Source organism: Heptranchias perlo, unplaced genomic scaffold (genome assembly GCF_035084215.1).
Source record: "Heptranchias perlo isolate sHepPer1 unplaced genomic scaffold, sHepPer1.hap1 HAP1_SCAFFOLD_43, whole genome shotgun sequence".
NCBI classification, from domain to species: Eukaryota; Metazoa; Chordata; class Chondrichthyes; order Hexanchiformes; family Hexanchidae; genus Heptranchias; species Heptranchias perlo.
In genome coordinates, this window is record NW_027139442.1 from 5,832,437 (window position 1) to 6,120,794 (window position 288,358).

At 44.1% G+C, this 288,358-nt stretch overlaps 14 protein-coding genes, 4 long non-coding RNA genes, 2 other non-coding genes and 2 pseudogenes across 23 annotated transcripts; 10 read left to right on the forward strand and 12 right to left on the reverse strand.

The window, feature by feature from the left end:
- Positions 1-44,834: 44,834 nt before the first annotated feature.
- LOC137312553 (zinc finger protein 501-like) lies at positions 44,835-50,438 on the reverse strand (annotated as a pseudogene).
- A 4,644-nt stretch (positions 50,439-55,082) lies between these two features.
- On the forward strand, positions 55,083-59,509 carry LOC137312371 (uncharacterized). Its single transcript, XR_010960702.1, has 2 exons — positions 55,083-55,266; positions 55,922-59,509. It is a non-coding gene; the product is annotated as an uncharacterized lncRNA (long non-coding RNA).
- Positions 59,510-62,819: 3,310 nt separating this feature from the next.
- Positions 62,820-63,209, reverse strand: LOC137312537 (histone H2A.J-like). Its single transcript, XM_067979075.1, has one exon. It carries the CDS (start codon positions 63,207-63,209, stop codon positions 62,820-62,822), a length of 390 nt encoding a protein of 129 aa, XP_067835176.1.
- A 3,475-nt stretch (positions 63,210-66,684) lies between these two features.
- On the reverse strand, positions 66,685-80,829 carry LOC137312376 (uncharacterized). The gene is made up of 4 exons (XR_010960705.1): positions 80,334-80,829; positions 79,871-79,957; positions 75,232-75,317; positions 66,685-69,676 (listed from the first exon to the last, which is right to left on the reverse strand). It is a non-coding gene; the product is annotated as an uncharacterized lncRNA (long non-coding RNA).
- Positions 80,830-82,060: 1,231 nt separating this feature from the next.
- Positions 82,061-83,847, forward strand: LOC137312554 (histone H1-like). The gene is made up of 2 exons (XM_067979087.1): positions 82,061-82,079; positions 83,243-83,847. Exons 1-2 carry the CDS (start codon positions 82,061-82,063, stop codon positions 83,845-83,847), a joined length of 624 nt encoding a protein of 207 aa, XP_067835188.1.
- A 3,383-nt stretch (positions 83,848-87,230) lies between these two features.
- LOC137312628 (histone H2A.J-like) lies at positions 87,231-87,638 on the reverse strand. Its single transcript, XM_067979150.1, has one exon. It carries the CDS (start codon positions 87,618-87,620, stop codon positions 87,231-87,233), a length of 390 nt encoding a protein of 129 aa, XP_067835251.1. The 5' UTR covers positions 87,621-87,638.
- Positions 87,639-88,565: 927 nt separating this feature from the next.
- On the reverse strand, positions 88,566-89,021 carry LOC137312535 (histone H2B 1/2-like). Its single transcript, XM_067979072.1, has one exon. It carries the CDS (start codon positions 89,019-89,021, stop codon positions 88,647-88,649), a length of 375 nt encoding a protein of 124 aa, XP_067835173.1. The 3' UTR covers positions 88,566-88,646.
- A 2,247-nt stretch (positions 89,022-91,268) lies between these two features.
- LOC137312658 (uncharacterized) lies at positions 91,269-100,713 on the reverse strand. The gene is made up of 3 exons (XR_010960778.1): positions 100,252-100,713; positions 99,798-99,888; positions 91,269-93,813 (listed from the first exon to the last, which is right to left on the reverse strand). It is a non-coding gene; the product is annotated as an uncharacterized lncRNA (long non-coding RNA).
- A 6,706-nt stretch (positions 100,714-107,419) lies between these two features.
- On the reverse strand, positions 107,420-141,906 carry LOC137312689 (zinc finger protein 271-like). 3 transcript variants are annotated; one of them, XM_067979198.1, is made up of 2 exons: positions 141,837-141,906; positions 107,420-109,028 (listed from the first exon to the last, which is right to left on the reverse strand). In XM_067979198.1, the coding sequence occupies exon 2, from the start codon at positions 108,667-108,669 to the stop codon at positions 107,575-107,577; it is 1,095 nt and encodes a 364-aa protein (XP_067835299.1). In that variant the 5' UTR covers positions 108,670-109,028; positions 141,837-141,906; the 3' UTR covers positions 107,420-107,574. The 3 variants fall into 3 exon arrangements, with proteins under 3 accessions (XP_067835299.1, XP_067835296.1, XP_067835298.1); XM_067979195.1 differs by lacking the exon at positions 141,837-141,906 and adding an exon at positions 111,967-112,061; XM_067979197.1 differs by lacking the exon at positions 141,837-141,906 and adding an exon at positions 111,736-111,957.
- Positions 112,462-114,291, reverse strand: LOC137312556 (protein FAM200A-like; annotated as a pseudogene).
- Positions 116,144-116,215, reverse strand: trnag-ucc (transfer RNA glycine (anticodon UCC)). The gene has a single exon. It is a non-coding gene; the product is annotated as a tRNA-Gly (tRNA).
- Positions 118,825-125,394, forward strand: LOC137312380 (uncharacterized). 2 transcript variants are annotated; one of them, XR_010960706.1, is made up of 4 exons: positions 118,825-119,335; positions 119,694-119,779; positions 122,923-122,985; positions 123,346-125,394. It is a non-coding gene; the product is annotated as an uncharacterized lncRNA (long non-coding RNA). The 2 variants fall into 2 exon arrangements; XR_010960707.1 differs by lacking the exon at positions 122,923-122,985.
- On the forward strand, positions 127,584-128,456 carry LOC137312379 (histone H2B 1/2-like). Its single transcript, XM_067978951.1, has one exon. It carries the CDS (start codon positions 127,599-127,601, stop codon positions 127,971-127,973), a length of 375 nt encoding a protein of 124 aa, XP_067835052.1. The 5' UTR covers positions 127,584-127,598; the 3' UTR covers positions 127,974-128,456.
- On the forward strand, positions 128,769-129,218 carry LOC137312533 (histone H2A-like). The gene has a single exon (XM_067979071.1). It carries the CDS (start codon positions 128,769-128,771, stop codon positions 129,156-129,158), a length of 390 nt encoding a protein of 129 aa, XP_067835172.1. The 3' UTR covers positions 129,159-129,218.
- LOC137312557 (histone H1-like) lies at positions 132,380-133,021 on the reverse strand. The gene has a single exon (XM_067979088.1). The coding sequence runs from the start codon at positions 133,019-133,021 to the stop codon at positions 132,380-132,382; it is 642 nt and encodes a 213-aa protein (XP_067835189.1).
- On the forward strand, positions 135,309-148,342 carry LOC137312690 (histone H2B 1/2-like). Its single transcript, XM_067979199.1, has 3 exons — positions 135,309-135,780; positions 136,153-136,238; positions 147,074-148,342. Exon 3 carries the CDS (start codon positions 147,696-147,698, stop codon positions 148,068-148,070), a length of 375 nt encoding a protein of 124 aa, XP_067835300.1. The 5' UTR covers positions 135,309-135,780; positions 136,153-136,238; positions 147,074-147,695; the 3' UTR covers positions 148,071-148,342.
- An 866-nt stretch (positions 148,343-149,208) lies between these two features.
- LOC137312548 (histone H2A-like) lies at positions 149,209-149,598 on the forward strand. The gene has a single exon (XM_067979084.1). It carries the CDS (start codon positions 149,209-149,211, stop codon positions 149,596-149,598), a length of 390 nt encoding a protein of 129 aa, XP_067835185.1.
- A 6,259-nt stretch (positions 149,599-155,857) lies between these two features.
- Positions 155,858-156,367, reverse strand: LOC137312654 (histone H2A.J-like). Its single transcript, XM_067979171.1, has one exon. It carries the CDS (start codon positions 156,365-156,367, stop codon positions 155,978-155,980), a length of 390 nt encoding a protein of 129 aa, XP_067835272.1. The 3' UTR covers positions 155,858-155,977.
- Positions 156,368-157,280: 913 nt separating this feature from the next.
- On the reverse strand, positions 157,281-157,655 carry LOC137312447 (histone H2B 1/2-like). Its single transcript, XM_067978999.1, has one exon. The coding sequence runs from the start codon at positions 157,653-157,655 to the stop codon at positions 157,281-157,283; it is 375 nt and encodes a 124-aa protein (XP_067835100.1).
- Positions 157,656-180,075: 22,420 nt separating this feature from the next.
- On the forward strand, positions 180,076-206,137 carry LOC137312558 (putative killer cell immunoglobulin-like receptor-like protein KIR3DX1). Its single transcript, XM_067979089.1, has 8 exons — positions 180,076-180,180; positions 190,068-190,379; positions 191,643-191,942; positions 194,760-195,059; positions 198,716-198,766; positions 202,733-202,822; positions 203,211-203,239; positions 205,588-206,137. The coding sequence occupies exons 1-8, from the start codon at positions 180,150-180,152 to the stop codon at positions 205,768-205,770; spliced, it is 1,296 nt and encodes a 431-aa protein (XP_067835190.1). The 5' UTR covers positions 180,076-180,149; the 3' UTR covers positions 205,771-206,137.
- A 47,466-nt stretch (positions 206,138-253,603) lies between these two features.
- On the forward strand, positions 253,604-253,675 carry trnaa-cgc (transfer RNA alanine (anticodon CGC)). Its single transcript has one exon. It is a non-coding gene; the product is annotated as a tRNA-Ala (tRNA).
- An 11,141-nt stretch (positions 253,676-264,816) lies between these two features.
- LOC137312559 (probable G-protein coupled receptor 139) lies at positions 264,817-272,350 on the forward strand. Its single transcript, XM_067979091.1, has 3 exons — positions 264,817-264,853; positions 267,369-267,494; positions 271,461-272,350. Exons 1-3 carry the CDS (start codon positions 264,817-264,819, stop codon positions 272,348-272,350), a joined length of 1,053 nt encoding a protein of 350 aa, XP_067835192.1.
- The last annotated feature ends 16,008 nt before the right edge of the window (positions 272,351-288,358 follow it).

Here is a 288,358-nt window from a genome sequence, read left to right on the forward strand (position 1 = left end):
AATGCCGCTTTTCACATCCGAGTAAATCCTAACACCCTGTGCCTGCTTTCTCTCCACCAGCCCCGTATTCCAACGATCCTATTCTTAGTGTCAGTTTGTTAAATGGTGAAGCCCCTGTGAAGAGTTTAATGCTTCTACAGATCATTCAATTGTCCACCTGTTCACCGACACTGTTTACTTCATGTACAATGCATGGAATAAACAGAAACAATTGTCTTTTCCGGACACCTCACAATAATTGAAATTCCTTCTCCTGTAATTACAAAGTACAGCGTTAGATGGCGGCATTGTTCAATTAACAAAACGCCAACATCACCGCTGCAAAATCAAAGGGCTTATGATTCCAACAGATCAAGTCCAAACTGATCCAAAATCAACTCAAAACATTGCATTTTACAGTGAATTCATCCACAGTGAAGCAGAGAATGAGATGTGAAAGAATCAGCAGCAAAATCAGTTCAGTAACCAGACCTCCGGCGCTGCGTCAGATATGCATGCAATGAAATAACATTTATTAACAGTGATAACCAAGAAATACATTGAAATCCTAGTTGAACTGAACCATTTTAATTTGGAGGGAGGACATTGCGCTGCGTCCTTGGAACACAGAGTCCGTGAGATGTCTCATTATCAATCACTGAAAACACATTTATAGAAAAATATTCCAGGACAGGTTGGTTTCACAACATGAAACTGTTAACAACTTCTGATAGTCTGATACCAGCTCTTAGCCCAGACACCTGATTCCAATACATCAGTACAGAGAATAATCCAGTAACAATGCCAGGGTTGGATAAATACAGTTCACTACAGATATAATGCAATTGCAACACGAGCGAACGTTTAAAATTTAAAGACATACCATTATTCCACAATACATTCAGTACAGAGAATAATCCATTAATAATGCCAGCGATTGATATGCAAAGGTCATAACAGATAAAATGCAGCTGCTACAAGACCGACGGTTTTGAAGTTAACGGCATATGATTATTCAACAATACATTCAGTACAGGGAATAATCGAGTCGAAATACCAGCTTTGGATATACAGCATTCATTACAGATATATTGCAGCTCCTACAAGACCGAAAGAGCAGAGACTTTAAACATTCCATCATTCAACTGATAGAACAGAAGAGGTGGCTGTGTAAAACATGGTGGAAGAAAAAAATTGCCAAGTACAGCAGCACAGTTAACAGCGATTTACAATATTCACAGATGAAATAACGGCTTACCTGGAACTCCAATGGCTGCCAGGATAGGATAGTAAAGGCGTTCTATCTGAATTATTACTGAATATCCCATTTCTGTGAGAACCAGTGACTTCTGTTGACCTGCAAACCGCAGCTCCGGGAGGCACTCTGAGCTGATACATTGCAACAAGCTCTGATTTATACAGAGGATAAATCTCCACTGACACGGTTATACCCCTGATCATTGTTATTAGTTACTTTCATTTGAACAAACACATCACATCAGCAGTGTAACCCAGGGATGTAACAGGAACTGGATATTCGTGTTTCTTTACATGTGTCACATGCCTTACCAATCTTTCAATATTCGGACACAGGAAACACTTGTTAAGATGAAACAGATCCCAATCGATAAACTGCTTCACTTCACACCAGGCATACTCACAAACCAATCGGTATTATGGGCTTGAAAAATTCAATCAGTTCAACTTAAATGAACCTAATAATATAAAATAAAGGATATGCAGCACTTCCCCACATCAGCGGATCATTTTGCTCGCCCTTAACAAAATGTCGTCTGCCTGTCCTCCTGTTGTCTAACCTTTTGAGTCTGTGAAAGTTTGTCCTCCCCGGAGAACACTCTGACCTTGATAATTCTATGCAGTATCCATCTTTTGGACGAGGTGATCTCCGCCCCAGCCAGAAACAGGTCCAGCTCTCGCTTAAATGAATTCAGCGAATCGACGTCCACTGCACGAACCGGCAGCCTGTTCCAGAGGTTCACGATCCTCTGGGAAAAGAATCACTTCCTGACATCTAACCTCGATCTGGCTTTGTACAACTTAAAATTGTGACCCCTGGTCCTCCCTAACCTATTTAGTTGGCACAAACTGTCTTATTCACCTGGATCAAATCACCCCAAATTCTACGCTTCTCTCAAGTCTCGTGTCCGATGTCTTTTAGCCTATCTTGACAACTAAGAGGTTTCAAAATGGGAATTAATCAAGTGGCCATCATCTGCACCCTTTCCAAAGCCTCGATATCATTAACCATGTGGAGAGACCAAAACTGCACAAAATAGTCAACTGAATCCTGATCAAGGTCCTGTTCAAAGACAAAATAATAGGCGTTGTGTTGTAACCAACTGGAGTTCAATGTGGGAAAGTGAGAGCTCATCCACTTTGGACCTCAGTAAAATATATCAGAGTATTTTCTAAATGGCGAGAAGCTAGGAACTGTGGAGGAGCAGAGAGATTTAGGTGTTCAAGTACAGGAATCAATAAAATCTAGCGGATACAGGTACGAAAATTAATTTAAAAGCCTTTATCTCAAGAGGGCTGGAATACAAGAGGGTGGAAGTTATGTTACAGTTGTACAGTGCTCTGGTGCGACCCCATCTGGAGCACTGCGTTCAGTAGTTGGCACCAAAGCTCAGGAAGGACATATTGGCATTGGAAGGGGTGCAGCGCAGATTCACGAGAAAGATACCGGGGCTAAAAGGGTTAAATTATGAGGACAGGTTGCATCGACCAGGCTTGTATTCAATTGAATGTAGAAGATTAAGGGGAGATCGAATTGAGTTGTTTAAGAGCATCAAAGAAAGTGATAGGGCAGATAGACATGAACTATTTCCTCTGGTGGGGTAGTCCAGAACAAGGGGGCATAACCTTAAAACTCGAGCTCGGCCTTTCAGGGGTGATGTGAGGAAACACTTGTTCACAAGAAGGGTAGTGGAAATCAGGAAAAGTCTCCCCCGAAAAGTTGTTGGGGCTGGGGGTCAATTGAAAATTTTAAAGCTCAGATTGATAGAATTTTGTTAGGCAGGATATTAAGGGTTACAGAACCAATGTGGCAGATGGAGTTAAGATACAGATCAGCCATGATCTAATTGAATGACGAATCAGGCTTGCCGGGCTGAATGGGCTACTCTGGTTCCTCTGTCCCTATGATCCTATGTCCTATAAATGGACCCTGGCACCCTTTTCTCTGCACCGATCACATCATGGCATTGCTCATGAATCAATAGAGCTCTTTATAAACGAAAAAGATTAGTGAAGACAAATGTAGGTCACTTACATTCAGAAAAGGGAGAACTTATAATAGGGAGCAAGGAAATGCCAGAGCAATTAAATAAATACTTTGGTCCTGTCTTCATGGAAGAGGACACACATAACTTGCCAGCAAGGCTAGGGAACGAAGGGGCTAGTGGGAAGGAGGAATGAAAGGAAATTAGTATTAGTGAAAAAATAGCGCTCGAAAAATTAATGGGACTGAAAGCCGATAAATCCTCAGGACTTGATAATCTGTTGCAGCCAGAGTACTTAAAGAGGTAGCCATGGAAATAGTGGATGCATTGGTTGTCATTTTCCAAAATTCTATAGATTATGGAATAGTACCTGCAGATTGGAGGATGGCAAATGTAACACCACTATTTAAAAACGGAGGGAGAGAGAAAACAGAGAACTACCGACCGGTTAGTCTAACATCAGTAGTAGAGAAAATGCTCGAGTCTATTACAAAGGATGTGATAACAGGACACATAGGCAAAGTCAACATGGGTTTATGAAAGGAAAATCGTGTTTGACAAACCTACTGAAGTTTTTTGAGGATTTAACTGGTAGAATAGATTACGGAAAACCAGTGGATGTGGTTTATTTGGATTTTCAGGAGGCCTTTGATAAAGTTGCACATAAGAGGTTCGTGTGAAAATTGAAGTCCATGGGATTGGGGGTAATATGCTGGCATGGATTGAAAATTGGTTAACAGATAGGAAACAGAGTAGGAATGAATGGGTCTTTTTCGTGGTGCCACGCAGTGACTAGGGGGGTAACGCAGGGATCAGTGTTCCGGCCCCAGCTATTCACAATATATATCAATGATTTGGATGAGGGAACCAAATGTAATATTTCCAAGTTTGCTGACGATACAAAACTAGGTGGGATCGTGAGTTGTGAGGAGGATGCAAAGAGGCTTCAAGGCGATTTCGACAATTTTGAGTGTGTGGGCAAATACATGGCAATTGCAGTATAATGTGGATAAATGTGAAGTTATTCACTTCGGAAGGAAAAACAGAAAGGCAGAGTATTATTAAAATGGTGATAGATTGGGGAATGTTGATGTACAAAGGGACCTCGGTGTTCTTGTACACCGGTCACTGAAAGCAAACATGCAGGTGCAGCAAGCAGTTAGGAAGGCAAATGGTATTTTGGCCTTCATTACAAGACGATTTGAGTACAGGAGCAAGGATGTCTTAATGTAGTTATACAGGGCCTTGGTGAGACCACACCTGGAGTATTGTGTGCAGTTTTGATCTCCTTACCTCAGAAAGGATATACTTGCCATAGAGAGAATGCAGCGAAGGTTCACCAGACTGATCCCTGGGATGGCAGGACTGTCGTACGAGGAGAGATTGTGTCGACTCTGCCTGTATTCACTCGAGTTGAGAAGAATGAGAGGGGATCTCATTGAACCATATATAATTCTGACGGGGATAGACAGACTGGATGCATGGAGGATATTTCCCCTGGCTGGGGGGTCCAGAATGAGGGGTGACAGTCTCAACATACGAGGTAGGACATTTAGGACTGAGATGAGGAGAAATTTCTTCACTCATAGGGTGATGAAACTGTGGATTTCTCTACCACACAAGGCTGTGGAGGCCAATTCACTGAATATATTTAAGAAGGAGCTAGATAGCTTTCGAGACACAAAAGGCATCAATGGGTATGGGGAATGAGCAGGAATATGGTATTGAGATAGAGTATTCGCCATAATCATATTGAATGGCGTAGCAGGCTCGAAGGGCAGAATGGCCGACTCCTGCTCCTATTTTCTATGTTTTAATGCTTCTATTTAGAGCCAGTAACGAGCCCATCCCACAACGCATCAATATCCGCCTGAAACAGTCGAGAAACCTGACACTCGTACAAATCACAGTATCATCTGCAAATCCTGCCGCCAACACCTCCATCTGGATCATTAATTAAAATAGTTTAATGCAATGGTCCTAACACCAATCCCGGCGGGACACCACTGTTGAGCGGACTCCAAACAGCTCCAAATCCATCGATAACTACTTTCTGCCAACGTCCTTCTAGTCAGTTCTCAATCCAGCTCAATATTTTACCACTAATATCGGACGCTTCGATCTTGTAGAGAATCCTCTTGTGTGGTACATTGTCCAAAGTTTATGGAAGTCTAAGTAGAAAGCATCTACTGGGCTTCCCTCATCCACCATCTTGGTGACTTCTTCAAAAAATAAAATCAAATTTGTAAGACATGACCGCCTATTTTTGAAGCCATGTTGGGTGGCCCGACCATGTCCTCCTCTATCTAAATCGTCATAGATTGCATCGCTAACGGTTCCCTCAATACTGACGTTAAATTAATGGGTGTTATAGTTACACGGGTCCGTCTTACCTCATTTTTTAAAGATGGGGACTGCATTAAGCTCCTCCCAGTATAAGAACACCATCCCTGAGTGCAGCGAGCTATTCAAGATAGGGAGAAGGGGCTCGTACAACACGAGCCCCATCTCCCTAAACAATAACGGATGAATATCATCCAGACCGGCTGTCCTAGCTATTTTAAGCTTTGTAATTCTTTCTAAAGCAATATATTCATCTATGTTAATATTAACATTTTTATTGTTAACATCATTAAAATATGACAGACGAACATCTCCTTCAAGTGTGAAGACCAATGCAAAGTCCTCATTTAATATTTCCGCCTCACTCGGTGAGTCCTTCTTAAACTGTCCTTGATCATCCTTCAATGGCCCCAAACAGTCTTTGACAGTTCTCTGACTCTTCACATAACTGAAAACGCTTTTCCCAAAACATCCACAATTCTCTCCAATTCTCTTTTCCATTATCCTTTAAGCTGATCTAACAGCAGCCTTAGTTTTCTTTTTCTGTTCCCGGTACCTAACTCTGTTCAGTTGAGTATTCGATGCCTTTAGTTTGTAGAAACACTTCAGTTTACATCTTATTTCTCTTTGTTCATGACCAGTCAGCCATCTTGCCTTTTCTTACCAGAATTCCCTTTTTTCGACTTTTGGCACGTATTTATCTTCCACGTTTTTTGCCTTGTTTTAAAAAACTTCCCATTTATAGTCTTCATCGGTTTCATCACCGGTTTCAGTCGTGTTAGCCAATTAACCTGTTCCAAATCTTCTGCCATTTTATTGAATTTTGCCAGAATGAAACTTGGATTGAGCTGGACATTTTCAGTAACTTTCGTTCTGCCAGCCGATCGAAAGCTTATAATATTGTGATGTGGAGATGCCGGTGATGGACTGGGGTTGACAATTTTACAACAGCAAGTTATAGTCCAACAATTTTATTTGATATTCACAAGCTTTCGGAGGCTCCCTCCTTCCTCAGGTGAATGTGGAAATGAAATCCTCGAACCCTTCGCATTTATAAATCACAGAACAATACCTGGTGATTATAGATAATCTTTCCAACTGCCCGTTGCCAAGGCAATCACAGTGTGCGGACAGAGAGAGAGAGAGGCAGAAACATAGAAACATCCGGAAGGAAGAGAAAGACAGCAAATGACCCGGTATATTAAAAACAGATAACTTTTGTTCGCTGTTAGGGTTACGTGTAGCGTGACATGAACCCAAGATCCCGGTTGAGGCCGTCCTCATGGGTGCGGAACTTGGCTATCAATTTCTGCTCGACGATTTTGCGTTGTCGTGTGTCTCGAAGGCCGCCTTGGAGTACGCTTACCCGAAGGTCGGTGGCTGAATGCCCGTGACTGCTGACGTGATCCCCGACTGGGGGGGGGGGGGGGGGGCGGGAAATCCTCCTCTCTGGCGATTGTTGCGCGGTGTCCGTTCATCCGTTGTCGCAGCGTCTGCATGGTCTCGCCAATGTACCATGCTCTGGGGCATCCTTTCCTGCAACGTATGAGGTAGACAACGTTGGCCGAGTCACAGGAGTATGAACCTTGCACCTGGTTGGTGGTGTCCTCTCGTGTGATGGTGGTATCTGTGTCGATGATCTGGCATATCTTGCAGATGTTACCGTGGCAGTTCTCCTGAAAGCTGGTTAATTTTCTGCGAACGATGGTCTGTTTGAGGTTGGGTGGCTGTTTAAAGGCGAGTAGTGGAGGTGTGGGGATGGCCATAGCGAGGTGTTTGTCCTCATTGATGACATGTTGAAGGCTGCGGAGAACATGGCGTAGTTTCTCCGCTCCGGGGAAGTACTGGACGACGAAGGGTACTCTGTTGCGTCCCGTATTAGTCTTCTGAGGAGGTCTATGCGATTTTTCGCTGTGGCCCGTCGGAACTGTCGATCGATGAGTCGAGCATCATATCCCGTTCTTACTAGGGCGTCTTTCAGCGTTTGTAGGTGTCCATCGCGTTCCTCCTCGTCTGAGCAGCCCCTGTGTATTCGCAGGGCCTGTCCATAGGGGATGGCGTCTTTGACGTGGTTAGGGTGGGAGCTGGAAAAGTGAAGCATCGTGAGGTTGTCCGTATGCTTGCGGTAGAGTGAGTTGCTGAGGTGCCCGTCTTTGATGGAGATTCGTGTGTCCAAGAAAGAAACCGATTCTGAGGAGTAGTCCATGGTGAGCTTGATGATGGGATGGAACTTGTTGATGTCATCGTGTAGTCTCTTCAGTTATTCTTCGCCATGGGTCCATAGGAAGAAAATGTCGTCGATGTATCTGGTGTGTAGCGTTGGTTGGAGGTCCTGTGCAGTGAAGAAGTCCTGCTCGAACTTGAGCATGAAAATGTTGGCGTATTGGGGTGAGAGTTTGGTCCCCATGGTTGTTCCGTGTGTTTGGGCAAAGAACTGGTTATCGAAGGTGAAGACATTGTGATCCAGGATGAAGCGGATGAGTTGTAGGATGGCGTCTGGAGATTGGCTGTTGTCGGTGTTGAGCACTGAGGCTGTTGCAGCGATGCCGTCATCGTGGGGGATACTGGTGTCCAGTGCCGAGACGTCCATCGTGGTGAGATGGACGTCTCGGCACTCTCGCTACTCTCATGAAGACAGTACCAAAGTATTGGTTAATTGCTCTGCCATTTCCTTGTTCCCCATTATAAATTCTCCCCTTTACGACTGTACGGGACTTTTATTTGTCTTCACTTATACTTTTCTTTTTACGTCTTTATAGAAGCTTTACAGCCCACTTTTTTGTCCCTTGCAAGTTCACTCTCATACTCTATTTTTCCCCTCTTAATCAATCTCTTGGTCCATTTTTGCTGAATTCTAAACTGCTCCCAATCCTCAGTCTTACTGCTTTTTCTTACAACTTTATATGACTCCTCTTTGGATCTAATACTATCCTGAATTTATTTTGTTAGCCAAGGTTGGGCCGCTTTTCATTTTGTGTTTTTGCGGCAGAAAGGATTATATCACTTTTGTAATTCATGCATTCATTCCTTCAATGTTAGCCATTGCCTATCCACCGTCATACCTTTTAATGAAGCTTCCCAATCTATCATAGTCAACTCACTCCTCATACCTTCGTAGTTTCCTGGTTTAGGATCCTGGTTTCGGATTGGACTACTTCACTTTCCTAATAATGAAGAATTCTATCATGTTATAGTCACTCTTCCCTAAAGGACCACACGCAACAAGATTATTAATTAACCCCTTCTCATTGCAGAATACACAATCTAGGATAGCCTGTTCCCGAGTTGGCTCCTCACCGTACTGGTCTATAATTCCATCTCGTACACACTCCAGGAATTCATCCTCCACAGTACTATTGCTGATTTGGTTTGGCCAATCCATATGCAAATTAAAGTCGTCCATGATTACTGTAATACCCTTGTTACATGCATCTCCAATTTCCTTTTTGATCCCATCCCCTACATTACCACTACTGTTTGGAGGCCTATCGACAACTCCCATCAGTGTTTCCTGCCACTTGATGCTGCTTAACTACACCAAGACTGATTCTGCATCTTGATTTTCTGAGCCAATATCTTATCTCACTATTGCTCTGATTTCATCCTTTACCAACAACGCCACACCGCCTTATTATCCTTTTTGCCTGTCCTTCCTAAATATCGAAACCCTTGGATAATCAGCTCCCAGCCTTGGTCACCCTGCAGCCATGTCTGTGCAATTGCAATTATATCGTGTCCATTTACATCAATTTGCGCTGTTAATTCGTCTACCTTATTATGAATGCTTCGTGCATTCAGATACAGTGCCTTTACACCTGTCTTTTTAAAATTTTGAGACATCTTCACATTTTTTGTCCTATGGCCCTGTTTGTCTTATCACCGTTTTTTCACACACAGACCCTATTTTTAGTGCACTCGTTTGTTTGTACGTACTGTCCCTTCCTGACACAATCTGGTTATCCTTACCCCAATCAGTTTCCTGTACTGCTTCCTTGTCTTTTCCATTTAACATTCTAGATTCCTCTCCACCGGGACACCACCCCCCCCACCCCCACGATATAATTTAAAGCACTAGCTACAAAATTATGAGGGGCATAGATAGGATGGATACAAAGGAGCTTTTTCCCTTCGTTGAGGGTTCTATAACAATGGGGCATAGATTCAAGGTAAAAGGCGGGAGGTTTAGAGGGGATTTGAGAAAGAACTTTTTCACCCAGAGGGTGGTTGGAGTCTGGAACTCACTGCCTGAGGGGGTTGTGGAGGCAGGAACCCTCACAACATTCAAGAAGCATTTGGATGAGCACTTGAAATGCCATAGCATACAAGGCTACGGACGAAATGCTGGAATATGGGATTAGATTAGACTGGGCTTGATGGCCGGCGCGGACATGATAGGCCGAAGGGCCTCTATCCGTGCTGTATAACTCTATGACTCTATCTACCTCCCATTTATTCGATTGTCTCGAACTCTGGTCCCAGAATGGTTCAGGTGTAATCCGTCCCAATGGAACAGCTCTCTCTTTCCCCATTTCTGGTACCATTGCCCCACGAATCGAAACCCACTTCCCCCACACCAATCTTTGAGCCACGCATTCATCTCTCTGATGCTCTGTTGACCCTTTGCCAATTTGCTCATGTCTCAGGTCATAATCCAGTGATTATTACCTTTCTGGTTCTGCTTTTTCCTTTAGTCCTTAGCTGCTCAAAATCTGTCAGCAGAACTTTTCTCTTAGTCCTACATATATCTTTGGTACCTACATGGACCACGACAACTGGATACTCCCCCTCGCACTCCAAGTTCTTTGTCAGCCCGGAGGAGATGTCCTTAACCCTGGCATCGGGTAGGCAACATAGCCTTATGAACTCATGCTCATGCCTGCAGAGAACAGTGTCTATCCTCCCTAACTATAATGTTGCCGACTACAATCACCTTCCTTTTTACTCCCCCTACTTGAAAGGTTTCCTGTAGCACGGTGCCATGGTCTGTTTGCTCGTCCTCCCTGCAGCTCCCGCACTTGTCTACGAGGGTTGCAACAACCTCGAATCTATTGAACAAGGGCAGGGACTGAGGCTACTGCAATACTACCTCCTGGATCCCCGTACCTGCCTCACTCGCAGCCACACCCTCCTGTCCCTGACCACGTGTCAATTCTAAAGTATTTAATCTAAGGGGTGTGGCTGACTCCTGGAGCAAAAGGTCCAGATATATTTCTCCCTCCCTGATGTCTCACAACGTCTACAGCTCGGACTCCAGCTCCTAAACTCAGAGCCGAAGTCCCTCGAACCACAGACACTTACCGAAGATGTCGTCGCCCTGGACAAAAATGTCCACAAGATCCCACATATTGCAACAGCAACACATCTCCCGTTCATCCAATATTTTATATATTTATTGAATTAATTTAATGTTATTCAAATTATTTACCTCGTTTAATTTGGTAGATTAATTTAATTAAGCTTGGATTTTTAAAATTTTGTTATCTGCTATATGTTAATTTATAACTTAGCCCACATTCACTATCAATCACGTACCTGCCTCACCTGTAATATCACACTGCAGTTTTCTCTTGTTGCAGGTCTGCTGCTGCTCAGGTCCGCCGCCGCTCTGCAGGAAAAGTTAGGAAAAGCAAAGCAAAAGAGCACCTCCTTCTCCCACTTTACCAAACTCTAGCACTTACCAAACTCTCAAGTTGCTCACTCCGTGCCCGCTCCACTCAGTTCCGGTTGCACTCACAGGCCCCCGTATTTCGACTATTTCTGACTCAGAGCAGTAAGCCCTTCTCTGTTACTGTGTCAGCTAACCATTGAACTAACCACAGCAGATCTCCAGTCGAAGAGCTTGCTTGTTTGTCTCTGCTTAGCCAAACAGAAACTTAAAAAAATTAAGTTTAAAATTGAACTTAAACAGTTAATCTTATTTAAAAGTTAACAGCAATTAATACTAGATTTTAAAAGAGATTAACCCTTAAGCTCCCACACTTACAAAACTCTCAAATTGCTCACTCTGCAGCACTCAAAGAGGCAGAAGACATTTTGTTTAGCACAATCAAAACGACCCGCTGATTTGGGGAAGTGTTGCATATACTTTATTTTACTTTAATAGGTACCGTTAAGTCGAAATGATTGAATTTGTGTAGCCAATAATACCAATTGCTTTGTAAGTTTGTTTGATGTAAAATGAAGCAGTTTATCGATTTGGTCCTGCGTCATCTTAACAAGAGTTTCCGGTGACCGAATATTGAAAGGTGTTAGAGGCATGTGACACATGTACAGAAACACGACTATCCAGTTCCTGTTACATCCCTGCGTTACACTATCGCATTGTTGGACATTGGATAGTGCAGAAACACGAATATCTAGTTCTATAAGGTGGAACTACTGTTAAATCCCTGGGTTACATTATCGCATTGCCAGTTATTGGACAATGAAGAAGCAAGACTGTCCAGTTCAGTTTATAAGGGGAACCATTGATGCATCCCGGGGTTAAAATGTCATATTTATGTCATAAAGAGGTACTATTTTTATATCCTTGGATTATAGTGTCGTAATGTTAGATGTGGGGCAGTGCAGAAGCAAAAGTATCCAGTTAATTATGAGGCTGAACTTTTGTTACATTAATGATTTCCACTTTCGAATTGTTAGAACTTGCTGAGTACAGAAACATGAATATCCAGGACAGATTATAAAGGGGAATTATTGGTGCATCCCTGGGTTGGACAGTAGTATTGGTAGATGTTACAAAGTGCAGAAACACGAACATCCAGTTCAGATTGTGGGGTGGAACTGTTTTTACAGCGTTTGGTTAGACTGTGCTATTTTTTTATTTGTTCACTGGATGTGGGCGTCTCTGGTGAGGCCAGCATTTATTGTGCTGCTCTTGTGCTTCTTGGTGTAGAGGCCACGGGTTTGGGAGATGATGTCGAAGAAGCCTTGGCGAGTTGCTGCAGTGCATCCTGTGGATGGTACACACTGCAGTCACAGTACGCCGGTGGTGAAGGGAGTGAACGTTTAGGGTGGTGGATGGGGTGCCAATCAAGCGGGTTGCTTTGTCCTGGATGCTGTCGAGCTTCTTGAGTCTTGCTGGAGCTGCACTCATCCAGGCAAGTGGAGAGTATTTCATCAGACTCCTGACTTGTGCTTTGTAGATGGTGGAAAGGTTTTCGGGAGTCAGGAGGTGAGTCACTCGCCACAGAATACCAAGCCTCTGACCTGCTCTTACAGCCACAGAATTTATGTGGCTGGTCCAGTCAAGGGTGACCCCCAGGATGTTGATGGTGGGGGATTCGGCGACAGTAATGCCGTTGAATGTCAAAGGGAGGTGGTTGGACTCTCTCTTGTTGGTTATAGTCATTGCATGGCACTTGTCTGGCGCGAATGTTACTTGCTACTTATCAGCCCAAGCATGGATGTTGTCCAGGTCTTGCTGCATGGGGCACAGGCTGCAACTTTATCTGAGGGGTTGCGAATGCAAATGAACACTGGGCAATCATCAGTGAACATTCCCATTTCTGACCTTATGGAGGGAAGGTCATTGATGAAAAAGCTGAGGATGGTTGGGCCGAGGAAACTGCCCTGAGCAACTCCTGCAGCAATGTCCTGGGGCTGAGATGATTGGCCTCCTACAACCACTACCATCTGCTAGGTATGACTCCCGCCACTGGAGAGATTTTCCCCTGATTACCATTGGCTTCAATTTTACAAGGACTCCTTGGTGCCACACTAGGTCAAATGCTGCTTGATGTCAAGGGCAGTCACTCTCACCTCACCTCTGGAATTCAACGCTTTTGTACATGTTTGGACCAAGGCTGTAATGAGGTCTGGAGCCGAGTGGTCCTGGTGTGAACCCACACTGAGCATCGGTGAGCAGGTCATTGGTGAGTAAGTGCAGCTTGATAGCACTGTCGACGACACCTTCCATCACTTTGCTGATGATAGAGGATAGACTGATGGGGCGGTAATTGGCCAGATTGGATTTGTCCTGCTTTTTGTGGACAGGACATGCCTGCGCAATTTTCCACATTGTCGGATAGATGCCAGTGTTGTAGCTGTACTGGAACAGCTTGGCTAGAGGCGCGGATAGTTCTGAAGTACAAGTCTTCAGCACTACAGCCGGGATGTTGTCGGTGCCCATCGCCTTTGCTCTGTCCAGTGCATTCAGCCGTTTCTTGATATCACCTGGAGTGAATCGAATAGGCTGAAGACTGGCTTCTGTGATGCTGGTGATATCGGCAGGAGATCGAGATGGAACATCTATTCGGCACTTCTGGCTGAAGATGGTTGCAAACGCTTCAGCCTTGTCTTTTGCACTCACGTGCTGGACTCTGCCATCATTGAGGATGGGGATGTTTACAGAGCCTCCCGTTAGTTTTTTAATTGTCCACCACCATTCAGAACTGGATGTGGCTGGCCTGCAGAGCTTTGATCTGATCCTTTGGTTGTGGAATCTTGTTGCTCTGCCTGCAGCATTTTGATTCCGCTGTTTAGCATTCATGTAGTCTTGAGTTGTAGCTTCACCAGGTTGTGGCCTTATTTTTGGTACGCCTGGTGCTGCTCCTGGCATGCTCTTCTACACTCCTCATTGAACCAGGGTTGATCCCATGGCTTGTTCGTAATGGTAGTGTTGTGGGAAAATCACCACTCGGAGTCAGACTTAAAGATTCAACATGCAGTTTATTGGACAAAGTACTTTGGGAGAAGAACTGGACGCTCCGCAGCGTTCGCAACTAACTTCTCAACTTCAAAATGGTTGTCATGCTTTTTTATACCTTTGAAATACAGATTTACAGTAGCTATTACATCATTAGTCTTTATTAGTGTACACATTAGCACAGCAACCACGGACCTCCAATCATATTAAAACAACTGTTATCACCTTAAGACAGTATGGTCTTTGTCGATTCAGTCTGGTTCTGTAGTTTTTATCAGCTCGTTGTGAAATGTCTTTTGTATTCCCAGACTGTAAGTCAGTTTTTGGAATATACAAACTCAGCACTTTAACTGCCTTTCCCACAGTCACAGAATCCATTTTGTTTAGTGGAGTCCAATTTGTTAGTAGTCAAGTGTTATGTTTAAGCTTTTAATTAGGGTTAGTCTGGTCTGCACAAAGCGCATTTCAGTGTGCTCTTGGGGCAATGACCGCAGCCATGCACACAATAGTCACTTCATCTTTGCCTTTAACCCAACAGCCCAAATTTTACCCTAACAGTAGAGTGAGGAATATGCCGGGCCATGAGGTTACAGATTGTGCTGGAATACAATTCTGCTGCTGCTGATGGCGCCTCGTCGATGCCCAGTTTTGATCTGCGAGATCTGTTCTGAATCTATCCCATTTAGCACGGTGATCGCGACATACAACACGTTGGATGGTGCCCTCAGTGCGAAGACGGGACTTCGTCTCCACGAGGAGTGTGCGGTGGTCATTCCTACCAATACTTTCATGGACAGATGCATCTGCGACAGATAGATTGGTGAGGACGAGGTCAACTAGGTTTTTCCCCTTGTGTTGTTTCGCTCCCCACCTTCTGCAAGCCCAGTCAGGGAGCTATGTCCTTCAGGACTCGGCCAGCTCAGTCAGTAGTGGTGCTACCGAGCCACCCTTGGTGATGGACTTCGAAGTCCCGCACCCAGACTACATTCTGTGCCCTTGTTGCCCTCATTGCTTCCTCCAAGTGGTGCTCAACGTGGAGGAGGACCGATTCATTAGCTGAGGGAGGTTGGTCGGTGGTAATAAGCAGGAGGTTTCCCTGTTCATGTTTGACCTGATGCTATCAGATTTCATGGGGTCCAGAGACAATGTTAACGACTACCAGGGCCACTCCCTCTTGACTGTATATCACTGTACCGCCACCTCTGATTGGTCTGTCCTGCCGGTGGGACAGGCAATACCAAGGGATGGTGATGGAAGAGACTGGGACGTTGGCTGAAAGGTATGATTCTGTGAGTATGGCTATGTCAGGCTGTTGCTTGACTAGCCTGTGGGACAGCTCTCTCAATTTTGGCACAAGTCCCCAGATGTTCGTGAAGTTGACTTTGCAGGGTTGACTGGGCATGGTATGCCTTTGTCGTGTCTGGTGCCTAGTGGTCCGATGCCGGGTGGTCCTTCGGGTTTTATTCTTGTTATGACTTTTATTGAGCGAGATTTTACAACTGAGTGGGTTGCTAGACAATTTCAGAGTGCAATTAAGAATCAACCAAATTGCTGTGGGTCTGGAGTCACATGTAGACTAGACCCGGCAAGGACGGCAGGTTTCCATCCCGAAAGGGCATTATTCATAGATATTGGACAGTGCAGAAGCACGAATATCCAGTTCAGATTATGAGAGGGAAACGATTGTTACATTCCTGGATTACACTCTAGTTTTGTTAGATATTGGGCAGTGCAGTCATATGAATATTTAATGACGATAATAAATAGAAACTTTATTTACAGCGATGGGTTACAGTCCCGTATCGTTAGATAAGGAGCAGCACATCGGCCTCCGGAATCATTCATGCACATCAAAAATCTCAATCTAGGAGAAACATACAGCACAGTGGTTTACAGAACAGGGGGAGGCCATTTGGCCCATCATGTCAATGCCAGTTCACGGTTAAAGCAATTCAATCCGTATGTCATGGCAAACTTTCTTCCAAATGCCCTTTATCTTCTTCGATTTCAAATATGTGTTCAATTTTCGCTTAAGTGATGCAATGGTAAAAGTTACAATTCTCTCTATTCTGGTTTTGCCATTCCCTGTTGCAAAGCATTCTATGTTACAAAAATGATTTACACTTAAACGATTTCATGATGAGTTGGTATTGGTGACCCCTTGTCACTGATCCTCAACGCCAGAGGATACAGTAATTCTCCATTACTCTATAGCTGATCCTCACAACCAGAGGATACAGTAATTCTCTATTACTCTATCACTGATCCTCACAACCAGAGGATACAGTAATTCTCTATTACTCTATCACTGATCCTCAAACCAGAGGACACAGTATTTCTCTATTACTCTTTCACTGATCCTCACAATTGAGGATATAATAATTCTCTATCAATTTTTCATTGATCCTCATCGCCAGAGAATACAATAATTCTCTATCATTCTATCACTGATCCTCACAACCAGCGGATGCAGTAATTCTCTATTACTCTATCAAACACCTTCATATTTTACAATTTAAGTCTCCTCTTCTCCATTTCCTGGAAATAATCCCAATATTTCAAATCTTTCCTCGTACAGTTTCCCTTCTCTGGCCTCATTCGAGAGAATCTAGTTCGTCCTCTGTGGGTTTAAAGTTGTTTCTATAATGAGGCGCCCAAACTGCACATTATGCTCTGGAACTACGGGCTTTAACGAAGGAGAATAAATGATAAAGTTACATCCTTTTCATCAGCCCCTGTGAGCAGTAAAACGGGTTATAACCAAAGAGAAAGAAGGCAAATAATAAATAAACATTCACCCTATTCACTGTAGCTGGTCTAATCCTAGATAGTGGACTCCCTAAAGGCTGCTTCCGCAGTCCATTTGCCCCACTTTTCACAACAATGCCTTCAGCCATATCCACGTTCCAGAATGCCCTCTATTTCGATGTCTGTAGATTAACCAAGTTACGTTGTTCAAACAAAACAATGTCCGCGAGTAGATGCTCATGTTACTTTATCTCAACAATTCCGTCTATTATATAAATCTCTTTCTGGTACAAGAATATTAGCCCAGGAATTACTTTTGCTCATACAGTGGACAACTAATGAATACATTCCAATGAAAGTCAACAACAACTCGCGTTCACAGACCGCCTTTAATGTAGTAAACATTACCAAGGGGCTTCACGGAGGAGTGAGGAAAAAAGAGCACGAAAGGAATAAGAAGATATCAGGGGAACTGGCGAAAACCTTGGGTAACGAGTGGGTCTATGGAGGGGTAAAAGGAGGAGAAGGAAATGGAGAGACGGAGGGGATATGGTTGGATTTCGAGAGTAGAATTTAAATGTCTGAAAGAATGGCCACCAATGTTGGGATGAAGAGAGTGGAGGGTGGTAAAATATAGTAATAACTACTTGTATTTATAAAGCGCATTTAACATAGATAATTAGCCTATGCCGATTTATCGAGATATAATCAGAGAAAAAATGGATCCCCGGCTGAAGAAGGAAATATTAGGAGAGATGACAAAAGCATGAAGCAAGAGATGGCTTTCACAGAAGTTCTGACAGAAGAAACAAACGTGCTTTTATATAGCGCCTTTCAAGACCTCAGGACGTCCCAAACTGCTTTCCAGTCCTTGAAGTACATTTTGAAGTGTAGTCACTATGGTAACGTAGGAAACGTGCGAGCCAATTTGCCCACAGCCAATTCACAGAAACCCATAAGATAAATGACCAGATCAACGGTTTTAGTCATGTTGGTTGAGGGATAAATATTGCCCAGGATACCAGGGAGAACTCCCCAGCTCTTTTTCGAATATTGTCCTGGGATCTTTTACATCTACAGGAGAATTCATACGGGCCCTCGGTTTAACGTGTCCTATGAAAGTCAGCACCACCGACACGACAGTGCTCCCTCCGTACCACACTACAGTGTCAGCCTGGATCATGTGTTTGAGTCTCATGGAGTAGGACTTGAACTCACAAGCTTCTGACCCAAAAGTGAAACTGCTACCACTGAGCCACATTTGAAAAAGAACAGGGAGATGGACTGGCATAGGGAGGGAACTCTGGAGTGTGCATATGGCTCAAGGCACGGCTGTCAAAAGAAGGGCAAATGGGCAGTGGATGCACAAACGGCCAGAGGCGGATAAGTGCACTGTTAGGCTGGGGCTACCGGGCTGAAGACGGTTTCAGAAATAGCGAGGGGTGAGGTCCTGGTGGATTTCAGTGTAAAAAACAATAAAATAAACTACATGCTGAGGAGACTGGAAGCCAATGGAGTTCAAAAAGGACTTGGGACTCATGAATCAAAAAGAGAGGGGTGGGGATAGAATCAGTGGCCAGGATGTGGAGATTGTGGAGTCAAAGGTCATGACTTCCCGATTTTTAACTGGAGCAAATTGTGGCTCATCTAAAACAGAAGGTCGGCCTGACAACACAAATGCATTCGAAGGGTCAAGAGAGGCTATGGTTTTGTCAGCGTACATCTGAAAGCTGGTCCACGCCATGGGCAGCATGTAGATGAGGAAGAGGAGGGAGCCAAGGATTGAACCTTTAGAGACATCAGGTATAAAGGTGATAGGGTGGGAAGAGAAGCTTCTCCTGGCTATGATCAGATTGGTGAGGGGAAACAAGCGAGTATAGTCCTACCAAAAAAGGCCAATGATCGATGAATGAGGAGGTCACGGTTGGTTTCCTGTAGGTGTGATGAAGAGGGCGGAGATGGGGAGGGGTGGGCCATGGAGGGATTAAACTCCAGGATGAAAATTTTAAATGTTAGGCGAAGGAGAACTGGCAGCCAATGAGGGATGGTGAGGCCGAGCAGGACCTGGTGCTGGTTGGAAGGTGGAGGTTGGATTGCCGGCCAGGAGTGTGTTGGAGAATGGAGTCTGGAGGCGACAGAGGCATTGATGAGGGTTTTAATGGCAATGGGCTGAGGAAGGAATGGAGGCGAGTGAGGGAAGCACGGGACCTTTGTGTTGGAGGTCAAATCGGGGCATGAGCTCATTTCAGGGTTACACGGGAGCAATTTTATTGGTGCCGTCAACCGATGTAAAATAAACGGGTAACATCTGCAATAAAATAACGGAGCGAGGAATTGCAATGAAGCTCATTCAGTGTCCGACCCCTAATATCACCCACAGACATTTCTCGACTGCAATCCTCAACGTGGCCTTTAACTGTCCCCGTGTCAGAGGCTCAAAATTCTTACTTTAACTGGGAAACTACAGGGACAGAGTGAAACGGGTCTGTTTGTGTCCCTGCATTCACTGTGCACGCGTTGAAATCGGTAACATTTGGAAATGAATCGGCAGGAGTGAACATGGTGAATACAATTATATGAAAACTGTAAATGAAGCCGCTCATTGTTGTTAGACCAGTCCTTTCTCAGCACAGTTTTCAGCTTTATTCCTGAGAGAGGTTTCATTCAGATAATTTCCTGGACTTTGAAATGTTTGTGATATATCCACGTCATTGTTCACATCGGAGTCAAAGCTGCTGATGTAATGTTTTGTTCAGGTGACTGTAACTAATAGCAATGATCAGGTTTATAACCGTGCCAGTGGAGATTTATCCCCTGTATAAATCAGGCTCGTTGAAATGTATCAGCTCAGAATGCCTGTCGGAGCTGCGGTTTTCAGATCACCAGAAGTCACTGCTTCTCACAGAAATGGGATATTCAGTAATAATTCAGATAGAACGCATTTACTATCCTGTCCTTGCAGCCATTGGAGTTCCGGGTAAGCAATTATCTCACCTGCGAATATTATAATTGGTGTTAACTCTGCTGCTGTTCTTGGCAAATAATTTTTCTCCCACCATTCCTTACTCAGTTGCCTGTTAAGTTCTATCAGTTGAACGATGGAATATTTAAAGTCTCTGCTTTTTCAGCCTTGTATGAGTTGCCTATATCTGTAATGCATTTTATTAATCCTACCCTGGCATTTTTCCTGGATTATTCCCTGTATTGAATGTATTGTTGAAATATGGTCTGTCCTTAAGCTCTGATAGTTTGGTCTTGTAGCAGCTGCATTATATCTGCAGTGAACTTTGTTTATCCGACCCTGGCAATGTTATTAACTTATTCTCTGTACTGAATGTATTGGAATCAGGTGTCTGGGCTAAGAGCCGGTATCAGACCATCAGGAGCTGTTAACACTTTCATGTTGTGGAACGAACCTGTCCTGGAATATTGTTCATATATGTGTTTTCAGTGATTGATAATGAGACAGCTCACGGCCTCTGTGTTACAAGGAGGCAGCGCAATGTCCTCCCTCCACAATAAATTAGTTCATTTTAACTTGGATTTCAATGTATTCATTGGTTATCACTGTTATGAAAGATTATTTAATTACCTCTGTATCTGACGCAGCTCCAGAGGTCAGGTTACTGAATTGAGTTTGCTGCTGATTCTTTCACATCTCATTCTCTGCTTCACAGTGGATGAATTCACTGTAAAATGCAATGCTTTGATGTTATGTTGTATCAGTTTGCATTTATCTATTGGAATAATGAGCCCTTCCATTCATCTGTGGATTATCAGTCGCAGCGGTGATGTTGGTGTTTTGTTAATTGAACAATGCCGCCACCTAACGCTGACTGTTGTAATTACAGGAGAAGGAATTTCAATTATTGTGAGCTGTGTCTGGAAGAGGCATTCGACTCTGTTTATTCCATGCATTGTAGATGAAGTGAACAGTGTGGGTGAACAGGTGGAGACTTGGATGATCTGTAGAAACATTAAACTGTTCACAGAGGCTTCACAATTTAACAGACTGACACTGAGAATAGAATCATTGGAACACGGGGCTGGTGAAGGGAAAGCAGGCGCAGGATGTTAGGATTTACTCGGATGTGAAAAGTGGCATCGAGCAAGAGAGTAGAGAGAGTGCGGAGAAATAGAGAGGAGCGATAGAGAACGGGACTGAGACATAGAACGAGAGAAGGGGAGAAGGAGAGCGGCAGCGGTGTGAATAATTCATCGCAATGAAATGCCGGAACTTCTAATACAATTATAAAGAGGAAATGTGACTTCAACGTGTTATTAGGATGTTGTCAGATTGTGAGAGTTTTATTGTACTCGCGCCGGGTGTGTTTATCGCTATCAGGTCCTGAGTCTGTTTAGGTCAATGTTCCTCTTACTTGTTTACTGACTGAATAAATAAACAAAACTGAAATGTATTTGCCGAATAAAATCAGTGATTTCTTGATCGCATTGAATTATTAGGATAATGTTTTCTAGAAGCTATGTGTCAGCTTAATTCAATAAAAAATTAGGTTAATTTAATAAATGCATTTTAATCTAATTTTAATTGAATGTGCAAAGTTAATTTAATAAATACATTATGTAACCAACGAACTGTTCCCTGACACTAATAACCACAGAAATTAAAGGTTGAATTCATTAATTGCGTTATGTTACTGGGACCTATAGATTAGATTTCATCTCACACTTTGCTGTCGTCTCTCCCTTTGAATCCCAGCCTCTCCTCCCACTGCATGGAATCCACTTTTCACTTATTGATTGCTTCATTTTATCCGCTTTCCAAAACCATTCGTTCCTCACTCCCATCCAACTCCTACATGTCCTTTTGTTTGTCTCGCACCCAATCTCACTCACTGGCTCAGCCTCCAGCTGCCTCTTCCAATCAGATCCGAAACCTCAAACTCACCGCCGCGGATCTCGGTCTTTCCCGTCTTATGTCAGTCCGTGTCGGCTCTCTTAACTTCGATCAACAAACCAGGGTCACCTCCGTCTATCTCCTCACCTTCCCGGACCTCGCTCGCTTTCCCGTCCATCTGGTGCCCAAATATGGATTTAACCCGTTGGCTTCCAGCTCAGTAAAACACTTCTCCCTTCCCCACCGGCAATGCGCCCTCACTCGGCCCTTCCATTGGATACAGTACAAACTCTGTGTATCAATTTCTCAATTCATTATAGATAACTGTGTTCTAAAACACTTCTCTGCTCGAAAGGGCTGCCCAGGTCAGTGAATCAGCTTCCATGTTTGATGCGGCAATAAAGCTGATAAATTCACCTCACATCCTGTCAAACTGCTCCTTTGCCCAGGTCTGATCAGTAATTTCTCTGCTTCCGTTTCTCTCTCTTACAGTTAACTTGGTGGCGATTGTGATCCTGTCCCGAGGAAAGTGCGGACTCTCCAAATGTATCAGTCGCTACCTGGTGGGAATGGCGGCGGCCGATCTCCTGGTCGTTATCACCGATGTCATAATGTGGCGCATTGTTGTTATTTATTTCCCAGTTTCATTCTTGACCATTACCCCCGTGTGCCGTCTCATTGACATCCTGAGATTAGCAGCCACATCGGCCTCTGTCTGGTTCACGGTGATTTTCACCTTTGATCGATTTGTGGCCATTGGTTGTCAGAAGCTGAAAACAAAATATTGCACCGAGAAAACGGCGGCTGCTGTTATCGGGGTGGTGAGTGCGCTGAGCTGTTTACTAAACATTCCCTGGTACTTTGTATTTGACCCGGAATATATAATGGACAATGTACCCCGGGGTTGTGTCTTGAAACCGACCTTCATCACTTCACCCGCATGGGCAGAGTTTGACTCGTTTAATCTTGTGTTCATACCTTGTCTCCCATTCATTCTGATTTTGCTGTTCAATGTTCTCACCGCCAGGAACATTTTAGCGGCCAGTAGAGTCCGCAGGGGACTCCGGGGCCGCAGCAATGGAGAGAATCACAGGGATCCAGAGATGGAGAACCGAAGGAAATCCATCATTTTACTCTTCAGTATATCAGGCAGTTTTATATTGTTATGGAGCACATTCGTTTTTTATTTTATATCTCTGCGTATTACAAATGTCCAGTTCAATACGGTCAGTGACATCGAGTCGGCCGGATTCATGCTTCAACTTCTCAGTTCCTGCACCAACACGTGTATTTATGCTGTGACCCAGACTAAATTCAGAGACGAGCTGAAGAACGCGGTGAAATACCCAATGAATCTAATTGTTACATTAATTAAATTATAGAAACAACTGAAGAGTTTTCATCTTAAATTAAATAAAATGTCAATGAGAGTAGATTTTCAGGTTTGGTGGTGGTATGAGACGGGCGGCAGCGGATCCGTCGCCCGTTATTCACCGCGCCTGATTTTACCATCCATTGACATCAATGAGTTCACAAAAGTAACTGATATCAATCCAATAATTTAAATAAATTTCGAAATTCCAGACAGGAATTATATTTTAGACAATAAATGCGGCGTTGTGAAATGATACAAGATGTGATTCTAACATGAAATTGTTTGCTGTTATTAGTCTGGAAATAATATGATTTCAATATTAAATGTTTAATTCTGAAATGAATAAACTCAAATCCTCCTTTTCGATTGATGATTATTTCCCATCACACAAAATGGTGGTGGACAATTAAACAACTAACGGGAGTGGAAGGCTTTGTAAACAACCCCATCCTCAATGATGGCAGAGACCAGGACGTGAATGCAAGAGGCAAGGCTGAAGTTTTTGCATGCTCTCCACTTGCCTAGATGAGTGCACCCAAGAACCTGAACACCATCCAGGACAAAGCCTCCCGCTTGATTGGCAACCCATTCCCCATCCTAAACATTCACTCCCTTCACCACTGGTGCACAGTGGCTGCAGAGTGTACCATCCACAGGATGCACTGCAGCAACTCGCCAAGGATTCTTCGACAGCACCTCCCAAACCCGCGATCTCTACCACCTAGAAGGACAAGGGCAGCCTGCACATGAGAACAACACCACCTGCACGTTCCCCTCCAAGTCTCACACCTTCCCGACTTGGAAATACATCGCCTTTCCTTCATCGTCGCTGGGTCAAAATCCTGGAACTCCCTTCCTAACAGCACTGTGGGAGAACCTTCACCACACGGACTGCAGCGGTTCAAGAAGGCGGATCACCACCACCTTCTCAAGGGCAATTGATGATGGGCAATAAAGGCTGACGTTGCCAGCGGTGGGTTGGACTGAGGGTGAGCTGTCAGGGTCAAACAGCGTCCTGTTCATTGGGACATTTGTTTTGACCAGAACAGAATAGTGATTGACCAAGACCCGGACCGTTACTAACTGGTAAAATATTAATGTAATTTCCATCTCCAGTGGGGAGTTCTGGAGCTTGTTTCATCTCTGAGCTGCTGTGCAGCAATGTTTACTCACTGCAGGGTGTTTAATGGGACATGAAGCTGGGCCTGGTTACACAGATCTATGAGGAAACCCCCTGATACATTTCTGAGACGATCAGGGGCCGGGAGATTTCTCACGGCCGCAGCAGGCCAAGGGAAAGCTCTTCTGCCCCTCCTTGCCCACAAAATATAAGTTGAAAAGGAAACTTCTCAGTGTTCTGGATCATTCGATGCCCATCGAAACTGCGGCTCCTCCATCCATTTGTGCCCAACATTAAATTGTGTTCCACTTACGTCATAATGCTCTGATTTACATATTACACGTGGCCTGACCGGAAACAGATAGGTGTTGCTCCGCAAATCTTCTCAGGACACCCCACACGATTGCGGAGGCAGGAACGTCAGCGTTAAAGGAGCGGTAAGTGACCTGACACCATTTAATCGCCTCAACCACCCCATTTCCGACAGGAGGGGATACTTAAAATCGGCCACACCTTTCATGAGCTACGCCCTAGTATCAATCATCGAAGCCCACAAGCTGGTCCATTGTCTCAAAATTCATCTGTTCACAACAATTGGAGGGAAATTTTCACCATCGCTTATAGAACCGGCCCGATTTTAATTTCTGCTCCGTCCGTGCACCGCGGAAGCAGTGAAGGTGAAATTATCCCTCTGCCTCTGACCCCAAGATTCTACTTATGTGTGAAAGACACCAGACAGTGTCTGCCAAACACTTACATGGATGTGTGCGAATGCATCCGCGTATTTAGTTAAAAGGTGATAACCTACCTTCAATATTACAGGACCCCTATACCGTGGAGGCAAAGAGTGTTTCACTCCCAACAGCTCGGCAACACAGAACGCTGTGCTCCACATGCAGTTCCCCGGGATGCACACCGAGACGGTTATCAACTGCTGCTGGAAGACCATCAACTGGGTGAAGGAAGCCCTTTGGTCCACCCGATACCTGCTGGTCTTCCAGCTGAAGGAGCTGTCCATGACTGAGTGTTGCCAACTGGCACACTCCAAGGTCCAGGAGCACGTGCTGACGGGCACACTGAAGCGAGGTGCGGTCTACGGAAAGGATCTATGGGGAAAGGCCACCGTGTAAGGCCATTTCACCTTGTATTGTCCAGCAGGTATTAGAAGATATGTACTCTGTTTTGAATTGTAATAATGGAGTCGTAGTGTGTACGATCTGTATTGTTTTAATTTGATCTGTAACTGTGAAATATACATTGAACTGTGTGAATGCATAAATTTTATGAAATAAACTATATTTTGAAATATTTAAAAAAATCCAGTCTCACCGTGTTTATTTTTATTGGACAGTGAAGAGTGGACAGAGAGCCGGACAGTAAAGATGTGGGTGGAAAAAAGAGCATCTATTGCAGGCACAAGGTGAGAAATAGCAGTATTTTCGAAATGGTGAGAAAGTAGGGACTGTAGATGAGCAAAGGGGTTTGGTGTCTAGGTACACTGACCAAGAAAAGCTAATGCACATGTCCAAAAATAATTTTATTGATCCCAATTTCTGGTCTGCCATATCCCAAGTTACCACTATCAGGTACTTCGCCGACTCTCTGGAATTTGCTGATACAATCAGGCCCCACTGCCTCCCTCGCTGGTCCATTCCATGCATCCAGCGCCCTCTGCATTAAAAAAGTTACATTCAAGCATTCAGCTCATCCTGTGCCCCAGGAAGAGAAGACAAGAGTGGCAGGAGGACCCAGACCATCAGCCATATGTGAGTTTGGAAATTTCCAGTTTTAATTCAGATTATTGTATTTACAATTTTTCCCTTTTTCTGTAAATTTCTACTTTTATTTCATTCTTGCAGATTTTGAATTTTTGAACAAATTCTCCAAACCCTGAGGGCAGTGAGTGCTGACTCAGGGCAACTTTGATTGACAGCTCTCATATGCCAAAGCCCCGCCCTCCCACCCAACCCTCCTGGGTTGACTCCTCCAATCAAGGGACACGCGGCAGCGTCGTTCCCTTTTGCGCGCTGAAGTCATGACGCGTACGTGCATCCCTGGCCCGAGGGACGCCGCGCATGTGCCGCACAATCGCTGTGCCGTCTTCCCTCAGCAACACGCCGGCGCCGGGAGGACGCTCCTATGGGCGGGCGAGAGGGTGACAGAGGGAGGGCCCGCACCCAAGAGTGGCCTGGGCCTAGGGCCTTGGAATGGCGCGGTGAGAGCTGCCCGAGCTGCAGCTCCTCCGACTCCAGGCCCGAGCGGCATGAATCGGGCTGCAACCCCAGGACGAAGGACCGCGACGCCCGGGAAGGAGAGCCCGCGACTCCGGGACGGAGGGACCGCGAGACGAGACAGAGAAACCTCGACCCATGGAAGGAGGGACCGCGACCCGGGACGGAGAGACCGCGACCCTTGGATGTAAGGACCGCGACCCGGGGCCGAGGGGCCGAGACCCCAACTCCAGCCGATGCAAAAAGCACGACTCAGGGCAGGTAAGGCATTCCTCACTACCATTACCAACAAGCCGGGGATCAACCCTGGTTCAATGAGGAGAGTAGAAGAGCATGCCAGGAGCAGCACCAGACGATCCTAAATATGAATTGCAAACTGGTGAAGCGACAACTCAGGACCACATGCATGATTAAACAGCGGAGGCAACTTGCTACAGGTAGAGCTAAGCGATTCCACAACCAACGGATCAAATCAAAACTGTGCAGTCCTGCCACATCCAGTCGCGAACGATGGTGGACAATTAAACAACTCAAGGGAGGAGGAGGCTCAGTAAACGACCCCATCCTCAATGATGGCAGAATCCAGTGCGTGAGTGCAAAAGACAAGGCTGAAGCATTTGCATCCATCTTCAGCCAGAAGTGCCAAGTGGATGATCCATTTCGGCCTCCTCCCGATATCCCCACCATCACAGAAGCCAGTCTTCAGCCAATTCGATTCACTCCACGCGATATCAAGAAACGGCTGGGTGCACTGGATACAACAAAGGCTAATGGCCCCGACAACATCTCGGCTGCAGTGCTGAAGATTTGTGCTCCTGAACTAGCCGCGCCTCTCGCCAAACTGCTCCAGCACAGTTAAAACACTGGCATCTACCCGACAATGTGGAAAATTGCCCAGATATGTCGTGTACACAAAAAGCAGGGCAAATCCAATCCGGCCAATTACCGCCCCATCAGTCTACTCTGAATCATCAGCAAAGTGAAGGAAGGTTTCATCGACAGTGCTATCAAGCGGCACTTACTCACCAATAACCTGCTCACCAAAGCTAAGTTTGGGTTCCGCCAGGACCACTCGGCTCCAGACTCATTACAGCCTTGGTCCAAACATGGACAAAAGAGCTGAATTCCAGAGGTGAGGTGAGAGTGACTGCCCTTGACATCAAGGCAGCATTTGACCGAGTGTGGCACCAAGGAGCCCTAGTAAAATTGAAGTCAATGGGAATCAGGGGGAAAACTCTCCAGTGGCTGGTGTCATACCTAGCATAACGGAAGATGGTAGTTGTTTTTGGAGGCCAATCATCTCAGCCCCAGGATATTGTTGCAGGAGTTGCTCAGGGCAGTGTCCTAGGCCCAACCATCGTCAGCTAGTTCATCAACGGCTTTATCTCCACCGTAAGGTCAGAAATGGGGATGTTCGCTGATAATTGCACAGTGTTCAGTTCCATTCGCAACCCCTCAGATAATGAAGCAGTCCGTGCCCGGATAACATCCAGGCTTGGGCTGATAAGTGGCAAGTAACATTCGCGCCAGACAAGTGCCAGGCAATGACCATCTCCAACAAGAGAGAGTCTAACCACCTCCCCTTCACATTCAACGGCAATGCCATCGCCGAATCCTCCACCATCAACATCCTGGTGGTCACCATTGACCAGAAACTTAACTGGACCAGCCATATAAATACTGTGGTGACAAGAGCAGGTCAGAGGCTGGGTATTCTGCGACGAGTGACTCACCTCCTGACTCCCCAAAGCCTTTCCACCATCTACAAGGCACAAGTCAGGAGTGTGTTGGAATACTCTCCACTTGCCTGGATGAGTGCAGGTCCAACAACACTCAAGAAGCTCGACACCATACAGGACAAAGCAGCCCGCTTGATTGGCACCCCATCCACCACCCTAAACATTCACTCCCTTCACCACCGGCGCACTGTGGCTGCAGTGTGTACCATCCACAGGATGCACTGCAGCAACTCGCCAAGGCTTCTTCGACAGCACCTCCCAAACCCTCGACCTCTACCACCTAGAAGGACAAGGGCAGCAGGCATATGAGAACAACAACACCTGCACGTTCCCCTCCAAGTCACACACCATCCCGACTTGGAATTATATCGCCTTTCCATCATCGTCTCTGGGTCAAAGTCCTGAAACTCCCTTCCTAACAGCACTGTGGGAGAACCTTCACCACACGGACTGCGGCGATTAAAGAAGGCAGCTCACCATCACCTTCTCAAGGGCAATTAGGGATGGGCAATAAATTCTGGCCTCGCCAGCGACGCCCACATCCCATGAACGTGTCCAAAAAATGCCTATACACAGAACTATCGAGTTCCCACACATTCCCATACAGTTCCAATGCAGACCGAGAAAGCTCCTACAAAGAAACGGACAGCTCCTACACAGATTCAGACGGTCCATACGCAGAACCAGACGGATCCTACACAGACCCAGGCAGCTCCTGCTAAGACCCAGACATCTCCTGAAAAGAACCAGACAGCTCCTACATGGACCATTACCTCTCCTGCACAGACCCAGACAGCAGCTACACAAACCCAGACAACTCCTGACATGAACCAGAGAGCTGCTACACGGACGCAGGCAGTTCTTGCACAGAACCAGACAGATCCTAATTAGACCCAGATAGCTCCGACACTAACCAGGACAGTTCGTACATAGGCCATTGAGCGGCTATACAGACCCAGGCTGCTCCTCGCCAGACCTAGTCAAATCCCACAAAGACCCATTCAGCACCTACACCGACCTGGACTGCACCTGCACAGATCTAAGGAACACCCACACAGTCCCAGACAGCTCCTGCACAGAACGATGGAGCTCCCACACAGATCTAGAAAGCTCCGAACTCGACCAACACAGATCCTACACAGGTCTACGTGGCACCAACCAAGACCCAGAAAGCACCTACCCAGACACATACAGATGAAAAGAGTTCCTGCACAGACGCAGATAGAACCAACCCAGGGAGACAACTCCTATCCAGGTCCGAACAGCCCTTACACAGACCGTGGGAACTCCGACACAAACCGAGACAGGTCGTACACACACACAGATTGAGCTCCTACGCAGACACAGACAGCTCCTACACAGACCCAGACAGTTCCTGCACAGAACTATGGATGGCCCACACAGACACAGAGAGCTCCTAACGAGACCAACACAGGTCTTGGGTGCACCTACATAGACCCAGACTGGTCCTACCTAGACATAGACAGCAACTACGCAGGTTCGGACAGCTCACATATTGATCCAGACAGTTCCTACACAGATATACGTGTGTACGTTAGCATAGTGGTTATGTTACTGAACTGGTAATCCAAAGGCCTGGACTAACAATTCGTGAATCGTAAGTTCAAATTCTACCAGAGCGGTTGGCCCGCGATCTCTCCCACCCAGAAGGACAAGAGCAGCAGGTACATGAGGATAACACCACCTGCACGTTCCCCTACAAGTCGCACACCATCCCGACTTGGAAATACATCGCCGTTCCTTCATCGTTGCTGTGTCAAAATCCTGGAATTCCCTTACTAATATCACTGTGGGAGAACTTTCACCACATGGACTGCAGCGGTTCCAGAAGATGGTTCACCACCACCTACTCAAGGTCAATTAGGAATGGGCAATAAATACTGGCCTTGCCAGTGACGCCCACATCCCACGAACGAATAAAAAGAAATGTCGAGTTTTTAATATTGAGCCTGAGCTCATGTCAGGCCTTCATGTGGGGGAAACCTGAGAAACAGAGACCTCAATATTAAATGGTTCCAATTGGCTGATAGAACCAAAAGTACTGAAAATTCACAACTCATTCCAGATTTCATTATGGCAAACTTCACTAAAATAACAAAAGATTTGGAACAGGTTAATTGGTTAAAACTATGGGTGGTGATGAAACCGATGTAGAATATAAATGGGAAGTTTTTTTTTTAAACACGCTGCCACTGTCCCTTTAATCCCATGGGTGACTACTGTTAGATTCATGGGTTACACGATCGTATAATTAGATATTGGGCAGTGCAGAACACGAATATCCAGTTCAGATTATATGGGGAATTATTGTCACATCCCTGGGTTATACTGTGGTATTATTATTTACGTCACAGTTCAGAAACACAAATGTGCAGTTAAATTTAAAACGGAATCAGGTGATGCATCCATGCGTTGCATCGTCGTAATGTTAGAAATTGGACGGTGCAAAAACACGATTATCCTGTTCAGATTATAAGGAGGAACTGTTGTTACATCCCTGGGCGACACTGTAGCATTGTTAGATATTGGGCAATGCAGAAACACGAATATCCCGTTCAAATTATAAGGGGAACTATTGTTATACCCCTGGGTTACACTATCATATTGTTAGATATTGGGCAGTGCAGAAACAGGAATATCCAGCTCATATTACAGGGGGAACTTTTGTTACACCCCCGAGATACTCTCTCGTATTGTCAGACATGGGGAAGTACAGCAACAGGAATATCACGTTCAGATTATTAGGGCAACTTTTGTTCCATAAATGGGCTACACGATCATATTGATAGATATTGGGGGTTGCAGGCACATGAATATCCAATTCAGAAAATAACGGGGAACTATCGTTACATCCATTGTTTTCACTGTCGTATTATTAGAGATGTGACAACGCAGAAGCGAATATCCAGTTCAGATTATACGGGGAACTATTACTACATCCCTGGGTTACATTATCATAGTGTTAGATATTGGGCAGTGCAGAAACATGAATATCCAGTTCAGATCATATAGGGAATTATTAATACAGCAGTAAGTTACACAATCGTTTTGTTAGATATTGGGCAACACATTCAAGCAGGATCATCCAAGCACATCACAAATCTCAATCTAGGAGAAACATGAAGTAAAGTCGTTTTCAGAAGAGGGGGAGGCCATTTGACCCATCGTGTCAGTGCCAGTTCATGGTTAAAGTATTTCAAAACGTATGTCATGGTAAATATTCATCCAAATGCCCTGTCTCTTCATCAATTTGAAACATGTATTCAATTTTCTCATAAATGATACAATGGTACAAGTTGCAATTGCCTCTTTTCTGTTTTTTCCATTCCCTGTGGTAAAACATTCCATTCTCCAAAAAAATCTCAGCGTGAAGAATTTACACGTAAACTCTTTCATGATGAGCTGAAATTGATGACCCCTTATCATTGATCCTCACAACCAGATGATACAGTAATTCTCTATTACTGTATCACTGATCCTCACAACCAGAGGATACAGTAATTCTCTATTACTCTATCACTAATCCTCACAACCAGAGGATACAGTAATTCTCTATTACTCTATCACTAATCCTCACAACCAGAGGATACAGTAATTCTCTATTACTCTATCACTGATCATCACAAACAGAGGATGCAGTCATTCTCTATTCGTCTATCACTGATCCTCACAACCAGAGGATACAGTAATTCTATATTACTCCATCACTGATCCTCACAACCAGAGGATACAGTAATTCTCTATTAATCTATCACTAATCCTCACAACCAGAGGATACAGTAATTCTCTATTACTCTATCACTAATCCTCACAACCGGAGGATACATTATTTCTCTATTACTCTATCATTGATCATCACAACCAGAGGATGCAGTCATTCTCTATTACTCTATCACTAATCCTCACAACCAGACGATACAGTAATTCTCTATTACTCTGTCACTGATCATCACAAACAGAGGATACAGTAATTCTCTATTACTCTATCACTAATCCTCACAACCAGAGGATACAGTAATTCTCTATTACTCTATCACTAATCCTCACAACCAGAGGATACAGTAATTCTCTATTACTCTATTACGGATCCTCACAAACAGAGGATGCCGTCATTCTCTATTACTCCATCACTGATCATCACAAACAGAGGATGCAGTCATTCTCTATTACACTATCACTAATCCTCACAACCAGAGGATACAGTAATTCTCGATTACTCTATCACTAATCCTCACAACCAGAGGATACAGTAATTCTCTATTACTCCATCACTGATCATCACAAACAGAGGATGCAGTCATTCTCTATTACTCTATCACTAATCCTCACAACCAGAGGATACAGTAATTCTCGATTACTCTATCACTGATCCTCACAAACAGAGGATGCAGTCATTCTCTATTACTCTATCACTGATCCTCACAAACAGAGGATGCAGTCATTCTCTATTACTCTATCACTGATCCTCACAAACAGAGGATGCAGTCATTCTCTATTAGTCTATCACTGATCATCGCAATCAGAGGATACAATCATTCTCTATTACTCTGTCACTGATCCTCACAACCAGAGGATACAGTAATTCTCTATTACTCTGTCACTGATCCTCACAAGCAGAGGATACAGTAATTCTCTATTACTCTGTCACTGATCCTAACAACCAGAGGATACAGTCATTCTCTATTAGTCTATCACTGATCCTCACAACCAGAGGATACAGTAATTCTCTATTACTCTGTCACTGATCCTCACAACCAGAGGATACAGTAATTCTCTATTACTCGATCAAACAACTTCATGGTTTGAAATGTAAATCTCCTCATATCCATTTCCATAGAAAAATTCCCGGAATTTTACATCTTTCCTCATAAACTGCACTTTTCCTGGCCTCATTCGAGAGAATCTATATTGTGCTCTCTGTGGGTTTAATGTTCTTTGTATAATGAGGCTTCACCGAGGAGTGGGTAAAAGCGGGCACGAAGGGCATAAGAAGATATCAGGAGGACTGGCGTAAACCTTGGTCAACGAGTGAGTTTAAGGAGGGTGTAAAAGGAGGAGAAGCAAATGGAGAGACGGAGGGGATAACGTGGTATTCGAGAGTAAAATTTAGATGCTTGAAGGAATGGCCACCAAAGGTGGGATGAAGAGAGTGGAGGATGGTAAAATATAACTATTTGGATTTATATAGCGGATTTAACATAGATAATTATCTGAAGACCATTTACTGATGTATAATCAGACAAAAATTGACCCCAGAACAAAGAAGGAGATATTAGGAGGGATGTCAAAATCATAAAGCAAGAGATGGCTTTCATGGAAGATCGAAAAGAAGGAAATAACTTACTTTTATATAGGGCCTTTCAAGATCTCAGGACGTTCCAAAGCGCTTTGCAATAAATGAAGTACATTTTGAAGTGCTGTGTCTGTGGTAATGTAAGAAAATGTGGCCGGCTAATTTGCACACTATAAGTTCCCACAAACTGCACTGAGATAAATGACCAGAAAATCAGTTTACAGTAATGTTGGTCGAGGGTTAAATGAAGCCCAAGACACCAGGGAGAACTCCTCTGCCATTTTTCGAATATTGCCGTGGGATCTTTTACCCGAGAGGGCTGATGGGCCCTCGGTTTATCGTGTGCTCTCAAAGTTGGCACCTCCGACAATAAAGTTCGCCCTCAGTACTGGACTGCAGTGTCAGCCTGGATTATGTGTTCAAGTCTCTGATTTGCGACTTGAAATCACAACTTTCCAACCTCAGAAGCGAGACTGCTACCACTGAGACACGGCTGGCGCCTGAAAGAGGGAGAGGGAGATGGAGGGGCATCGGGAGGGAATTCTGGAGCGTGGCTATGGCTGAAGGCACGGCTGTCAAAAGTGGGGCAAATGGGCTGAGGAGGCACAAGCGGCCAGAGGTGGAGGAGCAGAGCATTTGGCAGGGACTGCAGGAGGAGGAGAAAGAGATAGCGAGGCGTGAGGCCCGGGTGGATTTAAGTGCAAGAAAGAATAAAAATGAACTACAGGCTTAGGAGACTGGAAGTCAATGAAGGTCAGTAGGACCTGGATGATTGGTGAGGGACTCACCAATCGGAAAGAGAGGGGTGCGGATGGACCCTGTGGCAAGTATGTGGAGTTCGTGGGGTCAAAGATCATGACTTCCCAATTTTTAACTGGATGAAATTGTGGCTCATCTAAAGCCGAATATCGCTCTGACAACTCAAAGACATTGGATGGGTGAAGAAAGGCGGTGGTTTTGTCAGTGTACATCTGAAAGCTGATCCATGTCTGCGGACAATGTCACCAAAGGGCAGCATGTAGATGAGGAAGAGGAGGGGGCCAAGGATTGAACCTTTAGAGACATCAGAGATAACGGTGATAGGGTGGGAAGAGAAGCTTCTCCTGGCTCTGATCAGATTGGTGAGTGGAACCAAGAGAGAGTGGTCCCACCACCAAAGACCCAGGATCAATGAATGAGGAGGTCATGGGTGGGTTTCCTGTAGGTGTGGAGGAGTGGGCGGAGATGGGGAGGGGAAGGCCATGCAGGGATTTAAACCACAGGATGAAAATGAATCGTCAGGAGTGAACTTGGTCAATACAATGATATGAAAACTGTAAATGAAGCCGCTCATTTGTTGTTGGACCAGTCCTTTCTGAGCACAGCTTTTAACTTTATTCCTGAGTGAGGTCTCATTAAGACAAGGTTCTGAACTTTGAGATGTTTGTGATATGTCCATGTCATTATTTACACTAAAGACAAAGCTGCAGATGTAATGTGTTTGTTTAGGCGACTGTAACTAACAGCAATGATCAGGGGTATAACCGTGTCAGTGGAGATTTACCCCCTGTATAAATCAGAGCTTGTTGCAATGTATCAGCTCAGAATGCCTGCCGGAACTGCGGTTTTCAGATCAACAGAAGTCACTGCTTCTCACAGAAATGGGATATCCAGTAATGTCCCAGATAGAACGCGTTTACTATCCTGTTCTTGCAGCCATTGGAGTCCCGGGTAAGCCGTTATCTCATCTGCGAATATTGTGAATCGCTGTTAACTATGCTGCTATACTTGGCTAATTATTTTTCTCCCACCATCTTTTAAACAGCCGCCTGTTCTGTTCCATCAGTTGGATGCTGGAATATTGAAAGTTTCTGCTCTTTTGGTTTTGCATTATATCTCTAATGAACTTTTATATCCAACCCTGGCATTGTTAGCAGATTATTCTCTGTACTGAATGTGTTGAATAAAAGTATGTTCTTAACATCTGAAAGTTCGGTCTTGTTGCAGCTGCAGAATATCTGTTATAATTTTGTATATCCAACCCTGGCATTGTTACTGGATTATTCTCTGTACTGAATCTGGTGTCTTGGCTAAGAGCTGGTATCAGACTATCTGGAGCCATTAACTGTTTCATGTTGTGGAACAAACCTGTCATGGAATATTTTTTTCATAAATGTTTTTTCAGTGATTGATAATGAGACAGCTCACGGTGTCAGTGTTACAAGGAGGCAGCGGAATCTCCGCCCTCTTCAATAACATGGTTCAGTTGAACTGGGATTTCAATGTATTTATTGGTTATCACTGTTATGAATTATTATTTTATTTTGTGTATATCCCACGCAGCTCCAGAGGTCTGGATACTGAACTGAATTTGCTGCTGATTCTTTCACATCTCATTCTCTGCTTCACTGTTGAAGAATTCACTGTAAAACGCAATATTTTGAGGTTATGTTGTATCAGTTTACACTTTATCTGTTGGTATGATGAGCCCTTCTATTTATCTGTAGATTATAAGCAGCAGCGGTGATGTTGGCGTTTTGTTAATTGAACAATGCCGCCATCTAACGCTGTACTTTATGATTACAGGAGAAGGAATTTCAATTATTGCGATGAGTTTCTGGAGCATGCATTCTTGATGAAGTGAGCAGTGTAAGTTAACAGGTGGAGACTCGAATGATCTGTAGAAACATTAAACTGTTCACAGAGGATTCACCATTTAACAAAATGACAATAAGAATAGGATCGTTAGAACACGGGGTTGGTGGAGAGAAAGCAGGCGCAGGATGTTAGGATTTACTCGGAAGAGAAAAGGGGCATTGAGAAAGAGAGTCAAGGGAGTGCAGCGAGATAGAGAGGAGCGATAGAGAACGCGACTGAGAAGGAAAACGAGAGGGAGGGGGAGAAGGAACGAGAGAAAGAGAGAGACAGATAAAGACAGAGAGAGAGAGAAAGAGAGCGAGCGGCCGCGTTGTGAAAAAATTATCGGAATGAACTGCTGAAACTTGCAGTACAATTATGCAGAGGAAATGAGACTTGAAGGTGTTATCAGGATGTCGTCAGATTGTGTGAATTTAATTTTGCTCGCGCCGGATATTTTTAACCCTATCAGGTCCTCAGTCATTTTATGTGAATGTTCCACTTACTTGTTTAATGACTGAATACATGAACATAATTGAAATGTAATTGAAAAATAAAATCAGCCATTCGTTGATCGTTATGGATTATTCGGATACTGTATTCTAAAAACTATGTGTCAGCTTAATTCAATAAAGAACGAGGCTAATTTATTGAATGTATTTTTATTTAATTTTAAATAAATGTGCAAAGTAAATGTATTGACCACGTTATATAAAAAACGAGATTTGTTTTACATAACCATAAAAATTAAAGGTTGAATTCATTACTTGCGTTGTGTTACTGCGACCTATAGATTAGATTTCCTCCAACACTCTGCTGCAGTCTCTCCCTGTGAATCCCAGCCTCTCCTCCCACTGCATTGAATCCTCTGTCTCCTCATCCCTTGCTTCAGTTTATCCGCTTTTCCAAATCATCTGCTCCTCACTCCCCTCCAGCTCCTACATGGAATTTTCATAAGAACAAAAGAACATAAGAAATAGGAGCAGGAGTAGGCCAATCGGACCCTCGAGCCTGCTCTGCCATTCAATAAGATCATGGCTGATCTGATCCTAACCTCAAATTTAAATTCATGTCCAATTTCCTGCCCGCCCCCCGTAACCCCTAATTCCCTTTACTTCTAGGAAACTGTCTATTTCAGTTTTAAATTTATTTAATGATGTAGCTTCCACAGCTTCCTGGGGCAGCAAATTCCACAGACCTACTACCCTCTGAGTGACGAAGTTTCTCCTCATCTCAGTTTTGAAAGAGGAGCTCCTTATTTTAAGATTATGCCCCCTAGTTCTAGTTTCACCCATCCTTGGGAACATCCTTACCGCATCCACCCGATCAAGCCCGTTCACAATCTTATAAGTTTCATTCTTCTGAACTCCAATGAGTAGAGTCCCAATCTACTCAACCTCTCCTCATATGTCCACCCCCTCATCCCCGGGATTAACTGCCTCGAGAGCAAGTATGTAATTTCTTAAGTATGGACACCAAAACTGTATGCAGTATTCCTTGTCTTCCTCCCAATCTCACTCACTGGCTCGGCCTCCAGCTGTATTTTCCAATCCGACCAGAAGCCTCAAACACACCGCCGCGGATCTCGTCCTTTCCCGTTTTGTGCCAGCCCGTCAGCTCTCCGAACCCTGAGCAACAAACCAGCAGCACTTACGCCTGTCCCCTCACCTTCCCGGCCCGCGCTCTCTCCCCCCTTCGTCTGGAGCCCAAATCCGTCTTCAATACTTTACATTCCTCCGTAAAACACCTTCTCCCTTCCCCACCGGCACTGCGTCCTCATTCGGCCCTTCCAGTGGATCCGGTGCTCACTTTATTCAATTTCTTTATCAATTTCCCAATTCATTATTGATCAGTGTGTTTAAAAACATTTCTCTGCCCGAAAGCGCTGCCCAGATCAGTGAATCAGTTTCCACCGTTTGAGGCAGCAACGAAGCTGGAAATTTCACCCCTGATCTGGTCAAACTGCTGCTTTGGCTCCAGGTCTGATCAGTAATTATTCTGCTTCCGTTTCTCTCTCCTACAGTTAACTTGGTGGCGATTGTGATCCTGTCCCGAGGAAAGTGCGGACTCTCCAAATGTATCACTCGCTACCTGGTAGGAATGGCGGCGGCCGATCTCCTGGTCGTTACCACTGATGTCCTAATGTGGCGCATTGTTCTTATTTATTTCCCAGTTTCATTCTTGACCATTACCCCCGTGTGCCGTCTCATTGCCAGCCTGAGTTCAGCAGCCATAGCGGCCTCTGTCTGGTTCACAGTGGTTTTCACCTTTGATCGATTTGTGGCCATTTCTTGTCAGAAGCTGAAAACAAAATATTGCACCGAGAAAACGGCGGGTGTTGTTATCGGGGTGGTGAGTGCGCTGAGCTGTTTACTAAACATTCCCTGGTACTTTGCAATTGGCCCGGAATATATAATGGACAATGTACCCCGGGGTTGTGTCTGGAAACCAACCTTTTTCACTTCAACTGCATGGGCAGCGTTTGACTTGTTTAATCTTGTGTTAACGTCTTGTCTCCCATTCATTCTGATTTTGCTGTTCAATGTTCTCACCGCCAGGCACATTTTAACGGCCAGCAGAGTCCGCAGGGGACTCCGGGGCCGCAGCAAAGGAGAGAGTCACAAGGACCCAGAGATGGAGAACCGAAGGAAATCCATCATTTTACTCTTCAGCATATCAGGCAGTTTTATATTGTTATGGAGCGCAGAAGCTTTTTATGTTATCTCTGTGCGTATATCAAACGTCCAGAACTATATAACCAGTGACATTGAGTCAGCCGCATTCATGCTTCAACTTCTCAGTTCCTGCACCAACACGGGTATTTATGCTGTGACCCAGAGTAAGTTCAGAGAGGAGCTGATAAACGGAGTGAAATACCCACTGAATCTAATTGTTACATTAGTTAACTCATAGAAACGTCTCAAGACTTTTCATCCGAAATTAAATAAAGTGCAAGTTCGAGTGGATTTTCACGTTTGGCGGTGGCGTAAGACGGGCGGTAGCGGATCGGGCGCACTCTTTTCGCCGCGCCTGATTTTGCTATCCATTGACATCAATGAGTTCAATAAAGTAACTGATATCAATCCAATAGTTCAAATAAATTTGGAAATACAAGACACGAATTATATTTTACGTGACATATGTAGTGTTGTGAAATGATACAAGCTGTGATTCTAACATGAAATTGTTTGCTGTTATGAGTCTGGAAATAATATAATTTCAATATTAAACGTTTAATCCTGAAATGAATAAACACAAATCCTCGTTATCGGTTGATGATTATTTCCATTCACACACACTGCCTGGTGGGATGGACTGAGGGTGAGCTGTCAGGGTCAGACAGCATCCTGTTCATTGGGATATTTGTTTTGACCAGAACAGAATAATAATGGACCAACACCCGGACCGTTACGAACTGGTAAAATATTAATGTAATTTCAAACTCCAGTGGGGCGTTCCGGAGATCGTTTCCTCTCTGAGCTGCTGTGCAGCAATGTTTACTCACTGCAGGGAGTTTAATGGGACCTGAGGGTGGGCCTGTTTACACAGAAGTAGAAGGAAACCTCCTGATAGATTCCTGAAACGATCAGGGATCGGGAGATTTCTCACGGCCGCAGCAGGCCAAGGAAAATCTCTCCGGCTCCTCCTTGCCCCACAAAATATAAATTAAGAAGAAACTTCTCAGTATTCTGGACCACTCAATGCCCATCGAAAGGGCGGCTCCTCCACCCATTTGGAACCAACATTGAATGGTGTCCCGCGTACGTCATAATACTCCGATTTACATAAGTAACCGACACCTCTATCACCCCATTCCCGCTGTGTTGTAAGGGCAGTTCCCTGGGGTGCACACCAAGACAGATATCAACTGCTGCTGGAAGACCATCAACTCAGTGAAGGAGGCCCTTTGGTGCACCCGATACCTGCTGGTCTTCCTGCTGAAGGACCTGCCCACGACCGAGTGTTGCTGACTGGCACACACCATGGTCGAAGAGTACGTGCTGTGGGACATATTGAAGCGAGATGCAGCCTACGCAAAGTCTGTATGGGGCAAGGCCACCATGTAAGGACATTTCACTTTGTATTGTACAGCATGGAGTAGAGTTAAGTGAGAAATCAGGAGGGCAAAAAGGGGACATGAGATTGCTTTGGCAGGTAAGGCAAAGGAGAATCCAAAGAGCTTCGACAAATACATAAAGGGCAAAAGAGTAACTAGGGAGAGAGTATGGCCTCTTAAGGATCAACAAGGTCATCTATGTGCGGAACCACAAGAGATGGGTAAGATCCTGAATGAATATTTCACATCGGTATTTACGGTTGAGAAAGGCATGGATGTTAGGGAACTAGGGGAAATAAATAGTGATGTCTTGAGGAGTGCACATATTACAGAGAGGGAGGTGCTGGAAGTCTTAACGCGCATCAAGGTAGATAAATCTCCGGGACCTGATGAAATGTATCTCAGGACGTTATGGGAAGTTATGGAGGAAATTGCGGGTCCCCTAGCAGAGATATTTGAATCATCCACCGCTACAGGTGAGGTGTATGAAGATTGGAGGGTAGCAAATGTTGTGCCTTTGTTTAAGAAGGGAGGCAGGGAAAAGCCTGGGAACTACAGACCAGTGAGCATGACATCTGTAGTGGGTAAGTTGTTAGAGGGTATTCTGAGGGACAGGATCTACAGGCATTTGGAGAGGCAGGGACTAATTAGGAACAGTCAGCATGGTTTTGTGAGAGGAAAATCATGTCTCACGAATTTGATTGAGTTTTTTGAAGGGGTAACCAAGAAGATAGATGAGGGCTGTGCAGTAGACGTGGTTTACATGGACTTCAGCAAAGCCTTTGACAAGGTACCGCATGGTAGGTTGTTACATAAGGTTAAATCGCATGGGATCCAAGGTGAGGTAGCCAATTGGATACAAAGTTGGCTTGACGACAGAAGACAGAGGGTGGTTGTAGAGGGTTGATTTTCAAACTGGATGCCTGTGTCCAGCGGTGTGCCTCAGGGATCGGTGCTGGGTCCGCTGTTATTTGTTATTTATATTAATGATTTGGATGAGAATTTAGGAGGCATGGTTAGTAAGTTTGCAGATGACACCAAGATTGGTGGCATTGTGGACAGTGAAGAAGGTTATCTAGGATTGCAACGGGATCTTGATAAATTGGGCCAGTGGGCCGATGAATGGCAGATGGAGTTTAATTTAGATAAATGTGAGGTGATGCATTTTGGTAGATCGAATCGGGCCAGGACCTACTCCGTTAATGGTAGGGCGTTGTGGAGAGTTATAGAACAAAGAGATCTAGGAGTACAGGTTCATAGCTCCTTGAAAGTGGAGTCACAGGTGGATAGGGTGGTGAAGATGGCATTCGGCATGCTTGGTTTCTTTGGTCAGAACATTGAATGCAGTCGTTGGGATGTCTTGTTGAAGTTGTACAGGGCATTGGTGAGGCCACACTTGGAATACTGTGTACAGTTCTGGTCACCCTATTATAGAAAGGATATTATTAAACTAGAAAGAATGCAGAAAAGATTTACTAGGATGCTACCGGGACTTGATGGTTTGACTTATAGGGAGAGGTTAGACAGACTGGGACTTTTTTCCCTGGAGAGTAGGAGGTTAAGGGGTGATCTTATAGAACTCTATAAAATAATGAGGGGCATAGATAAGGTAGATAGTCAAAATCTTTTCCCAAATGTAGGGGAGTCTATAACGAGGGTGCATAGATTTAAGGTGAGAGGGGAGAGATACAAAAGGGTCCAGAGGGGCAATTTTTTCACTCAAAGGGTGGTGAGTGTCCGGAACGAGCTGCCAGAGGCAGTAGTAGAGGCAGGTACAATTTTGTCTCTTAAAAAGCATTTGGACAGTTACATGGGTAAGATGGGAAAAGAGGGATATGGGCCAATTGCAGGAAATTGGGACTAGCTTAGTGGTATAAACTGGGCGACATGGACATGTTGGGCCGAAGGGCCTGTTTCCATGTTGTAACTTCTATGATTCTATAATTCAATGATTCTAAGATATGTACAGTGTGTTGAATTGTAATAATGGATTCGTAATGTGTACGATCTATATTGTATTATTTTGAATTGTAACTGTGATATTTACATTGAACTGTCTGTATCCATAAATTGTATGAAATAAAGTATGTCTTGAAATATTTTTTAAAAGTTCCATTCTCATCGTGTCTGTTGTCATTGGACAGTGAATTATGGAAATACAGCCGGACAGGAAAAATATGGGAAGATAAACAAAGAGCATCTACTTCAAGCACCAGGTGAGAAATAGGATTAATTCCTTAATGATGAGAAACTAATGACCGTAGAGGAGCAAAGGGGTTTGGGTGTCCAGGTACAACAATCACTAAAAGTTATTGCATATGTAGAAAAATTAATTAAGGTCCCAATTTCTAGGCTGTCATATTCCAAGGTACCGCTATCAGGTAATTCGCCAACTCTCTGGAATTTGTTGATACAATCAGGCCCCATTGCCTCCCTTGCTGGGCCATTCCATGCATCCAGCATCCTATGCATTAAAAAGGTTACATTAAATCAATCTGCTCATCCTATGCCCGAGGGAGAGAAGACGAATAGTGGCAGGAGGACCCAGGAGGACCCAGGCCATCAGCCTAATATGAATTTGGACGTTTGTTTTTAATTCAGATTGTTGTATTTGCAATTTCTTGCCTTTTTTGTAGCTTTATATTTTAAATTCATTCTTGCAGATTTCGCATTTTTAAACAAAATCTTCATCCCTTTCCGCAGTGAGTGCTGATTCCGGGCCATTTGATTGACAGCTCGAACAAACCCCCTCCCGGACCCCGGACTGACTCCTCCCATCAAGTGACACGGGTCAGCGTCACTCACCTTAGCGCGTTGACGTCAAGACGCGGTCCTTGATCCGGGGCCAGGAGGAAGATGATGCGGGCCTTCGCCCGACAAAGGGAGGGCCCGCACCCGGGAGTGGCCTGAGATGGGAGAGCGGGCTTGGCGGGCGTCGGGCTGACGGCTCCTGTGCCGGCTCTTTGAAAGAGGCCGCTCGGCCCATCGCGCCTGTGCCGGCTCTGTGAAAGAGGCCGCTCGGCCCATCGCGCCCGTGCCGGCCCTGTGAAAGTGCGATTCGATTAGTCCCACTCCCCTGCTCTTTCCCCACAGTCCCGCAAATTTCTCCCCTTCAAGGATTGACCCGATTCCCTTTTGAAATTTACTATTGAATCTGCTCCCACCGCCCTTTCAGGCAGTGAATTCCAGATCAGAACAACTCGCTGCCGAAAAACATTCTCCTCATCTCCCTCTGCCTCTTTTCCCAATTCCCTTCAATCTGTGCCCTCTGGTTACGGACCCTCCAGCCAGTGGCAACAGTTTCTCCCCATCGACTCCATCAAAACCCCTCCTCATTTTCAACCCCTCGACTGCTGCTGTGACCCTGACTGTTCCTCCGCGGACATCAATGTCTTCTCCACCTGTCTGCCGGGCAGTGACCCGTAAGTTTCTGTTCGTGTGTTACTACACTGGCCCCCGGTCGGCAACGTCTCGATTTTAAGATCCTCATCCTCGTGTTCAAAACCCTCCATGGTCCTCTCCCCTTCCCCATCTCTGTAACCTCCTCCAACCGATTTAATCTCCTCGGACAACCCCATGCCAATCCACCCTATCATGGATTCTACCCCACCCATTTATCTCCGCCCACAGCCCATGTACACTCGACGCACGATCATTGCTGGGACACTCTGCCCTGTCATACACACAGTCAGTGTTGGGACACTCTGTCCTGTCATACACACAGTCAGTGTTGGGACACTCTGTCCTTTCACACACACAGTCAGTGTTGGGACACTCAGTCCTGTCATACACACAGTCAGTGCTGGGACACTCAGTCCTGTCATACACACAATCAGTGCTGGGACACTCAGTCCTGTCATACACACATTCAGTGCCGGGACACTCTGTCCTGTCACACACACAGTCAGTGCTGGGACAGTCTGTACTGTCATACACACAGTCAGTGCTGTGACAGTCTGCCCTGCCATACACCCAGTCAGTGCTGTGACAGTCTGTCCTGCCATACACACAGTTAGTGCTGGGACACTCTGTCCTGTCATACACACAGTCAGTGCTGGGACAGTCTGTCCTGTCATACACACAGTCAGTGCTGGGACACTGTCCTGTCATACACAAAGTGAGTGCTGTGACACTCTGTCCTGTCATACACACAGTCAGTGCTGGGACAGTCTGTCCTGCCATACACACAGTCAGTGCTGGGACACTCTGTCCTGTCATACACACAGTCATTGCTGTGACAGTCTGTCCTGCCGTACACACAGTCAGTGCTGGGACAATCTGTCCTGTCATACACACAGTCAGTGCTGGGACAGTCTGTCCTGCCATACACACAGTCAGTGCTGGGACACTCTGTCCTGTCATACACAGATTCAGTGCTGGGACAGTCTGTCCTGTCATACACACAGTCAGTGCTGGGACAATCTGTCTTGTCCGACTTGGACGTCTTGTGTATCCATCTTTTAAAAGGTATAGGAACCCAGTTATAAGATGGATTCTACTCACTTCATAATAATCTACAATCAGCTTGTCTTTTCATCAAGATATCAAGCACTAGACACACTGGCTTTAAAGGAACGCTGATTTATTTGACTCTTGTACAGAATACTAAACTCCAGCCTAGTTAAAGGGGTTATTAACATCAGAAACAAACCCCAAGTGTCAGAATGAACATGGTTCAGTCCTGGATGTGATTCACAGCAGCGATAGCAGCAGAATCCAACCCCTGCAGTCACATGTGAACTCGCTGGTGTTTCAGCAGGTGGGATGATTGAGTGAATCCCATCCCACACACGGAGCAGGTGAATGGCCTCTCCCCAGTGTGAATACGTTCATGTGTGAGAAGATTCCACTTTGTTTTAAAGCTCTTCTCACAGACAGAACATTTCAGGGATCTCTTATCAGTGTGAACAAGTTGATGTTTAATGAGGCTGGATAACTGAGTGAATCCTTTCCCACACAGCGAGCAAGTGAACGGCCTCTCCCCAGTGTGAGTCCTTGGTGTGTCAGCAGTTCTTTTTTTCTCTTAAAGTTCTTCTCACAGTCAGAACATTTGAAAAGTCTCTTATCAGTGTGAACAAGTTGATGTTCAATGAGTTTGGATGAACGAGTGAATCCCTTCCCACACACGGAGCAGGTGAACGGCCTCTCCCAGTGTGAACACGCTGGTGTATCAGTAGGCTGGATGAACGAGTGAATCCCTTCCCACACACGGAGCAGGTGAACGGCCTCTCCCAGTGTGAACACGCTGCTGTATCAGTAGGCTGGATGACTGAGTGAATTCCTTCCCACACACGGAGCAGGTGAACGGCCTCTCCCAGTGTGAACACGCTGGTGTGTCAGCAGATCACTTGTTCCTTTAAAGCTCTTCTCACAGTTAGAACATTTAAAGGATATCTTATCAATGTGAACAAGTTGGTGTTCAGTGAGGCTGGGTGACAGAGTGAAACCCGTCCCACACACAGAGCAGGTGAACGGCCTCTCCCCAGTGTGAACTCGCTGGTGTGTTAGCAGATGGGATGACTGGGTGAATCTCTTCCCACACTCAGTGCAGGTGAACGGCCTCTCCCCAGTGTGAGTCCGTTGGTGTGCAAGTAGTTCCGTTTGACTTTTAAAGCTCTTCTCACAGTCAGAACATTTGAAAGGTCTCTGATCAGTGTGAACAAGCTGATGTGTCAGAAGACTGGATGACTGAATGAATCACTTCCCACACATGGAGCAGGTGAACGGCCTCTCCCCGGTGTGACTGCGTCGATGAGTTTCCAGAAGGGACGGGAATCTGAGTCCTTTCCCACAATCCCCACATTTCCACGGTTTCTCCGTGGTACGGGTGTCCTTGTGTCTCTCCAGGTTGGATGATCAGTTGAAGCCTCGTCCACACAAACAACACGTGTACGGTTTCTCCCCGCTGTGAACGGTGCGGTGTTTTTTTCAGGCTGTATAACTGGTTAAAGCTCTTTCCACAGTCAGTGCACTGGAACACTCTCACTCGGGTGTGTGTGTCTCGGTGTTTTTCCAGTTACACTGATGTTTGAAATCTCTTCTCAGAGACGGAACAGACAAACATTCCTCCTTCTATATTCAAAGGCAGATGATCTTCAGGTGCTGGTGAGTCGAGTGACTGTCAGATCTTGATGTGATGTTTGGTTTGAGTTTCCCATCTGCAAATCCTCCCCTTCTAATACCCTGTAAAAGGAGATGACAAAAGTCCTCACTGTGAATACAGGGAATACAGGATAGAAATTCAGAACAGGCAATTCCAGTTTCTATGCAACATTCTTCCCGCTCATTCCCCCAGACTGTAAATCCCCGCCCCTCACACTCCCCCTCCTCCCTCTGCTGAAATCCAAACCCATCGCACCATCTCCAACATTTTTCCTTCTATTTATGTTTTCACTCCCCCTGAAGGTCATGACTCTGACTGGGTTCAGTTCTACACTCACCGGTTCCCCTCCCTCTCCTCCCCTGAAAGTCCTGACTCCGACTGAGTTCAGTTCTATACTCACTTGTTCCCCCCCCTCTCCTCCCCTGAAGGTCCTGACTCTGACTGGGTTCAGTGCTACACTCACTTGTTCCCCTCCCTCTCCTCCCCTGAAGGTCCTGACTCTGTAGAACTGAACCGAGCCAGAGTCGGAACCTTCGGGGGAGGAGAAGGAGGGGAACCAGTGAGTGTGGAACTAAACCCAGCCACTCACTGGTTCCCCACCCTGTCCTCCACTGAAGGTGCTGACTCTGGCTGGGTGTTTATGCTCTCATCCTCTTTTCGACAATATGTCGCTCCCTATAGCTGCCTGTCAGTTGACCATCTGTGATATCTCCCACTTTTGGTGATTTTGGCTCCCTGACCAGTCACCATCTCTCCCTGACCAATCACCATTTCTACTTCAATTATAGACTCTCCCTGACCCGTAACCATTTCTCCTTCATTTACAGATATTCCCTGACCAGTCATCCTTTCTGCTTCGTTTGCAGACACTCCCTGACCCATCATCATTTATCCTTCATTTAGAGACACTCCCTACCTCGTCACCATTTCTACTTCATTTGCAGACACTCCCTGATCAGTCACCTCCTCTCTCCACATCTCCCTCCAGATGTCCTTTCAACTGTGAACAAGGCCCTTGCCATCCACATCCTCATTACTGATGGCTGCATTTAGCAATATAGGAACAAGAGTCAGCCATTCAGCTCCACGAGCCTGTTCCGTCCTTCAATTAGGTTATGGCTGATCTGTATCTTAACTCCATCCACCCGCCTTGATACCATAACCCTTAATATCCTTGTCAAACAAAAATATATCAATCTCAGTTTTGAAATTATCAATTGACCCCCAGCCTCAACAGCTTTCAGGGGGAGAGAGTTCCAGATTTCAACTACCCTTTGTGTGAAAAATTGCTTCCTGACTTCACCCCTGAAAGGCCTAGCTCTAATTTGAAGTGATTCCCCTTGTGCTAGACTCCTCCACCAGAGGAAATAGTTTCTCTCTATCTACCCCATAAAATCCTTTAATCTTCTCCAACACCTCAATTAGATCACAGCGTAATCTTGTACATTCAAGACAATACAAGTCTAGTCTATGCATCTGTCCTCATCATTTACAAAAATCATCACTGTAATACAGGTTAGAAATTCACAACAGACAGTTCTGGTTTCTCGGGAACATTCTTTCCGCTCTTGCACCTCCTAAGCTGTAAATCCCGCGACCCACACTCTCCCTCCTTGCCTCTATTAAGCTGTAAATTCCCCGTCCAACACACTCTCCCTCCTTGCCCCTATTAAGCTGTATAGCCCCCGTCCCACACACTCCATCCTTGACACGTCCTCGCTGTTTGAAATCCAGATTCATCGCAGCCTCTATTTTTCTCCTTTCTCTCCTGAAGGTGCTGCGTGATGGTGGGGTTCGGGCCCAGTCACTGTTTGCCCTCCAGTACCCGGCCAAGTGGTAATTCTGTACTTGTAAGCCGATATACCGAGCTGTCAGCATTTCTAGCATGGGGAGCAGCACAGCCACCGTCCCTGGCTGATTCTGTCCGGTAACGCGGAGGCCAACGGGAGCAGCTCAACAACAACCTGCATTTACACTGAGCGGAGTCTCAGCAACACCGAGTGGGGCTCGGGGCCCGACAGGCGGCATCCCACGTCCGACCCGCCGCTTCCCGGTTTCTTCTCCAGTTTCCACCGAGTCCGACTCGAGACAAACCACAGGAGCGACGCGCTCCCAAAATACAATGCGGGCCTGGGCAGCATGCGCAGCCTGACCAGGAAATCACCGCGTTGGAGAGATAGAGGGGTTTCTCGGGCGCGGGGGATTGTGGGGCCTGCGGCCGGGTGTCGATCAGTGTTTTATTGCCCAAGTTGCGCACAGAACCGTATCGAGAAATAGAGACTGAGGAATTCAGAGCCGTTTTGCTGAACAGACACTCACGGTACAATGTAGAACAGTGTTTCTCAAACTATTTTTCTCGTTATCCAGTGGAAGAAAAACACTTCCCCCAGGGACCCAAAACAATAATATCCTCTGACTGGAGCTTTCATCAAATCCCAATAAAGGTCAGTCCATGCTCACTCTGCATTTCACTTCAAGTAATAACTAAAATTAGACTTCGACGTTCCTTGAAAAACATTTTAAGTACAGTATAAATACAATAAGAAAACGGTCAGGATGAGTTGCACTTACTTAATGTGACGGATGGGTCTGCCTGTTGTTCATGATCTCGTTCCAATCTGGATCACAAGATGAAAGCGCTGCACGCATATCAGGTTTCTTGCTCTTGTTTTTATTCTTGTTAATTCGAAAATTCCAGTTCGCACATGTAGGTTGTTGTGAACGGCAGCAACAACATAACACTAATCTTACTTAACAGAGCATATTCTTTGAAAGCACTGATCGAAAAAGATGACAAACTGAATGACTTGTGGCGTGTTTTCAGTGCGTATCACAGGTAAGTCGCACCAGCTCGTTTTCTTGCTCAGGCATCAAGTTTAGCTTCTTTATTGATTCAGGATTTTAGAAACCAAAAGGATCTTTCACCTAACGCTTTTCCATCAAATTTTCAAATCCCTCTCCAGGGAAGTAGCGATCAAAATGGTCAGACAGAGCAGCGAGATGTAACTGTATGACACATTTCATTTCATTCGCTTTATCTTAATTGATGCTGTTCTCTCCACCCCAGAGAGCTGTGGATGTTCAGTCGTTTAGTGTATTCAATATTGAGTTTGATAGATTTTTGGACCAGGAAATCAAGGGATATGGGGATAGACCGGTAAAGTGGAGATGAGCTTCAAGATCAGCCATGATCTATTGAATGGCGGAGCAGGCTCGAGGGGCCGTATGGCCTACACCTGCTCATATTTCATATGTTCATATCCTACCAGAGATGCAGTACCCAAAACTAAATGAGGTCTAACCAGAGCTCTGTATAACTATGACATAACTTCCATTCCTTTTTATTTCATGTCTCTTGAGATAAACATCAAAATACCATTCCCATTTTAACTTATTTTTGCACCTTTTCGTGAATTCTGTACTTGGTCTTATAAATCCCTCTGCTCACCCACAGTTCCTAGTTTCTTCCCATTTAGAAAATACTCTGATCTATCTTTTCATGGTCCAAAGTGGATGACCTCACACTTCCCCACGTTGAACTCCATCTGTCACAGTTTTGCCCACTCACTTAATCTGTCAATGTCCCTTTGCAACTTTCTGCTCCCATCTATAATGTTTACGGTGCCACCTAACTTAGTTTCATCAGCAGACTTGGATATAAGGCTCTCTACATAAGAACATAAGAAATTGGAGGAGGAGTAGGCCATACGGCCCCTCGAGCCTGCTCCGCCATTCAATCAGATGATGGCTGATCTTCGACCTCAACTCCACTTTCCCGCCTGATCCACATTTGCCTTGATTCCATTAGCGTCCAAAAATCTATCGATCTCAGCTTTGAAAACATTCAACGACTGAGCATCCACAGCCCTCTGGGGTGGAGAATTCCAAAGATTCACAACCCTTTGAGTGATGAAATTTTTCCTCATGTCGATGCTAAATGGCCAACCCCTTATCTTGATTCTCTGACCTCAAGTTCTTGACTCTCCAGCCAGGGAATCAGCCTCTCCGCATCTACCCTTTCAAGCCGTCGAAAAATTGCACACGTTTCAATGCGATCATCTCTCATTCTTCTGAACTCCAGCGAATACAGGCCAATTTTACACAATATCTCCTCATTGTACAATTGCAGCAAGACCTCATTACTCTTATATTGCAACACCCTTGCAATAAAAGCTAACATATCATTTGCCTTTCTCACTCTCAGAAGACCCTTGGTAGCTCACTATTTCCAGTATGTTTGTCCTCTATTCCTTCTATAGGGAAAATAAATTAACGTTGAAAACATTTTGCTATAATTCTAACAGTTTATGTTTTTGAAACAATATCCAGCTGAACGCCAACAAATTCTCTGGCAATCTTAATGAAGGATATAAATTAATAAAAACACTGAAATGCGATGGCTGGGAATCGAACCCGAGTCAATTGCTTGGAAGGCAGCTATGTTCACTACTATAGCACCATCGCTGGCAATCAAAGACAAGCAAATTGCTCCGAAACCTCAGACCCTGAACAGACACTGCAGGCTGTTGAATTTTGTTCTTCATTTCAACTGGTTTCTGACGGATCCTTTCTCGCTCTGTTGCAGTTCCCGTTTCCGCCCAGTAGATGTCGCCAACCCCCAATCGACGAAAATTACACAACAGCCATTGATTCTTCACCTGACATCGGACTGAAGAGACAGTCGATACCTGCAATACTTGACCAGCTGGAAATACATTTTCCCGCAGCTCACATCAGCCATTGAGTAAAATTAAATAATTACATTAAATCATTACAGAGACCTGATTACCAGCTGGGCACGAATGGCAGCTTAATATTCAAGTCTATAAGATATTTAGAAAGGACAGGGAAATAGGGAAAGGAGGAGGAGTAGCAATATTACTAAAGGACAATATTACAGCAGTTCAAAGATAGAATGCCAGTGAGGGTGAGCGGGTAGTGTAAACACACTGAAAGACCCATGGAGAGCAAGGTTCATGTCGTAGATGCAGTATATTTGGGTTTTCCGAAGGCCTTTGATAGGTACCGCGTTGGAGACTCATGGCTAAGTTCAGAGCACACGGAGTCAGGGGACAGGTGGAAGAATGGTTTGCAAGCTGGCAACAAAAAAGAAAACAGAGAATAGAGGTTAAGGGTAGTTACTCAGATTGGCAAAAAGGTGGGAAGTGGATTTCCACAGCGATCGGTGTTGGGACCACTGTTGTTCACAATTTACATTAAAAATTCGGGACTCGAGAATTGGAAGTACAATTTCAAAATTAGTGGACGACAACAAATTGGGGGATATAGTTAATACAAAGGAAGAATGCATCAAAATGCAAGAGAACATTAATAAAGTTGCAGAATGAAGAATAAGGAAGTCACATACTGCTTAGACAATAAGAGAAATAGGGAAAGGAGGAGGAGTAGCAATATTACTAAAGGACAATATTACAGCAGTTCAACGATAGAATGTCAGTGAGGGTGAGCGGGATAGAGGAGCAAATGGATCTAGTGGTACATATATACAAATTACTGAAAGTAGCGACGCAAGTTAATATGGTCATAAAAAGGCAAATCAAACACTAGGATACATTTATAGATGGATAGAATTGAAAAGAAAATAAGTTATGTTAAAATTGTATGGGACCTTGGTTAGACCACACTCGGAGTATTGTGCACAGTTCTGGTCTCCATATTATATAAAGGGCTTAGAAGGTGCAAAAGAAATTCTCATGATTCGAGAAATGAGAGGATATTCTCATTCGGAAAAGCTGAACAGACTGGGGGTGTTTTCTCTAGAAAAGAGAAGGCTGAGGGGTGACCTGATAGAGGTCTTCCGATGGGGTTTCGTAGGGTAGACATCGAGAAAATGTTTCCAATTGTATGGAGTCCAAAACTAGAGGTAATAAATATAAAATAGTCGCTAATAAATCCAATAGGGAATTCAGGAGAAACTGCTTTACCCAAAGAGTGGTTGGAATGTGGAAAATGCTAGCACAAGCAGTAGCTCAGGCAAATAGCACAGGTGCATTTAAGGGGCAGCTCGATTAACACATGAGGAAGGAAGGAATCGAAGGGTATTCTGATAGAGTTAGATGAATTAGGGAGGGAGGAGCCTCGTGTGGAGAATAAACACTGGCATCGACCAGTTGGGCCGAATTGCCTGTTTCTGCGCCGTAGTTCCGAAGTAACTCGATGTAAAGGCTCTTTTCAGAGCCACCCACTGTATCTGTGAAAGTGGTGGTTACTGGCTGAACGGAGACGCTGATATGCTCCTGGTGTGGCTTTGAGCTGCTTTATTCTCGTTGTAGGCGAGGTGAGGAATTAATGGGACTGGAGTCGGGGCACCGACCACAGTCCGGTACTTTAAACGGTGACCTGTAGAACCAGTCCACGCATCACCAAATTTATTTTATTTATTTAAACTACTTGCCATGTTGGGCTCTTAAAGCATCACCAGAACTGCTCGACTAACCTTTCCACATCTGTGGAATTCAGCGCTTGGCTCTGTTTCTCTTCTATTTTGTTGGATCATTTACATCACGCATCAAACTCACTGGGGAATCACTGAGATGTAAATTTGTACAGATACAAATAACAGTGAATTGTCTGGTGCCGAGGAGATCAGACACATTACTCGCCTTTCGTCCTGTTAACAAGTAAACCGTGTTTCGAGTCCACCAGCCCGCTTTGATTCCATATGGGGGATTAAACAGGGAAAGCGGGCGGGGCCAGAGTAACAGACAGAGCAGATGGCGGACTCTGATCTTCCAGCTCCACCTCCAGTTCTCTCCGACAACTGATTTCTAACGATAATCGAACCGAAACACAGCGCTCCGCACAAACCCTTACAAACTCGGGCTTCATATTGTAGAATCATAGACTTATAGAAGTTTACAATATGGAAACAGGCCCTTCGGGCCAACATGTCCATGTCGCCCAGTTTATACCACTAAGCTAGTCCCAATTGCCTGCACTTGGCCCATATCGCTCTATACCCATCTTACCCATGTAACTGTCCAAATGCATATTCAAGGATTCCAACACACCCGGAGCTTTTAAATAAGCCACGTTACAATGCAAAGTCAGTAATGTTCCTGCCTGAATACATTGCATTCAATAACAATCAACTCGGCTCCTCCACTTCAGTCTGTTTCCCTGTTCTAACTCCCCACATCCCCACCCAGACGGGTTCAGCAGTTTACAAACACCTTACAAACATTTGGAGAGTCTAATGTGTTCCGGTTTGAGTTATGACGCGGAATTTCTCCGCCAGTGTTACCGTCCCACAGAGACTCTCACCCTGAATCTGTGAAAAGATTTTGACCATGCACTGGGACTGGAGCCGAACACATCCCCAGTTGGAGTGATGTCTGGCCCGGACATCTCATTCTCTCTCTTTTATATCAGACAGTATCCCACCTTCATGTCCGTACTAGCGAGAGAGAGAGAGACACTGTCAGACTTACACTTCCTATCAGTGTGTTCATATCACGCTCAATAGCAGTATCCAACCTTCACATAAAGCGCCAGAGAGAGCGAGAGGGAGAGAGAGGGCGACAGACACGGTGAGTGAGAGAGCGGAGAGACACAGTGCCACAGTATCAGTTGCAGACTGACCTGTAAAGTTCCGTTTTTTTCCAGAAAGATCCCATTGGAGAGACAGACGATGAAATCTCATCTCTCACTGATATTATACCAGAGACAGACACATTATTAATCCCACCCTCAGTGACATTGCAGAGAGTGTCAAAAACAATGGGCCAATTTAATCTTCTTCTGCATGTTGCACTATATTCGGTTTTGCAGCTCAAGGTCGTTCGGTATTCCAATCAGTAATCGAGAGTTTTACTCTGATTAAATTAATCTGGGACGGTTGCTGTCAGATATTAATCCTACACCGTCCCAGAAAATGCACCGACTCACTCTTTCCTCCTGCTTTCTCCAGGAATGGTTTGAGAAATCCTCCCTCCAGTTTCTTCCTCAAGCGTCAGTTTTATCAGTAAAAAGTTCAAGAATGAACAGAATACATTGGCTCATTTCACAGCCGCCCACTTTATCTCTGAAAGGCTCTTTACCATCAAAAGATTCCGAGAGAAACAGCAGGGATGGAAACATCTCGTTTAATAGTTAGAGATTGTAAAGTCAGTCTGGATTCCAGCGTTAGGCACTGGTGGAATCCCAACTCTTTCCCATTCTGGTGCCTGTTCCTGCACTGCCTGTGGACCCCATTCCCTCTGACCTTTCCCCCAGCCCCACTTCCTTTGATCAGACTCTGAAAAATTCCAACTGGGGAAAGTTTCCATCGATTTTTATTGGGAATTCAACCAGATACCTGCGCATGCGTGACTCAGCCCCGCCCCCAGCGCTGATTGTTGGCGAGCAGAAGAGCGCATGCGCGATCCCCTCCCCCAGCTCGGCCTGTGGGCGCCATTCCCTCAGTGAGCGGAAGAAGATGGTTCAAAACAGTCGGGAATGGAGAGATCACGGCCCCCGGGGGAAGGGAGCAAAGAGCAGCCTCGTTACAGCAGCTCATCGCTTCGGGACCGTGTCCGCAGATGGGCTCAGAGATCGGCATTGAGTCCGGGGGAAGTTCAGGGGGAGTCCGGGGGTTTGTTTGTAAGAGGCGGAGTGGATCAGGAACTGGTCCCGGAACATGGAGTGAGCGGGGGAAGGGAGAGGTCATTCTCGGGTTGTGTGTGTACAGCGTGTGTCCAGGGTAAGGGAGACAGAATGGGAAGAACCTGCTATTTAAAATCAATGCTGCTTTCTCTCCCCAAACCAGTAGTGAATGGTCCTGGTTTAGGTCCAGTCTCACCCTGTTTATTGTTATTGGACAGTGAAGAGTGGAACCAGAGCCGGACAGTAAGGATGTGGGGAGTTATACAAAGAGCATCTATTGCAGGCATCAGGTGAGAAGTGTGAAGGGCACATTTTAAACAGCGGCTGTTTGGTTTCGGTTGAACGGTTGAACCCATGGGAGAGGGGATTAGAAACCAGGCCTGTACAAAGGTCCCTGTCCCATCCGGTAGTCCCATTCATGGATCAGTGCAGGGGATGTGTTTTGTTGTGTCTGGATGTGACGAAATTGTTTTAAAACAGCCCAACACACCTGGCACCTTTAGAACCGAGATGAGAAATGTCTTCACTCACTCAGATGGTGGTGAACCTGTGGAATTCGCGACCAGAGGAGGCAGTGGAGGCCTCGTCCTCAGATGTATTCAATAAGAAAATCGTTATATTTTTTAATGCAAAAGGTATTAAGGGATATGGGGTAAAAGCAGGAACAGGATATTGAGTTAGACGATCAGCCATGATCATTTTGAATGGTGGAGCAGGCCCGAAGGGCCGAATAGCCTACTCTTGCTCCTATTTTCTATGTTTCTATGGTGTGCAGAAGCTGCATGCTGCAGTATTGCAGTGGAGTCAGACACTGACACTGTTTGTATCGCTGGTTTTCATTTGTGGATATTCAAAATGATCATTAACAGACCATTAAACTGATCACTTTTGTATTTTCTACCTCACCTGTTCTTGAGTTACAAGAGATACTTTGTCTTTCTACAGGCAAATTTTTGAAGGAGCCAGAAAAAATGTGATTTTCCTCCACCCGAGGCACAAGGAAGAGTGCAGCCAGCTTCTCACACACAGTAGGTACATTATCACACACAGAGCACAGAGACACAGACAGGTCATCAGTTCCTCAGTCTCAGACAGTAGAAGTAGTCAGTCCCACACTGATGCCAAGTACCACAGACACACTTTCAAATAAACAGTCAGAGGAGGAGAGGCAGACGTTGTTTCCATTTCACCCCAACTCAGTACAACTGCCAGGTAGATCCACAAATCCCAGTCCAATATCACACCCACCATCAGATTGAAAGGTAATGTGTCAATTTCACAATAGTGCAGCCTAAGCTAGAAATTAAATCACAGATAGAACTGACACACGGTGCCCGATTGAAAGATACAGCAATAGCCCCAATAATGTAAACCAAGATTCATCTCAAATAATGAGTAGAACTCACACACATTGTGATATTAAAAGATGCAGTATCCATCCAAATTCTGTAACCTGAGATACAAATTACATACAAGTCCAAAACTCACATATAGTATCAGAGTGAGAGATGCTGAAAGATAGTATAACCTGAGAAACAAAATCAGTTACCAGTTCAAAACTCACCCATTTTATGAACCTGAAAGTTACAATTCGATTAGACCCAGAGCAACACATTACATAGAAGTGCTAAAGTCTCATACAGTGACACCCTGAAAGATACAATATCAATTCCATTAGTGCAGACTGAGCTGCACATTGTATAGCAATCCAAAAATCTCAAAGTTTGAGACTGAGATCCAGGATCAATTGCGTTAGTGTTCATTGTGATACAGGTTTAATATTGGTCCAAAGGGCACACAGCTTGTCTCATTAAAACCTGCAACAAGAAATTCGAATGTGCACGGTATTTTCAAAATTAACTACTATGGGGAAAACTATTTATAGGTTTAGATATACACACGATAGAGTTTCAAACACCAAACTGTAAGCTGATCTCCAATTAAAAGACAGATATGGAATTAATCCTGACTTTTGGACTGTTCCAGAAACTGATAGATACAGAATGAATCCCAGATACTCAAACAGTACCAGAAATTGGCAGATACAGAATGAATCCATCACACACAGTACCAGAGGCTGAGAGATACAGAATGAATCCCACACCCACACACAGTACCAGAGACTGACAGATACAGAATGAATCCCACACCCACATACAGCACCAGAGACTGACAGATACAGAATGAATCCCACACCCACATACAGCACCAGAGACTGACAGATACAGAATGAATCCCACACTCACACAGAGTACCATGGAATGACAGGTACAGAATGAATCCCACACTCACACACAGTACCAGAGACTGAAAGATACAGAATGATTCCGACACTCACACACAGCACCAGAGACTGACAGATACAGAATGATTCCGACACGCACACACAGTTCACACAGACTGAGAGATACAGAATGAATCCCACACACACAGACAGTACCAGAGACTGACAGACGCGGAATGAATTCTACACTCAAATAAAGTATCAGAGGCTGACAGATACAGAATGAATCTCACACTCACGCATAACCAGAGACTGAATATATAGAATGAATCCCACACACACAAAGTGCACAAAAGACGACAGATAAATGATTAATCTCACACTCACACACAGTGCCAGAGACTTATAGTTACAGATTCAATTCCGCAAACACTTACAGTACCAGAGACTGAGAAATACAGCATGTATCCCACACTCACACACAGTACCAGATAAAGAATGAATCCCACACTCACATACAGTACCAGATAAAGAATGAATCCCACATTCATATAGAGCACCAGATACAGAATGAATCCCACAATCACATACCGTACCAGATACAGAATGAATCCCGAATTCACATACAGTACCAGATACAGAATGAATCCCACATTCACATACAGTACCAGATACAGAATGAATCCCAAATTCACATACAGTACCAGATACAGAATGAATCCCATATTCACATACAGTACAAGATACAGAATGAATCCCACATTCACACACAGTACCAGATACAGAATGAATCCCACATTCACATACAGTACCAGATACAGAATGAATCCCACATTCACATACAGTACCAGATACAGAATGAATTACACATTCACACACAGTACCAGATACAGAATGAATCCCACACTCACACACAGTCCCAGATACAGAATGAATCCCACACTCACACACAGTACCAGATACAGAATGAATCCCACATTCACATACAGTACAAGATACAGAATAAATCCCACATTCACACACAGTACCAGATACAGAATGAATCCCACATTCACATACAGTACCAGATACAGAATGAATCCCACACTCACATACAGTACCAGATACAGAATGAATCCCACACTCACATACAGTACCAGATACAGAATGAATCCCACATTCACATACAGTACCAGATACAGAATGAATCCCTCACTCACACACATTACCAGATACAGAATGAATCCCACACTCACATACAGTAACAGATACAGAATTAATCCCTCATTCACATACAGTAACAGATACAGAATTAATCCCTCATTCACATACAGTACCAGATACAGAATTAATCCCACACTCACACAGTACCAGATACAGAATTAATCCCACATTCATGCACAGTTCCAGATACTGAATGAATCCCACACTCACACACAGTACCAGATAGAGAATGAATCCCACATTCACATACAGTACTAGATACAGAATCAATCCCACATTCTCATACAGTACCAGATACAGAATGAATCCCACTCTCAAATACAATACCAGATACAGAATCAATCCCACATTCTCATACAGTACCAGATACAGAATGACTCTCACACTCACACATAGTACCAGATACAGAATGAATCCCACACTCACACACAGTACTCGAAACTAACAGATGCAGAATGAATTGGCAGAATGAAAGGGCTGCCCGTATATTCTGAACTCGGAGCGGATTTTGGTTGATGCTGTGTCTGAAATTGAATTTGAAAATGTCGGTGAAGAAAACACTTCCTAAGAAGGGCAACAAAAAACGGTGAATAAATCGCCATCAAAGGCAGCAAGAAGCGAAGAAAGTCGAGGAAGGAGAGTTACTCCATCTGCATCTACAAAGTGATGAAGCAGGTTCACCCCGACACCGGCATCTCCTCCAAGGCCATGAGCATCATGAACTCCTTTGTGAACGATATTTTCCAGCGCTTCGCGGGTGAGGCTTCCCGCCTGGCCCATTATAATAAACGCCACGCCATCAGCTCCCGGGAGATCCAGACCGCCGTGCGCCTGCTGCTGCCCGGGGAACTGGCCAAACACGCCGTGTCGGAAGGGACAAAGGCGGTGACCAAGAACACCAGCTCCAAGTAAAACTCCACAACGTACTGAAAAAAACAACGGCTATTTTAAGAGCCGCCCACAGCACTTATGTCGTCAATTTATTCATTCCGATCATCATCCTTTGAATCTGGTGGGGAAATTGAAAGAAAGTCAGTGAAACTCCCCCATTTTAATGTTTGTCTCTGTAGAATATACTGCCCAATAAAGTGAACACGGGTCCGGGATTCGTTCAATTCCCTTTTGCTTTGCTCTCGCTCTCATTCAGATTTACACCGCCCCCGGATTTCCCGTTAACCACCACTTTCAGGGCTGAGAATCAGAATTTAGTTACTTCCTCTTTCTCACTGTGGAGCGAGTCTCTGAAATAATAAATTACTGATCTTAATATCCCGCATATAAGCAACACGTTCCCTGCAGTGTAACAATCCGGAATGAACGCCTTGGGGAAAAGAATCGGCTCATTTTAAGGCTTCGTCAATGATTCCGTTTTCAGGACACACGGTTCCTGTTCAGTCCCTGCAACGGAATCAATCGATAACCTGTGATTTGTTACTTTTACAGGTAGAAGTGAAATTTGGGGTTTAATTCCGCAAGTTAGAGACAATATATTTTTGAAACAGGGCCAGGAATTTTGGACGTGTAATACGGAATAACATTATTACAAAGAGATTTTAAGTCTTTGTGTAAAAACGACATGGCCGAGTAAATTCACTTCTTTCATACACTGAAATTGGCGGACTTTTTCAAAATTTAAAAAAATCGGTCAATTGAGGCCACTCATTTGCTCCGTTTCTTAATTTCGTCTCTCCGATTGGTTAAGGAAATTAGTTTTCAAGCAAAGCAACCAATGAGAAGTAGTCTGTTTACAGCTGGTTTCGACAGTTGGGCCTGTGGTAATTCCAGGTCCCCAATGACTGAGCTCAAACTGTTCAATTTCACAAACCCTCTCAGTATCAGTGTCAGAAACAACCGTCAGAGGGAAAATCCATATCACAAGCTGGGCCCTTATCACAGCGGCTCAGCTCAACCTGTTCTCCCATGGAAACCCCCGGTCCCACATCACAACATCTGACTGATAAATAGAACCAAAACAGAGCGAATGGAGTGAAGGAACAATTCACTGAGTGGGGAATTCGGCTCGGGGTAAACTCACTTGTAACGTTCCCTGGACAATTCAGTGCACTCAATGAGGGAAATTTTCCTCAGTAACCGGTGCAGCTCGCCGCCGATACCACGTTACGTTACTGTATGTTCCAGAAAACTCCTTATAATAAAAAAACGAATCCGTAGCCCCATTTAACTCCGCACCAGTTCCCAAGTCATTGCTCTCTCTGTGAGGCCGTGGGTGGCTCTTAGAAGAGCCTTTGTTTTGTGTCCGGTTGGAAATGGTCGAGTCGTTCAGCCACCGAATCCATAGAGAGTGCGGCCCTGCCGTTTCAGAGCGTACACCACATCCATGGCAGTGACCGTCTTGCGCTTGGCGTGTTCAGTGTAGGTGACGGCGTCCCTGATCACATTCTCCAGGAAAACCTTCAGCACCCCGCGGGTTTCCTCGTAGATCAGACCCGAGATCCGCTTGACACCGCCACGGCGAGCCAGGCGGCGGATGGCTGGTTTGGTGATCCCCTGGATGTTATCACGAAGCACTTTACGGTGCCGCTTGGCTCCGCCTTTGCCCAGTCCTTTGCCTCCTTTACCTCTGCCAGACATGATGATTCTTCACTCAGATCGCTGCTGAATGAAAAACCCTCGCCTTTCTTCTGTATTTATAAAGCCCGCCCCGACCTGGTTGAGAAAGGCACATTATCGGAGAGGGCGGGGAGGAGTGTTTGAATGACAGACAGAGCATGAAGTGCGGGAGGGGAGGAGACTGGCTCAGAATGACGGACAAGCGGACGTGCAACTTTTAGCTCCGCCTCCAGGAATTAGTTATGGTCCTTTTTAAAATTTTCACCAGTATCAAATGCGTAACATAAATTCGGACACAATCATTACAGACTCCGGCTCGATATTCAAGGATTGCTCGAAAAAAAAGGCGGAAAATACAATTTAAATTCAATAATTGAGGCACACTACAGTTCCAATACAATCACTATCATAACAGAATCAATCAGTGCCGCTCCGGGACCGTTGGAAGAGGGAGTTTTAGTTTTCAGATTTGTAGCTGACAGGAGGCGCCCAATAGTTCAATAAACATAAATCGGTGTGGAAAGCACTCTATACCTTTCCGTGCTTGGGTCAGTATGGGACTGGATAGAATCAGGCACTGGGATGGATGGAGACTGGTCCTGTGTGGGGACTGGATAGAATCAGGCACTGGGATGGATGGAGACTGGTCCTGTGTGGGGACTGGATAGAATCAGGTACTGGGATGGATGGAGACTGGTCCTGTGTGGGGACTGGATAGATTCAGGCACTGGGATGGATGCAGACTGGTCCTGTGTGGGGACTGGATAGATTCAGGGACCTGGATGGATGGAGACTGGTCCTGTGTGGGGACTGGATAGATTCAGGCACTGGGATGGATGGAGACTGGTCCTGTGTGGGGACTGGATAGATTCAGGGACCTGGATGGATGGAGACTGGTCCTGTGTGGGGACTGGATAGATTCAGGCACCGGGATGGATGCAGACTGGTCCTGTGAGGGGACTGGATAGATTCAGGCACCGGGATGGATGCAGACTGGTGCTGTGTGGGGACTGGATAGATTCAGGCACCGGGATGGATGCAGACTGGTCCTGTGTGGGGACTGGATAGATTCAGGCACTGGGATGGATGGAGACTGGTCCTGTGTGGGGACTGGATTGATTCAGGGACCGGGATGGATGGAGACTGGTCCTGTGTGGGGACTGGATAGATTCAGGTACTGGGATGGATGGAGACTGGTCCTGTGAGGGGACTGGATAGATTCAGGTACTGGGATGGATGGAGACTGGTCCCGTGTGGGGACTGGATAGATTCAGGTACTGGGATGGACAGAGACAGTTCCTGTGTGGGGACTGGATTCAAGGACTGAGATGGACAGAGACTTGTCCTTGGCCACTTTGTGAAGCGGAATCATAAAACTTCGCAACCTCAGCGTCCAATTTACCCTGAGATAAGCATCTGACCCCATTTCCGCTCCACCACCAAGACCGCCAACTTCCACCTCCGAAACATCGCGCGTCTACTCCCCTGCCTCAGCTGATCTGGTGCTGAAACCCTCATGCACGCCCTTGTTACCTCCAGACTTGGCTCTTCCAATGCTCTCCTGGTCAGCCTCCTATCTGACGCCCTCTGCAAACTTCAACTCCTCCAAAACTCCGTTCCCCTATCCTAACTCCTACCAAGACCCGTTCACCTATCACCCATGTGCTCGGTAACTTACATTGACTCCCATAAGTTTAACCGCTGTAGCGATGTAATATATTAACGTAGACCGTGGATAACTGTAATCAATAGGTCAGTCTCTTCAGACAGTAACCAGCCCTTTCATAGATACAGTGGGTGGCTCTGAAAAGAGCCTTTGGGTTATCAGATTAAATCTTAGCTGCTTTATTTGCTCTTGGTGCTCACAGTGCTGGTTTTCTTCGGCAGCAGCACGGCCTGGATATTAGGCAGCACCCCGCCCTGAGCGATGGTCACCCGTCCCAGAAGCTTGTTGAGCTCCTCGTCGTTGCGGATGGCCAGCTGCAGGTGTCTGGGGATGATACGGGTCTTCTTATTGTCCCGGGCCGCGTTGCCGGCCAGCTCGAGGATTTCAGCCGTCAGATACTCGAGCACAGCAGCCAGATAGACCGGGGCTCCGGCACCCACACGTTCAGCGTAGTTCCCCTTTCGCAGGAGCCTGTGAACACGGCCCACAGGGAACTGCAGTCCGGCCCGGGATGAGCGAGACTTGGCCTTGGCCCGTGCTTTACCGCCGGTTTTTCCTCTTCCAGACATTTCCACAATCTCACAAACACTTTCACAAAGAATGAAGAAATCTTCACGCACTCGCCCTTCTTGTACCTTCTGGATGAGTGCAGTGGGGGCACTTGTGATTGGTTCATCTGTTCTCAATCTCATTGGTTCAACGAACAGCCAAATGAGAGAGCTGTTTTATTCACCAATCAATAGCCGGCAATGAGAAAAAGGCGGAAAATACCGAACTGAACCGTTTTATTGAATTTTGAAAAGCCCGCCAATATATTTGTAACACAAGAAGCGGATTAAGTAAATTATGTCGCCTTAAGACAAAGATTTAAAAATCTCTCTCCTTTTACTCTGTTATTCCACATTTCCAGTCACAACTTCCAGAATCTTTTACATTCCGGTTAGAAGTCGCTTCATTCACCGTTCGCTTTCAATCCGGCGGGAATAAAGTCCCATTTTGTAACGGGACAGATCCCAGCTCAATCTTTGTAAAAGGAACAAACCACAGATTGTGGATTGATCCCTGTTCACAGGAGCTGCAGCGCGATCGAAACCGGAGCCGAGACTCCTGGTGTAAGAAGTCGAACAGTGACAGAGCCTTTAGACTATTCTGCAGTCGGTGTGAAGTCCCTTTCAGGGTTGTTGCTTTAAAGAGGATTGCGGTTCTGAAAGTGATATTCCCGAATAATGAACAAAAAAACGTGAAAAGGAGAAATAAATGACCTTAAAACGGCTCTGAAGGGGCAGATGCGGGGGAAGGGGCGGAATATGACCGGGAACGAGAGGATCAGGGACACGTTTTTGGTTATTGAAACTAAATAAAACAACGACAGAGATTATACCGGGCAGTGATTATGAGAATCTACCAGATTTCAAGTGAAATTCCAAAAGCACAAGTTAGAGAGACAGTGAGTATCAAACTATCGACAGTAAAATGATTCCATAGAGGTGTTGGTACAGTTTTTCAGAGAGACTGTGGGTGGCTCTGAAAAGAGCCTTTGTGTTTATTTTCTTTTCAGTATATTGAGGAGTTTTACTTGGAGCTGGTGTACTTGGTCACCGCCTTTGTCCCTTCCGACACGGCGTGTTTGGCCAGTTCCCCGGGCAGCAGCAGGCGCACGGCGGTCTGGATCTCCCGGGAGCTGATGGTGCGGCGTTTATTATAATGGGCCAGGCGGGAAGCCTCACCCGCGATGCGCTCGAAAATATCGTTCACAAAGGAGTTCATGATGCTCATGGCCTTGGAGGAGATGCCGGTGTCGGGGTGAACCTGCTTCATCACTTTGTAGACGTAGATGGAGTAACTCTCCTTCCTCGACTTTCTCCGCTTCTTGCCGCCCTTGGCTGGTGCTTTACTCAAGGTTTTCTTGGCGCCCTTCTTGGAAGCTGCTTTCTTGTCCTCAGGCATTTTCAAACTCAATTTCAGACCCAGGAATGACCCAAATCCGCTCCGAGCTCGGATTAAATAGGCAGCACCACAGCCCTATGGTAATGAGGGATGGAGGAAGGCATTGATTGTGATTGGGTCATTCGTAGTGAGGTCACAATAATTAACTGTAACTCTCTGATTGGTTTCTTCAAATATCCAATCAGATTTAATACCTGCCACCAATCACAAACACGCTCACACTGCTTGTTGTCCGGTTTCATCAATTTGTTCCGAACTGTTGCAGTTCTGATTCCGGCCAGTAGATGTCCCCAAACCCCGGGTCATTGAAGTTTGCAGATGAGAGAGGGACAGAAGATAAACTCATTCTTCACATTATATTGCACGGGTGGGATTTCGAAAAACTGGGAATGGAAAACAGTTTGTTCGACAAAACATGAGTTGTAATGCTGTATTAAATGCTTGTAATTAATGTTGGGGGTATAGCTTATACTGAGGAAGACTACGACAAAATACAAGAAGACTTTAATAAGCTTGCTGAAAGGCGGTGTAAATGGCCATTGAATTTCCATATAGAAAGGTGTGAGGTGGTGCATTTTGCTGGGGGGAATAAGGAGGCCAAACACTGCTTTGAAAATAAGAGTCTAAATGGGGTAGAAGAGCAATGGGATTTAGGGGTACAGATTGACAAATCTTTAAAAGTAGCAACACAGGTTGATAAGGCCATGAAATGCAAACACAGAGGTTTATTTCTAGAGGAATATATTTGAAAAGCAGATAAGTTATGTTGAACTGTAATTTTAACTGTCAAACCTTCTGTCAAACTATTAAATCTTCCCTTTCTGAAATCCGTGCTGACTATTCTTTATTATATTTTCGGTTTCTGGATGCTTTTCTGTTGCTTCATTGAGTAAAAGATTCCATGATCATTCCTACCACCGACCTTTAGTTAACTGGTCCACAGTTCCCTGGACTTGTTCTATTTCCTGTTTCAAAATATAAGAATCACATCAACTGTCATCCAGTCCTCAGGCACTATTCCTTTCTGTAATGATTTTTTCTATATATGTAACAATGCCTCTGCTATCTCTTCCTTTGCTTCATTTAATAAGTGCAGATGCAATCCATCAGGATCAGGAGTTTAACCACCCTTTTTAACTTAAATGCCTTGATATCTTTATTGACCTCTTCCTCTATATCATATTCACCCTGTTAATCTCCCGGGTAAATACTGAGGGAAAGTAATAATTCAATATTTCTGCCATTTCGCTGACGTTACCTGTGAGTTTATCTTGTCAATCCCTTAGTGGCCCTCAAGATATTCTGATTTTCCTTCTGTTATTTCTGGCTCTGTACAATAATTTACGATTTCTTTTTATATTCCTTGATAATTTGATTTCGTGATTCCTGTTTGCTTCCCTAATTGTTTTTGTGACTTCTTCCTAACCTCTTCCTATTCGCTTTTGTCATCCTCTTATTTAATATCTATGAATGAGAAATTCCACCAGCTTGTTGTGTCTGTTCAGGGGCTGATGTTTGGGAACTGTTTATTGTCTTTGATTAAAGTGCCAGTAACCCAAAGGGAGCAATTCAGTCCGAAACTCCACAGGAACGCTCTATTTCTCCCTCCCAGTGAACTAAGGTGCTATGATGGTGAGTATCGCTCCCTTCCAAACAATTAATTCCAACAGGTTTGAATCCCAGCACGCTGAATTCAGAAACACCAAGACTGGAACCGAATTTGATGATGTTCAGAGGGATAGTGTTTTCAAAACACAAACGAGTCTAATTTATATAAAAAAATATTTTTAAAATTCATTTATTTCCCCCATATCGTTGAATTTAACTCTGTTCCTTTGTATTATTATTTGCCCTGATCTGTACATTGGATACGGGACACAATTGCTCGGATTCAGTGAAATTAATTGATATTCTGAAGTTTTTCCTTCAGCTGATTCCCGTTCCTTATTTAAATTATGTCGGATTAACCTTTCTGATCTATAGAAGGGTCATAGTCCTGAACCGTTAACCCGAGCTTCCCTTCTCCACAGATGCTGCCGGACCTGCTGAGCCTTTCCAGCATTTTCGGTTTGATTTTTTTCTGTATTTTTTCCCTTTCACTTTTGACGGTCGCCGTTGAAACTTGCAGATTTGCACTCAGTTTTTATTTGTGTTTCAGTTCGGTTTATTTGAATTAATATAAATCGTCTCCTGAGAATTCAGACAGAAATATTGCGCAATGTAGAGTGAAATATAATGGGGCAACTTTCGAATGAGGAAAACAAAAACTTTATTCGAAATCAATTGTCTAATTTTTAACTGACAAAATTAGAAAAAGTACGGGAGTAGAAGTTACAGAGAGAAACTATTTCCTCACATTGCACATTGTCCTGAATCTGGAACAACGGCAGAGAATGTGAATTTGTTCCACTCAGTTACAGTTCTCACTTATGGCCAGTAGATGTCAGACTCCATGTGAGTGTGGCATTAATTCTATGTCTGTCATTCTCTGGTACTGTATGTGAGTGTGATATTCATTCTGTATCCGTCAGTCTCCAATACAGTCTGTGAGTGTGGTATTCATTCTGTATCTGTCAGTCTCTGGTACTGTGCGTGAGTGTGTGATTCGTTTTGTATCTCTCAATCTCTGGTGCTATCTGTGAGTGTGGGATTCATTCTGTGACTGTCAGTCTCTGGTATTCTATTTCAGTGTGGGATTCATTCTGTAACTCAGTCTCTGGGCAAAGTGCAAGTCTGGATTCGTTCTCTATTCTTATTTCAGGTTAGAGTATGGTACTTGAAACTGTATGTTTAATTCATTAATGTATGCAAATCTTTCGTGCTGCATTAATTTGTAAATATTGATACACTTTTGGATTTTCTTTTAATCAAACAATGTGTGCGAGTTTTGTTGAATGATTACATCTTAATCTCCGTGAAGATAATGTGTATTTCAATCTTTTACTGTGAAATTATTGGACTGGTATTTATTTTGTAGCTCAGTCTGGGCGAATAGAATAATTATTGTATCTTTCAGTCTGACACTGTATGAGATTTTTGGACTGGTATGTAATGTGTGGTTCAGTCTGTACTAATGGAATTCATACTGTACCTTTCAGTCTGATACTGTGTAATATATTTAGACAGGTTTGTAAGGTGTAGTTCAGTCTGCACTAAAGGAATTGATACTGTATCTTTCATTTTGACACTGAATGTGACTTTTGGACTGGTATCTAATCTACACCTCAGTCTGCACTAATTGGATTGATACTGTATCTTCCAGTCTGAAAGTGTGTGAGATTTTTGTACTGGTATGTAACGTGTAGGTCAGTCTGTACTAATTAAATCAATACTATTTCTTTCAGTATGGTACTGTACGTGATTTCTGGACAGGTATCTAATGTGAACCTCCGTCTGCAGTAAGGGAATTGATACTCTGCCTTTCAGTTTGATAAATATGATTTTTGGACAGGTAACTAATGTGTACCTCTGTCTAATGGGATTGATACTGTATCTTCCAGTATGATACTTTATGCAAATTTTGGACTGGTATATAATGTGTAGCTCAATCTGCAACAATAGGATTGAAACTGTACATTTCATTCTGACACTATGAGGTTTTTGGACATATATGTGAGTGAAATATGGGTAACATCTGAACTGGTATCTAATTTGTATCTCAGTGTATAATATTGGCATGAATACTGCATCTTTAAACTCATAATGTGGTGTGAGTTGTGGGCTGGTATTTAATTTGAATCTCGGGGTACATTATTGTGATTCATTCTGTACCTATCAATCAGTACCATGTGTCAGTTCTATCTGGTATTTAATTTGTAGCTAATTCTGATCTCATGTGAGATTAACACAGTGCCTTTCAATCTGATACTGGGTGTGATTTTGGACTGGGAATTATTTATCTGCCAGTCAGCGGTATTGAGTCATTGTGAAATAGAAATTCCGTCAGTCTCTCCTGCTCTGTTTGACTGTTGGATTGGGATCAGTTTGGCATTGACTATTTCTGCTGTGTGAGACTGTGGGATTGATGACCTGTCTGTGTCTCTGTGCTCTGTGAGTGATAATATACTCACAGAGTATATTCAGAAAGATTGGTAGGGTGGTAAATAGCGAGGAGGATAGCCTCAGTCTGCAGGACTAAAGAGATGGGTTGGTCAGATGGGCGGAACAGTGGCAAATGGAATTTAACCCGGAAAAGTGCGAGGTGATGCACTTTGGAGGGACTAACAAGGCAAGGGAATACACAATGAATGGGAGGACCCAAGGCAAGACAGAGGGTCAGAGGGATCTTGGTGTGCAAGTTCACAGATCCCTGAAGGCGGCGGAACAGGTAGATAAGGTGGTAAAGAAGGCATATGGGAGACTTGCCTTTATTAGCCGAGGCATAGAATATAAGAGCAAGGAGGTTATGATGGAGCTGTATAAAACACTGGTTAGGCCACAGCTGGAGTACTGTGTGCAGTTCTGGTCGCCACACTACAGGAAGGATGTGATCGCTTTGGAGAGGGTGCAGAGGAGATTCACCAGGATGTTACCAGGGCTGGAGCGCTTCAGCTATGAAGAGAGACTGGCAAGATTGGGTTTGTTTTCCTTGGAGCAGAGGAGGCTGAGGGGGGACATGATTGAGGTGTACAAAATTATGAGGGGCACAGATAGGATGGATACTAAGGAGCTTTTTCCCTTCTTTGAGGGTTCAATAACAAGTGGACATGGATTCAAGGTAAAAGGCGGGAGGTTTAGAGGGGAATTGAGAAAGAACTTTTTCACCCAGAGGGTGGTTGGAGTCTGGAACTCACTGTCTGAAAGGGTTGTGGAGGCAGGAACCCTCACAACATTCAAGAAGCATTTGGATGAGCACTTGAAATGCCATAGCATACAAGGCTACGGACCAAATGCTGGAATATGGGATTAGAGTAGACAGGGCTGATGGCCGGCGCGGACACGATGGGCCGAAGGGCCTCTATCCGTGCTGTATAACTCTATGACTCTATGACTCTATACATACTGTGTGTGAGAAGGAGCTGGCTGCACTGTTCCTTGTGCCCCGGGTGGAGGAAACATCACACTAATTCTGGGCCCTTCAAGGATTTGCCTGTAGGAAGAAAAATTATCTCTTGTAAGTCAAGAACAGTTGAGGTAGAAAATACAAAAGTGATCAATTTAATCTCTCTGTTAATAATCATTGTAATATCCACAAATGAAAACCAGCGATACAAACAGTGTCAGTGTCTGACTCCACTGCAGTACTGCAGCACTCAGCTTCTGCACACCAGGTAAGTTGGGCTGTTTTACAACAATTTAGTGACATCCAGACACAACCCAACACCTGCACTGATCCATGAATGGGACTACCCGATGGGGCGGAGACCTTTGCACATATCAGATTTCTAATCCCCTCTCCCATGGGACTAACCGTTCAACCAAAACTAAACAGCCGCTGTTTAAAATGTGTCCTTCAAACTTCTCACCTGATGCCTGCAATAGATGCTTTTTGTATAACTCCCCATATCCTTACTGTCCGGCTCTGTTTACTGTTCTATAACAAACACTAAAGGTTAATGGGCAGGTTTAAAAAAATCAGATTTAATACCTGCCACCAATCACAAACACGCTCACACTGCACATTGTCCGGTTTCAGCAATTTGTTCTGAACTGTTGCAGTTCTGCTTCCGGCCAGTAGATGTCCCCAAACCCCGGGTCATTGAAGTTTGCAGATGAGCGAGGGACAGAAGATAAACTCATTCTTCACATTATATTGCACGGGTGGGATTTAGAAAAACTGGGGATGGAGACGAGCTGCAAGTACATTTTGTTAGAGCAAACACTAGTTGTGATACTGTGTTAAATTCTTGTAATTTGTTTCGGAGATATAGTCAATACAGATCAAGACTGGGACAAAATAAACATGCAGAACGGCCTTGTAAATGGCCATTGAATTTCAATATAGAAATGTGTGAGGTGATGCATTTCGCCAAGGGGAATAAGGAGGCCACATACTGCATGGAAAATAAGAGTCTAAATGGGGTAGAGGAGCAATGTAAATCATCCTGAGAAATCAGAGAGAAATACTGTGCAATGTACAGTGATATATAATGGGGCAAATTCACAACTATGGAACGAGTGAAACAAAAACTTTATTATGAATCAATTGTCTTCATTTTTCACCGTCAAAAAGTGCAAAAATACGAGAGTAAAAGTTACAGACAGAAACTTCCCTCACATTGCACATTGTCCTGTTTCTGGAACCACGACAGAGAATGTGAATTTGTTGCCTTATTATAGTTGTCGCTTCCCGTCAGTAGAGGTCAGTCTCTGGTACTGGATATGAGACTGGGGTTTATTCTGTATCTGTCAGTCTCTGTAACTGAGTGTGAGCATGGGGTATATTCTGCATCCATCAGTCGCTGGTACTGTCTGTGTGTGGGATACATTCTGTATCTGCCATGCTCTGCTACTTTATCTCAGTGTGGGATTCATTCTGCAATTCAATCTCTGTGACAATGTGCATTCCATACTCTTATTTCAGTTTCCACTATTGTATTGAAACTTTAAAGTATATACATGTCTTCATCGAGCATTTAATTTGTTTACACAGATACACTTTTTGATTTTCTTTAATCAAACAACGTGTGAGAGTTTTGGAGTCATGTTACATCTTAATCTCTGAACTCTATTGTGAATGATAATATACCTTTCAATCTGTTCACGTTGAAATTACTGGACTGGTGTGTAATGTGTAGTTCAGTCTGCAATAATGGGATTAATTCTGCATCTGAGTCTAACACTTTATGTGATTTTTGGACTGGTATGTAATATGTAGCTCATCCCGCACTAAAGGAATTGATACTGTATCTATCATTCTTATACTGTATGCAATTTTTGGACTTGAATGCAATGTATAGCTCAGGCTGCACGAATGGAATTGATACAGTGTCACATTGAAAGATTCAGTATGAGATTTTTGGACTGGTGAGTAACGTGTAGCTCAGTCTGTGCTAATGGAATTGATATTGTATCTTTGAGTCTGATACGGTATGAGATTCTTGGATTGCTATATAATGTGTGGCTCAGTTTTCACTAATTGAATCGATTCTCTATCTTTCAGTCTAATATTGTATGAGATTGTTGGACTGATATATAATGTTCAGCTCAGGCAGTGCGAATAGAATTTAAATTGTATCTTCCAAACTGATCATTTGTGATTTTTGGACTCGTACGTAATGTGCAGCTCAGTCTGTACCAATGGCATTGATAATGTTTATTTCAGCAAACACGAGTATTTACCACTATATCCAATATGTAGCTCAGTCTGCACCAATAGAATTTAGACTGTATCTTTCAATCTGCCATTATGAGATATTTGGACTGGTCTGTAAAGTGTAACTCAGTCTGCAGTAATGTGACTGTGACATTCATTCTATATCTGTCGTCTCCAGTTCAGTCTGTGAGTGTGGAGATTCATTCTGTATCTGTCGGTCTCTGGTACTGTGTTTGAGTGTGGGATTAATTCTGTATCTGTCAGTCTCTGGTACTGTATGTGAGTGTGGGATTCATTCTGTATCTGCAGGTCTCTGGTGCTATGTGTGAGTGTGGGATTTATTCTGTATCTGTCAGTCTCTGCTACATGATCTCAGTGTGGGATTAATTCTGTAATTCAGTCTCTGAGACAATGTGCAAGTCTGGATTCATTCTGTATTCTTATTTCAGTTTACAGTATCGTATTTGACACTGTATCTTTAATACTTTAAATTATATACAGTTCTTCGTCCAGTGTTTAATTTGTAAATATGGATACACTTTTCAATTTTCTTTAATCAAACAACGTGTGTGAGCTTTGGAGTGGGATTACATCTTAATCTCTGAACTCTATTGTGAATGATAATGTACCTTTCAATCTGTTCGTGGTGAAATTATTGGATTGGTATGTAATGTATAGCTCAGTCAGCAATAATGGGATTAATTCTGCATCTCAATCTAATATTGTATGAGATTTTTGAACTGGTATGTAATATGTAGCTCAGCCTGCACTAAAGGAATTGATACTGTATCTATCAGTCTGATACTGTATGAGATTTTTGGACTGGAATGTGATGTGTAGCTCATTCTGCACAAATGGAAGTGATACTGAATCTTTCAATCTGATATTCTATGAGATTTTTGGACTCGTCATCTGTGCTAATGGAATTGTTATTGTATCTTTGAGTCTGATAGGGTATGAGATTCTTGGACTGCTATATAATGTGTGGCTCAGTCTGCACTCATGGAATTGATACTGTTTATTTCAGTCGAAGATTTTATGGGATTTTCAGTCTGGTATGTAATGTACAGGTCAGGCAGTGCTAATAGAATTGATACTGTATCTTCCAGTCTGATCATTTATGAGGTTTTTGGACTGGTATATAATGTGTAGCTCAGTCTGAACCAATGATATTGATACTGTTTATTTCAGTATATTACTCTATGAGTATTTACTAATATTTCTACTATGTAGCTCAGTCTGCACTAATGGAATTCATACCGTCGCTTTCAATCTGACACTATGATATCTTTGAACTGGTATGTAAAATGTAACTCAGTCTGCAGTAGTGTGACTGTGAGATTCATTCTGTGATTGTCAGTTCCTGATACTCTATGTGAATGTGGTATTCATTCTGGATCTATCAGTCTCTGGTACTGTGTGTGTGTTTGGGATTCATTCCATATCTCTCAGTCTCTGATTTTGTATGTGTGAGCGATTCGTTCTGTTCCTGTCAGTCTCTGGTGCTATATGTGAGTGAGACATTCATTCTGTATCTATCAATTTCTGAACTGTATGTGAGTGATATAAATTCTGTATCTGTCAGTCTGTGCTACAGTGTGTGAGTGTGGGATTCATTTTGAATCTGTCAGTCGCTGGTACATTGTATGAGTTTGGGATTCATTCTACATATCAGTCTCTGGCACTCTATCGGAGTGAGAGATTCATTCTTTATCTGTATCTAATTTATATCTTCATTTACAGGATGGCGTTCACATCTGTATCTTTAATACTGAAATGTATGAATAATTTTTCCCAGTTTTAATTGGTAGATAATGACATTTTAAAAAATGTAATAAGATAATGTGGGCATCTATTTTTGGAATTCTATTAAATCTACATTGGGAACACAATTGTGAATTTGTGCATCTTCCAATTGATATGGTGACATTTTTGAACTTGTATATAATGTGTAGCTCAGTCTGCATGAATGGAATACTGTATATTTCAGTCTGAATCTGTATCAGTTTTGTTGTCGTGGTTTCTAATGTGCAGCTCAGTCTGCACTAATGGAATTGATACTGTATCTTTCAATCTGACACTGAGATTTTTGGACTGGAACGTAATTTATAACTCAGCCTGCACTAATGTAGGTGACTGTGAGATTCACCTTGTATCTCTCAGTCTCTGGTACTGTGTGTGAGTGTGGGATTCATTTTGTATCTGTCAGTCTCGGGTGCTGTGAGTGAGTGTGGGATTCATTCTGTATCTGTCAGTCTCAGGTGCTGTGAGTGAGTGTGGGATTCATTCTGGATCTGTCATTCTCTGGTACTGTGTGTGAGTGTGGGATTCATTCTGTGTCTGTCAGTCTCTGCTGCTGTGTGTGAGTTTGCGATTCATACCTTATCTCTCAGTCTCTAGTGCTTTATTAGAATGTGGGATGAACTCGGTATTTGTCTGTCCTTGGTACTGTATGCCTGAGTGGGATTCATTCTGTTTCTGTCATCTCTGGTACCATACTTGAGTATGGGATTCACTCTGTGTCTGGCAACCTCTAGTACTGTATGCGAGTTTGGGATTCCTTCTGCATGTCTGTCTCTGTACTGTATCGGAGTGTGAGATTCATTCTGTTTCTGTCCATAATTATTCTCTCAGATTACATTATGATGTTCAATACTGTAGCTTTAATATGTTAATGTTTGAATAGCTTTTCTCATTATTTAATTGGTAAATATGGATACACTTTCGGATTTGAAGCTGGAGGCTTTAATCAGATAATTTGTGTGCTTTTTGGACTACTATTAAATCTGTAAATCTGTGAGTAATATTGTGAATGGTAATTTATCTTTCAAATTGATATGGTGACATTTCTGAATTGGTAAATAATGTGTATCTCAGTCTGTGCTAATAGAATTGATACTGTATCTTTAAATCTCATACTGTGAGTATATTATAAACTGGTATCTAATTTGTTTCTCTGGTTACACTGTCACAGCAATTCTCAATCTGATATTGTACATGAGTTTCGGCCTTCATTTTGTATTTGAATGATACACTATTCGAATGGATACTGCATGTATTAAACTCACGTGTGTGTGAGAGTTCTGGGCTAGTATTCAATTTGAATCTCGGGATATCTGGTATTTAATTCATGGCTAATGTTGCCCTTTTGTGAAATTGACAATCTGATAGTGTGATTTTGGGCTGGGATTTTTGAATCCACCTGTCAGCGGGACTGAGTTCGGGAGAAATGGAACAGTGTCTGCCTCACCTGCTCTGTTTGACTGTTGGATTGAAAATGTGACTCTGGAACTTGGGATCAGTGTGGGACTGACTACTTCTGCTGTGTGGGACTGTGGAACTGATGACCTGTCTGTGTCTCTGTGCTCTGAGAGTGAGAATATACCTACTGTGTGTGAGAAGCAGCTGGCTGCACTGTTCCTTTGCCTCGGGTGGAGGAAATTTCATATTCATTCTGGCTCCTTCAAGTATTTGCCTGTAGAAAGAAACGTATCTCTTGTAAATCAAGAACAGGTGAGGTAGAAAATGCAGAAGTGATCAGATTAATATCTGTTAATAATAATATTGAATAACCACAAATGAAAATCAGCGATACAAACAGTATCAGTGTCTGACTCCACTGCAGTACAGCAGCACTCAGCTTCTGCACACCAGGTGTGTTGGGCTGTTTTACAACAGTTTAGTGACATTCAGACAAAATCCAACCCCTGGACTGATCCATGAATGGGACTACCCGATGGGGCGGGGAGCTTTGCACATATCAGATTTCTAATCCCCTCTTCCATGGGACTAACCGTTCAACCGAAACAAAACAGCCACTGTTTAAAATGAGTCCTTCAAACTTCTCACCTGATGCCTGCAATAGATACTCTTTGTATAACTCCCCACATCCTTACTGTCCGGCTCTGTTTACTCTTCAATAACAAACACTAAAGTTTAATGGTCAGGTTTTAAAAAATCAGATTTAATACCTGCCACCATTCACAAACACGCTCACACTGCACATTGTCCGGTTTCAGCAATTTGTTCCGAACTGTTGCAGTTCTGCTTCCGGCCAGTAGATATCCCCAAACCCCGCGTCATTGAAGTTTGCAGATGAGAGAGGGACAGAAGATAAACTCATTCTTCACATTATATTGTACGGGTGGGATTTAGAAAAACTGGGAATGGAGAACATTTTTTCGATAAAACATTGGTTGTAATGCTGTATTAAATGATTGTAATTAATTTAGGGGGTGTAGTCAATACTGAGGAAGACTACGACAAAATAAGCTTGCAGAACGGCCGTGTAAATGGCCATTGAATTTCAATATAGAAAGGTGTGAGCTGGTGCATTTTGCCAGGGGGAATAAGGAGGCCACATACTGCTTGGAAAATAAGTGTCTCAATGGGGTAAAGGAGCAATGCAAATCGTGTCCTGAGAAATCAGAGAGAAATACTGCGCAATGTACAGTGAAATATAATGGGGCAAATTCACAACTATCGAATGAGTGAAACAAAAAATTTATTATGAAACAATTGTCATCATTTTTCAATAACAAAACGAGCAAAAATACGGGAGTAGAAGTTACAGACAGAACCTTTCCTCACGTTGCACATTGTCCGATTTCTGTAACCACGACATAAAATGTGAATTTGTTCCGCTCTTTTACAGTTCTCGCTTACGTCCAGCAGAAGTCAGTCTCCAGTACTGTGTGTGAGAGCGGGGTTTACTCTGCATGTCAATATCTGATACTGTGTGAGTGTGGGATTCATTCTGTATCTGCCAGTCTCTGGTACTGAGTGTGAGCATGGTGTTAATTCTGTATCTCTCAGTCTCTGGCACTACATATGAGTTTGAGATCATTCTGTATCTGCAAGTCTGTGGCACTGTATATGAGAGTGGGATTAATTCTGTATCTGCCAGTCTCAGGTACTGTGTATAAGTGTGGAATTAACTCTGTATCTTTCAGTATCTGGTACTGTGTGTGAGTATGGGATTCATTCAATATCTGTTAGTCCCTGGTATTTTGTGTGAATGTGCGTTTCATTCTGTTTCCGTCAGTGTCAGGTGCTATATGTGAGGGAGACTTTCATTCTGCATCTCTCAATTTCTGGTACTGTTTGTGAGTGATATAAATTTTGTCTCTGTCAGTCTGTGCTACAGTGTGTGAGTTTAGGATTCATTCTGTATCTGTCAGTCTCTGGTACCGTGGGAGTGTGTGATTCATTCTAAGTCTGTCAGTCCCTTGTAATGTGTGTGAGTGTGGGATTCATTCTGTATCTGTCAGTCCCTTGTAATGTTTGTGAGTGTAGGATTCATTCTGTATCTGTCAGCCCCTTGTAATGTATGTGAGTGTAGGATTCATTCTGTATCTGTCAGTCACTGTTACATTGTTTGAGTGCTGTTTTCAATTTGCATGTCAGTCTCTGGCCCTCTATCTGAGTGTGAGATTCATTCTTTATCTGTATGTAATTTGTGTCTCTGTTTACAGTATGGTGTTCAAAACTCTCTCATTAATACCTCAATGTATCAATAATTTTTCCCAGTGTTTAATTGGTACATAATGATACATTTTAAAATATAATGTTTTCGGTTATAATCAGAGAATGTGGGCACTTTTTGGACTTCTATTAAATCTGTATCGATGGGAAAAAAATTGTGAATTAGTTTATCTTCCAAAATGATATGGTGACATTTTTGAACTTGTATATGATGTGTAGCTCAGTCTGCTTGAAATGTATACTGTATATTTCAGTCTGAATCTTTATCAGTTTTTTGTAGTGCTTTATAATATGTAGATCAGTCTGCACTAATGGAATTGATACTGTATCTTTCAATCTGACACTATGAGATTTTTGGACTGATGTGTAATGTGTAACTCAGACTGCATTAATGTGTGTGACTGTGAGATTCATTCTGTATCTGTCAGTCCCTCGCACTGTCTGTGAGTGTAGGATTCATTCTATATCTGTCAGTCCCTCGTACTGTCTGTGAGTGTGGGATTCATTCTGTATCTGTCAGTCCCTAGTACTGTCTGTGCGTGTGGGATTCATTCTGTATCTGTCAGGCTCTGGTACTGTGGGTGTGTGTGATTCATTCTATATCTGTCAGTCCCTTGAACTGTGTGTGAGTGTCGGATTAATTTGGTATCTGTCAGACACTGTTACATTGTGTGAGTGCTGGTTTCATTCTGTGTGTCACTCTCTGGCCCTCGATCTGAGTGTGAGATTCATTCCTTATCTGTATGTAATTTGTATCTCCGTTTACAGTATGGTCTTCAAAACTTTATCTTTAATACCTCAATGAATGCATATTTTTCCCAGTGTTTAATTGGTTGATAATGAAATGCTTTAGAATGTAGTCAGAGAATGTGGGCACTTTTTGGACTACTATTAAATCTGTATCGATGGGAACACAATTGTGAATTAATTTATCTTCCAAACTGATATGGTGACATTTTTGAACTTGTATATGATGTGTAGCTCAGTCTGCAGGAATGGAATACTGTATATTTCAGTCTGAATCTGCATCAGTTTTTGTAGTGGTATACAATGTGTAGATCAGTCTGCACTAATGGAATTGATACTGTATCTTTCAATCTGATACTTCTTGGACTGGTAAATAATGTGACTCAGCCTGCACTAATGTGTGATTCATTTTGTATCTCTCAGTATCTGGAACAGTTTGTCAGTGTGGGATTCATTCTGTATCTTGTCAGTAGTGTGTGTGAGTTTGCGATTTAATCTATATATGCAGTCTCTGATACTGTGAGTGTGGGATTTATTCTGTCTCTTTCAGTCTCCAGTCTTGTATGTGGGTGTTGAATTCTTTCTGTATATGCAGCCTCTCAGACTGCATGTTGGTGTGGGATGCATTCTCTATCTGTCAGTCTCTGGTACTGTGTGTGAGTGTGTGATTCATTCTGTATCTCTCAGGCTCTGGTACTGTGTGAATGTGGGAGTCATTATCTTTCTGTCAGTCTCTAGTACTTTATGAGAGTGAGTAATTAACTAGATATCTATCAGCCCTTGGTACTGTATGCCAGTGTGGGATTCATTCGATATCTGTCATCTCTGGTACCATATGTGAGTGTCGGATTCGCTCTGTGTCTGTCAGTCTCTATTATTGTATGTGAGTTTGGGATTCCTTCTGCATCTGTCAGTCTCTGGTACTATATCTGAGTGTGAGATTCATTCTGTATCTGTATGTAATTATTCTCTCAGATTGCATTATGGCATAACATTTTTTAGCTTTAATATCTTCATGTTTAGATCATATTTCTCATTATTTAATTGGTAAATGTGGATACACTTTAGGATTTGACACTGTAGGTTTTAATCAGATAATTTGTGTGCTTTTTGAACTATTATTAAATCTGTATCTCTGTGAGTACTCTTGTGAAAGATAATGTATCTTTCAAATTGATATGGTGACACTTTTCAAATGGCGTATAATGTATAGCTCAGTCTGTACTAATAGAAGTGATACTGTATCTTTACATCTCACAATATGATTCCATTATAAACTGATATCTAATTTGTTTCTCAGATTACACTCTCACAGCATTTTTAATCTGATACTGTACATGAGTTTTGGACTCGTATGCAATTTGTATCACATGATACATGCAATATCCATTCGCATAGTGTATAAACTCACATGTGTGTGAGAGTTCTGGGCGAGTAATCAATTGGAATCTCAGGGTACATTATTGGGATTCATTCTGCACCTTTAAATCGGGTACCATGTGTGATTTCGATCTGGTATTTAATTCGTAGCTAATGTTGCCCTATTGTGAGATTGACACAGTGCCTTTCAATCTGATAGTGTGATCTTGGACTGGGATTTTTGTATCTACCTGTCAGCGGGACTCAGCTCGGGGGAAATGGAACAGTGTCTGCCTCACCTGCTCTGTTTGACTGTTGGATTGAAAATGTGTCTCTGGATCTTGGGATCAGTGTGGGACTGACGACTTCTGCTGTCTGAGACTGTGGAACTGATGACCTGTCTGTGTCTCTGTGCGCTGTGTGTGATAATGTACTCACTGTGTGAGAGAAGGAGCTGGCTGCACTGTTCCTTGTGCCTCAAGTGGAGGAAACATAACACTGATTCTGGGTCCATCAAGGATTTGCCTGCAGGAAGAAATTTATCTCTTGTAACTCAAGAACCAGTGAGGTAGAAAATACAAAAGTGTTCGAATTAATATCCATATCAATTATTATTTTGAATATCCACAAATGAGAACCAGTAATACAAACAGTGTCAGTGTCTGACTCCACTGCAGTACTGCAGCACTCAGCTTCTGCACACCAGGTGTGTTGGGCAATTTTACAACGATTTAGTGACATCCAGACACAACCCAACCTCTGCACTGATCCATGAATGGGACGACCCGATGGGGCGGGGACCTTTGCACACGTCAGGTTTCTAATCCCCTCTCCCATGGGACTAACCGTTCAACCGAAATCAAACAGCCGCTGTTTAAAATGTGTCCTTCACACTTCTCACCTGGTGCCTGCAATAGATGCTCTTTGTATAACTCCCCACATCCTTACTGTCCGGATCTGTTTCCACTCTTCACTGTCCAATAACAATAAACAGGGTGAGACTGGAACTAAACCAGGAACATTCACTACTGGTTTGGGGAGAGAAAGCAGCAATGATTTTAAATAGCAGGTTCTTCCCATTCTCTCTCCGTTCGCCTGGACACACCCTGTACACCCACAGCCCGAGAATGACCTCTCCCTTCCCCCTCTTACTCCATGTTCCGGGACCAGTTCCTGATCCACTCCGCCTCTTACAAACAGCCCCCGGACTCCCCCTGACCTTCCCCCGGACTCAATGCCGATCTCTGAGCCCATCTGCGGACACGGCCCCGAAGCGATGAGCTGCTGTAACGAGGCTGCTCTTTGCTCCCTTCCCCCGGGGGCCGTGATCTCTCCATTCCCGGCTGTTTTCAACCATCTTATTCCGCTCACTGAGGGAATGGCGCCCACAGGCCGAGCTGGGGGAGGGGAGCGCGCATGCGCTCTTCCGCTCACCAACAACCAGTGCTGGGGGCGGGGCTGAGTCGCGCATGCGCAGAAATCTGGTTTAATTCTCAATACAAAAATCGATGGAAACTTTCCCCAGTTGGAATTTTTCAGAGTCTGAGCAAAGGAAGTGGGGCTGGGGGAAAGGTCAGAGGGAATGGGGTCCACAGGCTGTGCAGGAACAGGCACCAGAATGGGAAACAGATGGGATTCCACCTGTGCCTAACGCTGGAATCCAGACTGACTTTACAATCTCTCACTATTAAACTCGATGTTTCCATCCCTGCTGTTTCTCTCGGTATCTTTTGATGGAAAAGAGTCTTTCAGAGATAAAGTGGGCGGCTGTGAAATGAGCCAATTGGTTCTGTTCATTCTTGGTCCCTTTGCTGATAAAGAAACTTGTGACTCCGTAACTGGAGGCCGGATTCCTCGAGAAACATTTACCTGAGGAAGGAGGAAGTCTCCGAAAGCTTGTGAATTTAAAATAAAATTGCTGGACTATAACTTGGTGTTGTAAAATTGTTTACAATTGTCAACCCCAGTCCATCACCGGCATCTCCACATCAATCCTGGAGAAACATGGGAGGAAAATGGGAGTCGGTGTATTTGCTGGGACCGTGTAGGATTAATATTTGACGGCTACAGTCCCAGTTTATTTCAATCGGAGTGAAACTCTCGGTCGCTGAGAGAAATACAGAAGGGCCCTGAGCTGCAAAATTGCAGAGGGTACAACATGCAAGAGAGGGTTAAATGCGTGACACTGTCCCTGAGAGTGGGATTAATAATGTGTCTGTCTCTGAAATAATATCAGTGAGAGATGAGACTGCATCTTCCGTCACTCCAGCTTGGAATGGCAATTGGAATGGAGAATTTTCCAATTTGTTACTGGGTGAAAACGGGACATTGCAGGTCAGTTTCTCTCTCTCTTATGTACAACATATGAAGGTGGAATACTGCTGCTGAGCGTGATACAGAGAGACTGATGGGAAGCGTATGGCTGATACTCTGCCTGTCTGTATCTCTCCAGCGCTTTACACGAAGGTGGGATACTGTTTGCTGAGTGTGAAACGGACACACTGAGAGGAAGTGTGAGAATGATACTTTGTCTGTGTGCCTGTCTCTGTCTGTCTCTTTATCTGTTCGTCTGTATTTCTCTCCCTCCAGCGCTGTACATGAAAGCGGGATAGTGTTATTGAGCGTAATATGAACACCCTGTTGGAACGTAAAGACTAATTCTGTGTCTGTGAACAGACCTCCGGTGCTGTTGGTGAGACGGTCACTGTCCCTTCTATTATGTATGAGCCGGTCTGACGGTGCATTTATCAGTCTCCAGTCCAATAAGGAAAGGTGGGGAGAAACAGCCTGTAACGGCCTGACACTGGACTGCCTATGAATGTTGAATTTATTCAGCAACTGTCCGTCTCTGGGTGTTGAGAATGGGACGGATAGGACACCAGTTACTGTTGTCTGTCAGTCAGTTTAGGAGGAGGGAGAGAAAGACAGAGAGACTGGAGGAGCCCAGAGAGGAGAATTTGTATTATCGTCTCAACCAAACATATTGCTGAGTGTGAATAATAGAATCATTTAAAACCAGATATGGATAATCACATCCACAGCTGTGATTGGCTGCTGCCCCTGAATCTGGGGACCAGACACTGTGAGGAGCGCCGGGCTCGGAGTGTTTAACAGTTACTGAGCTGGGAAACGACAACTCACCTCCGAGAATCTGCAGCACAGGCCGAGCGGTGAGGAAAGCCTGTCACGGGAATTGTCAATCTGGCGAACAGTTTGTCCTGTGAATGTGAAGATGTAAACATTGTGTCAGAGAGAGTGTGTTAAAGGGGCGGATGGGTTAGATTAATGCCACTGTGTTTGTGTGGCCGGACTCATCGCCAGATTTCCGAGTCCCTTTTGAGTAAAATTTTAAAAAATCCCTGTCAAAGGATCGCCCTCCTCCCCTGCCGAGCTCCGATGTGGAAATTTAAGGTAAAGTTTCAGACCAATTCAAGATTTCAGGTGAAAAACGGAGATCATGTCAGCGATCGGGTGAGAGAGCGCGATCAGTGCAGCAATGAAACGGGTTTAAATCGAAACTGGTGCTTTTAATTCCGGTGAAAGTTTTTCGACAGCAAACATACCGGTGTGAGATATAGGAAGGGGCTAGTCTGGGACTCTGGAGTGCCCGATTTGAATTGGAATCGGGGAGTTTCAGAGGAGAGAGAAACACAGAGAGGCTGGAGGGGCCGGGAGCTGACAGCAGGATGTCTCCGCCCCGTCCGCTCTGGGCATTTAAGTTGCTCTGTGCCGCCGCCTCTCGTTTCATTTCTGACCCAGCTCTGACTGTCAGAGAGATTTTCGACAGAGTCCCGGACATGACAGACACAGCAGCCGCCGAAACGGCTCCTCCTGCCGCCGCCGCCGCTCCACCCAAGGCTCCGAAGAAGAAGAAGGCGGTTCTCCGACCCAAGACCACCGGTCCCCCGTTGGGCGAACAGATCCTCAAGATTGTGGGGGATTGCAAGGATCGCAAGGGGATATCCCTGGCCGCGATAAAGAAGGTTCTGGCTGCCAAAGGCCTGGATGTGGAGAAGCACCGGTCCCAGATTAAATTAAGTATCAAGAGAAATGTGGAAAAAGGCTCCCTGGTGCAGATCAAGGGCACGGGCGCCTCGGGCTCCTTCAGAGTCGCTAAGAAGGAAACTCAGGCAAAAGTGGGAAAGAAGGTGAAGAAACAAGTGACCAAGAAATCTCCCGGAAAGAAACCAGCGGCCAAAAAAACAGCCCTCAAGAAATTAACGGCCAAGAAACCAGCGGTCAAGAAATCGACCACGAAAAAGGCGGCGAAATCACCAATTAAGAAGAAAGCGGCGGCTAAGAAGCCCAAGACCCCCAACCCAGTGAAGGCGAAGGCGAAGAAGGTGGAAAAACCGAGGGCCAAGCCCAAGCCGAAGTCAGCAAAGCCAAAGAAAGCAGCGGGCAAAAAGAAGTAAAAAATCAAGTGCAACTTGTGACCATCTGAACACAACGGCTCTTCTCAGAGCCACCCACGTCTCTCAGAAAAGAGCTGATCCCGGAATCAGATGATTCCTGTCCCGGGGCCGGGCTCAGATTTCAGATAGAAATCATTTCAAATAAACCCAGGGTCCTGGTGACTCGCTGACATTCGCTATCCCCGCCCGACCCCCAATGTCTAATAAAATAGAGAGAATGGGATGTCCGGGCCGGGCCTCACTGGAACTGGCGTGTGTTCGGCTCCAGTCCCAGTTCATTTTTTCTCACAGATTCAGGGCGACAGTCCGTAACAGGGTAAAACTGGCGGAGATCGGCAGCTATCACAATTCAAACCACAACACATGAGATTCTTCAAATCAGCTGGAATAAAGTGTTTATAAACTGCTGAACCCGTCTGGGAGGGAATGTGCGGGGAGATAGAATCGGGTCTGGGACTGAAATGGAAGGAGGCGGGTTGACTTGTTATAGAAGGGACTGTATTTCGGCAGGAATATTACTGACTATTGATTGTAACGGGGCTTATTGAAAAGTTCCGGGATTCTATGAAGCCCGAGTCTGTAAGGGTTTGTGCGGAGCGCTGTGTTTCGGTTCTATTTTCGATAAACGGTTTGAAATTGGCGGGTGGAGAAAGCTGGAGGTGGAGCTGGAAGATCAGAGGCCGCTCTCCGCTCTGTCCGTCACTCTGATTGTCTCCTCCCCTCCCTGTTTAATATCACACTCTATCTCCTCCCCTCCCTGTTTAATATTTATCTTTGTCTCCTCCCCTCCCTCTCTCACCCTGTGTCTGTTTCAGTCAGGTCAGGGCAGGCTGCATAAAAACGGAACCAACATCAGTTTGCTGTTCATTCAGCAGCGATTTGAGTGAAGAATAATCATGTCTGGCAGAGGTAAAGGAGGCAAAGGACTGGGGAAAGGCGGAGCCAAGCGGCACCGGAAAGTGCTTCGTGATAACATCCAGGGGATCACCAAACCAGCCATCCGCCGCCTGGCTCGCCGTGGCGGTGTCAAGCGGATCTCGGGTCTGATCTACGAGGAAACCCGCGGGGTGCTGAAGGTTTTCCTGGAGAATGTGATCAGGGACGCGGTCACCTACACTGAACACGCCAAGCGCAAGACGGTCACTGCCATGGATGTGGTGTACGCTCTGAAACGGCAGGGCCGCACTCTCTATGGATTCGGCGGCTGAACAACCTGACCCTTTCTAACCGGACACAAAACAAAGGCTCTTCTAAGAGCCACCCACCGCCTCACAGAGAGAGCACTGACCTGGGAACGGGGAGAGGAAAGATCTCGGGATGGGGAATCAGTTTCCGATATTTAATTAGTATGGGGAGATTCCCCAACACTCGGTACAGGGAGATCAGAAACAACGGCCGGGGTTCTCGGCCATCCCGAGAGAAGGAGCGGAATTCCCGGTTTCACCGTATAAATGAACAGGCGGTGATACAGAGTCTTTCCCCAGACATTACCTTCTCCGCTCAGAGTAAAATCGCTCCTCACTCCCTCTCCCGCTGTGTCCTCTCTGCTATGTGTTTATTTCCTGCCCTCATTCAATTATCAGTTCGATGTGAAGTTTCTGTTTGAGGAGCGGTTCACCGGGCCGGAACTGGCGGGATTTTTGAAATTGAAGCTGGAAAGCAATTCCCGTTACGGAAAGCAATGACCGGGGATTTATTCCCGCCCGTTTACAGACAGATCAGAGAATGAACCGGAATGTGAAACAGCCTGAGATTTGAGCTGAGGAGAAGGAAATAGCGGAGATTATAAAGAGAGAGATTCTTAAATTGCTGGAGGGAAATGAAATTTTCTTGAAACTGTTATTTGATGCTCTGAAATTGGCGGGCTTTTTGAAATTGAAAATTAATTTCAGCTCAGCCAATTGGGACCCAATACCTCCCGCCGTTTTGGTCTGACTGACAGATCTTGGATCAAACCTGCCAATCACAGTCCCGGGGCAGTCCCTCCTTGACTGGGGGTGAAACCTCAGCCAATCACAGGCCAGGGGCGGATACCCTTAGACGCTTTAAAAGGCGGCCCCAGAGCGCACTCCGTGTTCACAGTCTCTGTGTCTCAGGTTGTGTTGAGATCTGTTCAGAAAATGGCCAGGACCAAGCAGACAGCGCGCAAATCGACCGGCGGGAAAGCTCCTCGCAAACAGTTGGCGACCAAAGCGGCCAGGAAGAGCGCTCCAGCCACGGGCGGAGTGAAGAAGCCTCATCGCTACAGACCCGGCACTGTGGCTCTGAGGGAGATCCGCCGCTACCAGAAATCCACTGAGCTGCTGATCCGCAAACTGCCCTTCCAGCGCCTGGTGCGAGAGATCGCTCAGGATTTCAAGACAGACCTGCGCTTCCAGAGCTCGGCCGTCATGGCCCTGCAGGAGGCCAGCGAGGCTTACCTGGTGGGGCTGTTTGAGGACACCAACCTGTGCGCCATCCACGCCAAGCGAGTCACCATCATGCCCAAAGACATCCAGCTGGCCCGCCGCATCCGCGGGGAGCGCGCCTAAACCCGACCCGGCTTCAGCACCAAGTGCAACAAAGGCTCTTTTCAGAGCCACCAAATCGGCGATGGAAAGAGCTGTGATCGCCTGGGTTGAAATGGCAGGGTCGTGAGAAATTTGCTTAAATGGGAAACGTATAAAGGGGAGGGACAGAATAAATACCTCACTCACATCCAAACGCAAATTTCACTCACATTCTTAATTCATGATGTGGAGATGCCGGTGATGGACTGGGGTTGACAATTGTAAACAATTTTACAACACCAAGTTATAGTCCAGCAATTTTATTTTAAATTCACAAGCTTTCGGAGGCTTCCTCCTTCGTCAGGTACATTTACCTGACGAAGGAGGAAGCCTCCGAAAGCTTGTGAATTTAAAATAAAATTGCTGGACTATAACTTGGTGTTGTAAAATTGTTTACAATTCTTAATTCAGTAATCGCTGATACAATAACAGCACATCAGTCAGCATCCGTTGTACAAATCTGGGTAAAATAACACAGACTGAGCCAGTGTTGTCCGAGGATGGGACGGTAAATAATATTAAGCGTCCCTGGTATTTCTGTATCCCACCCGCCCAGTTGGCAATTCTAACGGTTCTGGTATTTTGTCTCATTCACCAGACAAACTGCAAATTATAATCGATTGGAGGTTGGCGACATCTGCGGTCCGGAAGCGATTACTGCAACAGACCGATATGGATGATTTGTGCATAACAAGTTATTGTTAGTTTCTCGAATCGGAATCAAGTCCTTTTGAAGTTAATTCCTGAGCCCACAGACAGTAACCAGCCCTTTCATAGATACCGTGGGTGGCTCTGAAAAGAGCCTTTGGGTTATCAGGTTAAATCTTGACCGCTTTACTTGCTCTTGGTGCTCACACTGCTGGTTTTCTTCGGCAGCAGCACGGCCTGGATATTAGGCAGCACCCCGCCCTGAGCGATGGTCACCCGTCCCAGCAGCTTGTTGAGCTCCTCGTCGTTGCGGATGGCCAGCTGCAGGTGTCTGGGGATGATGCGGGTCTTCTTGTTGTCCCGGGCCGCGTTGCCGGCCAGCTCGAGGATTTCAGCCGTCAGATACTCGAGCACAGCAGCCAGATAGACCGGGGCTCCGGCACCCACACGTTCAGCGTAGTTCCCCTTCCGCAGGTGCCTGTGAACACGGCCCACAGGGAACTGCAGTCCGGCCCGGGATGAGCGAGACTTGGCCTTGGCCCGAGCTTTACCGCCGGTTTTTCCTCTTCCAGACATTTCCACAATCTCACAAACACTTTCACAAAGAATGAAGAAATCCTCCCTCACTCGCCCTTCTTATACCTTCTGGAGGAGTGCAGTGGGGGCACTTGTGATTGGTCCATCTGTTCTCAATCTCATTGGTTCAACGAACAGCCCAATCAGAGAGCTGTTTTATTCACCAATCAATAGCCGAATGAGAAAAGGACGGAAAATACCGAACTGAACCGTTTTTTTTGAAATTTGAAAAGCCCGCCAATATTTCTGTAACACAAGAATCGGATTTAGTAAATAATGTCGCGAAAGACAAAAATTTAAATATCTCTCTCCTTTTACACTGTTGTTCCACATTTCCCGTCACAACTTCCAGAACCTTATACATTCCGGTTAAAATCCGGCTTCATTAACCGTTCATGTTCAATCGGGCGGGAATAAAGACCCATTTTGTAACGAGACAGATTCCAGCTCAATCTTTGTGAAAGGAACAAACGACAGATTGTGGATTGATCCCTGTTCGCAGGAGCTGCATCGCGATCGAAACCGGAGCCGGGACTCCTGGTGCAAGGAGTCGAACAGTAACAGATCCTTTAGACTATTCTGTACTCGGTGTGAAGTCTCTTTCAAGGCTGTTGCTTTACAAAGGATTGCGGTTCTGAAAGTGATATTCCGGAATAATGAACAAACAAACGTGAAAATGAGAAAAAAATGACTGAAGTCTAATACACCCCCTTAAAACGGCTCTTAATGGGCAGTAGCCGGGAAGGGTCGGAATATGAACGAGAACGAGAGGATCAGTGACACGTTTTTGGTTATTGGGACTAAATAAAAAAGCAACACACAGATTATAACCGGCAGTGATGATGAGAATCTACTAGATTTCAAGAGAAATTAGAAAAGCACAAGAGTTAGAGAAAAACAGTTAGTATCAAACATTCTACAGTAAAATGATTCTACACAGAGGGGTCGTTACAGCGTCTTCAGAGAGACTGTGGGTGGCTCTTAAAAGAGCCTTTGTGTTCATTTTTTTCAGTGCATTGTGGAGTTTTACTTGGAGCTGGTGTACTTGGTCACCGCCTTCGTCCCTTCCGATACGGCGTGTTTGGCCAGTTCCCCGGGCAGCAGCAGGCGCACGGCGGTCTGGATCTCCCGGGAGCTGATGGTCGCCCGCTTGTTGTAATGGGCCAGGCGGGAAGCCTCACCAGCGATGCGCTCGAAAATATCGTTCACAAAGGAGTTCATGATGCTCATGGCCTTGGAGGAGATGCCGGTGTCCGGGTGAACCTGCTTCATCACTTTGTAGACGTAGATAGAGTAACTCTCCTTCCTCGACTTTCTCCGCTTCTTGCCGCCCTTGGCTGGCGCTTTACTCAAGGTTTTCTTGGCGCCCTTCTTGGGAGCTGCTTTCTTGTCCTCAGGCATTTTCAAACTCAATTTCAGACCCAGGAATGACCCAAATCCGCTCCGAACTCGGATTAAATCGGCAGCCCCACAGCCCTATGCTAATGAGGGATGGAGGAAGGCATTGATTGTGATTGGGTCATTCGGAGTGATACAACGTCACCTTTTCCATTCACTCTCTGATTGGATATCTGAAGAAACCAATCAGATTGAATACCTGGCAGCAATCACAAACACGCTCACACTGCACATTGTCCGGTTTCAGCAATTTGTTCCGAACTGTTGCAGTTCTGCTTCCGGCCAGTAGATGTCCCCAAACCCCGGGACATTGAAGTTTGCAGGTGAGAGAGGGACAGAAGATCAACTCATTCTTCACATTATGTTGCACGAGTGGGATTTAGAAAAACTGGGAATTGGAAACATTTGGTTGGACCAAATGTTGGTTGCATGCTGTATTAAATTCTTGTAATTAATTTAGGGTGTATAGTCTATACTGACGAAGAATCCAACAAAATACAAGAAGACTTTCATAAGCTTGATGAAAGGCGGTGTAAATGGCCATTGAATTTCAATATAGAAAGGTGTGAGATGGTGCATTTTGCTCGGGGGAATAAGGAGGCCTTATACTGCTTGGAAAGTAAGAGTCTAAATGTGGTAGAAGAGCGAAGGGATTTCGGGGTACAGATTGACAAATCATTAAAAGTAGCAACACAGGTTGATGAGGCCACAGAAAGCAAACACAGCACTGGGGTTTATTTCTAGAGGAATAGAATTGAAAAGCAGATAAGTTATGTTCAACTGTAATTTAAACTTTCAAACCTTCTGTCAAACTGTTAAACATTCCCTTTCTGAAATCCGTGCTGACTATTCTTTATTATATTTTCGGTTTCTAGATGTTTTTCGATTGCTTCATTGAGCAAAAGATTCCATGATCATTCCTACCACCGACCTTTCGTTAACTGGCCTATAGTTCCCTGGACTTGTTCTATCTCCTGTTTCAAAATATATGAATCACATTAACTATCATCCTGCCCTTTGGCACTATTCGTTTTTGTGATGATTTTTTTTCTATACATGTAACAGTGCCTCTGCTATCTCTTCCCTTGCTTCATTTAATATGTGCGGATGCAATACATCTGGACCAGTTTAACCACCCTTTCTAACTTAAATGTCTTGATATCTTTATTGACCTCTTCCTCTATATCATATTTACCCTGTTAATCTCCCTGGTAAATACTGAGGCAAAGTAACAATTCAATATTTCTGCCATTTCGCTGACATTACCTGTGAGTTTATCTTGTGCATCCCTTAGTGGCACTCAAACTATTCTGGTTTTCCTTTTGTTATTTTTGTGTCTGTGGAATAATTTACTATTTCTTTTTATATTCCTTGATAATTTGATTTCGTTGTTCCTGTTTGCTTCCCTAATTGTTTTTGTGACTTCTTCCAAACCTCTTCCTATTCGCTTTTGCCATCCTCTTATTTAATATCTATGAATGAGAAATTCCACCAGCTTTTTGTGTCTGTTCAGGGGCTGATGTTTGGAAACTATTTATTGTCTATGATTAAAGTACCAGAAACCCCAAACCCAAACTCCACAGAAACACTCGATTTTTCCCTCCTCGTGAAATAAGGCGCTATAATGGTGAGCAGAGCTGCCTTCCAAACAATTCATTCCAACAGGTTTGAATCCCAGCACGCTGAATTCAGAATCACCAAGACTGGAACCGAATTTGATGATGTTCACAGAGATAGTGTTTCGAAAACACAAACGGGTCTTATTTATATTTAAAAAAATACTTTGAAAGGTCATTTCTTTCCCCCATAACTTTGAATTTAACTCTTTCCCTTTGTATTATTATTTACACTGATCTGTACAGTGGATACGGGAAACAATTGCCCGGATTCAGTGAAATTAATAGATTTTCTGAAGTTTTTTCTCTCTGCTGATTCCCGTCCCTTATTTAAATTATGTCGGATTAACCTTTCTGATCTATTGAAGGGTCATAGTCCTGAACCGTTAACCCGAGCTTCCCTTCTCCACATATGCTGCCGGACCTGCTGAGTCTTTCCAGCATTTTTGGTATTTTTTTCTCTCTATTTCATCCCTTTCACTTTTGACGGTCGCCATTAAAACTTCCAGCTTTGTGCTCAGTTTTTATTTGTGTTTTAGTTCGATTTATTTGAATTAATCTAATTCATGTCCTGAGAAATCAGACAGAAATATTGCGCAATGTACAGTGAAATATAATGGGGCAAATTCACAACTTTTGAATCAACAAAACAAAAACTTTATTATGAGTCAGTTGTCTTAATTTTTCACTGTCAAAATATTAAAAAATAACAGAGTAGAAGTTACAGAGAGAAACTATTTCCTCACATTGCACTTTGTCCTGTTTCTGTAACGACAGACAATGTGAATTTGTTCCACTCTGTTAGAGTTCTCGCTTACGGCCAGTCGATGTCAGACTGTATATTCATTCTGTATCTGTCAGCCTCCAGTACTGTCTGTGAGTGTGAGATTAATTATCTATCTGTCATTCTCTGGTACTGTATGTGAGTGTGGGATTCATTCTGAATTTGTCAGTCTCTGGTACTTTGTGTGAGTGTGGGATTCATTCTGTATCTGTCAGTCTCTGGTACTTTGTGTGAGTGTGGGATTCATTCTGAACCTGTCAGTCTCTGGTACTTTGAGTGAGTGTGGGATTAACACTGAATTTGTCAGTCTCTGGTACTGTGTGTGAGTGTGGGATTCATTCTGTATCTGTCAGTCTCTGGTGCTGCCTGTGAGTGTGGGATTCATTCTGTATCTGTCAGTCTCCGGTACTGTGTGTGAGTGTGGGATTCATTCTGTATCTGTCAGTCTCTGGAGCCACCTGTGAGTGTGGGATTCATTCTGTGACTGGAAGTCTCTGGAATTTTATCTCAGTGTGGGATTCATTCTGTAACTCAGTCTCTGGGACAAAGTGCAAGTCTGGATTCGTTCTGTATTCTTATTTCAGGATACAGCATGTTACTTGAAACTGTATCTTTAATTCATTAATGTTTGCACGGTCCTTTGTCTAGCATTATTTTTAAAATATGGATAGACTTCTGTATTTTGTTTCAATCAAACAATGTGTGAGGTTTGGTGTAGGATTACATCTTAATCTCTTGAAAGACTATTGTAAATGATAATGTATATTTCAATATTTTACCGTGAAATTATTGGTCTGGTACTTATTGTGTAGCTCAGTCTGCGCTAATGGAATTGATACTTTATCTTTCAGGCTGACACTTTGTGCTATATTTGGACTGGTATGTCAGGAATAACTCAGTCCGCAATAATGGAAATGATGCCATACCTTTCAGCATGAGTTTGAAGTAATTATTGGAATCGTTTGCAATGTGCAGCTTCGTCTACACTAATAGGATTCAGACTGTATGTTTCAATATGATAATATGTATATACGAATTTTGGACTGCATACAATATGTAGCTGGGTCTGTACTAATGGAATTCGTACTGTGCCTTTCAGTCTAATACCGTGTAATATATTTAGATTGGTTTGTAAGGTGTGGCTCAGTCTGCAATACTGGGATTGATACTGTATCTTTCAGCATGACCCTGAATGTGATTTTTGGACTGTATGTAATGTGTAGCTCAGTCTGCACTAATGGAATTGATAATGCATCTTTCAATCTGATACTGTAAGAGAATTTTGGACTGGTAACAAATGTGTACCTCAGTCTGCAGTAATGAAATTGATACTGTATCTTTCATTACGATACTGTATTCGAATTTTGGACCATATATATATGTGTTGCTCAATCTGCACTGTTGGAATTAATACTGTATCTTTCAACCTGTCACTGAGATTTTTAGACCAGTATATGATGTGTCACTCAGTCTGCACTAATGGGATTGATACTGTATCTTTCAGTCTGATACTGTGTGAGATTTGTATACTGGCATGTAAAGTGTGGGTCAGTCTATACGAGTCAAATCGAAACTGTGTCTTTCAGTCTGACACTGAATGTGATTTTTGGACTGGCATCTACTGTGTACCTCAGTCTGCAGTAAAGGAATTGAAACTGTATATTTCAGTACGATACTGCATGTGAATTTTGCACTGGTATATAATGAGCAGCTCAATCTGTATTAATGGAATTGATATTGCATCTTTCAATCTGTTACTGTATGAGAATTTTGGACTGGTATCTAATGTGTACCTCAGTCTGCAGTAAAGGAATTGACACTGTACATTTCATTCTGACACTATGAAGTTTGTGGACATATATGTGAGTCAAATATGGGTAACATCTGAACTGGTATCTAATTTGTATCTCAGTGTACACTATTGGCATGAATACTGCATCTTTAAACTCATAATGTGTGTGAATTGTGGGCTGGTATTTAATTTGAATCTCGGGGTACATTATTGTGATTCATTCTGTATCTATCAATCGGTCCCATGTGTCAGTTCTAACTGGTATTTAATTTGTAGCTAAGGCTGAACTAATGTGAGATTAACACAGTGCCTTTCAATCTGATACTGGGTGTGATTTTGGACTGGGAATTATTTATCTGCCGGTCAGCGGTACTGAGTTGTTTAGAAATGGAAATTCCATCTGTATCTCCTGCTCTGTTTGACTGTTGGATTGGGATCAGTGTGGGATTGACTATTTCTGCTGTGTGAGACTGTGGAACTGACGACTTGTCTGTGTCTCTGTGCTCTGAGTGATAATGTACATACTGTGTGTGAGAAGGAGCTGGCTGCACTGTTCCTTGCGGAGGAAACATCACACTGATTCTGGGTCCTTCAAGTATTTGCCTGTAGGAAGAAAAATTATCTCTTGTAACTCAAGAACAGGTGAGGTAGAAAATACAAAAGTGATCAATTGAATCTCTCTGTTAATAATCATTGTAATATCCACAAATGAAAACCAGTGATACAAACAGTGTCAGTGTCTGACTCCACTGCAGTACTGCAGCACTCAGCTTCTGTACACCAGGTGTGTTGGGCTGTTTTACAACAATTTAGTGATATCCAGACACAAGCCAACACCTTCGCTGATCCATTAATGGGACGACCCGATGGGGCGGGGACCTTTGTTCAGGTCAGGCTTCTAATCCCCTCTCCGATGGGGCTAACAGTTCAACCAAAACCACAGAGCCGCTGTTTAAAATGTGTCCTTCATATTTCACAAATGATGCCTGCAATAGATGCTCTTTGTATAACTCCCCACATCCTTACTGTCCGGCTCTGTTTACTGTTCAATCACAAACAGGGCAGGTAGAAAAAAATGAGATTTAGTACCTGGCACCAATCACAAACACGCTCACACTGCACATTGTCTGGTTTCAGCAATTTGTTCCGAACTGTTGCAGTTCTGCTTCCGGCCAGTAGATGTCCCCAAATCCCGGATCATTGAAGTTTGCAGATGAGAGAGGGACAGAAGATCAACTCATTCTTCACATTATATTGCACGAGTGGGATTTCGAAAAACTGGGAATGGAGACGAGCTGTTGGACCAAACACTACTTGCAACGCTGTTTTAAATTCTTGTAATTAATTTCGGGTATATTGTCTATATCGAGGAAGACTACGACAAAATCAGCTTGCAGAACGGCCGTGTAAATGGCCATTGAATTTCAATATAGAAAGGTGTGAGCTGGTGCATTTTGCCAGGGGGATTAAGGAGGCCACATACTGCTTGGAAATTAAGAGTCTAAAAGGGACAGAGGAGCAATGTAAATCATCCTGAGAAATTAGAGAGAAATACTGCGCAATGTAAGTGAAAAATAATGGGGCAAATTCACAACTATCGAATGAGTAAAACAAAAAAATTATTATGAATCAATTGACTTCATTTTTCACTATCAAAATGTGCAAAAATACGAGAATAAAAGTTACAGACAGAAACTTTCCTCACATTGCACATTTTCCTGTTTCTGGAACCACGATAGGAAATGTGAATTGGTTCCGCTCTTTTACAGTTCTCTCTTACGTCCAGTAGAGGTCAGTCTCTGGTACTGTGTCTGGTGGGATTTATTCTGCATCTGTCAGACTCTGTTATTGAGTGTGAGCATGGGGTATATTCTGCATCTGTCAGTTTCAGGTACTATATATAAGTGATGGGTTCATTCTGTATCTGTCAGTCTCTGGTACGTTGGGATTCATTCTGTATCTGTCAGACTCTGTTTTTGAGTGTGAGCATGGGGTATATTCTGCATCTGTCAGTTTCAGGTACTGCATATAAGTGATGGGTTCATTCTGTATCAGTCAGTCTCTGGTACCATGTTTGAGTGTGGAATTAACTCTGCAACTGTCAATCTCTGGTGTTGTATCTGAGTGTGGGATACATTCTGTATCTGTCAATCTCTGGTGTTGTATCTGAGTGTGGGATACATTCTGTATCTGTCAATCTCTGGTGTTGTATCTGAGTGTGGGATACATTCTGTATCTGCCATTCTGTGCTGCTTTATCTCAGTTTGGGATTCATTCTGTAATTCAGTCTCTGAGACAATGTGCAAGTCTGGATTCATTCTGTATTCTTATTTCAGTTTACAGCATTGTATTTGAAACTGTATCTTTAACACTTTAAATGATATAGTTCTTCATCGTGTATTTAATCTGTAAATTTTAATTTTCTTCAATCAAACAACGTGTGTGAGTTTTGGAGTGGGATCACATCTTAATCTCTGAACTCTATTGTGAATGATAATGTACCTTTCAATCTGTTCACAGTGAAATTATTGGACTGGTATGTAGTGTGCAGCTCAGTCTGCACTGATGGAATTAATTCTGTATCTGAGTCGAACACTGTATGAGATTTTTGAACTGGTATGCAATATGTAGCTCATCCTGCACTAAAGGAGTGGATACTGTCTCTATCAGTCTGATACTGTATGAGATTTTGGCCTGGAATGTGAGATGTAGCTCAGTCTGCACTAATGGAAGTGATACTGAATCTTTCAATGTGATATTCTATGAGATTTTTGGACTGGTGTGTCACATGTACCTCAGTCTGTGCTAATGGAATTGATATTGTATCTTTGAGTCTGTTACTCTTTGAGATTCTTGGACTGCTATATCATGTGTGGTTCAGTCTGCACTAATGAAATTGATACTGTATCTTTCAGCCTAATATTGTATGAGATTTTCGGACTGATATGTAATGTGTAGTTCAGTCTGTGCTAATAGAATTGATACTGTATCTTCCAGTCATAATTTATGAGAATGTTGGACTGCCATGTAATCTGTGTCTCAGTCTGTGATAATAGAATTGAAACTACATCTTCCAGTCTGATCATTTATGAGGTTTTTGGACTTGTGTGTAACGTGTAGCTCAGTCTGTACCAATGGTATTGATACTTTATGTTTCAGTACAATACTGTATGAGTATTTTGCAATGTATATAAAATGTAGCTCAGTCTGCACGAATGGAAGTGATACTGCATCTTTCAATCAGACACTATGAGGTTTTTGGACTGGTATCTGATGTGTAACTCAGTTTGCAGTAACATGACTGTGAGATTAATTCCGTATCTGTCAATCGGTGGTACTGTGTGTGAGTGTGTGATTAATTCTTTATCTCTCAGTCCCTGGTATTGTGTGTGAGTGTGGGATTCAGTCTGTATCTGTCAATCTCTGGTACTGTGTGTGGGTGTGGGGTTCATTCTGTATCTGTCAGTCTCTGGTTCTGTGTTTGAGTGTGGGATTCATTCTGTATCTGTCAGTCTCTGGTACTGTGTGCGAGTGTGGGATTCATTCTGTATCTCTCAATCACTGGTACTGTATGTGAGTGTGGGATTAATTGTGTTCCTATCAGTCTCTGGTTGTGTGTGTGTGTGTGTGTGCGCGCGCGCGCGCGTGTATGAGTGATTCATTCTGTTTCTGTTTGTATCTGGTGCTGTAAGTGAGTGAGATATTCATTCCATACCTCTTAATTTCTGATACAGTATGTGAGTGATATAAATTCTTTATCTGTCAGTCTGTACCACAGTGTGTGAGTGCGGCATTCACTCTGGATCTGCCAGTCACTGGTACGTTGTGTGAGCATGGGATTCATTGTACATGTCAGTCTCTGGCACTGTATCTGAGTGTGAGATTCATTCATTATATTTAAGTAAATTGTATCTCCGTTTATTGTACGGCATTCAAAACTGTACTTTAATACCTTAATGTATGAATATGTTCCCCAATCTTTTATTGGTAGATACTGATACACTTCAAAATGTAATGTTGCAGGTTATAATCAGAGAATGTGGGCACTTTTTGGAATTCTATTAAATCTGTATCGATGGAAACACAATTGTGATTTGGTGTGTCTTCCAAACTGATATGGTGACATTTTTGAACTTGTATATAATGTGTAGCTCAGTCTGTGTGAATGGAATACTGTATATTTCAGTCTGAATCTGTGTCAGTTTTTTTGTAGTGATATGTAATGTGCAGATCAGTCTGCACCAATGGAATTGATAATGTATCTTTCAATCTGACATTATGAGATATTTGGTCTGGTATGTTAAGTGTAAATCAGCCTGTACTAATGTAGGTGACTGTGAGATTCATTTGGGATCTCTCAGTCTCTGGTACTGTGTGTGATTGTGGGATAGATTCTGTATCTGTCACACTCTGGTACTCTATGTGAGTGCGGGATTCACTCTGTATATACCTTCTCTAGTACTGTGAGTGGGATTCATTCTGTATATACCTTCTCTAGTACTGTGTGTGGGATTCACTCTGTATATACCTTCTCTAGTACTGTGTGTGGGATTCATGCTGTATATACCTTCTCTAGTAATGTGTGTGGGATTCACTCTGTATATACCTTCTCGAGTACTGTGTGTGGGATTCACTCTGTATATACCTTCTCTAGTACTGTGAGTGGGATTCACTCTGTATATACCTTCTCTAGTACTGTGTGTGGGATTCACTCTGTATATACCTTCTCTAGTACTGTGTGTGGTATTCATTCTGTATATACCTTCTCTAGTACTGTGTGTGGGATTCACTCTGTATATACCTTCTCGAGTACTGTGTGTGGCATTCAGTCTGTATACACCTTCTCTGGTACTGTGTGTGGAAATTATACTGTATATACCTTCTCTGGTACTGTGTGCAGGATTCACTCTGTATATACCTTCTCTGGTACTATGTGTGGCATTCATTCTGTACATACCTATTCTATTACTGTGTGTGGCATTCACTCTGTATTATCCTTCTCTATTACTGTGTGTGGGATTCAATCTGTATATACCTTCTCTATTACTGTGTGTGGGATTCACTCTGTATATACCTTCTCCAGTACTGTGTGTGGGATTCACTCTGTATATACCTTCTCCAGTACTGTGTGTGGGATTCACTCTGTATATACCTTCTCCAGTACTGTGTGTGGGATTCATTCTGTATATACCTTCTCTTGTGCTGTGTGTGGGATTCATTCTGTATATACCTTCTCTAGTGCTGTGTGTGGGATTCATTCTGTATACACCTTCTCTAGTGCTGTGTGTGGGATTCATTCTGTATACACCTTCTCTCGTGCTGTCTGTGGGATTTACTCTGTATATACCTTCTCTACAACTGTGTGTGGGATTCACTCTGTATATACCTTCTCCAGTACTGTGTGTGGGATTCACTCTGTATATACCTTCTCTGGTACTGTGTGTGGGATTCACTCTGTATATACCTTCTCTGGTACTGTGTGTGGGTTTCTGTCTGTATATACCTTCTCTAGTGCTGTGTGTGTGTGTTGTATTATTTCCACATATGCAGTTTCTCATACTGTAGGTTAGTTTGGGATTCTTTCTGTATCTCAGTCTCAGGTAGCTTGTGTGCGTGTGGGATTCATACTTTACCTGTCAGTCTCTGGTGCTGTGTGTGAGTGTGGGATTCACTTTTTGTATCTGTCAGTCTCTGGTATTGTATGTGAGTTTGAGATTCCTTCTGCATGTCTCAGTCTCTGGTACGGTTTGCGAGTGTGGGATTCATTCTGTGTCTGTAAAATTATTCTCTCTGTTTGTATTATAGCGTTCAATAATTTAGCTTTAATATCTTAATGTTTAAATAGTTTTTCTCATTATTTAATTTGTAAATATGGATGCACTTTCGGATAAGATGCTGGAGGTTTTTAATCAGATAATTTGTGTGCTTTTTGGACTATGATTAAATCTGTATCTCTGAACACAAATTTGAATGATAATCTATCTTTCAAACTGATATGATTACATTTTTGGACTGCTGTGTAATGTGTATCTCAGTCTGCACTAATAGAATTAATACTGTATCTTTAAATCTCATACCATGATTGCATTATAAACTGATATCTAATTTGTTTCTCATGTTACGCTGTCACAGCATTTCTCAATCTGACACTGGATGAGAGTTTTGGACCAGTATGCAATTTGTATCTCATGCTACACTATTCGAATGGATACGACATGTATTAAACTCACATGTGTGTGAGAGTTCTGGTCAAGTATTCAATTTGAATCTCGGGTTAAATTATTGCAATTCATTCCGTACCTTTCAATCGGGCACCATGTGTGATTACTATCTGGTATTTAATTCGTAGCTACTGTTAACCTACTGTGGGATTGACAATCTTAAAGCATGATTTTGGACTGGGATTTTTGTATCTACCTGTCAGTGGTACTGAGTTAGGGGGAAATGGAAATGCCTCACCTGCTCTGTTTCCGTGTTGGATTGAAAATGTGCCTCCGGATATTGGGATCAGTTTGTGACTGACTGCTTCTGCTGTCTGAGACTGTGGAACTGATGACCTGTCTGTGTCTCCGTGAATGATAACGTACCTACTGTGTGTGAGGAGGAGCTGGCTGCACTGTTCCTTGTGCCTAGGATGGAGGAAGCATCACATTTATTCTTGGCCCTTCAAGTATTTTTCTGTCAGAAGAAAAAAGTAACTGTTGTAACTCCAGAACCAGTGAGGTAGAAAATACAAAAGTGATAAGTTTAATAGCTCTGTTAATGATAATTATGTAAATCAGCGATACAAAGAGTGTCAGTGTCTGACTCCACTGCAGTACTGCAGCACTCAGCTTCTGCACACCAGGTGTGTTGGGCTGTTTTACAACAATTTAGTGACATCCAGACTCAACCCAACCCCTGCACTGATCCATGAATGGGACTACCCGATGGGGCGGGGACTTTGTACAGGTCAGGTTTCTAATTCCCTCTCCCAGGAGAATAACCTTTCAACAGAAATATAACAGCAGTTGTCTAAATTGTGTCCTTCACACTTCTCACCTGGTGCCTTCAATAGATGCTCTTTGTATAAGTCCACACATCATTACTGTCCGACTCTGTTTCCAATCTTCACTCTCCAAAAACAACAAACAGGGTGAGACTGGAACTAAACCTGGAACATTCACTACTGGTCTGGGGAGAGAAAGCAGCAATGATTTTAAATAGCAGTTTCTTCCCATTCTGTCTCCCTTCCCCTGGACACACCCTGTACACCCACAGCCCGAGAATGACCTCTCCCTTCCCCCTCTCACTCCATGTTCCGGGACAAGTTCCTGATCCACTCCGCCTCTTATGAAAAGCCCCCGGACTTCCCCTGACGTTCCCCCGGACTCAATACCGATCTCTGAGTCCATCTGCGGACACGGTCCCGAAGCGATGAGCTGCTGTAACGAGGCTGCTCTTTGCTCCCTTCCCCCGGGGGCCGTGATCACTCCATTCTCGGCTGTTTTAAACCATCTTCTTCCGCTCACTGAGGGAATGGCCCCAATAGGCCGAGCAGGGGGAGGGGATCGCGCATGCGCTCTTCCGCTCACCAACAAGCAGCGCGGGGGGCGGCGCTGAGTCACGCATGCGCAGATATCTGGTTTAATTCCCAATACAAAAATCGATGGAAACTTTCTCCAATTGGAATTTTTCAGAGTCTGAGCAAAGGAAGTGGGACTGGGGGAAAGGTCAGAGGAAATGGGGTCCACAGGCAGTGCAGGAACAGGCACCAGAATGGGAAACAGATGGGATTCCACCAGTGCATAACGCTGGAATCCAGACTGACTTTACAATCTCTAACTATTAAACTAGATGTTTCCATCCCTGCTGTTTCTCTCGGTATCTTTTGATGGTAAAGGGCCTTTCATCGATAAAATGGGCGGGTGTGAAATGAGCCAATGGATTCTGTTCATTCTTGGCCCCATTAACCATTAATTAACGTGTGACTCCGAAACTGGATGCAGGATTTCTCAAACCAATCCTGGAGAAAAATGGGATGAAAGTCGGAGTCCGTGTATTTGCTGGGAGCGTGTAGGATTAATATCTGACAGCAACAGTCCCATATTAATATAATCAGATTGAAACTCTCGGTCACTGAGAGTAATAGCGAACGGCCCTGATCTGCAAAACCGAATGTAGTACAACAGGCAAGAGAGGGTTAAATTCGGCCCACATTGTTTTTGTCACTCTCTGCACTGTCCCTGAGTGTGGGATTAATGGTGTGTCCGTCCCTGGTATATCAGTGAGAGATAAGACTACATCTTCTGTCTCTACAACGGGAATTTCTGGATAAAACGCAACTTTACATGTCAGTCTGGAACTGATACTGTTGCACTGTGCCTCTCCGCTCGCTCTGTCACCGTATCTGTCTCCCTTTCTCTCTCACTCTCCGGTGCTGTATATGAAGGTTGGATACTGCTATTAACCGTGATATGAACATACTGATAGGAAATGTAAGACTGACAGTGTGTGCCTCGCTTTCTCTCTCGAGTGCTGTTTTTGAAGGTGGAATGCTGTCTGATATAAAACAGAGAGAATGGGGTGTCCAGGCCACACCGGAACTGGGGATGTGTTCGGCTCGAGTCCCAGTTCATGGTCATAACCTTTTCACAGATTCAGGGTGAGAGTCTCTGTGAGACGGTAAAACTGGCGGAGAAAATCCGCTTCATAATTCAAACCCCAACACATGAGATTCTACAAATCAGCTGGAATAAGAATTTTGTAAACTGCTAATTAAGAGAGTGGATTTTCCGCTTTGGCGGTGGAGTAAGTCGGCGATAACGGATCGGGCCCCCATTGTTCACTACGCCTGATTTTACTATCCATTGACACCAATGAGTTCACTGAAGTAACTGATATCAATCCAATACTTCAAATAAATTTGGAAATAACAGACAGGAATTATATTTTATCCAACAAATGCTTTTTGAGAAATAATGCAAGATGTGATTCTAACATGAAATGGTTTGCTGTTATTAGTCGGGAAATAATATGATTTCAATATTAAATGTTTAATCCTGTAATGAATAAAATCAAATGCTCCATTTCGGTTGATGATTATTTCCCATCACACACACTGCCTGGTGGGATGGACTGAGGGTGAGCTGTCAGGGTCAGACAGCGTCCTGTTCATTGGGACATTTGTTTTGGCCAGAACAGAATAATAATGGACCAACACCCGGACCGTTACTAACTGGTAAAATATTAATGTAATTTCAAACTCCAGTGGGGAGTTCCGGAGATCGTTTCATCTCTGAGCTGCTGTGCAGCAATGTTTACTCACTGCAGGGAGTTTAATGGGACATGAGGCTGGGCCTGGTTACAGAGATCGATAAGGAAACCTCCTGATACATTTCTGAGACGATCAGGGGGCGGGAGATTTCACACGGCCGCAGCAGGCCAAGGGAAAGCTCTCCTGCTCCTCCTTGCCCCACAAAATATATGTTAAAAAGAAACTTCTCAGAGTTCTGGACCACTCAATCCCCATCGAAAGGGCGGCTCCTCCAACCATTTTTAGCCAGCATTAAATGGTTTCCCGTGTACGTCATAATACTCTGATTTACATATTACAAGTGGCCTGACCGGAAACAGGTGGGTGTTGCTCGGGCCGCTCTTCTCAGGACATGACCCACGATGGTGGAGGCAGGAACGCCAGTGTTAAAGGGGCGGTAATGACCTGACACCATTTACAAGCCTCGACCACCCTATTTCCGCCAGGCGAGGATACTTAAAATCGGCCACACCTTTCCTGACCTACGCCCTAGAATGAATCTTCGAAGCCCACAAGCTGGTCCATTTTCTCAAATTGCATCGGTTCATAACACGTGGAGGGAAATTTTCAGCATCGCTGGGGACTGAACTGGTAGAGCCGATCACCCGCCCCTTACAGAACCCGCCCGATTTTAATTCTTGCTCCGTCAGTTTACCTCCCAAGATGTGAAGGTGAAATTACCCCCTACGTTTCTGACCCCAAGGTTCGACAGGTGTGTGAAAGACATCAGACAGTGTTTGCCAAACACTAACATGAATGTGGGCGAATGGATCCGTGTATTCGGGTAGAAGCTGATAACCCACCCAACGGAGACTGGACCCCTATACCGTGGTGTCGAAGAGGAGTTCATCCCCAACAGCTCGGTAACACAGGTCGCTGTCCTCTATGGGCAGTTGTCCAAGATGCACAACGAGACAGATATCAACAGCTGCTGGAAGACCATCAATTCGGTCAAGGAGGCCCTTTGTTCCCCCGAAACTTGCTGGTCTTCCTGCCGAGGGAACTGTCCGCGGCCAAGTGTTGGCCACTGGCACAATCCAAGGTCCAGTATTTCATGCTGAGGTGCACACTGAAGCGAGGTGCGGCCTACACAAAGGCTTTATTGGGAAAGGCAAACGTGTAAGGCTATCCCACCTTGTATTGTACAGCATGTGTTAGAAGATATTTACTGTGTTTTGACTTGTAATAATGGAATCGTATGATGTGTATTGTATTTGTTTTGAATTGTAATTGTAATATTTACATTGAACTGTGTGTATTCATGAATTTTATGAAATAAAGTATATTTTGAAATATTAAATAAAGTTCCAGTCTCACTATTTCTCTTCTTATTGGACACTGAAGAGTGGAAACCGACCCGAATCGTAAAGATGTTGGAAGTTATACAAATATCATTTATTGCAGGCATCAGGTGAGAAATAGGGAGTGTTTTCTTAAGGGTGAGAAACTGGGGACTGTGGAGGAGCAGAGGGGTTTGGGTGTCCAGGTACACCAATCAATAAAAATAAGTGCACAATTGTAAAAAATGAATGAAAGATCCCAATTTCTAGGCTGTCATATCCCAAGGTAGCGCTATCAGGTACTTTCCCAACTCTGTGGAATTTGCTGATACAATCAGGCCCCACTGCCTCCCTTGCTGGTCCATTCCATACATCCAGCGCACTCTGCATTAAAAAATATAGATTCAAGCATTCTGCTCATCCTGTGCCCCAGGTTGAGAAGACTGAGAGAGGCAGGAGGACCCAGACCATTAGCCTTATGTGACTTTGGACATTTCTGTTTTTAATTCAGCTTATTGAATTTGCAATTTATCCACTTTTTTGTACATTTCTATTTTTATTTTTTGAACAAATTCTCCAAACCCTGTGCGCAGTGAGTGCTGACTCCGGGCCCTTTGATTGACAGCCCTCACCTCCGCCCGCCTCCGTCCTGGGCTGACTCCTCCTATCACGTGACACGCGGCACCGTCTCTCACCTTTGTGCGCTGACATCGCGATGAGCACAAACATCTCCGGCCCGAGGGGCGCCGCGCATGCGCCGCACGGTCCCTATGCCGCGTTCCTTCAGCAACAGGCGCGTCCCGGGAGGATGATGATGGCGGCCTCGGGTCGGCGGGCGGGCGGCCGCTGCTGTGGGCGGGGTCGAGACCGACAGAGGGAGGGTCCGCATCTGGAAGTGGCCTGGGCCCCGGGGCCTTGGAATGGCGCCGTGAGGCCGGCCCGGGCAACAGCTCCTCCGACTTCAGGCCCGATCGCCGTTAATGGGGTCGCAACCCCCGGGACGGAGGGACCGAGACCCCGGGACGGTGGGACCGAGACACCGTGATGGAGGGACCGAGACCCCGGGATGGAGGGACCGAGACCCTGGAACGGTGGGACTGAGACCCCGGGCCGGAGGGACCGAGACCCTGGAACGGTGGGACCGAGACCCCGGGATGGAGGGACCGCGACCCCGGGATGGTGGGACCGAGACCCCGGGATGGAGGGACCGAGACCCTGGAACGGTGGGACTGAGACCCCGGGATGGAGGGACCGAGACCCTCGAACGGTGGGACTGAGACCCGGGGATGGAGGGACCGCGACCCCGGGATGGTGGGACCGCGATCCTGGGACAGCGGGGCGTCGACCCCGGGATGGAGGAACTGCGACCCCAGGGATGGAGGCACTGTGACCCCGGGATGGTGGGATCGCGATCCTGGGACAGCGGGGCGTCGACCCCGGGATGGAGGAACTGCGACCCCAGGGATGGAGGCACTGTGACCCCGCGGACGGAGGGAACGCGACCCCGGGAGGGAGGGGCCGTGAACCTGGGATGGAGGGACCACGAACCCGCGATGGAGGTATCGTGACCCCTGGAGGGAGGTGGTCCTTTAGACCGTTCATGCTCTGTTGTGAGACCTCTGTGTGTGTCTTGCTCTGTTCGTGTTCTATTACATTGGCTCCCGGTGTGGCAATGCCTCGACTTTAAAATTCTCATCCTCGTGTTCAAATCCCTCCATGGCCCTCACCCTCTCCCTATCTCTGTAATCCCCTGCAACCTATTTAATCTGCACCGACAACCGCATGTCTCGCCACCCTCAGGTCTCGGACTCTCAGTCCTGTATAACACACAGTCAGTGCTGGGACACTCAGTCCTGTTATATACAGAGTCAGTGCTAAGACACTCAGTCCTGGTATAGACACAGTCAGTGCTGGGACATTCAGTCCTGTTGTCGACACAGTCAGTGCTGGGATATTCAGTCCTGTTATACACACAGTCAGTGCTGGGACACTCAGTCCTGTTATAGACACAGTCAGTGCTGGGACATTCAGTCCTGTTGTAGACACAGTCAGTGCTGGGACATTCAGTCCTGTTATACACACACTCAGTGCTGGGACACTCAGTCCTGTTATACACAGTCAGATAAATAAATAACTACAAACTAAGAATGAAATCTCCAGGATGTGACGGTTTCCACCCCAGAGTTTTAAAGGAAACAGGTGGGGAAATTGCAGATGCATTCGTCATAATTTCCCAAAGCTCTCCAGACTCAGGAATTGTGCCTTTGGATATGAATGTTGAAAATGTCACTCCGTTTATTTAAGAAAGGAAGGAGGGAGAAACCAGGACAATACAGACCTGTCATTTTAACGTCGGTTGTGGGGAACTAACTGAAATCTATCATGAGAAAAAAAATGAGCTGGTCAAAGAGAGTCAACTTGGATTTGTGAAGGGCAGGTCATATCTGACTAATTTCGTTGGATTTGTTGAGGAAACTAACAAGGTGGACAGGGGATTGTCTATGAAGGTTATCTATATGGACTTACAGAATGCATTTGAAAAGGTTCAGCACAAGAGATTAATGGAAAAAATAAAAGGCACAAAATTGAAAGTGACCTTGTGACTTGGGTTGCAATTGGTTGGGAGGTCGGAGAAAAGAGTAAGGAGAAAGGGAATTTTCTTTGATTGGCGGGATATGACTAGTGGTGTCCCCATGGATCTGTACTGGGGCCTCAGCTTTTCACCATATTTATCAATAACTTGGATGAAGGAATAGAGAGTTGTAGATCCAAGTTTCCAGATGACACTAAGTTATGAGGCACAGTAAGTTGTGTAGATGGGAGCAGAAAGTTACAAAGGGAAAGTTTAAGTGAATGGACAAACTGTGGCAGATGGAGTTCAATGTGGGGAAGTGTGAGATCATTCACTTTGGATGCAAAAAGGTAACATTGGAGTATTTTCTTAAAGTGAGAGACTGCGAATGGTGAAGGAGCAAAGGGATTTGGGTGTCCATGTACACAAATCACTAAATGCTAGTGCACAGATGCAAAAAGCAACCACAGACTAATGGCCTTTATCTCCAGTGTTGGAATACAAAGGGAAGGAAGTGATGCTTCAGTTCTACAGAGCCTTGGTCAGAGCCCATCTGGAGTACTGATCCTCACCAAGGATATATTGACCTTGGAGGGGGGACAGTGCAGATTCACCAGAATGATACTGGGCATTGAAGTGTTCAATTATGAGGACCGGTTGCATAAACTTGGTTTTGCATTCCTTTGAGTTTAGAAGTTTGAAGGGTGATCTGATCCAGGGATTTAAAATGATAAAGGGATTCGAAGTGGTAGAAACAGAAACTATTTTCTCTGTTGGGGGAATCCAGAACAAGAGGACATAACCTTAAATTTAGAGCTAGGGCGTCTAGGATTGAAATCAGGAAGCTCTTTTTCACACAAGGAGAGTGGAAAACTGCTCAGGCTGATTGAACTGGACCCTGTGATAAAATAGAATTTTATGTCCTGTCAGACTTGGACATCTTGTAGATCCATCTTTTAAAAAGGTGGAGGAGCTCAGTACGAAGATGTATTCAACTCACGTCGTCATAAGTCCTCCAACTGTTTCTTTTATCATCGAGATATGAAGGTCAAAAACACTGTGTTCAAAAGAAAGCTGATTTATTTGACACTTGTACAGAATACTAAACTGCAGCCCAGTTAAAGGGGGTCATTAACATCAGAAACAAACTCCAACTGTCAGAATGAACGTGGTTTAGTCCTGGATACAGCAATAACAGCAGAATCCAACTCCTGCAGTCACATGTGAACTCGCTGGTGACTCAGCAGGTGGGATGACTGAGTGAATCCCATCCCACACACGGAACAGGTGATCGGCCTCTCCTCAATGTGAATACGTTCATGTCTCATCAGATCCCATGTTCTTTTAAAGCTCTTCTCACAGTTTGAACATTTAAAGGGTCTCTTATCAATGTGAACAAGTTGGTGTTCAATGAGGCCGGATGAACAAGTGAATTCCTTCCCACACACAGAGCAGGTGAATGGCCTCTCCCCAGTGTGAACTCGTTGGTGTGTCAGCAGGGTGGATGACTGAGTGAAGCTCTTCCCACACACGGAGCAGGTGAACGGCCTCTCCCCAGTGTGAACTCGCTGGTGTGTCAGCAGGGTGGATGACTGAGCGAATCCCTTCCCGCACAGGGAGCAGGTGAATGGCCTCTCCCCGATGTGAACTTGCTGATGTCTCAGGAGGTGGGATGATCGAGTGAATCGCTTCCCACACACAGAGCAGGTGAACGGCATCTCCCCAGTGTGGACTCGCTGGTGTGTCAGTAGGCTGGATGAGCGAGTAAATCCCTTCCCACACAAGGAGCAGATGAACGGCCTCTCCCCAGTGTGAGTACGTTGGTGTGTCAGCAGATCACTTTTTCTTTTAAATCTCTTCTCACAGACAGAACATTTAAAAAGACACTTATCAGTGTGAACAAGTTGATGTTCAATGAGGTGGGAAGATTGAGTGAATCCGCTCCCACACACGGAGCAGGTGAACGGCCTCTCCCCAGTGTGAATTCGCTGGTGTGTCAGCAGGTTGGATGACTGAATGAATCCCTTCCCACACACGGAGCAGGTGAACGGCCTCTCCCCACTGTGAATACGTTGGTGTGTCAGCAGATCACTTTTTCTTTTAAAGCTCTTCTCACAGACAGAACATTTAAAAAGTCTCTTATCAGTGTGAACAAGTTGATGTTCAATGAGGTGGGATGACTGAGTGAATCCCTTCCCACACACGGAGCAGGTGAACGGCCTCTCCCCAGTGTGTCTGTGTCGATGAGTTTCCAGCCGGGACGAGTAACTGAATCCCCTCCCACAGTCCCCACATTTCCACGGTTTCTCCATGGTGCGGGCGTCCTCGTGTCTCTCCAGGTTGGACGATCAGTACAAGTCTCGTCTGCACAGAGAACACTTGTCTGGTTTCTCCCCACTGTGAATGGTACGATGTTTTTTCAGGCTGTGTAACTGGTTAAATTTCTTTCCACAGTCAGTGCACTGGAACACTCTCACTCGGGTGTGTGTGTTTCGCTGCTATTCCAGTCACAGTGATGTTTGAAATCTTTTCCCACAGGTGGAACAGATCAACATTTCTCCTATATTTTAAGGCCGATAATCTTCAGGTGCTGGTGAATAGAGTGACTGTCAGATCTTGACGTGATGTTTGGTTTGAGTTTGTCGTCTGCAAATCCTCCCCTTCTAATACCCTGTAAAAGGAGATAACAAAAGTCCTCACTGTGAATACGAGATTTAAATTCAGAACAGGCAATTCCAGTTTCTATGGAACATTCGACCCGCTCATTCCCCCAGACTGTAAATGCCCGTCCCGCACACTCACCCTCCTCCCTCTGCTGAAACCCAAACCCATCGCACCACTTCCAACAATTTTCCTTCTATTTAATTTTTCTGTCTTGAAGATCCCGACTCGGACTGGTTTCAGTTCTACACTCACTGGTTCCATTCCCTCTCCTCCCCTGAAGGTGCTAGTTCTGGCTAGGTTCAGTTCTACACGCACTGCTCCCAACCATCTCCTCCCCTGAAGGTGCTGACTCTGGTTGGATGCTGTTCTGCACTCACTGGTTCCCCTCTCCTCTCCTGAAGATGCTCACTCTTGCTGTGTGTATATGGTCTGCCCCTCATTTCGACATTATGTCCCTCCCTATAGCTGCCTGTAGGCAGTCCATATGTAATACCTCCCAAATTTGGCGACGGAATCTTTCTGACCAGTCACCATTTCTCCTTCATTTAAACACTATCCCTGACCTATCACAATTTCTCCTTTATTTGCAGACAGTCCCTGACCAGTCAGCATTTCACCTTCATTGACAGACACTCCCTGAGCAAACACCATTTCTCCTTCATTTAAAAACTCTCTCTGACCAGTCAGCATTTTCCTTCATTAATAGACGCTCCCTGGCCCATCACTATTTCTTCATTTATGGACATTACCTGACCTGTCAACATTTCTCCTGCATTCACAGACACTCCCGGACCAATCACCATTCCTCCTTCATTGACAGACACTCCTTGACCAGTTTCTATTTCTCCTTCATTAACAAACGCTGCCTGACAAGTCACCATTTCTCCATCATTTACAGACTCTGCTTGAACTGTCACAATTTCTCCGTCATTTATCGATACTCCCTGTCCCGTCACCGTTTCTCCTTCATTTATAGACACTCCCTGACCTGTCACCATGTCCTCCCCTATTTATAGATACTCCCATACCAGACGCCATTTCACCTGCATTTATAAACACTCCCTGACCCGTCACCATTCCTCCTTCATTTATAGCCACGCCCTGACCCGTCACCATTTCGATTTCATTAATAGACACTCCCTAACCAGACACTATGTTTCCTTCATTTACAGACACTCCCTAATGAGACAATTTTTCCTTCATTTACAGACACTCCCTGACCAATCACCATTTCATCTTCATTTACAAACATTCACTGTCCCGTCCCCATTTCTCTTTCATTTATAGACACTCCCTGACCCTTCACCGCTTCTCCTTCATATATAGACACTCCCTCACCCGGCACCATTTATCCTTCATTTGGAGACAATCCCTGTCCAGTCACCATTTATCCTTGATTTACAGACACTCCCGAACTAGTCAGCATTTCTCCTTCATTTACAGACACCCCCTGACCTGTCACCAGTTCTCCTTCATTTACAGACACCCCCTGACCTGTCACCAGTTCTCCTTCATTTACAGACACTCCATGACCAGTCACCAGTTATCCTTCATTTACGGACACTCCATGACCAGTCGCAATTTCTCCTTCATTTAGAGACACTTCCTGACCAATCACTATTTCTCCTTCATTGACAGACGCTCCCTGAACGTCCCCATTTCTACTTAATTTATAGACACTTCCTGACCAATCGCATTTCTCCATCATTTGCAGACACTCCCTGACCGGTTATCATTTCTGCTTCATTTACAGACACTCCCTGACCAGTCACCTCCTCTCACCGCATCTCCCTCCAGATGTCCGTTCACTTGTGAGCAATGCTCTTGCCATCCACAAACTTATTGCGGATTGCTGCATTTAGGAACATCGGAACAGGAGTTGGCCATTCAGCCCCACGAGCCGGTTCCGCCATTCAATTAGATCATGGCTGATTTATATCTTAAATCTATCTACCCTACTTCGTATCATAGCCCTTAATACTTTGGCCAAACACAAATCTATCAATCTCAATTTTCAAATTTACAATTGACCCCCAGCCTCAACAGCTTTTTGGAGTGAAGAGAGTTCCAGATTTCCACTCCCCTTTGTGTGAAGAATTACTTCCTGACGTCACCCCTCAATGGCCGAGCTCTAATTTTAAGATGATTCCCGCTTGTTCTGGACTCTCCCACCAGAGGAAATAGTTTATCTCCATCGACTCTATCAAAACCTCTAATCATCTTAAACACCTCAATTAGATCAATCCTAAATATTGTTTATTCAAGAGAATACAAGCCTAGTCTACGCATCTGTGTTCATCATTTACATAATTCATCACCATAAGTACAGGATAGAAATTCAGAACACACAGTTCTAGTTTCTCTGGAACAGTCTTTTCTCCCTTGCCCCTCCTAAGCTGTGAATGCCCCGTCTAACACACTCTCCCTCCTTGCCCCTATTAAGCTGTAAATCCCCATCCCACACACTCTCCCTCTTTGCCCCTATTAAGCTGTAAATCCCCCGTCAAACACTATCCCTCCTTGCCCCAATTAAACTCTGAATTCCCCCATCCCACACACTATCCCTCCGTGACACTTCCTCGCTGTTTTGAAATCCAGATTCATCGCAGGATCTATTTTTCCTCCTTTTCTCTCTTGAAGGTTCTGCGTGATGTTGGGTTTCGGGCCCAGTCACTGTTTGCCCTCCAGTACCCGGCCAAGTGGTAATTCTGCACCTGTGAGCCTGTACAGCGAGCTGAGGGCGTTTCAACTGTGGGGAGCAGCACAGTCACCGTCCCTGGCTGATTCCGTCCGGCAAAGCTGAGGCCAACGGGAGCAGATCAACAACAACCTGCATTTGCAAAGAGCGGAGTCTCATCAACACCGAGTAGGGCTCAGGCCCCGAATCAGAGCCGGGGGTCCCGGGACTCCATTACACCCATCACCCAGCGCCTCCCCCGTCCTACCCGCCGCTTCTCGTTTTTTTCTCCCGTTTCCACCGAGTCCGACTCGCGAACAAAGGAAAGGAGCGATGCCTTCCCAGAATGCACGGCGGGCCTGGGGAGCATGCGCAGTCTGAGCGGGAAGTCAGCGCGTTCGAAAGATAGAGGGGTTTCTGCGGCATGGCGGATTGTGGGGCCTCCGGCAGCCATGAGTCGCAGTGCGTGGGTCAGTGTTTTATTGCCCGCGTCGCGCACAGAACGGTTTCTCGAAATACAGACTGAGGAATTCAGAGCCGGTTTGCTAAACAGACACTGACCGTACAATGTAGAACATTTATTTTAAAAAAATTTTCTCGTGACTCAGTGGAAGAAAAACACTTCCCCCAGGGACCCAAAAAATAATATCTTCTGACTGGAGTTTTCATCAAATCCCAATAAAGGTCAAAACATGCTCGCTCTTCACTTTACTTCAAGTAATAAATAAAATAAGACAACGACGTTACTTGAAAAACATTTTAATTACAGTATAAATACAGTAAATAAAAGATCAGGTTGAGTTTCACTTAAATAATGTGACGGATGGGTCTGCCTGTTGTTCATGATCTCATTCCAATCTGGATCACAAGATGAAAGCTCGACACGCTTATCAGGTGCCCTGATGACTCGGTTTCTTTCTCTTGTTTTCAACATTCTCAAAGTCGAAAATCCCAGTTCGCACATGTAGGCTGTTGTGAATGGCAGCAACAACAGAACACTAATCTTAGTCAACAGAGGATATTCTTTGAAAGCACTGAGCCAAAAAGAAGATACACTGAATAACTTGTGGCGTGTTTTCAGTGTGCTCACAGGTGAGTCGCACCAGTTCGTTTTCTTGCTCAGGCATCAAGTTTAGTTTAATTGTCTATTCAGGATTTTCGAAAGCAAAAGGATCTTTCATCCAACGCTTTTCCTTCAAATTTTCAAATCCCTCTGTCGAGAAGTAGCGACTAAAATTGTCAGACAGAGCAGCGAGATGTAACTGTATGACACATTTCATTTCATTCCCTTTATCTTCATTGAAGATGTTCCCCGCAATTTGTTGTAACAGTGTTGGGAACATGGAATATCTCGGGTGATTACTTTTCAGTCGGGCTTGCCACAGTTCTAATGACTTCTGGAATGTTTTTATCTGTTCACAAGGTCGAAACAAATCATTGCCTCTTCCTTGTAACTTCAAATTCAGTTCCTTTAAAATTGAGAACATGTCAGCCAGGTAAGACAACTTCATTAACCAACTGTCATCATAAAATACATTTGCAAAATTAAATGTTTCTCTACCAGAAAAATGTGAATCTCTTTCCTGAGGTCGTTAACCCTTGAAAGCACCCTGCCCCGTGACAGCTATCGTACTTCAGTGTGAAACAGTAAATGAGTAAGCTCAGCTCCCATTTCTGAGCATAATGCTTCAAAAAGCCTGCAGTTCAGTGAGCATCCTTTAATGAAATTAACAATTTTCACTACTTCCTTCAGTACTGCGATAAGATCAGGGGGAACAGCCTTGGACGCCAAAGCCTCGTGGTGAATGAAACAGTGATTCCAACCATCATTACCAGCTGCCTCAGATATTCATCTCACAACTCCGCTATTTCTCCCTGTCATTTTTGCTGCACAATCACTTGGAATTTCTTTGCAATCAGCCCAGTCCAATTTGTATTTTCCATCTGCACAGTGATGCAGTGCTTCGAATATCTCTGCTCCTGTTTTATTTGTTGGTAAAGTTAGACAACACAACAAAAATTCCATAAAGTCATCTTGCCCGGCAGATCTCACATAAACTAACAGTGTTGCACAATTTGAAATATCAGTACTTTCGACAAGTTGGATAGCAAAATCCCCGGCTGCTTGGCTTCGAAATGCTCAGCAACAGAACATATTCGCCGAGACATTGTGTTATCACTGAGAGGAATGGTTCTCAATTTTTCAGCAGGCTTCTCGACAAAGATTGTACGCACCATATCCAGAGATGCTGGAAGAATAAGTTTTTCGCCAACTGTATGGGCCATTTTCTCTCTTTCCACACGATATGAGACCAAATATGACAACAGTTGTGCCTTATCATTCAGAGCAGTTGACCGACTAAGAACTTGTGCTGATAACTTTAATCCCCGTTTCTTCCTTTAAAAACATTCAAGCGGGTGATCAACGAGTTCCCCATGTTTTGTCAATAAATTACTTTTTAATTTTGACGAGTTTGAAACTCTTGTTTCCAAGCACCTCGTTACAAATAACACGCTGGGGCTTTCGATCTTGGTTTGCGTTTGCACAATTGATGAAACCACATTTCAAAAAAGCCTCACTATACTGCTTCATCCTCGATGTGGTAGGTGGTTCAGAGGTGGTTCAGACCCGGTCGATATGGCAGAAGAGCGTCCATCATCAATTGAACTTTCTGTTGCAGAAGAACTTCTTTCTCTTCTTACAAAACGATTCATTTTTGGGAAATAAAGTTTGATGATTAAGCCGCCCCCGACTCCTTTCCCCTTGATACTGGACTTACACCAGCACCACACACCGTCACTTTGTCGGCGAGGAAGAGCGTGCCTTGGCTGTTGCTCCGGAAAAACTAATCATAACTGAAAGTGTATTCCACCAGAAAAAGGCCATCGCTCCACAGAATGAAATGACTGCCTGTCATCTTCCTAACGGAAATTACCTGTGAAATGATTGCCTGCCATCTGCCCAACGGAAATTACCTGTGAAATGACTGCCAGCCATCTGCCTAACTGGAAATTACCTGTGAAATGACTGCCTGCCATCTGCCTAACCGGATATTACCTGTGAAATGATTGCCTGCTATTTGCCCAACGGAAATTACCTAATACAGATGTGAAAGTAAATTTCAGTCCAACATTCAACCAATCAATTTCACGCAATCACAATTTTTGACGACAAGACTGCCTGTGACATATCATCTACTTATGAAATAAATGTTTGCCTCTTTCTTATTTGATGTCCAGTTTTGATTCATTTTATTTTCCTGGGTTTGTATTGTGACCGTACCCATTTAATGGCAGTGAGCTGATATTGTCAATCGGGCTCAGCATTCTCTGGCGAGCAGCTACCGGCCTTATAAGCTCCGCTGATAACCTGATATCTGACGAATTTCCTTTCCATGTCTCATTATATTTATACTTTTCTATTTAGGGTAAAACGAGGGTGCACAATGTTAAAAACAAAGCAATTTGGCAACATACAGGTCTCCCCAGTAAACGCAAGAGCACGCAGAATGAATCTCAATGGAACAAACCTCTTCTCTTTCACTCCCACTGGAAAAAATCCGAAAAGACCAAACCCTTTCCTATTCCCTCCCATTGCATAGGATCACAAAGAGAAAAACTCCTTCTCATTCCAAGCCATTATAGAGAGTGCGGTGCCCAGAACTGAACACAGTACTCTAAATGAGGACGAACCAGAGCTCTGTATAACTGTGACAAAACTTCCAGTCCTTTTTATTCCCGTTCCCTTGAGCTAAAGATCAAAATTTCATCTCCATTTTAACTTCTTTTTAGTGATTTAGTAATCACTGTTAGTGATTTCTGTACTTGGATCCCCATATGCCTCGATTCCCCGAGAGTGCAAAAATCTATCGATCTCAGCTTTGAATATATTCAACGACTGAGCATCCACAGCCCTCTGGGGTTGAGAATTCCAAAGATTCACAACACTTTCAGTGAAGAAATTCTTCCTAATTTCGATCCGAAATGTCCGGCCCCTTATCTTGAGACTATGACCTCTCGTTCTTGGTTCTCCAGCAGGGTAATCAGCCTCTCCTCACCGACCCTGTCAAACCACCTAAGAATTTTATACGTTTCAATGCGATCACCGACCATTCTTCAAAACTCCAGCGAATATAAGCCAATATTACACAATATTTCAACATAGTACATTTGCAGCAAGAATTCCTTCCTCTTATGTTCCAACACCCTTGCAATAAAGGCTGACATATCATTTGCCTTCCTCACTCTCATTCGACCCTTGGTAACTCACCATTCCCAGTATGTTTTTCCTCTGTTCCTTCTATAGGGAAAAGAAATGAACGTTGAAAACATTTTAAAATAATTACAGCGGTTTATATTTTGGAAACAATATCCAGCTGAACTGCATCAAATTCGATTGCAAACTTCCAGTTTCAAAAGGAAGTGAAATAATAAGAATAACTAATTGCGATGGCCAGGAATCGAACCCGGGTCAACTGCTTGGAAGGCAGCTATGCTCACCACTATACCACCATCGCTGATAATTTGCCACCATAAAATAGTTCCTAAACATTAAACCCGAAACAGACACTGCAGGCTTTTGGATTTTGTCCTTCATTGAAACTGGTTTCTGACGGATCCTTTCTCGCTCTGTTGCAGTTCCCGTTTCCGCCCAGTAGATGTCGCCAACCCCCAATCAATGGAAATTACAGAACAGCCAGTAATTCTTCACCTTTTCTCGGACTGAAGAGACAGTCGATACCTGCAATACTTGACCAGTTGGAAATACATTTTGCCGCAGCTCACATCAGCCATTGAGTAAAGTTAAATAGTTACATTAAATCATTACAGAGACCGGACGACCAGCTGGGCACGAGTGGCAGCTTAATATTCAAGCCGATAAGATCTTTTGAAAGGACAGGGAAATAGGGAATGAAGGCAGAGTAGCAATATTAGTAAAGGACAATATTACAGCAGTTGAAAGATGCAATATCAGTGAGGGTGAGCGGGCAGTGTAAACACTCTGAGAGACACCCATCACAAATGGCCCCACTGTACTCCTCCAGAAGGTATAAGAAGGGCGAGTGGGGGAGGATTTCTTCATTCTTTGTGGAAGTATTTGTGAGATTGTGGAAATGTCTGGAAGATGAAAAACCGGCGGTAAAGCTCGGTCCAAGGCCAAGTCTCGCTCATCCCGGGCCGGACTGCAGTTCCCTTTGGACCGTGTTCACAGCCTCCTGCGAAAGGGGAACTACGTTGAACGTGTGGGTGCCGGAGCCCCGGTCTATCTGGCTGCTTTGTTCGAGCATCTGACGGCTGAAATCCTCGAGCTGGCCGGCAACGCGGCCCACGACAACAAGAAGACCCGCATCATCCCCAGACAGTTGCAGCTGGCCATTCGTAACGACGAGGAGCTCAACAAGCTGCTGGGACGGGTGACCATTGCTCAGGGCGGGGTCCTGCCTAATATCCAGGCCGTGCTGTTGCCGAAGAAAAGCGCTGGGAGCATCAAGAACAAGCGAAGCGGCCAAAATTTAATCTAATAACAGGACAAGGACAGGACCAATCTTATTAAATCATTTGACTAATTAACAGAAAGAGTAAATAAGGGTGACCTGGTAGATGTAATACATTTGGATTTTCAGAAAGCCTTATGTAAGGTACCGCATTGTGGACTCATGGCAAAGTTTAGTGTCCGTGGAGTCAGGGGACAGGTCGCAGAATGGAAAGCAAGCTGGCGACAAAACAGAAAACAGAGAATAGGGGTTACGGTTAGTTGCTTGGAGTGGCAAAAAGTGGGAAGTGGTTTACAATTAACATTAACGATTTGGATTCGGGAATCGGAAGTACAATTTCAAAATTTGACTTTGACACCAAATTGGGGGGTACAGTTAATACAAAGGAAGAATGTGTCAAAATGCAAGAGGACATTAATAAACTTGCAGACTGAAGAATAAGGAGCTCACATATTGTTTGGATAATAAGTCTGAACAGGATAGAGGAGCAAAGGGATCGAGGGGTACAGACACACAAATTACTAAAAGTCGCAACTAAATTAGCTTCGCCAGCGTTACCGTCTGACAAAGACACTCGCCCTGAATCTGTGAAAATATAATGACCATTAACTTGGACTGATGCCGAACACATCCCCAATTATAGTGCGGCCCGGCCCGGACATCTCATTCTCTCTGTTTTATATCAGACAGTATCCCACCTTCATGTGAGCACTAGAGAGAGAGAAACAGTATCAGTCTTAGACTTCGTATCAGTGTCTAAATCACGCACAATAGCAATATCCACCTTCAGAAACAGCGCCAGAGAGAGAGAAAGGGAAGCAGACACGGTGAGAGAGACAGAGAGAGCGGTGAGAGAACCGGTAAAGTTCTGTTTTATCCAGAAAGATCGCGTTGGAGAGACAGAAGATGCAATCTCATCTCTCACTGATATTGTACAAGGGACAGAAACACTATTAATCCCACACTCAGGGACAGTGCAGAGAGTGACAAAAACAATAAGCCACATTTAACCCTCTTTTGCCTGTTGCACCATCTGAAGTTTTGCAGCTCAAGGCTGTTCGATATTACTCTTAGTAACCGAGAATTTCACTCCGGTTAAATTAATCTGGGATTGTTGCTGTCAGATATTAATTCTACACGGTCCCAGCAAATACACCAACTCCCACTTTCCTCCCATGTTTCTCCAGGATTCGTCTGAGAAATCCACCCTCCAGTTTCGGAGTCACACGTTCATTTATCAGTAGAGGGGCCAAAAATGAACAGAATCCTTTGGCTCATTCCACAGCCGCCCACTTAATCTATGAAAGGCTCTTTACCATCACAAGATATGGACAGGAACAGCAAGGATGGAAACATCAAGTTTAATAGTTAGAGATTGTAAAGTCAGTCTGGATTCCAGCGTTCGGCACTGGTGGAATCCCATCTGTTTCCCATTCTGGTGCCTGTTCCTGCACTGCCTGTGGACCCCATTCCCTCTGACCTTTCCCCCAGACCCACTTCCTTTGCTCAGACTCTGAAAAATTCCAATTGGGGAAAGTTTCCATCGATTTTTGTATTGGGAATTTTACCAGATATCTGCGCATGCGTGAATCAGCACCGCCCCCAGGGCTGGTTGTTGGTGAGCGGAAGAGCGCATGCGCGCTCCCCTCCCCCAGCTCGGCCTGTGGGCGCCATTCCCTCAGTGAGCGGAAGAAGATGGTTTAAAACAGCCGGGAATGGAGAGATCACGGCCCCCGGGGGAAGGGAGCAAAGAGCAGCCTCGTTACAGCAGCTCATCGCTTCGGGACCGTGTCCGCAGATGGGCTCAGAGATCGGCATTGAGTCCGGGGGAAGGTCAGGGGGAGTCCGGGGGCTGTTTGTAAGAGGCGGAGTGGATCAGGAACTAGTCCAGGAACATGGAGTGAGCGGGGGAAGGGAGAGGTCATTCTCGGGTTGTGGGTGCACAGGGTGTGTCCAGGGTAAGGGAGACAGAATGGGAAGAAACTGCTATTTAAAATCATTGCTGCGTTCTCTCCCCAAACCAGCAGTGAATGGTCCTGGTTTAGTTCCAGTCTCATCCTGTTTGTTGTTGCTGGACAGTGAAGAGTGGAAACAGAGCCGGACAGTAAGGATGTGGGGAGTTATTCAAAGAGCAGGCACCAGGTGAGAAGTTGAAGGACACATTTTAAACAACGGCTGTTTGCTTTCAGTTGAACGGTTAGTCCCCTGTGTGAGGGGTTTAGAAACCTGACCCGAACATCGGGTAGTCCCATTCATGGACCAGTGCAGTGGTTGGGTTGTGTCTGAATGCCTCTAATTTGTTATAAAACAGCCCAACACACCTGCTCTGCAGAAGCTGAGTGCTGCAGTATTGCAGTGGAGTCAGATACTGATACTGTTTGTATCGCTGATTTTCAATTGTGGATATTCAAAATAATTATTAACAGATATTAAACTGATCACTTTTGTATTTTCCACCTCAACTGTTCTTGAGTTACAAGAGATACGTTTCTTTTTACAGGCAAACTCTTGAAGGAGCCAGATTAAATGTGTAATTTCGTCCACCCGAGGCAAAGGAACAGTGCTGCCAACTCCTTCTCACACACAGTATGTATATTAGCACTCACAGAGCACGGAGACACAGACAGCTCATCAGTTCCACAGTCTCAGTCAGCAGAAGTAGTCAGTCCCACACTGATCCCAAATTTCCAGAGACACATTTTCAATCCAACAGTCAAACAGAGCAGGTGAGGCAGACACTGTTCCATTTCTCCCGAACTCAGTCCCGCTAACAGGTAGATACAAAAATCCCAGTCCAAAGTCTCGCTTTCAGATTGTCAATTTCACAAAAGGGCAACATTAGCCATGAATTAAGTACCAGATACCCCGAGATTCAAATTGAATACTAGCCCAGAACTCACACACACGTGAGTTTAATCATGCAGTATCCATTCGAATAGTGTACCATTCGAATACAAATTGCCAGTCCAAAACTCATGTACAGTATCAGATTGAGAAATGCTGTGACAGTGTAACCTAAGTAACATATTAGATACCAGTTTATAATATACTCATAGTATGAGATTTAAAAATACAGTATCAATTCTATTAGCACAGACTGAGATACACATTACATACCAGTCCAAAAATGTTATAAAATAAAATGTAATAATGCAGTATCAATTCATTTAGTGCAGACTGATCTACACATTATATAGCAATTCAAAAATGTCACCATGTCAGTTTGAAAGATATATTAACATTCACAATATTACTCAAAGAGATATAGATTTAATAGTAGTCCAAAAGCACACAAATTATCTGATTAAAACCTCGAGCATCAAATCCTGAAGTTTATCCAAATTTACCAATTAAATAATGAGAAAAATTATTTAAACATTATGATATTAAAGTACAGTATTGAATACCATAATGTAATCGGAGAAAATAATTAGATACAGATACAGAATGAATCTCACACTCAGATACAGTACAGAGACACACAGATAAAGAATGAATCCCACATTCACACACAGTACCAGAGATGGCAGATACAGAACGAATCTCATACTCACACACAGTACAAGAAATTGACAGATACAGAATGAATCCCATACTCACATAGATTACCAGGAACAGAATGAATCTCACTCACACAGTACCACAAACTGACAGATACAGAATGAATGTCACAGTCACATTACTGAAGACTGAGTTATACATTGCATACCTGTCCAAAGATCTCATAGTGTCAGATTGAAAGATACTGTATCAATTCCATTAGTTCAGACTGAGTTACATATTAGATATATTGGTAAATACTCATAGAGTATTATACTGAAATATACATTATCAATACCTTTGGTACAGACTGAGCTACACATTACATACTAGTCCAAAAACCTCATAAATGTTCAGACTGGAAGATACAGCTTCAATTCTATTAGCACTGTCTGACCTGCACATTGCATCCCAGACTGAAAAACCCATAAAATATTAGACTGAAAGAGAGATTATCGATTCCATGAGTGCAGACTGAGCCACACATTATATAGCAGTCCAAGAATCTCATAATGTAACAGACTCAAATATACAACATCAAATTCATCAGCACAGACTGAACTATATGTTACTCACCAGTCCAAAAATCTCATAGAGTAACAGATTGAATGATTCAATATCACTTCCATTATTGAAGACTGAGCTGCACATCACATTCCAGTCCAAAAATCTCATACAATATCAGACTTAAAGATACAGTATCAATTCCTTTAGTGCAAGATGAGCTACATATTACATACCAGTCCAAAAACCTCATAGTGTTAGACTCAGATATAGACTTAATCCCATTATTGCAGACTGAGCTACACATTACATACCAGTCCAGTAATTTCAACATAAACAGACTGAAAAGTACATTATCATTCATAATAAAGTTCAGAGATTCAGATGTAACATTACTCCAAAACTCACACACGTTGTTTGATTAAAGAAAACCGATAATTGTATCCATATTAACAAATTAAATACTCGAAGAACTGTATATACTTTAAAGTATTAAAAATATAGTTTCAAATCCGATGCTGTAATCTGAAATAAGAATACAGAATGAATCCAGACTTGCACATTGTCTCAGAGACTGAATTACAGAATGAATCCCACACTGAGATAAAATAGCAGAAAATGGCAGATACAGAATGTATCCAACACTCACAGACAGTACCAGAGACTGACAGGTACTAGAGATAGACAGATACAGAATGAATCCATCACTTATATGTAGTACCTTCGACTGACAGATGCAGAATATACCCTACGCTCACACTCAGTAGTGGAGACTGATAGATACAGAATGAATCCCAAACTCGCGCACAGTACCAGAGACAGACAGGTAGAGAATAAACCCCATTCTCACACACAGTCCCAGAGACAGACAGACACAGAAGAAACCCCACTCTCATACACAGTACCAGAGACTGACCTCTACTGGACGTAAGCGAGAACTGTAAAAGAGTGGAACAAATTCACATCATCTGTCATGGTTACAGAAACAGGACAATCTGCAATGTGAGGAAAGTCTCTGTCTGTAACAATTATTCTCGCATTTTTGCACATTATGATAGTGAAAAATGAAGACAATTGATTTATAATAAGGTTTTTGTTTTACTCATTCGATAGTTGTGAATTTACCGCATTATATTTCACTGTACATTGCACAGTATTTCTCTCTGGTTTCTCAGGACACGATTTACATTGCTCCTCGACCCAATTTAGACTCTTCTTTTCCAAGCAGTATGTGGCCTCCTTATTCCCCCAAGTGAAACGCACCACCTCGCACCTCTCTATATTGAAATTCAATGGGCATTTACACGGCCGTTCTCCTAGCTTCACAGTCTTCCTCAGAATAGATAATACCCCCTAAATTGATTAGAAGAATTTAACACAGCATTACAAATAGTGTTTGGTCTAACAAAATGTACTTGCAGCACGTCTCCATTCCTAGTTTTTCTAAATCTCACTCGTGCAATATTATGTGAAGAATGAGTTTATCTTCTGTCCCTCTCTCATCTGCAAACTTCAATGTCCCGGGGTTTGGGGACATCAACTGGCCGGAAGCAGAACCGCAACAATTCGGTACAAATTGGTGAAACCGGATAATGTGCAGTGTGAACGTGTTTGTGATTGGTGGCAGGAATTAAATCTGATTTTTCATATCTGCCCATTAACCTTTAGTGTTTGTTATTGAACAGTGAACAGAGCCGTACAGTAAGGATATGGGGAGTTATAAAAAGACCATCTATTGCAGGCATCAGGTGAGCTGTTTGAAGGACAAATTTTAAAAAGTGGCTGTTTTGTTTCGGTTTTATGGTTCGTCCCATGGGAGAGGGGATTAGAAACCTGACCTGTACAAAGGTTCCCGCCCCATGGATCAGTGCAGGGGTTGGGTTGTATCTGGATGTCACTAATTTTTTGTAAAACAGCCCAACACACCTGGTGTGCAGAAGCTGAGTGCTGCAGTACTGCAGTGGAGTCAGACACTGACACTGTTTGTATCACTGGTTTTCTATTTGTAGATATTACAATGATTATTAACAGAGAGATTCAATTGATCACGTTTGTATTTTCTACTTCACCTGTTGTTAAGTTACAAGCGATATTTTTTCTTCCTGCAGGCAAATCCTTGAAGGACCCACAATCAATGTGATGTTGACTCCACCCGAGGCACGTGGAGCAGTCAATGCAGCCAGCTGCTTCTCACACACAGTAGGTACATTAACACTCACAGAGCACAGAGACAAGGATAGGTCACCAGTCCCACAATCTCAGACAGCAGAAATAGCCAGTCGCATACTGATCCCAATCCAACAGTCAAACAGAGCAGGAGAGACAGACGGAATTTCCATTTCACAATGACTCAGTACCGCTGACCGGCAGATAAATAATTCCCAGTCCAAAATCACACCCAGTATCAGATTGAAAGGCACTGTGTCAATCTCACGTTTGTTCAGCCTTAGCTACAAATTAAATCCCAGATAGAACTGACACATGGGACCGATTGATAGGTACAGAATGAATCACAATAGTGTACCCGAGATTCAAATTAAGTACCAGCCCACAACTCTCACACATTATGAGTTTAAAGATGCAGTATTCATGACCACATTGTACACTGAGATACACGTTAGATACCAGTTCAGATGTTACCCAAATTTGACTCACATATTTGTCCAAAAACCTCATAGTGTCAGAATGCAATGTCCATTTCAATTCCTTTACTGCAGACTGAGGTACACATTAGATACCAGTCCAAAATTATCATAAAGTATGAGACTGAAAGATACAGTATCAATCCCATTGGTGCAGACTGAGCTACACGTCACATACAAGTCCAAAAATCTCAGTGTCAGGTTGAAAGATACAGAATCAATTCCATCAGTGCGGATTGAGCTACACATTATATACAAGTCCAAAATTCACATAGAGTCTCGTACTGGAAGATACAGTATCAATCCCATTAGTGCAGGCTGAGGTACACATTAGTTACCTGTCCAAAAATCACATTGTGTCAAACTGAAAGGCACAGTATCAATTCCTTTACTGCAGACAGAGATTCACATTAGATACCTGTCCAAAAATCAAGTACAGTATCATAATGGAATATATAGTATCGATTTGATTAGTACAGACTGATCTACACGTAACATACCAGTAGAAAAACCTCACACGGTATCAGACTGGAAGATACAGTATCAAACCCATTAGTGCAGACTGAGGTTCACATTAGATACCAGTCCAAAAGTGTCAAACTGAAAGATACAGTATCAATTCCATTGGTGCAGAGTGAACGACACCTTACAAACCAGCCTAAATATATGACACAGTATCAGACTGGAAGGTTCAGTATGAATTCCATCAATGCAGACTGAGCTACACATTACAAACCAGTCCAAAAATCTCTTGCAGTGTCTGACTGCAAGTTAGAGTGTCAATTCCATTTGTACAGACAGAACAACAGATTACATACCAGGTCAAAAATCTCATACAGTGTCAGCCTGAAAGATACAATATCAATTCCATTAGTCCAGACTGAGCTACGCATTAAATACGAGTCCAAAAAATTCACAGCAAAAGATTGACATGTACATTATCTTCTGAGATTAAGATATAATCCTACAACAAAACTCACACACGTTGTTAGATGAAAACAAAATCCAATAGTGTATCCATATTTACAAATTAATGCCAGACAAAAGATTTGTACATATTAATGAATTTAAGAAACAGTTTCAAGCACTATACTGCAACCTGAAATAAGAATGCAGAACGAATCCAGACTTGCACTTTTCCCATAGACTGAGTTACAGGATGAATCCCCCACTGAGATAAAATACCAGAGACTGACAGTCACAGAATGAAACACACACTCACAGACTGTACTGGAGACTGACGGATACAGAATGAATCTCACAATCACATACTGACTGACAGACAGAGAATTAATCCCACACTCTCATACAGTCTGACATCTATTGGACATTAGTAAGAACTGTAACAGAGTGGAATAAATTCACATCATCTGTCGTTGTTACAGATTCAGCACAATGTGCAATGTGAGGAAATAGTTTCTCCCCGTAACTTCTACTCTCGTATTTTCTTCATATTTTGTCAGTGAAAAATTAGACAATTGATTCATAATAAAGTTTTGTTTTGATCGTTCGAAAGTTGCCCCATTATATTTCCCTCTACATTGCGCAAAATTTCTGTCTGATTTCTTATGACACGATTTATATTAATTCAAATATACCGAACTGCAACACAAATAAAAACTGAGCGCAAATCTGGAAGTTTCAACGGCGACCGTCAAAAGTGAAAGGGATAAAATATAGAAAAAATTAAAACCGAAAATACTGGAAAGACTCAGCAGGTCCGGCAGCATCTGTGGAGAAGGGAAGCTCGGGTTAACGATTCAGGTCAATGATCCTTCGATAGATCAGAAAGGTTAATCCGACATAATTTAAATAAGGAACGGGAATCAGCAGAGGGAAAAATTTCAGACAATCAATTAATTTCACAGATCCGTGCAATTGTGTCCTTTATCCACCGTACAGATCAGGGCAAATAATAATACAAAGGAACAGTTAAATTCAACGTTATGGTGGAAGAAATGAATTTTAAAATATTTTTTATATAAATTGGACCCGTTTGGAAACATTATCGCTCTGAACATCATCAAATTCGGTTCCAGTCTTGGTGTTTCTGAATTCAGCGTGCTGGGATTCAAACCTGTTGGAATTAACTGCTGGGAAGGCAGCTATACTCACCATTATAGCACCTTATTTCACTTGGATGGAGAAATAGAGAGTTTCTGTGGAATTTCGGACTGAATTGTTCCCTTTGGGTTTCTGGCAGTTTAATCACAGACAATAAATCGTGACAAAAAATCATCCCCTGAACAGACACAACAAGCTGGTGGAATTTCTCATTCATAGATATTAAATAAGGGGATGGCAAAAGCGAATAGGAAGAGGTTAGGAAGAAGTCACAAAAACAATTAGGGAAGCAAACAGGAACCACGAAATCAAATTATCAAGGAATATAAAAAGTAATAGTAAATTATTCCACAGACACAAAAATAACAAAAGGAAAATCAGAATATCTTGAGTGCCACTCAGGGATTCACAAGATAAACTCACAGGTAACGTCAGCGAAATGGCAGAAATATTGAATTATTACTTTCCCTCAGTATTTACGCGGGAGATTAACAGGGTGAACATGATATTAAAGGAAGAGGTCAATAGAGATATCAAGACATTTATGTTAAAATGGTGGTAGAACTCCTGGTCCAGATGGATTGCATCCGCACATAGTAAGTGAAGCAAGGGAAGAGATAGCAGAGGCACCGTTACATATATCGGAAAAATCATTACATAAAGGAATAGTGCAAGAGGACTGGATTACAGTTAATGTGATTCTTCTATTTTGAAACAGGAGATAGAACAAATCCAGTTCACCAAACATCGGTGGTAGGAATGATCATGGAATCATTTAATCACTGATGCAACAGAAAAAATCCAGAGACCGAAAATATAATAAAGAATAGTTATCACGGATTTCAGAAAGTGATGGTTTAATAGTTTGGCAGAAGGTTTGACAGTTTAAATCACAGTTCAAAATAACTTATCTGCTTTTAAATTCTATTCCTCTAGAATGTGCTGTGTTTGCTTTTTTATGGTCTGAACAACCTGTGTTGCTACTTTCAATGATTTGTCAAACTGTACCCATAAATCCCTTTGCTCTTCGACCTCATTTAGACTCGTATTTTCCAATCATTATGTGGCCTCGTTATTCCCCCAGCAAAATGCACCACCTCACACCTTTCTATATGGAAATTCAATGGCCATTGACACGGACTTTCAGCAAGCTTATTAAACTCTTTTTTTTATTTTTTGCATTTTTCCTCAGTGTAGGCTATACCCCCTAAATTAATTACAAACATTTAATACAGCATTACAACTAATGCTTTGTATAATACAATGTTCTCCATTCCCAGTTTTTCTAAATCCCACTCGTGCAATATAATGTGAAGAATGAGTTTATCTTCTGTCCCTCTCTCATCTGCAAACTTCAATGACCCGGGGTTTGGGGACATCTACTGGCCGGAAGCAGAACTGCAACAGTTCGGAACAAATTGCTCAAACCGGACAATGTGCAGTGTGAGCGTGTTTGTGATTGGTGGCAGCTATTAAATCTGATTGGTTTCTTCAGATATCCAATCAGATCGATAAAGGAAAAATGTTGTGACATCAGTCCCAATCACAATCATTATATTTCCCATCCCTCATTAGCATAGGGCTGTGCGGCTGCCTATTTAATCCGAGATCGGAGCGGATTTCGGTCATTTCTGAGTTTGAAATTGAGTTTGAAAATGCCTGAGGACAAGAAAGCAGCTCCCAAGAAGGGCGCCAAGAAAACCTTGAGTAAAGTACCAGCCAAGGGCGGCAAGAAGCGGAGAAAGGCGAGGAAGGAGAGTTACTCCATCTACGTCTACAAAGTGATGAAGCAGGTTCACCCCGACACCGGCATCTCCTCCAAGGCCATGAGCATCATGAACTCCTTTGTGAACGATATTTTCGAGCGCATCGCGGGTGAGGCTTCCCGCCTGGCACATTATAATAAACGCCGCACCATCAGCTCTCGGGAGATCCAGACCGCCGTTCGCCTGCTGCTGCCCGGGGAACTGGCCAAGCACGCCGTGTCGGAAGGGACAAAGGCGGTGACCAAATACACCAGCTCCAAGTAAAACTCCACAATGTACTGAAAAAAATGAACACAAAGGCTCTTTTAAGAGCCACCCACAGTCTCTCTGAAGACGCTGTACCGACACCTCTGGATGGAATCATTTTACGGTGGATAGTTTGACACTAACTGTCTCTCTATAACTTGTCCTTTTGTGATTTCTCTTGATATCGGACAGATTCTCATAATCACTGCCGGGTATAATCTGTGTGTCGATGTTCAATTTACAGCCAATAAACAAAAACGTGTCCCTGAACCTCTCATTTCAGTTCATTTTCCGCCCCTTCCCCCGCGTCTGACACTTCAGCGCTGTTTCGAGGCGGTGGATTCGAGTTCGGTCATTTCTTTCTCCTTCTCACGTTTGTTTGTTAATTATTCGGGACAAAACGAGGCTTTATTCCCGCCCGATTGAAAGGGAACGGAGAATGAAGCGGTTTGTCACAGATTCTGGAAGTTGTGACGACAAATGTGGAATAACAGAGTAAAAGATGAGATGTTTAAATATTTGTTTTTACGCGACATTATTTACTAAATCCGCTTCTTGTGTTACAAATATATTGGCGGGCTTTTCAAATTTCAAAAAAACGGTTCTGGTCGGTATTTTCCGCCCTTTTCTCATTGCCGGCTATTGAGTGGTGAATGAAACAACCCTCTGATTGGTTTAACGAACAGCTCAATGAGATTGAGAACACATGGACCAACCACAAGTGCCCCCACTGCAGTCCTCCAGAAGGTATAAGAAGGGCGAGTGCAGGAGGATTTCTTCATTCTTTGTGAAAGTGTTTGTGAGATTGTGGAAATGTCTGGAAGAGGAAAAACCGGCGGGAAAGCTCGGGCCAAGGCCAAGTCTCGCTCATCCCGGGCCGGACTGCAGTTCCCTGTGGGCCGTGTTCACAGGCACCTGCGGAAGGGGAACTACGCTGAACGTGTGGGTGCCGGAGCCCCGGTCTATCTGGCTGCTGTGCTCGAGTATCTGACGGCTGAAATCCTCGAGCTGGCCGGCAACGCCGCCCGCGACAACAAGAAGACCCGCATCATCCCCAGACACCTGCAGCTGGCCATCCGCAACGACGAGGAACTCAACAAGCTGCTGGGAGGGGTGACCATCGCCCAGGGTGGGGTGCTGCCTAATATCCAGGCCGTGCTGCTGCCGAAGAAAACCAGCAATGTGAGCGCCAAGAGCAAGTGAAGCGGACACGATTTGATCTGATAACCCAAAGGCTCTTTTCAGAGCCACCCACTGTATCGGTGAAAGGGCTGGTTACTGTCGAAGCGAGTCATGAATCAATTTAATAGGGACTTGATTCCGATCCGAGAAACTAACAATAACTTGTTCAATACATATGATCCAGATCGGTCTGTTGCAGTACTCGCTTCAGGACAGCAGATGTCGCCAATCTCCCATAGATTGATCATTGCAGATTGTATGGTGAATGAGACAAAAAATAACAAAATCGTCAGAATGGTCAATTGGGCGGGTGGGATACAGAAATACCAGGGACGCATATGATTATTTTCTGTCTCATTCTCGGACAACACTGGCTCAGTCTGAGTTATTTTGCCCAGATTTGAACAGATGCTGACTGATATGCTGATTATTGTGTCAGCGATTGCTGAATTAAGAATGTGAGTGAAATTTCTTTTTGGATGTGAGTGAGGGAATTATTCTGTACCTGTCCGTCCCACATCTGCTCCCTCCCTTTTATGCATTTCCCATTCAAACAAGTTTCTCAAGGCCATGCGATTTCATGCCAGGCGATCACAGCTCTTTCCATCGCCGATTTGGTGGCTCTGAAAAGAGCCTTTGTTGCACTTGGTGCTGAAGCCGGGTCGGGTTTAGGCGCGCTCCCCGCGGATGCGGCGGGCCAGCTGGATGTCTTTGGGCATGATGGTGACTCGCTTGGCGTGGATGGCGCACAGGTTGGTGTCCTCAAACAGCCCGACCAGGTAAGCCTCGCTGGCCTCCTGCAGGGCCATGACGGCCGAGCTCTGGAAGCGCAGGTCTGTCTTGAAATCCTGAGCGATCTCTCGCACCAGGCGCTGGAAGGGCAGTTTGCGGATCAGCAGCTCGGTGGATTTCTGGTAGCGGCGGATCTCCCTCAGAGCCACAGTGCCGGGTCTGTAGCGATGAGGCTTCTTCACTCCGCCCGTGGCTGGAGCGCTCTTCCTGGCCGCTTTGGTAGCCAACTGTTTGCGAGGAGCTTTCCCGCCAGTCGATTTGCGCGCTGTCTGCTTGGTCCTGGCCATTTTCTCAACAAATCTCAAAACAACCTGAGACCCAGAGAGTGTTAATACGGAGTCAGCTCTGGGGCCGCCTTTTAAAGGGTCTAATTTGATCCGCCCCTGGCATGTGAATGGCTGAAGTCCCACACCCTGTCAGGGAGGGACCGCCCCGGGACTGTGATTGGCACATTTGAACCGAGCTCTGTCAGTCAGACCGAAACGGCGGGAGGTATTGTGCCCCAATTGGCTGAGCTGAAATTTAACATGAATTTTAAAAGCCCGCCAATTTCAGGTCATCAAATAACAGTTTCAAGAAAATCTCATTTCCCTCAAGCAATTTAAGAATCCCTCTCTTTATAATCTCCATTATTTCCAACTCCTCAGCTCACATCTCAAGCTGTTTCACATTCCGGTTCATTCTCTGATCTGCCTGTGAACGAGCGGGAATTAAGCCCCGGTCATTGTTTTCCTGAACCGGACAAATTCCAGCTTCAATTTCAAAAATCCCGCTTGTTCCAGCCCGGTGAACCGCTCCTCAAACAGAAACTTCACATCGACCTGATAATTGAATGAAACACCGAGCAGAGAGGACACAGCGGGAGAGGTTGTGAGGCGGGATTTTACTCTGAACGGAGAATGTGATGTCTGCGGAAAGACTCTGTATCACCACCTGTTCATTTATACCGTGAAACCGGGAATTCCGCTTTCTCTCGGGATGGCTGATCTCCCTTTACTGAATGTTGGGGAATCTCCCCATCTTAATTAAATATCGGAAACTGCTTCCCCACTCCTAAATCTTTCCTCTCCCCGTTCCCAGGTCAGTGCTCTCTATGTGAGGCGGTGGGTGGCTCTTAGAAGAGCCTTTGTTTTGTGTTCGGTTAGAAAGGGTCGACTCGTTCAGCCGCCGAATCCATAGAGAGTGCGTCCCTGCCGTTTCAGAGCGTACACCACATCCATGGCAGTGACCGTCTTGCGCTTGGCGTGTTCAGTGTAGGTGACCGCGTCCCTGATCACATTCTCCAGGAAAACCTTCAGCACCCCGCGGGTTTCCTCGTAGATCAGACCCGAGATCCGCTTGACACCGCCACGGCGAGCCAGGCGGCGGATGGCTGGTTTGGTGATCCCCTGGATGTTATCACGAAGCACTTTCCGGTGCCGCTTGGCTCCGCCTTTGCCCAGTCCTTTGCCTCCTTTTCCTCTGCCAGACATGATGATTCTTCACTGAGATCGCTGCTGAATGAACAGCGAACTTATGCTGGTTCCCTTTTTATGCAGCCTGTCCCGACCTGACTGAAACATTCACAGGATGATCGAGGGAGGGGAGGAGACAAAGTGAGACATTGAACAAAGAGGGGAGGAGACAGAGTGAGATATTAAACAGAGAGGGGAGGAGAGAGTCAGAGTAACGGACAGAGCAGAGAGCGGCCTCTGATCTTCCAGCTCCACCTCCAGCTTTCTCCACCCGCCAATTTCAAACCGTTTATCGATAACTGAACCGAAACACAGCGCTCCGCACATACCCTTATAGACTCGGGCTTCATATTCAAGGATTTCCAGAAACTCGGAGCTTTTAAATAAGCCCCATTACAATTAAGAGTCAGTGATATTCCTGCCCAAATACAGTCCCTTCTATAACATATCTACCCGTCTCCTTCAATTTCAGTGGCAGACCCGATTCTATCTCCCCACACATCCCCTCCCAGACCGGTTCAGCAGTTTACAAACACTTATTCCAGCTGATTTGGAGAATCTCATGTGTTGGGGTTTGAATTGTGATAGCGGCGGATCTCCGCCAGTTTTACCCTGTCACGGACTCTCGCCCTGAATCTGTGAGAAAAATGAACTGGGACTGGAGCCGAACACACGCCAGTTCGAGTGAGGACCGGCCCGGACATATCGGAAACTGCTTCCCCAGCCCGAGATCGTTCCCAGGTCTGTGAGGCGGTGGGTGGCTCTTGGAAGAGCCTTTGTTTTGTGTTCTCTCTATTTTATTTCAGACAGTGGGGTTGGGGCGTGGGTAGTGAGTCACCAGGACCCTGGGTTTATTTTCAATGATTTCCATCTGAAATCTGAGCCCGGCCCCGGGACAGGAATCATCTGATTCCGGGGTCAGCTCTTTTCTGAGAGACGTGGGTGGCTCTGAGAAGAGCCGTTGGGTTCAGATGTTCACAAGTTGCACTTGATTTTTTACTTCTTTTTGCCCGCTGCTTTCTTTGGCTTTGCTGACTTCGGCTTGGGCTTGGCCCTTGCTTTTTCTACCTTCTTCGCCTTCACCGGCTTGGGGGTCTTGGGCTTCTTTGCCGCCGCTTTCTTCTTAATTGGTGATTTCGCCGCCTTTTTCGTGATCGATTTCTTGGCAACAGGTTTCTTGACCGCTGATTTCTTGGCGGCCGGTTTCTTGGCCGTTAATTTCTTGACGGCTGTTTTTTTGTTCGCTGGTTTCTTTCCGGGAGATTTCTTGGTTACTTGTTTCTTCACCTTCTTTACCACTTTTGCCTGAGTTTCCTTCTTAGCGACTCTGAAGGAGCCCGAGGCGCCCGTGCCCTTGATCTGCACCAGGGAGCCTTTTTCCACATTTCTCTTGATACTTAATTTAATCTGGGACCGGTGCTTCTCCACATCGACGCCTTTGGCAGCCAGAACCTTCTTTATCGCGGCCAGGGATATCCCCTTGCGATCCTTGCAATCCGCCACAATCTTGAGGATCTGTTCGCCCAACGGGGGACCGGTGGTCTTGGGTCGGGGAACCGCCTTCTTCTTCTTCGGAGACTTGAGTGGAGCGGCGGCGGCGGCAGGAGGAGCCGTTTCGGCGGCTGCAGTGTCTGTCATGTCCGGGACTCTGTCGAAAATCTCTCTGACAGTCAGAGCTGGGTCAGAAATGAAACGAGAGGCGGCGGCACAGAGCAACTTAAAGGCACAGAGCGGACGGGGCGGAGACATCCTGCTGTCAGCTCCCGGACCCTCCAGCCTCTCTGTGTTTCTCTCTCCTCTTAAACTCGTTGGTTACAATTAAAAGCGGGCACTCCAGAGTCCCAGACTAGCCCCTTCCTATATCTCACACCGGAATGTTTGCTGTCGAAAAACTTTCACCGGAATTGAAAGCACCAGTTTCGATTTAAACCCGTTTCATTGCTGCACTGATCGCGCTCTCTCACCCGATCGCTGACACGATCTCCGTTTTTCGTCTGAAATCTTGAATTGATCTGAAACTTTACCTTAATTTTTCACTTCGGAGCTCGGCAGGGGAGGAGGGCGATCCTTTGAAAGGGATTTTTTTTAATTTTACTGTAAAGCGACCCGGAAATACGGCGATGTGACCGGCCACACAAACACAGTGACATTAATCTAATCCGCCCGCCCCTTTAACACACTCTCTCTGACACAATGTTCACATCTTCACATTCACAGGACAAACTGGTCGCCAGATTGACAATTCCCGGGACAGGCTTTCCTCCCCGCTCGGCCTGTGCTGCAGATTCTCGGGTGTTAGTTGTAGTTTCCCAGCTCAGTAACTGTTAAACACTCTGAGGCCGGCGCTCCTCACAGTGTCTGGTCCCCAGATTCAGTGGCAGGAGTCAATCACAGCTGTTCGTGTGATAATTCACATCTGGTTTTAAAATATTATACTGTTCGTACACAGAAATATGTTTGGTTAAGACGATAATACAAATTATCCGCTCTGGGCTCTTCCAGTCTCTCTGTGTTTCTCTCTCCTCCTAAACTGACTGACAGACAATAGTAACTGGTGTCCTATCCGTCCCATTCTCAACACCCAGAGACGGCTCGTTACAGAATAAATTCAACACTAACAGGCAGTCCAGTGTCAGGCCGTTCCAGGCTGTTTCTCCCCACCTTTCCTTACTGGACTGGAGACTGATAAATGCAGCGTCAATCCGGCTCATACATAATAGAAGGGACAGTGACTATCTCACCAACAGCACCGGAGGTCTGTTCACAAACACTGAATCAGTCTTTACCTTCCACCAGGGTGTCGATATTAAGCTCAGTTACAGTATTTCGCTTTCATTTACAGCGCTGGAGAGAGAGAAAGACAGACCGACAGATAAACAGACAGACAGAGACACACACACAGACAATGTATCAGTCTCACACTTCCTATCAGTATGTCCGTTTCACGCTCAGTAACAGTATCCCACATTCATATGCTGTGCAAAAGAGAGAGAGAGAAACTGACCTGTAATGTCCAGCATTCACCCAGTAACAAATTGGAAAAAATATTCCATTCCAATTGCTATTCCAAGGTGGAGTGACAGAAGATGCAGTCTCATCTCTCACTAAAATTATTTCAGAGACAGACACATTATTAATCCCATTCTCAGGGACAGTGTCACACATTTAACCCTCTCTTGCATGTTTCACCCTTTGTAATCTTGCAGCTCAGGCCCATTCAGTATTTCTCTCAGTGACCGAGAGTTTCATTCCGATTGAAATAATCTGGGACTGTTGCTGTCAGATGTTAATCCCACACGATCGAAGCCAATATACGGACTGCCACTTTCCTCCGCTGTTTCTCCAGGATTGGTTTGAGAAATCGTCCCTCCAGTTTCGGAGTCACGCGTTGCTTTATCAGTCAGGGAGCCAAGAATGAACAGAACCCATTGGCTCATTTCACAGCCGCCCATTTTATCTATGAAAGGCCGTTTACCATCAAAAGATACCGAGAGAAACAGCAGGGATGGAAACATCGAGTTTAATAGTGAGAGATTGTAAAGTCAGTCTGGATTCCAGCGTTAGGCACTGGTGGAATCCCATCTGTTTCCCATTCTGGTGCCTGTTCCTGCACTGCCTGTGGACCCCATTCCCTCTGACCTTTCTGAGAGTGATAATACACATACTGTGTGTGAGAAGGAGTTGGCTGCACTGTTCCTTTGTCTCTGGGGGAGGAAACTTCACATTCATTCTGGATCCTTCTCGGATTTGCTCAGACTCTGAAAAATTCCGATTGGGGAAAGTTTCCATCGATTTTTGTATTGGGAATTAAACCAGATATCTGCGCATGCGTGACCCAGCCCCGCCCCCAGCGCTGATTGTTGGTGAGCAGAAGAGCGCATGCGCGCTCCCCTCCCCCAGCTCGGCCTGTGGGCGCCATTCCCTCAGTGAGCGGAAGAAGTTGGTTTGAAACAGCCGGGAATGGAGAGATCACGGCCCCCGGGGGAAGGGAGCAAAGAGCAGCCTCGTTACAGCAGCTCATCGCTTCGGGACCGTGTCCGCAGATGGGCTCAGAGATCGGCATTGAGTCCGGGGGAAGGGCAGGGGGAGTCCGGGGGTTTGTTTGTAAGAGGCGGAGTGGATCAGGAACTGGTCCCGGAACATGGAGTGAGCGGGGGAAGGGAGAGGTCATTCTCGGGCTGTGTGTGCACAGGGTGTGTCCAGGGGAAGGGAGACAGAATGGGAAGAACCTGCTATTTAAAATCATTGCTGCTTTCTCTCCCCAAACCAGTAGTGAATGGTCCTGGTTTAGTTCCAGTCTCACCCTGTTTATTGTTATTGGACAGTGAAGAGTGGAACCAGAGCCGGACAGTAAGGATGTGGGGAGTTATACAAAGAGCATCTATTGAAGGCACCAGGTGAGAAGTGTGAAGGACACATTTCTAACAGCGGCTGTTTGCTTTCAGTTGAACGGTTAGTCCCATGGGAGAGGGGATTAGAAACCCGACCTGCACAAAGGTCCCTGCCCCATCGGGTAGTCCCATTCATGGATCAGTGCAGTGGTTGCATTTTGTCTGGATGTCACCACATTGTTCTAAAACAGCCTAACACACCTGGTATGCTGAAGCTGAGTGCTGCAGTACTGCAGTCGAGTCAGACACTGACACTTTATCACTGGTTTTCATTTGTCGATGTACAAAATAATTATTAACAGAGCTATTAAACTGATCACTTTTGTATTTTCTACCTCACCTGTTATTGAGTAACATGAGATAATTTTCTTTCTGCAGGCAAATCCGAGAAGGATCCAGAATGAATGTGAAGTTTCCTCCCCCCGAGACAAAGGAACAGTGCAGCCAACTCCTTCTCACACACAGTATGTATATTATCACTCTGAGAGCACAGAGACACAGACAGGTCATCAGTTCCACAGTCTCAGACAGCAGAAGTAGTCAGTCCCACACTGATCCCAAGTTCCAGAGACACATTTCCAATCCAACAGTCAAACAGAGCAGGTGAGGCAGACACTGTTCCATTGCACCCGAACTCAGTCCCGCTGACAGGGAGATACAAAAATCCCAGTCCAAAGTCACACTATCAGATTGTCAATTTCCAAGAAGTGCAGCATTCGCCATGAATTAAAAACCAGATTCCCCGAGATTCCAATTGAATACTAGCCCAGAACTCTCACACCCACACGGGAGTTTAATACATGCAGTATCCATTCGAATAGTGTACCATTCGAATACAAATTGCAAGTCCAAAAATCATGTACAATATCAGATTGAGAAATGCTGTGACAGTGTAACCTGAGAAACAAATTAGATACCAGTTTATAATACACTCATAGCATGAGATTTAAAGATACAGTATCAATTCCTTTACTGCAGGCTGATCGACACATTATATACCAATTCAAAAATGTCACCATATCAGTTTGAAAGAAATATTATCATTCACAACAGTACTCACAGAGATACTGATATGATACTCGTCCAAAAAACACAAATCTTCTGATTAAAACCTCCAGCATCAAATCCTAAAGTGTATCCATGTTTACCAATTAAATACTGGGAAAAACTGTTTAAACATTAAGATCGTAAAGCTACAGTATTGAAGACCATAATGTAATCTGAGAGAATAATTATATACAGATACAGAATGAATCTCACACTCAGATACAGTACAGAGACACACAAACACAGAATGAATCCCACACTCACATACAGTACTAGAGTTTGCCAGACACAGAGTGAATCCAACACTCAAGTATGGTACTAGAGATGTCAGATACAGAATGTATCCCACACTGACATACAGTACCAAGGACTGACAGATAGGAAAACCATCCCACACTCTCATAAAGCACTGGAGACTGAGAGATACAAAATAAATCCCAAACTCAAACACAGTACCTGAGATTGGCAGATACAGAATGAAGGCCACACTCACGTACAGTACCAGAGTATGACAGGGTACAGAATGAATCTCACACTCACACACAGCACCAGAGACTGACAGATACAGAATGAATCCCACACTCATACACAGTACCAGAGTCTGACAGAGTACAGAATGAATCTCACACTCACACAGAGCACCAGAGACTGACAGATACAGAATGAATCCCACACTCACACGCAGTACCTGAGATTGGCAGATACAGAATGAATCTCACACACAGCACCGGAGACTGACAGATACAGAATGAATCCCACACTCACACGCAGTACCTGAGTTTGGCAGATACAGAATGAATCTCACACTCACACACAGTACCAGAGACTGACAGATACAGAATGAATCCCACACTCACACACAGTACCTGAGATTGGCAGATACAGAATGAATCTCACACACAGCACCAGAGACTGACAGATACAGAATGAATCCCACACTCATACACAGTACCAGAGACTGACAGATACAGAATGAATCCCACACACACACGCAGTACCTGAGATTGGCAGATACAGAATGAATCCCACACTCACACACAGTACCTGAGATTGGCAGATACAGAATGAATCTCACACACAGCACCAGAGACTGACAGATACAGAATGAATCCCACACTCATACACAGTACCAGAGACTGACAGATACAGAATGAATCCCACACACACACGCAGTACCTGAGATTGGCAGATACAGAATGAATCTCACACTCACACACAGTACCAGAGACTGACAGATACAGTATGAATCTCACACCAACATACATTATGAGAAACTGCATATATGGAAATAATTCAACACCCACACACAGTACTAGAGAATGTATATGCAGAATGAATCCCACAGTCAAATAGAGTACCAGAGAGTGACAGTTACAGCATGAATCCCACACTCACAATCAGTACCAGAGACTGAGAGATACAAAGTGAATCTCACAGTCACCTACATTAGTGCAGGCTGAGTTACACATTACGTACCAGAGCAAAAATCTCACAGTCGCAGATCGAAAGATACCTCATCAATTCCATCAATGTTGGCTTAGTTACACATTACATACCAGTCCAAAAATCTCATAGTGTCAGTTTTAAAGGTGCAGTATCAATTCTATTAGCGCAGACTGAGCTACATATTAGATATATTGGTAAATACTCATGGAGTATTATACTGAAATAAACAGTATCAATACCATTGGTACAGACTGAACTATACATTACATACGAGTCCAAAAACCTCATAAATGATCAGACTGGAAAATAGAGTTTCAATTCTATGAGCACTGCCTGAGCTGTACATTACATACCAGACTGGAAATCCCATAAAATATTAGACTAAAAGATGTAGTATCGATTTCATGAGTGCAGACTGAGCCACACATTATATAGCAGTCAAAGAATCTCATACCTTATCAGACTCAAAGATACAATATCAATTCCATTAGCACAGACTGAGCTACATGTTACACACCAGTCCAAAAATCTCATACAGTTTAGACTGAGATACAGAATTAATCCCATTATTGCAGACTAAACTAAACATTACATACCAGTCCAATAATTTCACCGGGAACAGATTGAAAGGTACATTACCATTCACAATAAAGTTCAGAGATTAAGATGTAATACTACTCCAAAACTCACACACATTGTTTGATTAAAGAAAATTGAAAAGTTTATCCATATTAACAAATTAAATACTCGATGAAGAACTGTATATAATTTAAAGTATTAAATCTACAGTTTCAAAAACGATACTGTAAACTGAAATAAGAACACCGAATGAATCCAGACTTGCACATTGTATCAGAGACTGAATTACAGAATGAATCCCACACTGAGAGAAAGTAGCAGAGAATGGCAGATACAGAATGAATCCCACACACACAGATAGCACTAGAGACTGACAGATACAGAATGAATCCATCACTTATATATAATACCCCTGAGACTGAGAGATGCAGAATATACCCCATGCTCACACTCAGTACCAGAGACTGACAGATATAGAATAAATCCTACAATCACATACAGTATCCGGAACAGAATGAATCTCACTCACGCACAGTACCAGGGACTGACAGATACAGAATGAATCTCTCACTCAAAAAGTACCAGAGACTGACGGATACAGAATGAATGTCACAGTCACATTACTGCTGACTGAGTTACACTTTACAGACCAGTCCAAAGATCTCATAGTATCAGATTGAAAGATAGAGTATAAATTCCATTAGTGCAGACTGAGCTACATATTAGATATATTGGTAAATACTCAGTATTATACAGATATAAATATTATCAATACCATTGGTGCAGACTGAGCTACACATTACATACGAGTCCAAAAATCACACCAATGATCAGACTGAAAGATATAGTTTAAATTCTTTTAGCACCGCCTGAGCTAAACATTATATAACAGTCCAACAATCTCATACAATGTTAGACTGAAAGGTACAGTATCGATTTCATTAGTGCAGACTGAGCCACACATTATATAGCAATCCAAGAATCTCATACCTTATCAGACTCAAAGATATAATATCAATTCCATTAGCACAGACTGAACTACATGTTACTCACCAGTCCAAAAACTTCATACAGGATAAGACTGATAGATACAGTATCAATTCCTTTAGTGCAGGATGAGCTACATATTACATATCGTGTCCAAAAATCACATGTCGTGTTAGACTCAGATACAGAATTAATCCCATTATTGCAGACTGAGCTACTCATTACATACCAGTCCAATAATTTCACCGGGAACAGATTGAAAGGTACATTATCATTCACAATACAGTTCAGAGATTAAGATACAATACTACTCCAAAACTCTCACACATTGTTTGAATAAAGAAAATCGAAAAATGTATCCATATTAACAACGTAAATAATCGACGAAGAACTATATATAATTTAAAGCATTAAAGATACAGTTTCAAATACGATACTGTAAACTGAAATAAGAATACAGAATGAATCCAGACTTGCACATTGTCTCAGAGACTGAATGACAGATTGAATCCCTCACTGAGAAAAGTAGCAGAGAATGGCAGATACAGAATGAATCCTACACTCACATACAGCACCAGAAAATGACAGATACAGAATTAATCCCACACTCGCATAAAGTACCAGAGACTGACAGATACAGAATGAATCCATCACTTATATATAGTACCTGAGACTGAAAGATGCAGAACATACCCCATGCTCACACTCAGTACCAGAGATTGACAGATACTGAATGAATCCCAAACTCACGCACAGTACCAGAGACTGACAATGACAGAATCAACCCCACTCTCATGTACAGTGCTGGAGACTGACATCTACTGGCCGTAAGCGAGAATCATAGAATCATAGAAGAATCATTGAAGTTACAACATGGAAACAGGCCCTTCGGCCCAACATGTCCATGTCGCCCAGTTTATACCACTAAGCTAGTCCCAATTGCGTGCACTTGGCCCATATCCCTCCATACCCATCTTACCCATGTAACTGTCCAAATGCTTTTTAAAAGACAAAATTGTACCCGCCTCTACTACTGCCTCTGGCAGCTCGTTCCAGACACTCACCACCCTTTGAGTGAAAAAATTGCCACTCTGGACCCTTTTGTATCTCTCCCCTCTCACCTTAAATCTGTGCCCCCTCGTTATAGACTCCCCTACCTTTGGGAAAAGATTTTGACTATCGACCTTATCTATGCCCCTCATTATTTTATAGACTTCTATAAGATCACCCCTTAACCTCCTACTCTCCAGGGAAAAAAGTCCCAGTCTGTCTAACCTCTCCCTGTAAGTCAAACCATCAAGTCCCGGTAGCATCCTAGTAAATCTTTTCTGCACTCTTTCTAGTTTAATAATATCCTTTCTATAATAGGGTGACCAGAACTGTACACAGTACTCCAAGTGTGGCCTCACCAATGCCCTGTACAACTTCAACAAGACATCCCAACTCCTGCATTCAATGTTCTGACCAATGAAACCAAGCATGCTGAATGCCTTCTTCACCACCCTATCCACCTGTGACTCCACTTTCAAGGAGCTATGAACCTGTACTCCTAGATCTCTTTGTTCTATAACTCTCCCCAACGCCCTACCATTAACGGAGTAGGTCCTGGCCCGATTCGATCTACCAAAATGCATCACCTCACATTTATCTATATTAAACTCCATCTGCCATTCATCGGCCCACTGGCCCAATTTATCAAGATCCCGTTGCAATCCTAGATAACCTTCTTCACTGTCCACAATGCCACCAATCTTGGTGTCATCTGCAAACTTACTAACCATGCCTCCTAAATTCTCATCCAAATCATTAATATAAATAACAAATAACAGCGGACCCAACACCGATCCCTGAGGCACACCGCTGGGCACAGGCATCCAGTTTGAAAAACAACCCTCTACAACCACCCTCTGTCTTCTGTCGTCAATCCAATTTTGTATCCAATTGGCTACCTCACCTTGGATCCCATGAGATTTAACCTTATGTAACAACCTACCATGCGGTACCTTGTCAAATGCTTTGCTGAAGTCCATGTAGACCACGTCTACTGCACAGCCCTCATCTATCTTCTTGGTTACCCCTTCAAAAAACAAATTCACATTATCTGTCGTGGTTACAGAAACAGGATAATGTGCAATGTGATGGAAGTTTCGGTCTGCAACTTTTACTCTCGTATTTTTGCACTTTTTGACGGTGAAAAATGAAGACAATTAATTCATAATAAAGTTTTTGTTTCTCTCATTCGATAGTTGTGAATTTACCCCATTGTATTTCACTTTACATTGCGAAGTATTTCTCGCTGATATCTCAGGATGATTTACATTGCACCTCAACCCCATTTAGACTCTTATTTTCCATGCAGTATGTGGCCTCCTTATTCCCCCGAGCGAAATGCACCACCTCACACTTTTCTATATTGAAATTCAATGGCCATTTACACGGCCGTTCTGCAAGTTTATTTTGTCCCAGTCTTCCTCAATATTGACTATACGCCCTAAATCGATTACAAGAATTTAACACAGCATTACAAGTAGTTTTTGGTCCAAAAAAATGTACTTGCAGCTCGTCTCCATTCCCAGTTTTTTCTAAATCCCACTCGTGCAATATAATGTGAAGAATGAGTTTATCTTCTGTCCCTCTCTCATCTGCAAACTTCAATGTCCCGGGGTTTGGGGACATCTACTAGCCGAAAGCAGAACTGCAAAAGTTCGGAACAAATTGCTGAAACCGGACAATGTGCAGTGTGAGCGTGTTTGTGATTGGTGGCAGGTACTAAATCTGATTTTTTAAACCTGCCCATTAACCTTTAGTGTTTGTTATTGAACAGTAAACAGAGCCGGACAGTAAGGATATGGGGTGTTATACAAAGAGCATCTATTGCAGGCATCAGGTGAGAAGTGTGAAGGTCACATTTTAAACAGTGGCTGTTTTGTTTCGGTTGAACGGTTAGTCCCATGAGAGAGGGGATTAGAAACCTGACGTGTGCAAAGGTCCCTGCCCAATCGGGTAGACCCATTCATGGATCAGTGCAGGGGTTGGGTTGTGTCTGGATGTCACTAAATTTTAAAATTGCCCAACACACCTGTTGTGCAGAAGCTGAGTGCTGCAGTACTGCAGTGGAATCAGACACTGACACTGTTTGTATCGCTGTTTTTCCTTTGTGGATATTAAAATGATTATTAACAGAGAGATTCAATTGATCACTTTTGGTTTTTTCTACCTCACCTGTTCTTGAGTTAAAAGAGACAGTTTTTTTTTCCATCAGTCAATTCGTTGAAGGACCCAGAATCAGTGTGATGTTTACTCCACCCGAGGCACAAGGAGCAGTCAGTGCAGCCAGCTCCTTCCCACACACAGTATGTACATTAACACTCAGAGCATAGAGACACAGACAGGTCATCAGTTCCACATTCTCAGATAGCAGAAATGGTCAATACCACACTGATCCCAATCCAACAGTCAAACAGAGCAGGAGAGACAGACGGAATTTCTATTTCACAATGACTCAGTACCGCTGACTGGCAAATAAATAATTCCCAGTCCAAAATCACACCCAGTTTCAGATTGAAAGGCACTGTTTCAATTCTCACATTATTTCAGCCTTAGCTACAAATTAAATACCAGATAGAACTGACACATGGTACTGATTGATAGATACAGAGTGAATAACAATAGTGTACTCCAAGATTAAAATTAAATACCAGCCCTCAACTCACACACATTTTGAGTTTAAAAGTGCAGTATTCATGCCAATAGTGCACCCTGAGATACAAATTAGATACCAATTCAGATGTTACCCATATTTGACTCACATATATGTTCAAAAAGCTCATGGTGTCAGAATGAAATGTACAGTTTTAATTCCTTTACTGCAGATTGAGGTACACGTTAGGTACCAGTCCAAAATTCTCATACAGTATAAAACTGAAAGATATAGTGTTGATTTGATTAGTACAGACTGACGTACACATTACATACCAGTACAAAAATCTCTCACAGTATGAGACTGAAAGATGCAGTATCATCCCATTAGTGCAGACTGAGCTACACATTATATACCAGTCCAAAAATCACATTCAGGGTCAAACTGAAAGGCACAGTATGAATTCCATTACAGCAGACTGAGCTACACATTATATACCAGTTCAAAAAACAGATTCAGGGTCATGCCGAATGATGCAGTATCAATCCCATTAGTGCAGAATGAGTTACACATTACACACCAGTCTAAATATATTCCGCAGCATCAGACTGAAAGATACAGTATCAATTCCATTAGTGCAGACTGAGCTACACATTATATACAGTCCAAAATTCGCATGCAGTGTCGTACTGAAATATACAGTATGAATCCTATTAGTGTGGACTAAGCCACACATTACAAACCAGTCCAAAAATCTCTCTCAGTGTCTGACTGAAAGCTAGTGTCAATTCCATTCGTACAGACTGAACTACACATTACATATCAGTCCAAAAATCACTTCAAGCTCATGCTGAAATGTACAGCATCAATTCCATTAGTGTTGACTGAACCACACATTGCATACTAGAACAAAAAAAAATCACAGTGTCAGATTGACAGAAAACGTATCAATTCCATCAATGCTGAATGAGCAACAAATTACATACAATCCATAAATCTCATAAGCTACACATTACATACCGGTCCAAAAACCTCACACGGTATCGGACTGAAAGATACAGTATCATTCTTATTATAGCTGATTGAGCCCCAGTATCAATTTGATTTGTACAGACTGAGCTACACATTCCATACCAGTTCAAAAACCTCATACTTCATCTTTAAGTCTGTTACTGTATCAATTCCATTATAGCTGACTGAGCTACACCTTACAGACTAATCTAAATATATTACACAGAATCAGACTGAAAGATACAGTATCAATTCCATTAGCGCAGACTGAGCTGCACAAGAAATACCAGTCCAATAATTTCACAGTAAAAGATGAAATGTAAATTATCATTTACAATAGTCTTCAGAGATTAAAGTGTAATCCTACACCAAAACTCACACACGTTGTTTGATTAAAACAACATCCAAAAGTTTATCCATAATTACAAATTAATGCTAGACAAAAGATTGTGCATACATTAATGAATTAAACATACAGTTTCAAGCAATATACTGTAACATGAAATAAGAATACAGAACGAATCCAGACTTGCACTTTGTCCCAGAGACGGAGTTACACAATGAATCCCACACTCACACGCAGTACCAGAGACTGACAAGAATAGAATGAATCCTACATTCACATAAAGCACCAGAGACTGACAGATAAAGAATAAATCCCACACACACACATACACACACACAGTACCGGAGACTGACAGACACAGAATGAATCTCACACTCAATACAGTCCCAGAAACTGACAGAGAATTAATCCCAAACTCACATACATTCTGATATCGACTGGCTGTAAGGGAGAACTGTAACAGAGTGGAACAAATTCACATTATCTGTCGTTGATACAGATTCAGGACAATGTGCAATGGGAGGAAATAGTTTCTCTCTGTAACTTCTGCTCTCGTAATTTTTCATATTTTGTCAGTGAAAATGAAGACAATTGATTCATAATAATGTTCTTGCTTTGCTCATTCGAAAGTTGCCCCATTATGTTTCACTCTACATTGCGCAATATTTCTGTCTGATTTCTCAGGACACGATTTATATTAATTCAAATAAACCGAACTGAAACACAAATAAAAACTGAGCGCAAATCTGGAAGTTCCAATGACCGTCAAAAGTGAAAGGGATAAAACATAGAAAAAATTAAAACCGAAAATGCTGGAAAGACTCAGCAGGTCCGGCAGCATCTGTGGAGAAGGGAAGCTCGGGTTAACGGTTCAGGTCAATGACCCTTCTATAGATCAGAAAGGTTAATCCGACATAATTTAAATAAGGAACTGGAATCTGCAGAGGGAAAAACTTCAGAAAATCAATTAATTTCACTGAATCCGGGCAATTGTGTCCTGTGTCCACTGTACAGATCAGGAGAAATAATAATACAAAGGAACAAAGTTAAATTCAACGTTATGGGGGAAATAAATTAATATTTAAAATATTTTTTTAATATAAATTAGACCCGTTTGTGTTTTGGAAACACTATCCCTCTGAACATCATCAAATTCGGTTCCAGTCTTGGTGTTTCTGAATTCAGCGTGCTGGGATTCAAAACTGTTGGAATTAATTGTTTGGAAGGCAGCTATACTCACCATGAAAGCGCCTTATTTCACGAGGAGAGAGAAGTAGAGTGTTTCTGTGGAGTTTCACACTGAATTGCGCCCTTTGGGTTTTTGGTACTTTAATCACAGACAATAAATAGTTCCCAAACATCAGCCCCTGAACAGACACAACAAGCTGTGGAATTTCTCATTCATAGATATTAAATAAAAGGATGACAAAAGCAAATAGGAAGAGGTTAGGAAGAAGTCACAAAAACAATTAGGGAAGAAAACAGGAACCACGAAATCAAATTATCAAGGAATATGAAAAGAAATAATAAATTATTCGACAGACACAAAAATAACAAAATGAAAATCAGAATAGTTTGAGTGCCACTGAGGGATGCACAAGATAAACTCACAGGTAACGTCAGCGAAATAGCAGAAATATTGAATTGTTACTTTGCTCATATTTACCCGGGAGTTTAACAGGGTGAACATGATATTAAAGGAAGAGGTCAATAAAGATATCAAGACATTTAAGTTAGAAAGGGTGGTTAAACTGGTCCTGATGGATTGTATCCGTGCATATTAAATGTAGCAAGGGAAGAGATAGCAGAGGCACTGTTACATATATAGACAAAATCATCACAAAGTGGAATAGTGCCAAAGGACTGGATGACAGTTAATGGGATTGTTATATTTTAAAACAGGAGATAGAACAAGTGCAGGGAACTATAGACCAGTTAACGAAAGGTCGGTGGTGGGGATGATCATGGAATCCTTTACTCAATGATGCAGTAGATAAACATCTGGAAATCGAATATATAATAAGGAATAGTCAGCACGGATTTCAGAAAGGGAAGGTTTAATAGTTTGACAGAAGGTTTGACAGTTTAATTTACAGTTCAACAGAACTTATCTCCTTTTCAATTCTGTTCCTTTAGAAATAAACCTCTGTGTTTGTTTTCTATGACATTATCAACCTGTGTTGCTACTTTAATGATTTGTCAATCTGTACCCCTAAATTCCTTTGCTCTTCGACCCCATTTAGACTCTTGTTTTCAAAGCAGTGTGTGGCCTCCTTATTCCCACGAGCAAAATGCACCACGTCACAACTTTCGAAATGGAAATTCAATGGCCATTGACACCGCCTTTCAGCAAGTTTATTAAAGTCTTCTTGAATTTTGTTCGATTCTTCCTCAATATAGGCTATACCCACTAAATAATTACAAGCATTTCACACGACATTACAACAAATGTTTGCTCCAACAAAATGTTCTCCATTCCCAGTTTCTCTGAATCCCACTCGTGCAACATAATGTGAAGAATGAGTTTATCTTCTGTCCCTCTCTCAACTGCAAACTTCAATGTCAGGGGTTTGGGGACATCTACTGGCCGGAAGCAGAACTGCAACAGTTCGGAACAAATTGCTGAAACCGGACAATGTGCAGTGTGAGCGTGTTTGTGATTGGTGGCAGATACTGAATCTGATTGGATATCTGAAGAAACCTATCAGAGAGTGAAAGGAAAAGGTGACGTTTATCACTCCCAATGACCCAATCACAATCATTGCCTTCCACCATCCCTTATTAGCATAGGGTTGTGGGGCTGCCTATTTAATCCGAGCTCGGAGTGGATTTGTGTCATTTCTGGGTCTGAAATTGAGTTTTGAGATGCCTGTGGACAAGAAAGCAGCTCCCAAGAAGGGCGCCAAGAAAACCTTGAGTAAAGCACCAGCCAAGGGCGGCAAGAAGCGGAGAAAGTCGAGGAAGGAGAGTTACTCCATCTACGTCTACAAAGTGATGAAACAGGTTCACCCCGACACCGGCATCTCCTCCAAGGCCATGAGCATCATGAACTCCTTTGTGAACGATATATTCGAGCGCATCGCGGGTGAGGCTTCCCGCCTGGCCCATTATAATAAACGCCACACCATCAGCTCCCGGGAGATCCAGACCGCTGTGCGCCTGTTGCTGCCCGGAGAACTGGCCAAACACGCCGTGTCGGAAGGGACAAAGGCGGTGACCAAGTACACCAGCTCCAAGTAAAACTCCACAATCAACTGAAAAAAAATAAACACAAAGGCTCTTTCAAGAGCCACCCACAGTCTCTCTGAAGACGCTGTACCGACCCCTCTGTATGGAATCATTTTACTGTAGATAGTTTGATACTAACTGTCTCTCTATAACTCTTGTGCTTTTCTAATTTCTCTTGAAATCTGGAAGATTCTCATAATCACTGCCAGGTATAATCTGGCAGGTATAAACATTTGCCTGAGGAAGGAGAAAATCTCCGAAAGCTTGTGAATTTAAAATAAAATTGCTGGACTATAACTTGGTGTTGTAAAATTGTTTACAGGTATAATCTATGTGTCGCTTTCTATTTAGTTCCAATAACCAAAAACGTGTCCCTGATCCTCTCATTCCCGTTCATATTCCGCCCCTTCCCCCGCGTCTGCCCCTTCATAGCCGTCTTAAGGCGATGGATTAGACTTCATTTCTTTCTCCTTTTCACGTTTGTTTGTTCATTATTCGGGAATATCACTTTGAGAACCGCAATCCTTTGAAATGCAGCAACCCTGAAAGGGACGTCACACCGAGTACAGAAAAGTCGAAAGGCTCTGTCACTGTTCGACTTCTTACACCAGGAGTCTCGGCTCCGGTTTCGATCGCGCTGCAGCTCCAGTGAACAGGGATCAATCCACAATCTGTGGTTTGTTACTTTTACAAAGATTGAGCTGGAATCTGTCCCGTTACAAAATGGGACTTTATTCCCGCCGGATTGAAAGCGAACGATGAAGGGAGCCGGATTTTAAACGGATTGTAAAAGATTCTGGAAGTTGTGACGGCAAATGAGCAATAACAGAGTAAAAGGAGAGAGATTTTTAAATCTTTGTCTTAAGGCGACATTATTTACTAAATCCGCTTCTTGTGTTACAAATATTTTGGCGGGCTTTTCAAATTTCAAAAAAACGGTTCAGTTCGGTATTTTCCGCACTTTTCTCATTGCCGGCTATTGATTGGCGAATAAAACAGGTCTCTGATTGGGCTGTTCGCTAAACCAATGAGATTGACAACAGATTGACCAATTACAAGTGCCCCCACTTTATACCACCAGAAGGTATAAGAAGGGCGAGTGCGGGAGGATTTATTCATTCTTTGTGAAAGTGTTTGTGAGATTGTGGAAATGTCTGGAAGAGGAAAAACCGGCGGGAAAGCTCGGGCCAAGGCCAAGTCTCGCTCATCCCGGGCCGGACTGCAGTTCCCTGTGGGCCGTGTTCACAGGCTCCTGCGAAAGGGGAACTATGCTGAACGTGTGGGTGCCGGAGCCCCGGTCTATCTGGCTGCTGTGCTCGAGTATCTGACGGCTGAAATCCTCGAGCTGGCCGGCAACGCGGCCCGCGACAATAAGAAGACCCGTATCATCCCCAGACACCTGCAGCTGGCCATCCGCAACGACGAGGAGCTCAACAAGCTGCTGGGACGGGTGACCATCGCTCAGGGCGGGGTGCTGCCGAATATCCAGGCCGTGCTGCTGCCGAAGAAAACCAGCAATGTGAGCTCCAAGAGCAAGTAAATCGGCCAAGATTTAATCTGATAAACCCAAAGGCTCTTTTCAGAGCCACCCACTGTATCTGTGAAAGGGCTGATTACTGTCTGAAGAGACTGACCTATTGATCACAGTTGTCCCCGGTCCACGTTGATATATTACATCGCTACAGCGGTTAAAGGAATGTGAGCCAATGTAATTCACCGAACACATGGGTGACAGGTGAACGGGAGTTGGAGGGAGTTAGAATAGGCCAACGGAGATTTGGAGGAGTTCATATTTACAGAGCGTGGAAGATCGGAGGCTGACCAGGAGAGCATTCGAATAGCAAAGTCTGGAGGTAACAAGGGAATGGATGAGGGTTTCAGAACCAGATCAGCTGAGGCAGGGGCGGAGACGTGCGATGTTTCAAAGGTGGAATTAGGTCTTGGTGATGGAGCGGTTATGTGGTCGGATGCTCATCTCAGGGTCAGATAGGACACAAAGGTTGCGAACGGTCATATTCCGGCTCACACAGTGGCCAGGGAGAAGTCTCTGTCCATCCCGGTCCCTGAATCTATCCAGTCCCCAAACAGGACCTGGGTCTGCCTATCCCGACCACTGAATCTATCCAGTCCCCACATCGGATCTGCGTCTGTCCATCCCGGTCCCTGAATCTATCCAGTCCCGACACAGGACCTGGGTATGTCCATCCCGGTACCTGAATCTATCCAATTTCACTCTGACTCCAGCTCTAATTCAATTCATAATAGCCACACATGACAAATCTCCATCCATCCCGGTCTCTGAATCTATCCAGTCCTCAATGACCTCAGCTCTAATTAAACTCATTTTACCCACACAGGAACTGTCTCTGTCCATCCCGGTCCCTGAATATATGCAGTCCACACACAGGACCTGGGTCTGTCCATCCAATACCTGAATCTATCCAGTCCCCACACAGGACCTGGGTCTGTCCATCCTGGTCCCTGAATCTATGCAGTCCCCACACAGGACCTGGGTCTGTCCATCCAATACCTGAATCTATCCAGTCCCCACACAGGACCTGGGTCTGTCCATCCTGGTCCCTGAATCTATGCAGTCCCCACACAGGACCTGGGTCTGTCCATTCCGTTCCCTGATTCTGTCCAGTTCCCAATGACTTCAGCTCTAATAAACACATTGTACCCACACAGGAACTGTCTCTGTCCATCCCAGGACCTGAATCTATCCAGTCCGCACACAGGATCATTCTCCATTCATCCCAGTGCCTGATTCTATCCAGTCCCATACTGACCCAAGCACGGAAAGGTACAGATTGCCTTCCACACCGATTTATGTTTATTAAACGATTGGGCGCCTCCTGTCAGCTACAAATCTGAAACTAAAACTATCCCTCTTCCAACGGTTCCGTAGCGGCATTGATTGATTTTATTATGATAGTGATTGTGTTGGGACTGTAGTGTGCCTCATTTATTGAATTTAAATTATATATTCCGCCTTTTTTTCTGGAAACCCTTGAATATCAAGCCGGAGTCTGTAAGGATTGTGTCTGAATTTGTATTTCCTATTTGATGCTGGTGAAAATTTTATAAAGGACGGTAACTAATTCCTGGAGGCGGAGCTTGAAGTTGCACGTCCGCTTGTCCGTCATTCTGAGCCAGTCTCCTCCTCTCCCGCACTTCATGCTCTGTCTTTCATTCAAACACTCTTCCCCGGACTCTCCGATAATGTGCCTTTCTCAACCAGGTCGGGGCGGGCTTTATAAATACAGAAGAAAGGCGAGAGTCTTTCATTCAGCAGCGATCTGAGTGAAGAATCATCATGTCTGGCAGAGGTAAAGGAGGCAAAGGATTGGGCAAAGGCGGAGCCAAGCGGCACCGGAAAGTGCTTCGTGATAACATCCAGGGGATCACCAAACCAGCCATCCGCCGCCTGGCTCGCCGTGGCGGTGTCAAGCGGATCTCGGGTCTGATCTACGAGGAAACCCGCGGGGTGCTGAAGGTTTTCCTGGAGAATGTGATCAGGGACGCAGTCACCTACACTGAACACGCCAAGCGCAAGACGGTCACTGCCATGGATGTGGTGTATGCTCTGAAACGGCAGGGCCGCACTCTCTATGGATTCGGCGGCTGAACGACTCGACCATTTCCAACCGGACACAAAACAAAGGCTCTTCTAAGAGCCACCCACCGCCTCACAGAGAGAGCACTGACCTGGGAACTGGTGCGGGGTTATATGGGGCTAGGGAATAGTTTTATAATTAAAGAGTTTTCTGTGACACACAGTACGGTGAGGTGGGATTGGCGGCGTGCTGCACCGGTTACTGAGAGGGAACTTTCCCTTATTGAATGCACTGAATTGTCCAGGGAACGTTACAAGTGAGTTTACCCGGAGCTGAATTTCCCCCCCCCCCCCCCCACCTCGCTGAAATGCTCCTTCACTCCATTCGTTCTGTTTTGGTTCTATTTATCTGTCAGATGTTGTGATGTGGGACCGGGGGTTTCCATGGGAGAACAGGTTGAGCTGAGCCGCTGTGATAAGGGCCCAGCTTGTGATATGGATTTTCCCTCTGACGGTTGTTTCTGACACTGATACTGAGAGGGTTTGTGAAATTGAACCGTTTGAGCTCAGTCATTGGGGACCTGGAATTACCACAGGCCCAACTGGCAAAGCCCGCTCAAAACCGAGACTACTTCTCATTGGTTGCTTTGCTTGAAAACTAATTTCCTTAACCAATCGGAGAGACGACAATAAGAAAACGGAGCAAATTGTTGGCCACAATTGACCGATTTTTTAAAATTTGAAAAAGTCCGCCAATTTCAGTGTATGAAATAAGTGAATTACTCGGCCATGTCGTTTTTACACAAAGACTTAAAATCTCTTTGTAATAATGTTATTCCGTATTACACGTCCCAAATTCCGAGCGCTGTTTCAAAAACACATTGTCTATAACTTGCGGAATATAACCCCAATCATAGATTGCTGATATGGACAAATTTCACTTCTACCTGTAAAAATAACAAACTCCAGGTTATCAATTGATTCCGTTGCAGGGACTGAACAGGAACCGTGTGTCCTGAAAACGGAATCATGGACGAAGCCTGAAAATGAGCCAATTCTTTTCTCCAGTCGTTCATTCTTGATTGTTACACTGCGGGGAACGTGCTGCTAATATGCGGGATATTAAGATCAGTAATTAATTATTTCAGAGATTGGCTCCACAGTGAGAAAGAGGAAGGAACTGAATTCTGATTCATAGCCCTGAAACTGGTGGTTCACGGGAAAACCGGGGGCGGTGTAAATCTGAATGAGAGCGAGAGCAAAGCAAAAGGGAATTGAACGGACCCCGGCCCCGTGTTCACTTTATTGGGCAGTAAATTCTACAGAGACAAACATTAAAATGGAGTAGTTTCAGTGAATTTCTTTCAATTTATCCACCAGATTCAAAGGATGATGACCGAGTAAAGCAGCAACTCTGTATCTGTCAGTCTCTGGTCCCGTATGTGAGTCGGATTCATTCTGAATCTGTCAGTCTCTGGTACTGTGTGTGCGCTGTGGGATTCATTCTGTATCTATCAGTCTCTGGTACTGTGTGTGAGTGGGATTCATTCTGTATCTGTCAGTCTCTAGTACTGTGTGTGAGTGTGGGATTCATTCTGTATCTATCAGTCTCTGGTACTGTGTGTGAGTGTGGGATTCATTCTGTATCTGTCAGTCTCGGGTACTGTGTGTGAGTGTGGGATTCATTCGAGATCTGTCAGTCTTTGGTACTGTGTGCGAGTGTGGGATTCATTCTGTATCTGTCATTCTCTGGTACTGTGTGTGAGTGTGGGAATCATCCTGTATCTGTCAGTCTCTGGTACTATGTGTGAGTGTGGGTTTCATTCTGTATCTGTCAGTCTCTGGTACTGTATTTGAATGTGGAATTAATTCTAAATCTCTCTGTCTCTTGTCCTGTGTGTGAGTGTGGGGTACATTCTGTATTCGTCAGTTTCTGGTACTGTGTGTGAGAGAGGGATTTATTCTGTATCTGTCAGTCTCTTGGCCTGTTTGTGAATGTTGGATTCATTCTGGATCTGTCCGTCTCTGGTACTGTGTGTGAGTGTGGGATTCATTCTGTATCTGTCAGTTTCTGGTACTGTGTGTGAGTGTGGGATTCATTCTGTATCTGTCAGTCTCTTGGCCTGTGTGTGAGTGTGGGATTCATTCTGGATCTGTCCCTCTCCCGTACTGTGTGTGAGTGTGGGATTCATTCTGTATCTGTCAGTCTCTTGTCCTGTGTGTGAGTGTGGGGTGCATTCTGTATTTGTTCGTCTCTGGTACTGTGTGTGAATGTGGGATACATTCTGTATCTGTCAGTCTCTGGTACTGTGTGTGAGTGAGGGATTTATTCTGTATCTGTCAGTCTCTGGTACTGTGTGTGAGTGTGGGATTCACTCTGTATCTGTCAGTCTCCAGTACTGTATGTGAGTTTCGGATTCCTTCTGCATGTCAGTCTCTGTACTGTATCTGAGTGTGAGATTCATTCTGTGTCTATATTTATTCTCTCAGATTACATTATGGTGTTCAATATTGTAGCTTTAATATCTCAATGTTTAAATAGTTTTTATCAATATGGATACACTTTAGGATTTGATGCTGGAGGTTTTAATCAGATAATTTGTGTGCTTTTTGGACAACTATTAAATCTGTATCTCTGAGTAATATTGTGAATGATAATGTATCTTTCAAACTGACATTTTTGAATTGGTATATAATGTGCAGATCAGTCTGCATGAAATGAATTGATACTGCATCTTTAATTTTTGTTTTGTAAGATTTTTGGACTTGTGTGTCTGTGATACTGTATCATTAAATCTCTTAACATGAGTATATTATAAACTGGTATCTAATGTGTTTCTCAGGTTATACTGTCACAGCATTTCTCAATCTGATATTGTACATGAGTTTTGGACTTGCAATTTGTATCCGAATGATGCACTATTCGAATGAATAAGGCATGTATTGAACTCACGTGTGTGTGAGAGTTCTGGGCTCGTATTCAATTTGAATCTCGGGGTATCTGGTATTTAATTCACGGCTAATATTGCCATTTTGTGAAATTGACAATCTGAAAACGAGACTTTGGACTGGAATTTTTGTATCTACCTGTCAGCGGGACTGAGTTCGGGAGAAATGGAACAGAGTCTGCCTCACCTCCTCTGTTTGGCTGTTGGATTGAAAATGTGTCTCTGGAACTTGAGATCAGTGTGGGACTGACTACTTCTGCTGTCTGAGACTGTGGAACTGATGAGCTGTCTGTGTCTCTGTGCTCTGAGAGTGATAATATACATACTGTGTGTGAGAAGGCGCTGGCTGCACTGTTCCTTTGCCTCGGGTGGAGGAAACGTCACATTCACTCTGGCTCGTTCAAGGGTTTGCCTGTAGAAAGAAACGTATCGCATGTAACTCAAGAACAGGTGAGGTAGAAAATACGTAAGTGATCAGTTTAATAACTGTTAACCCATCAACACATCCAGTGGCACATTTGGACAGGGAAACTACTGGCAAACAGGTACAGAATGGTCTGATTCCGGTCCTACACTTTCACGTGAGGCATCTACACCCCCAGTGTCAATCTAACTCGGACATCGATACAGGGAGAGGCTCGGGCACGCGTGCAAAGTACAAGAGATGCAAGTTTTCATTTCCGATATAGTATCAGCTTGGCACTGTTGGAAATATTTTCATCTCTAATGAACCAGACTTGGATCAAATAAAGTTTGTCTATTTTTCCTCTCCAGTTATTGTGACAGAGGCTGTTTCACTGTAACTCGCACGAATAGAACTTAAGTGTTTTCGCTCAACGCTAGAATCAGAAGCAGTGTAAAACTTAGTGTCACATTCACTGCGGTACTCGTCACTGACACAGGAACAGACTGACAGGGACAGAATAATTCCCTCACTCAGCCAATAACAGACAAATTTCATTCACTGATTCAGCAATCGCTGACACAATAATCAACACATCCGTCACCTTCTGGCGGACAAATCTGGGTATTGGAAGTCAGACCGAGTCAGTGTTGTGGGAGGATGAGACTGTAAATAACACTTACAATAATGGCCGCAACACAATAGAGTGCCCATTGTTGCCGATGATCAAACTCACCTGTTATTTCTGTATTCCACCCTCCCAGTTTAATGAACTGATTATTTTGTGCCTCATTTCCGAAACAATCTGTAAATTTCAACCTATTGGAGGTTGGCGACATCTACTGTCCAGAAGCGAGTATTGAACAGATCATTTGTATTCAACAATATATCGTTAGTTTCTAACTAAGCGATTTATTATTAAATTAAGCTCTGACTCGCTTCAGCCCTTTCATAGATACAGTGGGTGGCTCTGAAAAGAGCCTTTGGGTTATCAGATTAAATCTTGACCGGTTTACTTGCTCTTGGTGCTCACACTGCTGGTTTTCTTCGGCAGCAGCACGGCCTGGATATTCGGCAGCACCCCGCCCTGAGCGATGGTCACCCGTCCCAGCAGCTTGTTGAGCTCCTCGTCGTTGCGGATGGCCAGCTGCAGGTGTCTGGGGATGATGCGGGTCTTCTTGTTGTCTCGGGCCGCGTTGCCGGCCAGCTCGAGGATTTCAGCCGTCAGATACTCGAGCACAGCAGCCAGATAGACCGGGGCTCCGGCACCCACACGTTCAGCATAGTTCCCCTTTCGCAGGTGCCTGTGAACACGGCCCACAGGGAACTGCAGTCCGGCCCGGGATGAGCGAGACTTGGCCTTGGCCCGAGCTTTACCGCCGGTTTTTCCTCTTCCAGACATTTCCACAATCTCACAAACACTTTCACAAAGAATGAAGAATGACGAATGACGGCTGTATTAACCCTTTTTATTGACTGAAAGATCATCTGATTGGTTGGGCATTAATACACCTCATTTGCCTATTTCAATAACCAATCAGATAGCTGGAAATTAGATGAGGGCGGGATTTAACGGCCTCAACGGACAGATCAGGAATTTTATGAATTTCAAAAAACCCGCCAGTGTCGTAAAGGACCGGATTTAGATCAATGTCGCCCTGAGCACAAGATTTTAAACTCATTCATTTTATCTTGTCTTATTCAGCGCTACCCGTCACCAATCGCTGGCGCTGTTTTAAAATCTGCTTTAATTTATGGCTCATTCTATTATCGCTTACAAACTGTACCGGACGGGACTAAAGCCCCATTCATAGCATTCCGTGAAGGGACACGTTTCAATTCAGTCTTTATGAAAGTCACACGTTATAGTTTGTTCCTTTCTCACAGAGCCGGGAGTGCTTCTATGAAACGAGGGACCCGGACGGAATTCTCATTCTGCCCCTATTCCGCTGTGTTTCTGCAAGGGGTGCGTTTGCTTTTAATATGGGGATTTTCACCTCAGACATTAAACATTTCTGAGATTGAATTCATGGAGATAATGGAATTGCTCCCGGGGTCATTCAGGGTGTGTTCGTGGCTGGAATAGTAACGCTTTAAGAACAAAACGAATGGGAAGGAGCGGATCAGAAACTCGCGTTCAGTTTATGGGTCAGAAATTTCAACGGTGCAGTTACAGTATCAGTTTTGGATTGGAATAATATCGCGGTATTAAAAAGATACTAAGCAATTATATGGGAACTGCAGCTCTTTCAGAGAGGTTGTGGGTGGCTCTTAAAAGAGCCGTTGTCGTTTTTTTTTCAGTACATTGTGGAATTTTACTTGGAGCTGGTGTACTTGGTCACCGCCTTTGTCCCTTCCGACACAGCGTGCTTGGCCAGTTCCCCGGGCAGCAGCAGGCGCACGGCGGTCTGGATCTCCCGGGAGCTGATGGTCGCCCGCTTGTTGTAATGGGCCAGGCGGGAAGCCTCACCCGCGATGCGCTCGAAAATATCGTTCACAAAGGAGTTCATGATGCCCATGGCCTTGGAGGAGATGCCGGTGTCGGGGTGAACCTGCTTCATCACTTTGTAGATGTAGATGGAGTAACTCTCCTTCCTCGACTTTCTCCGCTTCTTGCCGCCCTTGGCTGGTGCTTTACTCAAGGTTTTCTTGGCGCCCTTCTTGGGAACTGCTTTCTTGTCCTCAGGCATTTTCAAACTCAATTTGAGACTCAGAAATGACCCAAATCCGCTCCGAGCTCGGATTAAATAGACAGCCGCACAGCCCTATGGTAATGAGGGATGGGGGAAGGCAATGATTGTGATTGGGTCACTGATAGTGATGTAACAATAATTATTCACTGTAACTCTCTGATTGGATACCTGAAGAAACCAATCAGATTTAGAACCTGCCACCAATCACAAACTCGCTCCCACTGCACATTGTTCGGTTTCAGCAATTTGTTCCGAACTGTTGCAGTTCTGCTTCCGGCCAGTAGATGTCCCCAAACCCCGGGTCATTGAAGTTTGCAGATGAGAGAGGGACAGCAGATAAACTCATTCTTCACAATATCTTGCACGAGTGTGATTTAGAAAAACTGGGAATGGAGACGAGATGCAAATACATTTTGTTAGACCAAACATTGGTTTTAATGCTGTGTTAAATTCTTGTAATTGATTTTGGGATTATAGCCAATACTTCGAAAAAATATACTTGCAGAACGGCCGTGTAAATGCGTATTGAATTTCAATATAGAAAGTTGTGAGCTGGTGCATTTTGTTAGGGGGAATAAGGAGGCCACATACTGCTTGGAAAATATGAGTTTAAAAGGGGTAGAGGAGCAATGTAAATCGTGTCCTGAGAAATCAGAGAGAAATGCTGCGCAATGTAAGTGAAAAATAACGGGGTAAATTCACAACTATCGAATGAGTGAAACAAAAACTTTATTTTGAATCAATTGTCTTCATTTTGCAATCACAAAACGTGCAAAATTACGAGAGTAGAAGTGACAGACAGAAACTTTCCTCACATTGCACATTGTCCTGTTTCTGCAACCACGACAGATAATGTGAATTTGTTTTCCGCTCTTTCACAGTTCTCGCCTACGTCCAGTAGAGGTCAGTCTCTTGTACTGTGCATGAGAGCGGGATTTCATCTGTATCTGTCAATCTCTGATACTGTGTGTGTGGGATTCATTCTGCATCTGTCATTCTCTGGTACTGAGTATGAGCATGGTATTTATTCTGTATCTCTCAGTCTCTGGCTCTACATATGAGTTTAGGATCGTTCTGTATCTGCCAGTCTCTTTCACTGTATATGAGAGAGGGATTAATTCAGTATCTGCCAGTCTCAGGTACTGTGCATAAGTGTGGAATTAACTCTGTTACTGTCAGTCTCTTGTGCTATCTGTGAGTGTGGGATTCATTCTGCATCTGCCATTCTCAGCTACTTTATCTCAGTGTGGCATTCATTCTGTAATTCAGTCCCTGAGACAAAGTGCAAATCTGGATTCACTCTGTATTCTTATTTCAGTTCCCAGTATTTTACTTGAAACTGTATCTTTAATACTTTAAAGTATATGCAGTTTTTCGTCAAGTATTTAATTTGTAAATATGGATATATTTTTCGATTTTCTTTAATCAAACATAGTGTGTGGGTTTTGGAGTAGTGTTTCATCTTAATCTCTAAACTCATATGTGAATGATAATGTACCTTTCAATCTGTTCATGGTGAAATTATTGGACTGGTATGTAATGTGTAGCTCAGATCTGCAATAATGTCTGTGAGTACTGTCTGTGAGTGTGGGATTCATTGTGTTCCTGTCAGTTTCTGGTACTGTGTGTGAGTGAGCTTAATTTTGTATCTGTCAGTCTCTGGTGCTGTATGTGGGTGTGGGATTCATTCTGTATCTGTCAGTCTCTCGATCTGGATGTGAGTGTGGGATTCATTCTGTATCTGTCAGTCTCTGGTACTGTGTGTGAATGTGGGATTCATTCTGTATCTGTCAGTCTCTGGTGCTGTGTGTGAGCGTGGGTTTCATTCTGTATCGATCAGTCTCTGGTATTGCATGTGAGTGTGAGATTCATTCTGTGTATGTCAGTCCCTGGTACTGAATGTGAGTGTGGGATTCATTCTGTATCTGTCAGTCCCTGGTACTGAATGTGAGTGTGGGAATCATTCTGTATCTGTCAGTTCCTGGTACTGTGTGTGAGTGTGGGATTCATTCTGTATCTGTCAGTCTCTGGTACAGTATGTGAGTGTGGGATTCATTCAATATCTGTTAGACCCTGGTATTGTGTGTGAATGAGGGTTTCATTCTGTTCCCCTCAGTGTCAGGCGATATATGTGAGGGAGTCATTCATTCTGCATCTATCAATTTCTAGTACTGTTTGTGAGTGATATGAATGTTGTCTCCTTCAGTCCGTGCTACAGTGTGCGAGTGTGGGTTTCATTCTGCTTTTCAGTCTCTGGTACTGTGGAAGTGTGCGATTCATTCTATGTCTGTCAGTCCCTTGTACTGTGTGTGAGTGTCGGATTCATTCGGTATCTGTCAGTCACTGTTACGTTGTGTGAGTGTAGGATTCATTCTGTATCTGTCAATCACTGGTATATTGTGCGAGTGTGGGTTTCATTCTATTTGTCAGCCTCTGGTACTGTGGGAGTGTGTGATTCATTCCATGTCTGTCAGTCCCTTGTACTGTGTGTGAGTGCAGGATTCATTCGGTATCTGTCAGTCAATGTTACATTGTTTGAGTGTTGGTTTCAATCTGCATCTCAGTATCTGGCCCTCTATCTGAGTGTGAGATTCATTCTTTATCTGTATGTAATTTGCATCTCCGTTTACACTATGGTGGTCAAAACTATCTTTAATACCTCAATGTATCAATATTTTTTCCCAGTGTTTAATTGGTAGATAATGATACATTTTAAAATGTAATGTAGGTTATAATCAGAGAATGTGGGCACTTTTTGGACTTCAATTAAATGTGTATCGATGGGAAAACAATTGTGAATTAGTTTATCTACCAAAATGATATGGTGACATTTTTGAACTTTTATATCATGTGGAGCTCAGTCTGCATGAATGGAACACAGTGTATTTCAGTCTGAATCCGTATCAGTTTTTTGTAGTGGTTTATAATGTGTAGATCAGTCTGCACTAATGCAATTGATAATGTATCTTTCAATCTGACACTGTGAGATTTTTGGACTGATAAGTATTGTGTAACTCAGACTGCATTAATGTGTGTGACTGTGAGATTCATTCTGTATCTGTCAGTCCCAAGTACTGTCTGTGAATGTGTGATTCATTCTGTATCTGTCAGGCTCTGGTACTTTGGAAGTATGTGATTCATTCTATATCTGTCAATCCCTTGTACTGTGTGTGAATATAGGATTCATTCTGTATCTGTCAGTCACTGTTACATTGTGTGAGCGCTGCTTTCCTTCAGTTTGTCAGTCTCTGGCCCTCTATCTGAGTGTGAGATTCATTCTTTATCTCTATGTAATTTGTATCTCCATTTACAGTATGGTGTTCAAATCTGTATCTTTAATACCTCAATGTATGCATATTTTCCCCAGTGTTTAATTGGCTGATAATGAAATTCTGTAGAATATAGTCAGAGAATGTGTGCACTTTTGAGAATACTATTAAATCTGTATCGATGTGAACACAATTGTGCATTAGTTTATCTTCCAAACTGATAAAGTGACATTTTTGAACTTGTATATGACGTTTAGCTTAGTCTGCATGAATGGAATACTGTATATTTCAGAGTGAATTTGCATCAGTTTTTTGTCGTGGTTTATAATGTGTAGATCAGTCTGCACTAATGGAATTGATACTGTATCTTTCAATCTGATACTTCTTGGACTGGTAAGTAATGTGTTACTCAGCCTGCACTAATGTGTGATTCATTTTGTATCTACCAGTCTCTGGAACAGTGTGTGAGTGTGAGATTCATTCTGTATCTAGTCAGTAGTGTGTGTGAGTTTGTGATTTATTCCATATATGCAGTCTCTGATACTGTGAGTGTGGGATTTATTCTATGTCTTTCAGTCTCCAGTCTTGTATGTGGGTGTTGAATTCATTCTATATATGCAGCCTCTCAGACTGCATGTTGGTGTGGGATGCATTCTCTATCTGTCAGTCTCTGGTACTTTGTGTGAGTGTGTGATTCATTCTCTATCTGTCAGACTCTGGTACTGTGTGAATGTGGGTGTCATTAATTATCTGTCAGTCTCTAGTACTTTATGAGAGTGAGTAATTAACCAGATATCTAGCAGTCCTTGGTACTGTATGCCAGTGTGGGATTCAATCTGTATCTGTCATCTCTGGTACCATATGTGAGTGTAGGATTCGCTCTGTGTCTGTCAGTCTCTAGTATTGTATGTGAGTTTGGGATTCCTTCTGCATCTGTCAGTCTCTGGTACTGTATCTGAGTGTGAGATTCATTCTGTATTTGCATGTAATTATTCTCTCAGATTGCCTTATTGCGTTCAAAATTGTAGCTTTAATATCTTCATGTTTAGGTCATATTTCTCATTATTTAACTGGTAAATATGGGTACACTTTAGGATTTGACGCTGTAGGTTTTAATCAGATAATTTGTGTGCTTTTTGAACTACTTTTAAATCGGTATCTCTGAAAGTACAATTGTGAATGATAATGTACATTTCAAATTGATATGGTGACACTTTTCAAATGGTATATAATGTGTATCTCAGTCTGCACTAATAGAATTGATAATGTATCTATAAATCTCATACTATGAGTGTATTATAAACTGATATCTAATTTGTTTCTCAGGTTACACTGTCACAGCATTTCTCAATCTGATACTGTACATGAGTTTTGGACATATATGGAATTTGTATCACATGATACATGCAATATCCATTCGAATAGTGCATTAAACTAACATGTGTGTGTGAGTTCTGGGCTAGTATTCAATTGGAAACTCAGGGTACATTATTGGGTTTCATTCTGTCCCTTCCAATCGGGTGCCATGTGTGATTTCGATCTGTTATTTAATTCGTACCTAATGTTGCCCTATTGTGAGATTGACACAGTGCCTTTCAATCTGATAGTGTGATCTTGGACTGGGATTTTGCATCTGCCTGTCAGCGGGACTCAGCTCGGAGCAAATGGAACAGCGTCTGCCTCACCTGCTCTGTTTGAATGTTGGATTGAAAATGTGTCTGTGATACTTGGGATCAGTGTGGGACTGAGTGCTTCTACTGTCTGAGACTGTGGAACTGATGACCTGTCTGTGTCTCCGTGCGCTGTGTGTGATAATATACTTACTGTGTGGGAGAAGGAGTTGGCTGCACTGTTCCTTGTGCCTCGAGTGGAGGAAACATAACACTGATTCTGGGTCCTTCAACGATTTCTTTGTAGGAAGAAATTTATCTCTTGTAACTCAAGAACCAATGAGGCAGAAAATACAAAAGTGTTCGAATTAATTTCTATGTTAATGATTATTTTGAATATCCACAAATGAAAATCAGCGATACAAACAGTGTCAGTGTCTGACTCCACTGCAGTACTGCAGAACTCAGCTTCTGCACACCACGTGTGTTGGGCTGTTTTACAACAATTTCGTGACATCCAGACACAACCCAACCCCTGCACTGATCCATGAGTGGCACTACCCGATGGGGCAGGGACCTTTGTACAGGTCAGGTCTCTAATCCCCTCTCCCATGGGACTAACCGTTCAAATGAAACCAAACAGCCGTTGTTTAAAATGTGTCCTTCACACTTCTCACCTGGTGCCTGCAATAGATGCTCTTTGTATAACTCCCCACATCCTTCCTGTCCGGCTCTGTTTCCACCCGTCACTGTCCAATAACAACAAACAGGGTGAGACTGGAACGAAACCAGGAACATTCACTATTGGTTTGGGGAGAGAAAGCAGCAATGATTTTAAATAGCAGGTTCTTCCCATTCTGTCTCCCTTACCCTGGACACACCCTGCACACCTCGAGCCCGAGAATGACCTCTCCCTTCCCCCTCTCACTCCATGTTCCGGGACCAGTTCCTGATCCACTCCGCCTCTTACAAACAGCCCCCGTACTCCCCCTGACCTTCACTCGGACTCAATGCCGATCTCTGAGCCCATCTGCGGACACGGTCCCGAAGCGATGAGCTGCTGTAACGAGGCTGCTCTCTGCTCCCTTCCCCCGGGGGCCGTGATCTCTCCATTCCCGGCTGTTTTAAACCATCTTATTCCGCTCACTGAGGGAATGGCGCTCACAGGCCGAACTGGGGGAGGGACCGCGCATGCGCTCTTCTGCTCACCAGCAAGCAGCCCTGGGGGCGGAGCTGAGTCGCGCATGCGCAGATATCTGGTTTAATTCCCAATACAAAAATCGATGGAAACTTTCCCCAATTGGAATTTTTCAGAGTCTGAGCAAAGGAAGTGGGGCTGGGGGAAAGGTCAGAGGGAATGGGGTCCACAGGCGGTGCAGGAACAGGCACCAGAATGGGAAACAGATGGGATTCCACCAGTGCCTAACGCTGGAATCGTGACTGACTTTACAATCTCTAACTATGAAACGAGATGTTTCCATCCCTGCTGTTTCTCTCGGTATCTTTTGATTGTAAAGAGCCTTTCAGATACAAAGTGGGCGGCTGTGAAATGGGCCTATGGCTTCGATTCATTCTTGGACTCTTTGCTGATAAAACTGACGCGTGAGGAAGAAATTGGGGGGAGGATTTCTCAAACCAATCCTGGAGAAAGAAGGAAGAAAGGGTGAGTCAGTGTGTTTGTCGGGACCGTGTAGGATTAATATCTGACAGCACCGGTCCCAGATTAATTTAATCAGATTGAAATTCTCGATTACTGGGAGTAATACCAAACGTCCCTGTGCTGCAAAACAGAAAATAGTACAACAGGCAAGAGAGGGTTAAATGTGGCCCATTGTTTTTATCACTCTCTGCACTGAGTGTGGGATTAATAGTGTGTCTGCCTCTGGTACAATATCAGTGAGAGATGAGATTGCATCTTTTGTCACTCCAATGGGATCTTTCTGGATAAAACGAAACTTTACAGGTCATACTGCAACTGATACTGTGGCACTTTGTCTCTCTGCTCTCTCGCACCGTATCTGTCGCCCTCTCCCTCTCTCTCTCTCTGGTGCTATATATGAAAGTGGGGTAGTGTTATTGAGCGTGATATGAACACACTGATGGGAAGTGTAAGACTGACAGTGTGTGTCTTTCTCTCTCTAGTGCTGGACATGAAGGTGCGATATTGTCCGATGTAAAGCAGAGAGAATGAGATGTCCAGGCCGGGCCTCACTGCAACTGGGGATTTGTTCGGTTCCAGTCCCAGTTCATGGTCATAATCTTTTCCCAGATTCAGGGAGAGAGTCTCTTTGAGAGGGTAAAACTACGCGTCATAATTCAAAGCACAACACATGAGATTCTCCAAATCAGCTGGAATAAAGTGTTTGTAAACTGCTGAACCCGTCTGGGAGGGATGTGTGCGGAGATGGAATCGGGTCTACCACTGAAATGGAAGGAGGCGGGTTGACTTGTTATAGAAGGGACTCTATTTCGGCAGGAATATTACTGACTGTTAATTGTAACGGGGCTTACTTAAAAGCTCCGGGTATCTGGAAATCCTTGAAAATGAAGCCCGAGTCTGTAAGGTTTTGTGCGGAGCGCTGTGTTTCGGTTCTGTTATCGATAAACGGTTTGAAATTGGCGGATGGAGAAAGCTGGAGGTGGAGCTGGAAGATCAGAGGCCGCTCTCCGCTCTGGCCCTCATTCTGACTCCTCCCCTCCCGCTTTATCAGTTTAATCCCCCAGATGGAACCAAAGCGGGTAGGTGGACTCTAAACACGGTTTACTTGTTAACAGGACGAAAGGCGATTAATGTTTCTGATCTACTGGGCACATGTACATAGTTACATTTCAGTGATTCCCCAGTGTGTTCGATGCGTTATGTTAATAATCCAACAAAATAGAACAGAAACGGAGCGAAGCGCTGAATCCCACAGATGCAGCAAGGTTAGTCGATCAGTTCTGGTGATGCTTTACGAACCCAGCATGGCAAGTAGTTTAAATAAATACAAGAAATCTGGTGATGTGTGGACTTGGGTCTATCGGTCACCGTTTAAAGTACCGGACTGTGGTCGGTGCCCCGACTCCAGTACCATTAATACCTCATCACGTCTGCAACGAGACAAAAGCAGCTCAAAGCAACACTGGTGTCATGATATCAGCGTCTCCCTTCAGTCAGTAACCAGCCCTTTCACAGATACAGTGGGTGGCTCTGAAAAGAGCCTTTACATCGAGTTACATCGAAACAAAGGCACTGAAACAGGCCATTGGGCCCAACTGGTCTGTGACGGCGTTTATGCTCCACTCGAGCCTCCTCCCCCCCTAATTTATCTAACTCTGTCAGAATAACCGTCGACTCCTTCCTTCCTCATGTGTTAATCCAGCTTCCCCTTGAATGGATCAGTGCTATTTATCTCAACTACTGCTTGTGGTCGCGTTTTCCACATTCCATCCACTCCTTGGGTAAATCAGTTTCTCCTGAATTCCCTAGTGGATTTATTAGCGACTATTTTATTTTTATTACCTTTAGTTTTGGACTTCCCACAAGTCGAAACATTTTCTCCATATCTAACACATGAAACCCTATCGCAAGACCTCTATCAGGTCACCCCTCAGCCTTCACTTTTCCAGAGAAAACACACCCAGCATTTCCTGATAAGAATATTCTCTCATTTCTCGTATTATGAGAATCGTTTTTGCACCTTCTCCAATCCCTCTCCGTCCTTTCTATAATATGGAGACCAGAATTGTGGACAATACTTCAAGTTTGGTCTGAACAAGTTTCCATACAAGTTTAACATAACTTCTTTGCTTTTCCATTCTATCTCAGAAGAAGTGAATCCTCGTGTTTGAGTTTCCTTTTTATGAGCTTATTGACCTGCGTCGCTATTTTGTGTAATTTGTATATCTGGACCACCAGATCCCTTTGCTCCTCTATCCCGTTTAGACTCTTATTATCCAAGCAGTGTGTGACCTCCTTATTCTTCATTCTCCAAGTTTATTAATGTCCTCTTCCATTTTGATGCATTCTTCCTTTGTATTAACTACATCCCCCAATTTGGTGTCGTCCACAAATTTTGGAATTGTACTTCCGATTCCCGAATCCAAATTGTGAATGTAAATTGTGAAGAACAGTGGTCCCAGCAACTGGAACAACACTTCCCACCTTTTGGCAGTCTGAGTAGCGACCGCTAACCTCTATTTTTTGTTTTCTGTTTTGTAGCGAACTTGCTATCCATTCTGCCACCTGTCCACTGACTCCACGTGCTCTGAACTTACCCATGAGTCTAAAATGCGGTAACTTATCGAAGGCCTTCGGAAAATCCAAATATATTGCATCGACTGCATTAAACTTGTATACACTTTCTGTTCCTTCTTCAAAGAATTCAATAAGGTTGGTCCTGTCCTTTGGGTTATCAGATTTAGTCTTGGTCGCTTTACTTGCTCTTGGAGCTGACAATGCTAGCTTTCTTCGGCAGCAGCACGGCCTGGATATCTGGCAACACCCTGAGCGATGGTCACCCCTCCCAAAAGCTTGTTGAGCCCCTCGTTGTTGCGGATGTCTGGGGATGATGCGGGTCTTCTTATTGTCGCGGGTCGCGTTGCCGGCCAGCTCGAGGATTCCAGCCGTCAGATACTCGAGCACAACAGCCAGATAGACCGAGGCTCCGGCACCCACACGTTCAGCATAGTTCCCCTTTCGCAGGAGCTTGTGAACACGGCCCACATGGAATTAGAGTCCGGCCCTGGATGAGCGAGACTTGGCCTTGGTCCGAGCTTTACCGCCGGTTTTTCCTCTTCCAGACATTTCCACAATCTCACAAATACTTTCATGAAGAATATAGACATCTCCAGCACTCGCCCTTCTTATACCTTCTAGGGGAGTACAGTGGGTGCATTTGTGATGGGTCTCTCTCAGAGTGTTTAAACTGACCGCTCACCCTCACTGATATTCAATCTTTCAACTGCTGTAATATTGTCCTTGAGAAATATTTCTGCTCCCCCTCCTTTCCCTACTTCTCTGTCCTTTCTAAAGATCTTATAGAGTTGAATATTAAGCAGCCAGTCGTGCCCAGCTGGTAGTCAGGACTCCGTAATTTAATGTATGATGTGGAGATGCCGGTGATGGACTGGGGTTGACAATTGTAAACAATTTTACAACACCAAGTTACAGTCCAACAATTTTATTTTAAAATCCACAAGCTTTCGGAGGCTTCCTCCTTCTTCAGGTGAATGTGGAACTGTAATCCTCGAAACTATCGCATTTATAAATCACAGAACAATGCCTGGTGATTACAGAGAGTCTTTTCAACTGCCCGTTGCCAAGGCAACCAAAGTGTTCAGACAGATAGGTGTTACCTACAGTCCCACCGAATATACAAATGGCCAGAACTAAAAAAACAGATGATGTGGAGATGCCAATTAAAAAAAAAACAGAGCGAAAGAGGTAGAAACATAGAAACATCTGGAAGGAAAAGACAGCAATTGACCCGTTATATTAAAAACATATAACATTTGTTCGCTGGTTGGGTAACGTATAGCGTGACATGAACCCAAGATCCCGGTGGAGGCCGTCCTCATGGGAGCGGAATTTGGCTATCAATTTCTGCTCGACGATTTTGCGTTGTCGAGTGTCTCGAAGGCCGCCTTGGAGTACGTTTACCCGAAGGTCGGTGGCTGAATGTCCTTGACTGCTGAAGTGTTCCCCGACTGGGAGGGAACCCTCCTGTCTGGCGATTGTTGCGCGGTGTCCGTTCATCCGTTGTCGCAGCGTTTGCATGGTCTTGCCAATGTACCATGCTCTGGGGCATCCTTTCCTGCAACGTATGAGGTAGACAACTTTGGCCGAGTCACAGGAGTATGAACCATGCACCTGGTGGGGGGTGTCCTCTCGTGTGATGGTGGTATCTGTGTCGATGATCTGGCATGTCTTGCAGAGGTTACCGTGGCAGAGTTGTGTGGTGTCGTGGACGCTGCTTATAATTTAATGTAATTACTTAACCTCACTAAATGGGTGATGCGGCCGATATCAGGAGAAGGATTACTGGCTGGTGTGTAATTTCCATTGATTGGGGGATGCCGACATCTATTGGGCGGAGACGGGTAATGCGACAGAGCGAGCAAGGATCCGTCAGAAACCAGTTGAATTGAAGAAAAAAATCCAGCAGCCTGCAGTGTCTGTTCAGGGTCTGGTGTTTATCAACAATTTTATTATCGTGCATTGTCAGCGATGGTGGCATAGTGGTGAGCATAACTGCCTTCTAAGCAGTTGATTCGGGATCCATTCTCGGCTATCATAATTAAGTGTTCTTATTCGTTTATTTCCTTCAGAAACTCTTGAGTTTGCAATCGAATTTGATACAGTTCAGTTGGATATTGTTTCCAAAACATAAACGGGTGTAATTATAGTAAAATGATTTCAGCCTTCTTTTCTTTTCCCTATTGAAGGAACAGAGGAAAAACATGCTGGAAATAGTGAGCTACAAAGGGTCTAATGAGAGTGAGGAAGGCAAATGATATGGTAGCCTTTATTGTAAGGGTGTTGGAATATAAGAGTAAGGAGGTCTCGCTGCAATTGCCGTATGAGGAAATATTGTGTAAAGTTGGCATATTTTCTGTGGAGATAGAAGAATGAGAGCTGATATCATTGAAATGATTAACATTCTTAGACGGCTTGACAGGGTAGATGCTGAGAGGCTGATTCCCCTGGCTGGAGAGTCAAGAACTGAAGCTCATAGTCTCAAGATTATGGGTCGGCCATTTAGGACCAACATGAGGAAACATTTCTTCACTCAAAGGGTTGTGAATCTTTGGAATTCGCGACCCCAGAGGGCTGTGGATGCTCAGTGGTTGAGTATATTCAAAGCTGAGATCGATAGATTATTGGAATCTCGGGGAATCAAGGGGTATGGGGATCGGGAGGGAAAGTGGAGTTGAGGTCGAAGATCAGCCCTGATCTGATTGAATGGCAGAGAGGGCTCGTGGGGCCGTATGGCCTCCTCCTGCTCCTATTTCTTACGTTCTTATGTAGAGAGCCTTATATCCAAGTGTGCTGATGAGACTGAGTTAGGTAGCACAATTAACATTGTAGATGGGAGCAGAAAGTTGCAAAGGGACATTGATAGATTAAGTGAGTGGGCAAAACTGTGGCAGATGGAGTTCAACGTGGGGAAGTGTGAGATCATCCACTTTGGATCATAAAAATATAGATTAGAGTATTTTCTAAATGGCAGGAAACCAGGAACTGCGGATGAGCAGTGAAATTTATGGGACCAAGTACAGAATTCACGAAAAGGTGCAAAAAAAATTAAAATGGTAATGGAATTTTGATCATTATCTCAAGAGATCTGGAATAAAAAGGAATGGAAGTTATGTCACAGTTATACAGAGCTCTGGTTAGAGCTTATTTAGATTACTGTGTTCAGTTCTGGGCACCGTACCCCTGGCAGGATAAGAACATAAGAAATATGAGCAGGAATAGGTCATACGGCGCCTCGAGCCTGCTCCGCCAATCAATAGATCATGGCTGATCTTGAACCTCAACTCCACTTTACCGCCCTATCCCCATATCCCTTGATTTCTTAGTCCAAAAATCTATCAAACTCAATCTTGAATACACTCAACGACTGAACATCCACAGCCCTCTGGGGTGGACAGAACAGCATCAATGAAGATAAAGGGAATGAAGTGAAATGTGTCATACAGTTACATCTCGCTGCTCTGTCTGACCATTTTAATCTCTACTTCACTGCAGAGGGGTTTGAATATTTGATGGGAAAGCGTTGGGTGAAAGATCCTTTTGCTTTCGAAAATCCTGAATCAATAATGAAGCTAAACTTGATGTTTGAGCAAGAAAACGAGCTGGTGCGACTCACCTGTGAGCACACTGGAAACACACCACAATTCATTCAGTTTGTCATCTTTTTCGATCAGTGCTTTCAAAGACTATCCTCTGTTGAGTAAGATTAGTGTTCTGTTGTTGCTGCCGTTCACAACAACCTACATGTGCGAACTGGGATTTTCGACTCTGACAAGGTTAAAAACAAGAGAAAGAAACCGACTCAACAGTGCACCTGATATGCGTGTAGCGCTTTCATCTTGTGATCCAGTTTGGACGCGATCATGAACAACAGGCAGACCCACCCGTCACATTAACTAAGTGAAACTCAACCTGACCGTTTTCTTATTGTATTTAAACTGTATTTAAAATGATTTTCAAGGAACGTGGATGTCTAATTTTATTTATTACTTGAAGTGAAGTGAAGAACGAGCATGTATTGACCTTTATTGGGATTTGATGAAAACTCCAGTCAGAAGATATTATTGTTTCGGGTCCCTGGGGAAATCTTTTTCCTCCACTGGGTCGCGAGGAAAACAGTTTGAGAAACACTGTTCTACATTGTACGGTCAGTGTCTGTTCAGTAAACCCGTTCTGAATTCCTCAGTCTGTATTTCACGACACAGTTCTGTTGGGGACGCGGGCACTGACCAACACCCGGCGAATAATGGCGGCCGCAGGCCCCACAATCCCCCGCGCTACAGAAACCCCTCTGTCTCTACAAGGCGCTCACTTCCTGATCAGACTGCGCATGCTCCTAAGGCTGACTTGCATTCCAGATCGCCTCGGCCCTGTCGTTTGTCGCGAGTCGGACTCGGTCGAAACGGGAGAAGAAACAGGGTAGCGGCGGATTGTACGGGGGAGGCGTTGGATGAGGGGTTTGATGGATCCCGGGGAGCCCGCCCGCCCGCCCGCCGGGCACCCCGGCTCTGATTCCGGGCCTGAGCCGCACTCAGTCGTGCTGAGACTCCGCTCATTGTAAATGCAGGTTGTTGTTGATCTGTTCCCGTTGCCCTCAGCTTTGCCGGACAGAATCAGCCAGGTTCTGCGGCTGTGCTGCTCCCCATGGTTGAAATGCCGACAGCTCGCTGTGAAGGCTCACAAGTGCAGAATTACCACTTGGCCGGGAACTGGAGGGCAAAGAGTGACTGGGCCCGAACCCCACCATCACTCAGCACCTTCAGGAGAGAAAACTAGAAAAAATAGAGGCTGCGATTAATAAGGATTTCAAATAGAGAGGACCTGTCAAGGAGGGAGAGTGTGTGGGACGGGAGATTAATAGCTGAATGGAGTGATCACGGCCCCCGGGGGAAGGGAGCAAAGAGCAGCCTCGTATAAAGCAGATCATCTCTTCGGGACCGTGTCCGCAGATGGGCTGAGAGATCGGCATTGAGTCCGGGGGAAGGGCAGCGGGAGTCCGGGGGCTGTTTGTAGGAGGCGGAGTGGATCAGTAACTGGTCCCGGAAAATGGATTGAGCGGGGGAAGGGAGAGGTCATTCTCGGGCTGTGTGTGTACAGGGTGTGTCCAGGGTAAGGGAGAGAGAATGGGAAGAATATGCTATTTAAAATCATTGCTGCTTTCTCTCCCCAAACCAGTAGTGAATGTTCCTGTTTTAGTTCCAGCCTCACCCTGTTTGTTGTTATTGGACAGTGAAGAGTGGAAACAGAGCCGGACAGTAAGGATGTGGGGAGTTATCCAAAGAGCATCTATTGCAGGCACCAGATGAGAAGTGTGAAGGACACATTTTAAACAGCGGCTGTTTGGTTTCGGTTAAACGGTTAGTCCCATGGGAGAGGGGATTAGAAACCAGGCCTGTACAAAAGTCCCCGCCCCTTCGGGTAGTCCCATTTCTGGATCAGTGGAGGGTTTGGTTTGTGTCTGGATGTCATTGTTTAAAAAATCGCCCAACACACCTGGTGTGCAGAAGCTGAGTGCTGCAGTACTGCAGTGGAGTCGGACACTGATATTGTTTGTATCGCTGGTTTTCATTTGTCGATATTCAAAATGATCATTAACAGAGATATTAAACTGATCACTTCTGTATTTTCTACCTCACCTGTTCTTGAGTACTGAGAGATTATTTTATTTCTGCAGGCAAATCCTTGAAGGACCCAGAATAAATGTGATGTTTCCTCCAGCCAAAGCAGAAGGAACAGTGCAGCCAGCTCCTTCTCACACACAGTAGATTCATTATCACTCACAGAGAGCATGGAGTCACAGACAGGTCATCAGTTCCACAGTCTCAGACAGCAGAAGTAGTCAGTCCCACACTGTTCCCAAGTTCCAGAGATACATTTTCAATCCAACTGTCAAACAGAGCAGGTGAAGTAGATGCTGTTCCATTTCCCCCAAACTGACAGGGAGATACAAAAATCCCAGTCCAAAATCACACTCTTCGATTGAAAAGCTTGCGTCAATCTCTCAATAGGACAACATTAAATACTAGATCGAAATCTCACATGGTACCTGATTGAAGAGGTACAGAACGAATCCCAATAATGTACCCTGAGATTCGAATTGAATACTAGCCCAGAACTCACACACAGTATCAGATTGAGAAATGCTGTGTGAGTGCAACCTGAGAAACAAATTAGATACCAGTTTATAATACACTTATATTATGAGATGTAAAGATACAGTATCAATTCTATTAGTACAGACTGAGATACACATTACATACCAGTCCAAACATCTCATACAGTATTAGATTAAGGGATATAGTATCAATTCCATTATTGTAGACTGAAGTACACATTATAGACACTATACCAGTTCAAAAATGTCACCATATCAGTTAGAAAGATATATTGTCACTCAAAATTGTGCTCACAGAGACACAGATTTAAGAGCAGTCCAAAAAGTGCACACATTATCTGACTAAAACCTACATCATATCCTAAAGTGTATCCATATTTACCAATTAAATCATGAGAAAAACTATGTCAGGATTAAATTATTTAAATTATAGTTTTCAACATCATAATGTAATCTGAGAGAAAAATTACATACAGATATAGAATGAATCCCAAACTCACATATAGTACCAGGGACTGACAGAAACAGAATGAATCCCAAACTCACATACAGTACCAGAGGCTGACAGGTAAAGAATAAATCCCTCACTCACATATAGTACCACAGACTGACAGATGCAAAATGAATCTCACACTGACACACAGTACCAGAGAGTGACAGATACAGAATGAATTTCATACTCACACAATTACCAGAGACTGACAGATACAGAATGAATCCCACACTCACACACAGTACCACAGACTGAAAGATACAGAATTAATCTCACAGTCACATTACTGCAGACTGAGTTACAAATCTCACACATGTAAGTTTAATACATGCAGTATCCATTCGAATAGTGTATCATGAGAGACAAATTGCAGACAAGTCCAAAACTCTCATACAATATCAGATTGAGAAATGCTGTGACAGTGTAACCTGAGAAACAAATTAGATATCAGTTTATAATACACTCATAGTATGAGATGCAAAGATACAGTATCAATTCTATTAGTGCAGATTGAGATACACATTACATACCAGTCCAAAAATCTCACAATATTAGACTGAAAGGTATAGTTTCGGTTCCATTAGTACAGACTGAGCTGCACATTATATACCAATTCAAAAATCACCATCAGTTTGAAATATATGTTATCATTCACAATAGTACTCACAGGTATCCTGATTTAATAGTCGCCCAAAGAGCACACCAATTATCTGATTTAAAAACCTCCAGCACCAACTCCTAAAGTTTATCCATATTTACCAATTAAATAATGAGAAAAACTAATTAAACATTGAGATATTAAAGCTACAGTAGCTATAATGTAATCCGAGAGAATAAATAAAAACGGATACAGATTGAATCTCACACTCATGTATGGTACCACAGTTGACAGATAGAGAATGAATCCCTCACTCTCATAATGTACCAGAGACTGACAGATAAAGTATGAATCCTACACTCACACAGTACCAGAGGCTGAGAGATACAGACTGAATCCCACACTCACATAGAGTATAAGAAACTACATATATATAGAGAGAGAATTCAACACCCATACTCAATACCAGAGACTGTATATAAAGAATGAATCCCATACACATAGAGCAAAAGAAACTGTATTTATATAATTATTCAACAACCAGACACAATAATAGGTAATGTATTTTAAGAATGCATCCCACACGCACATGGAGTATGAGGGAGTGACAAAAACAGATTGAATCCCACACTCACACACAGTACCGGAGACTGAGAAATACAGAATGAATCCCACACTAACTCACAATACCAGAGACTGACAAAAACACAATGAACCCTGCACTCACACACAGTACCAGAGATTGTATATTCAGAATGAATCCCACAATCGTACCAGATTACAGAATCAATCCCACACTAACACGGAGTATGAGAAACTGCATATATAAAGTGAATTCAACACCCACATACAGTACTGGAGACTGGCAGACACAGAATAAATCCCACACTCATACAGTATCAGAGACTGCATATATCGAATGAACTGACAACTCACACACACCACTGACAGATACAGAATGAATCCCACACTCACACACAGTACCAGCAACTGAGAGATACGAAATGAATCTCACAGTTGCCTCCAGTCGTGCAGACTGAGAGATACCAAATGCAGACTCAGTTACACATTATGTACCGGTCCAAAAATCTCTTGGTGTCAGATTGTAAGGTACATCATTAAATCCATTAGTGCAGACTGAGGTACGCATTATATACAACTATAAAAAAACTGATAAAGATTCAGACTGAAATATATATTCTCCATTCATGCAGATTGAGCTAAACATTATATAGAAGTTCAAAAATGTCACCATATCAGTTTGGAAGATACACTAATTCACAATTGTTTTCACATAGATACAGAATTAATAGTCGTCTAAAAAGTGCACACATTATCTAATTATACCCTACGGCATTACATTAAAAAAAGTATCATTATCTACCACTTAAATACTGGGAAAAATATTATTCATTTAGGTATTAAAGATACAGTTTTGAATGCTGTACTCTGAACTGAGATACAAATTAGATACAGATAAAGAATGAATCTCATACTCAGACCCAGTGGCAGAGACTGACAGAGAGAATGAATGCCTCACTCACACAATGTACCAGTGACTGATAGATACATAATTTATATCACTCATTACAGTATCAGAGATTGATGGAAACGGAATTAATGTCTCACTCACATACAGCACCAGAGATTAACAGATATGGAATGAATCCCAAATTCACACACAGTGCCAGAGACTGACAGGAACAGAATGAATCTCACAGTCACATTACTTCAGACTGAGTTACACATAACTTGACAATCCAAAAATCTTACAGCATCAGATTGAAAGATACAATATCAATTCCATTAGCACGTACTGAGCTACATGTTACACACCTGTCCAAAATTCTCCTACAGTAACAGACTGGTAGAGACAGTATCAATTCCACTAGTGCAGACTGAGCTACACATCACATCACATTCCGGTCCAAAAATCTTATACAGGATCAAACTGATAGATACAGTAGAAATTCCATTAGTGCAGGATGAACTACATATTACATTGGAGTCCAAAAATCACATACAATGTCAGACTGAGATGCAGAATTAATCGCATTATTTTCGACTGAGCTACACATTACATTCCAGTCAAATAATTCCAACATGAACAGATTGAAAGGTACATTATCATTAACAATAGAGTTCAGAGATTAAGATGTAACGCTACGCCAACACTCACATAAGTTCTTTGGAGAAAATCGAAAAGTGAATCCATATTTACAAATAAAACACTCGATGAAAAACTGCATATGACATAAAGTATTAAAGATATAGTTTTCAATAAAATAATGTCAACTGAAAAAGGAATAAAGACTGAATTGCAGAATGAATCCCACACTGAGGTAAAGTACCAGAGACTGACAGATACCGAATAAACCCCAGACTCACACACAGTACCAGAGACTGACAGGTACAGAATAAAGCCCACACTCATATGCAGTATCTGAGACTGACAGATACAGAATAAAATCGAAGCTCGCATATAGCACCAGAGACAACAGATGCAGAATAAACCCCACAATCCATATACAGTATCAGAAGACTGAAAATATAGAATAAACCCCATTCTCATATACAGTATCAGAGACTGACAAAAACAGAATGAATCCCACATTCATGTACAGTACCAGAGACAGGCAGATACAGAGTAAACCCCACAATCATACAGTAGCAGTGACGAATACAGAATAAACCCCACTCTCATATACAGTATCAGAGTGACGAATGCAGAATAAACCCCAATCTCATATACAGTACCAGAGACTGACAAATACAGAATAAACCCCACATTCATGTACAGTACCAGATACAGACAGTTACAGAGTAAACCGCACAATCATTTACAGTATCAGAGAGTGACGAATACAGAATAAAGCCCACTCTCATATACTGTATCAGAGATAGACAAATACAGAATAAACCCCACACTCATATACATTACCAAAGACTGACAAATGCAGAATACATCCCACATTCATGTACAGTACCAGAGACTGACAGATACAGAATAAACCCCACACTCTGATATACAGTACCAGAGACTGACAGATACAGAGCACACTCCAAACCCATATACAGTATCAGGGACTGACAGATACAGAATAAAACCCAAACTCGCATATAGCACCAGAGACAGACAGATGCAGAATAAACCCCACACTCATTTACAGTACCAGAGACTAACAGATACAGAATAAACCCCACACTCACACACAGTACCAGAGACTGATCGATACAGAGTAAACTCCAAAATCACATGCAGCACCATAAACAGACAGGTACAGAATACACCCCACACTCATGTAGAGTACCAGAGATTGACAGGCACAGAATGAACCTCACACTCACACACAGTACCAGAGACTGACAAATGCAGAAACAACCCACAATCATATACAGTACCAGAGACAGACAGATATGGAATCAACCCCACATCATAGACAGTACCAGGTACTGACAGATACAGAATAAACCCCACACTCATCAACAGTACCAGTGACTGGCAGATACAGAGTAAAAACCACATTCATATACAGTACAAGAGACTGACAGATACAGAATAAACCCCAGTCTCATATACAGTATCAGACACTGACAGATACAGAATTATCCCCACTCTCATATCCAGTATCAGAGACTGACAGATACAGAATTACCCTCACACTCACACACAGTATCAGGTACTGTCAGATACAGAATTAAATCCACACTCATATACAGTACCATAGACAGACACAGAATAAACCGTACTCTCAAAAACAGTACCAGAGACTGACAGATACAGAATAAATCCCACACTCACACACAGCTCCACACACAGACATATACAGAATAAATCCCACACTCATGTGCTGTACCAGAGACTGACAGTTGCAGAGTTAATTCCACACTTATAAACATTCCTGGCTGTTTTCAACCATCTTCTTCCGCTCACTGAGCGAATGGCGCCCACAGGCCGAGCTGGGGGAGGGGAGCGCGCATGCGCTCTTCTGCTCTCCAACAATCCGGGCTGGGGGCGGGGCTAAGACACGCATGCGCAGATATCTGGTTTAATCCCCAAAACAAAAATCGATGGAAACTTTCCCCAATTGGAATTTTTCAGAGTCTGAGAAAAGGAAGTGGGTCTGGGGGAAAGGTCAGAGGGAATGGGGTCCACTGGCAGTGCAGGAACAGGCACCAGAATGCGAAACAGATGGGATTCCACCAGTGCCTAACGCTGGAATACAGACTGACTTCACAATCTCTAACTATTAAACGAGATGTTTCCATCCCTGTTGTTTCTCTCGGTATCTTTTGATGGTAATGAGTATTTCAGAGTTAAAGTGGGCGGCTGTGAAATTAGACAATCGATTCTGTTCATTCTTGGACTCTTGCCGATAAAACTGACGGGAGAGGAAGAAACTGGAGGGAGGATTTCTCAAACCAATCCTGGAGAAGCATGGGAGGAAAGAGTGAGTCGGTGTGTTTGTTGGGACCGTGTAGGATTAATATCCGACAGCAACAGTCCCAGATTAATTTAATCGGAGTGAAACTCACGGTCACTGAGAGGAACACCGAACGGCCCTGAGCTGCAAAACTGCAGATGGTACAACAGGCAAGAGAGGGTTAAATGTGGCCCATTGTTTTTGTCACTCTCTACACTGTCACTGAGTGTGGGATTAATGGTGTGTTTGCCTCTGGTACAATATCAGTGAGAGATGAGATAGCATCGTCTGTCTCTCCAACGGGATCTTCTGGATGAAACTGAACTTTGCAAGTCAGTTTTAAACTGACACTGTGTATGTCTGTCTGTCACTGGGTCTCCACGGTCTCCCTCTCAACGTGTCGATCGCCCGCTCTCACTCTCTGGTGCTGTGTATCAAGGTGGGATACTGCAATTGAGCCTGATAGGAACACACTGATAGAAAGTCTAAGACTGACAGTGTGTTTGTCTCTCTCTCGCTCTCTATTGCTGGACATGAAGGTGGGATACTCTCCGATATAAAACAGGGAGAATGGAATTTCAGGGCCTCACTGTACCTCGGGATGTTTTCGGCTCCAGTCCCAGTTCATGGTCATAATCTTTTCACAGATTCAGGGCGAGAGTCCCTGTGAGACGGTAACAATGGCAAAGAAAATCCGCGTCATAATTCAAACTCCAACACATGAGACTTTCCAAATCAGCTGGAAGAAAGTGTTTGTGAACTGCTGAACCGGTCTGGGAGGGGATGTGTGGGGAGATGGAATCTGTTCTGGGACTGAAATGGAAGGAGGCGGGTTAATTTGTTATAGAAGGGATTGTATTTATGCAGGAATATTACTGATTGTTAATTGTATCGGGGTTTATTTAAAAGCTCCGGGATTCTGGGAATCCTTGAATATGAAGCCCGAGTCTGTAAGGGTTTGTGCGGAGCGCTGTATTTCGGTTCCATTATCGATAAACGGTTTGAATTTGGCGGGTGGAGAAAGCTGGAGGTGGTATTTTCTTTCTCACAGTCGTTACTCGGGCGATATGAGAGAATAAAGCAACTCAATATCAGAGTCACATTGAACATATCCATCTACATTCATTATACCAGACTTTCGTGGAACTAAATTGCTCGCTGGTTTGGATGTTACCGTTTTATTTTTAACCGTCTGTAATGCAATGCGGACAACACCTCACTAAACGAGCCCACGGGAGGGCTGTTTTGGGAAATAGAAAAGCATTGATCGATGCAATAGCTCTTCTGAGGTTTGGCTTGAGGCACTTTGTTGTTACATTTTGCTGTCCTTCGCCTGAATTTTGGGTGCTTGATGCTGACACCGAGTGCCTGAAGTGGGTCACGGTCCCTTCCCAGTAATAGAGATCCTGACCATGATGAGAGCAAACGTTCTAACTGAACACAAATGATTTACGGTGTTGTTCTGGGTACACGATCCATTCTAACCCCTTCATCCTGTGATCACCGTCTAATAGTCAAAGGCTGCCATGTTAGATCATTGCAATGTTCCAAACCACATCTTATTTCAGGTTGTGCAAAACTCGGTGTTGTAGCTTTAATTGTGGGGACCAATTCATTTCCACCCAGCCTCTGTATCCGCTCTCAGTCTCTCAACCCTTCCGGGTTTGTCCTTCTGTGAGGTGGATCAAGTGATTCAGTCACCGTTCCTTACAGCTCTCCTGTCTCAAAGTAGCACTTCTTCGAAAATGGATACAACCGTCTTTTTACTGCTCTTTGGTGAGTCGTGAAACAATTTTATACCAATTCCCGGTCTGAGTGGGCAACTGTAAGCGGGAGCGTGAGACTGAACCCGGCGGTGTCCGATCTCCGGTATCTCAGTGGATTAATGCAACTCATAATTTTGTGTGGAGCCTTCGACATTGGAAAGCATTCAGAGCGATTGCTTGCTTGTGTTGAATTCTCTGCGGGTAACGGTGAGGGGAGTGTAACGTTGAGGGGACAATCTCTCTTCATATCGGTATTAAAGTATCTCGCATCTAGTTTGTCTTTGACAATTGAATCTCTGAGAATCTGTCTGTTAACTCCTACAGCTTTGACCAACTGTTGGTCATCGGACCTAATATCTAATTTAGCGGCTCGGTGTCACATTTTGTTTGATATCGCTCCTGTGAGGCGCCTTGAGACGGGGTGAAAAGGGATGATATTGGTCTGCCGATTGCCCAGTTACTGTCTACAGTGTAGGAGTAAGATTGATATGAAAGGAAAATTCAAAGATCAACATCCACTGAGTTTGCTGATCTCTATCAAGGGGCGGGGGGAGGGGGATGAGTGGTTGCGGCGACACCATTGGGCTCAGTGCCCCAAAGCCATTGAATGAAATATCGGCCAAGTGTCGCCTTCTCGCATCTTATTGCATCTCGGACAAGCCCTGCTATTTCTGGCGGGGCAGTGGGACTAGCTGGATTGCTCATGCATCGATGCGGTGCGGACTCGATGGGCCGAATGACCTCCTGCCGTGCAGTAACCTTCTCTGATTCTCTGATTCTATGATACTATATGTTCCATGCTTGGAAGTGAGCATGCGCGTTCGGAGGGTGCAATTTCTTCAGGGGTCACCACGGCTGACCTCAGGTCAATCAACCCCTGCACTCAGACATGAGCAGATAATGCGGTGGGGTATTGGAGGGCGGCCCTGAGCAACTCCCTTCGTGAATACACTTCTTTGGGGGAGATAGAGAGAAAAAGGGGAGAAGAAACATTTTAACACATTCAGTGGATAATTTAGTAAATATATTTTTAGCTATTCCGTTGGTGCTGAGACATTGTTCCTTCTGTCAGAGGTTAAGTTCCTCTTTCTTTGAACAAACCCTCCTCTGAGTTGAAACCGCTCTCTTCCGCCATGAGGCCAACTGCTATTACTGTTCTCTTCAGTACTGGCCATTTTCAGTTTGCTTGCTTATTTTTCATTCTCTATTCCGTCTTGCATCTCGATTTTAGTGGGTGTGTGATATTTATGAGCGTGTGTGTACTGTCTGTACAACTAAATGTTTCTGGTGAATAATTCAGGCGCATTCAGCTCTGGGAATTTATTTTAACTCCACTTCCTCCTTCAGTGTGCGAGAATTGACCATGTCACGAAGATATAGATCTACACAGTTGGTGGAGATTAATGTTCCTCAATAAACAGAGTGCTGCAGCTGCAAGTTGGGCTCAGCATTAACCCCTTATCTCCAACTTTTCATGCTCTATTGTGTAATTAGACCCAAGGGCACCTATTCATAATTACCATGGATTATTGGAATTATTTACAAATTTACACCTCTCGACAGACCTTATTTAGTTATGGTGGTGAAATGGAGAACAATGGCGCACCATCTAATATGTCTCCTTATTGCTAACTTAGGTGATATTAGGTGTAACATTAAACATCTCCATCTATTTCAAGTGAACTCAATTCAATTTTATTAATAAATGAATGCCTGATGATCAGTGTGCTACTGCACCACTATTAGAGGTGGTTTTCAAAGAATTAATAAATTATTCGGTTAAAAGCCTTTCAGAAAGATTGCCACAATGTATTTTCATTCAATATATTTCAACACATTCTTGGTCTGCTACACTGTTCTTTCTGTCAGGGGTTCCCATTTTATTTGAGTGTTGTCCCTAAATAGATCCCCTTAATTATAGCTTCGGAGATGTTCGTTGCAATATTAAATATTTTTATTTATTTTAGGTGTCTTGAATTGTATTTTATTAATAAATGAATGTCAGTGAATATATATTTTACTGCACCTCTAATATTGGTTGCTTTCAAAGAATTAATGAATATAACCATCGGTTGGAAGAAAATCAGAAAGATTGGCACAATGAATTTTCATTCAGTGTGTTTAAGCACATTTTTGTTCTGCTAACTGTCCTTACTGTCAGCGGTTAAACTTCCTCTTTGTCCGAGGTGAAGCGCTTCTGAGCTGAAACCATTGGTTTCCGTTCTAAGTATTTGATATCACTGTTAAATTCTGCCTGCAATATTTTCAGATTCTTTACTTATTCTTGTTCAATTTACATCCTCCTTCCATACCGTTCACCCGAATTGTAACATTTGAAACAATGAGGTGATATTAGGTGTAATATTAAACATCTCTATCTATTTCAAGTGAATTCAATTCAATTTTAGTCTTAAATAAATGCCTGATAATCAGTGTGCTACTGCACCACTATTGTATAAGTATCGGTTCCCAGTCAGTTCAAACACCATTCTGGAGTAATTATTGAGAAGCCACCTCCTCCGTAAGTATGCTGGAGTTCACCATATCACAGATAAGGATCTGCACAGTTTGTGGAGACTAATGTCCTGAAATAAACACAGTGCTGCTGGTGCCCGTTGCTCAGAAAAAAATAATGTAAGGTTTTAATCGCGTAGTTGGGGGAGAGACTGTTTCCACTGGCAGGAGGGTCGGCATTCACCTTTTAATCTCCAACTACCACCTTCAAAGATTTGTGTATTTGTATCCCAGGTCTCTATGTTCCTGCATCCAATATGCAATTTGATCATTTAGGTTATATTGCCTCTTCGCACTCTTCTTTCCAAAGTACATCACTTCACACTTCTCTACATTAAATGTCATCTGCCATGTGTTCCCCATTTCACCATTCTACCAATGTCCTCCTGAGCTCTGCCAATATCCTTCTCTCCGCTTACTAAAATTTCAAGTTGACAAGAATCATAGAATCATAGATTCTTACAACGTGGAAGGAGGCTTTTCGGCCCGTCGAGTCTATGCTGGCTCCTTGAACAAGCTATCCAAATTAGTAACACACACCAATTATTTTCTCCATAACCCTGCAAATTAGTCCCCTTCAAGTACATGTCCAATTACCCTTTGAAAGTTCCGATGGAATCTGCTTCCATCACCACTTCAGGTAGTGTGTTCTAGATCTTCGCAAACCTCTTTATGTAAAATATTCTCCTCATTTCCCTCTAGTTCTTTTGCCAATTATTTGAAATCTGTGATCTCTGGTTACAGACCACTTGCCAGCGGAAACAATTTCACTCTACTTGCTCTATCAAAGCCCTTCATTATTTTGAATACCTCTATTAGATCTGTCTTTACACTTACCTGCTCTAAGGAGAACAACCCCAGCTTCTCCAAACTCTCCACAGAACTGAAGTCGCTCATCCCTGGTATCATCCGGGTAAATCTCCTCTTTACAATCTCCAAGACCTTGACATCCTTCCTAAACTGTGGTACCCAGAGTTGTACACGGCCAATGCCTCGGTCACTTCCTTGCAACCATCATAACCCAAATCTCCTTAATTACTTCAAATCAAATTACTTCTGCGTTCCAACTTTGGAATAAACACTGCCACACTCCCTTTTGCCGAGACTTTGACCCGCCATTTGTCATCATACTGCTGCGGCTATCCATCCGCTCAACCACTCCCATTCCCCAACTGTTGATGCCCTTGCCCCGAGTAAAACGTTTACTCTCTTCCATCCTGATCGCTCCTGCTGGTTTAATTCCAAGGATTGCAGACTTGAGCATATCTGGATCACAACTGGTTTAGCCATCCATCACCAGGTATGGCTGACCCAGAACTAGAACAAGCACAATGTCCTCTCTGAAAACCGCCTGCTACTCCAGGATTACCCTGGGGACCAAAGATAAGCTCCAGCTTCTTTTGTCCACTACAAACAATCTCCATAAATCTCTTGCCCAGCCCTCTCCACATTCACCTCCAACAACAAATACGAGGACCTCGTGAACTTCATGAAGTCTTACAGCACAGAGGAAGGCCATTCGGCTCCTCATGCATATGCCAGCTTTTAAATGAGCTATCAAATTAACCCCATTCTCCTGTTCTTTCACCATCTACATTTTTTCACTTTTCAAGTTTCTATCCAATTCCCTTTTGAAAGTTACTATTGAATCTGCTTCCACCACCATTTCAGATCATAACAACTTGTGGCATAACAAAATTTATCCTCATCTCCTCTGGTTCTTTTGCCAATTAACTTAATCTGTATCCTTTTGGTACCCGACCCTCCTGCCAGTGGAAACAGTTTCTCCCTACTCGATCAAAACCCCTCATAATTTTGAACACCCCAACTGAATCTCCCTGTAACCTTCTCTGCTCTAAGGAGAACAATTCCAGTTTCTCTCGTCTCTCCACGTAACTGAAGTCACTAAGATTAAGACCTACCATTCAGATGCCGCTGCTAAATCCCAAAATTCCCAATATCACCACGCCCAACCTCTCCTAAGCCCCCACCCCCCATCACCCAGCCCTGATCCTGATCCTTTTTCTCGTTTCCTTCCGATCTCCATACATGTACTTTCCGAGCTGAGCTTGCCCATTAGACTTATCTCCTGCTCCCTTGACCTTCTTCGGAATAAACAGCTGACTACCCAACTTCCATTCCGGGCCCCAATCCAGCTGAAATTGTGAATGGTCAGTTTCCTTAGGTACTGTGCTCCTCTTGCAAAACTGCCGTGAGACTGTTTGTTTCCTCGGTTTTCTCCCATTCTGTTTGAGAGCTGTGCCGAAATACATCTCCTCATTTATGGCATGGGAGATTTTAGTTGCAATATTATATATTTCTATGTATTTTAAGTGACTTGAATTGAATTTTATAAATAAATCAATGCCCAAGAATTAAATAATGATTTGAAATTAACTTTCGGTTGAAAGCATATCAGAAAGGTTAACACAGTGAATTTACTTTCAATATGTTTAACCTCAGTTTTCCGTTTTATGCATTTGCTCTCACTGCTAACTTCAACCTGATGTTACATCGGATTATATCGAATTTACAGTATGGAAACAGGCCATTCGTCGTAACTAGTCTGTGCCGGTGTTTATGCTCCACGCGAGTCTCGCCCCATCCGACATCACCTAACCCTATCAGCATATCCTTCTCCACCTTTATCTCTCATGTACCTATCGAGCTTCCCCTTAACGGCATCTATACTACTCGTCTCAACTACTCCATGTGGTAGCGAATTCCACATTCTAACCACTCTCTGCGTAGTCCCAATTGGATTTATTGGTGAATATTTATGTTTATGGCCCCTGGATTTGGACTCTCTCACAACTGGAAACGTTCTTCTCTCTATCTACCCTGTCAAGTCCTTTCATAATTTTAAAGACCTCTTTCAAGTCACCTCTCAGCCTTCTCTCTTTTAGAGAAAAGATCCCCAGCCTGTTCAATCTTTCCTGATACGGAAAACCACTCAGTTCTGTTGTTATTCTTGTTGATAATTTTTGCACCTTCTCCAGTGCCTCTGCATCCTTTTTATAATATAGATACAAGAACTGTTCACAGTATTCTAAGTGTGGTCTAACCAAGGTTCTATATAAGTTTAACACAACTTGTCTGCTTTTCAGTTCCATTCCTCTTGAAATGAACTCCAGTGCTGTGTTTTCATTTTATGGCTTTGTTCACCTGCGTTACTTTTAATAATTTGCTTATATGATCCCTCGATCCGTTTGTCCCTCTATCCCATTTAGACTCTCAGGAATGTGTGACCTTCTTATTCCACCAACCAAAATATACCACACAATATTTTCAAATTATTTTTAATTAGTCTGCCTTCTAAAGCGATGACACTCACATTGTGATATTCGTGACAGTGAGTTAAGTGTCTGTAAAAGTACCGGTTTCCAGTGGATTCTAACACCATTCACTTCTCATTATTTGGACTCCACGTCCTCCTTCAGCATGCTAGAGTTGACTGTAAGACCATGCGATCTGTAAAGATGCACAGTGTTTACCCACACAATCCACCCAGCTGCATTCCTTTTCTTTCAGTGACGGTTTCACTCAGTAACGAAATTGACCTTTTTGCATTTTGAATAAATTTTCACGCTGTTTTGTACCATCAGGCATCTTTTCATACCGGCCATAGATTATTGGAATTATTTACAAATGGACATTTCGATAGAATTTATTCAGTTATTGTGGTGGAATGTAGAACAAGGGGGCTCAATCTTAAAATTAGAGTTAGACGATTTGGAGTGAAAGCAGGAAGTACTTTTTCACACAAATGTTAATGGAAATCTGCAAAACTCTGCATTTCTGCCTGATTAACTGCTCAAGTTCTGAAGTTGGATTTGAATCAAAATGGGCCAGAATGCCACCAATTCAATCACACTGAGATACATCTATAACACAATGCACAAAAATCAGTCTGTATATGGATCCTCCGAAGGTACTGGTTGTCGTATAACTAATTCATATTTTCTCATTTTCGTGCTTTTTGGGGCTCGGCGGAGCGTTTCTCAAGGTTAGTGTTGAAGTTTTCTCTAAAGTAATGAAATTGAATGTTCTATACAGCTAAATCATTGAGTTTTGTTTTTATGTATGTTAAGTTAGTTGCTGTAATCTATTGGGTTGTGTCATTGGTAGCAATAATACAGATCTGCATCTCAGCAGCTCTCATTGCGAAGGCACTATGGGATATGTCCGGTTTTCTGACAGTGCATCCATACTCTTTCTCTGTCGTGGGATTCAAAACTACACCAAAGCACTCCAGGTGGAATATAAGAACACAGGAACAGGAATAGATCATTCAGCCCCACGGACCTATTCCGCCATTCAATTAGATCATGGCTGATCTGTGTCTTAACTCCATTTACCCGCCTTGGCTCCGTATCCCTTAATACCTTTGCTTAACAAAAATCTTTTAATCTCGGTTTTTAAATTTTCAATTGACCGCCAGTCTCAACAATTTTTTGGGGAAGAGATTCCCAGATTTCCACTCCACTTTGTGTGAATAATTGCTTCCTGACTTCAACCCTGAACGGCCGAGCTCCAATTTTCAAGTTATGCCCCCTTGTTCTGGATTCCCCCCAGCTGAGTAAATTGTCGCACTCTATTTTTTTTATTCGTTCATGGGATCTAGGCGTCGCTGGCATTTATTGCCCATCCCTAATTGCCCTTGAGAAGGTGGTGGTGAGCCGCCTTCTTGAACTGCTGCAGTCCTTGTGGTGAAGGTTTTCCCACAGTGCTGTTAGGAAGGGAGTTCCAGGATTTTGACCCAGCGACGATGAAGGAACGGCGATATATTTCCAAGTCGGGATGGCGTTTGACTTGGAGGGGAAAGTGCAGGTGGTGTTGTTCCCATGTGCCTGCTGCCCTCGTCATTCTTGGTGGTAGAGGTCGCGGGTTTGGGAGGTGCTGTCGAAGAAGCCTTGGCGAGTTGCTGCAGTGCATCCTGTGGATGGTACACACTGCAATTACGTTGCGCTGATGGTGAAGGGAATGAATGTTTAGAGTGGTGGATGGGGTGCCAATCAAGCGGGTTGCTTTGTCCTGAATGATGTCGAGCTTCTTGAGTGTTGTTGGAGCTGCACTCATCCAGGCAAGTGGAGTGTATTCCATCACACTCCTGATCTACCCAATCAAATACTTTAATCGTTTTAAACACCTCAATTTGATCACCACTTAATCTTTTACACTCAGCCTGGTCCATAAAACCTGTCCTCATAATTAAACCCTTTTATCCCACGTATCATTCTCGTGAATTTACACTGTAACCCCTTCAAGGCGAATACATCCTCCCAGAGGCGGAGTTTTCAGAATTTAACGCAATACTCCAGATGCGGTCTATCCAGATCATTATACAACTATAGCATAAGTTCCACTCCTTTGTAATCCTGCACCCTTGAGATAAATGCTATCATTCAATTAACCTTTGAAATTGTGTTTTGTACCTGTCCTCTAGTTTTTAGTGATTTCCGCATATGAACTCCGAAATCTCTCCAGCCCTCCACAGTTCCTTGCTTCTCACTATTTGGAAAACACACTAATCTATCTGTCTTCGGTCAAAGTGGATGGCTTCACATTCCGGCATATTGAACTCCATCTGCCACAGATTTGCCCACTCACTGAATCTATCAATTTCCCTTTCCAAATTTCTGCTCCCTCCTACACAACTTAATTTCGTCAGCAAACCTGGATATACTACTCTAATACGAATTACTAATTCCTTCATAAAAGTCATTGGTAAATATAGTGAAAAGCTGAGGCCCCAGTCCACATCCCCGGAAGGCACTACAAGTCACGTCCTACCAATCGGTGTATTTAGCCATTATCCCTCCTCTCTGTCTCCTACCTTTTAACCAATGCCCTACCCATCTCAATAGTTTGCCTCTAATTCCATGCACTTTCGCGGACAAATGCTCGACTGAATGGTAACATCACTTCTTTTGATCTAACCTGTGTTTCGTATTGTAAGCAATTCAAATCACATTTGGCAAGAGCCAAGCATTGCCTGGATGATTTGAATGATAAATCTCTCATCTCCCCCAGATCCCTTTCCTGCTTCTCCGTGGTCTGTATTTCCCTCTTGTGTATTCCACCCCTCCCCAACGCCAGTAACTCAATACATCACTACTCCTAGGCCTTCCTACTCTTTTGCTCTCACAGGCTTGAATTCCTCGTGAGTAAGTCCACAGCTGCCCTCTGTGCCGCTCTTGGCATTCTCCAAACGTCCCGTTGAGAGCTCTGTCAATCGTAACTTACGAACAGCATCACCAATACCATCGCCCCGTCCTCTTCTATTGCTGATCTTCCCACCCACCGCTCCCGCTGAGAGTTAACCTCACAAACGTCCTTCCCGTCTCACTTACCGCTCCCCCCCACCCCGACTCCACTACCCGCTTAGACTCTTCAGTGGATCAATCACCACTCCTTCTCATTTACATCCAGAATATCGGTTCACTCGCCAACAAGGCCCTTCTCATCCGTGTGGATGATTGTGGGATTGTGTTGACCTACTAGTTTTGACTGAGATCTGCCTTGTAATGTTGCCATCTAAGCCCCTCAATCTATTTCCTGGAAGCCTGTAGGGTACAGTTCTGGGTCCAGGCTGCACTGTTACTGTCTCAGAAACAATGAAATCAGAAATTTATCCTAGTGGCGGATGGATCTTAAGGGCTAATTTTAACCTAACCCGCCTGTCGAGAAACTGACTGGATCGGGCACAAAGCTGGTTGTGCGCCCCGCTCGAGTCAAGGAAAGTAATATAGGGCAGGGTGTTAAACTGGCGTTCCTCCCGATCCTGTGGTTTTCCCGCCAGGCGGGTTAGGTTAAAATTAATCCCATGTGAGAGGCAAACAGGCAGCAGCGCCGTGCAACTGATTTGATACAGGGAGAATTGTCCCTTCACACAGAGCCTGTATCACAGTATCTCTTTGAGAGAGGTGGCTCTTCATACAGAGCCTGCATCACTGTATCTCTTTGAGAGAAGAGCCTCTTCATACAGAGCCTGCATCACTGTATCTCTTTGAGAGAAGAGTCTCTTCATACAGAGCCTGTATCACTGTATCTCTTTGAGAGAGGTGCCTGTACACACTGTATCTCACTGAGAGAGGGGTCATTTTAACATAACGGGCCGGTGAGAATTGAGTCCAACTCCGATTTTACGGACTGTCCGATTTTACTCTTCTATTGAAGTCAATGTAGAGTAAAAATCGCGCAGGGTGTAAAACGGGCGTCCGACCCGATCTCGTCTATTACACGCTCTGGTTGGTTAGGTTAAAATTAGAGTTAAACAAACGCGAAGAAGAATGTAAAGGCAGCTGAGGCGACACAATATGAGGCCTGAATCAGAATGATTGCACCAAACTTCCCATGAATGAAATCCTTTTTATTCTTCAGTTTCCTTCGTCAAACCGACCCTGTCGATGGATCCAGCATGGAGTGTAATTCTACTGGGAGAAGAAGTTTCACTCACCTGTCACTTCGCTCACAGCAAATGCATTGTTGATTTCTACAGAAATAACGAAAAAACAAAAAACAAAATGTTTGCATATTTCAATGAAGTTAACTATACCGCTAAAACAAAGGATGATGGAGGGTTAAAGGTGAAAGGCAGCATCAGCTACAGGTGTAAATACAAAAAATACTTCGAGAATAACAGCAGCTGGGCATATTCACCACCCAGTGACAACGTGTGGTTAAATTTAACAGGTAAGGGAGGCTCGCCAAAAATCTTTGTGGTCAGTTAAGACTTTTATCTAAATATTGTTGTTAGTGTGCAGCGACAGCAACTGCGGTGTGTAATTGTAAACGGCGAATTCCAGCTGACAGGACGATGTGTAAAATTTGTTTAACAAAACGAATGTTATCTTATCCACGATCACTCCATCTCATTGAGAGGGTCTAGAACATTGTATGTTACTGAGAGAGGTGTCCCTTCACAAAGAGAGTGTATCATTGTATCTCACTGGGAGAGATGTCTCTTCCCACAGAGCCTGTATCGCTCTACCTCTTTGAGAGAGATGTCCCTTCACACACAGAGTGTATCATTGTATCTCACTAGGAGAGATGTCTCTTCACACATTGCCTGTATCGCTTTACCTCTTTGAGAGAGGTGTCCCTTCACACAGAGAGTGTGTCACAGTATCTTATTGAGAGAAGTATCGCTTCACACAGAGCCTGTATCGCTTTACCTCTTTGCGAGAGGTGCCCCTTCAAACATAGTGTATCATCTTATCATATTGAGAGAGGTGTCCCTTGACACAGAGCCTGCATCGCATTTCCTCTTTGAGAGAGGTTTCCCTTTACATAGAGATTGTATCGTTGTATCTCACTGGTAGAGGTGTCTCTTCACACAGAGCCTGTATCACTATTTATTTGAGATACGTGTCCTTTATCACAGAGCCTTACACAGAAACATACAGCACAGAAGGAGGCCATTCGGGCCATCAAGCCTGTGCTAGCTCTTTGAAAGAGCTATCCAATTATTCCCACTCTGTTGCTCTTTGCCCGGTATCCTGCAAATATTTCCTTTTCAAGTATAAATCAATATCATTTGAAAGTTATTATTGAATCTGCTTCCACCGCCCTTTCAGGAAATGGATTCCAGAAGATAACAACTCGCTGCCTAAGATAATGTCTCCTCATCTCCCCTCTTGTTCTTTTGTCAATTATCTTCAATCTGTGCCCTTTGGTTACCGACCCTTCTGCCCGTGGAAACAGTTTCTCCACATCTATTCCATCAAAACACTTCATCATTTTGAACACCTCAATTAAATCTCTCCTCAACCTTCCCTGCTCTAAGGAGAACAGTCCCAGCTTCTCCAATCACTCCGCGTATCTGAAGTCCCTCACCCCTGGTGTCATTCTGGTCAATCTCCTCTGCACACTCTCTAAGGCTAATGTGTTTTTCCTCGATCGATTTGACATATTCAAAACAGTTCTTATTTGCTCGATGTATTCTATTAATTACAGATAAACTGCCAAAGCCCACAGTCTCTATGGATCCGGCCGCTGGTGTCGTGACAGTGGGGGAGAGGGTTCGAATTAACTGCACTGCCAACTATTCCGCCGACAGGTCCCGCTTGTACAGACAAGGTGACACGAATCCCATTGATACACGGGATGTCTCAGGCTCTGAACGATCAATCATCTTCAACATCACAGACCCCGACCCAACTGACGGAGGAGCCTACATCTGTGACTTTGTGAAAACGGTAAAGGAGAAAGAATATATCTCGCCCCGCAGTGACCCGGTGCATTTAACTGTGAAAGGTGAGTCATAGGTTTAACATCATGTAAATGTATATGTGAGCCTTGCAAGCAAAGTAAACTTTGTAACTGAATATTCTACCCAGTGTGACATTCTTCAGTCAGTAAAGATTTTAGAAGCCCAGATTTTAACCTAACTCCATCGGTGGGAACTTCATTGGAGCATCAAATGAGGCGTTTGTCCGACCCGAACCCGCCTCTTCTGTGTATAGTCAATAACGTAATGTAAGAAACACTGCAGCCAATTTGCACACAGCAAGGTCCCACAAGCAGCAATTTGGTCATCACCAGATAATCTGCTGTTAGTGATGTTGGTGGAGGGATAAATATTGACCGAGGACACCGGAGAGATCTCCCCTGCTCTTCTTCTATTAGTGCCATGGGATCTTTTATGTCCACCTGGGAGGTTTAACGTCTCATCCGAAAGACAGCACCTCCTCCAGTTCAGCGCTCCCGCATTACTGGACTGCAAGTATCAGCCTAGATTATAGGCTCAATTCTCTGGAGTGGGGACTTGAACCCATGACCTTCTGACTCAGAGGCTCGTGAGAGTGCTCCCCACTGAGTCACAGCTGATGTTCTTCAAGTATTCTAAAAGAGGCGGGACGACAGTAAAAGCAAATTAAATCGCCTTATGAAATGTGGCAGGATGAGAGGAACTGAATTATAAACGCACGCTGTGGTAGATTTTCGACCTTACTGCCGGTGACATCCCTTAAATGGAGCGCAAAGAGGAAATTCCAAAGTTGTTTGGCGCGACGCGGCCTCTTCGACATCCAAGATGGCGTCTTGGATGCGCATGCACGTTTCCGGCGTGACGTGCGCCAGATGCCATTTTGGTACATGAGTTAGCGCGGGCGCAGATAACGAACGCTGGAATCATGTAAAGTGGGAAGAAAATGGCTTCAATCAGTGTGCAACGGTGATTTAAAGTGATAGACACCATTTTGGGACTTATCGCTCAACTCAACGCACAGTCTCAACTTCGATCATCTGAATGTGTCTAATAGTACTTGGAGGAACCCCCGCTCCCCCCCCCCCCCCCCCACACACACACACACACCGGCGCCATTTAAAGGGACCATGCAGAATTTACAGGTTAGTGTTTAGATTATTGCTTCTGGCTGCCGACACATTGGTAACTGTTTTCGATGTCTGTTACACTTGAATACTAGGATGCAGGGCCATAGCCTAACATTTAGAGCCAGGACGTGCAGGAGTGAAGTTCGGGATTGTTACTATATGCGAGGGGTGGGTGACATTTAGAACGTTCTTCTGCAGACGCAGTTGATGCTAGCTCACTTGTCAATGTTAAATCTGAGATTGATAGATTTCCGTAAATCAAGGGTATTAAGGGATATGGGGCTAAGGCGGGTATATTGAGTTAAGTCACAGGTCCACCGTGATCTCATTGAATGGTGGAACAGGCTCGAGGGGCTAAATGCCACCGCCACTTGATGTCTCTTGATATGCACCACCTTCTCCTGCAAGAAAGCCGGACGTGTGTATGAATGATGTGACTGTCATGGTTGAAAACCTGCCAGTGTGAAATATACCGCGATAATTAAGGATGCTGGAGGGTTAACGCAGAAAGGCAGCAACAGCTATAGGTGTAAATACTCAGAATACTTCGAGAATATCAGCAGCTGGGCATATTCACCACCCAGTGACAACGTGTGTTAAATTTATCAGGTAAGGTAGGCTCGCCTAAAAGCTTTGTGGCCAGTTAAGAATTTTATCTAAATACTGTTGTTAGTGTGTAGCGACAGCGACTGATGTGTGTAATTGTACACGGGGAATTCCAGCTGACAGGAGAATGTGTAAAATGTGTTTGACAAAACGAAATTATCTTATCCTCGATCACTCTATCTCATTGAGAGAGTCTGGATCACTGTATCTAACTGAGAGAGGTGCCCCTTCACACACAGAGTGTATCATTGTATCTCACTGGGAGAGATGTCTCTTCACACATTGCCTGTATCGCTTTACCTCTTTGAGAGAGGTGTCCCTTCACGCACATAGTGTATCATTGTATCTTTTTTTGAGAGAGGTATCACTTCACACAGAGCCTGTATCGCTTTTCCTCTTGAGAGAGTTGTCGCTTGACACAGAGAGTGTATCATAGCATCTTATTGAGAGATATGTCCCTTTACACAGAGATTTTATCATTGTATCTCACTGCGAGAGGTGTCTCTTCACACAGAGCCTGCATCACTATTTATTTGAGAGACGTTTCCCTTAACACAGAGCCTTACACAGAATCATACAGCACAGAAGGAGGCCATTAGAGCCATCATGCCTGTGCCAGCTCTTTGAAGGAGCTATCCAATTATTGCCACTCGGCTGCTCTTTGCTGGAAACCTGCATTTTTTTACCATTTCAAGTATATATCAATATCCTTTTGAAAGTTATTATTGAATCTGCTTCCACCGCCCTTTCTAGAAATGGATTCCAGAAGTTAACAACTCGCTGCTAAGATAATGTCTCCTCATCTCCCCTCTTGTTCTTTTGTCAATTATCTTAAATCTGTGCCCTCTGGTTACCGACCCTTCTGCCCGTGGAAACAGTTTCTCCCCATCTATTCGATCAAAACCCTTCATCATTCTGAACACCTCAATTAAATCTCTCCTCAACCTTCTCTGCTCTAAGGAGAACAGTCCCAGCTTCCCCAATCTTTCCGCGTAACTGAAGTCCATCATCCCTGGTATCATTCTGGTAAATCTCCTCTGCACCCTCTCTTAGGCTAATGTGTTTTTTACTCGATCGATTTGATACATTCAAAACAATTCTTATTTGCTCAATGTATTCTACTAATTACAGATAAACTGCCAAAGCCCACAGTCTCTATGGACCCGGCCGCTGGTGTCGTGACAGTGGGGGAGAGGGTTCGGATTAACTGCACTGCCAGCTATTCCGCCGACAGGTCCCGCTTTTACAGACAAGGAAACGAGAATCCCATTGATACACGGGAAGTCTCAGGCTCCGAACGATCAATCATGTTCAACATCACAGACCCCGACCCAACTGACGGAGGGGACTACACCTGTGACTTTGTGAAAACGGTAAAGGAGAAAGAATATATCTCGCCCCGCAGTGACCCGGTGCATTTAATTGTGAAAGGTCAGTCAAAGGTTCAACATCATGTAAATGTATATCTGAGCCTTGCAAGCAAAGTAAACTTTGCAACTGAATATTCTACCCAGTGTGACATTCTTCAGTCAGTAAAGATTTTAGAAGCCCAGATTTTAACCTAACCCCATCGGTGGGAACTTCATTGGAGCATCAAATGAGGCGTGTGTCCGACCCAAACCCACCTCTTCTTTATCGAGTCACTGATGTAATGTAAGAAACGCTGCACTCAATTTTCACACAGCAAGGTCCCACAAACATCAACATGGTCATCACCAGATCATCTGCTGTTAGTGATGTTGGTGGAGGGATAAATATTGACCGAGGACACCGGAGAGATCTCCCCTGCTCTTCTTCTATTAGTGCCATGGGATCTTTTATGTCCACCTGGGAGGTTTAACGTCTCATCCGAAAGACAGCACCTCCTGCAGTGCAGCGCTCCCGCATTACTGGACTGCAAATATCAGCCTCGATTTTAGGCTCAAGTCTCTGGAATGGGGACTTGAACCCATGACCTTCTGACTCAGAGACAAGTGAGAGTGCTCCCCACTGAGTCACGGCTGATGTTCTTCAAGTATTCTAAAAGAGGCGGGACTAGAGTAAATGCAAATCAAATCGCCTTATGAAATGTGGCAGGATGAGAGGAACTGAATTATAATCGCACGCTGTGGTAGATTTTCGTCCTTACTGCCGGTGACATCCCTTAAATGGAGCGCAAAGAGGAAATTCCAAAGTAGTTTGGCGCGACACGGCCTCTTCGACATCCAAGATGGCGTCTTGGATGCGTATGCACGTTTCTGGCATGATGTGCGCCTGACGCCATTTTGTTGCATGTGTTAGCGCGGGCGCAGATAACGAACGCTGGAATCATGTAAAGTAGGAATAAAATGGCTTGAATCAGTATGCAACGGTGATTTAAAGTGATAGACACCATTTTGGGACTGATCGCTCAGCTCAAAGTAAAGACTCAACTCCGACCATCTGAACATGTCTAATGGTACCTGGAGGGCCGCCCACCGGCGCCATTTAAAGGGACCATGCAGAATTTACAGGTTAGTGGTTGGATTATTGCTTCAGGCTGCTGAGACATTGGTAACTGTTTTTAGATGTCTGTTACACTTGAATACTAGGATGCAGGAACATAGCCTGACATTTAGAGCCAGGACGTGCAGCAGTGAAGTTAGGAAATGTTTCTATGTGCAAAGGGTGAGTGACATTTAGAACGTTCTTCTGCAGACGCAGTTGATGCTAGGTCACTTGTAAATGTTAAATCTGAGATTGATAGATTTCTGTGAACCAAGGTTATTAAGGGATATGGTGCTAAGCCGGGTATATGGAGTTAAGTCACATGTCCACCATTATCTCATTGAATGGTGGGACAGGCTCGAGGGGCTATATGCCACAGCCACTTTCTGTCTCTTGACATGCGCCACCTTCTCCTGCAAGAAACCGAGACGTGTGTCTGGATGATGTGCCTGTCATGGTTGAATAGCTGCCAGTGTGTGTGGCCTGTGTGTTGTGGGTGGGCGGATTGAAACAGTGGTAATGTGTAAGGGTAAGAGGAAGCATCTGATTGGAAGAGTTGTATCCTGATGGAAATAGTTTGTTGGTATGTGGGGGATGTGGTGCAGTGTCTGGTGCAGTTGGTAGGAGACGCCATTGAGAGTTGACCTCACTCACCTTGCCCACTCATGTAAAAGCATTGAACTTCTTCCTCCGCTGCGTCAATGTTCATGATTCTTGCGCCTGGCATTGATTTCTTACCCCGTTGCCTAACCCTGTCTTTCAAGGATATGTCTGGAGAGCCTCTTGCCCCCCACACTGAGGTTATAGAATGTCCCTCCTTCTGTCCACCTCTTGCAGCCAAGGCCTCCAGTGCATCAGCTGAGAACCTTGGTGCATGCACTTTCGCAGGCCTGGTAACAACTCAGATCAGCAGATTGGTGAGGTCTGGCGTGCAGATTGGAGGATGTGGGATTTAGTGGCATGCAACCTTTATTCAACATTTTAACATATCTCATCAGTATGTAAACATAGGGATGGGACCTGCATCTGTGTTTTACCTGTGCGATGTCTGAACTCTCATCCTACTCTGAAAAGACAGTAGAATGTTATTTTCCGCAAATAACAGGTACCAGCCAGCTTTAAGAGATTTATTAGAAACGTCCTCCCTTTAAGAGATTGAGCTCCCTCTGGTGGTTGAAAGTGCAAATTGCATTGATTCCACGTGCAAGGCCAGGAAAGGAACTCTGATTGCAGGTCAGTCCTCAGGTGGGTCGAAACTTGTGTTCCGCCTGCGCAGGGGCCATTGGGCGCGGGGTAAAAGCACATCAGGCTACCTGCGCCCAAAAACGGCACCTATCGAACTTTCCGCCCAGAGTGTGCAAATCACCCGCCAAATTTCCATCTCTAAGCTCAACAACCACCCCCCCCCCGCCCAGAAACTGCAGACCATAAACAACCTCGCAAGTGTCGACACCAGCCCACTGCCGATCCATATCTGAGCTCTGATCTCTCTTATAATCCGCCAATAATATCGCGTATTTCGCTGATATTATAAAATGATGTCAATGGAAATTGAAATCAAGACAGTTGTTTACCATGGCCGGCCCATCCGATATCACCCGTTTTGCACTATCCCCAGAAAGTTAAAATAGCCGCTCTGCCCCCTCCATCAATTTTTGTTAACCAACTGCAGCGGTAGTAATGGGCAAAGGGGTAGAAATTTGTCTTGGGATAACGCAAGATCAGCCGCCTGTTCTATGCCCCGTCCAAAGTTTTGGCGCCCAGGAATTTTCTGTCTCTTGTAAACCACTCCTGTATACTGCATCTGGTCAATTGCAGCTACACTCTCGAAATCGAACATTTCTGTCAATCCTGCTTCGATGTGGTCAGTAAAGAGAGTTCGTTGGATTTCCCTGCACAGGGGTCCTTCACTCCTCCGGGGGCAGCTTTCATTTATACAGAGATCGCGAGCGCAACCACGTGGAGGCACAGAATGTGTCCGGCTCTGAGCAGTCAGCCACTTTCACCATCAGGGACACAGCTGGGACAAGGAACTACACCTGTGGCTATGAGAGAAGGGTAAAGCAGGGAATGTATCACTCACCGCGCAGTGATCTGGTGCAGGTAACTGTGAAAGTTGAGTGGTACTTACAACACATTGAAAAAAAGCACTTGCTTTTATATCACATCTTCAACGACCTCGGGCCGTCCCAAAGGACTTTGATGGAATAAACAGGGAGAAACTCTTTCCACCAGTGGGAGGGTCAGTAGCCAGAGAACACAGATTTACGATAACTTGCAAAAGAGCCAGAGGAGGAGATGAGGAGAATTGTTTTTATGCAGCCAGTTGTTATCATCTGGAATACACTGCCTGGAAGGGTGGTGGAAGCAGATTCAATAATAACTTTCAAAAGGGGAAAATTGAATAAATACTTGAAAAGGACAACATTTGTAGGGCTGTGTGGAAAGAGCAGTGCAGTGAGACTAATTGGATAGCTCTTTCAAAGGACAATATTTCAGCTGTGAGGAAAGATTGGATCGGTTGGGGTCATTTTCTTTGGAATAGAGGAGGCTGAGGGGAGATATAATTGAAGTGCATAAAATTTTGAAGGGCCTCACGTTATTATGTTTTGCCATTTCAGAAATTCCTGTTGTGAAACCGCCCACACCGAAAAATCAAAGCTGGAGAAAAGGTACATCCATGTCACATCTCCACAATCCCACTCTCTCTGAAGGTGGGAGGTAGTCTGAGGATCTGTGAGAGAGGGAGTTTTGCATTATTGCTGCGAACCTGACGCGACCTGCACCGCCCTCTGGTGGTCAGAGTAGAAATAACCAACGGTCATGTGTGTATTCACGCAACAACCGCGATTCTGTATGCGGGGGTTTCGGCGCTCGTTGACACTGGTGACAAGTTGATGGAGAATCTAAACAACAGCAACCTGCATTTATGCAGCACCTTTAACGTAGTAAAACGTCCCGAAGCGCTTCACAGGTGTCTTTTCAGGCAACATTTGACACCGAACCTCATAAGGAGATATTAGGACGGGTAACCAAATGCTGGGTCAAAGGGGTAGCTTTTAAGAGCGTCTCAAAGAAGGAGAGAGCGGTACAGAGACAGAAAGGTTTAGGTTGACAATTCCAGAGCTTACGGCCTAGGCAGCGGAAGGCGTGGCCGCCAATGGTGGGGCGAAGGAAATCGGCGATGTGCAAGAGGCCAGAATTGAAGGAGCGCAGAGATCATGGAAGGTCATTGAGCTGGAGGAGGTTACAGAGATAGGGATGGGGTGAGGCCATGGAGGGAATTGAAAACCAGAATAAGAATTTTAAAATCGAGGGATTGCCGGATCGGGGGCCAACGTAGGTCAGCGAGCACAGGGGGTGATACGGGGCAGCAGAGTTTTGGATGAGCTCAAGTTAATGGTGGGTGCAAGGTGGGAGTCCGGCCAGGAGAGCAATGGAATAGTAAATTTTGAAATGGTGAAGTGTAATTCATTTATTGTCCTGAGGTCAGTGTACAATTCGATCAGCGTCTGTTACTGAAAGATGGCGAGCTCTGGCATAAGAATCTCTTGCAAATGTTCTGAGTTAGAGCTATTTCGAGTGGCCATTTAAACGTTGCCCGTTTTATACTATCGCATAAATTTAAAAGAGCAAGTGCTCAACTCCCTGGTGCGATGCCTGGAACACTCAACGTTCTAAATCAGAGACCACAGCACGTAAAATTTCCATTTATAACCAGCATGTTAAAACTTACTAGCCAGCCGTTACAAGTTAATTTCGAATCAGTATGAAATCGCACAGTAATTCAAGTGTTACAACCACAGAGGAACAGGACCAGGCCAGTCAGCTCCTCGAGTCTGCTCTGCCATTCAGATCGTGGCTGATATGCACCTCAACTCCATTCACCCGCCTTTGCTCCACATTCTTTGATACCCTTATCCAACAAAAATCTATTAATCTCAGTTTTGAACCTCCATTTGACCCCCAGCTTCTACGGCCTTTTGGGGGAGAGTGCCAGATTTCCACTCCCATTTGTGTGAAGACGCGTTTACTGATATTGCCGCTGAACGGCCCAGATGTAATTATAAGGTGTTGCCCCCTTGTTCTGGACTCCCCCAGCAGAGGAACTGTATTGCATCATAGAATGTTTACAGCACCGAAGGAGGCCATTCAGCCCATCGAGCCCTTGCCAGCTCTTTGTAAGAGCAATCGAGTTAGTCCCATTCCCCCGCTCTTACCCCATAGCCTTGCAATTTTTTCCCTTCAGGTATTTGTGAGAACCTGTATGGGTCCAAGCTCTGCCTGCCTTTTTGTGGAATACGTGTAAAATTCCTTGTTCCATTCCTGCTCAAGTCCCTCCCCTCACCTCTTTTTCCGGTACATTGATGACTGTATCGTTGTCATTTCCTGCTCTCGCCCCTAACTAGAAAATGTCATCAACTTTGCTTCCAATTTCCACCCTTCCTTCGCCTTCACATGGTCCATCTCAAACCCTTCTCTTCCCTTCCTAGACTTTTCTACCTCCATTTCTGGGGTTTGGCTGTCAACCAATATCTACTATAAGACGACTAAATCCCACAACTTACCTTGATTACACTTCCTCCCGCTCCTCTTCCTGTACGGACTCTATTCCCTTTTCCCAGTTTCTCCACCTCCATCACATCTGTTCTGATGATGCCACCTCCCGCAACAGTGCTTCCGATAGGTCTTCCTTTTTCCTCAACCGAGGATTCCCCTCCACTGTAGTTGGCAGGGTCCTCGGCCATGTCCGTCCTATTTACCGCAGTTCAGCGCTCACTCCTTCTCTTCCCTCCCAGAACCATGATAGGGTCTCCCTTGTCCTCACCTTCCACCCCACCAGCCTTCACATTCAACGGATCATCCTCCGCCATTTCCGTCACCTCCAGCGCGATCCCACGACAAACACGTCTTCCTCTCCCCTCCCTTTTCAGCATTCCGAAGGGGCCGCTCCCTCTGCGACACCCTGGTCAACACTTCCATTACTCCCAACACCCGCTCTCCTCCCCACAGCACCTTCACGTGTGAGCACAGGAGATGAAACACGCGCCCCTTCACCTCCTTCCTTCCCACTGTCCGCGGCCCCAAACACTTCTTCCAGGTGAAAAAGTGGCTTACTTTTAATTCTTTCGATTTAGTATACTGTATCCGCGGCTCCCAGTGCGGTCTCCTCTACACTGGGAAGACCAAACGCAGACTGGATGATCGCTTTGCTGAACATCTCCGCTCTGTCTGCAAGCATGACCCTGACCTGCCGGTCGCTTGCTATTTTAATTCCCCTTCCCTCTCCTCTCCGTCCTCGGCCTCTTACATTGTTCCAATGAAGCTCAATGGAAGCTCAAGGAATAGCATCTCATCTTTCGATTAGGCACTTTACAACCTTCCGGACTCAACATTGATTTCAATAACTTCAGATCATAACCACTGCTCCCATTTTTTCGGTCAGCCATTGTTGGTAATGATTCTTCTGCTGCCATTTACATCTACTCCTGATCAATCTTTTCTTTCTTAACCTGTCCCATTACCACCTTCCTTACCTTGAACCATCATCCCTTTTGACATTTAATCACTCGTGCCCTCTACTCGATCATAGACCTTCCATTTTGTTCTTTCCTGCCCTCCCCTCCTCTATCCTCCCTCCCTCCCCCCTTTCCCTGGCTCTGAACTTGCTAAAAAAAACTTTAACTCTTTCAACATCTTTTGTTCTCCCGCAAGGTCTCCGACCTGAAACGTTAACTGTTTCGTTCTCCACAGATGCTGCCTGACTTGCTGATCTTCTCCAGCATTTTCTGTTGTTCTTCAAGTATGTACCCTATTAAATCCTTTAATCATTTTAAACACTTCGATTAGATCACGCCTCAACCTTCTATAACCAAGCGATTCAAAGCCAAGTTTGTTCAACCCGTCCTCATAATTTAACCCTCTAAGCTCTGGTATCATTCTGGCGAATCTGCGTTGCACCCTCTCCAAGGCCAATGTATGCATCCTGAGGTGCAGTGCCCAGGACTGAACACAGTTTTCCGGATGTTGTCTAACTAGACCTCTGTACAGCTGCAACAGCCCTTTTGAGATAAAGACCAATATTCCATTAGCCCTTTTGTTTAATGTTGTACCTGTCCACTTGCTTTTAGTGATTTGTGCCTGATCACAAATTGCTCTGCTCCTCCACAGTTCTTAGTGTCTCTATGTCCCTTGTTTCTAGTTCCTAAAATAGGGTCAGATTCTGTTTGCAGTACAAAGTAGTAGGTAATGAAAACTACAAATGGGGTACATATAGATGCAGGTACCTACAGATATTCCAGATGGGGGTCTGCGTCTGCGTCAGTATTAATGATTGGAACTGTCAGCCAGCTGTGTCATGGCACTGCAGGATTTCGACCGGGTAGGAATAGCAAAGATTGGAGTGGAACTCCGTTGTGGGCAGTGGTGCAAAACGGGCGTTAACGCAACGGCCGTCTGTTACAGGCCTAACCAGATATTCAATTCTATCTGGACGGTCGTAAACTGGGTGGCGGCTGTGAAACCACCACCCGTTTTGCGACAATGCCTAAAAACAATTTTTTACCCCGTTGTGTGGAGTTTCTCCGTTTTGCAAATTATTATTTCTTTGTCTTTTTTAATATCCCGACTCTCTCAAGGCTGGCTGATCAAGATAGTGGCCGGATGTGCCGCAGTGATAACAGTCATCCTGCTCCTAGGACTCGCCTGGTTCTGCCTCCATAAGAAAAGTAAGTGACGGCTTAGATTTACCCTGATGATCAAATAATGCAAAGATTGAACGTTTCCTGAAAGATAATTAAGGGGGAGATCTCCCCAAGATACTTTAATGTCTCATGTGACACTTCCCAGTTTTGGTGGATTCCACACTTGTTATACCGATCTTGTTGACCTGGCATTGATTGGAACTTGATATAGGGTGGAGCATATAACAGGCAGCAAATGTGACACCGCCTGATTTGCGCTTCAGCCCGAGACAAATTTCTACCCCCCTAATCTTATTCAGGCGCTCGTCACAGCTCTTCCTTACTGCACAGAGGACAGGAAAACAAAACCCCGACAACAACCAACAATTAAGTGACATCTGGAGCTAAACACGATTCTTTTTTCCCCTTGTAGATGCCGTAGCTTCTCGCTCAGGCCACAACGTGAGTATTACATAGAATTATTTGGATTGTGCAGCACAGAAACAGGCCATTCGGCCGAACTGGCCCATGTTGGTATTTATACCGCACACGAGCCCCCTCCCACCCTACTTCACCAAACCCCATCAAAATATTGGTCTATTCCTTTCTCCTGCATGTGTTTATCTAACTTCCCCTTAAATATATCTATGCTATTCGCCCCAACTACTCCTCGGGGTAGTGAATTCCACATTCTCACCACTCTCTGGGTAAAGAAGTTTTTCTTGAATTTCCTATTGGATTGATTAGTGACTATCTTATATTTATGGCCCCTTTGAAATTGAACTTCCGATTCCAGAGTCCAAATCAATTATGTATCGTGAACCAACCCGTTACTACACTTGAATCTGTGCTGGGGATTGAAATTTAGGCAAAGTTCTTTCATTAATTTGAAGCAGCAGCAGTCAGCCGCACTGTAACCGGGAGCATTGGCACAAAACTGTTTATGCTGGTTGCAATCATTTAGAAATAGGTTTTTTGTACAGCTCTATTATTGGAAAGTAAAGGTTCAAGGGGGAAATTGGATAGGGCCTGTTTCTGGGCGGGAGTAGCACGATCCGCTATAACCCCGCACACAACGGTCCCTGCGCAGGCAGTACGAGATTTTTGTCAGGCCTGAGGACTTCCTTGCAATCTGCGTTGGAAATCAGCGTTGAACGAGGATTCCATGCAATTCGCACTTTCCACCAGCAGGGGGAAGCACCAATCTCTTAAAGGCAGGCTGTCTGTTAGAAATCTCTTAAAGGTAGCTGGTACCTGTTATTTGCTGAATATAACAGCTTGTTGTCTGCAAGGAGTCTGAAAGGAGATCAGACATCGCACACGTAAAGCACAGATGCAGGTCCCATTCCTATTTTTAAGTAGTGATGAGTTATGTTAAAAAATTGAATAAAGGTTGTGCACCACTAAATGCCACATCCTCCAATCTGCATGCCACCGCCTACCAATCTGTCGTTCTGAGACTCCGTGCACCAAGGTTCCCTGCTGATGCACCAGATGCCTTTGTGCAAGAGGTGGACAGAAGGAGGGACATCCTATATCCGCGGCGGGAGGGTGGAGCAAGAGGCCCTCCAGGCAGACACCCAAATGGCAGTGGGAGGCAGTAAGGGATGAAGTCAATGCCAGGCGCGCAGCATCATGAACATGGATGCACAACCGGAAGAAGTACAGTGCTTTTACATGAGTGGTCAACTGACAATTGACGTCTCCTACCAACTACACCACCAGCCTCCTCCATTGCTCCATGCACTACACCCCCCATCACCCGCATACCAACAAACTCTTTCCATCAGAACTCAACCCTCTCAACCTTACACATTACCACCATTGCAAGCCGCCCACCCACAACTCACAGGCCACACACATTGGCAGCTATGCAACCAGGGTAGGCACATCACCCAGACACAGGTCCCGCTTTCTTGAAGGAGAAGCCGGCAGATAACAGGAGGCAACAAGGGACGGTGGCATTTTGCCCGTCGAGCCTGTTCCACCATTCTATCAGATCAGGGTGAACATGTGACCTAACTCCATATAACCGCCTTAGCCCCATATCCCTTAATACCCTTGGTTCACAGAAATCTATCAATCTCGGATTTAGATTTCTCAATTGTGCTCGCATTAACCGCCGTTTGCAGAAGACTGTGCAAACTTCTCCCACCCTTTAACGTAAAAGCATTTCCTAACTTCATTTCTGCATGTCCTGGCTCCAAATGTTATGCTATGTCCCCTCGTCCTAGTATTCAAGCGGAGCGGACCTCCAAAAACAGTTACAAATGTCTCCGCAGTCAGAAGCAATAATCCAGCAACTAACCTGTGAACCCTACCACGTCCCTTTCAATGACGCCGGTGGGGGGTCCTCCAGGCACTCTATGCACGTTCAGATGGTCGGGGTTTGGACTGTGCGTTGAGTTGAGCGTTAAGCCCCAAAATGGTGTCTGTCACTTTAAATCAGCGTTGTACGCTGATTGAAGCCATTTTCTCCCTACTTTACGTGATTCCAGAGTTCGTTATCTGCGCCTGCGCTAACTCCTATGACAAAATGGCGTCTGGCACACGTCACGCTGGAAGACGCCATCTTGGATATCGCAGAGGCCGTGTCGCGCCGAAACAACGGGCGCAACACGGCCCAATTTAGCGCCCTGTCTATTTCACACCATCACCTAAAATTAGAAAAGATCCCACCCCTAATAGTAATCATTCTACCCTGCCAATTCATTGAAGGAAAACTCACTCAATACAGCCACAATAGTGGCTCAAACATGTATCCATCTTGCATCTCTGACCGGAACATTTGTATATTTCGCATTTCGCAGGATCCGAATGCCGCAGAGCCAGATGTTGTCTATGCTTCTCTGAGGACTGCAGCTTTGAATCGTGGTGGGATTGCTCGCAGTCTCAAGGCCGCGACTCCCACAGCCAACCCGGATGCCTGTGTGTACGCAGTGATGAAGATAAGATCGGGGTTACGAGAGGAAGACCCACCAGATGGCGAGTAACCGAACTCGAATCCACCCAATGATTAAAGGATTCAACGAGGCCCAGTCAATATCGGCACCATTGAGAAGTGAAATCTCATTTCCAATGTTTGAAATTGTTGCCTTACGAGGTTGGACCTATTCCCAAAATATTTCCCTGATTCTTGTTCTCCGCTTTTAGTGTGTTGTTGCCTTTTGTTGGCTTGTTGTGTGAAATTCTTATATTTATAAACACCAGTTTTATAACCCGGTGGTAAGTTCATAGAATCATAGAATGATACAGCACGGAAGGTAGCGATTCAATCCACTGTGCCGTTGCCGGTTCTTTGAAAACTCTGTTCCATTTAGGCCACTGCCCTGCCCTTTCCCCATAGCACAGCAACATTTTCCCCTGAAAATCGATTTCAACTTTTTCGATTTTTTTCGTTCCAGCCACACCCAGGAGCACATTAATGCAGAACCCGCCCTGATTGAATCTTTCTGCAGGTCTCAGTGTGCAGGGAAGGGTTCTGTGCTGCCTGAATCATTAAGATGTGGAGATGCCGGTGATGGACTGGGGTTGACAATTGTAAACAATTTTACAACACCAAGTTATAGTCCAGCAATTTTATTTTAAATTCACAAGCTTTCGGAGGCTACCTCCTTCCTCAGGTGAACGATGTGGAAAAATGTTCACCTGAGGAAGGAGGTAGCCTCCGAAAGCTTGTGAATTTAAAATAAAATTGAATCATTAAGGGCCACCTGCAAAACCAGAACCATGGTATTCCAGCCCAGGTAATCAGAATTGATATTTCACAGAGAGGACTAAGAAGATGAAATAAATACTCGTAAGAGTAAGAGTAATATAATAATTACCCAGAAGGTTGGAAAAATATGATAATTACCCTGAAGGTTGGAATAATATGATAATTACACTGCAGGGTTGGAGTAATTTGATAATTACCCTGAAGGGTTGGAGTAATATGATAATTTCCCTGAAGGGGTGGAGTAATATAATAATTATCCTGAAGGGGTGGAATAATATGATAACTTCCTGAACGGGGTAATGTGATAACTGCACTGTAAGATTGGAGCAATGTATTTAACCTGAAGAATTGGATTAAAGTAATAATTACCCTAAACGGTTGGAGTAATATGAAAATTACCCTGAAAGATTGGGGTAATGTGATAAACACTCTGAAAGGTTGGATCAATATGATATTTATCCTGAAGGGTTGGAGTAATATGATAATTACCCTGAAGGGTTGGAGTAATATGATAATTACCCTGAAGGGGTGGAGTAATATGATATTTACCCTGAAGGGTTGGTATATTATGATAATTACCCTCAAAGGGTGGAGTAATATTGTATTTACCCTGAAGGGTTGGTATAATATGATAATTAAACTGAAGGGGTGGAGTAATATGATATTTTCCCTGTAGGGCTGGTATAATATGATAAATACACTGCAGGGGTGGAGTAATATGATAATTACACTGCAGGGGTGGAGTAATATGATAATTACACAGAAAGGTTGGAGTAATATGATAATTAACGTGAAGGGGTGGAGTAATATGATAATTACCCTGAAGGGGTGGAGTAATATGATAATTACCCTGAAGGGGTGGAGTAATATGATAATTACCCTGAAGGGGTGGAGTAATATGGGGTGCTAAATTGGGCCGTGCAGTGCCCGTTGTTTCGGTGCGACGTGGACTCCCGAACAACCAAGATGGTGTCTTGGCTGAGCACGCACGTTTCCAGCGTGACGTGCCCTGGACGCCATCTTGGAACAGAATTTAGCGCAGGGGCAGATAACGAACGCTGGAATCATGTAAAGTAAGGAGAAAATACAAACAATCAGTGTGCAACGCTGATTTAAAGTGATAGTCACCATGTTTGCACTTAACGCTCAACTCAACGCACAGTCTTAACCATGACCATCTGAACATGTCTTAAAGTGCATGGAGGACACCCACCAGCGTTATTTAAAGGGACCATGCAGGATTTACAGGTTAGTGGCCGCATTATTGCTTCTGTCTGCCGATATATTTGTAACTGTTTTAGGAGGTCTCCTGCACTTGAACAGTCGGACTAGGGAACATGGCCTAACATTTACAGCCAGGACGTGCAGGGATGAAGTTAGGAAATGCTTCTGCATGCAAAGGGTGGGAGAAGTTTGGAACACTCTTCTGCAAATGGCAGTTGATACTCGCTCAATTGTGAATTCTAAATGTGAGATTGATAGATTTATCTTCATAAAGGGCATTGAGGCATAGGGGCTAAGGCGGGTATTTGGAGTTAGGTCACACGTCCGCCATCATCTCATGGAATGGCGTAACAGGCTCGAAGGGCTAAATGCCACTGCCATTTGCTGCCTCTTGATATGCGCCACCTTTCCTGCAAGAAAGTGGGACGTATGTCTGGGTGATGTGCCTGTCATGGTTGAATAGCTGCCAGTGTGTGTGGCCTGTGAGTTGTGGGTGGGCGGCATGCAATAGTGGTAATGTGTAAGGGTGAGAGGAAGCATCTGATGGGAAGAGATGAGTATTCATGGAAAGAATTTGTTGGTATGTGAGTAAAGAGTAAAGGAGTAGTGCATGGAGCAATGGATGCGGCAAGTGGTGCAGTTGGTAGGAGACGCCATTTGAAAGTTTACCTCACTCACCTTTACCACTCACGTCAAAGCGATTAACTTCTTTCTGCACTGCATCCATATTCATGATGCTGTGCACCTGGCATTGAATTCGTCCCCTACAGCCTTCCACTGCGTTTTGGACATATGTCTGCAGGTTCTCTTGTCCACTCTCCCGCGGAAATAGGATGTCTCTCGTTCTGTCCACCTCTTGCACCAAGGTCCCTAGTGCATCAGCAGAGAACATCGGTGCACACATTCTCGCAGGTCGGGTACGAACTCGGATCGGCAGATTGGTGAGGTCTGGCATGCAGATTTGAGGATGTGGGATTTAGTGGTGTGGAACCTTTATTCAAGGTTTTACCATAAATTATCTGTCTATAAACATAGGGATGAGACCTGAATCTGTGTTTTACGTGTACGATGTCTGATCTCCGTTCAGAATCCGTGCAGATAGCAGATTGTTATTTTTTTTAGCAAATAACAGGTACCAGCTACCTTTAAGAGATTGTAAGAGACATACTCCCTTTAAGAGATTGGAGCTCCCCCTGCTGGTGTAAGGTGCGAATTGCATTGAATCGACGTGCAAGGCCTGGATTTCAACACAAGTTGATGGTGAGCACTGAGACAGGACGAAGTTCTCTTCCTGCCTGCACAGCGGCCACTGGGTGCGGGTAAATTGCGGATCAAGCTACCCTCGCCCAATAATTGGCCTTATCGAATTTTTCCACCAAGATGATCAGGAAAATAAGGAAGTAAAAAAAGGAAAGGGAGCGGCAGTACTGATTGTGGAGAATATTGTACTGCTGGAGAGAGAGGATGTCCTGGAGGGGTCAAGGACAGAATCTATTTGGTTAGAGTTAAGAAACAATAGAGGCACCATTACGCTACTGGGTGTATTCTATAGACCACCAACTAGTGGGAAGGGGATAGAGGAACAAATTTGCAGAGAAATTACAGAGAGGTGCAAGAACTATAGAGTAGTGATAATGGGGTCTTCAACTATCCTAATAAAGACTAGGATAGTAATAGTGTAAAGGGCAAAGAGGGGGAGGAATTTCTGAAATGTATTCAGGAGAACTTTCTTGATCTGTATGTTTCTGGTACAACGAGGAAGGAGGCATTACCAGATCCAGTTCTGGGGAATAAAGTGGATCAAGTGGAGCAAGTGACAATGGGGGGAGCATTTAGAGAAAAGTGATCATACTATCATAAGGTTTAGAATAGTTATGAAAAAGGAAAACGAGCAATCTAGACTAAAAATACGTAACTGGAGGAGGGCCAATTTCAGTGGGTTGAGAACGGATCAGGCCCGGGTAAATTGGAACCAAAGATTGGCAGGCAAAACTGTAATCGAACAATAGGCGGCCGTTGAAGAGGAGATGGGGTACAGTCTAGGTAGGTTCCCATGAGGGGGAAAGGTAGGCCAAACAAATCCAGAGCTCCCAGGATGACGAAAGAGATAGAGAGTAAGATAAAGCGGAAAAAGGGGAAGTATGACAGATATCAGATTGATAATACAAATGAGAACCAGGCTGAATATAGAAAGTACAGAGGAGAAGTGAAAAAAAGCAATGAGGGGCAAAGAGAGAGGAGAAGTGAAAAAACAATGGGGGGGGGGGGGGCAAAGAGAGAGCTTGTGAATAGACTGGCGGCCAACATAAAAGGGAATCTGAAAGTCTTCTATAGGCTATTAAAGAGCAAACGGTTAATAAAAGGAGTGGGGTCGATTAAGGACCATAAAGGAGATCTACACGTGGATGCAGAAGGCATTGTTGAGGTGCTAAATGAATACTTTGCATCTGTCATTACTGAGGAAGAAGATGATGCCAAAGACAAAGTTAAAGATAGGTAGTTGAGATACTGGATGGGCTAAACATGTATGAAGAGGAGGTAGAATGATAAAAAAATTACGGCATAGAAGGAGGCCATTGGTCCCATCGTGCCCGCGCCAGCCGAAAACGAGCCACCCAACCTAATCCCACTTTCCATCACTTGGTCTATATCCTTGTAGGTTGTGGCACTTCAGGTGCATATCCACGACAGAAGACAGAGGGTGTTTGTAGAGGGTTGTTTTTCAAACTGGAGGCCTGTGACCAGCGGTGTGCCTCAGGGATCGGTGCTGGGTCCGCTGTTATTTGTTATTTATATTAATGATTTGGATGAGAATTTATGAGGCATGGTTAGTAAGTTTGCAGATGACACCAAGATTGGTGGCATTGTGGACAGTGAAGAAGGTTATCTAGGATTGCAACGGGATCTTGATAAATTGGGCCAGTGGGCCGATGAATGGCATATGGAGTTAAATTTAGATCAATGTGAGGTGATGCATTTCGGTGGATCGAATCGGGCCAGGACCTACTCCGTTAATGGTAGGGCGTTGGGGAGAGTGATAGAACAAAGAGATTTAGGATTACAGGTTCATAGCTCCTTGAAAGTGGAGTCACAGGTGGTTAGGGTGGTGAAGGAGGCATTCAGCATGCTTGGTTTCATTGGTCAGAACAATGAATACAGGAGTTGGGATGTCTTGTTGAAGTTGTACAAGACATTAGTAAGGCCACACTTGGAATACTGTGTACAGTTCTGGTCACCCTATTATAGAAAGGATATTATTAAACTAGAAAGAGTGCAGAAAAGATTTACTAGGATGCTACCGGGGCTTGATGGTTTGACTTATAGGGAGAGGTTGGATAGACTGAGACTTTTTTCCCTGGAGAGTAAGAGGTTTAGGGGTGATCTTATAGAAGTCTATAAAATAATGAGGGGCATAGATAAGGTAGAAAGTCAAAATCTTTTCCCAAAGGTCGGGGAGTCTATAACGAGGGGGCATAGAATTAAGGTGAGAGGGGAGAGGTACAAAAGGGTCCAGAGGGGCAATTTTTTCACTCAAAGGGTGGTGAGTGTCTGGAACGAGCTGCCAGAGGCAGTAGTAGAGGCGGGTACAATTTTGTCTTTTAAAAAGCATTTGGACACTAACATGGGTAAGATGGGTATAGAGGGATATGGGCCAAGTTCAGGCAATTGGGACTAGCTTAGTGGTATAAACTGGGCGACATGGACATGTTGGGCCGAAGGGCTTGTTTTCCATGTTGTGAACTTCTATGATTCTATGATTCTAGGTACTTTTCAAATGTGATTAGTTTTTTTTTTGCTCTGCCACCCTTTCAGGCAGTGATTTACAGACTCCCACAACCCTCTGGGTGAAAAAATATTTCCGCAGCTCTCCTCTAATCCTTCTACCAATCACTATAAAACTCTGGCCCTGTTGATTGACATCCCTGCTAAGGGAAATAGGTCCTTCCTATTCAGTCTATCTAGGCCCCTTATAATTTTGTACACCTCAACTGAATCACACCTCTGCCTCCTATGTTCCAAAGTAAACAACCCCAGCCTATCCAGTCTTTCCTCAGAGCCACAATTCTCCAGTGTTGGCAACATCCCGGTAAATCTCCCTGTACCCTCTCTAATGCAATTGCATCTTTCCTGTAATATGGTGAACAGGACTGTGCACAATACTCAAGCTGTGGCCTATCTAGTGTTTTATAAATTGCTAGCACAAAGTCCCTGCTCTTATATTCTATGCCTCGGCTAATAAATGAAAGTATTCTGTATGCCTTCTTAAGTACCTTATCTACCTGACCTGCTACCTTCTCTGGACATGCACTCCAACGTCCCTCATTGCCTCTACACCTCTCAGTATTCTCCCATTTATTGTGTATTCCCTTGCCTGTTTGTCCTCCCCAAATGCATTACCTCACACTTCTCCGGATTGAATTCCATTTGCCATTTTCTGCCCACCTGACTAGTCCATTGATATCTTCCAACAGTCTACAGCTTTCCTCCTCACTATCAACCACACGGCCAAATTTTGTATCATCTGCAAGATTTTTAGTCATGCCCCCCACATTTAAGTCCAAATCATTAATATATACCACAAAAATCAAGGGACCTAGTACTCATCCCCGTGGAACGCCACTAGAAACAGCCTTCCAATCACAAAAACACCCGTCGACCATTACCCTTTACTTCCTGTCACTAAGCCAATTTTGGACACAACTTGCCACTTTCCCTTGGATCCCATGGGCTTGTACTTTTTTGACCAGTCTGCTATGTGGGACCTTGTTAAAAGCCTTGCTAAAATCTATGTAGATTATATCAAACGCTTTACCCTCATCGACCCTCCTTGTTACCTCCTCAAAAAATTCAATCAAGTCAGACAGACACGACCTTCCCTTAACAAATCAATGCTGACTGTCATTGATCAGTCCGTGCCTTTCTAAGTGACGGTTTATCCTGTCCCTCAGAATTGATTCCAATAATTTGCCCACCACGGAGTTTAGACTGACTGGCCTGTAATTACTCAGTGTATCCCTCTCCCCCTTTTTAAACAATGGTACAACGTTCGTGGTCCTCCTATCCTCCGGCACCACGCCCGTATGCAGGGAGGGTTGGAAAATGATGGTCAGAGCCTGCGTTATTTCCTCCCTGGCTTCTTTTAACAGCCTGTGATACATTTGATCCGGGCCTGGTGATTTATCTATTTTCAAAGATGCCAAACCCCTTAGCAGTTCTTCCCTTACTATGTTTATCCCATCCAATAATTTTCAATCGATAAACGAGAAAGGCCAGCTGTGCTTCAAGTAGATAAGTCACCCAGTCCGGGTGGGATGCAACCTGAAGGAAGTAAGGTTGGAAATTGCGGAGTTACTGGCCATAAACTTCCAATCATCCATAGGTACGGGAGCCGTGCCAGTGGACTGGAGAATTGCAAATGATACACCCGTGTTGAAAAAAGGGTGTAAGGATAAACCCGCAACTTTTGGCCAGTTAGTTTTACCTTGGTGGTGGGGAAGCTTTCAGAAATTATAATGAGGGACAAAATTAGTAGTCACTTGGACAACTGTGGATTAATAAAGGAAATCTAGCAGAATTTGTTAAAGGCAAATTGTGTTTAACTAACTTGATTGAGTTTATTGATGAGGTAACAGAGAGGGTTGATGAGGGCAATGCGGTTGATGTTGTGTACATGGACTTCCAAAAGGCGTTTGATAAAGTGCAGCCTCAGAGGCCACTCACCCAAGTGGTCGGCAGGAAAACTGTTCCACAGGATATAAAACAAGAAACTGATTCTACTTTCACAAACACTGGATTGTCGCTGTGCAGCGATACGGAGGGCTTCTTAGGGCGAGGAGTAAAGCTAATTTGACAATTTTCTGTTGGTCCTCAGTGAGATTTGTAGATATGGGCCAGGCGGTGTTCGACAGTGATTGCTGATATCGGTGTCACTCTCATAACTTGCTCCTGTAATATTTACTATCAATTTAACCAACTCATATATGAGGAAATAAGGAAATACTATGGTTTTGTGACGGGAGAGTAATGGTACAGGAAGCATAAATTTCAATGGACTTAAGGTCTTTTGTGCTCCTTGCCTTTTCATATTTTGTAAGCCAGTAATTCACTTCATGTTTTAACCCTTCTGATGGCCTCTTAGGATGCCGAAAAACAGCGAAGAAACTGGTGAGAAAATTAAGTGTTGAAATGTCAATTTATCTTTCATCGTTTTACTAAATTGGACAACTAAACACACTCAACCGACTCAAGAGGGAACATTCGGAACAACGTTCGCTCTCTGCATCGTCCTGAATTGTAAATTTTGGACTAGAGCACGCCCCACTCACAAACTCATAAACACACATACACATACACACTCACATATACACACATAGATATACACTCACTAATACACACTCACAAACATACACACTCATGCATACATGTACACGCACAAACATTTACAAATGCGCACACACAGATGCACACTCACACGCACGCACAGACACACTCAAACACGCTGACACACCCATACATGCGCAGGTTTTATTTACTTCAATCATTGACCTATTATATGGTATTTATCGCTTAACTTTTTTTCGTTCATACTCCGACTAAGCTTTGGCCTTTGTCTTCTGGGGATCCCACATTACCCACCGCTCAATGCGATAAGAAATTTCTTTGGTCACAAACGATTTAATGATGTCACTACACGTGTAAGAGCAGGAAATGATTCCTCAACAATCGCCCGACTCGTCATCAAACCGCTCGTTCCAGGGCAAAAATGACACATCCGAAGGAAAAATCCTGGTCTTGGAACAGCTGGAAAAGCAGGTGCTCCAGGCCGTGCACAGAGCGATATTTCTTCATATAACGCATGATCCATATCGCATTACTAGTGCGGTAACATAATCACTACATTACATAGCTGAAATCGGAAATCCATTCACTGTCTGTCTTCAGAATTTCATTACTTTTGCCATGTAAAATAAAATCAATGAATTCACGGCTTATGTTGTTTGAAGAACTACGGCGCCTCCTAGTGCCCAAAACAGCGAAACCCTTACAATAAGTTCTGTTTTGAATTCGTGCTTCCAGAATTACCTTTGGCGTTTCAAATTATTTTTGATTTAACGAACTGGAATAAACACAAAGTTATTTCTATATTCCCAGTAACATTCTGTGGACGTCCTACTGTATTGAGCAAATCTGCTATAAATCACATACAGTGTCAAATCATTTCTGAAACATTTGGTGAACCTTACCAAGAAGCAACATAAACTTAGATTTTGTATTTTCACCATTAAGTCGGCCGTGTAGTTGCGCACTTGGAATGAAGATAGAGTGTAATGTACAGCTGAAGGGGGATAGTGAGAAAGAGATCATTGGAGCCGGGTGCACAGACGTAATTCAGTCCCCATTTCACAGTCTGACAATTTGTCCTTATTCTTATATAATAGCAAGTATGTAGGTACATTTATAAAATTGTTATAGATTTTCAGTAAAGTAGGAACATATTTGTCAATTTGTGCAATAATTCGAGTTGGTGAAAGTATCAGAGATTTTTATGTCCAGGCCGAGAAACTGGTGGATGCAAAATTGAGGTGAAACACCGCCACCACTAGCCAAAGGGTGGAATTACAGAATGCTGAACATTTGCAGGTCTCCCGGGCACAAGGCGCTCGCGCCTCAACAAGAGTTCCAAGTGCCGGGCAAAGCGATGGTCATTACAATTTCACCCATTTCAGTACTATCCAGTGAGACATTTGTATTTGTAAGTCGCCATATGGGGAAAGGTAATCTACGGGAGATGTGCTATCGCCCTCCTGGTACTGAAGTTATTTAAACGCCATTATTGTCGGCGATATTGCAACTTCTGCGCAGCTCGGACACGAATTGCAAACTTGATCGCAGTTCATTAATTTTGCAGGTCAGTTAATGATGGGATTGGGGGATGTCGCGTTTCGCGATATATATCGGACCCCGGCATGTGCTTGGAGGGTGAAAGCGGTACCTTTAGTAAAATAAACCTTCTTATTTACCTGGCACATTAAAGAAGGGATCTTACGGTGGCAAACTTAAAATAGGTTAGGAATATTCATAGGCATCCTTGTTCCATCCTTTACTGCTACTTCTTTTCCCCAGAATATGAATTTTGTTCAGAATAATTTGGTGTAAATAGTGCAGGGTTTCATTTGACGAGAGGACCGTGAGGTGACCTCCTGCTCCAGACCATTTAATAATTGTAGAGACACATAAATCGGAACTCACTGCCTTGAGAAAGCTCGATTCGATTTTTTTGTGGACAATTGTGAACTGGGACCTGGTGAACGGTCCCACTGAATGTGTCTTTGCCCTTTCAGATACTGGGTGGGAAACTTTGCATTTCCGGTTGTTTTGTTTCTCATCTAATATTTCAAAGACGTTCCAGAAGAATTTATTAAATATAGGTTCTGAAATGCCTTTCCCTGCATTTGTTCCAAGTTGAGTTCCATTTTCTCCGCTCCCCTCCCCCACTAGGGCTACCCTAGAGCTCGTCCAAATGGACACACTCCATTTGTGAACAAAGGTCTTGATTGGCAGAAGACTGTTGCACTATAGGAACAACACGGTCGAGCTTGGTCCTAACATCTCCCATCATCTACACAATTACACTTTTCAGCAGGGATGACAGGACAGTTTTCGGGACCAGGACGTGATGGGGTCGTTTTGCTGCAGTGTAATATTTTTCCATTTCCCACACCAGCCTCTTGTGGCCTGTCAGACTGATTGGTGCTGTTTCTGAATGCCCAATGGGAACTAGATGGAGACTTTGTGCGATCCTTTTTGATCCAGATATTAAAACACAACAAACGCGCTTCTCCGGAGCAACATTCCTTTAAACTAACTGATCTGTAGTCCTGGGTTTATCATTTTTTCCCTCCTGTTTTTCATTGTCAGATGCCAGCAGCAGGTTTAGTAACATGGGAGTGAATCCAATATCATATATTCCCCTTCATTGCATCGCCACTCATCAGAACTGGGTGAGAATTGCTTTTTGTATCAGGAGTCGGAACTGACAATTTGCGATAGTCTCCTGTCTTACAGCAGCGCCCCGTCTCTCCAGGTGGGCCCCAAACGCCCTTCTGTATCAGAATGTGCTCACCTTATATCTTGACATAAAACACGTCTGGACTTTCCCCCACCCCTCTTTGAGCAGAAGGCAGGAGGAGCACAGACAATGCATTTTCCACCTGACATAAACTTAACTCACCAGAACAGAAAGGAGGTGGCCTGGCCCAGGTCATTCGCATTAGCTGAAGATCCTCAGGTGCCCCCTGGCAGGAGCCAGCACCCAGATTGTAACAATTTCTGATCGATTCATTACCAACCACATTGAACAAGGGAGATTGTCCTCTATTTATGACCAGGACATGAATCTCCCAATCACTGCCATCCCGATGTAACCCAAATACCCTCTATTTATTTGCATGCTGATGTTGGCTTCAGACTCTAGCCCACTTCTTCTACTTCCTTGTTTTTCTCTCTGGTCCCTTCTCTGGCCCTTCTGCCCTGTCTCCTCCGCTTCCTGACTCCCAAGCATGCCACCTTTCTCTCTCCCCTCTTGAGCAATTTGCCCCTCAAGCTCTACACCTACTCAACAATACTCCTCTGCTTTCCTGCTCTCCAGCTGCCATTAGACTTGAATGCACCTTGCATGAGCTCACAGCTACCCTCTTTGCCTCTTTATCTTTCTCATACTTCCTTCTAACAAATCCACTATTATTGTGCCTCTCTTTCTCTCTGTCTCCATCTATTTCTATCTTTCACTCAGTAATGCTGGACTTGCCGCTCTCCCTCTCTCCCTCTCTCTCTCTCCCTTTCTCTCATTCTCTCCATCTCACTCTCTCTCCATTTATAACTTACTCAACCAGTTATATACTTATACGGTTAAAACATGATTATTTAATGATTTAAACAGTTCACAAAAGCAGCAAGCCAATCAAGCAATGCATACAATGTTATAAACCAAGGATATCAGCATCAAGGCAGTCGACTGATCAGTTCTTTAGTAGCTCTTGAGGTTGCGCTTTTTGGCTCTCCTTCCTCGAGGCGAAGCTTCTTAACAGAAGCTCCTCCTACTCCAGAAAAGAAGTTGTCCCATCATTATATGATTTGTGCCAATTGAGGTGTGAAGAGAAGTCGCACTTTGGCAACTCACTCACCATTGCACCAAATCGGGAGATTGAGGCACTAGTCAAAAATAAGAAGGAGGCATATGACATGCATAGGCAGCTGGGATCAAGTGGATCCCTTGAAGAGTATAGAGATTGCCGGAGTAGAGTTAAGAGAGAAATCAGGAGGGCAAAAAGGGGATATGAGATTGCTTTGGCAGATCAGGCAAAGGTGAATCCAAAGAGCTTCTACAAATACATAAAGGGCAAAAGGGTAACAAGGGAGAGAGTAGGGCCTCTTAAGGATCAACAAGGTCATCTATGTGCGGAACCACAAGAGATGGGTGAGATCCTGAATGAATATTTCACATCGGTATTTACGGTTGAGAAAGGCATGGATGTTAGGGAACTTGGGGAAATAAATAGTGATGTCTTGAGGAGTGTACATATTACAGAGAGGGAGGTGCTGGAAGTCTTAACGCGCATCAAGGTAGATAAATCTCCGGGACCTGATGAAATGTATCCCAGGACGTTATGGGAGGTTAGGGAGGAAATTGCGGGTCCCCTAGCAGAGATATTTGAATCATCCACCGCTACAGGTGAGGTGCCTGAAGATTGGAGGGTAGCAAATGTTGTGCCTTTGTTTAAGAAGGGCGGCAGGGAAAAGCCTGGGAACTACAGACCAGTGAGCCTGACATCTGTAGTGGGTAAGTTGTTAGAGGGTATTCTGAGGGACAGAATCTACAGGCATTTGGAGAGGCAGGGACTAATTAGGAACAGTCAGCATGGTTTTGTGAGAGGAAAATCATGTCTCACGAATTTGATTGAGTTTTTTGAAGGGGTAACCAAGAAGATAGATGAGGGCTGTGCAGTAGACGTGGTCTACATGGACTTCAGCAAAGCATTTGACAAGGTACCGCATGTTAGGTTGTTACATAAGGTTAAATCTCATGGGATCCAAGGTGAGGTAGCCAATTGGATACAAAATTGGCTTGACGACAGAAGACAGAGGGTGGTTGTCGAGGGTTGTTTTTCAAACTGGATGCCTGTGTCCAGCGGTGTGCCTCAGGGATCGGTGCTGGGTCCGCTGTTATTTGTTATTTATATTAATGATTTGGATGAGAATTTAGGAGGCATGGTTAGTAAGTTTGCAGATGACACCAAGATTGGTGGCATTGTGGACAGTGAAGAAGGTTATCTAGGATTGCAACGGGATCTTGATAAATTGGGCCAGTGGGCCGATGAATGGCAGATGGAGTTTAATTTAGATAAATGTGAGGTGATGCATTTTGGTAGATCGAATCGGGCCAGGACCTACTCCGTTAATGGTAGGGCGTTGGGGAGAGTTATAGAACAAAGAGATCTAGGAGTACAGATTCATAGCTCCTTGAAAGTGGAGTCACAGGTGGATAGGGTGGTGAAGAAGGCATTCAGCATGCTTGGTTTCATTGGTCAGAACATTGAATGCAGGAGTTGGGATGTCTTGTTGAAGTTGTACAGGGCATTGGTGAGGCCACACTTGGAGTACTGTGTACAGTTCTGGTCACCCTATTATAGAAAGGATATTATTAAACTAGAAAGAGTGCAGAAAAGATTTACTAGGATGCTACCGGGACTTGATGGTTTGACTTACAGGGAGAGGTTAGACAGACTGGGACTTTATTCCCTGGAGAGTAGGAGGTTAAGGGGTGATCTTATAGAAGTCTATAAAATAATGAGGGGCATAGATAAGGTCGATAGTCAAAATCTTTTCCCAAAGGTAGGGGAGTCTATAACGAGGGGGCACAGATTTAAGGTGAGAGGGGAGAGATACAAAAGGATCCAGAGGGGCAATTTTTTCACTCAAAAGGTGGTGAGTGTCTGGAACGAGCTGCCAGAGGCAGTAGTAGAGGCGGGTACAATTTTGTCTTTTAAAAAGCATTTGGACAGTTACATGGGGAAGATGGGTATCGAGGGATATGGGCCAAGTGCAGGCAATTGGGACTAGCTTAGTGGTATAAACTGGGCGACATGGACATGTTGGGCCGAAGGGCCTGTTTCCATGTTGTAACTTCTATGATTCTATGATTCTATGACGGTTGAATGGAACACTCAAAAACCGTTTGAACCCAACTTCAACTATCCTAATATAGACTGGGATAACAATAATAATATAAGGGGCAAAGAGGGGGAGGTACTTTTGAAATGTGTTCAGGATAACTTTCTCAACCACTACGTTTCCGGTTCAACGAGGAATGAGGCATTGCTGGCCTTTGTTCTAGCGAATCAGTGTCCTATTATAGAAAGGATATTATTAAACTAGAAAGAGTGCAGAAAAGATTTACTAGGATGCTACCGGGACTTGATGGTTTGACTTATAGGGAGAGGTTGGATAGACTGAGACTTTTTTCCCTGGAGAGTAGAAGGTTTAGGGGTGATCTTATAGAAGTCTATAAAATAATGAGGGGCATAGATAAGGTAGATAGTCAAAATCTTTTCCCAAAGGTAGGGGAGTCTATAACGAGGGGGCACAGATTTAACGTGAGAGGGGAGAGATACAAAAGGGTCCAGAGGGGCAATTTTTTCACTCAAAGGGTGGTGAGTGTCTGGAACGAGCTGCCAGAGGCAATAGTAGAGGCGGGTAAGATTTTGTCTTTTAAAAAGCATTTGGACAGTTACATGGGTAAGATGGGTAGAGAGGGATATGGGCCAAGTGCAGTCAATTGGGACTAGCTTAGTGGTATAAACTGGGCGACATGGACATGTTGGGCCGAAGGGCCTGTTTCCATGTTGTGAACTTCTATGATTCTATGATTCTATGAATCAGGCAGGCCAAGTGGAGCATGTTTCAGTGGAGGAGCATTTAGGGAGCAGCGATCATAGTATCATAAGGTTTAGAATAGCCAAGGAGAAGGACACGGACAACTCGAAAGGAAAAAGATTGAATTACTTAAACTTCATTTGGTGAAGTGAGAGTGACTGCCCTTGACATCAAGGCAGCAATTGACCGAGTGTGTCAGCAAGGAACCCGAGTCAAATTGAAGTCAATGGGAATCAGGGGGAATACTCTCCAGTGGCTATTGCCATACCTAGCACGAAGAAAGGCGATAGTGGTTGTTGGAGGCCAATCAGCTCAGCCCCAGGACATTGCTGAAATCGTTCCACAAAGCAGTGACCGAGGCCGAAAAATCGCAGCTGCTTCATCGAAGACGTTCTCTCAATCATTAGGTCAGAAATGGGGATGTTCGCTGATGATTGCACAGTGTTCAGTTCCATTCGCAAACCCTCATCTAAAAAAGCAGCCAATGCCCACATGCAGCACGACCAGGACAGCATCCAGGCTTGGGCTGATAAGTGGCAAGTAACATTCGCGCCAGACAAGTGCCAGGCAATCACCATTTCCAACAAGAGAGAGTCTAACCGCCTCCCATTGACAATCAACGCAATTACCGTAGCCGAATCCGCCATCATCAACATTGTGGGGGTCACCATTGACCAGAAACTAAACTGGACCAGCCACATAAATATTGTGGCTACAAGAGCAGGTCAGAGGCTGGGTATTCTGCGGCAAGTGACTCACCTCCTGACTCCACAAAGCCTTTCCACCATCTACAAGGCACAAGCCAGGAGTGGGATGGAATACTCTCCACTTGCCTGGATGAGCGCTGCTCCAACAACACTCAAGATGCTCAACACCATCCAGGACAAAGCAACCCGCTTGAATGGCACAGCATCCACCACACTAAACATTCAATCCCTTCACCACCGGCGCACCGTAGTTTCAGTGTGTACCATCCACAGGATGCACTGTAGCAACTCGACAAGTCTTCTTCGACATCACCTCCCAAACCCGCGAACTCTACCACCTAGAAGGACAAGAGCAGCAGGCACACGGGAACAGCACTACCTGCACGTTCTCTCCAAGTCACACACCATCCCGACTTGGAAATATATCGCCTCTCCTTCATCATCGCTGGGTCAAAATCCTGGAACTCCCTACCTAACAGCACTGTGGGAGAACCTTGCCCGCAAAGACTGCAGCGGTTCAAGAAGGCGGCTCACCACCACCTTCTCAGGGGCAAGTAGGGATGGGCAATAAATGTCGGCCTCGCCAGCGATGCCCACATCCCTTGAACTAATAACAAAAAACCCACTGACTCCCTGTAACTGGAGATACAATCTAAACTGACCACTAACTCCCCTTTTTTTATTCGTTCAGTACTGTTGGCTAAGAAGCAGCACGGCGGCATTCAAGCTTATCATAAATCTCAATCTACGAGAAACATGAAGATTGGTGGTTTACAGAACAGTGGGAGGCCATTTGGCCCATCGTGCCAGTGCCAGTTTATGGCTAAAGCAATTCAAAATGTATGTCATAGCAAACTTTGACCAAATGCCCTTTATCTTCATAAATTACAAATATATATTCAATTTTCCCTTAAACGATGCAATAGTAAACGTTGCGATTGTCTATTTTCTGTTTTTTCCATTCCCTGTGGTCAAACATTCCATGCTCCAAAAATCTCTGCATGAAGAATTTAAACTTTATCTCTTTCATGGTGAGCTGAAATTGATTTCCCCTTGTCACTGATCCTCACAACCAGAGGATACAGTCATTCTCTATCACTCTATCACTGATCCTCACAACCAGAGGATACAGTAATTCCCTATTAATCTAAAACTGATCCTCACAACCAGAGGATACAGTAATTCCCCATCACTCGATCACTGATCCTCACAACCAAAGGATACAGTAATTGTTTATTACTCTATCAAACACCATCATTCTCAGTGGAAATACTCCTGGTACTTCAAATATTTCCTCATAGAGTTTCCCTTCCCTGGCCTCATTCGACAGAACCTACATTGTGTACTCCGTGGGTTTAATGTTGTTTCAGAGTACACACGGTGAAATAGGTAACATTAATAAATGAAACGGCAGGAGTGAGCTTAGTTAATACAATAATATGAAAACTTTAAAAGAAGCCGCTCATTGTTGTTGGACCAGTCCATTCTGAGCACAGCTTTTAACTTTAATCCTGTGAGAGGTCTCATTAAGATAATGTCCTGGACTTTGAGATGTTTGTGATATATCCACGTCATTATTTACGTGGAGGCAAAGCTGCTGATGTAATGTGTTTGTTCAAATGACTGTAACTAATAGCAATGATCAGGGGTATAACCGTGTCAGTGGGGATTTATTCCCTGTATAAGTCAGCAATTGTTGCAATGTCCCAGCTCAGATTGCCTGCTGGAGCTGCGGTTTTCAGATCAACAGAAGTCACTGCTTCTCATATAAATGGGATATTCACTAATGTTTCATATAGAACGCATTTACTATCCTGTTCTTGCAGCCGTTGGAGTTCCAGGTAAGCCGTTAACTCACCTGTGAATATTGAAAATCGATGTTAACTGCACTGCTGTACTTGGCAAATTAATTTTCTCCCATCATGTTTTACACAGCCGCCTGTTCTATTCTATCAGTTGGATGCTTAAAATCTCTGATCTTTTGGTTTTGGATTTTTTCTGTTCTGATCTTTGCATATCCAACCCTGGCATTGTTTACTGGATTATTCACTGTACTGAATGTATTGTTGAATGATGGTATGTGCTTAACTTCTAAACGTTCGATCCTGTATCAATTGCATTATATCTGCAGTGAACTTCGTTTATCCAACCCTGGCATTGTTACTGGATTATTCTCTGCACTGAATATATTGATGTGGAGATGCCGGTGATGGACTGGGGTGTACAAATTTAAGGAATCTTACAAAACCAGGTTATAGTCCAACAGTTTTAATTGAAAATCACAAGCTTTTGGAGCCTTTCTCCTTCGCCAGGTGCGTGTCGGATTCCTTGAAAATATCCGCATATATAGTCAGAGAATATATAGTCAGAATATATAGTCAGATACTATATAGTCAGAATATATAGTCAGAGACTATATAGTCTATGACTATTTACGGCAATTTTCAAGGAATCCGACACTCACCTGACGAAGGAGAAAGCCTCCGAAAGCTTGTGATTTTCAAATAAAACTGTTGGACTATAACCTGATGTTGTAAGATTCCTTAGATCTGCATATGTTGGAATCTGGTGTCTGGGCTAAGATTTCGTATCAGACCGTGAGGAGCTGTTAAGAGTTTCTTGTTGTTGAATTAACCTGTCCTGGGATATTTTTTCATATATCTGCTTTCAATGATTGATAATGAGACAGCTCACGGTCTCAGTGTTAAAGGAGGCAGAGTAATGTCCTCCCTCCCCAGTAATATGGTTCAGTTTAACTGGGATTTCAATCTATTTAATGGTTATCAATGTTATGAAATATTATTTCATTGTGTGTGTATCTGACGCCGCTTCAGAATTCTGGCCACTGAACTGAGTTTGCTGCTGATTCTTTCACATCTCATTCTCTGATTCACTGTGGATGAATTCACTGTAAAATGCAATGTTTTGAAGTAATGTTGTATCAGTTTGCACTTTATCTGTTGGAATCATGTGGGAGACGGAACGAGAGGTAGGGAGATGCAGGGAGAGAGAGCGAGAGAGTGACAGAGAGAATGAGAGCGAAAGCGAGAGAGGAAGAGAGAACGCGGCAGTGTAGTGAATAATTCATTGGAATGAACTGCTGAAACATAGAGTACAATAATGAAGAGGCGATTTGACTTGAAGATGTTATGAGGATGTTGTGAGATTGTGAGTTTAATTTTACTCGCTCCGGATGTGCTTATCGCCAGCAGATCCTCAGTCTGTTTATATGAATATTCCTTTTACTTGTTTCTTGACTGAATACATAAACATAATTGAAATGTATTTAAAGATTAAAATCAGTGATTTCTTGATCACATTGAATTATTAGGACATTGTATTCTAGAAGCTGATGTCAGTATAATTCAAGAAAATCGAGGCTAATTTAATTAATGTATTTTAATTTAATTTTAATTGAATTTTAAAAAGGACATTGATTGAACGCGTTATTATTCCTGACATTAAAGGTTGAATTTATTCATTGGATTGTGTTACTGGGACCTGTAGATGAGATTTCCTCGAATAATCTGCTGCAGTCTCTCCCTGTGAATTGCAGCCTCTCCTCCCACTGCATTGAATCCTCTGTCTCCTCATCCTTTGCTTCTGTTTATCCGCTTTCCCAAACCATCTGCTCCTAACTCCCCTCCAGCTCCAACATGTCCTTTTAATTCCATCACTCCCAATCTCACTCACTGGCTCGGCCTCCATCTAACTTTTCCAATCCGATCCGAAGCCTCAAAAACATCGTCGCGGATCTCGGTCTTTCCCGTTTTGTGCCGGCCCCTGTCGGCTCCCTTAACCCAGAGCAACAAACCAGCAGCACCTCCCCCTGTCCCCTCACCTTCCCTGAGATCGCTCACTTCCTTGTCCATCTGGAGCCCAAATCTGGATTTAACCCGTTGGATTCCCATTAAAACCATTGTTCCCTTCCCCACAGGCACTGTCCCCCCACTTGACCCTTCCAGTTGATCCAGTGCTCATTTTATTCACTTTCTCTATCAATTTCCCAATTCATTATTGATCATTTTGTTTAAAAACATTTCTCTGTCCGAAAGCGTTGCCCGGGTCAGTGAATCAGTTTCCACCGTTTGATGGAGCGACAAAGCTGGAAATTTCACCCCAGATCCGCTCAAACTGCAGCTTTGGCTCCAGGTCTGATCAGTAATTTATCTGCTTCCATTTCTCTCTCTTACAGTTAACTTGGTGGCGATTGTGATCCTGTCCCGAGGAAAGTGCAGTCTCTCCAAATGTATCACTCACTACCTGGTGGCAATGGCGGCGGCCGATCTCCTGGTCGTTATCACTGATCCGATATTGAGATGGATTGTTTTGATTTATTTCCCAGTTTCATTCCTGCGAATTACTCCCGTGTGTTCTCTCATTGACTTCTTGACTTTTGCAACCACCGAGGTTTCTGTCTGGCTCACAGTCGCTTTCACCTTTGATCGATTTGTGGCCATTTGTTGTCAGAAGCTGAAAAAAAAATATTGCACCGAAAAAACGGCGGCTGCTGTTATCGGAACAGTGAGTGTGCTGAGCTGTTCACTAAACATTCCCTGGTTCTTTGCATATGACCCGGAATATATAATGGACAATATACCCCGGGGTTGTGTCTTCAAACTGAACTTCATCATTTCACCGGCAGGGGCAGCGTTTGTCATGTTTACTATTGTTTCATCTCCTTGTCTCCCATTCATTCTGATTTTGCTGCTCAATGTTCTCACCGCCAGGCACATTTTAGCGGCCAGTAGAGTCCGCCGGAGACTCCGGGGCCGCAGCAATGGAGAGATTCACAAGGATCCAGAGATGGAGAACAGAAGGAAATCCATCATTTTACTCTTCAGTATATCAGGCAGTTTTATATTGTTATGGAGCACACTCGTTTTTTACGTTATCTCTCTGCGTATAACGAACACCCAGTATTATTCGGCCACTGACATTGAGTCAGCCGGATACATGCTTCAGCTTCTCAGTTCCTGCACCAACACATGTATTTATGCTGTGACCCAGGCTAAATTCAGAGAGGAGCTGAAGAACGGGGTGAAATACCCACTGAATCGAATTGTTACATTAGTTAAATCATAGAAACATCTGAAAACATTTCGTAAAAAAATAAAGTCTATTCGAGGAGATTTTCACGTTTGTCGGTGGCATAAGATGGGCGGTCGCAGATCGGCGCCCGTTATTAACCGCGCCTGATTTTACCATCCATTGACATCAATGAGTTCACAAAAGTAACTGATATCAATCCAATACATTTAATAAATTTGGAAATACCAGACAGGAATTATAATTTATCAAACAAATGCAGTGTTGTGAAATGATACAAGATGTAACTCTGACATGAAATTGTTTGCTGTTATTAGTCTGGAAATAATATGATTTCAATATTCAATGTTTCATCCTGAGATGAATAAAATCAAATCATCCTTTTCGGTTGATGATTATTTCCCATCACACACACTGCCCGGTGGGATGGACTGAGGGTGAGCTGTCAGGGTCAGACAGGTTCCTGTTCACTGGGACATTTGTTTTGACCAGAACAGAATAATAATAGTCCAACACCCGGACCGTTACTAACTGGTAAAATATTAATGTAATTTCAAACTCCAGTGGGGAGTTCCGGAGATCGTGTCCTCTCTGACCTGCTGTGCAGCAATGTTTACTCACTGCAGGGAGTTTAACGGGACATGAGGCTGGGCCTGGTTACACAGATCTATATGGAAACCTCGTGATACATTTCCGGGAAGATGAGGTCAAATTCCTTGGTGTCATGCTGAAGGCAGGGTCCCGGTCTGTGGATCAGGATAAAGTCAAGGTTCTCACCTCCTTAGCATGGCCCACCGATGAGAACTCCCTGCAATTGTTTCTGGGTATGACAGGATTTGTCATATTTTATCTCTGACTATACGGAAATTGCTGCTCCACTGTATGGCCGACTTCGGGATGGAGTTAAACAGCAGTGGACAAAGAGCCACACCAACATCAAAACCACCCTGAAGACTAGACTTTCTACTGGTCCAATGCTTGCCACCCTCCATTACACAAAGGACTGTGCCCTTTACCCCCTTTCCTCATGAGAGAGTTCCGTCGCCACGCTTGGGCCGGATCATCATGGTAAGACTAATCCCATTAATTTTACTTCGTCTCATCTCCAGTGAACTGAACTAAACTACATCGAATGAGATAAGCAGGTGATTCCATAGTATTGGGCCCTCTCTAAGTTCCTCCACATAATTGGAAGTCAGAAGGTTAAGGTTTACACCTATCGCAGTCCAGGGCGCTTCCTAACAAAAGGCAGAATTAAAGAGGGATATAAGTCTAGTACCCGAATCACTGATTGGCCGCCTTGTCCACCGAGACCCTCGAGGTTCCACCAGCAGAAGATGTTTGGAGAATTTCTAATAACCCGGATCCAAAAATGTTTACATCTCATAGAAAGTCGCCAGGCTCCAAATTTGACATTCCAAGATATTTATATAAAGGGGTGATTGAAGGGAACTTCAGATGACTGTAAATTAAAACGCTGCAGCTCTCCCTGTTACACCCGCAAGCCGGATCATCAAATGGATCAAGTTTGGGGTTTGATAACATTGGTAGTGACAGTCCCCACATTGAGAAGTTTGGGTCTGGCCACCCTGGCCGAGCAGAAGCAGGACATCCCTTCCAGCTGGACGATACCCACCACCTGTCCCAGGTGGAGAAGTTTGTTATGGGGAAGCATCCGACCACAAAGCCGTCAGACTGCGTTCAAAATGGAACGTTCTAAGGTTCCTGCAGGGATCCGATCGGGCAATTCCCCGACAAGACGGTCGAAACCATTTAGTGGTCCGTCTCGTCACCGGAACTGAGCAACTTGGATGTAACTTGGATGGTGGTGAGATGCGCCCTTCCAGTACAGTTTTACCAGCATCTCAGCATCACCGCGAGCTGCCCTCGAGGCTGCAGCGGGGACGAGTCCGCCGTCCATCTCCTGGTGGACGACCCCTTCGTAAAGAAGGTGATGAGAGAGATGCGTTGATATCTGATCCGCTTCATCCCCAACAGCTCGGTAAAATAGGAACATAGGAACAGGAGTTTGCCATTCAGCCCTTCTTGTCTGCTCCGCCATTTGATGAGATCATGGCTGATCTGTGATCTACCTCCATATACCAGCCTTTGGCCCATCTCCCGTAATACCTTTGCTTGCCAAAAACTATTTATCTCAGATTTAAATTTAGCAATTGAGCTCGCATCAATTACCGTTTGCGAACGAGAGTTCCAAACGTCTACCACCCTTTGTGTGTAGAAATGTTTTCGAATCTCACTACTGAAATGTCTGGCTCTAATTTTTAGACTGTGCCCCCTACTCATAGAATCCCTAATCAGTGGAAATAGTTTCCCTCTATCCACCCTATCTGTTTCCTTAATATCTTATAAACTTCGATCAGATCACCCATTAACCTTCGAAACTCGAGAGAATACAACTCCAATTTGTGTAATCTCTCCTCCTAACTTAACCCTTGAAGTCCGGGTATCATTCTGGTAAACCTACGCTGCACTCCCTCCAAGGCCAATATGTCCTTCCGAAGGTGCGGTGCCCAGAACTGCTCTCAGTACTCCAAGTGCGGTCTAACCAGGGTTTTGAAAAGCTGCAGCATAACTTCTGCCTCTTTGTACTCTAGTCCTCTCGATATAAAGGCTAGCATTCCAATAGCTTTATTGATTATTTTCTGCACATGTTCATGACACTTCAATGATCGATGTACCTGAACCCCAAAGTGCCTTTGGACATCCATTGTTTTTAACTTTTTACCATTTCGAAAGTATCCTGTTCTATCCTTTTTTGATCCAAAGTGGATGACCTCACATTTGTCTAATTGAATTCCATTTGCCACAGTTTTGCCCATTCACGTAATCTATCAATATCACTTTGTAATTGTATGTTTTCATCTACACTGCTTACAATGCCACCAATCTTTTTGTCATCGGCAACATTAGATATGAGACTTTCTATGTCTTCATCTAAGTCGTTAATAAATATTGTGAATAATTGAGGCCCCAAGACAGATCCCTGCGGGACTCCACCAGTCACATCCTGCCAATATGAGTACCTACCCATCATCCCTACTCTCTGTCGCCTTTTGCTCAGCCAACGTCCTAATCAAGTCCGTACTTTTGCCTCGATTCCATGGGCTTCTATCTTCGCTAACAGTCTCTTATTTGGGACCTTATCGAATGCCTTCTGGAAGTCCATACAGATAACATCCATTGACATTCCCATCGCCACTACTTTAGTCACCTCTTCAAAAAATTCAATCTGGGTTGTCAGGCACGACATAGCTTTTGCAAAGCCATGCTGGCTCTCTCTGATTAATTGAAAATTCTCGAGGTGTTAAGTCACCCTATCCTTAATTATAGACTCCAGCATTTTCCCCACAACAGATGTTCGGCTAACTGGTCTATAATTCCCTGGTTTCCCTCTCTCTCCTTTCTTAAAAAAGCTGAATGACATGTGCAATTTTCCAATCCAGATGGACAGTTCTTGAATCTAGAGAACTTCGAAAGATTATAGTTAGGGCATCTGCAATGTACTCAGCTACTTCCTTTAAAACCCTGGGATGGAAACCATCTGGTACTGGGGATTTGTCACTCTTTAGTGCTATTATTTTCTTCATTACTGTTTTTTTTACTTATGTTAATTTTATTGAGTCCCTTTCCAAGATTCAGCATTAGTTTTCCTGGGATTTCTTTTTCTACCGTAATTACTGACTCAAAGTAATTGTTCACCATGTCCGCCATTTCCCATTGTCAATGACAATATCCCCACTTTCAGTTTATAAGGGGCCAACACTGCTCCTGACCACCCTCTTTCCTAATATAACTATAAAAGTTCTTCGTATTGGTTTTGATATCACTTGCAAATTTATTTTTATAATCTGTTTTTGTCGCTTTTACTATCTGTTTTGTGACCCCTTGTTGATAATTTGTATCTTTCCCATTCGCCAGGATCTGTGCCATTTTTTTGCCTTTTTGTACGCCCTTTCCTTATGTCTTATACTGTCCCTTACCCCTTTAGTTGTCCATGGCTGTTTTTTTGGCAAGTAGAGTTCTTGCCTCTCGGGGATATAAACCGATTTTGTATCACGTTAAATGTTTCTTTAAATATTTCGCACTGATCATCAGTGGTTTTGCCCATCAACAGGTTTGCCCAGTTTACTGTGGACAGTCTCTGTCTCATCCCATTGAAGTCGGCCTTACCCAAGTCTTGAATCTTAGCAGCTGATTCACTTTTTTTCCCTTTCAAACACTACCTTGATCGCTATTGGATAGATGTTCACGTACAGTTAAGCTGTTAACTAAATTTGGTTCATTACTCATTGCTAAATCGAGTATGGCTTGCCCCATTGTTGCCTCTAGGACATACTGCTGTAGAAAACTATCCCGGACACAATCATGAAATTCACTACCTTTCTGACAATTGCTAGTCTGCTTTTCCCAATCTATGTGAAGGTTAAAGTCCCCCATTAAGACCACTTTGCCTTTCTTACACGTTTGTATAATCTCTGCATTTATACAACCGAGCACTTCAGAATTACTGCCAGGGGTCCTATACACAACTCCCATTATAGTCTTATATACTTTTCGAGTTCTCAATTCAACCCATAAGGTCTCTGTTGGCTGCATACCTCTCGTTATATCCTCCTTTATCATTGAAATGATTTAATCTCTAATCACTAATACTACTGCTCCCACTCTTCCATTTTCCCTGTCTCTCCTGTAGACCTTATAACCTGGTATATTTAATTCCCAATCTTGACCATCCTGCAGCCATGTCTCAGTAATAGCTATCATGGCATACCCTCCAATTTGAATTTGTGCCTGAAGTTCATTGAATTTATTCCTTATACTCCGTGTGTTTGTATATAATACTCTCAGTTGGGCCACACACCCTAGCCTGACCTTCAGCGTTGTTGCTGGGTTAATCGCTTTATATTTTATAGTTTTTACTTTATCTGTAGTGCCTAAATGACACTTTTTCCTCCTGCTCTACGCTTTTCCCTTTCACTTGTTCTTGAACAACTATTTTTCCTATTTGTATTGTAAATTTCCCCTGGGTGCTCCCCACTCTTGCTTCTCTCAACTTTACTCTCTTCTGACTCCCTACTCAGGTTCCCATCCCCCTGCCACTCTAGCTTAACCCCCCCTGCAGGGATATTAGTCCCGGATCTGTTGTGGTGCAACCCGTCTGGCTTGTAAAGGTCCCACCTTCCCCAGAATCGGTCCCAATTCCTCAGGAATCTAAATCCATCCCTCCTGTACCAACCCTCAAGCCATGCATTCATCTGATCTATTCTCCTATTACTGTACTCACTAGAACGTGGCACTGGGAGAAATCCTGGGATTACTACCCCTGGGGTCCTGTTTTTAAATTATTTCCAAACTCCTTATATTCTGCTTGCAGTACCTCATCCCTCTTTATACCTACATCGTTCGTACCGACATGTACCACGAACTATGGCTGTTCACCATCCCACTTCAGAATGTCCTGCAACCGCTCAGTGACATCCATGATCCTGGCACCAGGGAGGTAACATACCATCCTGGAATTACGTTTGCGGCCGCAGAAACGCCTGTCAGCTCCCCGAACATTAGAATCCCCAATCACTATTGCTCTCTCGACCTTTCTCCTCCCCCCACCTCCCCACCACTGTAGAGCTGAGCCACCCATGGTTCTATGGACTTTACTCTAGCAACACTCCCCAGAGGAACCCTCTCCACCACCACTATCCGGAACTGAATACTGGTTGGAGAGTGAAATGCATTCAGGGAACTCCCGAACTAACTGCCTGGTCCTCCTTGTCTGTCTGTCGGTCACCCAGTCCCTCTTTGCCTGCACTTTCAAACTGCACGGTGACCACCACCTGAATCGTGCTATCCACGAAACTCTCAGCCTCGCGGATGCACTGCAGTGACGATAGCTGCTGCTCAAGGTCTGAAACCCGCAGCTCGAGCTCCACCAGCTGACGACACTTCCTGCACATGTGGTTGTCCAGGACACGCAAGCATCCTGGAGTTCCCACATGGCACAGGTTGTGCATTCCACGGGTCTGAGCTGCCTTGCCATGCCTTAATTTATTAGATTAACTTAAACCAAGCAAAAACAATTCCCTTAAATACAATTATTTTTGGTTATATTACTCTAGTTAAGTAGTTTAAGCTTTAATTTTAAACAGCTACCAGTAGTTTTATGCTTCTAGCTTTTACTTCTATTTTCCGCAATTCCCTCACTCAGAGAAAAAAAAAACTAAAGCTCACCAGCCAATCACCGATCTGCTGTGCGGGTCGGCCTTCGAGCCTGGGCCTTTCGTATTCTCCCAGTCCTGCACTCTCTCCAAGGTCCGCTCCCGCCTGTAGCTCTGTTCCGCGTCCTCGGATGCAGCTCATCAGGTCCTTGGGATTTATCAACTTTCTGTCCCATTAATTTCTCTAAGTACTTTTTGTTGCTAATTCTAGTTCCTCATACTCACCAGACCGTTGATTCTTTAGTATTTCTGGGGGGACGGGGGGGGGGGGGTGGTGTTTGTATCATCTTCCGTGAAGACAGGCACAAAGTATTTGTTTAATTTCTCTGCCATTTCCTTATTCCTCATTATAAATTCTCCTGTCTCTGTCTGTAAGGGACCCAGATTTGCCTTCGCTTGTCTTTTCCTTTTTACATTCCTACAGGAGCTGTTACCGTCCGTTTTTATGTTTCTCGCTAGTTTACTCTCATATTCTACATTCCCTTTCTTTATCAATTTCTAGGTCCTCCTTTGCTGAATTTCAAAATGTTCCCAATCCTCAGGCTTACTGCATATTCTGGCAACTTGATGTGCATCTTTCTTTGATTTAACACTATCTTTAATTTCGCTTGTTAGCAACAGTTTGACCACTTTTCTTGTTGGATTGCTGCGCCTTAAAGGAACATATATTTGTTTTTTTTTATTCGTTCGTGAGATGTGGGCGTCGCTGGCAAGGCCGGCATTTCTTGTCCATCCCTAATTGCCCTTCAGAAGGTGGTGGTGAGCCGCCGTCTTTAACCGCTGCATTCCGTGTGGTGAAGGTTCTCCCACAGTTTTATTAGGTAGGGAATTTCAAAATTTCACCCAGTGACGATGAAGGAACGGCGATATATTTCCAAGTCTTGATCGTGTGCGACTTGGTGTCGAGCGTGCAGGTGGTGCTGTTCCCATCTGCCTGCTCCCCTTGTCCTTCTAGATGGTAGAGGTCGCGAGTTTGGGAGGTGCTGTTGAAGAAGCTTTGTCGAGTTGTTGCAGTGCATCCTGTTGATGGTACACACGGCAGCCACTGTGCGTCGGTGGCGAAGGGAGTGAATGTTTAGGGTGGTGGATGGAGTGCCAATCAAGCGGGCTGCTTCGTCCTCAATGGTGTCGAACTTCTTGAGTGTTGTTGGAGCTGCACGCATCCATGCAAGTGGAGAGTATTCCGTCACACTCCTGACTTGTGCCTTGTAGATGGTGGAAAGGCTTTGGGGAGTCAGGAGGTGAGTCACTCGCCGCAGAATACTCAGTCACTGACTGCTCTTGTAGCCACAGTATTTATATGGCTGGTCCAGTTAAGATTTTGGTCAACGGTGACCCCAACGATGTTGATGCTGGGAGTTTCGGCGATGGCAATGCCTTTGAGTGTCAAGCAGAGGTGGTTAGACTATCTCTTGTTGGAGATGGTCATTGCTTGGCACTTGTCTGGCGCGAATTTTCTTTCCACTTATCAGCCCAAGCCTGGATGTTGTGCTGATCTTGTTGCATGCGGGTACGGAGTGCTTCATTACATGAGGTGTTGTGAATGGAACTGAAGACTGTGCAATCATCAGCGAACAACCCCATTTATGACATTATGATGGGGGGAAGTTTGCTAATTATGCATTAATTCTTTAAATGCGAGCCATTTGCTGTCTACCGTCATACATTTTAATGCAGTTCCCCAATCAACAACAGCCAACTTGCGCCTCATAGCTTCGTAATTTGCTTTGTTTAGATTTTAGACCCTAGTTTTGGATTGAACTTCATCACTTTCAAATCTTAATGAATAATTCTATCATATTATGGTGACTCTTCCCTAAGGGCTCCTTTACAACAAGATTATTGATTAACACTTTCTCATTGAACAATACTAGATACAAAATATCCTGTTCCCTCGTTGGTTCCTCAACATACTGATGTAGCAAACCATCTCGTATACATTCCAGGAATTTGTCCTCCGCAGTATTAGTGCTAATTTGGTTTGGCTAATCTATATGTAGATTAAAGTCCCCCAATATTACTGTATTACCCTTGTTACACGTGTTTCTAATTTCCTGCTTTATACCCTGCCCTACATTACTACTACTTTTCGGTGGCCAAAAACAACTCCCACCAATGTGATCTGACTCTTGCTGTTTCTTCGCTCCACCAAAACTGATTCTACATCTTGACCTTCTGTGCCATCAGCACTATTGTACTGATCTCATCCTTTATTAACAGCGCTATCCCACCTCCTTTTCCTTTTTGCCTGTCCTTCCTAAATGTCGAATATCCTTGAATATCCAGTTCCCAGCCTTAGTCACCCTGCAGCCACGTCTCCTTAATGTCAATTAGATCCTCCCCTTTTATTTCTATTTGTGCCGTCAATTCATCTACCTTGTTGTGAATGCTGCGTGCATTCAGATAAAATGCCTTTAATTTTGCCTTTTTAACATTTTTTTCCCTATATTCACCTTATTTGCTGCTGGTCTTTGTTTCCGCTGCCTTCCAATTTCACTTGCTATTTTCTGCCTTCCACTTCCAGCTTTGTTACTCTCCCTTCTGAATCTCATCTCAGGTTTCCACCCTCCTGCCCAGATGGTTTAAATCCTCCCCAGCAGCAGTAACAAACCTCCCCCATTACTCTATCAAACGTCATGATTTAAAATTTTAGTCTCCTCTGCTGTATTTCCGTAGAAATAATCGGGTATCAAATCCGTCCTCATACAGTTTCCCTCGTCTGGCCTCATTTTAGAGAATCTACATTGTGCTGTCTATGGGTTTAATGTTTTTATTCTGGAGCGTTCAAAGTGCTCAGTATATTCGTGACATACCAGGTTTAACCAAAGAGAAAATATAATGAAGCTACATCCTTGTCAGCAGCCCCAAAGAGCAGTAAAACGGTTTGGAACCAAAGAGAAAGAAGACAAATAACGAATAAAACTTCACCCTGGTCTCTGTAGCTGGTCTCATCTTAGACAGAGGGCTCACTAAAGTCGGCCTCCACTGTCCATTTGCCCCATTTTTGGAAGCCGTGCCTTCAGCCATTTCCAAGCTCCAGAATGCGCTCAATTTCAATGCGATGTCCGTGGATAATCGGAGTTATGTTGTTCGAAAAATGAGTGTCCACGAGTAGTTGCTAATGTTAATTTAACTCAACAGCTCCGTCTATTGTATAAATCTATTTGTGGTACAATAATATTAGCCCAGAAATTACTTTGCTCATACAGTGGACAACGAATGAACACATTCCAAAGAAAGTCAACAACAACTCGCATTCACAGACCGCCTTTAATATAATAAACATTCCGAAGGGGCTTCACAGAGGAGTGGGTAAAATCGGGCACTAAAGTAATAAGAAGATATCAGGGGGACTGGCGAAAACCTTGGACAACGCGTGGGTTTAAGAAGGGTCTAAAAGGAGGAGAAGCAAATGGAGAGACTGAGAGGCTGAGGTTGGTTTTCGAGAGTAGAATTTAGATGTTTGAAGGAATGGCCAGCAATGGTGGGATGAAGAGTGTGGAGGGTGATAAAATATAACAATAACTACTTGTATTTATATCGCGCATTTAACATAGATAATTATCACAATCCGCTTTACTTCGGCATAATCAGACAAAAATGGACCCCCCGACAAAGAAAGAGATGTTACGACGGATGACAAAATCATGAAGCAAGAGATGGCTTTCATAGAAGGTCTGAAAGAAGGAAAGAACTTGCCTTTATATAGCGCCTTTCAAGACGTCAGGACGCCCCAAAATGCTTTACAGCAAAGAAGTGCAATTTAAACTGTAGTCACTGTGGTAATGTAGGAAACGTACCAGCCAATTTGTACACAGCAAGCTCATACAAACTGCAATGAGATAAATGACCAGAAAATCGTTTTTTGTAATGTTGATTGAGGGATAAATATTGCCTTGAACACTGGAGCGATTTGCAATGCTCTTTTTCGAATTGTGCTGTGAGATATTTTACATGTACTTGATAGGGTAGTTGTGCCCTCGGTTTAACGTGTCCTGTGTAAGTCGGCAACTCCGACAGTGCACCGGTCCCTAAGGACTGCACTGCAGTATCAGCCTGGATCACGTGTTCAACCCTCTGGAGTGGAATTTGAACTCACAAAATTCTAACCACGTCCGACACCTGAAAGGTGGAGAGGGAAGTGGGAGGCCCTTAAGGAGGGAATTCTGGAGCGTGGATATGGCAGACGGCACTGCTGTCAAAAGTAGAGCAAATGGACTGCAGTTGCACTAGCGGCCAGATGTGGAGGAGCGCAGTGCTTGACAGGGGCTGCAGGACGGAAGGAGTTCACAGAAATAGGTTTGGTGGATTGAAATGTAAGAATGAATAAAAATAAACTACAGGCTTAGGAGACTGGAAGTCAAAGCTGATCAGTAAGGAGTTGGGTAATTGGTGAGAGACTCTTCAGTCAAAAAGAGAAGGGTCGTGATGGACTCTGCGGCCAGGTTGTGGAGACTGCGTTGCCAACGTTCATGACTTCCCAATTTTAATCTGGATTGAAATTGTGACTCTTCTAAAACAGAATATCGTTCTGACAAATCACATGCATTGGAAGAATGAAGAGAGGCGGTGGTTTTGTCAGTGACCATTTGAAAGCTGGTCCATGTCTGCGGACAATGTCAGCAAAGGGCAGCATGCAGATAAAGAAGAGGAGGGAGCAAAGGGTTGAACCTTTCGAGACATAAGATATAACGGTGATGGGTTGGAAAGAGAGCTTCTCCTGGCTGTGATCAGATAGGTGAGTGGAAGCAGGCGAGGGTAGTCCCACCAAAAGAGGCCAATGATCGATGAATGAGGAGGTCGCGTAGGGTTTCCTGTAGGTGTGGAGGGGAGGGCGGATATGGGGAGGGGTGGGCCATGGAGGGATTTAAACCCAAGGATGAACATTTTAAATATTAGGAGATCCGTAATTGGGAGTCAGTGAGGGTCAGTGAGGCGGAGCAGGACCTGGTGCTGGTTGGAAGGTGGAAGTTCAGGCGAGATTTAGCAGAATGGTACCGGGAATGAGGGACTTCAGTTCCTTGGAGAGAATGGAGAAGCTGGGATTGTTCTCCTCACAGCAGAGACGTTTAAGGGGAGATTTAACAGAGGGGTTCAAAATGACGAGCGGTTTTGATGGAGTTGATCGGGAGAAACTGTTGCCACTGGCGGGAGGGTCGGTAACCAGAGGACACAGATTGAAGGGAATTGGGAAAAGCGGCAAAGGGAGATGAGGAGGATGTTTTTTGGCAGCGAGTTGTTCTGATCTGGAATTCACTGCCTGAAAGGGCGGTGGGAGCAGATTCAATAATAACTTTCAAAAGGGAATCGGTTCAATCCTTGAAGGGGGATATTTGCAGGACTCTGGGGAAAGAGCAGGGGAGTGGGAGTGGGATCACTCTTTCACAGAGCCATCACAGGCGCGATGGGCCTAGAGGCCTCTTGCTGTGCTGTTTGATTCTCGCTCGCTTTTGGGCTCCGACCCACGGCTCATTTGACTGGGAGGCGGCAGAGTGACTCCCCCCGAGCCCAGCTGGACATCGGGCGCTGCTAGAGTTGAGATTCACGGGCCTGCAGGAGGCCCCAAGTAACTCCACCCGTCTCCCGCCACACCCCCCCCCACCCCGACACCCCGTTCCCCCCTCTCAGACCACTCCCGGGTGCGGGCCCTCCCTCTCTCGGCCTCGCCTGCGCCCGAAGCAGCGCCCGCCCGCCAGCCCGCCGGCCCGAGGTCTCCATCATCATCCTCCCGGCGCCGGCCTGTTGCAAAGGGAACGCGGCACAGGAAAAGCGCGGTACATGCGCGGCGTCCCGAGGGCCGGAGCGTCACGTACGCGTCGTGACGTCAGCGCGCAAAGGGGAGAAACGCTGTCGCGTGCCACGTGAAGGGAGGAGGAGCGGGGGAGGTGAGAGCTGTCAATCAAAGGGCCAGGATTCAGCACTCACTGAGCACAGGGTTTGGAGAATTTGTTTAGAATTCAAAATGTGCAAGAATGAAATAAAAATTGAAATGTGCAAAAAATGGAAAAACCTGCAAATACAATAATCTGAATTTAAAACGGAAATGCCTAAACTCACATAAGGCTGATGGTCTGGGTCCTCCTGTCACTTTTAGTCTTCTCTACCTGAGGCATAGGATGAGCAGAATGCTTGAATGTAACTTTTTTAATGCAGAGGGTGCTGGATGGATGGAATTGACCAGCACGGGAGGCAGTGGGGCTTGATTATATCCGCAAATTCCCGAGAGTTGGCTAAGTACCTGATAGCGATACCTTGGGGTACGACAGCCTCGAAATTTAAAATTATTTTGGTACATGTGCACTAGTTTTTAGTGATTGCTGTACCTAGACAACTAAACCCCTTGGCTCCTCTAGACTCCCTAGTTTCTCACAATTAAGAAAATTCATCTATTTCTCACTTGGTGCCAGCAACAGAATTACATAGAATGTACAGAAGCGCCATGCCGGGGTTTATGCTCTACATGAGCCTCCTGTCACCCTTCTTCATCTAACCCGATCAGCATATCTTTCTATTCTTTGGGCTATGACAGCCTAGAAATTGGGATCTTGAATGTTATTTTTGGTACATGCGCACTCGCTTTCCACTCTTCACCATCCAGTAATAACAGACTTTTATTGATTGATGTACCTGGACATCAAAACCCCTTTGCTGCTCTACAGTCCCGATAGATGCTCTTTGTATTACTCCCCACGTCTTTAGTCTGGCAATATTTACTCATTTCACTGGCCAATAACAACAGAGACGGTGAGACTGGAACATTTTTTTGTATTTCCCAGTAAAATCTCCAGACGCCATCCTACAACTCATCCGATTCATCCTGGATCACAATGTCTTCACCTTCGATAACCAGTTCTTTACCCAAAACACACGGAACAGCCATGGGGACCAAATTCGCACCCCAATACGCCACCATTTTCCTGCACAGGTTCGAGAACGACTTCTTCACTGCCATTAATTTACTGAGGAACAATTCCTTAGTGATTCTAATCGTATTTAGCTCCTCCCCCCCCTAGAGCCCCCTGTTTGTCCAGTGTTGGGATATTCTGAGTGTCCTCTAATGTAAAGACTGAAACAAAATATTTGTTCAGCATTTTTGCCATTTCCATGTTTCCCACCATTAATTTCCCGGTCTCATCCTCTAAGGGACCTACGTTTGGCTTAGCCACCCTTTTTTTTTATATAGCTATAGAAACTCTTTCTATCTGTTTTTCTATGTTTTGCCTATTGCATTAACCAATCAGATTATGGGAATCAGAAGAGGGAGGGATTTACCGCCCTCAATCCTCCCACTAAGTTTGGCTACCTTATATGTCCTTGTTTTTAGTCGGATAATGTACCCTCAACGGTCAGGCCAGGTATTTTATGAATTTCAAAAAGCCCGCCAATTTCAGTGTAATAAAGGACCGGATTTAGATCAATGTCACCCTGAGCACAAGATTTTAAACCCGTTCTTTTTATCTTGTCTTATTCAGCCCCACCTGTTCCCAATCGCTGGCTCTGTTTTAAAATCTGCTTTAAATTGTAGGGTTGGCAATTCTATCATCGCTTTCAAACTGTACCGGACTGGAGAAAAGGCCCATTCACAGCATTCCGTGAAGTGACACATTTCAATTTCGTCTTCATAAAAATGACGCTTTATAGATTGGTCACTTCTGAGAGCCAGGAGCATTTCTGTGAAAAGAGGGACCTGGACGGAGCTCTCATTCTGCCCCTATTCAGCTGTGTTACTGTTAATGTGGGAATTTTCACTTCAGTCATTAAACATTTCGGAGACTGGATTCTTAGAGTTAAAGGAAATACTAAGGGGGTCATTCAGGGGCTGAGAGAGGACAGAATAGTAACGCTGAAAGAGCGAAGCGAAGGGGAAGGAGCGGATCAGATATTCGTGATCAGTTTATCGGTCAGGGATTTCAACGGGGTAGTTTTGGATTGGAATCATATCGCTGTAATAAAATGATCCTTGGCAAGTATATAGGAAATGCAGCTCTTTCAGAGAGTTTGTGGGTGGCTCTTAAAAGAGCCGTTGTGTTTTTTTCAGTACATTGTGGAGTTTTACTTGGAGCTGGTGTACTATTTCTTTTACACCCTTTTTTCCTCAGTGGAATATATATTTTTTGAAAGTTGTAAAATAACTCCTTTAATGAATGTAAGGAATCTTACAACACCAGGTTATAGTCCAACAAATTTATTTTAAAATCACAAGCTTTCGGAGATTATCCCCTTCGTCAGGTGAATGAGTGAAAAGGTTCTCAATTCGCATATCTTATACTAGGCTGGGACAGGATCACACCAATCAAAAGGTGTCGTTCTTATTCAAACAGGCCAGTCACGGAGAACAGCACGTCCCAGTAAAATCTCCAGACGCCATCCTACAACTCATCCGCTTCATCCTGGATCACAATGTCTTCACCTTCGATAACCAGTTCTTTACCCAAAACACACGGAACAGCCATGGGGACCAAATTCGCACCCCAATACGCCACCATTTTCCTGCACAGGTTCGAGAACGACTTCTTCACTGCACAGGACCTCCAACCAACGCTATGCACCAGATACATCGACGACATTTTCTTCCGATGGACCCATGGCGAAGAATCACTGAAGAGACTACACGATAACATCAACAAGTTCCATCTCACCATCAAACTCACCATGGACTACTCCTCACAATCGGTTTCTTTCTTGGACACACAAATCTCCATCAAAGACGGGCACCTCAGCACCTCACTCTACCGGAAGCCCACGGACAACCTTACGATGCTCCACTTTTCCAGCTTCCACCCCAACCACATCAAAGAGGCCATCCCCTATGGACAGGCCCTACGAATACACAGGGTCTGCTCAGACGAGGAGGAACGCGATGGACACCTCCAGACGCTGAAAGACGCCCTCGTAAGAACGGGATATGACGCTCGACTTGTCGATCGACAGTTCCGACGGGCCACAGCGAAGAATCGCATAGACCTCCTCTGAAGACAAACACGGGACACAACCAACAGAGTACCCTTCGTCGTCCAGTACTTCCCCGGATCGGAGAAACTACACCATGTTCTCCGCAGCCTTCAACATGTTATCGATGACGACGAACACCTCGCTAAGGCCATCCCCACACCTCCACTACTCGCCTTTAAACAGCCACCCAACCTCAAACAGACCATCGTTCGCAGCAAATTACCCAGCTTTCAGGAGAACAGCGTCCACGACACCACACAACCCTGCCACGGTAACCTCTGCAAGACATGTCAGATCATCGACACAGATACCACCATCACACGAGAGGACACCACCCACCAGGTGCATGGTTCCTACTCCTGTGACTCGGCCAACGTTGTCTACCTCATACGTTGCAGGAAAGGATGCCCCGGAGCATGGTACATTGGCGAGACCATGCTGACACTGCGACAACGGATGAACGGACACCGCGCAACAATCGCCAGACAGGATGGTTCTCTCGCAGTCTGGGAACACTTTAGTAGTCAAGGACATTCAGCCACCGATCTTCGGGTAAGCGTTCTCGAAGGCGGCCTTCGAGACACACGACAACGCAAAATCGTCGAGCAGAAGTTGATAGCCAAGTTCCGCACCCATGAGGACGGCCTCAACCGGGATCTTGGGTTCATGTCACGCTACACGTAACCCCACCAGCAAAAAGGGGAAAAAAGTTATGTTTTTATATTCCCTCTCTCTCTCTCTCTCTGCCATTTGGGTTTCTTTCTGTCTGTCAGTGTAATTGACACAATGTATATCCAGTGTACTGGGACGTGCTGTTCTCCGTGACTGGCATGTTTGAATAACAACGGCACCTTTTGATTGGTGTGATGCTGTCCCAGCCTGGTATAAGATATGCGATTTGCGAACCTTTTCACTCATTCATCTGACGAAGAGGATAATCTCCGAAAGCTTGTGATTTTAAAATAAATTTGTTGGACTATAACCTGGTGTTGTAAGATTCCTTACATTTGTCCACTCCAGTCCATCACCGGCATCTCCACATCATCCTCAAATGAACACCACTGCTCATGTACCGTCTTAAACTTTAATCTATTTTCCCAGTCCACTTTAATCAATTCCGCTCTCATACCATCATAGTCTCCAGTACGCTGGTTTAAGAACCAACCTTCTCACCCTCTAATTGGATATGGAATGTAACCATGTTATGGTCACTCATTCCAAGGGGATACTTAACTAGGACATTATTAATTAATCCTGGCTCATTACACAGGACCAGGACAAACATATCAAAGAGTTAACTGCATGGTTCAAAGAGTGATATGTGAGACAAAGGTTTCGAATCATCGGGCACTGGCACCAGTGCTCGGGAAAGAGGGAGCTGTTCCATTGGGACGGGTTCCACTTAAGCTGGGCTGGGAGCAGCAACCTGGCGAATGGAACAACTCGGGCTGTCGATAGGGCTTTAAATTAAAAAGGGAGAGGGGTCAGGTGGACGGAAATTCAGAAATCTAATGTGAAAAGTCAAGACAACAAAGCAGTGTCTTGATTTGGGTAAAAATAAGCAGAGTGTGGCAGGAAGCGACAGAGAGTTTAACGGTAATAGTGCATCAGCAAATAAAGACAAAGCCGGAAAAATTGTAAAAAGTCAAAATTAAAGATTATTTATCTGAATGCATGGAGCATTCGTAACAAGATAGACAAATTAGTCATACAAATAGAAATTAATAGGTTTGATCTAATAGCCATTATAGAGACATGGTTGCAAAGTGACCAAGGTTGGTAACTGAATATCCCATGGTACATGACGTTTGGAAAGACAGGCAGAATGAAAAAGTAGCCCTAATAATAATGGATGGCATTGGGGCAGTGGTGAGAAAGGATCTTGGCACGGAAGATCAGGGAGTAGAATCAGTATGGGTGGAAATAAGAAATAACAAGGTGCAGAAAGCACTGATGGGTGTAAATTATAGGTTTCCTATTAGTAACTATACCGTTTAACAGAGTATTAATGATGAAATAATAGGAGCTTGTAACAAAGGTAATGCAGTAATCATGGGGGACTTCAATCTTCATATAGACTGGGCAAATTAAATTGACAAAGGTAGTTTGGAGGATGAGTTCATGGAATGCATTCGAGACGGTTTCCTAGAGCAAAACATCATTGAACCAACCAGGGAACAGGCTATTTTAGATTTTGTATTAAGAGACAGGGTTAATTAGTAATCTCACAGTAAAAGATCCTCTGGGGAAGTGTGATCATAATATTATAGATTTTCACTTTGATTTTGAGGGTTACGGACTTAAGTCAGAAACTAGAGTTTTAAACTTAAACAAAGCCAATTACATAGGTATCAGGGCGAGCTGGCCAAAGTACATTGGGAAATTAGATTAAAAGGTATGAGGGTTGATTAGTAAAGGCAAACGTTTAAAGAAATATTTCGATGTTCACAACAAATATACATTCCACTGAGAAATAAAAACTCCACGGGAAAAGTGATCCATCCGCAACTAACCAAAGAAGTTAAGGAGAGTACTAGATTTAAAGACGAGGCTTATAAGGTTGCCAAGAAGCATAGTAAACATGAGGATTTGGAGAGTTTTAGAAACCAACAAAGGATTGATAAAACAGGAGAAAGTAGACTGTGAAAGTAAACTAGCAAGAAATATAAAAATGGACTGTAAGAGCTTCTTTTGAAAAGGAAGAGAGTAGCAAAAGTAAATGTTGGTCCCTTGGAGGCTGAGACAGGAGAAATAATAATGAGGAATCAGGAAATGGCAGAGACGTTAAACAAATATTTTTTATCTGTCTTCACAGTAGAAGATATATAAAGCATACCAGAAATAGTGAGGAACCAAGGGGCTACTGAGAGTGTGGAACTTAAATTAATTAATATAAATAGAGAAAAAGTACATGAGAAACTAATGGGACTGAAAGCAAGTAAATCCCATGGATCTGATGGCCTACAACCTTGCGTTCGAAAAGAGATAGCTGCAGAAATAGTGGATGCATTGGTTATGATCCTACAAAATTCCCTAGATTCCAGAACGGTCTCAGCGGATTGGAAGTTTGCAAATGTAACCCAAGAAAGGATGGAGAGAGAAAAGAGGGAACGACAGGCCGTTTCGCCTAATATCAGTCGTCGGGAAAATGCTGGCATCCATTATTAAGGAAGTGGTAACAGGCACGCAGGGCATCATAATCATAACATGGTTAGGCAGAGTCCACATGCTTTTATGAAAGGGAAATCGTGTTTGAAAAAATTATGAGAGTTTTTGAGTTCGTAACTAGTGGGGTGGATAAATGGGAACCAGTGGATGTGGTATATTTGGATTTTCAAAAGACATTCGTTGAAGTGCCTCATAAAAAGGGTCATGGGGTTGGGGGTAACACAGTAGCATGGTTGGAGGATTGGTTAACGGACAAAAGACAAAGAGCATGGATAAACGGGTAATTTCTAGGTTGGAAGGCTGTAACTAGTGGGGTGCCGCTTGGGCCTCAGTTATTTGCAATCTATACTAATGACTTAGATGAAGGGTCCGAGTGTAATTTATCCAAGTTGGCTGACGATGCAAAGCTAGGTTGGAAAGTAAGCTGTGAGGAGGACACAAAGTGTCTGCAAAGGGATAGAGACAGTGTAAGTGGGTGGGCAAGAAGGTGTCAGATGAAGTACAATATGGGGAAATGTGAGGCTGTTCTCTTTTGTAGGAAGAATAGAAAAACAGAATATTTTTTAAATTGTGAGAAACTATGAAATGTTGGTGTTCAGAGACACTTGGATGTCCTCGTACAAGAAACATAAAAAGTTAGCATGCAAGTACAACATGCAATTAGGAAAGCAAATGGCATGTTGGCCTTTATGACAAGAAGGCTAGGTACAAGAGTAAGAAAGTCTTACTACAATTGTGCACGGCTTTGGTCAGACCTCACCTGGAGTACTGCGTACAGTTTTGGTCTCCTTAACTAAGGAAGGATACACTTGCCTTAGAAGCAGCACAACAAAGGTTCACGAGATTTATTCCTTGGATGAGAAGGTGATCCTATGAGGAAACGTAGAATAAAATGTGCATAACTTTCTGGAGTTTCGAAGAATGAAAGGTGATCTCATTGAAACATATAAGATTCTGAGGGGGCGTAACAGTGTAGATGATGAGAGGTTGTTTCCCCTGGTTGGAGAGTCTAGAACGAGGGGACGTAGTCGCAGGGTAAGGGGACGCTCATTTATGACTTAGATGAGGAGGAATTTCTTCACTCAGAGAGTTGTGAATCTTTGGAATTCTCTACCTCAGAGGGCTGTGGACGCTCAGTCGTTGATTATGTTCAAGGCTTAGATCGATAGATTTTTGGACTCTCGGGGAATCAAGAGATATGGGGATCGGGCAGGAGAGTGGAGTTGAGGTCGAAGATCTGCCATGATCTTATAGAATGATGGAGCAGGCTCGAGGGGAGGTATGGCCTACTCCTGCTTCTGTTCCTTATTTCTTATTATTCAAATATCGACCCCCATCAACTGCAGCTGTGGCAGATTCTGATGCTTCTCTGGAGCTGTGACAATTCCCTTTGATTCTATCCCTCCTTCTGAACACCTTTGAGGATGAAGAAGCTCTTGATGTTGGTCTTGATCGTTTCCAACCAGTGTACTGTGGTGTCGAAGAGGTGTTTTGCGGTCCTCCAACCTGTGCGATCCCCCTGTTCCTCGATGTTCTCCGGAGTCAAAAGTCTCACGTCCAGCTTCCAGATCCCCCTGCATATCCTCTGGTCCACCTGCGATTGACAATCGGCCAGTTGGAGGCAATGATCAGAGAAGAACACCGGCTGGACGGCGTTGGATCTGACCTTGAGCGTTGGGGACACAAATAGGATGTCTATCCTGGAACGGACGGACACGTCTGGCCTGGACCACGTGTATCTCCATGGTGGTCCATCTGCAGGGATGTTGAAAACGTCGCGAAGCTTTGTGTCTTTCACCAGCTCCAACAGGAGTTTGGCACGTGGAATCCAGTATTGCACCGCCCCTGCTGGATCGCCCAGCTGCAATGGAGATACTGATCGACCTCCAGCCTATCGCTCTTGAGGGCCGGGGCGTAAACATTGACCATTAGGAGCGGGGCGTTCTCATACTGAACCTCTCCTACGAGCAGTTGGCCCCCCAGCACCTCCTTAACCTCGGTGATGGCGATTCAGCCTCCTCGCAGCAGAATTCCGAGGCCCGAAGAACGACTATCGTTGCCTCCTGACCAGATCGACTGCCCCTGGGTGCACATGCGTGACCACTGCAGGGAGTTGCTGAGGTTCGGCATCCAGCACTCCATCAAGAACACCTGGTCCCTTTTGAACCTGGACAGTTAGTTCAGGGTGGCAGCACATTGTTTCGTCGATTTAAAACTATGCACGTTGATTGATGCGATTTGTAAAGCCGTTTTACAAATACAAAAGGGTCAAAATGAAGGTCCTACAATTGAATCAGTCTGTGTTCTACGTTACCCTCCGTTTCCAGATTCTGCATTCGCCTGGTTTGCACAAACTGCTGGACCGTCCTTAGTCTGAGGTACGAGGTCTGTCCTCCCTTGGGCGATTGTCTGCGCTCGTGGGTCATCAGCGGGGACTCGTGGGGCGATGTGCCCGTGAGATCCACGACCGGATCCGGCTCCTTGTCTCTCGCTGGTTGTTCATTCTCCGCGTTGCCCCAGAGCGGGGTGTTACTGCTCCCGAGTCCCTGGAGCTGGAGCGTGCTGTCTGTGTCACTTCTCCCGGTGGCCCAGAGCTGGGAGTTACTGCTCCAGAGTCCCTGGAGCTGGAGCGTGCTGTCTGTGTCACTTCTTCCGGTGGCCCAGAGCTGGGCATTATTGCTCACGAGCCTCTGGAGCTGGAGCGTCTGTCTGTTTCGCTTCTCCCGGTACTCCAGTGCTGGGTGTTACAGCTCCCGAGTACCTGGAGCTGGAGCGCGCTGTCTGTGTCACTTCTTACTGTTGTGTTTTGCCGCACCCTTTGATGAAGGCGTGGTCTTCCCCCTTTTTCCTGTTCGTCAGCCGGGGAGCAGCCGCTGTTGTCCGTTGAGGACTCCAAGCGCCTCTTGTCGACGGTCCCACCTTTGGCGTCAGTTCCTCTGCTCCTACGGGACTTCCTCATTTTCTTTTCCTGCGTGGTCCATGCTTCCTCCCCACACACCCCTGGTTCACCTTCCATTGGCGCTGTGTGTTTACAGATAGTCTCGGGATTGAGTGTCGGGGTTTGGCTGGGTTCTTCGACGCTCCATTGCTGGTCTTTGTCCTCCTCCTGGTCTTTGGCTCTTTCACATCGAGTCACAGTGGCGGAGGTGGGGCGAGGTCTGGTCTCCTCTGGAATAGTCACAACTGCTGCTCCGTTCCCCTGCATCACCTCGCACCTCGCTGCCTGTGCGTAGCTGTTTCTGCGGTTTGGGCAGGTCTCGTACAGAAGGACAGCGTCTCCTCAAAAGTTGCAGCACGTGTCCTCCTGACAGTCCACTGTGCCTGATGGCTGCCTGTGCAGCAGATCTTTGCCTTGCAGGATGCCGCCCCGTGCCCGGGTTTGCTGCAAGAGCGACACACTCTGAGCTGCCTTTGGTACGACACATACCCACGACTGGACAAACAGTCTATTTACTCTGCAAGCACTTAGCACTCGACCAAACATGCTATTTGAACAGAGTTTCTACGCACGACAGCAAACAGAACTCATATCCGAAACTTCAGCAATATCTCCCAATCAAAGCAGGATTATTTCTCCAGCAAAATTCTGTGAGTGGAGGAAAGTTACATGATACAAATTAATTATTTCTCCAGCAAAATGCAGTGAGTGGAGGATAGTGACATAATACAAATTGATTATTTCTCCAGCAAAATGGAGTGAGTGGAAGATAGTTATATAATACAAATTGATTATTTCTCCATCAAAATGCAACGAGTGGAAGATATTTACATAACATCAATTGGTTATTTCTTCAGCAATATTTCCAGCGAGAGCTGGTTGTCTGGGAGAGACAAAGGAGAAAACACGCTTGTCAACTTCAACTGGAGCTCACTTTTGACTGTGACTGTCGCTCATTGGTAAAGCACATGTGCGCAGGTTTGTGTTCCATTCCGGCCATCTTCATTCACTTATGTTTCGAATTTTGGAAAGGTCGTCTTCGACTCGACTCGCCTTTGCACATAAGGACAGGCAAGACTTTCTTTACCTCGAGAAAAATCTAATGCTCCTCATAGGATATATTTCAATAGAAGAGCGCACGCGCCGTTTCAATGGCAGCCAACCCCATCTCGTCAAGATGTTTTCAGTGAAATGATCTTTAAACACAAACCCATATTTGGGACATGTCCTAAATCCATCTTTAGTGAAATAAGACCCCGTTCTCTCTTCGTCTCATGTTGCCCTCTTCTGAAATTCAAGGACTCAAAATATTCTTGCAGGCCTCTGCTACAATGTGCCTGAGCATTTCGAATCCCGTCCAACTGAATGCTTCCTGACTGATAAGGGCAGTGTTCGAAAACGGGGACCTGAAACAGGAAGGATGGTTATAGTCCAGCAGTGCATGCAAATACTTTTGGAGATAAATCTCATATCTCCACCCCTTCGAACACTCTATCCCGGATGAAAACAAATAACCCTGAATGGATTAAATCCGAGCCTTTGAAAGGCAAAGTCTTGCATCAAATCGTCACAACGCCGTGACATTCGATATCTGCCGATGTCTGCCGATGAGGTCTTAATTCTTAACACTAACGGATCTCTCCTGCACCTCAGTTTTTCCAGCAAAGTTTGCTCCGCAACTCTGTGAGGCCACTTTTATGTCAAAGAACCACTCTCGGTAATCCTGCACCATCAACACACATTCGGTTACGAAAATCATGTTCACCTGTTTTAAAAGAAGAAAACAGAAAATCCACTTTGGTTCTTCTTGAGAACCGAAGTTGTTAATTGCATAACATGCATTTGTCAATTCCTGATCTCCTTCAATCAATGTTGAGAAATATCCATTCAAATTAGGAAACCTAAAAATGTAATAATGCCTGATATATGCTTACATTCTGGAATAAAAAAGTTGCTGCTCCGTCAATATTTAGGCAGAGTTAATCTTATAAAAGAAAAAATTCTAAATTATCTGCCTGTGGAAGGCGTTAACTTCTTTGCAGTGAAAAGAAGGCGGAATCAGATATCATCAGACTCACGCAGCTTGTCCCACGCTGCTTTCACGTCAACTTAAAAAACTTAGCTGAATGAAAAAAAAAACAGCTCCATTTTACTTCTCCCCCAACCGACCCACCCCATCCATGCCTCTGTGTCGTTAAGCAATAATAGTTTGCACAAAGATCCTAATACAATTAAATTCTGGAAAATAAATGTCAGCTTATTTTTGACTTCCAAATTTCAATACATGAGTCGTGAAAGCACAGATTATTTTAAACAAACTTTTTTTTCATCAGGAATTGAAAATCTGTTAAAACAAGCAGAAATCATGAATAAAATCACTATTAACTTTAAACATATTGCTGTCAGGGAAGACATCATTTTAGTTCCTACATCTCTTTTTAAAAAGAGTAGGTTGTGCCTATCCTTGTGCCTACTAATTACACTCAACATCAACTACTTATCCAACTGAAATCATTAACTCCTTGGCATTTGTGAGAAATTCAGAAATGCCAGTTGCTTTCAATGTGATAATCTCATGTCGGGAACTAAAGACTCTTACATAATTTACAATAATCAGAATTTCACCGTGGCCACAATGAAACTCTCGTTTTCACTATTTAATAGATTAGTTAACCTCAATATCTCCAATTTAATGCAGCAATATCTTAAACTTCACACAATTCAAAACAGATAATATTATCGAAGTATCACGTGCTTACAAAAACCCAATAAATTACTTCACATTTCGTTTTGTTGTTTCTTCAGTCGCCTTTCCAATTGAGCGTGAAAAGTACTGGATATAGTTGAAGAAAAGTTAGCCTTTGCAGCTGAACAAAATCTTTGTATATTTTTACACTGCAGGTTGTAAAAGAGAGTTTCACCACAACCAGTGGCACCGAAACATTCGCACAGGCTTTTAGAGAAACAGCGCACTGCAAACAAAAAAAACTTTTGTAGCTTGTAACTACAAAAGGGATTGGATCTTCCACTCTCTCCTTTTTTATTATGTGATAAACTAATTTATCTTTGTTTCTCCCAAAGAAATTTGCAATTTCTGTTGTTCGCTAGTTATCCCCATTTTGTACTGAGTCAAAGTCTCAAGCTCACAGTCTGTTTCTCACCCATACCTGTTACCTCCTAGACAATTCTTAACAGATTTCTCTGCCCATCACGACGCTTAGATTCTTTATAAAAAGCTTCCCTGATAGTCCCCATGTTTACTGTTAGTATTGGAGAGAAAAACTCATGCTCCCGGCGAAACGGTTTTCCGACCTTAATGGACTGGGTTTAGCACCTTGTCCGTCTGAAGCACTTCGTTTCACTCAATTCGCATTATCTCATGTCAAGGTCCGACGCCGCAGTCGCCAGTTTATAAGATCGATTCAGACTTGACACCAATAGGTTGTGATTAATCCTTTATTGAATATAAGCAAGTTTCAACACACACAATATTTCAGGCCGTAGTATTACTCAGGACAGAATAACAACCTTTAGTCTTGCTTTGCATAGAAGCTGTAACCTTCGGGTGGCTGCTTATTCGTCTCTCTGTCTGTCTGTCTCTCTCTCTCTTGACGTCCTTTCCTTCCATAAATTGAAATGTAAAACTAGAATTTTTTATACCACTCATTTCATGCAAACTCTCCCTTATAATTATTTCTTATTCACATTCCTTGACCCTCTATCAGAACTGCTCATGGTATGTGCGGACCCAAGACCCTTATATCACGACATGCCCAAGGCCAAAATATTCTCAACACATTCTCAACACATTCTCAATGTATTCTCAACGCTTTCTCGACACATCCTTATCATATTCTAAACAAATTCTCAACATATTCTCAACACATCCTTATCATATTCTCAACATATTCTCAACACATCCTCATCATATTCTCAACATATTCTCAACACATTCTCAACACATCCTCATCATATTCTACACATATTCTCAACACATTCTCAACACATCCTCATCATATTCTCAACATATTCTCAACATATTCTCAACACATCCTCATCATATTCTCAACATATTCTCAACACATTCTCAACACATCCTCATCATATTCTCAACATATTCTCAACAAATTCTCAACACATCCTCATCATATTCTCAACATATTCTCAACATATTCTCAACACATCCTCATCATATTCTCAACATATTCTCAACACATCCTCATCATATTCGCAACACATTGTCTACACATTCACAATGTCGCCTGTTATCTTCTGCAAAATGCTTGAACCCTGCAGTGTAAACAGCTTCCAGCATCACCTCGCTCAGTCTGACCTTCTGTATTCTGGGGAAGTTTTAACTCGGCCACTTCATGGTCCTCAGCGACTATCCTCCGAATCTCAGCGATCTTATGTTTATAAGCGGGTGCTGTTTATGCATTAAGATGCCTAATGTAAACCTGAGAGGTTTCTATGGTTTATATTTTGAAAACTTCTAATCTAAATGTACGCTCGATATGCTAAAAATGCCTAATCTTACAGCAAGGAGTCTCTTGCCCCTCTCCCACCCGCCGCCTACGGAAAGGTGAATCTTCTGAGGCTCCACAGCATTAAATTGTCCTGGAGCTTGAGTTCATCTCACGGTCGCCTCAGCAGCTCAGCTCATAGCAGCCGCCGACTGATCGGAATGTGTGACGGTGCAATGTCGAGCCAGCAATCACAGTTCTCGTTCCTGTTTGACGCTCTCTCATTCAAACAACTCACTTTATGATTCCGAGGCTGGAATTCAGCGGGCAGGGTTTTAGAGGTAAGAATGGGCTGGATGTGAGGCGTGTTTTCATTTTCCAGAGAGTAGTGAGTCTCTGGAATGCATTGCCGTCTGGTGTGGTGGGTGCTGAGTCTTCTGCTGCCTTCTCGATGGATCTCGATCGGTTCTTCACTGGGACAGAAATCGCATCATACAGAAGGTGAGTGGTTTTACAGCTAACCTACACATGGTTAATGTCATGTCCTGGACTGGTTTTGATCGCCTGAAGATGTCGGTGAGGAATTTTCCAGAAATTGGCCCTGTATTTTTTTCTGGTTTGGAACCGCTCCCAGGAGATTACATGATTCCGGTGGGTGGGGCGGGTGGTGTAGGTAGGAAGTGTCCAGTCACAATGCTTCGGGCATGAGGGACATGATTGATGAACTAACTGGTCTTTTCCTGACCGTCAAGTCCGTCAGTACCCTCAGCTCGTCAAGGTGTTTTTTGTGAAGTGATCTTTAAACACAAACTCACACCTGGCCCTCTATAGTGAACTGAGACTCAATGCTCTCCGTGCCTCACCGTGCACTCCTCTGAAGCTGGAGGACTCGAAATGTTCTTGCCGGCCTCTGATACAGTGTGCCAGAGCATTTCCAATCCCGTCCAACCGTAAGCAAAGTGACTGATAACGGGACCGTTCGAAAAATGCTCCGTGAATAGGGAGGATTATTACAGCACTGTTCAAGGAGTTTCTCCCCCCTTTTCCAGCCTTTCTTCTCAACTCCCTCTTTCTCATTAGACTAAGTGCCGAAGCCTGGTTTCTTCCGTTCACCCACAGTTGTGTCAGGTCCGCATACATCACCTTTCATTGTCCGATTCCAGCAGAAAACTGGAGGATTTTAAGCCAAGTATACAAAGTGTCAGCACCCACCACACCAGCCGGCAATGCATTCCAGAGACTCACTATTCTCTGGGAAATGAAGAACCGCCAAACATCCAGACTATTCTTACTTCTGTGTCGTCTAAACGCCTGTTCCCTGATACTCCCCAATCTTTGAAACTGGAAATAATCCACGACGTGGCATATCCACCTTGGGTGGCCTCAAAAAATGAGGTCAATCAGTTCTTCTTTCCTTCGGTAGATACGGATTTTATCTGGGGATGTAGCTCAGTGGTAGATCACATGTTTCGCATGTATGAGGTCCTGGGTTCAATCCCCAGCATCTCCCAAAATATTTTTTCATCACAATTACGCACGGAAAGGCGAATCTCGCTTTCTGAGCGCAGCGAGTTCCAACTTCTGAGGCTCCACAAACATTAAATTGTCCTGGAGCACGACTTTATCTCACAGTCTCCTTAGCAGCTCAGCTCATAGCAGTCGCCGACTGACTGGAATGTGTGAAAGTGCAATGCCGAGCGAGCAGTCCCAGTTCTTGTTTGACGCTGTGATAAAAACATAGAAGAAAGGAGCAAGAATCGGCCAGTCAACCCTTCGAGCCTGCTCCGCCATTCAAGATGATCATGGCTGATCCTCCATCTCAATACTACATTCCCGCTCTCTCCCAATACCCCCTGATGCCTTCTGTGTCTAGAAATCGATCTATCTCATTCTGAAATATATTCAGTGACTTGGCCCCCACAGCCTTCTGTGGTAGAGAATTCCACAGGTTCACCACCATTTCTGAGTGAAGAAATAGATTACTTCCAGTTTCACAGATTGGGGAGGTGCAGCGGACAGGCGTTTAGACCACACAGGTAAAGATAGTCTGGATATTAGGCGGTTCTTCTTTACCCAGAGAGCACTGAGTCTCTGGAATGCATTGCCGGCTGGTGTCGTGGGTGTTGACTCTCTCTCGGCCTTCTCGAGGGTTCTGGACCGTTTCTTGACTGGGACAGAGATCGCATCATGTAGAAGGTGAGTGGTTTTACAGTTAAGCTACACATGGTCAGTGTGATCCACTGAACTCGATTCGATCGCCTGAGGGAGTCGGGGAGGAATTTCCGACAAATTGCCCTCCTTATCGGCCCTGGATTTTTTTCTGATTTGTAACCGCTCCCAGGAGATTACATGTTTCCTGAAGGCGGGGCGGGTGGTGTCGGTAGAAAACGTCTAGTCACGATGCATCAGGCACGTGGGGCAGGATTGATGAACCAACTCATTTCCTGCCCGTCATGTCCGTCTGTAACCACAGACCGTCAAGGTGTTTTTTGTGAAGTGATCTTTAAACACAAACCGACACATGGGGCAAGTCCTGCTTCCGTCTATAGTGAAATAAGACTCAATTCTCTCCGCGCCTCACGTTGCCATCCTCTGAAGCTTAGGGACTCGAAATATTCTTGCCGGCCTTTGCTACAATGTGCTTGAGCATTTCTAGTCCCGTCCAACCGCAAGCAAAGAGACAGATAACGGGAGCGTTCGAAAAATGTGCCCAGAAATCGGAAGGATGGTTACAGCGGAGCCAAAGGAGGCTCTCCCTCGCTCCCAGCCTTTCTTCTCAACGTCCCCTTTCTGATTTTTCTGAGTGCCGAGGCCTGCTTTCTTCCGTTCACCCACAATTATTTCTGGTCCGGAAACCTCATGTTTAATTGTCTGGCTGTAGCAGAAAAGGAGATGATTTCAAGTCGGCAATGCATTCCAGAGACTTACTACTCTCTGGGAAATGAAGAACCGCCGAACATTCAGACTCTTCTCATCTCTGTTCCCTCTTTCTCCACAATCTGTGAAACCGGAAATAATCTATCACTGGGCACACCCACCTAAGGTGGCCTCATAAAATGAGAACAATCAGTTCTTCCTTCCTCGGTTCAAGTCCGGTGTTATCTGGGCATGTAGCTTACTGGTAGAGCGCGTGCTTTACCTATATGAGGTCCTGGCTTTAATCTCCACCATTACCAAAAATATTTTTTCACCATAATTAAGCACGAAAAGATGAATGACGCATTCTGAGCGCAGCGAATTCCAACTTCTGAGGCTCCACAAGCATTAAATTGTCCAGGAGCAGGACTTCATCTCACGGTCCCCTCAGCAGTTCAGCTCATAGCAGCCGCCGAATGACTGGAACGTGTGACGGTGCAATGTCGAGTGAGCAGTCACATCTCTTGTACCTGTTTGACGCTCTGTCATTCTTCCATCTCACTTAATGATTCAGAAGTTGGATTTCAGCCTAGTCACTGACCATTAGTAATTGTATTTTTTATTCCCGCAGACGTTTTTTTGGGAAGTTCAAAGTAAAGAAGAGCAGAAACCCCGTGACCTGAAGCAGAGGTTGGACATTGTGAGCAGGCCGGACCGCTGGGCATGTCGATGTCCTGGAGAGACGGAGCAGAAAGCTCACTGCTTTACTTCTAAAGTGCCCGCTTGTTTAGCTCTCAAGTGCTTATTGCCTCGTGGTGATGTAGCTCAGTGGAAGAGCGCATGCTTTGCAAGTATGAAGTCCCGCGTTCAGTCATTAACATCTCCAAGTAAGTTAGATTTCAAACTTTGATGCAATTATGAAAATATTCTCTGAGACTCGCGTCACTTTGACACACAAGGACAGGAATATCGGAACAGGAGGAGGCCTTTCACCCCCTCGAGGCTGCTCCGCCTTTTGATAAGATCAGGTAAGGCTTTCTTTACCTCGCGAAAAACCTAACGCTCCGCACAGAATATAATTCAATGTTAGCGCGCACACAACGTTTAAATGGCTCCCATCTCAGGTTTGGATAGCGTGTCCAGTGATAGATCATGTCCAGTTTCCCAGATTCGGGAGGAGCAGCAGACAGGCGATTAGACCACACGAAGGTAAGAATAGTCGGGGTGTTAGCCGGTTCTTCTTTTCCCAGAGAGTACTGAGTCTCTGGAATGCATTCCCGGCTGGTGTGGTGGGTGCTGACTCTCTCTCTGCCTTTCGAGGGATCTGGACCGGTTCTTGACTGTGGCAGAAATCGCATCATATAGAAGGTGAGTGATTTTACAGTTAACCTGCACATGGCCAAAGTCATATCCTGGACTGGTTTCGATCGCCTGAGGGGATCGGGGAGGAACTTTCCAGAAAATCCATTCCTTACTGGCCTTTGATTGTGTTTCTGGTATGTAACCGCTCCCAGGTGATTACATGTTTCCGGTTGGTGGGGCGGGTGGTGTCGGTGGGAAGTGTCTGGTCACGATGCTCCAGACATGTGCGGCAGGATTGATGAACCAACTGGTCTTTTCCTGCCCGTCATGTCTGTCTGTAACCCCAGATCGTCAAGCTGTTTTTAGTGAAGTGATCTTTAAACACAAACCCACACCTGGTCCATCAAGCATGGAGGGAAACGAGCCTCAATGGTGTCTGTTCCTCACCTTTCCCTCCTCTGAAGCTCAAGAATTCGACATATTCTTGCTGGCCTCTGCTACAATGTGTCTGAGCATTTCTAGTCCCGTCCAAACGTCAGCCTCGTGACTGATAACGGGAGCGCTCGAAGTACGGCGACCTGAAACAGAAATAATGGTCAGCAGAGCCCGAGGAGACTCTCCCCCTCTCCCATACTTCCTTCTCAACAGTTCCTTTCTCATTTCTCTGAGTAGCGGGACCTGGTTTCTTCTGTTCACCCACAGTTATATCAGGTCCATATACCTCAGGTATAGTTATCAGCTTGGAGTATAAAAGGTGATCCTTTCTAGCCCAGTAAATCCTCGGGACGGCCATACGAAAGTGAGACTCTCAGTCTTTTTAAACTTGGTCAGAGATCTTCATTATCTTCTGATGTAGCTCAGTGATAGACTACACGCTTCGCGTATATGAGGTCCGGGGTTCTATCTCCAAGTACTTTATGTTTCCAATTTTGAATTCCGGTCAGTCGGCGGCTGCTGTGAGCTGAGCTGCTGAGGGGATCGTGAGATGAAGTCCTGCTCCGGGACAATTGAATGTTTCTCTCAGAAGTTGAATCTCGCTTCCCCCTGAAAGCACGATTCGTCTTTCTGTGGGACATTCTGGTGAAATTTCTTTTTGGAAGTGTTAGATATTGAACCCAGAAATATGTACACGGAAAGCAGGCGCCATACCACCGAGCTACAACCCCGAATCCAATAGACCTATTACCAAGCGTAGAAAGACTGAGTGCTTACTGTCTTAAGACCACCCAATGATTTACTGGGCTGAAAATCATCTCCTCTTGTGCTCCAAGCAGACAACAGCCACGTAGTCCCGTAGGGGTGATTGGACGGGACTAGAAATTCTCAGACACATTGTAGCAGAGACCTGCAAGAATATTTCGCGCCCTTGGGCTTCGTAGGAGAATAATGCGACACGCAGAGACATTGAGTCTCGTTTCACGAAACACAGACGCAGGACATGCCCCAGGTGTGGGTTTGTGTGGAGATCGCTTCATTGAAAGCACCTTGACGAGCGGGGGATGTGGACGAACAAACGGAAATAACGGGCAGTAAAAGACCAGATGGTCCATCAAGCCCGCCCCTCACTCGTGATGGATGGAGCATCATTACTGATACTTACTCCCCCTCCTCCCGCCTGCAGCCATGGAATATCCTGGAAGAGGCAAAAATCCAGGGACTTTAAGGGATAGAATACCCAGGAAAATTGCTCCCCGACCCCCTCAGGTGATCGAAACCAGTCCAGGAGATCACATGGATCAGACGCACGTTAATTGTGAATCCTCTTACCTTTAAATGTTGCGACCTCTGCTCCAGCCAAAAACCGATCCAGCTCCCCGGAGAAGGCAGTCAGTGAGTCAGCATTCACCACACCAGCCAGAAACACATTCCAGAGGCTCACTACTCACTGGGAAAAGAAGAACCGCCTCTCCTCATTCTTCCTACCAAAATGCATCACTTCACACTTCTCTGATTATATTTCATCTGCCATGTGTCTTCCCATTTCACCATTCTGTCCATGTCCTCCTGAAGACTGTTACTATCCTCCACATTATTTGCTACATTTCCGAGTTTCGTGTCATCTGCAAACTTTGAAATTATACCTTCTATACCCAAGTCCAAGTCATTAATATACATCAAAAAGAGCAGTGGCCCTAATAGTGACCCCTGTGGAACACCACTGTATACTTCACTCCAGTCTGAAAAACCACCGTTCACCATTACTCTTTGCTTTCTGTCTCCTAACCAATTTGTATCCGCGCTGCCACTGTCCCTTTAATCCTATGGGTGACCATTGTTAGATTCGTGGGTTACACTAACGTGTAGTTAGATATTGGGCAGTCCAGAACACGAATATCCAGTTCAGATTATATGGGGAATTACTGTCACATCCCTGAGTTATACTGCGGTATTATGAGTTATGTGGCAGTCAGAGACACGAATGTACAGTTCAGTTAAAAACGGAATCGGTTGATGCATTCTTGCGTTACACGGTCGTAATGTTAGAAATTGGACATTGCAGAAATATGATTATCCTGTTCAGATTACACGGGGGGACTATTGTTACATCCCTCGGTTGCACTGTCGTATTGTGAGATATTGGGTAGTGCAGAAACACGAATATTCAGATTAAAGGGGGAACTATTATTACATCCCTGGGTTGCACTTTCGTATTTTGAGATATTGGATAGTGCAGTAACACAAATATTCAGGCCAAATTAAAGGGGGAGCTATTGTTACATCCCTGGGTTACATTGTAGTATTAATAGACATTGGACAACGTAAAAACATGAATATCCCGTTCAGATTATCAGGAGGAACTATTGTTACATCTCTCGGTTACACTGTCGATTTGTTGGCTATGTTGCAGTGCAGAAACTTGACGATAAAGTTAAGAATACAAACGGGAAATATTGTTGCATAGTTTACATTGTCGTATTGATAGTTATGAGGCAGTGCAGAAACACGAATATCCAGTTCAGATTATAAGTGGGAACTATCGTTACATCCCTGGCCCACGCGATCATATTGTTAGGTAATCGGCGGTGCAGAAACATGAATGTTCAGTTCAGGTTATAAGTGGGAACTATTTTTGCATCTCTGGGTTCCATACGCGTATTGTGAGATATTGGACAGTGCAAAAACACGATCATCTAGCTCAGATTATAAGGGGGAACTATTGTTATATCCCTGGGTTACATTATCGTATTTTTAGATATTAGTCGTTGCATGCACATGAATACCCAGATAATAAGAAGAACGATTGTTACATCCCTTGTTTACACTGTGGTATCGTTAGATATCCGGCAATTCAGAAACACATTATCCAGCTCAGATTATAAGGGGGACTATTGCTACATCCCTGGGTTACACTACCATATTGTTAGATATTCGGCAGTGCAGAAACATGATTATCAAGTTCAGATTAGAAGGGGGAACTATTGTTACATCCTTGGGTTACACTATCATATTGTTAGATACGGGGCAGCACACCGGCCTCCAGGATCATTCAAGCAAATCACAAATCTGAATCTAGGAGAAACATGAAGCAAAGTTGTTTACAGAACAGGGGCCCATCGTGTCAGTGCCTGTTCATGGTTAAAGCAATTTAAAATGTATGCAATGGCAAACTTTCTACCAAATGCCAGTTGTCTTCAACAATTTCAACTATATATTCAATTTTCTCTTAAATGATGCAATGGTAAAAGTTTTAATTGTCTCTTTTCTGGTTATTCCATTCCTGATGGTAAAACATTCCATGCTCCAAAAAATCTCTGCGTGAAGAATTTAAAATTAAACTATTTCATGGTGAGCTGGAATTGATGACCACTTGTCACTGATCCTCACATCCAAAGGATACAGTAATTCTATATTACTCTATCACTGATCCTCACAACCAGAGGATACAATAATTCTCTATTAGTCTATCACTGATCCTCACAACCAGAGGACACATTAATTCTCTATTACTCTATCACTGATCTTCACAACCAAAGGGTACCTTAATTCTCTATTACTCTATCACTGATCTTCACAACCAAAGGATACAGTAATTCTCTATTACTCTATCAAACTACTTCATGATTTGCAATTTAAGTCTCCTCTCTTCCATTTCCAAAGGAAAAATCCCGGAATTTCTTTTCATTCGTCACACAGTTTCCCTTCCCTGGCCTCATTCGACAGAATCTACATTGTGCTAACTATGGGTTTAATGCAGTTTCTATACAGTGATAACTGCAGACTGTACTCTGGATCTACGGGCCTTAACCAAAGAGAATCACTCATAAACTACATCATATTAAGAGAGTAGCAATAAATGGGTCTTTTGAAACAAAGAGTAGGAATAATTGGGTCTTTTTCGAAGTGGCAGGCCGTGACTCGTGGTGTAGTCCAGGAATCAGTGCTTCGGCCCCAACTATTCACAATATATATCAATGATTTGGATGAGGGAACCAAATGTAATATTTCCAAGTTTGCTGAAGACACAAAACTAGGTAGGATTGTGAGATGTGAGGAGGATGCAAAAAGGCTTCAAGGCGATTTAGCAAGTTGAATGAATGGGCAAATGCATGGCAGATGCAATATAACGTGGATAAATGTGAATTTATACAATTCGGAAGGAAAAACAGAAAGGCAGATTATTATTTATATCGTGATAAATTGGGAAATATTGATGTACAAAGGGACATGGGAGTCCTTGTACAAAAGTCACTGAAAGCAAGCAGATAGGAAGGCAAATGGTATGTTGGCCTTCATTGCAAGGGGATTTGAGTACAGGAGCAAGGGTGTCTTACTGCTGTTATACAGGTCCTTGGTGAGACTACTCCTGGAGTATTCTATGCAGTTTTGGTTTCCTTACCTAAGAAAGGATATACTTGCCATTGAGGGGATGCAGCGAAGATTCACCATACTCATTTCTGGGATGGCAGGACAGTCGCATGAGGAGAGATTGGGTCGGCTAGGCCTGTATTCGCTATCGTTTCGAAGAATGAGAGGGAATATCATTGAAACGTATAAAGTTCTGACTGGATGCAGGGAGGGTGTTTCCCCTGGCTGAGGGTTCACTGTGTCCGGATACGGGGCAGGACATTTCGGACCGAGATGAGGAGAAATTTCTTCACTCAGAGGCTGGAGAACCTGTGTAATTCTCTACCACAGAATGCTGTGGAGAACAATTCACTGAATATATTAAATAAGTAGCTAGATAGATTTCTGGACACAAAAGGCATCACGGGTTATGGGGAGAGAGCGGGAATATGGTTTTAAAATAGAGGATCAGCCATGATCATATTGAATGGCGGAGCAGGCTCGAAGGGCCGAACGGCCTGCTCCTGCCCCTGTTTTCGATGTTTCTATGTTTCTATTGGCCCGAGCCAGAAGTAAACCAGGTTTTACCAAAGAGAAAAAAAGCAAATAACTAATAAACCTTCACCCTGGTCATTGTAACTGGTCTCATCATACATAGACGACTCCCTAAAGGCTGCCTCCGCAGTCCATTTGTCCCATTTTTGACAGCCCTGCCTTCAGCGATATCCATGCACCAGAATGCCCTCTATTTCACTGTGATGGTTGTAGATAAACCGAGTTATGTTGTTCGAACAAAACAGTGTCCACAAGTAATGGCCAATGTTAATTTATCTCAACAAGTCGGTCTATTATATAAATCTCTTCCTGGTACAAGAATATTAGCCCAGAAATTACTTTTGTTCATTCAGTGGACAACTAATGAAAACATTCCAACGAAAGTCAAAAACAACTCGCATTCACAGACCGCCTTTAATGTAATGAACATTCCCAAGGTGCTTCACGGAGTGGTGGGTAAAAACGGGCACTAAATGAATAAGAAGTTATCGGGAGGACTGGAGAAAACCTGGGTCAACGAGTGGGTTTAAGGAGGGTGTAAAAGGAGGAGAATTAAATGGAGAGACAGAGGTGATCAGGTTGGTTTTTGAAAGTAGTCTTATATGTCTGAAGGAATGGCCATCAATGGTGGGATGAAGAGTGGAGGGTGGTAAAAAAGAGCAATAACTACTTGTATTCGTACAGCGGATTTAACATAGATAAATATTCTAAGGCGATTTACTGAGGTATAATCGGACAAAAATGGACCCCTGGCCAAAGCAGGCGATGTTATGAGAGATGGCAAAACCATGAAGCAAGGGATGTCTTTCATAGAAAGTCCGAAAGAAGGAAAAAACTTGCCTTCATATAGTACCTTTCAATACCTCGGGACATCCCAAAACGCTTTACAGTTAATGAAGTACGTTTTGAAGTTTAGTGACTGTGGTAATGCAGGAAACGTGGCATCCAATTCGCACGCAGCAAGCTCCCACAAACTGCAATGAGATAAAGGTAAAAAACGGGATGAGGTCCTATAAGCTGAATTTAGGGAGTTAGGAGTTAAACTAAAAAGTAGGGCCTCAAAGGTAGTAATCTCAGGATTGCTACCATTGCCACGGGCTAGTCAGAGTAGGAATGACAGGATAGCTTGGATGAATACGTGGCTTGAGAGATGTTGCAAGAGGGAGGGATTCAAATTCCTGGGCCATTGGAACCGGTTCTGGTGAGGTGGGACCAGTACAAATTGGACGGTCTGCATCTGGGCAGGACTGGAACCAATGTCCGAGGGGGATTGTTTGCTAGTGCTGTTGGGGAGGGTTTAAACTAATGTGGCAGGGGGATGGGAACCGATGCAGGAAGTCAGTGGGAAGTAAAGTGGTGACAGAAACAAAAGGCAGTAAGGGAGAGTGTACAAAACATGACCGGACAGATGGTCTGAGAAAGCAGGGCAAAGACGAAGGGAAGTCCAGATTAAACTGCATTTATTTCAATGCAAGAAGTCTGATGGGCAAGGCAGATGAACTCAGGGCATGGATGGGTACATGGGACTGGGATGTTATAGCTATTAATGAAACATGGCTAAGGGAGGGGCAGGACTGGCAGCTCAATGTTCCAGGGTACAGATGCTATAGGAAAGATAGAGCAGGAGGTAAGAGAGAAGGGGGAGTTGCGTTCTTGATTAGGGAGAACATCACGGCAGTAATGAGAGGGGATATATCCGAGGGTTCGCCAACTGAGTCCATATGGGTAGAACTGAAAAATAAGAAGGGAGAGATCACTTTGATAGGATTGTACTACAGACGCCCATATAGTCAACGGGAAATTGAGGAGCAAATATGTAAGGAGATTACAGACAGCTGCAAGAAAAATAGGGTGGTAATAGTCGGGGACTTTAACTTTCCCAACATTGACTGGGACAGCCATAGCATGAGGCGCTTGGATGGAGAGAAATTTGTTGAGTGTATTCAGGAGGAATTTCTCATTCAGTATGTGGATGGTCCGACGAGAGAGGGGGCAAAACTTGAACTCCTCTTGGGAAATATGGAAGGACAGGTGACAGAAGTGTTAGTGAGGGATCACTTTGGGACCAGTGTTCATAATTCCATTAGTTTTAGGATAGCTATTGAGAATGATAGGTCTGGCCCAAAAGTTAAAATTCTGAATTGGGGAAAGGCCAATTTTGATGGTATTGGACAGGAACTTTCAGAAGTTGATTGGGAGAGTCTGTTGGCAGGCAAAGGGACGTCTGGTAAGTGGGAGGCTTTCAAAAGTGTGTTAACCAGGGTTCAGGGTAAGCACATTCCTTAAAAAGTGAAGGGCAAGGCTGGTAGAAGTAGGGAACCTTGGATGATTCGGGAGATTCAGGCCCTAGTCAAAAAGAAGAAGTAGGCATATGACATGCATAGGCAGCTGTGATCAAGTGGCTCCCTTGAAGAGTATAGAGATTGTCGGAGTAGAGATAAGAGAGAAATCAGGAGGGCAAAAAGGGGACATGAGATTGCTTTGGCAGATAAGGCAAAGGAGAATCCAAAGAGTTTCTACAAATACATAAAGGGCAAAAGAGTAACTAGGGAGAGAGTAGGGCCTCTTAAGGATCAACAAGGTTATCTGTGTGCGGAATCACAAGAGATGGGTGAGATCCTGAATGAATATTTCACATCGGTATTTACAGTTGAGAAAGGCATGGATGTTAGGGAACTTGGGGAAATAAATAGTGATGTCTTGAGGAGTGTACATATTCCAGAGAGGGAGGTGCTGGAAGTCTTAACGCGCATCAAGGTAGATAAATCTCCGGGAACTGATGAAATGTATCCCAGGACATTATGGGAGGTTAGGGAGGAAATTTCGGGTCCCCTAGCAGAGATATTTAAATCATCGACAGCTACAGGTGAGGTGCCTGAAGATTGGAGGGTAGCAAATGTTGTGGATTTGTTTAAGAAGGGCGGCAGGGAAAAGCCTGGGAACTACAGACCGGTGAGCCTGACATCTGTAGTGGGTAAGTCGTTCGCGGGTATTCTGTGGGACAGGATCTGCAGGCATTTGGAGAGGCAGGGACTGATTAGGAACAATCAGCATGGCTTTGTGAGAGGAAAATCATGTCTCACGAATTTGATTGTTTTTTTTGAAGGGGTAACCAAGAAGATAGATGAGGGCTGTGCAGTGGACGTGGTCGACATGGACTTCAGCAAAGCCTTTGACAAGGTACCGCATGGTAGGTTGTTACATACGGTAAAACCTCACGGGATCCAAAGTGAGGTAGCCAATTGGATACAAAATTGGCTTGACGACAGAAGACAGAAGGTGGTTGTGGAGGGTTGTTTTGCACACTGGAGGCCTGTGACCAGCGGTGTGCCTCAGGGATCGGTGCTGCGTCCGCTGTTATTTGTTATTTATATCAATGATTTGGATGAGAATTTAGCAGTCATGGTTAGTAAGTTTGCAGATGACACCAAGATTCGTGGCATTGTGGACAGTGAAGAATGTTATCTAGGATTGCAACGGGATCTTGATAAATTGGGCCAGTTGGCCGAAGAATGGCAGATGGAGTTTAATTTAGATTAGTGTGAGGTGATGCATTTTGGTAGATCGAATCGGGCCAGGGTCCACACCGTTAATGGTAGGGCGTTGGGGAGAGTTATAGAACAAAGAGATCTCGGAGTACAGATTCATAGCTCCTTGAAAGTGGAGTCACAGGTGGATAGGGTGGCGAAGAAGGCATTCGGCATGCTTGATTTCATTGGTCAGAACATTGAATACAGGAGTTGGGATGTCTTGTTGAAGTTGTACAGGGCATTGGTGAGGCCACACTTGGAATAATGTGTACAGTTCTGGTCACCCTATTATAGAAAGGGTATTATTAAACTAGAGAGAGTGCAGAAAAGATTTACTAGGATGCTACCGGGACTTGATGATTGGACTTGTAGGGAGAGGTTAGATAGACTGGGACTTTTTTCTGTGGAGAGTAGGAGGTTAAGGGGTGATCTTATAGAAGTCTATAAAATAATGAGGGGCATAAATAAGGTCGATCGTCAAAATCTTTTCCCAAAGGTAGGGTAGTGTATAACGAGGGGCATAGATTTAAGGTGAGAGGGGAGAGATACAAAAGGGCCCAGAGGGGCAATTTTTTCACTCAAAGGGCGGTGAGTGTCTGGAAATAGCTGCCAGAGGCAGTAATAGAGGCGGGTACAAATTTGTCTTTTAAAAAGCTTTTGGACAGTTACATGGGTAAGATGGGTATAGAGGGATATGGGCCAAGTGCAGGCAATTGGGACCAGCTTAGTGGTATAAACTGGGCGACATGGACATGTTGGGCCGAAGGGCCTGTTTCCATGTTGTAACTTCAATGATTCTATGATTCTATGATTCTAAAGAATAAAAATAAACTGCAGGCTTAGGAGACTGGCTTCCAATAAGGTCAATGAGGATTTGGATGATTAGTGTTGGACTCTCCAATCAAAAAGGGAGGAGTGTGGATGGAATCAGTAGAAAGGATGTCGAGATTGTAAGGTCAAAGATCATGACTTCCCCATTTTTAACTGGCTGAATTCGTGGCTCATCTAAACAGAATGACGCTCTGACAACACAAAGACATTGGAAGGGTCAAGAGAGTCGATGGTTTTTTCAGCGTCCATCTGAAAGCTGGTCCATGTCTGCGGACAATGTCACCAAAGGGCAGCATGTAGATGAGGAAGAGGAGAGAGCCAAGGATTGAACCCTTTTGATACAGCAGAAATAACGGTGATAGGGAGGGAAGAGAAGCTTCTCCTGGCTCTGATCAGATAGGTGAGTGGAACCAAGTGAGGGCAGTCCCAGCAAAAGAGGCCAATGATCGATGAATGAGGAAGTGACGGGTGGGGTTTCCTGTAGGTGTTGAGGAGAGGGCGGTGATGGGGAGGGGTGGGCCATCGAGGCATTTAAACCCAAGGATGAAAATTTGAAATATCGGGCGATCGGGAACTAGGAGTCAGTGAGCGTCAGTGAGGCCGAGCAGGACCTCGTGCTGCTTGGAATGTGGAGGGTGGGTGGCCGCCAGGAGTAAACTGGAGGAATGGGGTCTGGAGGGGACAGAGGCATTGATGAGGTTTTCAATGGCAATTAGCTCAGGAAGGACTGAAGGCGGGTGGGGGAAGCAGCTTTTACACGGAACCAATTTACTGGAGCCGTCAACCAATGTAAAATAAACGGGTAAACATCTGCAGTAAAATAACGGAGAGAGGAATGGCAATCAAGCTCGTTCAGTGTCCAACCTCTAATATCAACCACAGTCATTTCTCGGCTACAATCCTCAACGTGGCCTTTAATTGTCCCCCTGTCAGAGACTCAAAATTCATATTTTGACTGAGAATCTGCAGGGACAGAGTGAAACGGGTCTGCTTATGCCCCTGGGTTCAGAGAAATCGGTAAAATTTATGAATGAATCGGCAGGAGTGAACATGGTCAATACAATTTTTGGAAAACTATAAATGAAGTCGCTCATTATTGTTGGACCTGTCCTTTCGGAGCACAGCTTTTAACTTTATTCCTGAGAGAGGTCTTATGCTGACAAGGTTCGGGACTTTGAGATGTTTGTGATATATCCACGTCATTATTTACATTGGAGACAAAGCTGCTGATGTAATGTGTTTGTTTAGGCGACTGTAAGTAATAGCAATGATCAGGCGTATATCCGTGTCAGTGGAGATTTAACCTCTGTATAAATCATGAATTGTTGCAATGTATCAGCTCAGAATGCCTGCCGGAGCTGCGGTTTTCAGATCAACAGAAGTCACTGCTTCTCACAGAAATGGAATATCCAGTAATGTTTCTGATAGAACGCATTTACTATCCTGTTCTTGCAGTTATTGGAGTTCCAGGTAAGCCATTATCTCATCTGTGAATATTGTAGATCGGTGTTAAATGTGCTGCTGTACTTGGCTAATTATTTGTTTCCACCATATTTTACGCAGCCAGCTTTTCTGTTCCATCAGTTGGATGACGGAATGTTTCAAGTCTCTGCTCTTTTGGTCTTGTAGCAGCTGCATTATATCTGCAATTAACATTGTATATCCAACCCTGGCACTGTTACTGGACTGTTCTATGCACTGAATATAGTGTTGAATAATGGTATGTCCTTAACTTCAAAACTTTCAGTCTTGTAACAGCTGCATTATATCTGTTATAATCTTTACATATCCAACACAGGCATTGTTACTGGATTGTTCTCTGCACTGAATTGATTGTGGAATAACTGTCTCTCCTTCGGTCCTGTAACAATTGCATTATTTCTGCCGTGAACATTGTTTATCCAACCCTGGCATTGTTACTGGATTATTCTGTATACTGAATGCATTGGAATCAGGTGTGTGGGTTAAGAGCTGGCATCAGACCATCAGAAACCCTAACAGTTTCATGTTGTGAATCATATTTCCATGAATGTTTTTTCAGTGATTGATAATGAGACAGCTCACGATCTCAGTGTTACAAGGAGGCAGCGCAATGTCCTCCCTCCACAATAACATGGTTCAGTTTAACTGGAATTTCAATGTACTTATTGGTTATGACTGTTATGAAATATTTCATTATGTGTGTATCTGTCGCAGCTCCAGATATCTGGCGACTGAACTGAGTTTGCTGCTGATTCTTTCACATCTCATTCTCTGATTCACTGTGGATGAATTCACTGTAAAATGCAATGTTTTGAGGTTATGTTGGATCAGTTTGCACTTTGTCTTTTGGAATCAGGAGCCTTACTATTCATCTGTAGATTGATGTGGAGATGCCGGTGATGGACTGGGGTTGACAATTGTAAACAATTTTCCAACACCAAGTTATAGTCCAACAAATTTATTTTAAATTTCACAAGCTTTCGGAGGCTTCCTCCTTCCTCACGTGAAAGGTGTGGAAATGAAATTTTCGAATCCTTCGCATTTGTAAATCACAGAACAATGCCTGGTGATTACTGCCCGTTGCCAAGGCAATCACAGTGAGCAGACAGAGAGGTGTCACCTAAAAGGCCACCGAATATACAAACCCCCCCAAAAAAAAGAGAGAGAGAGAAGGAAGACAGTCAATGACACGTTATATTAAAAACAGATAACATTTGTTCGCTGGTGGGGTTACGTGCAGTGTGACATGAACCCAAGATCCCGGTTGAGGCCGTCCTCATGGGTGCGGAACTTGGCTATCAATTTCTGCTCGACGATTTTGCGTTGTCGTGTATCTCGAAGGCCGCCTTGGAGTATGCTTACCCGAAGGTCGGTGGCTGAATGTCCATGACTGCTGAAGTGTTCCCCGACAGGGAGAGAACCCTCCTGTCTGGCGATTGTTGCGCGGTATCCGTTCATCCGTTTTCGCAGCGTCTGCATGGTCTCGCCAATGTACCATGCTCTGGGGCATCCTTTCCTGCAACGTATGAGGTAGACAACGTTGGCGGAGTCACAGGAGTATGAACCATGTACCTGGTGGGTGGTGTCCTCTCGTGTGATGGTGGTATCTGTGTCGATGATCTGGCATGTCTTGCAGAGGTTACCGTGGCAGGGTCGTGTGGTGTGGTGGACGCTGTTCTCCTGAAAGCTGGATAATTTGCTGCGAACGATGGTTTGTTTGAGGTTGGGTGGCTGTTTAAAGGCGAGTAGTGGAGGTGTGGGGATGGCCATAGCGAGGTGTTCGTCATCATTGATGACATGTTGAAGGCTGCGGAGAACATGGCGTAGTTTCTCCGCTCCGGGGAAGTACTGGACGATGAAGGGTACTCTGTTGGTTGCGTCCCGTTTTAGTCTTCTGAGGAGGTCTACGCGATTTTTCGCTGTGGCCCGTCGGAACTGTCGATCGATGAGTCGAGCATCATATCCCGTTCTTACGAGGGCGTCTTTCAGCGTCTGTAGGTGTCCATCGCGTTCCTCCTCGTCTGAGCAGACCCTGTGTATTCGCAGGGCCTGTCCATCGGGGATGGCCTCTTTGACGTGGTTAGGGTGGAAGCTGGAAAAGTGGAGCATTGTGAGGTTGTCCGTGGGCTTGCAGTAGAGTGAGGTGCTGAGGTGCCCGTCTTTGATGGAGATTCGTGTGTCCAAGAAAGAAACTGATTCTGAGGAGTAGTCCATGGTGAGCTTGATGGTGGGATGGAACTTGTTGATGTTATCGTGTCGTCTCTTTAGTGATTCCTCACCGTGGATCACAAGTGGCAGTGGTGATGTTGGCGTTTTGTTAATTGAACAATACCGCCATCTAACGCTGTACTTTATAATTACAGGAGAAGGAATTTCATTCATTGTGAGGTGTGTCCGGAACAGGCATTCGATTCTGTTTATTCCATGCATTGTAGATGAAGTGAACAGTGTGGGTGGACAGGTGGAGACTTGGATGGTCTGAAGAAACATTCACAGAGGCTTCACCATTTAACAAACTAACACTAAGAATAGGATCGTTGGACCCCGGGGCTGGTGAAAAGAAAGCAGGCGCAGGATGTTGGGATTTACTCGGATGTGAAAAGCGGCATTTAGAAAGATAGTAGAGACACTGAGAAGAGTTGGAGAGGAGAGTTAGAGAAAGCCACTTGAATGGAAAACGAAAGGGAGAGGGAGAAGGAACGAGAGGAATAGAGAGAGACAGAGAGAGATACATCGACAATGAGGGAGAGAGAGATCGAGAGAGGCACACACATAATGGGACACAGGGCGAGAGAGACAGAGCGACAGCGATGTGAATAATTCACCGGAATGAATTACTGAAACTTCCAGTACAAATTATGAAGAGGAAATGTGATTTGAAGGTGTTATTAGGATGTTGTCAGATTGTGAGTGTTTTATTGTACTCGGGTGTGTTAATCTTTATCAGGTCCTCAGTCTGTTTATGTGACTATTCCTTTTACTTGCTTACTGAATGAATACATAAACAAAACTGAAATGTATTTGAAGAATAAAATCAATGATTTCTTGATCGCATTGAATTATTAGGATGCTGTATTCGAGAAACTTTGTGTCAGCTGCAAAGAACGAGGCAAATTGAATGATTGCATTTCAATTTAATTTTAATTGAATGTGCAAAGTAAATTTATTGGAAACATTATGTAACCAACGAGCTGCTCCCTGACACAATAAACACAAAAAATAAAATTTGAATTCATTAATTGCATTCTGTTACTCGGACCAATAGATTCGATTTCCTCGAACACTCAGCTGCAGTCTCTCCCGGTGAATCTCAGCCTCTCCTCCCACTTAATTGAATTCTCTGCCTCCTTACTCATTCCTTCACTTCATCCACTTTCCCAAACCATGTGCTCCTGGCTCCCCTCCAGCTGTTATGCCATTTTCCTTGTCTCCCTCCCAATCTCACTCACTGGCTCGGCCTCCAGCAGCCTCTTCCAATCCGATCCGAAGCCTCAAACTCACCGCCACGGATGTCATCTTCCCCGTCTTGTGCCAGCCCCTGTCGGCTCTCTTCACCCAGAGCAACAAACCAGCAGCACCTCCACCTGTCCACTCACCTTCCCGGCTCTCGGTCACTTTCCCTTCCATCTGGAACCCAAATTCGGATTTACACTGTTGGATTCAGGATCCGTGAAACCCCTTCTCCCTTCCCCATCGGCTCTGCGCCCTCTCTCGGCCCTTCCAATGGATCCGGTGCTCACTTTAATCACTTTCTGTATCAATTTCCCAATTCGTTGTTTATAATTGTGTTTAAAAACATATCTCTGTCCGAAAGCGCTGCCCAGGTCAATGAATCAGTTCCCACCGTTTGATGCAGCAAAAAAGCTGGAGATTTTACCCCAGATCCTGTCAAACTGCTGCTTTGTCTCCAGGTCTGATCAGTAATTTCTCAGCATCCTTTTCCCTCTCTTACAGTTAACTTGGTGGCGATTGTGTTCCTGTCCCGAGGAAAGTGCGGACTCTCCAAGTGTATCACGCGCTACCTGGTGGGAATGGCGGCGGCCGATCTCCTGGTCGTTATCACTGATGTTATATTGAGGGTGATTGGTAGGATTTATTTCCCAGTTTCATTCTTGACCATTACCCCCGTGTGCCGTCTTATTGTCATCCTGAGTTTTTCAGCTACAGCGACCTCTGTTTGGTTCACAGTGGTTTTCGCCTTTGATCGATTTGTGGCCATTTCTTGTCAGAAGCTGAAAACAAAATATTGCACCGAGAAAACGGCGGCTGCTGTTATCGGGGTGGTGAGTGCGATGAGCTGTTCACTGAACATTCCCTTGTACTTTGTGTTTGACCCGGAATATATAATGGACAACGTGACCCGGGGTTGTGTCTTGAAACCGACCTTTTTCACTTCACCCGCTTGGGCAGCGTTTGACTTGTTTAATCTTGTGTTATTGCCTTTTCTCCCATTCATTCTCATTTTGCTGTTCAATGTTCTCACCGCCAGGCACATTATAGCGGCCAGTAGAGTCCGCAGGGGACTCTGGGGACGCAGCAATGGAGATAATCACAAGGATCCGGAGATGGAGAACCGAAAGAAATCCATCATTTTACTCTTCAGTATATCAGGCAGTTTTATATTGTTATGGAGCACATTCGTTTTCGTTGTTATCTATCTGCATATAACAAACGTCCAGTACCATACGGTCAGTGACATGGAGTCAGCCGGATTCATGCTTCAACTTCTCAGTTCCTGCACCAACACGTGTATTTATGCTGTGACCCAGACTAAATTCAGAGAGGAGCTGAAGAACGGGGTGAAATACCTGCTGAATCTCATTGTTACATTAGTTAAATCATAGAAACGTCTCAAGACTTTTCACCCGGAATTACATAAAAAGTCAATGAGAGTGGATTTTCCGGTTTGGCGGTGGTGCAATTCGGCAGTAGCGGATCGGGCGTTCGTTGTTCACTGCGCCTGATTTTACTATCCATTGACATCTATGAGTTCACTATAGTAACTGATATCAATCCAATACTTTAAATAAATTTCGAAATTCCAGACAGGAATTATATTTTACCCGACAAATGCGGTGTTGTGAAATGATACAAGATGTGATTCTAACATGAAGTGGTTTGCTGTTATTAGTCTGGAAATAATATGATTTCAATATGTTTCATCCTGAAATGAATAAAATGAAATCCTCCTTTTCGGTTGATGAATATTTCCCATCACACACACTGCCCGGGGGGATGGACTGAGGGTGAGCTGTCAGGGTCAGACAGCGTCCTGTTCATTGGAACATTTGTTTTGACCAGAACAGAAAAATAATGGACCAACACCCGGTCCGTTACTAACTGGAAAAATATTAATGTGATTTCAAGCACCAGTGGGGAGTTCCGGAGATCGTTTCCTCTCTGAGCTGCTGTGCAGCAATGTTTACTCACTGCAGGGAGTTTAATGGGACATGAGGCTGGACCTGGATACACAGATCTATATGGAAATCTCCGAGGCGATTAGGGGACGGGAGATTTCTCACGGCCGCAGCAGGCCAAGGAAAAGCTCTCCTGCTCCTCCTTGTCCCACAATATATAAGTTGAAAATAAACTTCTCAGTGTTCTGACCCACTCAATGTCCATCGAAAGGGCGGCTCCTCCACCCATTTGTAACCAAAATTCAATGAAGTCCAGTGTACGTCATAATACTCTGATTAACATGTTAGAGGTGGCCTGAACGGAAACAGGTGGGTGTTGCTCTGTCCGATCTTCTCAGCACCGTACCCAGGATGGCGGAGGCAGGAACGCTGGCTTAAATGGGGCGGTAAGTGAACTGACACAATTTACAAGCGTCATCCACCCCATTTCCGCCAGGTGGGGATACCTAGAATCGGCCACACCTTTCCTGACCTTTGCACTAGTTCAATCTTGGAAGCCCACAAGTTCGTCCCTTGTCTCAAACTGATCAGTTCACAATACGTGGATGGAAGTTTTCACCATCACTGGGGGCTGAACTGGTCGAGCGGATGACCCGCCCCTTATAGAACCGGCCCGATTTTAATTTCTGCTTCATCAGTTTACCGCCCAAGCAGTGAAGGTGAAATTACCCCCTACATCTCTGACCCCAAGTTCGACAAGTGTGTGAAAGACATCAGACAATGTTTGCCAAACACTAACATGAGTGTGGGCGTATGGATTCTTGTATTCCGGCAAAAGCTGATAACCCCCCTCCAGAGAGACAGGATCCCGATACCATGGAGTCGAGGAGGGCATCACCCCCCAACAGCTGTGGGACACACTGAAGCGAGGTCCGGCCTACGCAAAGGCTCCATGGGGAAAAGCCACTGTTTGAGGTCATTTCACCTTCTATTGTACATCATGTCTTCGAAAAAAAGTACTGTCTGTTGAATTGTATCAATGGAATCATAGTGTGTACGATCTGCATTGTATTCTTTTTAATTGTAATTGTGATATTTACATTAAACTGTGTGTATCCATAAATTTTATGACATAATCTATATGTTGAAATACCTTTTTGGCTACCAAAGTTATGAACGGATATGGGCCAAAGGCAGGTACAAGGAGTTAGATCACAGATCAGCCATGATCTTATCAAATGGCGGAGCAGACACGAGGGGCTGAATGGCCTACTCCAGTTTTTTTCCTTTTTTGGTACATTTCTATTTTTATTTCATTCTTGCACATTTTGCATTTTAAACAAGTTGTCCAAACGCTGTGAACGGTGAGTGCTGAATCATGGCCCTTTGATTGACAGCACTCACCTCCCCCTCCCAGCCTCCCATCACGTGACACGTGTCTCTCCCCTTTGCGCGCTGTCGTCACGACGCGGACTTGACGCTTCCGTCCCAGTATCGCTTCGCATGCCCGCGCGGTCCCTCTGCCGCGTTCCTCTCGCAGCAGGCCACCACCGGGAGGATGATGATAGCGGCTTCGGGCCGCCGGGCGGGCGGGCGCTGTTGGGGGGCGCGGGTGAGGCCGAAAGAGGGAGGGCCCGCACCAGGGGTGGCATGAAAGGAGAGTGCGTTGGGGGTGGGGGTGGTGGAGACGGGAGGAGTTACTCGGAGCCTCCTGCGGGCCCCGTGAATCTCCACTCTGGCAGTGCCCGGTGTCCAGCTGGGCTCGGGGGAGTCACTCTGCCGCCTCCCAGTTAAACGGGCCGTGGTTCGGAGCCTAAAAGTGAGCGAGAATCAATCAGCACAGAGAGAGGCCGCTCGGCCCATCGCGCCTGTGCCGGCTCTGTGAAAGAGGCCGCTCAGCCCATCGTGCCTGTGCCGGCCCTGTGAAAGTGCGGTTCGGCTCGTCCCACTCCCCTGCTCTTTCCCCGCAGTCCAGTAAATTTTCCCCCTTCAAGGATTGATCCGATTTCCTTTTGAAAGTTGTTATTGAATCTGCTCCCACCGCCTTTCAGGCAGTGAATTCCAGATCAGCACAACTCGCTGCCTAAAAACATTCTCCACATCTCCGTCTGGCTCTTTTCTCAATTCTCTTCAATCTGTGTCCTCGGGTTACCGACCCTCCCGCCAGTGGCAACAGTTTCTCCCCATCGACTCCATCAAAACCCCTCCTCATTTTGAAACCCTCCGTTAAATCTCCCCTTAACCGCCTCTGCTCCAAGGACAACAATCCCAGCTTCTCCATTCTCTCCCGGTAACTGAAGTCCCTCACAATTCTGGTAAATCTCCTTCAACTTCCAATTTCCAACCAGCACCAGTTCCTGCTCGGCCTCACTGACCCTCACTGACTCCGAGTTCCCGATCGCCTAATATTTACAATGTTCATCCTTGGGTTTAAATCCCTCCATGGCTCACCCCTCCCCACCTCCGCCCTCTCCTCCACACCGACAGGAAACGCTCCGTGACCTCCTCATTCATCGATTGCCTCTTTTAGTGGGACTACCCTCGCCTGGTTCAACTCACCTATCTGATCATAGCCAGGAGAAGATTCTCTTCCCATCCTATCACCGTTATATCTGATGAGTCTAAAGGTTCAATTCATGGCTCCCTCCTCATCCTCATCTACATGCTTCCCTCTGATGACATTGTCCGCAGACATGGACCAGCTTTCAGATGGTCGCTGATAAAACCACCACCTCTCTTCATCCTTCCAATGCATGTGTTTTGTCAGAGCGACATTCTGTTTTAGATGAGTCACAGTTTCAGTACAGATTAAATTGGGAAGTCATGAACTTTGGCAACACAGTCTCCAAAGCTTGGCCGCAGAGTCCATCCCCACCCTTCTCTTTTTAATTGGAGAGTCTCTCACCAATCACCCAAGTCCTTACTGATCTGCTTTAACTTCCAGACTCCGAAGCCAGTAGTTTATTTTTATTCTTTCTTACATTTAAATCCACCACATCTATTTCTGTAAACTGCCGTCCTGCAGCCCCCGCCAAGCACTCGGCTCCTCCAACTCTAGCCGTTTGTGCAACTGCAATCCATTTGCTCTACTTTTGACTGCCGTGTCTCCAGAATTCCCTCCTGAAGGCCCTCCCACTTCCCTCTCCCGCATTCAGGTATCAGCCGTGGTTAGAAGGTTGTGAGTTCAAATTCCACTCCAGAGACTTGAACACGTGATCCAAGCTGATACTGCAGTGCAGTACTGAGGAAGCGGTGCACTGTCGGAGTTGCCGACTTACACAGGACACGTTAAACCGAGGGTCTATCTGCCCTCTCAAGTTCATGCATAATATCCCACAGCAATATTCGAAAAAGAGCAGTGCAATTCTCCCCAGTGTTCTGGGCAATATTTATCCCTCAACCAACATTACTTAAACCGATTATCTGGTCATTTATCTCACTGGAGTTTGTCTGAACTTGCTGTGTACAAATTGGCTGGTACGTTTCCGACATTACCACAGTGACTACAATTTAAATTGCACTTCTTTGCTGTAAAGTATTTTGGGGCATCCTTAGGTCTTGAAAGGCGCTATATAAAGGCAAGTTCTTTCCTTCTTTCAGACCTTCTATGAAAGCCATCTCTTGCTTATGATTTTGTCATCCCTCCTAATATCTCTTTCTTTGGCCAGGGGTCAATTTTTGCCTAATTATACCTCAGTAAATGGGTTTACGATATTTATCTATGTTGAATGCGCTATATACATACAAGTAGTTATTCTTATATTGTACCATCCTCCACTCTCTTCATCCCACCATTGGTGGCCATTCCTTCAGACATCTAAATTCTACTCTCGAAAAGCAAACTTATCACCTCCTCTCTCCATTTGCTTCTCCTCCTTTTACACCCTCCTTAAACCCACTCGTTGACCAAGGTTTTCGTCAGTCCTCCTGGTATCTTCTTATTAATTGAGTGCTCGATTTTACCCACTCCTCTGTGAAGCCCCTTCGGAATGTTTATTATATTAAAGGTGGTCTGTGAATCCGAGTTGTTGTTGACTTTCATTGGAATGTGTTCACTCGTTGTCCACTGTATGAACAAAAGTAATTTCTGGGCTAATATTCTTGTACCACAAATATATTTATACAGTAGACGGAGCTGTTGAGATAAATTAATATTAGCAACTACTCGTGGAGACTGTTTTTTCGAACAACATAACCCCGATTATCTACGGACATCGCATTGAAAATGAGGGCATTCTGGAGCTTGGATATGGCTGAAGGCACGGCTTCCAAAAATGGGGCAAATGGACAGTGGATGCAGACTTTAGTGATCCCTCTGTCTAAGATGAGACCAGCTACAGAGATCAGGGTGAAGATTTATTCGTTATTTGTCTTCTTTCTCTTTTATTACAAACCGTGTTACTGCTCTCTCGGGCAGATGACAAGGATGTAGCTTCATTATATTTTCTCTTTGGTTAAACCCGGTATGTCCAGCGTATAATGAGCAGATTAAACACCCCATAGTAGAAACAACATTAAACCCATAGAGAGCACAACGTAGATTCTCTCAAATGAGGCCAGACAAGGGAAAATGTCTGAGGACGGATTTGTTACTCGATTATTTCCACGGAAATAGAGCAGAGGAACCGAAATATTTAAATCATGAAGTTTGATAGAGTAATGGTCGAGGTTAGTTAGTGCTGTTGGGGAGGATTTAAACTAACTTGGCCGAGGGGGGGGCGGTGGGGGGGCGGGGGGTGCGGGTGGTGGTGGGGGACTGAGAGGAGATTCGGAAAGGAGAGTAACAAAGCTGGAAATGGAAGGCAGAAAAGTAGCAAGTGAAATTGGAAGGCAGCGGAAACGACGGGCAGCAGCAAATAAGGTCAAAATAGGAAAAAATGTTGAAAAGGCAAAATTAAAGGCATTTTATCTGAATGCAGGCAGCATTCACAACAAGGTAGATGAACTGACGGCACAAATAGAAGTAAATGGGGAGGATCTAATTGCCATTAAGGATACGTGGCTGCAGGGTGACCAAGGCTGGGAACTGAATATTCAAGGATATTCGACATTTAAGAAGGACAGGCAAAAAGTTAAAGGAGGTGGGATGGCGCTTTTAATAAAGGATGAGATCAGTACAATAGTTCAGATGGCACAAAAGGTCAAGATATAGATTCAATTTTGGTGGAGCTAAGAAACAGCAAGAGGCAGATCACATTGGTGGGAGTTGTTTATAGGCCACCGAAAAGTGGTGGTAATGTAGAGCACGGTATCAAGCATGAAATTAGAAACACATGTAACAAGGGTAATACAGTAATATTGGGGGACTTTAATCTACATATAGATTAGGCAAACCAAATTAGCACTAATACTGTGGAGGACGAATTCCTGGAATGTATATGAGGTGGTTTTCTAAATCAATATTTTGAGGAACCAACGAGGGAACAGGCTATTTTAGATCTGGTATTGTTCAATGAGAAAGGGTTAATCAATACTCTTGTTGTAAAGGAGACCTTAGGGAAAAGCGACCATAATATGATATAATTCTTCATTAAGTTTGAAAATGATGTAGTTCAATCAAAAACTAGGGTCTTAAATCAAAACAAAGGAATCTACGAAGCTATGAGGCGCAAGTTGGCTGTGGTTGATTGGGGAACTACATTAAAAGGTATGACAGCAGACAGGCAATGGCTAGCATTTAATGAATTAATGCATAATTTGCAACCTTCCCTCCATCATAATGTCAGAAATGGGGTTGTTCGCTGATGATTGTTCAGTCTTTAGTTCCATTCGCAACCCTTCAGATAATGAAGCAGTCCGTGCCGGCATGCAGCAAGATCTGGACAACATCCAGGCTTGGGCTCATAAGTGGCAAGTAACATTCGCGCCAGACAAGTGCCAGGCAATGACCATCTCCAAAAAGAGATATTCTAAAAACCTCGACTTGACATTCAAAGGCATTAACATCGCCGAAACCCCAGCAGCAACATCCTGGGGGTCAACATTGACCAAAAACTTTACTGGACCAGCCACATAAATACTGTGGCTACAAGAGCAGGTCAGAGAAAGTTAATAAATCCCAAGGACCTGATGATCTGCATCCCAGGATTTTGAAAGCGGTGGCTATAGAAATAGTGGATGCATTGATTGTCACCTTCCAAAATTCTATGGATTCTGGAACGGTTCTTGCCGATTGCAGGGTAGCAATTTAACCACACTATTTAAGAAAGGATGGAAAGAGAAAGCAGGGAACTACAGATCTATTAGCCTGACATCATTATTAGGGAAATGCTGGAAGCTATTATAAAGTATTTAATAACCGGGCACTTTGAAACTAATAATATGATTTGGCAGAGTTATCATGGATTCATGAAAGGGAAATCATGTTTGACAAAACTATTGGAATTCTTTGAGGATGTAAATATTAGAATTGATAAGGGGGAACCAGTGGATGTGGTGTATTTCGATTTTCAGAGCGCTGTCGATAAAATCCCACACAGGAGGATGGTGAACAAAGTTAGAGCACATTGAATTGGGGTATTATACTGGCGTGGATTGAGAATTGGTTAAAAGACAGAGAACAGAGTATAGGAATAAAGGGGTCTTTTTCGGGTTGGCAGGCTGTGACTAGTGGGTTACTGCAGAGATCGGTGCTTGGGCTCCAGCTATTCACAATCTGTATCAATGATTTGGATGAGGGGACCAAATGTAATATTTCCAAGTTTGTTGATGATGCAAAACTAGGTGGGAATGTGAGTTGTGAGGAGGATGCAAAGAGGCTTGAAGGGGATATAGACAGGCTAAGTGAGTGGGAAGAACATGGCAGATGGAATATCATGTGGAAAAATGTGAAGTTATCGACTTTGGTCGAAAGAACAGAAATGCGGAGCATTTTTTACATATTGTGAGTTTGGCAAATGTTTATGTTCAAAGGAACTTTGGTGTCCTTGTACATGAGTCACTGAAAGCGAACATGCACGTGAAGCAAGCAATTAAAAAGGGAAATGGTATGTTGCCCTTTATTATAAAAGAATTTGAGTACAGGGGTAAAGATGTCTTCCTGCAATTATATAGGGCCTTGGTGAGACCGCCCCTGGAATATTGTGTACAATTTTCGTCTACTTACCTAAGAATGGATATACTTGCCATAGAGAGAGTGCAACGAAGGTTCACCAGACTGATTCCTGGGATGGCGGGATTGTCGTATAAGGAGAGCTTGATTGGACGAAGCCTCTATTCTATAGAGTTTAGAAGAATGAGTGGTGATCTCATTGAAACTTACAAACATTCTTCCAGGGCTCGACAGCGTAGATGCAGGGAGGATGTTTCCCCTGGCTGGGGAGTCTAGAACCAGGGGTCACAGTCTCAGAATAAAGGGTAGGCTATTTAGGACTGAGATGAGGAGAGATTTCTTCATCAGAGGGTGGTGAATCTTTCGATTTCTCTACCCCAGAAGGCTGTGGAAGCTCAGTCATTTAGTACATTCAAAACAGAGATTGTTAGATTTCTAAATTTTAAAAGCATCAATTGATATGGGGATGGTGCAGGTAAATGGCGTTGAGGTAGAAGATCAGCCATGGTCTTTTTGAATGAGGGAACAGGCTCGAGGGGCCGGATGGCATACTCCTGCTCCTACTTCTTATGTTCTTATGTAATAGAGAAATACTATATCCCCTGGTTCTGAGAATCAGTGACAGAGTAATAGAGAATTACTGTATCCTCTGGTTGTGAAGATCAATGGTAGAGTAATCGAGTATTACTGTTTCCTCTGGTTGTGAGGATTCGTGATAGAGAAATAAAGAATTACTGCATCCTCTGGTTGTGAGGATTAGTGATAGAGTAATAGAGAATTACTGCATCCTCTGGTTGTGAGGATCAGTGTTAGAGTAATAGAGAATTACTGTATCGGGTGGTTTATGTATAAAATAACGGAGAGCCAGGAGTGAGTTACAGACTGGATATCTAATCAAGGGGTTCGGGTGGTTTATATATAGAATAACGGATACGCAGGAGTTAGTTACAGACTGGAATCTAATCAAGGGGTTCGGGTGGTTTTTATATAGAATAACGGATACGCAGGAGTGAGTTACAGACTGGAATCTAATCATGGGGTTCGGGTGGTTTATATATAAAATAACGGATACACAAGAGTGAGTTACAGACTGGAATCTAATCATGGTGTTCGGGTGGTTTATATGTAGAATAACGGACACCTGGGAGTGAGTTACAGACAGGATGGATTTCAATGTAGGCAAGTGTGAGGTCATCCACTTTGGACCCAAAAAGGATAGATCAGAATACTTTTTAAATGGTGAAATTCTCGAAACAGTGATGGTCCAACTAAACTGAGGGGTCAATGCACCTCGTTTATTAAAATTTCATGGACAGGTACAGCATATAATCAAAACGTTTAATGGAATGCTGGCCTTTGCATCTACAAGACAAGAATACAAGGTGGTAGATGTTATGCTACAGCTATACAATGCATTTGTTAGACCACACATGGAAAACCGTCTTCAGGTTTGGGTACTGAACAGTCGGAATGATTTATTGGCCTTGGAGGGAGGGCAGCACAGATTTACTAGAATGATACCTGGACTCCAAGGGTTAAATTACAAGGATAGATTACACAGACTAGGGCTGGATTCACTGGAAATTAGAAGATTAAGGGATGATTTGGTCGAAGTTTTCAAAATATTAAGGGGAACTGATAGGGTAGCTAGAGAAAAACTATTTCCACTGTTTGGGGAGTCTCGGACCACGGGAGATATCCCAATAATTAGAGCCAGGACTTTCAGGAGTGAAGTTACGAAACTCTTCTACCTGCAAAGGGTGGTAGCAGCTTGGAACTCTCTTCTGCCAACGGCAGTTGATGCGAGCTCAATTGTGAATTTTAAACCTGAGATTGATAGATTTTTGTAAACCAAGGGTATTAAGGGATATGGGGCTAAGGCAGGTTTATGGAGTTAGGTCGCAGATCAGTCATGATCTTATTGAATAGCGGAACAGGCTGGAGGGACTAAATGCCACTGCCACTCGCTATCTCCTGTGATGCGTCACTTTCTCCTGCAGGAAATCGGGCGTGTGTCGGTGAGTGTCCTGCTCTTTGGGTGAAGAACCTGTCATGGTTGAATAGCTGCCAGTATCTGTGACCTGTGAGTTGTGGGTGTGCGGCTTGCAACAGTTGTAATGTGCGAGGGTGAGATGAAGCATCTGATTGGAACAGTTGAGTATTGATTGGAAGAGTTTGTTGGGATGTGGGTGATGAGGATTGTAGTGTGTGGAGCAGTGGATACGGCTTGTGGTGCAGTTGGTAGGAGACGCCACTTGACATTTGACCTCACTCACCTTGATCACTCATGTCAAAGCATTGAACTTCTTCCTGCACTGCAACCATGTTTGTGGTGCTCTGCTCCTGGCATGACCTCGTCCGCTACTGCCTCCCCCTGCCTATTGATCTATGTCTGGAGGTCCTCTTGCTCCCCAACGGATATAGGATGCCCTTCCTTCTGGTCACCTCTTGCACCAAGGCCTGTAGTGCATCAGCAGAGAACCTCGGTGCACACACTCTCGCAGGCCCGATACAAACTCATATCGGCAGATTGGTGAGGTCTGGTGTGCCGATTGGAGGATGTGGGATTTAGTAGTGCGCAACCTCTATTCAATGTTTTAACCTAAATCAACAGTTTATAAACATCGGGACGAGATCTGCACTTGTGTTTTACGTGTGCAACGTCTGATCCGCGTTCAGAACCCCTGCGGACCCGTACCTTTTTGTTTCAAATAAGAGGTGCAGGCTGCCTTTAAAAAGTGCCAACAACTCATCCGAGATTCACCTTGCTTGTCAAAAGTGCAGCAAAGGGAGGAAATGTATAGACGAACTCAGCCGGGGCTGCCCGCTGCGCATCAAACAGGTAAATGATCTTGCAGCACCAATCTAACGTGCTGGCTGCGTCGGTACCACCGACCATTGTATAATCGCGCACTGCCATACCCGCGCCCGGATTCGGTGGTTAACCAATTTAACACCCCAGGAATCCCATTGGAATTCTGAGTTATCTCATTAATGTACGAAGAAATCACTCCAGCGCACGCTCCTGTTTTGCGTCTCGCCCATGTCCAAGCTCACCCCCAGAATATCTTCGATAGAACTAGGTTAAAATTAGACTTCGGCAGGAACTCATTGCGAATCGCAGCCCATTTTACATCGCTCCCCATTTTTTTTTGCCCACAGGATACATTCCGACCACGTGCTGTAAATTTAACGTTGCCTTAAAGAACCGAATGTACAAAATATGCGAAACCTCAAACCTCTTTAGCTTAAGTCGTGCATTATCAACAAAACTTTGCTGTATTATTGCCATCTCTACATTGTCCCATTAATTTGTGAAGGAGACGCATCACTGAGCTCAGACGCTGTTTGCCCGCGAACAGTTTGATGCAGAAGGTGTGAGCACGAACCCTGATCGTGTCCTCAGCGGACATCCACCAATCAACACTTTACAACGGGGCCACGAGGTAACGATCAGCAGCAGGCACTCTCTCTCTGCCTGAATCGCTCACCTTTCCTGAAAATTAATACCGGTTGCACTCCCTCAACTTTACCCATTGAGAATTCAGGACAAGGAAATGACTGCTCCTATAGCTTTCCAATCGATAGGGCTCCACAACAAACCACGAGTTGCTTTTATTCACTGAGCTTCGGAGGATTGGACACCGCCGGGCTCAGTCCCACCCTCCCGCTTCCATTTGCCTACTCAGTTGCATCACAGACCGGGAATCCAATAATTTTCTCATAAAATTATTTAACAACTTACTAAACAGAAGGATAACAGCGACTTGATCGATTTTCCAACAGGAACTACCTTGAGATTGAGAACTGTAAGGAATGGCGACTGAATCACTTGATGCACCTCGCAGCAGGAGGACCCTGGAAGTGTTTAAAGCAGAGAGGCTGTGAGAAAGTGAGTTGGTCGCCACAATTAAAGCAACAGCTCTGAGTTTTGTACAACCTGGAACATCACATGGATTGGAAAGTTGCAAGGGTCATGACAACCTTTGAATATTCTACCGTGATCACAGGCTGAACGGAGCGAGAATGGACCCACGTCAACACCGGAAATCATTTATGCTTGATTAAAAATTTAACTCTTGTCATGGTCAGGAACTCTAGTGCTATGAAAGGACCTTTTCCCACTTCAGGCTCTCCCGTCAGCGCCCAAACATCAGGCCCAGCACAGCAAAATGCAACAGTAATGTTCCTCAACCCAAACCCTATTTCCCAAGACTGCCATTCTGTGGGCTCTTTCAATGAGATGCTGTTGTCAGTTCTCTGTCCCCGCCGATTTAAAAAAAAAACTGGATCATGCAAAACCGGTAGCACTTTAGTTACCCGGAAGTCCGGTATAATGAACGTACCATGGGTTTGTTCAATCTGACTCCGAGTTGGTTCACAGTTGTTTCAAATGATCTGAATTCCACGCTCTTTAATTCGGCCATGGATGTGTGAGCTTATCGCCGCATTCAGGAGACGCTTCTGGTTGTGCAGCGTTCGAATTAGGTTAAATTCATTTGGATGAGAAGCAGGTGTTCTTTTGTGGGAAAATTGAAGCTTCTCGAGATAATAAGGAAATTTCGATAAACAGATGTCCTTTGTTGAAGAAATCGAAGCTAAATTACAGCTCAGTCGAGAGAGTTGAGGAATGTGGGAGTGGCTCCAGGGTACCCTTGAGCAGAGATAATCAATAATGACATTGGCAAGAGTTAATTATAAATGTGGCTGAGCGAGTCTCATTGTTTTAGAACAAACGTGGGGAAAAGGAGCTCCAACACAACACATCTGCTCTCAAGGTCAATTGCAGAGATAAACAAATACAATTTTCTAGACATATTCTAAACAGCTCACTGGGTGTATCAACTGAAAAGACACTCTGTAAAGGTTTGAGAAATAAACCTGCACTAAATTCACGAAGAATGCAATGCGTGTTATTTGTGAGTGTTGAGAATATGAGCCCTATTCATCTGCAGTGAATACGTGTTAATAGTTGTTACAATTGTTCAACTATTTTGGCGATAAGATAGCGATTGGATGCATCGCTAAATCAAACTACACAGAAAGCCTCAGCCTTGAAAGTAACTGACCGATGCCACTCCTAATCATCAGTTGAAACATACTGCTCTTCATTTTCCATTGACAGATTTCATCTTATGACTCAATACAAATATTCCCCATTTGTGAAGACGCTTATTGAAATAGATTACAGCTTATGTAGACGGGTGGCGGTTGTGCAAATTATGTTGATGGTTGAACCAAGTTAGTTGAAGGAATGTGGTAGAATCAACCGAATCATGACTGTCTACCAAAACTGCAACATCGACAGAACATTCAGCATTACAGAGGAATGACGTTGGATCTGCCTGTCACAGTCTTTCGTTCCAGAACCTAACTCGTGTCTGAAATGCAAAATTCTGCTCCAGCTTTTTATATTGGAATGGGAAACAACAACAACTTGTATTTATGTATCACCTTGAACGGAGGAAAACGTCCCAAGACACGTCACAGGTGCGTAATTAGATAAACATTGGCGCAGAGCAATTGTAGGAGATATTAGGACGGGTGACTAAAAACTTGGTCAAAGAGGTAGTTTTTCAGGAGGTTCTTAAAGGAGCAGAGTGAGGTGGAGACACGGAGATGTTTCCCAATGGAATTCCAGAGCTTAGGCCCCAGATCGCTAAAGACACGGCTGCCAATGGTGGGTCGAAGGGAGAAGGAGATACACAAAAGGGGAGAATTATTGGACGTTTGTGCTGCTGGAGGAGATTACAGGGTGAGGGAGGGCTTGGCCATGGAGGGATTTGTGGTGTTGGAGGAGATTACAGGGTGAGGGAGGGCTTGGCCATGGAGGGATTTGGAACATGAGGAAGAGCATTTCAAAATCGAAGCGTTGGTGGACCGGGAGAAACTGTAGGTCAAGAAAGACAGAGGTGATGATGGGTTAGAATACGGACCACAGAGGTTTGGGTGCGTTAACGTGCATGTCGTTATTTTGCAAACAAGAATTAAAATAAAACTAATTTGGAGGAAATACCCTGCAGTGGTTGTATTCAGCGTGAGTTATCCATCACGCTACCCGCTTTAACACGTGTGGAACGATCAATAATACTGAAAATGAGGAGGACATTGAATATGAGACAATCACTAATAATTGGTTGATTAACTCGTGCAAATAAAACCGAATAAAAGAGGTTGGAATCCAAATAATTGTTACCAACTGTAAACCAACTCAATATCAGAGCTGAATTAAACATACCCGGGTCCATGCATTATACCAGACTTTCATGTAACTGAATTGTTACCAGGTTATGAATGTTAAAATTTACTTCTTAATGGAATAGAACATAAATCTGACAACGAACTCGGCGCTAACAGCATCTCACTGAGAGCGCACAGGACGGCTGTTTTGGGAAATGGAATTTCAATAGGGGGCGCTCTTCCTAGTTTTCTGCTTGGCACTTTTCGCATTTTGCTTTGCTGCTCATGACGTTTGAGTGCTTGATGATGACACTGAGTGCCTGAAGTGGGAAATCATCCTTTCCCAGCAATGGAGTTCCTGGCAATGACGAAGGCGGAATTTCGAACCAAACGCAAATTATTTAGGCTGTTGACATGGTTACACAGTCCATTCGAGCCCCTTCGTCCTGTGATCACCGTATAATATTCAAAGTTTACCATTTTGGAACTTGTAACGTTGCAATTCATAATTTATTCTGTGTTGTACAAATCTCAGTGTTGTTGCTTTAATTGTGGGAACACCTCACTTCCTCCCAGCCTCTGTTTCCATTCTCATTCGGTAAATACTTCCGGGTTCCTCCTCCTGCGAGTCGGAGCAAGTGACTCAGTCGCTGTTCCTTCTAGTTCACAAGCCTCAAAGTAGCTCTTCATAGAAAATGGATAGAGCAGCCTTTTTATTGCTGTTTGGTGAGTCGTGAAACAATTTTATACCAAAAGTACAGGATTCACGGACTGTGATGCAGCTGAGTGGTCAAATGTAAGCGGGAGAGTGGGACTGAGCCTGGCGGTGTCCGATCTCCTGGAGCTCAGTGGGTTAAAGCAACTCATAGTTTCATGTGGAGCCGATTATATTGGAAAGCTATGGGATAGGTTACTTGTTTGTGATGCATTGTCAGTGGGTAACGTTGAGGCTGTACAACTGGGACTATTTTTCGGGAAAGTTGGACGATTTCGGGCGGAGAGAGAAGCAGAGAGAGTGGCCTTTGATGATGGTTACCTCCTGGCCCCGTTGTAAAGTGTTGATTAGTGGATGTCCGCTGAGGACGCCATTAGGTTCCGTGTTCACACCTTCTGGAGTCAAACTGTTCGAGGACAAGCAGCGTCTGAGCGCAGACATGAATAGTGTCCAACATGCGGGGGGTAAAACCGATAGGCGCTGCCCTTAGAACCATGTTACAGGGTGAATCGCCTCCTTCATAAAAGAAAGGGGAAAGATTGGAGAAATGGAAATAAAACACTCAGGTTTTTTTTTCTGATCATGCGAGAGTGAAGTTAATGAGGTTTGAGGTTTCGCATATTTTGTACTAACGTCTCTATAACGCAATGTTAAATTAGCAGCACGGTGCCGGAATGTATCCTGTGCGAAAATGAAAATTGGGCGAGGTGTAAAAGCGACTGTAGTTTGCTATGAGACCGTTTTGATAAAGACTAATATCACCGCAGTTCTATCGACGACATTTTTAGGGCGACACTGGATATAGGTGGGGTCGCAAAATAAGCGGGGTTGCCTCGGTCGCCTGTTAGACGCTCCTCCAGATACTCAGTTCCATGAAAACTGAAAACGTCTTTCGAAGTGTGGCAGAACTATCGCGCAACAGGGCGTGAGTTCCCCCTACATTAATGAAACAATTCTTATCTACTTCCAGTTGAAAATGGATGGAGAAATGAAATAGTATGGGTGCAGATAAGAAATGACAAGGGGCAAAAAACGCTGGTGACAGTAGTTTCGGCTCCATAACAGTTGTTATACTGTTGGACAGAGTATTGATCAAGAAATAATAGGGGCTTGTAATAAAGCTAATGCAATAATCGTGGAGATTTTAATCTTCATATAGACTGGGGGAAACAAATTGGCAAAGGTAGTTTGGAAGATGAGTTCATGGAATGCATTCCAGACAGTTTCCGAGAACAATATGTTGTGGAACCAAGCAGGGAAAAGGCTATTTTAGGTCTCGTCTTGTCTCATAGTAACGGATCCTCTGAGGAAGAGTGATCATATGATACAATTTCACAATGAGTTCGAGAGCGACGTACTTAAGATGAAATCGAGAGTCTTAAACTAGCAAAGCCAATTATATAGTAATGAGGGTCGAGTTGGCTAAGGTAGACTGGGAAATTCGATTAAAATATATGACAATACATAAGCAATGGCGAACATTGAAAGAAATATTTCATAATTTTCAATAAATATACATTCCATGGAGAAATTAAAACTCACGGGAAAA

Coding starts and splice junctions, on each gene's coding strand:
- LOC137312379 (XM_067978951.1), top strand. CDS start 127,599: ATGCCTGAGGACAAGAAAGCAGCTCCCAAGAAGGGCGCCAAGAAAACC.
- LOC137312533 (XM_067979071.1), top strand. CDS start 128,769: ATGTCTGGAAGAGGAAAAACCGGCGGGAAAGCTCGGGCCAAGGCCAAG.
- LOC137312628 (XM_067979150.1), bottom strand. CDS start 87,620: ATGTCTGGAAGAGGAAAAACCGGCGGTAAAGCTCGGGCCAAGGCCAAG.
- LOC137312654 (XM_067979171.1), bottom strand. CDS start 156,367: ATGTCTGGAAGAGGAAAAACCGGCGGTAAAGCTCGGGCCAAGGCCAAG.
- LOC137312689 (XM_067979198.1), bottom strand. CDS start 108,669: ATGGAGAAACCGTGGAAATGTGGGGACTGTGGGAGGGGATTCAGTTAC.
- LOC137312548 (XM_067979084.1), top strand. CDS start 149,209: ATGTCTGGAAGAGGAAAAACCGGCGGGAAAGCTCGGGCCAAGGCCAAG.
- LOC137312558 (XM_067979089.1), top strand. CDS start 180,150: ATGGATACAACCGTCTTTTTACTGCTCTTTG. Junction 180,181..190,067: donor CGTCTTTTTACTGCTCTTTG/GTGAGTCGTGAA, acceptor TTTATTCTTCAG/TTTCCTTCGTCAAACCGACC. Junction 198,767..202,732: donor AAATCAAAGCTGGAGAAAAG/GTACATCCATGT, acceptor GACTCTCTCAAG/GCTGGCTGATCAAGATAGTG.
- LOC137312447 (XM_067978999.1), bottom strand. CDS start 157,655: ATGCCTGAGGACAAGAAAGCAGTTCCCAAGAAGGGCGCCAAGAAAACC.
- LOC137312537 (XM_067979075.1), bottom strand. CDS start 63,209: ATGTCTGGAAGAGGAAAAACCGGCGGTAAAGCACGGGCCAAGGCCAAG.
- LOC137312535 (XM_067979072.1), bottom strand. CDS start 89,021: ATGCCTGAGGACAAGAAAGCAGCTCCCAAGAAGGGCGCCAAGAAAACC.
- LOC137312557 (XM_067979088.1), bottom strand. CDS start 133,021: ATGACAGACACTGCAGCCGCCGAAACGGCTCCTCCTGCCGCCGCCGCC.
- LOC137312559 (XM_067979091.1), top strand. CDS start 264,817: ATGGACTTCAGCAAAGCCTTTGACAAGGTACCGCATG. Junction 264,854..267,368: donor CTTTGACAAGGTACCGCATG/GTAGGTTGTTAC, acceptor GTATCAGCTCAG/AATGCCTGCCGGAGCTGCGG. Junction 267,495..271,460: donor TGCAGTTATTGGAGTTCCAG/GTAAGCCATTAT, acceptor CCTCTCTTACAG/TTAACTTGGTGGCGATTGTG.
- LOC137312690 (XM_067979199.1), top strand. CDS start 147,696: ATGCCTGTGGACAAGAAAGCAGCTCCCAAGAAGGGCGCCAAGAAAACC.